Source organism: Oncorhynchus gorbuscha, linkage group LG18 (genome assembly GCF_021184085.1).
Source record: "Oncorhynchus gorbuscha isolate QuinsamMale2020 ecotype Even-year linkage group LG18, OgorEven_v1.0, whole genome shotgun sequence".
In the NCBI taxonomy this organism is placed as follows: Eukaryota; Metazoa; Chordata; class Actinopteri; order Salmoniformes; family Salmonidae; genus Oncorhynchus; species Oncorhynchus gorbuscha.
Genome location: NC_060190.1, coordinates 62,610,253 through 62,881,516, shown reverse-complemented (window position 1 = coordinate 62,881,516; position 271,264 = coordinate 62,610,253). Strand labels below are relative to the sequence as shown.

The 271,264-nt window shown below is 43.1% G+C and overlaps 3 protein-coding genes, 1 long non-coding RNA gene and 1 pseudogene across 14 annotated transcripts; 3 read left to right on the top strand and 2 right to left on the bottom strand.

The window, feature by feature from the left end:
- Window positions 1-26,328: 26,328 nt before the first annotated feature.
- On the bottom strand, window positions 26,329-35,157 carry LOC124003089 (serine/threonine-protein phosphatase 4 regulatory subunit 2-B-like). Of its 2 annotated transcripts, none has more exons than XM_046311139.1 (9): window positions 35,002-35,157; window positions 34,132-34,213; window positions 33,653-33,823; window positions 29,752-29,845; window positions 28,885-28,922; window positions 28,681-28,755; window positions 28,420-28,581; window positions 28,074-28,330; window positions 26,329-27,867 (listed from the first exon to the last, which is right to left on the bottom strand). In XM_046311139.1, exons 1-9 carry the CDS (start codon window positions 35,120-35,122, stop codon window positions 27,524-27,526), a joined length of 1,344 nt encoding a protein of 447 aa, XP_046167095.1. In that variant the 5' UTR covers window positions 35,123-35,157; the 3' UTR covers window positions 26,329-27,523. The 2 variants fall into 2 exon arrangements, with proteins under 2 accessions (XP_046167095.1, XP_046167096.1); XM_046311140.1 differs by having other exon boundaries at window positions 28,420-28,560; window positions 35,002-35,156.
- A 9,934-nt stretch (window positions 35,158-45,091) lies between these two features.
- On the bottom strand, window positions 45,092-68,351 carry LOC124003545 (glucoside xylosyltransferase 2-like). Of its 8 annotated transcripts, none has more exons than XM_046311884.1 (9): window positions 64,687-64,823; window positions 62,597-62,668; window positions 60,535-60,739; window positions 53,711-53,854; window positions 51,209-51,460; window positions 50,680-50,803; window positions 50,417-50,535; window positions 47,272-47,444; window positions 45,092-47,001 (listed from the first exon to the last, which is right to left on the bottom strand). In XM_046311884.1, the coding sequence occupies exons 3-9, from the start codon at window positions 60,721-60,723 to the stop codon at window positions 46,875-46,877; spliced, it is 1,128 nt and encodes a 375-aa protein (XP_046167840.1). In that variant the 5' UTR covers window positions 60,724-60,739; window positions 62,597-62,668; window positions 64,687-64,823; the 3' UTR covers window positions 45,092-46,874. The 8 variants fall into 8 exon arrangements, with proteins under 8 accessions (XP_046167840.1, XP_046167841.1, XP_046167843.1 ...); XM_046311885.1 differs by having other exon boundaries at window positions 62,629-62,668; XM_046311887.1 differs by lacking the exons at window positions 62,597-62,668; window positions 64,687-64,823 and adding an exon at window positions 68,070-68,351.
- A 5,625-nt stretch (window positions 68,352-73,976) lies between these two features.
- LOC124004189 lies at window positions 73,977-139,872 on the top strand (annotated as a pseudogene).
- A 33,052-nt stretch (window positions 139,873-172,924) lies between these two features.
- On the top strand, window positions 172,925-200,236 carry LOC124003622 (RING1 and YY1-binding protein-like). Of its 3 annotated transcripts, none has more exons than XM_046312034.1 (6): window positions 172,925-173,098; window positions 173,745-173,870; window positions 196,010-196,349; window positions 196,395-196,849; window positions 196,964-197,059; window positions 198,450-200,236. In XM_046312034.1, the coding sequence occupies exons 1-6, from the start codon at window positions 173,073-173,075 to the stop codon at window positions 198,697-198,699; spliced, it is 1,293 nt and encodes a 430-aa protein (XP_046167990.1). In that variant the 5' UTR covers window positions 172,925-173,072; the 3' UTR covers window positions 198,700-200,236. The 3 variants fall into 3 exon arrangements, with proteins under 3 accessions (XP_046167990.1, XP_046167991.1, XP_046167989.1); XM_046312035.1 differs by having other exon boundaries at window positions 196,010-196,363; window positions 196,454-196,849; XM_046312033.1 differs by having other exon boundaries at window positions 172,927-173,098; window positions 196,010-196,849.
- Window positions 200,237-217,203: 16,967 nt separating this feature from the next.
- Window positions 217,204-269,628, top strand: LOC124003239. Its single transcript, XR_006833197.1, has 5 exons — window positions 217,204-217,346; window positions 265,143-265,247; window positions 268,553-268,839; window positions 268,969-269,072; window positions 269,188-269,628. It is a non-coding gene; the product is annotated as an uncharacterized LOC124003239 (long non-coding RNA).
- The last annotated feature ends 1,636 nt before the right edge of the window (window positions 269,629-271,264 follow it).

Below are 271,264 nucleotides of genomic sequence, written 5' to 3'. Positions count from 1 at the left end.
TCTCCCCCACAGACTGACAACTCTACCCAGGGGCCACTGACTGACCCACCCTGACCCCTATCTCCCACACAGACTGACCACTCCACCCAGGCGCCACTGACTGACCCCCATCTCCCCCACTCTTCTCCCTCACAGACTGACCGCTCCAACCAGAGGCCAGTGACTGACTCACCCTGACCCCTATCTCCCCCACAGACTGACCGCTCCACCCAGAGGCCAGTGACTGACTCACCCTGACCCCTATCTCCCCCACAGACTGACCGCTCCACCCAGAGGCCAGTGACTGACTCACCCTGACCCCTATCTCCCCACACTTCTCCCCCACAGACTGACCGCTCCACCCAGAGGCCAGTGACTGACTCACCCTGACCCCTATCTCCCCCACAGACTGACCGCTCCACCCAGAGGCCAGTGACTGACTCACCCTGACCCCTATCTCCCCCACACTTCTCCACTACACTTCTCACACACAATCCTCACAGAAATAACCCAACTCCCAGAGAAGTTAACAGTCTTTTGAGTTACCACTGTCAATTAGAAAACAGAACAGAGGCGTATGAAATGTGTCAGTGCATGGATGATATACAACTTTACAATAATATATCTGTCTATCAGAGATTATTTGGTCTGTAAAATACCTTTGACCATCACAGACCATTGATAGATTAAGATACTGGAGAAAAATTCTATGTTGATACAGACACCAAAGTCATGCCTGTGGATACTGATCTGACTCAGTGTACTTGTCTATCCATGTCTCCATGAGCCTTATTGTCACACTGTCTTGGATGTTTGAGTGCATCTCAGTGCGCCACGGGTTGGTGTCTATGTCCCAGACTGCATCACTTAAGGGGGATGATTATGATGATAAGAGTAGCCCAGGGAGCAGGCTCAGGTACTTCCTCTATGTCTACTGGATTGTAATGGATTGCTCCTCCTTAAGCCTCAGAGAGCCCAAGCTCTATGATTTATGTCTGGGTACAAGGCTGTGTACACACTCCTTTAATGGGAGATAACAATTTGGCACGCAAGGCAAACAAAAAGCTCTTACAATCAATTCTGGGCCGCCCCCTCTTGATGCAGGGAGATTATTCCATCACACACTTGGCTTTGTTGCCACTGTGTTTTTATGGGTTTTTTCTTCAGAATGAATGAAAGTGTTCCGTTATTCATTCGTTGGTTGTCCTCCTCTGTTTGAGCTGGAGAACTGCTTGCTCTGTTCCGTTTAAATGGCAGCGAAGAGAAAGGCTGACATTCCAATGTAATAATCCATTAAGTGATAAGGCTGGTGCTCTATTGCCTGGCTGGCTGGTGGTGCTGCTGAGGCTGCTGTTTAAATTCTTCAGGGTGAGAGGAATGGTCTTACTGAACCAACGTCATTTAGACCAGAGTATACATACTGGACTTTCTGGTGGCCATTTTGGTCTAACTATTTATTTACTTACTGCAGGTGGATATAAGACTATGAAAATGCTATGGCCATTTTCTTAATTCCTTACTACTAACTAAAGGATGGGTGTGTTTTGTTATGTGGTTTTATATTGACTATGATATCCCTCTATTTATCTGAACAGTCTAAATTAGACAAATATTTGATTAATAAAAATGGAAATTGTAACACAATAAAAACAATAACGAGGCTATATGGGAGTACCAGTACCAAGTCAATGTGCAGGGGTACGAGGTAGTTGAGGTAATTGAGGTAATACAGTACAGTGTGTGTGTGTGTGTGTGTGTGTGTGTGTGTGTGTGTGTGTGTGTGTGTGTGTGTGTGTGTGTGTGTGTGTGTGTGTGTGTGTGTGTGTGTGTGTGTGTGTGTGTGTGTGTGTGTGTGTGTGTGTGTGTGTGTGTGTGTGTGTGTTGAATAATAATGTTCAAGAAGTGCACAGTCATAAACTCAGAAAAAAAAGAAACACCCTCTCACTGTCAACGGTGTTTATTTTCAGCAAACTTAATGTGTAAATATTTGTGTGAATATAACAAGATTCAACAACTGAGACATAAACTGAACAAGTTCCATAGGCATGTGACTAACATAAATGGAATAATGTGTCGCTGAACATGGGGGGGGGGTCAAAATCAAAGTAACAGTCAGTATCTGGTGTGGCCACCAGCTGCATTAAGTACTGCAGTGCATCTCCTCTTCATGGACTGCACCAGACTTGCCAGTTCTTGATGTGAGATGTAACCCCACTCTTCCACCAAGGCACCTGTAAGTTCCTGGACATTTCTGGGGGGGAATGTCCCTAGCCCTCACCCTCCGATCCAACAGGTCCCAGACATGCTCAATGGGATTGAGATCCGGGCTCTTCGCTGGCCATGGCAGAACACTGACATTCCTGTCTTGCAGGAAATCACGCACAGAACGAGCAGTATGGCTGGTGGCATTGTCATGCTGGACGGTCATGTCTGGATGAGCCTGCAGGAAGGGTACCACATGAGGGAGGAGGATGTCTTCCCTGTAACGTACAGCGTTGAGATTGCCTGCAATGACAACAAGCTCAGTCCGATGATGCTGTGACACACCGCCCCAGACCATGACGGACCCTCCACCTCCAAATCGATCCCGCTCCAGAGTACAGGCCTCAGTGTAACACTCATTTCTTTGACAATAAACGCGAATCCGACATCCCCCCCTGGTGAAGAGCACTTTTTGCCAGTCCTGTCTGGTCCAGCTACGGTGGGTTTGTGCCCATAGGTGACCTGTGCCTGTCCTGCAGGTGTGATGTTCGGATGTACCAATCTTACGCAGGTGTTGTTACGCGTGGTCTGCCACTGCGAGGACGATCAGCTGTCCGTCCTGTCTCCCTGTAACGCTTTCCAGGCGTCTCACAGTACGGACATTGCAATTTATTGCCCTGGCCACATCTGCAGTCCTCATGCCCCCTCGCAGCATGCCTAAGGCACATTCACACAGATTAGCAGGGACCCTGGGCATCTTTCTTTTGGTGTTTTCCAGAGTCAGTAGAAAGGCCTCTTTGGTGTCCTAAGTTTTCATAACTGTGACCTTAATTGCCTACCGTCTGTAAACTGTTAGTGTCTTAACGACCATTCCACAGGTGCATGTTCATTCATTGTTTATGGTTCATTGAACAAGCATGGGAAACAGTGTTTAAGGCAGGGCTTTCTCCTATAGAGCTCCATTTTTATGGAACGGTCTGCCTACCCATGTCAGAGACGCAAACTCGGTCTCAACCTTTAAGTCTTTACTGAAGACTCATCTCTTCAGTGGGTCATATGATTGAGTGTAGTCTGGCCCAGGAGTGGGAAGGTGAACGGAAAGGCTCTGGAGCAACGAACCGCCCTTGCTGTCTCTGCCTGGCCGGTTCCCCTCTTTTCACTGGGATTCTTTGCCTCTAACCCTGTTACGGGGCTGAGTCACTGGCTTGCTGGGGCTCTCTCGTGCCGTCCCTGGGGGTGCTTCACCTGGGTGGGTTGATTCACTGTTGTGGTCGGCCTGTCCGGGTTCCCCCCCTTGGGTTGTACCGTGTCGGAGATCTTTGTGGGCTATACTCGGCCTTGTCTCAGGATGGTAAGTTGGTGGTTGAAGATTTCCCTCTAGTGGTGTGGGGGCTGTGCTTTGGCAAAGTGGGTGGGGTTATATCCTTCCTGTTTGGCCCTGTCCGGGGTGTCCTCGGATGGGGCCACAGTGTCTCCTGACCCCTCCTGTCTCAGCCTCCAGTATTTATGCTGCAGTAGTTTATGTGTCGGGGGCTGGGGTCAGTTTGTTTATCTGGAGTACTTCTCCTGTCCTATTCAGGTGTCCTGTGTGAATCTAAGTGTGCGTTCTCTAATTCTCTCCTTCTCTCTTTCTTTCTCTCTCTCGGAGGACCTGAGCCCTAGGACCATGCCCCAGGACTACCTGACATGAGGACTCCTTGCTGTCCCCAGTCCACCTGGCCATGCTCCTGCTCCAGTTTCAACTGTTCTGCCTTACTATTATTCAACCATGCTGGTCATTTATGAACATTTGAACATCTTGGCCACGTTCTGTTATAATCTCCACCCGGCACAGCCAGAAGAGGACTGGCCACCCCACATATGCTCTCTCTAATTCTCTCTTTCTTTCTTTCTCTCTCTCTGAGGACCTGAGCCCTAGGACCGTGCCCCAGGACTACCTGACATGATGGCTCCTTGCTGTCCCCAGTCCACCTGACTGTGCTGCTGCTCCAGTTTCAACTGTTCTGCCTTATTATTATTTGACCATGCTGGTCATTTATGAACATTTGAACATCTTGGTCATGTTCTGTTATAATCTCTACCCGGCACAGCCAGAAGAGGACTGGCCACCCCACATAGCCCGGTTCCTCTCTAGGTTTCTTCCTAGGTTTTGGCCTTTCTAGGGAGTTTTTCCTAGCCACCGTGCTTTTACACCTGCATTGTTTGCTGTTTGGGGTTTTAGGCTGGGTTTCTGTACAGCACTTTGAGATATCAGCTGATGTACGAAGGGCTATATAAATAAATTTGATTTGATTTGATTTGATTTAAACCCTTTACAATGAAGAGCTGTGAGGTTATTTGGATTTTTACAAATTATCTTTGAAAACAGGGTCCTGAAAAAGGGACGTTTCTTTTTTTTGCTGAGTTTAGGTGCTGTTTATTTCACTTTATCTGAGTTGAGTTCCTTTGCTGAAACAATGTGACCTAAATTAATTTTATATTTTGCAGTTGGTGCTGGCCTTCGGGGGAGGCACAGGGATTGGTAGTAAGCAAAAAGAAACAAGAATTTAGCAGGTGGAGAAAAGCGTATTAGCTGATCCCGAGTGTTGGATTAAAAACAACAAGCTGCTTGATACATGCTGCAAGGAATGCTGTCTGACCCACTTTTCTGTTATTTACATCACAACACAAAGGTGCTGTAACTAACTGCAAAGCTGATCAGGGATACGCATAAATATTCACACCCTATCACTGGCAAGCCTACCTTGTCCATCTAGAAACATTTTCTGTAGTGACAAATATTTAGCAGTAAAATTATATTGAAATTATATTACTGTGCATTCATTATTGATGTACTTTCAGGTGTAGTATTTTGACCTCAAATCAAATTTTATTTTAAATCTAAATCTATTTGTCACATTCACCAAATACAACAAGTGTAGACCTTACTGTGAAATGCTTACTTACAAGCCCTTAACCAACATTGCAGTTCAATAAATAGAGTTTATAAAATATTTACAAAAAAAATGAAAGTTATTAAAAAATGTACTCAAAAAGAAACACAATACAATTACATATAAGCGAGGGTACCGGTACCGTGTCAATGTGCAGGGGAACAGGTTAGCCGAGGCCATTTGTAAAGTCACTATGCATACAGTAGATAATTGACCATGACCTTGACTTAATCACGTGTTACTAAACAGTGAAAACAATTCCTGGAATTAGTGGGATTGCCTGTATGTCAGCGGTGTTGACAAGTAAGGATTTACAATGTCTCAAAGGACCCTTCATTTACCCTGGCTTTATGATATCAGAAATATTCCTGAGTAATATCTGAGAAGCCTTGTGCACACTGGAGAGTCCACATCAGAAGGGAGATAAAGAGTTACATATGCTGCATGTTTTTAATAAAAACACTTTTTGTATCCTATTTCCATGTGAATCAGACATTCATTCCTTTTTACATAGACAATGTCTGCCAAAAATAAAAGCCCCCAAGCTAAAGAACCTTCCAATTATAGGGAGCTCTATACTAGGGATTGTTATTATGTAGTAAGACACCAATTATGTTTCATTTCCATTTCTATGAATGTTTTAAAGGAACCAAATCAATAAATACTGTCTCGAGTACATTGTTCTTCGTCCAACCTTGTTCAATCATGCAAAATGGCCAGAATCAGAGCCTGTCCATTTGGAGTGCTGGGAACGATTTCCAACTGCCATTTCCAAAGGTGAGTTAGTCTTTATTATTTCACACAGATGTGGCTGATAACAAGATGTATACTGTTGATTGGCCACCTTCCTTCAATCACTAGACAAAACATTATTCACTGAAATTGCACACAGTATTTACAAATGTATTACTTTGTCATTTGGTGATTTTGCTATTACACTTAATGTAATTATTATTATTTTTTATCTGGCAAAAACATAGGCCTTCTATCACTATAAATAGTATCCTCGACAATGAGGATAGAAGACATACAATACCTAAATGCATCACATACATGAAATGAATAATAAAACTTTAACCCTGATAAGCGTTATCACAAACAAAAGGTGGAGTGACAGGAGACACGACCAAGATTAATGACCAAAATTAATATGAGGAAGGGCCTTGTACTTTTACAAGATTAGATAGGATGGAAATGTGTGCAAGCCTCCACTGTCATGTTTTGTCTTATATCATCTTGTCATTTTGCTTTTCCTTCTGTTCGTTTCCCCCTGCTGGTCTTATTAGGTTCGTTCCCTTTTTCTATCCCTCTCTCTCCCCCTCCCTCTCTCTCCTCTCTCTATCGTTCCGTTCCTGCTCCCAGCTGTTCCTATTCCCCTAATCATCATTTAGTCTTCCCACACCTGTTCCCGATCCTTTCCCCTGATTAGAGTCCCTATTTATTCCTTTGTGTTCCGTTCCTGTCCCGTCGGTTCCTTGTATTGTATTCACCATGCTGTGATTGCGTTTCGCCCTGTCCTGTCGTGTTTTTGCTGTGATTGTGTATCGCCCTGTCCTGTCGTGTTTTTTGCCTTCATCAGATGCTGCGTGTGAGCAGGTGTCTCTGTCCATCAGACCTGCAGTCTGTGGCCGCTTCTCCAGTATTTCCCTCTACAAGTCTAGAGGATTTCTGTTATTCCCTGTTTGGACTTAAATAAACTCTGTTTCTGTTAAGTCGCTTTTGGGTCCTCTTTCACCTGCATGACAGAAGGAACCGACCAAGGAATGGACCCAGCGACTTCAGACGCTCGTTACACTGCCGTCAAGATCCAAGGAGCTATGCTCGGCAGACACGAGCAGGAATTGTCTGCTGCTCGCCATGCCGTGGAGAACCTGGCCGCTCAGGTTTCCGACCTCTCTGGACAGTTCCAGAGTCTATGCCACCTGTTACTTCCTGGCCTGCCGAGTCTCCAGAACCTAGGGTTAATAACCCACCTTGCTACTCCGGGCAGCCCACTGAGTGCCGCTCCTTTCTCACGCAGTGTGAGATTGTGTTCTCTCTCCAACCCAACACATACTCTAGAGAGAGAGCTGGTTGTAGCATTTCACTCCTTACTGGCCGGGCTCGACACAGCTATCTGGGAGGCAAGGGCTGATTGCTCTAACAAGTTCCAGAACTTTAAAGTGATTCTAAATGCCAAGGTGAACGGTCCATGATTATTCTATTGAGTTTCGTTTTTGCCTCTACGTGTCTCCGCATAGAACGGGGTAGATCTTCCACCGGGCTGTAATGGCTTTGAGACTGAGCCCATGCAGCTGGGAGGGATTCGCATCTCGACTAAGGAGAGGGAACACCAACCGCCTGTGCCTCTAAGTTGCTGGACATTTTGTTAATTCATGTCCAGTAAGAGGCCAGAGCCCATCAGTAAGCGGAGGGCTACTGGTGAGCGCTACTACTCAGGTCTCTTCATCTAGATCTTGTACTACTATGTCCCATCTACGCTGGACCGGTTCGGGTGCTACATGCAGTGCCTTGATTGAGGGACTCTATTTCTTTTTTTGATTTTCCGTTCACCGTTTACACCTGTCACGCAGTGGAACGTTTAAGGAGGATAATGCATGATCCGAGGTAGACATAGAGAAGCATATTTTTAGGGAGCCAGGTGCTTTACTAAGTTGGACCTTCGTATCCATCTCGTGCGCATCAGAGAGGGGGACGAGTGGAAAACGGCGTTTAACACTCCGTTAGGGCATTTTGAGTACCGGGTTCTGCCGTTGGTCTCGCCAATGCGCCAGCTGTTTTTCAGGCATTAGTTAATGATGTTCTGAGAGACATGCTGAACATTTTTGTTTTTGTCTATCTTGACGATATCCAGCGCCTTTTACTGTAATCCAGATGGATTCCGTGATTGGCCCGTTCCAAGGTCATTGCAGCGCTTTTTAGGTTTCGCTAATTTCTATCGGCGTTTCATTCGTAATTTCGGTCAAAGCTCTTACTTCTGTCAAGACGCGTGTTTTAAGTGGTCAGGAGCTTTTGATCTTCTAAAAGAACGTTTTACGTCCGCTCCTATCCTCGTCACTAGACAATTCATTGTCGAGGTTGACATTCTATCCCAGCGCTTCCAGTCTGACGATAAGGTTCATCCTTGCGCTTATATTTTTCTCATCGCCTGTCGCCATCTGAGCGCAACTATGATGTGGGTAACCGTGAACTGCTCGCCATCCGCTTAGCCCTAGGCGAATGGCGATTCCTTTTGTCGTTGGACAGACCATAAGAACCTTGAGTACATCCGTTCTGCCAAACGACTTAATGCCCGTCTGTGGCTTCTACTGATCTCGAGGGGATTCTTCCTTATGGGCGTGTTGTCGGGTTGACAGTCTGGGGAATTGAAAGACAGGTTAAGCAAGCACTCACGCACACTGCGCTCGCCGCTTTAGTAACCTCCTTTTCGTTCCTGTTTCCACTCGTCTGGCTGTTCTTCAGTGGGCTCACTCTGCCAAGTTAGCTGGTCATCCCGGTGTTCGAGGCACTCTTGCGTCTATTCGCCAGCGCTTTTGGTGGCCGACTCAGGAGCGTGACAGCGCCGTTTGTTGGTGTTCAGACTGCGCGCAGAAGAAGTCTGGTAATTTTTTTTCTGCTTCTGCTCCTGGTCTTGCTGGGTCTCAGTCTGTTCCTGCCATCGCATCTCTCCTGTTCTTGTCCCTGCCCTTGCTGTGTCTCAGTCTGTCCCTAGTTCTCATTTTTTTTAGAGTAGTACCCTAGTTTCCCTTTTTATCGTTTTCGTTACGGTCCTGAGGAGAGGAGTTGGGTTCTTTCTCGGGATTTCTCAGTGAGCAATGACAATGCCTTGAATAAGTGCAGAACTGCTCGCCATCCGCTTTCTGCTTGGTTGAGGCTGCTCCTTTGTCTTGCAGACCATAAGAACCTTGAGTACATCAAACGTCGGTGACAATGTTCTTGTCTTTTAGCTGTGGCTTCTACTGATCTGTTCTTCCTAAGTTTTTCAAGTTAGGCTGGTCATCCGGTGTTCGAGGCACTCTTGCGTCTATTCGCCAGCGCTTTGGTGGCCGACTCAGAGCGTGACACGCGCCGTTTCGTGGCTGCGTTTGAGAAGAAGCCTGGTAATTTCTGCTCCTGGTCTTGCTGGGTCTCAGTCTGTTCCCTGCCATCGTGTTCCTGTTCTTGTCCCTGCCCTGCTGTGTCTCAGTCTGTCCCTAGTTCTCATTTTTTTTTTAGGTACCCTAGTTTCCCTCTTTTGTCATTTTGCTTTTCCTTCTGTTGCTTTCCCCTGCTGGTCTTATTAGGTTCGTTCCCTTTTTCTATCCCTCTCTCTCCCCTCCCTCTCTCTCCTCTCTCTATCGTTCCGTTCCTGCTCCCAGCTGTTCCTATTCCCCAATCATCATTTAGTCTTCCCACACCTGTTCCCGATCCTTTCCCCTGATTAGAGTCCCTGATTGTATTCACCATGCTGTGATTGCGTTTCCATTGTGTATCCATCAGATGCTTTAGCAGGTGAGTGGTTGGCTGTTGAAAGGTTCTATAATTCAATCTCAAACATCCACCATATTTTAATGAGTGGTTGGCTGTTGAAAGGTTCTATAATTCAATCTCAAACGGCACAGCCCCCACTGTCCATCAGATAATATCAATGACTTATTGTATGTTGGCATTTCAATAAATGTAAAAAGCATTGTTTATGGGTAAGTCAGGTGTGCCAATATCAGAATGTACATTTTCAGTCATCCAATGGTGTAGCCCAGACATCTTTCATCTATGATGACGTGTCTCATGTAATGGAGCAAAGCATAAACGAGATAATTACATGATGAAGAGAAGCATATTATTTAGGTCAAAGGATACCCCCACCCATCCAGGTATTGTGGTGGAAAACAAAGTTACGGTCATATTTCAAACAGTATCACCACCTCCACAGAGTTGTGACAATAACTTTTGTCACTTCCCAATGACAATGCCTTGAATAAGTATAGTTTTTCAACAACTTCACAATGCCTGTTGAGAATATCTCATTTCATTTATTTCAACCATGTCTGGTTGCTTAGCCAAGAAGACATACAGTCCTCCAATGAGCATGACAGCAAAGACAGGATTCAAATGTTAATCCAAGAGTCCACCCATGGGGTGATCTGCTTCCGCAGCATGAATCCTGTCTTTGCTGTCATGCTCAATGGACTGTATGTCACTGGCTTTGTGCTTAATCATTTTGTGCTCCTTGCCATGGTCACACTATAAAGGAGAGATTTATCCAGATAGACATGTGGTAATGCAGCGTATCAATAACTTCAAATTCCTCAGACACCAAACCCCGATGAAAATAGGGACACATTTGCTCCCATTAAAATCTCCCTGCCATGGGCTACGCAGTGAAATGTGAGGGATTTCCTCTGATCTACTTGAAGGAGCAAAGAATTAAAATCTCAGTGCGTGACAAGACTTCACCCAAACAGTGTTAATAAAATAGTAAAAGGGTTAAGAAATATCAGAAGTAGCAATGTCAGAGTCTGGAATATAAATATGTATATGATGGTGTGTATAGACAGATGGTGTGGACAGTTTATATGAATAGAGAAGTAGCTACATAGGATGAGCCTTGACTAGAACACAGTATATACTGTACATATGAAGTGGGTAAAACAGTATGTCAACATTATTAAAGTGACCAGTGTTCAATGACTTTTTCCATGGCAGCAGTCTCTAAGGTGCAGGGTAGAGTATCGGGTGGTAGCCGGCTAGTAACAGTGACTAAGTTCAGGGCAGGGTAATGGGTGGAGGCAGGCTAGTGGTAACTATTTAACAGCTTTGATGCACCTGTACTGTCTCCGCCTTATAAATGGTAGCGGGGTGAACAGGCCACTGCTCGATTGGCTGAGGTCCTTGATGATGTTCTTGGTAGTGGGGTGAAACCATGTTTGATACCATTCCACTTCTTCCGTCCAGCCGTTTCCACGACTCCCTCCTTCCCAATTAAGATGCCACCAACCCCCTCTCGTGTGATGTGCTCAGCGTGCAGTCAGGAGAAGCGTTGTTATTTCCTGCCGTTGATTTAGGATACTACCAGCAACCCTAAATGTGACTCAAGATTGATTGTAGCAGTAAGGCCACTGCTCATTGTGCACATTCTTCTTGGAGGCACGTTTTCACAAGCAACAGTCCAATCAATGCATTTAATTTGTCAGTCTGTGTTTACAAGATATTTGTACATCAAACTACTACCTATGTGATGAAGGCCTAGAGTACGAGTGAAGACAAAATGGCTCAGTGGACTGATCAACCATGTTTATCTAATTCAACTCCTAATGATCACGGCACCTGTGTGTCGTTGTGGCACTTTGATAAAGGAAATGGTGTGGTGTATCGTCTGAATACAGTCTGTTCATTTGTTGCTTTGTGCTTCATACGATGCCCTCTATAACAGTGTGGAGTGCCTAGTACAGGCAGAGTGCTAGAACTATAGGGGGTGTATGCTCCTGGTGAAGTGATGTTCTCCTTTTGAGCTCTTTCATCCCTGCCTCTCCAATGTGGCCTAACTAGCACTTACAGTTACGCAACAGCTAGCCAGGCTAATTCAACAACAGGACACACACACTCTTACCACCAACGTCACGGATAGATTTGGCTCAGATTTAGCTCCCAGTCACACTTTTACAGCTCAATGCCAAGATCAGCACGCCTCTTACAAAATGCCCATAAAAGCCCTGTAAGAAACAAGACGCTTCAGTTCCATTCGCTGGAGTGCCTGGATGAGAAGCACGGAGAGGCCAATGTGCAGACAATTAATGCTCTTCATTACACTGTTGTACTCCTATACAGCAACCTGGTGACAACCCTGGCAATGCTATCAATCAAAATCAGCATAAAATAGAGCCACTGGTCTAAGTAAGTACCCACTCCTTGTTTTGTAACAGAGTGCTATGCCAGTGCAAGATCCAAACAGTTACCCTATGGTTGTACTCATACCTGCATCATATTTTCCACTAACTTACAGTTGGCTCCAGTGATGCAACTAGTGATGAAATTCCATCATGGTTGTAGCATGAACTGAACAGACGTCATCAACATAAACCCTGTCTCCTTACTCTAAAGGAAGACATTCTATTATCTCAGTACTGTTCTCTTCTTAGTCAGATCGTACATACAAAATATGACATTTTGACACCTAATTTATGTTGTAAAACGTGTTGCAACAAACACGATGACTAGGCAAACTCACAGATTATATAAAACAAAACAAGGAAAGACATGCTTGATTTCATTTGTGCTCATTTGCAAACAGCTGCAACACATTTTATGTAAGGTTAAAACTGACTCTTCCCACTCAGTAGTTGTATTATTTCTGGACACATTTGTTTTCAAATCAATTCTGGCGAGAGATACATTGCCTCCCTTTGCGTCATTCACCATACTTCCAGGTTTTACCATCATCAATAGCCTCATCATGGGCCAGGGGTTGGGGCCTGAAGTACTATAATTTCATGATTCTGTAATATCACCTCCTAGTACCAGGCACCGGGTGCTTTTACCATCTAACATAAACTTGGTAGAAAAAAGAGAATCACTCAAATGTAACATTCCATAATATGATGTGGGAGTGCCCTGCAGTTAAATGCTTCTGGGACAAAGTTACATTTATTTTTGAAGTGCATGAATGTAATTATTCAATGCATTGTATCTGCTATGTTATTTAACAATGATAGCTCATTGATTGAGAGATTCAATCAGAGATGATTACTACTGGCAGACAGCACTGCTGCAAAAAAATATGTTTGGTCTAAGATGGCAATCATTCCGCTCTCTCCCAATTCGCCAGTGAATACAGTTACTATTAGAAAGTATAACATTAGAATTTTCGACAGCGAGAAGTATGTCAAGGAACAATTGAGGCCTGGACAAATACACTTGACTCTGTGAAGAATAATCTCAGCTAAATCTCAACACATACAAATAAACAATTCATAAAGCCCAACACATACATACAAACTAAATATATGATTCAGGCCGACAGGGAAGGGATGGTATGGGATGGTATGGAAGGGATGGTTTCTCTGGAAGCTGGGAAGAGAGGGGGAGGGTGGATCTATGTCATTTTTGAGTATTACTGCCTGTCTGTGATCTGAACACCTCACAAAAAAAAGAACAAAAAAAGTTCAGCACAAAAAGAAAAGAAATGCCACAAAGTGGTGTGGGAGTTGATTTGGTGGGAGGAAAAGAGAATAGAAAGGAGATGAACTGGAACATGACTGGACATGCACGCACGCCAACACAGTCTGTGGAGACAAAACCCTGGGGCTTTGTGCTCCGTGCATTGGCTTATCTTTAACTGCACAAATAACAGGGGCAGGGCCTGTTTTATTGCTTTTGTTTTTCATGAGGATTTGTTTTGGTTACGCAAGCCTGATTATTTCATAAACAATTAACCAATTTTATTACACTGCAGTGTCTAAGCTTGTTAGCATTCAGTTGAAACCAGTGTAAGCATTCAGGTGTGAATAATAAGTACCACGACTATAGAGAAGGCCAATAAACTGGGGTTTATGAGCAGTGCTCGGACATGCTCCCTCACCTGACTGTCCATATGGGAGAGCAGATGAAACGTGTCATATAGACTTAATGATATGAAGGCTTTCCATTTAGTCAAGAGTCCTTTATAGCTGTGTATTTTTTCATGTATTTACATGTGTAAAATACATTTGTGTAGTTTTACATACAATTCCTTATTTTACTGCTTCCTCTCTTTAATAGAGATGTGCAGACAGAGGAAAACTCAATGGAATTGTTCAACATCTCTCTCTGATGCCAGTCTAGCAGTTCAAATAACAATTAGCTGAGAATGGTGCCCGCTTGGACTTACACCCCTGCAGTAAGCAGCACAAGACAAACCTCAACACCCCAGGGCCTAAAGCTAGGACAACTTCCAGTCCCTTTTCCTCAGAATATTCGAAGACATTACACAGTATTCCTCAGGAGTCTCCTCTCCACTAGGTGGCTCTAATGGAGTCATAAAGTGTAGCATGTCTGGTGCTTCTTCCAATGTTGTCCCTGGGCTTTCAGGTTCAGTATTCCATCCGCTGGGTCGCAGGGCAACAAGAGAAGGACAAGCTCTTTTCTGATTCCTGTATTGTCTGGTCTACAAACAGAGTGGACAGCACCCGGCACCCAACCACTAGTAATGCTTGCCATTTGTCAGAGCAGTGCAGAATGTTTGAACTTGCTGTATGCCAGACTATAGAACTTGATATTGAACGAAAGAGTGTGCAAAGCTGTCATCAAGGCTACTTTGAAGAATCTCAAATATAAAATATATTTTGATTTGTTTAACACTTTTTTGGTTACCACATGATTCCATGTGTGTTATTTCATAGTTTTGATTCCTTGACTACTATTCTACAGTGTAGAAAATAATTTAAATTAAAAATTAAAAAAATGGAATGAATAGGTGCGTCCAAACTTTTCACCGGTACTGTATATATATGGTACTGTGTATATATATGGTACTGTGTATATATGGTACTGTGTATATATATGGTACTGTGTATATATATGGTACTGTGTATATATATGGTACTGTGTATATATATGGTACTGTGTATATATATGGTACTGTGTATATATATGGTACTGTGTATATATATGGTACTGTGTATATATATGGTACTGTGTATATATATGGTACTGTGTATATATATGGTACTGTGTATATATATGGTACTGTGTATATATGGTACTGTGTATATATATGGTACTGTGTATATATATGGTACTGTGTATATATATGGTACTGTGTATATATATGGTACTGTGTATATATATGGTACTGTGTATAATATATATGGTACTGTGTATATATATGGTACTATATATATGGTACTGTGTATATATGGTACTGTGTATATATATGTATATATGGTACTGTGTATATATATGGTACTGTGTATATATATATGGTATATATATGGTACTGTATATATATATGGTACTGTATATATATATGGTACTGTGTGTATATATATGGTACTGTATATATATGGTACTGTGTATATATATGGTACTGTGTATATATATGGTACTGTGTATATATATGGTACTATGTATATATATATTGTTGTTGCAGGATGTAAAATATCATATGAAATGAATACAAAACCTCTGTAGCATCATTTTAAAAAATACATTGTTTTTTGTTTGTTTCTTTTTTATTGTGCAATTTTCCCAACCAAATACACACAATGGTGTACAGAATTGACATAGGTTACTATCAAATAGGTGACCTATGGATCAGATCAAAACACAGACATCTACAACATATTTAACATCATCCTAGTAATAGGCTCTAGCCTTTGCCTATATGAAAAGTAAATGATGCACATTCAGTGCATGAGTTCATGTGGAGGAATTCACTGCATTGGATGCAGTAGACCCAGGAGGTGGAGTGGTCCCTATGATGTGGGGGAGTGTGATAACATGGTGGGGAGAAATGTGTCACAGCTCCTATCAGCAGCTGCAGGCAGTACTGGGTCTGCGCCTTCATTTCAGGCCAGGACTATCAAGTTAAATCTGCCTGGGAAACTAAACAGTACCCTCTATTGGATAGCACAGAGATTGTGCACCGGGATGCCTGACCTCGACAGAGGAACATGCCTACTGATAGTTCAGATGCTGCTACACTTAAAAGTCCAGACACTGTGCCCTTCTGAACTCTCAATCCTTTCAATCGATTGTTGGGGGTACTGGAGGACCAGGGTCGGTGTATTGTTGGGGGTACTGGAGGACCAGGGTCGGTGTATTGTTGGGGGTACTGGAGGACCAGGGCCGGTGTATTGTTGGGGGTACTGGAGGACCAGGGTCGGTGTATTGTTGGGGGTACTGGAGGACCAGGGCCGTTGTAATGTTGGGGGTACTGGAGGACTAGGGTCGGTGTATTGTTGGGGGTACTGGAGGACCAGGGTCGGTGTATTGTTGGGGGTACTGGAGGACCAGGGCCGGTGTATTGTTGGGGGTACTGGAGGACCAGGGTCGTTGTATTGTTGGGAGTACTGGAGGACCAGGGCCGGTGTATTGTTGGGGGTACTGGAGGACCAGGGTCGTTGTATTGTTGGGGGTACTGGAGGACCAGGGTCGTTGTATTGTTGGAGGTACTGGAGGACCAGGGTCGGTGTATTGTTGGGGGTACTGGAGGACCAGGGTCGGTGTATTGTTGGGGGTACTGGAGGACCAGGGTCGGTGTATTGTTGGAGGTACTGGAGGACCAGGGCCGGTGTATTGTTGGGGGTACTGGAGGACCAGGGTCAGGAAAAACTGATATAGGGAACTGTCTTCTATGAATAATACAAGGTCAAAAAGTGACTTGTGAATATAAAGCCATATTAGAACGACGCATACATTTCCTCATGATTTCTACCACCGACCAAGCTGCAGTTGAAGTCGGAAGTTTACATACACCTTAGCCAAATACATTTAAACTCAGTTTTTCACAATTTCTGACATTTAATCCTAGTAAAAATGACCTGTCTTAGGTCAGTTAGGATCACCACCTTATTGTAAGAATGTGAAATGTCAGAATAATAGTAGAGAGAATGATTTATTTCAGCTTTTACACTCAATCAATATTTGGTAGCATTGCCTGTAAATTGTTTAACTTGGGTTTCGGGTAGCCTTGTACAAGTTTGTACAAGCTTCCCACAATAAGTTGGGTGAATTTTGGCCCATTCCTCCTGACAGAGCTGGTGTAACTGAGTCAGGTTTGTAGACCTTCTTGCTCGCGCAAGCTTTTTCAGTTCTGCCCACAAATTTTCTATAGGATTGAGGTCATAGCTTTGTGATGACCACTCCAATACCTTGACTTTGTTGTCCTTAGCCATTTTGCCACGACTTTGGAAGTATGCTTGGGGTCATTGTCCATTTGGAAGACCCATTTGCAACCAAGCTTTAACTTCCTGACTGATGTCTTGAGATGTTGCTTCAATATATCCACATATTTTCCTCCCTCATGATGCTATCTATTTTGTGAAGTGCACCAGTCCCTCCTGCAGCAAAGCACCCCCACAATTTTCCACCATAATTTGCAAATAAATGAATTAAAAAATCTCAATTTTTTTTTCCTAATTTTGTCTGTCATAGTTGAAGTGTACCTATGATGAAAATCACAGGCCTCTCTCATCTTTTTAAGTGGGAGAACTTGCACAATTGGTGGCTGACTAAATACTTTTTTGCCCCACTGTAAGTGTATGTAAACTTCCGACTTCAACTGTACATTTGGAATTCATGCTACTCTGCAAGCAAACAATCAATCTACTAGTTCTAAAACAAAAGCTAGCATTACAGTAGAGAATCATGAACACTGGCAAACAATCACTGAGTTTTAATAAGCATCACCTGTTGTAATAAATTATAAGTAATATGGAAATTAGGCATGGCTCCTGATCCAAGGAACTCATAATTAAACTGTAAAGAGAAGTCAAAAGCAGTTAGCTTGATTGATTATGCTAGGGGTGGGCAAACTATTTGGCGCGAGGGCCACATTGGGATTCGAAATTCAACAGAGGGTTGCACAGACGACATGTTTTGTCAAAATCTATTTGCGGACCAGAAAAGGGTCAGTTGTTTAAAAATATATAGGTCCATTATCATTTCAAGTGTGGCCTGGAGTGTTGTTTTTTCAACCCAAAATAATCATCCCCTTAAAACGTTTGTAGTAGTTTGCCCAACCTTGTGTTCTGCACTGGAGCAAGCCAGCAGGTTCTACTGAATTTAGATTCAGGGTTTGGTGTCTTGGGATAGAAGGTTCAGGACATATGAAAGTAGGCTACTATAGACATACAGATCTGCTTTGTGAAACAGCTGTGTAAGATGGGCAACTCAGCTTCTTTCTCAGAAGGGCAATATTTTCCATTCTGGACTGTAGGAGAACACTTGGGGACTTATCCAATAAATCACAAATAGTGTGACGTAGATACTGAAGGGTTGCAGTAGACTGAAACAGTAAGACTTTGTTTATGGAAATGGAGGTTTTGGAGCAGATTATCTGATGTCCTTGAGAGGGCCACATTTTTATCTTTGATTCTCAGTGAATAGGAAAACAAAGATCACTTACATTAGTCAAATTCATAAAAATGATTTCAAACCGCTCAACCTGTGTTTGTATAAACCAATACTTTTTTCAAAAGCCTCTACCATAAAAGCTTGCTTCAGATCCAAACAGACACAGAACTCAATTGGGTTGTACTGGAGCCCAGTGCCAAGGAGTAAAAGTTGGCACCGTCACCTGGGCAGCGATTAATTAATTAAAGCTATATTGATCCACTTAAATTTACATTTCATCCAAGTTTAAGTTAGACTACAAAAGTGCCAAGAACAATTAACTCCCATTAAGCATAATTAGAAATGCATAAAAAAGCTAAGCCAACTATGTGCAAGTCATTCATTTCACACTGTTTCCTTAAATTACTACATTTCTTAAATTTGGCAAGCCTAAAGAAAGGGTTGCTGTTGGTCTTTGTACCATGTGTTACCTTTGTGATGTTATGAGAGGCAGATAATGACCCTACTCTACATACAGACCTGACCATGGGCTGTCTGGAGATTTACCTTATTTAGCCTTCTTTGATCCCCAAGTAATGAAGCCAGGTCCCCTGGGATCAAACAATAGAGTTTATATCAAAGATAGTCTTTCAAACACAGTTGAGAAATAATGAGGCTCCTTCAGCAGCATACACCAGTGTGTAAACTTCTATGAGACAGAAAACACAGCAATCTGTGTACATTTTAAATTAACCCAGCTCTTTGTAGTGTTGGTCCCATGTTTCATGTGATGAAATATAAGATCCCAGAAATGTTCCATACACACAAAAAGCTTATTTCTCTCAAATGTTGTACACAAATTTGATTGCATTCCTGTTAGTGAGCGTTTCTCTTTTACCAAGATAATACATCCACCTGACAGGTGTGGCATATCAAGAAGCTGATTAAACAGCGTGATCATTAAACAGGTGCACCTTGTGCTGGGGACAATAAAAGGTCACTCTAAAAATGTGCTGTTTTGTCACAACACAATCCCACAGATGTCTCAGGTTTTGAGGGAGCGTGCATTTGGCATGTGGACTGCAGGAATATCCACCAGAGCTGTTGTCAGAGAATTTGTTACTTTCTCTACCATAAGCCACCTCCAAAGTAAGTTTTAAGAATTTGGCAGTACGTCCAACCAGCCTTACAGCTGCAGACCACGTGTAACCACGCCAGCCCAGGATCTCCACATGCAGCTTATTCACCTGCAGGATTGTCTGAGACCAGCCACCTGGACAGCTGGCTTCATCCACAGATGAAACTGAGGATAATTTCTGTCTGTAATAAAGCACTTTTGTGGGGCAAAACTAATTCTGATTGTATGGGCCTTGCTTCCCAGTGGGTAGGCAGTCTCCCAAGTGGGTGGGCCTATGCCCTCCCAGGACATCCTGGGAAACTGCCCAGTCATGTGAAATCCATAGATTAGGGCCTAATTCATTTATTTCTGATTTCCTTATATGAACTCTAACTCAGTAAAATCATTGAAATTGTTGCATATTGCATTTATATTTTTTGTTCAGTATAGTATTCCAAATGATGGTTTGAAGGCCTTCTGCAAGTAGCAACATTGGGGGCAAAGTAATGAACAGGTCTCTCCCACCCTGTTCTTGGAGCACTATAGTCCTGTAAGTATTCACCCCAACCCTAATTGTAATTAACCTGACTAATCTTATCAACCAGTTAATTATTAGAATCAGATGTGCTAGATTAGGGTTGGAATGAAAATCTACAGAATGGGAAGTCTCCAAGAACAGGGTCCTGAGCATGAACTAACTTTTAGTATGAAACAAACTTTTAAAAGAAGCCCAAAATGAAATACAGTGTTGTCACTCTATAATAACCTCTGCCATTTCTGGAGAGGGATGAAATTATATCTCATTTGATTGAGAGCTCCTCTTTATTCCTCGGTTGGCCTGGCATTTATTTCCCTGGAGATGCCTTTTTAAAGACTACAGTTTAATGCTGTCTCCCATCCCACAGAACAGCACTGCTGCTAGGATTCATACAATCCACTATTTATTTCCTTAGAGAGCCTGGGTAAATTTCAGCAGCCAAGAGACAGACATGTCGCACACTGTAAGACAACCCACAAAAGCACCTTTGCAGGCTCCTGTGTAAAAACAAGACATGCAAGATTATTAAAATATTAAAAAGTTGGGCGCCAGGGTGGTAACAAAGGCTCTTCCAGCCCCAGACTATGATCCCCTAGTTAACTTTTATTCTCAAGAGAAAGACATATGTTCAGAATGGATGTCTTTAGTCAAGGCACACAAACTTAAGGTGCCAGTGAGCCTTCACAAATACACTGACTGAACAAAACATGACAGACCTTTCCATGACAGACTGACCAGGTGAATCCAGGTGAAAGCTATGATCCTGATTGATGTCACCTGTTAAATCCACTTCAATCAGTGTAGATGAAGGGGAGGAGACAGGTTAAAGAGTGATTTTTAAGCCTTGAGACAATTGAGACATGGCTTGTGTATGTGTGCCATTCAGAGGGTGAATGGGCAAGACAAAACATTTAAGTGCCTTTGTACAGGGTACGGTAGTATAGTGTATTCAGAAAGAATTCAGACCCCTTGACTTTTTCCAAATATTGTTGTCACAGCCTTACTCTGAAAAAAAAGGTTTTAGAAAAAAATCAGGTTTTAGACATTATTGTGAATTTAATACAAATAAAAACAGAAAAACCTTAATTATTCAGACCCTTTGCTGAGACTAGAAATTGTGCTCAGGTGCATCCTGTTTCCATTGATCATCCTTGAGATGATTATACAACTTTATTGGAGTCCACCTGTGGTAAATTCAATTGATTGGACATGATTTGGAAAGGCACACACCTGTCTATGTAAAGGTCCAACAGTTGACAGTGCATGTCGGAGCAAAAACCCAGCCATGAGGTCAAATAAATTGTTTGTAGAAATCCGAGACAGGATTGTGTTGAGGCACAGATCTGGGGAAGGGTACCAAAACATTTCTGCAGGATTGAAGGTCCCCAAGAACACAGTGGCCTCCATCATTTTTAAATGGAAGAAGTTTGGAACCACAAAGACTCTTCCTAGAGCTGTCCGCCTGACCTAACTGAGCAATCGGGGGAGAAGAGCCTTGGTCAGGGAGGAGACCAAGAACCCGATGGTCACTCTGACAGAGCTCCAGAGATCCTTTGTAGAGATGAGAACCTTTCAGAAGGACAACCATCTCAGCAGCACTCCACCAATCAGGCCTTTATGGTAGTGGCCAGACGGAAGCCACTCCTTGGAGTTTGCCAAAAAGCATCTAAAGTAGAGGTCGACCGATTATGATTTTTCAACACTGATACCGATTATTGGAGGACCAAAAAAAGCCGATACCGATTAATCAGACGATTTTAAAAAAAACAAGTATTTGTAATAATGACAATTACAACAATACTGAATGGACACTTATTTTAACTTAATATAATACATCAATAAAATCAATTTAGCCTCAAATAAATAATGAAACATGTTCATTTTGGTTTAAATAATGCAAAAACAAAGTGTTGGAGAAGAAAGTAAAAGTGCAATATGTGACATGTAAGAAAGCTAACTTTTAAGTTCCTTGCTCAGAACATATGAAAGCTGGTGGTTCCTTTTAACATGAGTCTTCAATATTCCCAGGTAAGAAGTTTTAGGTTGTAGTTATTATAGGAATTACAGAACTCTATACCCTTATATCTCTCTATACCATTTGTATTTCATTAACCTTTGACTATTGGATGTTCTTATAGGCACTTTAGTATTACCAGTGTAACAGTATAGCTTCCGTCCCTCTCCTCGCTCCTCCCTGGGCTCGAACCAAGAACACAACGACAACAGCCACCCTTGAAACAGCGTTACCCATGCAGAGCAAGGGGAACAACTACTCAAAGTCTCAGAGCGAGTGACGTTTGAAACGCTATTAGCGAGCACCCCGCTAACTAGCTAGCCATTTCACATCGGTTACACCAGCCTAATCTCTGAAGTTGATAGGCTTGAAGTCATAAACAGCGCACTGCTTGATGCACAACGAAGAGCAGCTGGCAAAATGCACGAAAGTGCTGTTTGAATGAATGCTTACGAGCCTGCTGCTGCCTACCCCCGCTCAGTCAGACTGCTCTATCAAATCATAGACTTAGTTATAACATAATAACACACAGATATACGAGCCTTAGGTCATTGATATGGTCGAATCCGGAAACTATCATCTCGAAAACAAGATGTTTATTCTTTCAGTGAAATACCGTATACGGAACCGTTCCGTATTTTATTTAATGGGTGGCATCCATTAGTCTAAATATTCCTGTTACATTGCACAACCTTCAATGTTATGTCATAATTACACAAACTGTTGCATATACACTGAGTCTGCGTGCAATGAACGCAAGAGAAATGACACAATTTCAGCTGGTTAATATTGCCTGCTAACCTGGAGTTCTTTTAGCTAAATATGCAGGTTTAAAAATACACTGCTCAAAAAAATAAAGGGAACACTTAAACAACACAATGTAACTCCAAGTCAATCACACTTCTGTGAAATCAAACTGTTGTCATGCCTTGGTCATAGTATTTTGTGTTTTCCTTAATTATTTGTTCAGGCCAGGGTGTGACATGGGTTTATTGTGTTGTCTTATTGGGTTTTTTGTAGGCATTGGGATTGTGGTTGATTAGGGGTGTGTCTAGTATAGGCTTGGCTGCCTGAGGCGGTTCTCAATCAGAGTCAGGTGATTCTTGTTGTCTCTGATTGGGAACCATATTTAGGTAGCCTGGGTTTCACTGTGTATTTCGTGGGTGATTGTTCCTGTCTCCGTGTTAGTGTTCACCAGACAGGCTGTATAGCTTTTCACGTTCCGTTTGTTGTTTTGTATATTTCTAAGTTATTTCATGTATCGCGGTCATTCATTAAAGAACATGAGTAACAACCACTCTGCATTTCGGTCCGACTCTCTTTCGACAAACGAACACCGTTACAACTGTCCACTTAGGAAGCAACACTGATTGACAATACATTTCACATGCTGTTGGTTGAAATCATAGGCAATTAGCAAGACACCCCCAATAGTGGTTCTGCAGGTGGTGACCACAGACCACTTCTCAGTTCCTAATGCTTCCTGGCTGATGTTTTGGTCACTTTTGAATGCTGGCAGTGCTTTCACTCTAGGGGTAGCATGAGACGGAGTCTACAACCCATACAAGTGGCTCAGGTAGTGCAGCTCATTCAGGATGGCACATCAATGCGAGCTGTGGCAAGAAGATTTGCTGTGTCTGTCAGCGTAGTGTCCAGAGCATGGAGGCGCTACCAGGAGACAGGCCAGTACATCAGGAGACGTGGAGGAGGTAGGAGGGCAACAACCCAGCAGCAGGACCACTACCTCCGCATTTGTGCAAGGAGGAGCACTGTCAGAACCCTGCAAAATGACCTCCAGCAGGCCACAAATGTGCATGTGTCTGCTCAAACGGTCAGAAACAGACTCCATGAGGGTGGTATGAGGGCCCGACGTCCACAGGTGGGGGTTGTGCTTACAGCCCAACACCGTGCAGGACGTTTGGCATTTGCCAGAGAACACCAAGATTGGCAAATTCGCCACTGGTGCCCTGTGCTCTTCACAGATGAAAGCAGGTTCACACTGAGCACATGTGACAGAGTCTGGAGATGCCGTGGAGAACGTTCTGCTGCCTGCAACATCCTCCAGCATGACCGGTTTGGCGGTGGGTCAGTCATGATGTGGGGTGGCATTTCTTTGGGGGGCCGCACAGCCCTCCATGTGCTTGCCAGAGGTAGCCTGACTGCCATTAGGTACCGAGATGAGATCCTCAGACCCCTTGTGAGACCATATGCTGGTGTGGTTGGCCCTGGGTTCCTCCTAATGCAAGACAATGCTAGACCTCATGTGGCTGGAGTGTGTCAGCAGTTCCTGCAAGAGGAAGGCATTGATGCTATGGACTGGCCCGCCCGTTTCCCAGACCTGTATCCAATTGAGCACATCTGGGACATCATGTCTCGCTCCATCCACCAACAACACGTTGCACCACAGACTGTCCAGGAGTTGGCGGATGCTGTAGTCCAGGTCTGGGAGGAGATCCCTCAGGAGACCATCCGCCACCTCATCAGGAGCATGCCCAGGCTTTGCAGGGAGGTCATACAGGCACGTGGAGGCCACACACACTACTGGGCCTCATTTTGACTTGTTTTAAGGACATTACATCAAAGTTGGATCAGCCTGTAGTGTGGTTTTCCACTTTAATCCAGACCTCCATGGGTTGATAAATTTGATTTCCATTGATAATTTCTGTGTGATTTTGTAGTCAGCACATTCAACTATGTAAAGAAAAAAGTATTTAATAAGAATATTTCATTCATTCAGATCTAGGATGTGTTATTTTAGTGTTCCCTTTATTTTTTGAGCAGTGTATGTACTTCTGCGTATTGATTTTAAGAAAGGACATTGAAATGAACATTGATGTTCATGGTTAGGTACACATTGGAGCAACGATATGCACCGCATCAATTATATGCAACGCAGGACACGCTAGATAAACTAGTAATATCATCAACCATGTGTAGTTAACTAGTGATTATGATTCATTGATTGTTTTTTATAAGAGAAGTTTAATGCTAGCTAGCAACTTACCTTGGCTTACTGCATTCGCGTAACAGGCAGTCTCCTCATGGAGTGCAACGGTGGGTTAACTGTAAAGTTTCAAGATTGAATCCCCCGAGCTGACAAGGTGAAATTCTGTCGTTCTGCCCATGGAAGAGGCAGTTTACCCACCGTTCCTAGGCTGTCATTGAAAATAAGAATGTGTTCTTAACTGACTTGCCTAGTTAAAGATGTAAAAAAAAAATAATCGGTGTCCAAAAAACACAGATTTCCAATTGTTATGAAAACTTGAAATTGGCCCTAATTAATCAGCCATTCCGATTAATCGGTCAACCTCTAATCTAAAGGACTCTGAACATGAGAAACAAGATTCTCTGGTCTGATAAAACCAACGATTGAAGTATTTTGGGGTGAAGGTTCTTCTTCCAACAGGACAACGACCCTAAACACACAGCCAAGACAATGCAGGAGTGGCCTCGGGACGAGTCTCGAAACATCCTTGAGTGGCCCAGCCAGAGCCCGGACTTGAATCCGATCTAATATCTCTGGAGACCTGAAAATAGCTGTGCAGCAACACTCCCCATATAATCTGACAAAGCTTGATAGGATCTGCTGAGAAGAATGGGAGAAATACCCCAAATACAGGTGGCCAAGCTTGTAGCGTCATACCCAAGACTTGAGGCTGTAATCGCTACCAAAGGTGCTTCAACAAAGTACTGAGTAAAGGGTCTGGAATACTTACGTAAATGTGATATTTTTAATAAACTTACAAAAATGTCTGAACCTGTTTCTGTTTTGTCATTATGGGTTATTGTGTGTAGATGAGGGGGAAAACAATGTAATCTGTTTTAGAATAATGCTGTAATGTAACATGTGGAAAAGATAAAGGGGTCTGAATACTTTCCGAATGCAATGTACGTGCCATGCGCACCAGTCTGTGTGTCAAGAACTGCAACCCTGCTGGGATTTTCATGCTCAACAGTTTCCTGTGTGTATCAAGAATGGTCCACCACAAAGGACATCCAGCCAACTTGACAACTGTGGGAAGCATTGGGGCCAACATGGGCCAGCATCCCTGTGGAACACTTGACACCTTGTAGAGTCCATGCCCCGACGAATTGAGGCTGTTCAGAGAGCAAAAGGGAGTGCAACTCTGTATTAGGAAGGTGTTAAAATAGTTATACACTGTGTATAACCTAGCAATTCTCATACATCTTGTGTTTGGTCTTAAACTGACTGCAGTTTGAGGATTTCAAGAATACATAAGTAACCGATCAGGTTGTCTGCATTGGCCCTTTGAGCCAAAGCCTAGACATTAGTCTTCAGCTCTTAAGATCTCAGGCAAGGGACACATTGTACAACCTGTTCAAATACAAAATGTGACCGAGGAATAGTCTTGAACTGAGGATTTAATGGCCATAAGTTCACATTGTTTTCAACACATGTATTTTTAAAAATTCTGCAGAGGTGTTGAGGTTGTGACATAGGTCATCTGATACCAGTCGGGTTAACATGTAGCTTTTAAAGCAGCTCAGTGGACTAAACGAGATGCCTCACGGGTAAGAAAGCATGACCACACAAAAATGTGAACATTTATTGCTTTATCTGAATACTGCATTGAAAGCAAAATCATTCAGAGTATACACAGAAATTATACAATTATATGGTTTCACAAAGCAAGTGAACACATACTGTATTACAATCTACAAAAGTCTACTTTACAGAAATTTAAAATTCTAAATATCAAAAGTACAGCTATAGAAAGAAACCAGTAACTGCTCTGGATAGCTGTCAGTCAAACAACTTGGTGACATCACAATCCAAATTGGAAGTCATCTTGTACTTACAGCTGGTTTTGGAAACTAAACTGGCTGCCACAAAATAACATTACAAAATAAGTAGTTGAGTTGAAATGTTTATATAAATTATGGTGCCCCCAAAATGATATAATCTTATATCTGAAGGTAAAAGTAGCATGTTACATTACTCTTCGAGTTGGGTCGGTAGTGCATCATAGCAAAGACAACAGACGCATTTTAAAAAGGAGAATATGGTCTCACATGGAAAATCTAATACAATACTCCATCTCACGAGGAAAATAGATTTTTTAAATAACATAGAAAGATACTTTTTCCTCAACAGCCAAGATGGCAGCACATGAGTAAAAACAGTGGTATGGGCTGGATGCTGAGGCCCTAGCTTCAGTCAAACAGAAATGCTAGCTAGCTCATCTCTGGAGTAAGTAGCTAACGGCATAAATAATGAAGAGGTTAGTTAGCAGGGTTAGCTCTGTCCTGACTCTGGTGGTTTGGCGGGGGTGATAATCCACAGAGAAAAACAACTGGCTACAGGAACAAAACTGGGCCTGCTTTACCTGTCAAATGCTCAAATTGATGAGAAAACAATACCCAGGTGAACACACCGTCCAATCAGCACAGCTTGAACAAACATCATATGCAACCCAAAAGACTGACCAAGGCTGAAACAAAGACCTCTGGAGACCACAAGCCTTAAAAGGAAACTCTTAAATAGAGTGTAGGGGAAGAAAATAATCCAGTTAAAAAATCTTCAATTGAAAATAAAAATGTGGATGTCCACATCAATGACATGTGGTCATTTTGAGGAGTAGCCAAAATGTAGACAAGGCGTAAAGTATCTAGGGGACCAGGATTGAGTAGCCCCTTCACCGGTGACACTCAAGCTAGACTTGAGGACAGATGTTCTTAATGGTCAATAGATCGATCCTGAGGAGCTGTTAGTCCTGCTCCATGGGCTCTTCACTGGTCCCAGTGTCCTGGCTGCCACTCTCCATGGCACCCTCTGCAACTGGCTCAGGAGTACTGCTGGAGGGAGCAGGGGCTGCCTCTTCCCTGGATTCATTCTCCGCACTGTTACAGCTGCTGGCGCTACTGCTGCTAACTGGGTCACAGCCCTCATCGCTGTCCCGGGCCTCAGGGTTCTTCAGGACGCCAGCAGTGGCCTGCTGTTCTGACTGGTCCATGTCATTACCTTCCTCTTGGGAGTCACAAGGTACCTCCCCCTCTGCCTGCTTATCCGCCCCAGGCCCTGCTGATGGCTCCGATTGTGTGCTCGATGGCTCTGTGGGACAGGCAAGGAAACAAAAACAGAGTAAGCAATGTTAACTGGGTTCTCATAGATCTGGCACACAGATAAGCTGAACTTGCAATGAACACCTCAGAATTCAGGCAACTCCTGGTTCTGCTCATACACTTACTAATATCCACAAAGGATTTCACCAGCGATGTATACCGGCATGATGGAAAAAGGTGAAAATTCAGTCCTACCTTGGTCTTCACAAGTCCCAGCAGTACTGGCAGCCTCACTGTCCTCCTCCTCCTCCTTCTCCTGGACCATGGACTCTGTCTCTTCCGACAAGCTGTCAGCATGGCAGGAGCTGAAGGTGTCCACCTTCTGCTCCTCCTCTTTATCTTTGTTGAACTTGAGCCTCTTCACCTCGTGCTGCTCCGCCTCCATAACCTCCTGATCGTCATAGTGCTTGTTCTTCACAGAGCTCCCTAGCGTATCCGATGCTGACACCTCACTGAGAAAGAAGATTCAACACGCATTAAATTCATAAAAGAACGGTAGGAAGTGAGTATCAAATAGTCTTTTGGGTAGCAACTGAAGTACCTGGAATGTGTGTCATGTCCCTGCTCTGTGGTAGGATCTTTGTTTTCTGTACTGTCCGGTAGACCGTTTGTCGCTAGTGAGCTGGCTAGAGAGAGTTTTGGTCTGTTCAGCGGCCTGGGGGTCCCTGGGCCATTAACTTTCCTGCAAGAAAATAATAAGAGACTAAGAAAAGTGAGGTTTACTTTCTGCATTTACCTTTAGGCAATTATCACTGATGTGAAACTAGGATGGGAGAATGAGAGCCTGTCCTATGCGCTTTACCTCTCTGTAAAAGCAGATGAGTTTCCAGGCAACATAACACCATTAATTCTATTCACACCACTGCATCCGTTTTTCCTTCATGACAGAGAGAAACATCACAATGACAATTCCGAACATCATATAAACTTAATAAAACACACCTCCGTGTGTCTAAAAATGTTTCATTGCTATAATGTATAACAATAAGGAAAAGACAACCCTTACTCTGAGGTAGGATGCACACAGCTGACCACCATCACATTCTGGGAGAAGAAAAACCCTATTACAAACACTGCAATATATAAATACTATTTTATTCAGATATATATACACACACAGCCAGTCAAAAGTTTGGACACACCTACTCATTCAAGGGTTTTTCTTTATTTTTTACTATATTGTAGAATAATAGTGAATGCATCAAAACTATGAAATAACACATGGAATCATGTAGTAACCAAAAGTGTTAAAAAAAAATTAAAAATATTTTATATTTGATATCCTTGATGGTTTTTGCGACTGCACTTGAACTTTCAAAGTTCTTGACATTTTCTGCATTGTCTGACCTTCATGTCTTAAAGTAATGATGGACTGTCATAATATGGACTTTGTCTTTTAACAAATAGGGCTATCTTCTGTATACCACCCTTACCTTGTCACAACACAACTGAGAAGGAGAAGAAGGAAAGAAATTCCACAAATTAACTTTAATTGAAATGCATCTCAGGTGACTACCTCATGAAGTTGGTTGAGAGAATGCCAAGAGTGTGCAAAGCTGTCAAGGCAAAGGGTGGCTACTTTGAAGAATCTAAAATATATTTGAATTTGTTTAACACTTTTTGGTTACTACATGATTATTGTGTTATTTCATAGTTTATGATGTCACTATTATATTACAATGTAGGAAATAGTCAAGATAAATAAAAACCCTTGAATGTGTAACTTTTCACTAGTACTGTTAATGATAGATGTGTATATCTCCCTCTCATATATATATATATATATCATATATATATACACACACACACACGTGCATTTATATATATATTACACACACTATAAAAATCCTATCTAATGTGGCACTGAACTCACCTTCTCAACACCTCTGAGGAATTTCTCTGTTCCTGTGTAATTCCTCTTGGGTTCTGTAAGCAGCTCACACAAACGCTGGATCGTAAATGGAATTCTGAGGGAATGATGGTAAGGAGTTGATTAAAATAAACCCAATTTTGCTGCGAAGAGAGAATAATTAGATAATTTATTATGGTATTGCCCCATGTAGATTGTTTCTGGTCACAGGTTCAAGAGTGGCTGAAAAAACACAACATTGATTTCAAATGAACACTACAAACAGCAGGGTTGGGTGATTTGGAAAGCCATAGTCAATCAACAATATAATAATACTAATAGGAAAGGTTTTCATCTTTAGCTCTGTGGATACTATGCAATTAGAAATATATATATATATATATATATATATGAATGCTGTGTATAAAAGTACAATGTATGTAAAATAAAAAAAGCTGTAAAAACTAGTGAAAAACAGACTAGCTAAAGAAAACAGAGGCCTAGTTAAAGTAAAAAAGTGATAATATTAGATAGTTCCTTCAGAAAGTATTCATACCACTTGACTTATTCCACATTTTGTTGTATTATTGCCTGAATTCAAAATGGATTTCTCACCCATCTACACAGAATACCCCATAACGACAGTGAAAACATGTTTTTAGAAATGTTTGCTAAATGATTGAAAATGAAAGATAAATATCTAATTTACACAATTATTCACACCACTGAGTCAATACATGCAAGTCTAAGAGTTTTACACACCTGTATTGTACAATATTTTCACATTCATTTAAATATGTGTGTCAAGCTCTGGCAAGTCTTGCCTTAGATTTAAGCCAAAACTAACTACACCACTCGGGAACAGTCAATGTTATCTTGGTAAGTCGCTCTGGATAAGAGCGTCTGCTAAATGACTTAAATGTAAATGTAAATGTAAGCAACTCCAGTGTATATTTGGCCTTGTGTTTTAAGTTATAATCCTGATGAAAGGTGAATTGGTCTCCCTGTGTTTGTTAAAAAACAGACTGAACCAGGTTTCTCTAGGATTTTGGCTGTGCTTAACTCTATTCAGTTTATTTTTATCCTAAAAAACTCCTAGTCCTTGTCGATGACAAGCATACCCATAACATGATGCAGCCACCACCATGCTTGAAAATATGAAGAGTGGTACTCAGTGATGTGTTGTATTTTCCCCAAACATACTGCTATGTATTCAGGACTTAAAGTGAATTTCTTTGGCACATTTATTTCAGTTTAACTTTAATGCCTTGTTGCAAAAAGGATGCACGTTTTGGAATATTTGTATTCTGTAATGGCTCCTTTTCACATTCATTTAGGTTAGTATTGTGTAGCTACTACAACGTTGTTGATTCATCCTCGGTTCTCTTTTGTTACAGGCATTAAACTCTTAACTGTTTAAATGTCACAATTGGCCTCGTTGTGAAATCCCTGAGCGATTTCCTTCCTCTACAGCAACTGAGTTAGGAAGGATTTGTATACACCATTCACTGCTCGACTGAGGGGCCTTAGAGATAATTGTATGTGTGGGGTACAGAGATGAGGTAGTCATCAAAAAAATCATGTTAACCACTATTATTGCACACAGAGTGAGTCCATGCAACTTGTTAAACACATATTTACTCCTGAACTTAAAGGGGTTGAATACTTAGACTCAAGACATTTCAGCTGTTCATTTTCAATAAAATGTTTAGAAAAACAATTCCACTTAGACATTATGGGGTAGTGTGTGTAGGCCAATGACAATGTCCAAATTTAATCAATTTTCAGGCTGTAGCAACAAAATGTGGAAAAAGTCCAGAAAATATAGCCAAACTTTAATGAGACTTTTAATTACATAAATATAGGCTAAGTGGCCAGTCATGTTTGACAAATAAATTGAAGAATAATTAACATTAACGTCTAAAGGCTTGATTCTGTCGACATACTTGAAGCACAGTTCGTTCAGATCAAATGGTCACAAGACCAGAGTGAAGGACAGTGCCTGTGGCGCACCGCTCATCACCCACCTTAAATCTGAGGTGGTGAGCATTTAGAAACTTTTTAAACAAACTTAACTGCTTATAACCTGGATATTTTAGGTAATTTTATGAAGCCAAAAAAGCTACCATAGAAATGTTGAGGCAATTATTTTACAAATACTTAATATGCGACTGAAACCAGGAATTCTCTTATGTTCTACTGCTTTTCAAATAAACTTAATTTTATTGTCCAGCAGCCAAAGGCATAATCCTAGTCATATTAGTAACCCATGCTAGTTGATGCATCTTTAGATTTCCCCTCTTATTTTCTAATTAGGGATGCACAGATTACATTTTTGTCCAATATCCAATATTTTCCTTGCCAAAAAAACCCCATACCGATATTTAACATCTTTGCGGACTAGTACAGTTAAATAGTTGAAACACACAAAGTTATTTTGTTGGCATGTGTCCCCATTACCAGTAAAACTGCACTGTTGGTAAAGGGCTTGTAAGTAAGCATTTCATGATCAAGTTGTATTCGGCGTATGTGACAAATAAAGTTTGATTTGATTTGAAATAATCACAAACCTTTTTTCACTCACTTGCTGTTTCATTGTTAATTTATTCAGTCTCAACCAGGATTTCATCATACATGTCAAGCAGTGAAGTTTCAGCTCTGTGGCCTCTTCTGCGATGCACACTGTCACTGTGTCTGTTTCCATCTTGTCCAGCTGTGGCTAACATTTCACATAAACCCTTTTTCTTGTCTGAATCAAAGTAGCGGTCCTTGTACCTAGCATCGAGCATGGTGGCAACACAGTAAAGAGGCTCAGAGAGAATGCCACCGATTCGCTTGTTCACAGCCTTGAGTTCTTTTGCAAGTTTTAATAATAATAATAATAATAAATGCCATTTAGCAGACGCTTTTATCCAAAGCGACTTACAGTCATGTGTGCATACATTCTACGTATGGGTGGTCCCGGGGATCGAACCCACTACCCTGGCATTACAAGCGCCATGCTCTACCAACTGAGCTACAGAAGGACCCACTGTGTGTCGGCAGTTTTGTTGAGCAGGTGTTCTATGCCATGACAGAGAGTAAAATGTCTGCAGCAGTTGATGAGCTTATTTCTCGAGTCAGTTGTGGAGCTAGAAGTGTGTCCATTCCAATATGGTTTCTGATATATTGCGCATCCCTATTTCTAATGGATACTTTCGTCTCGGCCCACTTGCACGTGCAGTGAGCTTTTGAGAAGTGTTTTCCTCTAATTGCATTTGTGCATAGCCTACAGCCATGTGTGCATTGTTGAGCTTATGATATGAATAAATAAACATTACAGTTTTAAGCTAAACAGTCTGATCTGTTGCATCAGCCTGATTTCCTTTTTACATGTTTAATGTGCAGTGTTTGAATGCATTTAGGATCTGTCGGCCAAGAACCATCTCAGAGACCGTTTTTAACTTCTTTAGAGCCCAAAAAATATTTGGTAGGAATTGTAATGTTGCAACACTTTATAGGGTACCAGGCTACCATCCTCCAGCAGAGAACTAAAGGATCATTTTGAGACAGTCTTGATTGAATATTCAAAGAAGCCAATTGTGTGTAGTCACATTTTTTGTCTGATTCTCTTATGGTAAAAATAGTAATGCATTTTATTTTGTAAATTGGTTCCTTGCATCCATCATACAATTATGTAAAAATTGTGTTACTAACATGTTTTTTTTGAGAAGTAAAAAAAAAAATTGAACAGTCCTACTAGGCTGAGGGACAAGTGGCTAAAAAAGTGAATGTCAAGCCCTGCTACAGTACATGTGACATCTAGAAATGCCTATCCAGTAGATGGCGCCATTGTATAACCACCACAAAATCAGCAATAGTGAACTCCAGATGGCATCACATGACTGTAGGAAAACAGTTGCCGAAAGGTTTTGCTTGTACCTACCCATTGTATCCATTCACGATCTTCAGTATCCTCTCCTTCATGTCCTCAAATGGAATGGACTCCACATTGGGATTGGCTACCCCCCTTTGATCGGGTGCTGAGGCTATGAAGTCATCCATCACCTTCTCCAGTTTGAAGAGGAAATAGCTTTTAAACTGGGACCACTGGACCCTGGAGAAAGAGTACACATTTCTTAAAATGAATAATCCACATTCCTATGATTTAACTTGTTAAATAAAGCTAAATGTGAGAATATGATGCATACACATTTTTTTGCATTTCAAGATTATAATAATTTAGCTAGCAACATGTCAAATGTGTAATTTAGTTATAGACCACATGCAGAAAAGACTTGGCATGGCCTTGGCATATTTCATCATTTAGACCAGTGGTGTTCTAGTTTTCCCACTGAACATGCCTCATCCTCTCATATGCATGAAATCTGTAGCTCCAGGCTTGTCAATAGGAACATGACTTACATGGTTTCTCCAGTCTTGGCAACATGACACAGAAACTGATCTAGCAGGGGAGCCACTTCTTGCGTCCCTTTCTTGTCAAAGTCTGCAGAGAACAGTGATATCAAATCAGTGAGCACAACAGATAAGGAAACTGAGTGATTCGCTTGCTTATTACTATCTAATGAATGGGGATTTGTGGCTACAACACTGTCAGTGTGTTTTAGCCATTCAACTAGCTAGCTAGCCAGCTTCAGACAAGCACCTGCCAAATGGGGATAATCAAGTTAATGACACCAACTGCGAATTTAATTGAGTGTTCGCATAAAAGGCTGTCCTTTACAGCTAGTTGTGGCAATTGAACAGCTACAAGTGAACACAAAATTAGCTCACTAGCCACCTAACTAACACTAGCTAGGGTACCATTTACATAACAATTAGCTAGCTAGTTAGGCTTAACTTAATGCCAATGTCTTATCTAGATAGCTAAATTAACTAGCCAGCTAACTACCGGTAGTTAATCTGTTCATTAGCTTAGCTAGCTGGGTGTCAAGCTAGCTAACGTTAGCTATGTGGCGATGGAGTTGTCAACACCATCATGGTTAACTAGCTAGCTACATTGTTGAATCCAGAAATATACATAGGAAACAATTACATAACATAGCTCGCGTGATTGCTTTTCTGGAGGTTTGAGAATTGAACGCTACTAGCTAAGCAACGTTGCTTCTTCTTCCGAATTTTAGCATTAGCTAGCTAACTTGCTAACATTAGCTTATAGCTAGCTAGCTACATTCAACACCTGGCGATATAACTAGCTAACCACTGTGGAATCAAGTAAACAAAACGTCTGCCTTTCAATCGAAGTATTACGCTATTCATAAGAACCAAAATAACCTTTGAACGCCTCTTGGAGTGAGTTTATTTCCATCATGTTCTCTGTCAATCTCTTGAAACCAAGAGGCAGACTGATGGTGGCTACGTTCTCAACACAAAAAAAGTAGGGAAGAAGAAGCATTTTAATATGGCGCTCGTGAGGTCACTGCCTGTTGGCAGACAGGCGGATCAGATTCAGAAAGTACAGGGAGTACGCTGCTGTTCAACAAGTTGCACAATGGAACACTGGAGGGGAAAAGAACACTTGAGACTCAACGAGAGTAACAGACTACTGTACCATCCTCATCTGAAAAGTAGCCTGTCTTAATAGTTTTGAAAGCATGATCTATCTGTACATTGAACATTCATTATGGCTGGCCATCCAGATTGATACTGAACAAAAATATAAACGCAACATGAAACACTTTCAAAGATTTTACTGAGTTACAGATCATATAAGGCAGGTATTCCCCAAACTGTGGGGTACATTTTTCTTCACATTTTGAAACAGTACATGTATATTTTCCAACTGCCGATACATTTGGGTGAGGTTTTTCTCTCGAGTAGACTCGTTTCACTGCCGATTATTTTTTGTTTTCAACCATCTTTTGATTCAGCGAAACACCACAATGTCAAATACTGGTAGCCTAATCAAATAATTAACATCCATTCACATTAACCGTTACTCTCTCTCTCTCTTCACTCTTGCGCAGACATTTAGAAATTAAACATGACAATTAGAAAAATAAGCCAAGGGAGTTTGAGCGAGAATACAGAAGATTTTCGAGTAGTAAGACATGTATAAAAAGCAGCAGATGCCATTAATAAGAAGGGGCTAAAAGCTCTAAAATGGTGAGCTACCGAGTGGCTTGGACAGGCAAGCCCCATACTATCGTGGAGGACTAATTTCTTCCTAATGCGGCAGTAAAGACTGGGGCAACGCTGGGGGAAAAGGCCCAAAAAACTATACAGACAATGCCTTCATCAAACAACACTGTTCCACGATGCATCAGTGACATGGCAGGATATGTTTTCTAACAAGTACTGCTTCGCATACAAAAAGTCGGTGAATTATATGTGTTACAGCTGGATGAGTCAGACATGGCGAGCCTGGCACAGCTCCTGGTATATGTCCGTTACGTTTATGAGGGGGCAATTAAGGAAGACATCCTCTTCTGCAAATCACTGGAAACCAGGCCAACATGAGGATATTTTTTAAGTACGGGACAGCTTTGACATCAAATGGACTTTGGTTGTCAAGATTTGTTGGTATCTGTATTGATGGCGCAAAAGCCATGACAGACAGACAGAGTGGAGTGGTAACGCGCGTGCAAGCAGTTGGATACACTGCAGCATCCACAGAGAGGCTCTTGCTGCCAAGGGAATGCCTGACAGCTTGAAAGACGTTTTTGACACGACAGTGAAAATGGTTAACTTTGTTAAAGCAAGGCCCCTGAACTCTCGTGTATTTTCTGCATTATGCAATGATATGGCCATGTAACGCTTTTACAACATACAGAAGTGCACTGGTTATCAAGGGGTAAAGTATTGACAAATTATTTTGTCAATTGAGAGACAATCTTAAAGTTATCTTTACTGACCATCATTTTCCCTTGTCTGACCACTTGCATGATGACAAGTTTCACACACGACTGGCCTATCTGAGTGATATTTGTTCCTCACCTGAATGATCTGAATCTAGGATTACAGGGACTCTCCAATATGCCAGACAAAATTGAGGCTATGATTTTGGGGCTATGATCATTGTATGATTTATGTGCAAATGAACTCAAGCTTACAGACAATGTAAAATGTGATATAGTGAAGCACCTGAGTGAGCTGGGTGGGCAATTACTTTCCTGAAATGGACAACACAAACAACTGAATTCGTTATCCCTTTCATGCCCTGCCTCCAGTCCACTTACCGATATCTGAACGAGAGAGCCTCATCAAAATAGCAACAAGCGTTTCTCTGAAAATGGAATTTAATCAGAAGCCACTGCCAGATTTCTGGATAGGGCTGTGCTCAGAGTTTCTTGCCTTGGCAAATTGCGCTGTTAAGACACTGATGCCCTTTGCAACCACGTACCTCGGCCCTCACTAGCATGAAAACTAAATACAGGCACAGACTGTGTGGACCAAAAATGTAAGACTGAGACTCTCCAGTACAACCCAACATTGCAGAGTTACGTGGGGTGGCAGGGTAGCCTCGTGGTTAGAGCGTTGGACTAATAACCAGAAGGTTGCAAGATTGAATCCCTGAACTGACAAGGTAAACCCACTGTTCCTATGCTGTCATTGAAAATAAGAGTTTGTTCTTAACTGAATTGCCTAGTTACATAAATGTTTAAAAAAAAATGTCTATCCTTTCAAGCAGACCGTTCTCATTAACCTGTGGTGAGTTATTTACCATTTTTGATGAACAAATAAGGTTGTATATGTAAGACGGCTAAATGAAGAGCAAAATTATTTATTATTATTTTTGCCCTGGTCCTATAAGAGCTCTTTGTCACTTCCCACAAGCTGGGTTGTGAGAAAAACTAATTCATTTTTATGTTTAATAAATGTATCGTATAGTGTGTGTGGCAGGTTTACAACGGCAAAAGACAACATTTGAGAGTGCACTGACGCTGGTGCTAGAGGGGGTATGCAGCTGGAGGTTGAATGTTTGAAGGGGTATGGGGCTATTATAAGGGCACAATATAAGGGCAAGACCCAGATGCAGACACAGGAGGCAGATGGTTAGAGTCTTTGTTGTTTAATTATAATCCAAAAGGAGTAGGCAAGAGAATGGTCGTGGACAGGCAAAAGGTCAAAACCAGTTCTGAGTCCAAGAGGTAAAGAGTGTCAGGCAGGCTCAATGTCAGGGCAGGCAGAAGGGTCAGGCAGGCGGGTACGGAATCCAGAAAAACAGTAAAGGGTCAAAACCGGGGAGACTGGAAAAATAGAATAGAAACCAGGAGCACGGGAGAGCACACTGGTTGACTTGAAAACATACAAGACGAACTGGCACAGAGAGACAGGAAACACAGGGATAAATACACTGGGGAAAATAAGCGACACCTAGAGACAATCACAAGAACAGGTGAAACAGATCAGGGCATGACAACTATAAAAAGTTTGGGAACTGCTGATATAAGGAAATAAGTCAATTGAAAAAATGTATTAAGCCCTAATCTATGGATTTCACGTGACTAGAAATATAGATATGCATCTGTTAGTCACAGATACCTCAATAAAAAAAGGTAGGGGTGTGGATCAGAAAAACAGTCAGTATTTGGTGTGACCACCGTTTGCCTCATGCAGCTTGACATTTCCTTTGCATAGAGTTGATCTGGCTGTTGATTGTGGCCTGTGGAATGTTGTTCCAATCCTCTTCAATGGCTGTGCGAAGTTGCTGGATATTGACGGGAACTGGAAAATGCTGTTAAACACGTCGATCCAGAACATCCCAAACATGCTCGATGCTCAATGGGTGGCATGTCTGGTGAGGATGCAGGCCATGGAAGAACTGGGACATTTTCCGCTTCTAGGAATTGTGTACAGATAGATCCTTGTGACATGGGGCCGTGCATTATCATGTTGAAACATGAGGTGATGGCAGTGGATGAGACAATGGACCTCAATATCTCATCACGGTATCTCTGGGCATTCCAATTACCATCGATAAAATGCAATTGTGTTCATTGTTCGTAGCCATAACCCCACCGCCACCATGGATAACTCTGTTAACATCAGCAAATGGCTCACCCACACGATCCCATACATGTGGTCTGTGGTTGAGAGGCCAGTTGGGAGTACTACCAAATTATCTAAAACAATGTTGGAGACGGCTTATGGCAGATAAATGAATGTTCAATTCTCTGGCAACAGCTCTGTTGGACATTCCTGCAGTCAACATGCCAATTGTACGCTTCCTCAACTTGCAGTGGTGTAAATTAAGTATACTTTAAATTACTACTTAAGTCGTTTTTTGGCTGTACTTTACTATTTATATTTTTGCCAACTTTTACTTCACTACATTCCTCAAGAAAATAATACACTTTTTATTCCATACATTTTCCCTGACACGCAAAAGTACTCATTACATTTTGACAGGAAAATGGTCCAATTCACACACTTATCAAGAGATCATCCCTACTGCCTCTGATCTGGCGGACTGACTAAACACAAATGCATTGTTTGTAAATTATGTCTGAGTGTACATACATAGATTGTATGTCAATAAAAATGTAAATAAAATTGTGCCGTCTGATTTGCTTAATATAAGGAATTTGAAATGGTTTATACTTTTACTTTTGATACATAAGTATATTTAAAACCAAATACTATTATTGAAGAGGTATTTTACTGGGTGACTTTCACTTGAGTCGTTTTCTGTCTTCACTGACATTTTCAACCTCCCCCTGTCCGAGTCTGTGATACAAACATGTTTTAAGCAGACCACCATAGTCCCTGTGCCCAAGAACACTAAGGTAACCTGCCTAAATGACTACCGACCCGTAGCACTCACGTCTGTAGCAATGAAGTGCTTTGAAAGGTTTGTCATGGCTCACATCAACACCATTATCCCCGAAACCCCAGACCGACTCTAATTTGCATACCTCCCCAACAGATCCACAGATGATGCAATCTCTATTGCACTCCACACTGCCCTTTCCCACCTGGACAAAAGGAACACTGATGTGAGAATGCTATTCATTGACGACAGCTCAGTGTTCAACATGGTGCCTTCAAAGCTCATCAATAAGTTAAGAACCATGGGACTAAAAACCTCCCTCTGCAACTGGATCCTGGAATTCCTGACAGGCCACCCCCAGTTGGTAAGGGTAGGTAACAACACATCCACCACACTGATCCTCAACACAGGGGCCCCCTCAGTGGTGTGTGCACAGTCCCCTCCTGTACTCCCTGTTCACTCATGACTGCACGGCCAGGCACGACTCCAACACCGTTAAGTTTGCCGATGACACAATAGGGGTAGGCCTGATCACCGACAACGATGAGACAGCCTATAGGGAGGTCAGACACCTGTCCATGTGGTGCTAGGACAACAATCTCTCCCTCAATGTGATCAAGACAAAGGAGATGATTGTGGACTACAGGAAAAAGAGGAACGAGCACGCACCCATTATTATCAACGTGGCTGTATAGGAGCAGGTTGAGAGCTTCAAGTTCCTTGGTGTCCACATCACCAACAAACTGACATGGTCCAAACACACCAAGACAGTCGTGAAGAGGGTCACGACAAAACCTATTCCCCCTCAGGAGACTGAAAAGATTTGGCATGGGTCCTCAGATCCTCAAAAAGTTCTACAGCTGCACCATCGAGAGCATCTGGTTCCATCACTGCCTGGTATGGCAACTGCTCGGACTCCGAACGCAAGGCACTATAAAGGGTAGTGCGTATGGCCCAGTACATAACTGGGGCCAAGGTTCCTGCCATCCAGGACCTCTACACCAGGCAGTATCAGAGGAAGGCACTAAAAAATGTCAAAGACTCCAGCCACCCCAGTCATAGAATGTTCTCTCTGCTAACCGCACGGCAAGCAGTACCGGAGTGCCAAGTATGTTTCCAAGAGGCTTCTAAACAGCTTCTACCCCCAAGCCATAAGACTCCTGAACATCTAATAAAATGGTTACCCAGACTATTTGCATTGGTCCACCCCCCCTGTTTTACACCGCTGCTACTCTCTGTTGTTATCATCTATGCATAGTCACTTTAATAACTCTACCTACATGTACATATTACCTCAACTAACAGGTGCCCCCGCACATTGTCTCTGTACCTGTATAGTCTCGCTATTGTTATTTTACTGCTGCTCTTAAATGACTTGTTACTTTTATTTCTTACTCATTAAAAAAAAAAAAGATTTGTTGGTTAGGGGCTCGTAACTAATCATTTCACTGTAAGGTCACTGTTGTTTTTGGCGCATGTGTAACGGCGTTCGTCTGTTGAAGAAAGAGAGTCGGACCGAAATGCAGCATGTTGGTTACTCATGACTTTAATGAAAGAAAACGCGGTACATGAAATAACTGATACTAAATACAAAAACAACAGAACGGAACGCGAAACTAATTACAGCCTATCTGGTGACTACAACACAGAGACAGGAACAATCACCCACGAAATACAAAGCAAAACTAAGGCTGCCTAAATACGGTTCACAATCCAAGACGAGAGTCACCTGACTCTGATTAGGAATCGCCTCAGGCAGCCAAGCCTATACCACACCCCTAATCAGCCGCGATCCCAAATAATACAAACCCCAATACGAAACACAACATATAAACCCATGTCACACCCTGGCCTACCCAAACATATAACAAAAACACAAAATACAATGACCAAGGCGTGACAGAACCACCCCCCTAAGGTGCGGACTCCCGGACGCACCTCAAAAGCATAGGGAGGGTCCGGGTGGGCGTCTGTCCATGGTGGCGGTTCCGGCTCGGGACGTGGACCCCACTCCATTAATGTCCTTGTTCCTCCCCTTCGCGTCCTGGGATAATCCACCCTCTCCGCCGACCATGGCCTAATAGTCCTCACCCAGATCCCCACATAACTGAGGAGCAGCTCGGGACTGAGGGGCAGCTCGGGACAGAGGGGCAGCTCGGGACAGAGGGGCAGCTCGGAACAGAGGGGCAGCTCGGGACAGAGGGGCAGCTCGGGACAGAGGGGCAGCTCGGGACAGAGGGGCAGCTCGGGACTGAGGGGCAGCCCGGGACTGAGGGGCAGCCCGGGACTGAGGGGCAGCCCGGGACTGAGGGGCAGCCCGGGGACTGAGGGGCAGCCCGGGACTGAGGGGAAGCCCGGACTGAGGGGAAGCCCAGTACTGAGAGGAAGCCCAGTACTGAGATGAAGCTCAGGCAGGTAGTAGGCTCCGGTAAATCCTGGCTGGCTGGCGGAACTGGAAGATTCAGGTTGACTAGCAGATCTGGAAGAGACTGGTTGTCTGGCAGATCTGGAAGAGACTGGTTGTCTGGCAGATCTGGAAGAGACTGGTTGTCTGGCAGATCTGGAAGAGACTGGTTGTCTGGCAGATCTGGAAGAGACTGGTTGTCTGGCAGATCTGGAAGAGACTGGTTGTCTTGCAGATCTGGAAGAGACTGGTTGTCTGGCAGATCTGGAAGAGACTGGTTGTCTGGCAGATCTGGAAGAGACTGGTTGTCTGGCAGATCTGGAAGAGACTGGTTGTCTGGCAGATCTAGCTGCTCTATGCAGACTGACAGCTCTGGCTGCTTCATGCAGACTGACAGCTCTGGCTGCTTCATGCAGACTGACAGCTCTGGCTGCTTCATGCAGACTGACAGCTCTGGCTGCTTCATGCAGACTGACAGCTCTGGCTGCTTCATGCAGTCTGACAGCTCTGGCTGCTTAATGCAGACTGGAGGCTCCGGCAGCGCTGTAGAGAAGGAAGGCTCTGATAGCGCTGAACAGGCGGGAGACTCCGACAGCGCAGGAGGGAAGGAAGGCTCTGATAGCGCTGAACAGACAGGAGACTCCAGTAGCGCAGGAGAGGAGACAGGCTCTGGCTGCGCTAAACAGGCGGGAGACTCCGACAGCGCAGGAGAGGAGAAAAGCGCTGGCTGCGCTGAACAGGCGAGGCACACTGAAGGCCTGGTGCGTGGTGCTGGAACTGGTGGTACTGGATCGAGGACACGCACAGGAAGCCTGGTGCGGGGAGCTGCTACCGGAGGATTGGTGTGTGGAGGTGGCTCTGGATAGACCGGACCGTGCAGGCGCACTGGAGCTCTTGAGCACCGAGCCTGCCCAAGCTTACCTGGCCCGATGCCCACTCTAGCCCGGCCAATAGGAAGGGCTGGTATGTGCCGCACCTGGCTCTGCACCGGCACTGGAAACACCATGCGCTCCATAGTATAACACGGTGCCTGCCCGGTCTCTCTAGCCCAACGGTGAGCACAGGGAGTTTGCGCAGGTCTCCTACCTGGCATAACCATACTCCCTTCTAGCCCCCCCCCCCCAATAAATTTTTTGGGCTGCTTTTCAGGCTTCCAACCGCGTCGCCGTGCTGCCTCCTCATACCAGCGCCTCTCCGCTTTAGCCGCTTCTATTTCTTCCTTGGGACGGAAATATTCTCCAGGCTGAGCCCAGGGTCCTTTCCCGTCTAATTCCTCCAATTCTCCAAGTGGTGCAGCCTCTCCCACTGCAACTGCTCTTCACGATTAACAGGAAGAGTTGGCTCAGGTCTGAACCCTGACTCATAATTGGGGGTTACTTTCGGTTTTCGCTCTGCGTCGCCGTGTTTTCCTTTTTGACTCCATTCGCCTGTAGCCCTCTTCGCACTGCTGAAGCGAATCCCAGGCGGGCTCCTGCACTCCCTCTGGGTCGGCCGCCCACCTGTCGATTTCTTCCCACGTCGTATACTCCATGCCTCTACCGTCCATAACGTCCTCCTTTCGCTCCTGCCAGTTTACACACTGCTCGGTCCGTGAGTGGTGGGTGATTCTGTAACGGCGTTCGTCTGTTGAAGAAAGAGAGTTGGACCGAAATGCAGCGTGTTGGTTACTCATGACTTTAATGAAAGAAAACGCGGTACATGAAATAACTGATACTAAATACAAAAACAACAGAACGGAACGTGAAACTAATTACAGCCTATCTGGTGACTACAACACAGAGACAGGAACAATCACCCACGAAATACAAAGCGAAACTAAGGCTGCCTAAATACGGTTCCCAATCCAAGACAACGAGAATCACCTGACTCTAATTAGGAATCGCCTCAGGCAGCCAAGCCTATACCACACCCCTAATCAGCCGCGATCCCAAATAATACAAACCCCAATACGAAAACAACATATAAACCCATGTCACACCCTGGCCTACCCAAACATATAACAAAAACACAAAATACAACGACCAAGGCGTGACAGCATGTGACTAATAAAATTAGATTTCTTGGGTATGACGCTACAAGCTTGGCACACGTGTATTTGGGTAGTTTCACCCATTATTTTCTGCAGATCCTCTCAAGCTCTGTCAGGTTGGAAGGGGAGCGTCACTCCACAGCTATTTTCAGGTCTCTTCAGAGATGTTCGATCGGGTTCAAGTCCGGGCTCTGGCCCGAAGCCACTCCTACATTGTCTTGGCTGTGTGCTTAGCGTCGTTGTGCTGTTGGAAAGTGAACCGTCGCCCCAGTCTGAGGTCCTGAGCAGGTTTTCAAAAAGGATCTCTCTGTACTTTGCTCCGTTCATCTTCCCCTCAAGCCTGACTAGTCTCCCAGTCCCTGCCGCTGAAAAACATCCCCCCAGCATGATGCTGCCACCACCATGCTTCACCGTAGAGATGGTGCCAGGTTTCCTCGAGACGTGACGCTTGGCATTCAGGCTAAAGAGTTCAATCTTGGTTTCATCAGACCAGAGAATATTGTTTCTCATGGTTTGAGAGTCCTTTATGTGCCTTTTCGCAAACTTCAAGAGGGCCGTCATGTGCCTTTTACTGAGGAGTGGCTTCCATCTGGCCACTCTACCATAAAGGCCTGATTGGTGGAGTGCTGTAGATATGGTGTTCCTTCTGGAAAGTTCTCCCATTGCCACAGAGGAACTCTGTCAGAATAACCATCGGGTTCTTGGTCACCTCCCTGACCAAGGCCCTTCTCCCCAGATTGCTCATTTTGGCCGAGCAGCCAGTTCTAGGCAGAGTCTTGGTGGTTCCAAACTTCTTCTTTAAGAATGATGGAGGCCACCATCTTCTTGGGGACCTTGTATGCTGTAGACATTTTTTTGCACCCTTCCCCAGATCTGTGCCTTGACACAATCCTGTCTCGGAGTTCTACAGACAATTCCTTCAACCTCAATTCCTTCAACCTGTGGTACCTTTACATAGACAGTTGTGTGCCTTTCCAAATCATGTCCAATCAATTCAAGTTGAATAAACAGCATGGACCTGAGCTCAATTTCTTGTCACATAGCAAATGGCCTGAATACTTATGTAAATAAGATATTTCTGTTTTGCATTTTTAATAAATTTGCAAAAATTGTCATTATGGGATATTGAGTGTAGATTGAAGAGGAAAAACATTTAATACATTTAAAATAAGTCTGTAAAGTAAAGGAAATTGGTTAAAGTAAAGGGGTCTGAATGTTGTTATCTGAATGCACTGTATTTTTATCAATACATTACAATTATACAATAGGCCTCCTAAGACAAACAGAACTGATGGCACATTAACTTTATTCAGAAACAAAGAGTAAAGAAAAAAAAAGAGAAACATAAGCATGTATAAATAAAACCATCTGGAGTTTCCAGTTTAAATTATTACCGGTAAACACACCTGACAATTGATAGGCTACACAAACATCAAACTGATGGAGTAGACTACACAAACATCACATTATAAATGCTTTCATTTACAGTCTCAGAGTTCACATACTGGATCACTGATAGTATGACATTAATACACTAAGACACTTCCTCATCAAGTTGGCTGTCCTTTTCGTACACAGAAAACTTAAGAGCGTTTGTAAATATACATATGGTACATTTTGTCTTGAAAATACTGTACCACTATTATAAGCGCTTGCACTTTGGAAGTTTTGTTCAGAGACAACCACAATGCTTTTTCAGATAGGGATTTGCAATGCTTTGACAATTGAATAGGGGAGAAATGGTATGCACGCCCTGTCCTAGTCGTACACACTGAACTATTACAGAAATACAAAAGTGCATTTATCTACACATCTTCTGTACACAATATTAATGGTAATTGCTTAGTGTATGATATGTTCATACTATGTTTAATACTGCGGTTGGCATTTGGGAACTGGACAAGTTGAATTATATTCCCTCTTGTACAGATAGTCATTTTAGTCAGTTAGCAGACGCTGTTATCCAGAGAGACAGGAAACATTTGGGTTAAGTGCTTTGCTCAAGGGCACATCAAAATACTTTTTCACCTAGGCAGCTCAGATATTCGAACCAGCGACCTTTCGGTTACCGGCCCACTGCTCTTAACCACTAGACCTTCTGTCGCTGCTATGCAAGGGATTTTGTTGATGTAACATTCACTTTATTTTTGGACAATTGCAACATGCAACATAAACAGAAAGCTCTGCTTAAGCAAAGACCCATATTAGCTTTGCATGACATAAAATGATCAATTAGGCAGCAACCTACAGGCAGAGTGGGACCATTTCAAACCATTTCCAGAAGCCTGTGGTATAGCGGCCCTTACGGAAGACATTTTCGTTGCCCATTTACCAGAAAAACACTCAAAATCATGTTGACAAAAACAACCTCTGCCATGTTTAAATCCTCACGTAATACTCCACCGGGACTTATCGTAAATCATAAGGAAACATTGGACTTTTTTTAAAGGTAAAAAAAAACCACGAAATCTCTCATCACATTTTCACATGTAAATCAGGTTCTGTAAAACATTTAGTGGGTGGATGATAAGGAAAGCATAAGGCAGCATCATTGACAAGCACTGTACAGTGTGCCTGACCTTCTACACCAGGGGTGTCAAACTCATTCCATGGAGGGCAAATTGTCTGCTGGTTTCTGTTTTTTCCATTCAATTAAGACCTAGAGGGAGTTCCTAACTAAATCAGTGACCTTAATTCATCAATCAAGTACAAGGGAGGAGCGAAAACCAGCAAACGGTCAGCCCGCCGTGGAATGAGTTTGACACGTGTTCTACACGATCATGATCCATACCACCATCATGTCCACTAGACCATGATCTGTTGTATTACAAACACTGTGTAATGCATACGGATTCCTTCAGGTCTGGGGACTTCTGACATTGCACATCTTCCACAGAAAGATTCCCATAGTGATGTCAGAGACAACTTCCTCTGTTCAGTTTCCTGTAATTATTTTGGTGGAGGCCTCACATGACGGACCACTTTCTTCTCGTACACGGTCCTCATGGACTTTTCCACCTGTTTGAGGAACACCTGGGGAATCCGACCACACAGGGTGTTGACTGTGTCCAGAAACTTGGTCTGGAGGGGATAGAACAGCGACTGGAACAAGTTGTCCTCAAAGGGGTACTACAAAACAGAACCATTGCATGCCTCAGAGTTCGACACCAGTAGTGGTAGCTTATCAAACCACACAGAAATCAACAGTACCATTACTGTAGAAGGGGATGCATATGAATCATATCATCTGGCTAATAAAAGGCATATCTATGGACAGCAGAGGGGGCTGATGTTGCTGTGTGACAAGGATTTCCTTATGTAAACATGTCCACACCGTTTGCTGTCCAAGGAGAAAAGGACAAAGGAAACAATAATCCACTAAAATGAATAGATTCTTACCTCGTGTATTGCATCATAAACGACTTTAAAGGCTGGTTGCTTGTCGTCGTGATACACTCCTCGGTTCCCATGGAGAATGGACACGCCTTCCTCCTCAGCTCCTTTACAGTTGCTCCCATACATGCAGTGATCAGGCCTGTAGTTCCACTGGCATGGGAAGGTGTACAGACACTCTGCAAACACACCGTTATACATCTGTTACATCAGATTTCTGCACAATGTCCCCAAGATTGCCAGTGTATACCCTCTCTGATACCAGTATTGTTATTGCCAAAGAGCATTTGGAAAAAAAATAAACCTAATGACTTCAACGTGCAATGCTAATCGCTCAGGACCCTTCTAAGTTTTGCTTTACTGATTTAACAATTATCAAATTACTTGCTTTACAACTACAAGGATTGTAGTCCTTTAAACTGCATCAAATCCTGGCTTGTGAAGGGAGAATAACACCAACAGAGTATCCCCTTAAACCAGAAACATGGGTACACATAAAAGAGAAAGATCAGTCATGTTTCCATGGCGAGGCAGATATTACACAGTGACTGGCTACTCCCACCACATTGCCCTGTTTTTCCATTTGGGGATGCTGCTATGGGAATGGTTATTTCCTGGACAGGTTCTAATCATGTTGTCAGACAAACAATGCTCCTGCCAAGTCTACTTAAGGCTTGGAACGCTTAATACCCATCTCGCAGACTGCACCGGTGTCAATCTGCTGCTGCAGCCACAGGCTGGTTTAGTTCCACAGCGTTGACTTAATTCAGGATAGTTATTTCTTGTGGATGTATTAGAGAAAACCAATACCTACACCTGCTTGAAGGAATTATATTGAATTCCGTACGAGCTGACATTCACGCTAACACCCTTTGGAATTACATTTTGGGGAAACATTCTAATTTGATACAGGCCTAAGTACAGCTATTGCTCTAGCTGCCATCATGAATGGTGGTGACATTAAATACAACTTTATTTTCCTATTTGTAGTCAACAAATTAATTCCAAATCAATGACAGCACTCTGATACATTGAGGAAGAGCGAGGGAGGCAGAGTGTACCAGGGCCCAGTTTTCCAAAAGCGTATTAAGGCTAAGTTCATCGTTAGAACCTTCAAGGAGGTTTCCCAAAACCACCATTATTGACGTTATTGACGTTGCACTAGAAAGCACTTGTAATTGAACGCCTGCCTCAGACTCATTAGATGCTTTTTTTGCCCTCCCGCATCACTTTCTACACAAACGATTTAAGCTAAACATACAATCACATGGTTTATCATTTCCCTGTGACCACTGATAACTTCAGAACAAAATTGACTACAAATACAAAGTTACCGATATATTTGCAATAGATACAAACAAGCAACATATATTTGAATGTATATGATAAATGCATTAAAATATAAATACATTAGGGAAAGAGGCATACCTAGTCAGGTGCACAACTGAACGCATTCAACCGAAATGCTTCTTTCGCATTTAACCCTGAATCAGAGAGGTGTGGGGGCTACCTAAATCGACGTCATCGGCGCCCGGGGAACAGTTGTTGTTGGGGATTAACTGCATTGCTCAAGTGTAGAAAGGCAGATTTTTAGGCATTACTGTACATACAGTTGAAGTCGGAAGTTTACATACACTTAGGTTGTTTTTCAACCACTCCACAAATATCTTGTGAACAAACTATAGTTTTGGCAAGTCGGTTAGGACATCTATTTTGTGCATGACACAAGTCATTTTTCCAACAATTGTTTACAGACAGTTTATTTCACTTATTTTTCACTGTATCACAATTCAGAAGTTTACATACACTAAATTGACTGTGCCTTTAAACAGCTTGGAAAATTAGACAATTCTGTCATGGCTTTAGAAGCTTCTGATAGGATAAGTGACATCATTTGTGTCAATTGGAGGTGTACCTGTGGATGAATTTCAAGGCCTACCTTCAAACTCAGTTCCTCTTTGTTTGACATCATGGGAAAATCAAAAGAAAATCAGCCAGGACCTCAGAAAAAAAATTGTAGACCTCCACAAGTCTGGTTCATCCTTGGGAGCAATTTTCAGACACCTGAAGGTACCACGTTCATCTGTACAAACAATAGTATGCAAGTATAAACACCATGGGACCACGCAGCCGTCATACCGCTCAGGGGATGCGTTCTGTCTCCTAGAGATGAACGTACTTTGGTGCGAAAAGTGCAAATCAATCCCAGAACAACAGAAAATGACCCTGTGAAGATGCTGGAGGAAACCGGTACAAAGGTATCTATATCCACAGTAAAACAAGTCCTATATCGACATAACCTGAAAGGCCACTCAGCAGGGAAGAAGCCACTGCTCCAAAATCGCCATTAAAAAAGACAGACTATGGTTTACAACTGCACATGAGGACAAAGATCGTAATTTTTGGATAAAATGTCCTCTGGTCTGATGAAACAAAAATAGAACTGTTTGGCCATAATGACCATCGTTATGCTTGGACTTGCAAGCTGAAAAACACCATCCCAACCGTGAAGCACGGGGGTGGCAGCATCATCTTGTGGGGGTGCTTTGCTGCAGGAGGGACTGGTACACTTCACAAAATAGACAGCATCATGAGGAGGGAAAATTATGTGGATATATTGAAGCAACATCTCAAGACATCAGTCAGTAAGTTAAAGCTTGGTCACAAATGGGTCTCCCAAGCATACTTCCAAAGTTATGGCAAAATGGCTTAAGGACAACAAAGTCAAGGTATTGGAGTGGCCATGACAAAGCCCTGACCTCAGCCCTTAATGTGATGAAAGAAATTAAAGCTGAAATAAATCACTCCCTTTTACTAGGATTAAATGTCAGGAATTGTGAAACTGAGTTTAAATGTATTTGGCTATGGTGTATGTAAACTTCCGACATCAACTGTACATTTCATGTTCAATAAATTGAGTTCTATTTTCCTACTTGTAGGCTACTGACTGTAATTTGTCTCATATTTTATAATGTGTGTAAAATGATTTGGCAAATCAGTGATTTAATGCATTTTTATTGTTAAGCATTAGAATAAGCAACCTCAATATTTGCAGCCATAGGTGGTAAAATCTCTCTCTATAAGCTGATCCGTCGTCAGTATTGTGAAATAATTGGAACGTTAAGGTAAGATTTGAATTGAGAAAGCTGACCCGAGAGCAGCGCTGCCTTTCTTTCGATCCTATCAGTATCGACAAATGCTCCAACGATGCACTTAGCGATTGTTCTCTCTGCATGGTGTTCTGGGAAAGGCGTGTTACATCTTCGGCCACTGTAGGAAAGATGCATTGTTAAAAACACTCGTAAGCCTAAGTTCCATCGCTATCGGGGAACCGGGCCAAGATTTGTAGTGGAAGAGAGAGGGAGGAAGAGTGTGCCTGAGTTGTAGTGGAAGAGAGAGGGAGGAAGAGTGTACCTGAGTTGTAGTGGAAGATGATGTTTAAGAGATCTTGGTCACCCCAGGTGATGTGATTCTTGTACTTCTGGTAGAGCGGGTGGAGGAGGTCCTCCCATGACAGGCCACTGGTTATCATGCTGTTCTGGAATAGGAACAAGGACTGGTTTACTCCACCGCCTAGGGAGTAGCTACACATCAAACACAACAGAAATGCCCAATTAAAAAAAAAAGCCAAGAATTGTCCATGTTACAATTTCTACTGCTCTTTCTTGGTTGCAGAGATGCCAACTTGAGCTTGAATGTGCTGAAGCACTGCTTTAATGTGAGTGTGGCGATTGCAGAGCCTCAGTCTACTCTACTCTGAGCACTCAGATTGTTGACGCTGACTGTCAATAAGTGACACATCTGTTGCTGGTTGGGTTCAGATAGATACGATTGATTGATAAAACCAATCTCCTTGCAGCTTTCAGGTAGAAAACAGGGAAGGCATGACCAAAATACCAAACGGAGATGACCAAAAGGCTAATTGATTGATGATGTTCCTTACTTTGAACAGAGTGCTTCGTATCCTCGTGAGGTTCATCAGCATGACTCCGGAGTTGACCCCGGTGACCCCGTAGAAGGGATGGCGTGCAAAGCGGCTATACCAGCCTATCTTAGGGATCTCATGCTCTGGGGCCATAGCAGCCAGCTGGGTGCTGTTGAAGGCCTTGAGGAAACTCCAGATATCATCCATGGGCCTGAGGAACAGCACATCTGTATCCACGTAGAGTAAAGAGTCTACATCCTTCAGGATCACCTGTTAGGATAATAATCAGGATAATAATCAGGTTACTATCGGAATAATTCATTTCCTCTTATTCCAGTGATGGTACATAATGCACACACACTACTGTTCAAAAGTTTGGGGTCACTTAGAAATGTCTTTGTTTTCCATACATTAAATTAGTTGCAAAATGAATAGGAAATATAGTCAAGATGTTGACAAGGTTCTAAATAATGATTTTTAATTTAAATAAGTGTCCTTCAAACTTTGCTTTTCTTAAAGAATCCTCAATTTTCAGCAATTACAGCCTTGCAGACCTTTCTAGCATTTCTAACAATTTGTTGAGGTAATCTGAAAAGATGTCACCCCATGCTTCCTAAAGCACCTCCCACATGTTAGATTGGCTAGATGGGCACTTCTTACGTACCATACGGTCAAGCTGCTCCCACAACAGCTCAATAGGGGTGAGATCCGGTGGCTGTGCTGGCCACCCCATTATAGACAGAATACCAGCAGACTGCTTCTACCCTAAATAGTTATTGTATAGATTGGAGCTGTGCTTTGGGTCATTGCCCGTTCGGAAGAGGAAATTGGCCGCTAATTAAGCGCCACCCACAGGGTATGACTGGCATTGCAAAATGGAGTGATAGCCTTCCTTCTTCAAGATCCCTTTAACCCTGTACAAATCTCCCACTTTACCACCACCAAAGCACCCCAGACCATCACATTGCCTCCATCATGCTTGACAGATTGTATCAAGCGCTCCTCCAGCATCTTTTCTGCATCTGACAAATGTTCTTCTTTGTGATCTGAACACATCAAACTTAGATGTTTCTTTCTAACACCTTTTTCCCCCAATCTTCCTCTGTCCAGCGTCTGTGTTATTTTGCCCATCTTAATCTTTTCTTTTTATTGGCCAGTCTGAGATATGGCTTTTTCTTTGCAACTCTGCCTAGAAGGCCAACATCCCGGAGTCACCTCCTCACTGTTGACATTGAGACTGGTGTTTTGTGGGAGCTATTTAATGAAACTGCTAGTTGAAAACTTGGGAGGTGTCTGCTTCTAAAACTAGACACTTTAATTTACTTGTCCGCTTGCTCAGTTGTGCCCCGGGGCCTCCCACTCCTCTTTCTATTCTGGTTAGGGCCAGTTTGCGCTGTTCTGTGAAGGGAGTAGTACACAGCGTTGTACGAGATCTTCAGTTTCTTGGAAATTTCTTGCGTGGAATAGCCTTTATTTCTCAGAACAGAAATATACTGATGAGTTTCAGAAGAAAATTATTTGTTTCTGGCCATTTTGAGCCTGTAATCGAACCCGCAAATGCTGATGCTCCAGATACTCAACTAGTCTAAAGGACAGTTTTATTTCTTCTTTAAACAGCACAACAGTTTTCAGTAATGCTAACATAACTGCAAAAGGGTTTTCAATTAGCCTTTTAAAATTATAAACTTGGATTAGCTAACACAACAACGTAACACAACGTGCCATTAGAACACAGGTGATGGTTGCTGATGCCTCTGTACGCACATGTAGATACTCCATTATTATTATTATTTAGACCACTGCACCACAATGGCTTGACAGAAGATTACAATCACAAAGCAATCTGTTCCTGATGAGAATCAAATAGCACTCGGCCCCTGCAAAGTATAGGGTTTGTGTTGCATCATCTGCCAATCAATAAAGTTGCAGACATGGATTGTTTACCACTTTTTACAACGGTGCAATATGTACAAAAACAAAGCAATGTGTGCACACGATTTGATGATTTAAAGATTGTCCATTAAAAAGTCAATGAATGGCAATGCTTTAATTAAGTTATTTAATTAAATCTCTGGGGATTGCTTGTTTGTTAAGTAACGGTCAATGGGTATGAATAAAGCCATATATTATCATACTGAGGTAACTGATTATATACCAACAAGTAAAAGTATTCATAGTATTATTACCTGGGTATATCATTCTTCTGCCTGCGTAAATCAATCTAAACGTATCTAATAGAAAATGCATTGGGGTCAGGATGCAGCCCAGAGTGGCATGGTACTAAGAAAACTGATGACATGGGCAATTACCTTAACACATTTTCTAATGAATATAGCTTTATCCGTTTAAAGAATCAGTTCATATGTTTGATAGATAGGATTCAAATCAAAGTTTATTGGTCGCGCACACAGATTTGCAGATGTCGCAGGTGTAGCGAAATGCCTATGTTTCTAGCTCCAACAGTGTAGTAATTATGATTAGGTACACAGAGAGAGAAGAGACGATGTGCTGCAGCCTTACAGGGAGAAACAGCCTCTGGGCAGCGCAGGGCTTGAACAGCTTTTTCCATTCCTCTGCATTCCCCACAGAGAACGTGATTGGGTAGATACTGTACTGGAACTTGTTTGTGATAGCATGGGGCCACTGGCTCAGCTGAAAGAGAAACTACACAAAGTTACTAAACATCATAATTTGCTGTGAGAGGTAACAGTCATTTTTAGATGCAATCCCCGGAAGTCTCATTTAATTTCCAAAGAAACAAAAGCACAACTTGAGCGCATTTTCAAAAGGTTGAGTCAAGAGGTGTAGAGGAGAGGGATCACTGAGAGAGCAGATGGAAATATTCATTATTATGACACATGATACACTCCTGAGAGTTCAAGTCTACATAAACACCTAAGGAAGTTCTTGTAAACCAATTAAGTAATGTCTTTACAGTAAGTGCAGCGTTGTCGTACATTGACCATAACGCTGCCAGTTATTGCTAGAACTACGCCCAACTCCCAGTTAAACTAACCTAAACAAAAGGAGGTAGAAAATATTAATCCCATTCTGTCGAGTTACCCCTCAAAGTCAACACTGCCGTCACACATAGAAGCCTACGATTTTCCGCTCTGTTAGACGCTCAAGCCCTCCATAATCAACAACATTATTAAACAATTTGGCCATGAGACAAAGATCAGTGTGAGGAGCAGGCAGGATTTCTGCTGACGAGGTGCACAGATCAGAGGTCAAAAAACATTTTAGCTTGCTTCTAATTCCTGTTTCATCAGCACAGGCCGGATGTGAAACATTACATCTCCTGCTCCCAAGCTACTAACCTTTGGGTTTAACCAACTCAACTTCCTGGCTAGCATGAAGCCAATTACAAAGGGGAGGTTCTCAGATGGTAAACATACCATAACTCATAAGCACATAAAGGGTATGTAGCCCCATGCATGCACAGTGTTTTCGTTTATGTAGGCCAGGGCTCTCCAATCCTGTTTATGGAGAGCTACCCTCCTGTAGGTTCACTCCAAACCCCTGTTTTACCTAACCTGATTCAGATTATCAAGCAGTTAATTATTAGAATCAGGTGTGCTAGATTAGGGTTGGAGCCAAAACCTACAGCACGGTAGGTCTCCAGGAACAGGGCTGGAGAGCCCTGAATGTAGGCTATATACCTTTTATTTATTTTTTATTTCACCTTTATTTAACCAGGTAGGCTAGTTGAGAACAAGTTCTCATTTGCAACTGCGACCTGGCCAAGATAAAGCATAGCAGTGTGAACAGACACACAGAGTTACACATGGAGTAAACAATTAACAAGTCAATAACACAGTAGGAAAAAAAGAGAGTCTATATACATTGTGTGCAAAAGGCATGAGGTAGGCGAATAATTACAATTTTGCAGATTAACACTGGAGTGATAAATGATCAGATGGTCATGTACAGGTAGAGATATTGGTGTGCAAAAAAGCAGAAAAGTAAATAAATATAAACAGTATGGGGATGAGGTAGGTAAAATTGGGTGGGCTATTTACCGATAGACTATGTACAGCTGCAGCGATCGGTTAGTTGCTCAGATAGCAGATGTTTGAAGTTGGTGAGGGAGATTAAAGTCTCCAACTTCAGCGATTTTTGCAATTCGTTCCAGTCACAGGCAGCAGAGAACTGGAACGAAAGGCGGCCAAATGAGGTGTTGGCTTTAGGGATGATCAGTGAGATACACCTGCTGGAGCGCGTGCTACGGGTGGGTGTTGCCATCGTGACCAGTGAACTGAGATAAGGCGGAGCTTTACCTAGCATGGACTTGTAGAGGACCTGGAGCCAGTGGGTCTGGCAACGAATATGTAGCGAGGGCCAGACGACTAGAGCATACAGGTCGCAGTGGTGGGTGGTATAAACTGCATCTAGTTTGCTGAGTAGAGTGTTGGAAGCTATTTTGTAGATGACATCGCCGAAGAAGTCGAGCATCGGTTGGATATTCCCCGTCAGTTTGACTAGGGTAAGTTTGGCGGCGTGAGTGAAGGAGGCTTTTTTGAATAGAAAGCAGACTCTAGATTTGATTTTAGATTGGAGATGTTTGATATGAGTCTGGAAGGAGAGTTTGCAGTCTAGCCAGACACCTAGGTACTTATAGATGTCCAGATATTCTAGGTCGGAACCATCCAGGGTGGTGATGCTAGTCGGGCGTGCGGGTGCAGGCAGCGAACGGTTGAAAAGCATGCATTTGGTTTTACTAGCGTTTAAGAGCAGTTGGAGGCCACGGAAGGAGTGCTGTATGGCAATGAAGCTCGTTTGGAGGTTAGATAGCACAGTGTCCAAGGACGGGCCGGAAGTATACAGAATGGTGTCGTCTGCGTAGAGGTGGATCAGGGAATCGCCCGCAGCAAGAGCAACATCATTGATATATACAGAGAAAAGAGTCGGCCCGAGAATTGAACCCTGTGGCACCCCCATAGAGACTGCCAGAGGACCGGACAGCATGCCGTCCGATTTGACACACTGGACTCTGTCTGCAAAGTAGTTGGTGAACCAGGCAAGGCAGTCATCAGAAAAACCGAGGCAACTGAGTCTGCAGATAAAAATATGGTGATTGACAGAGTCGAAAGCCTTGGCAAGGTCGATGAAGACGGCTGCACAGTACTGTCTTTTATCCATGGCGGTTATGATACCGTTTAGTACCTTGAGCGTGGCTGAGGTGCACCTGTGACCGGGTCGGAAACCAGATTGCACAGCGGAGAAGGTACGGTGGGATTCGAGATGGTCAGTGACTTGTTTGTTGACTTGGCTTTCGAAGACCTTAGATAGGCAGGGCAGGATGGATATAGGTCTGTAACAGTTTGGGTCCAGGGTGTCTCCACCTTTGAAGTGGGGGATGACTGCGGCAGCTTTCCAATCCTTGGGGATCTCAGACGATATGAAAGAGAGGTTGAACAGGCTGGTATTAGGGGTTGCGACAATGGCGGCGGATAGCTTTAGAAATAGAGGGTCCAGATTGTCAAGCCCAGCTGATTTGTAGGGGTCCAGGTTTTGCAGCTCTTTCATAACATCTGCTATCTGGATTTGGGTAAAGGAGAACCTGGAGAGGCTTGGGCGAGTAGCTGTGGGGGGGGGGCTGTTGGCCGAGGTTGGAGTAGCCAGGAGGAAGGCATGGCCAGCCGTTGAGAAATGCTTGTTGAAGTTTTCGATAATCATGGATTTATCGGTGGTGACCGTGTTACCTTGCCTCAGTGCAGTGGGCAGCTGGGAGGAGGTGCTCGTTCTCCATGGACTTCAGTGTCCCAGAACGTTTTGGAGTTAGAGCTACAGGATGCAAATTTCTGCCTGAAGAAGCTGGCCTTTGCTTTCCTGACTGACTGCGTGTATTGGTTCCTGGCTTCCCTGAACAGTTGCATATCGCGGGGACTATTCGATGCTATTGCAGTCCGCCACAGGATGTTTTTGTGCTGGTTGAGGGCAGTCAGGTCTGGAGTGAACCAAGGGCTATATCTGTTCTTAGTTCTGCATTTTTTGAACGGAGCATGCTTATCTAAAATGGTGAAAAAGTTACTTTTAAAGAATGACCAGGCATCCTCAACTGACGGGATGAGGTCAATGTCCTTCCAGGATACCCGGGCCAGGTCGATTAGAAAGGCCTGCTCACAGAAGTGTTTTAGGGAGCGTTTGACAGTGATGAGGGGTGGTCGTTTGACTGCGGGTCCATAGCGGATACAGGCAATGAGGCAGTGATCGCTGAGATCCTGGTTGAAGACAGCAGAGGTGTATTTAGAGGGCAGGTTAGTCAGGATGACGTCTATGAGGGTGCCCTTGTTTACAGATTTAGGGTTGTACCTGGTGGGTTCCTTGATGATTTGTGTGAGATTGAGGGCATCTAGCTTAGATTGTAGGACTGCCGGGGTGTTAAGCATATCCCAGTTTAGGTCACCTAACAGAACAAACTCTGAAGCTAGATGGGGGGGGGCAATCAATTCACAAATGGTGTCCAGGGCACAGCTGGGAGCTGAGGGGGGTCGGTAGCAGGCGGCAACAGTGAGAGACTTATTTCTGGAGAGAGTCATTTTTTAAATTAGTAGTTCGAACTGTTTGGGTATGGACCTGGAAAGTATGACATTACTTTGCAGGCTATCTCTGCAGTAGACTGCAACTCCTCCCCCTTTGGCAGTTCTATCTTGACGGAAAATTTTATAGTTGGGTATGGAAATCTCAGAATTTTTGGTGGCCTTCCTGAGCCAGGATTCAGACACGGCAAGGACATCAGGGTTAGGAGAGTGTGCTAAAGCAGTGAGTAAAACAAACTTAAGGAGGAGGCTTCTGATGTTGACATGCATGAAACCAAGGCTTTTTCGATCACAGAAGTCAACAAATGAGGGTGCCTGGGGACATGCACGGCCTGGGTTTACCTCCACATCACCCGCGGTACAGAGGAGGAGTAGTATAAGGGTGCGGCTAAAGGCTATCAAAACTGGTCGCCTAGAGCGTTGGGGACAAAGAATAAAAGGAGCAGATTTCTGGGCATGGTTGAATATATTCAGGGCATAATACGCAGACAGGGGTATGGTGGGGTGCGGGTACAGCGGAGGTAAGCCCAGGCACTGAGTGATGATAAGAGAGGTTGTATCTCTGGACATGCTGGTTGTAATGGGTGAGGTCACCGCGTGTGTGGGAGGTGGGACAAAGGAGGTATCAGGGGTATGAAGAGTGGAACTAGGGGCTCATTGTAAGCTAAAACAATGATAACTAACATGACCAACAGTATACAAGGCATACTGACATTTGAGAGAGACATATAGCGAGGCATACAGTAATCACAGGTGTTGATTGGGAGAGCTAGCTAAACCAGTAGGTGAGACAACAGCTAATCAGCTAGCACAACAACAGCAAGTAAAATGACGTTGACTAGTCAGGGAGGGTCGGATTAACTACACACAGAGCCTGAGTGCGGCCGACAGATAAAACATAAACAAACAGAATGGAGTACCGTGATGAATGGACAGTCCAGCAGGCATCAGCTATGTAGCAAAGTGATCACGGTGTCCAGGGGGCAGCGGTGGATGGGACAGGGAAGCTAGACTGGCGAATATTATTCAGGCTAAAAAAACTGGCTGGCAGTGCAGAAGGTAAAAGCCGCTAGCAGTGGCTTACAATGACTAAATAGCTTGTAGCTAGTTAGCTGGTTAGCTTCTGGAGGTTCTTGAATGTGTTCTAAAAATTTTAAATAATAGCAATTCCTTATCACATTGGGTGAGGCAGGTTCCCGGAAGGTATAATCGAATTAAAAATCGAAAAGAGATTGAAAGTAAATATGGGTGTCACGCCTTGGTCATTGTATTTTGTGTTTTTGTTATATGTTTGGGTAGGCAAGGGTGTGACATGGGTTTATATGTTGTGTTTCGTATTGGGGTTTGTATTATTTGGGATCGCGGCTGATTAGGGGTGTTGTTAGGCTTGGCTGCCTGAGGCGATTCTCAATTAGAGTCAGGTGCTTATCGTTGTCTCTGATTGGGAACCGTATTTAGGCAGCCTGAGTTTCGCTTTGTATTTCGTGGGTGATTGTTCCTGTCTTTGTGTAGTATTCACCAGATTGGTTGTAATAAGTTTCACATTCCGTTTGTTGTTTTCGTCTTTATAAGTTATTTCATGTACCGCGATTCATTTCATTAAAGTCATGAGTAACCAACACGCTGCATTTCGGTCCGACTCTCTTTCTTCAACAGACGAACGCCGTTACAATGGGTCCAGTGAGTGGATGGGCTGGCTGGGGACGCGGCGATTCAGACAGTTAGCAGGCCTGTGCTAACAAGCTAACAGTTAGTAGGCCGGGGCTAAACAAGCTAGCAGTTAGCAGGCCGAATTAGCAAGCAAGCAGATAGCAAGGGCTAGAAAGTTAGCCTTTGGGGGACGTCGCGATGGGGGTCGAGTCTGTTTATGCCTCTTCATGCGGTGACATCGATAGACCGGTCATATTGTAGCCCAGGAGTATGCTTCGGTGGTAGCACAGGAGTTCTGGCCGGGCTAGCTTCCAGCTAAGTGGGTGGAAATGCTAGCCAGGAGTAGTCATCCGGGGTTGCGGTTAGCTAGTTGTGAAGATCCAGATGAAAAAGTTCCGTTTGCGGTGGGAATCCAGGGATAAAAATAATAGGTCTGTTATGCTCTGGTTAGAGTCGCGTTGCTCGAACTGGCGAGAGCTTTCCGAGCTAAAGGTTAGCTGATGACCGCTAGCAATGGTTTGCTGACTGTTAGCTGGCTAGCTTCAGTTGAGGGGTTCCGGATCCGAAGTAAATATAAATACTTTAGAAAAAAAGCAGATCCACGCGCTACATTGGGTGAGGCGGGTTGCAGGAGAGTATTTAGATGGTGAGGTTTAGAAAAATGTTTTAAAAGATATGCGAAGAAAAATGTTTTAAAAAACAACGAATATATACAAGGGACACGACACGACGTCTGACTGCTACGCCATCTTGGAAACCTTCAGGTTTACAGCTACACAGTAGCATAAGACATTGACTTTTGTAAAGCTTGAGTCGTGAATAAACTAACGGTGACTGAAAACTTGCATGGTTAATGCGGTGAGGCAAACGTCTGGGGGATATATGATCCGACCTTGAGATAAAAGGCCTGTAAAGGCGTTAGAGGGCAAGTGAGAGGGAGATCAAAAAAGGTTAGATCTGTTTTTGTTTTTTTAAACATGCCAATACTCTGATCTGGCAGTGAATGTCATCTATTACTGAGCATGGAAGAACATTAAAGTCTTTGAAAATATTCAAATAGTCCTATATTTCATTGAGAATTACAGTGGTCCTTTTCTAGAAACATACCGTACCTAAAGCCTAGATCATGTACTTTGTTAAGGGGATACTTACCCCCTTTTCAAACTGTGAGGTCAAGGGGTCCTCTGCAAAGATGTGGAATTTGATACTCTTGATGCTGAAGAGGAGGGCTGACTTGACCATGGTGAGCGTCTCATCCAGTCGGTTCCCACAGGCCACCACGGCCAGGTGCATGACCTCCTCAGCATGGGTGCGCTTCGATGCGGGCCGACCCACTCCCATGTCACTCCTCTGTCTGCTACAGGGATACAAACAGGGGCAATAAGTATGAGACTCTCCGCTTACAGAAGGCTCCTCAGGCTTGCTCATCAACTGTCAACAGAATGGCAGAGCCGTGCCGCTGCATAGCAACGCTGATACTTCTTCATGGACATGTCAACGGCCATGAGAACAGATTTGAACATGACAGGATGTGGTTTAAACACATATTCCAGACAGTACATAATCACACTGTTTCTACTGACAGACAGCTAACCAACATGTTCATATTCAAGGCCTCCTACAAGACATCCCTGTCATATGCTCAGGGTGAGCAGCACTCCCTCACCATACCCTTCTCCCTCTCCTGTAGTGTAGGTCTGTATATACCCACTGGGCTTTGTTCTCTCATATTCAAGGCGAAGTTGTTTCTATAGCAGACATAAAAATGCTCTCTGCACAGCAACAGAGACTGCCATTGAATTCAAATGGATTCAGCAGAGCAGAATAAATCACACTCTGAAAAAGAAAAATGTGTATAGCTCAACGTAGAACTAGACCTAAATCCTCGAGTTGTATTTTATGTACACACCATATGGAATGGTTTTTATGATGCAGGTAAACGTGAACATTAGCAAACGCAAAGGAAGAATGGTCCCAAAATCCTTCTTCAGAACGAAGTAGCCCTCATTTGTGTGAGGATTTTGGAAAGGAAACATACTATTCTGCCAGAGGAAAGTGCAACATCTACCCAAGAGCTTCATGTAGGCAAAGAATGTGTCTTTTAGTCTAACAATCTGAAGGGGGAAACTGAAATTTGACAGGTGGGTTGCAGGACAGTCTCCAAGCGTGACACTTGGTTTTCTTCATGGCTGAGGGACAATCATGCAACACCGATTACGATGGATGGCAGAGCTCAGAGAAACCTGTCCTCTAGGCTTTGATGGCAGAGGCTCTTTCAAGAACAATGTGTTTATGAACATGTACTGTGTACATTATTACTAGGGGGAAAATTATACACACAAAAATACTGAGGGATAGGCATATTGTCTTTTAACCTGCAACCAAACCATAAAAGCTCAGAAAATGTGTTGTTCTATGATACATACTGCATTGTGTTATAGATGGCCTGGACCAGTGTAATTAATGTTGTGAACACAGTTAGTTAGACCAAACAAAGCCCCATTATTTATTGTAAGAAGAACATGCTGCTCATGTGAGGTAATCTTACATAGTGTTAGAACTATTTTCCACCCATCTGGAAACATTTTAACAAACTCAGACTAGCTCTAAAGGGATACAAGGACTGCACTAATTATTGACAACAGAGAGTACTGTGCCTATGTGGCATTGGGCTCGCAACAATCTCTTTCAAATCATGAAGAAATACAAAACAGCTCAGAAGAGCACAGTGACAATATAGCTTACCTTAATCAACAAATCTGTCAAACATTACTTCAACTATTTAGAAATTCCATCAGATACGAGCCACTACTGCAATGTGCTGAAGGCTTGGATACAACTTGTGTGAAGGGAATGCTATCAGAAGTTTTAGAAAAATCTGGAAAATGTGTCCTCCCTATGCATAATGGATTTCAAACAGAGTAGGCTGGTGGGAGAAGCTATTGGAGGATGGGCTTATGTCTGTAATGGAACGGTATCAAACATGTGGAAACCACGTTTGACTCCGTTCCATTCCAGCCATTACAATGAGCCTGTCCTCCTATAGCTCAGCCCACCAGCCTCCTCTGATTTCAACAAAGTAACATTATCTTTGAGTGAATCATCACCCCTAGCTACATGCATTATGTTTAACAGATTTCCCAGTTACTCAACGCCAACCTCTGTCAGGAGGTACTTAAGTGAGTGAGCTACCAAAAATAGGAGCTTTTTCCACCTGATGAGGCCCACGTAAGAAGTCTCTCAAACCTTGTCAGGATGCTCGGGTAAGCAGGGAGATTTCAAAGCCCTGCAGAAAGAGAGAGAGCAGTCTCCAGTCATCCAAGATGACATTTTTATAGCTTTACATAATGCCAGTGCAACGGAATACCTTGTTGGCCTCGGGGGACACTGTTTTACAGGATTCCAGATGATGGGGCAAGGAATTTGTTTAAAAGGGCTTATTAAATCAGATGTAACCATTGGGAGTAAAGGTTTTTTTTATGGGGACAGTATCATGCATGACCTTTCCTTACACAATGTGTGAGACAGACTGAAAAATACATGCTACATTGAGCCTGGATGTGAAACATCTATCAGCAGTGGAATATATTGACCAAAAATAAGTGTTATTACAGTGTAATTGTCTACAACAAGATATTATGACTGTAGAATTTAGTGTGAGCTGGGACAGCTGATGGTGTCTGTTCGGGAAGCAGCTCTTCTCCCTACTTTTATCCACAGGAAGCAGAGTGATACATCAAGAGGAAATGGTTTGATAAGAAAAGATGGGCATGTTTGTCTATTTAAAGGTGTGTAAGAGGAAGTCAGTTGCGTTTGCAGTGATGAAGATGGGAAAATTACACGAACAAAATAGGAAAGAGTAACCAAGACAACATAATAGCTTATATTTTATGGTATTTCTATGCCTCCCTTTCAGCCCTCCCCCTCACCAGAACAAATGGTAAAGTGCCTGAAGCTATGGGAGATGTGCAGTGTTTTTTTTATTTATCAGAGCACTTACTGCTTTGTTTGCTAAACCTGCTTTGGTTATTTTCCTCCATCCCAATTGGCCTCCACCCCATTTCTCTTATCAGTAGAGTGCACATGCGTGTGGGTGTGGTCTCTGCCAGGACACTATGGTCCAGACTGAATGCTTTATAAATGCTTCCAACCAGATCACTGATCAAACAGGACATTGTAGGTGAAAGCAAAATTTACAACAGAAAGCATTGCCTTCAGAACATTGCCTTTAGAATATCAAATCTGGGCTATTATCATATCAGTGACAGCCATGACAGAGGGAATGGAAGGATGTTATGTTTTAGGAAAGAATTTGAGCAGGGCCCAAAATAGTATAATAGGAGACATAACAAAAAACAAGTCCACACCTGGACAGAAATAGTCAATGATGACAAACCATTGTCTAGCTATTGTCTGCAAGGCACAGGAAAGAGGGGATGATGGCCATCAGTTGAGGTCATCTATATTGGTGTACTTGGGCTTGTCTACTTTGAAGGGACATGGCATCACACATCATATTATACACATTGACAAGTTCAGCCTCTTGACTTGAAGGTGGAGAGTTCTAAATGATATGTAAAATGTATGCTCCTCAATCCCCAATAGTGTAATGACTGAGTCTCCTTGGACTAATGTATATTCCATCATCTTAAACTCTCTCAAGGTGACCTTTAAACCTGTTAACCACAGGACTTTAAAAAAAATGGATAAGCCCCAGAAACCATGGGGTAGAGAAGTCAGATTCGAGGTCAAACTCGTTGTTTACAAAGCTACACAATTAGAATATTTTTTACAACCCCTAGACACTTCTTTGAGCCGATGTTGGAACCAAATATGCACACAACTTACTGAATAGGTGATACCTTTACAATAAATGTCATACATCCATCGGTCATTTAGAACAATACATGTGATAATAAAAATAGGATTTGAATGACAAAAGCAAGTTTGGTCCTCTCATGACTGACCAAGCCATTGTTTGGTGCCAACGTCCTTGAACATAATTGAGCCTATGTATATTTTTGATGGGGGGGGGGGCACGTCTTCCTGAATGAATAAAGAGAGAAAGACGGGATACGTGAGGACTCATTCCATTACTTCCACAGGGAATAAAACCCATCTATCTATGTAAGCAGATAGTCATGCAATCCGTTAAAAGGTGAAAAAAAATCCCCATCTAACCTGAGACATCTTGCGTCTTTAAATGTGTTCCAAAACGTTGATGAAAAAAATAGGCGTGGATAAGAAAAAAACCATGAATCACATCAACATTAGCAGGCGAGTAATGGTGCGATAATTCCTTACCTCTTTGCGATCGCATTGCCTCCTCTACTGGATACTTTCGATACTTCTCGGTACGTGAGTGGTTGTTTGTGTGGAATGTGAAGTTCATCGAGAGTTTTTTTTGTTAACTTTGATGCAATATTGTTTCGAAGCCCCGAGAACTTCGGAAAATAGTTATCCTCAACTTCTTTCAAAGGCGGATCGTCTGCAGCATTTCCCCCAAAAAAGTACAAAAGTAAAAAAACTCCTAAACAGACAGCGATCACAACAATTTTACAATGAATTCTCATTGTGGAAAACTGTTCTGATGATTTGGAGGAGCACAATATTCCTCTTTCATGTCTGTGAATACGCAATAACAGCTAGAGTTGACATTCTGTTACTACTCCGTTGCATTGCGCCGGAGATGACCCAGAGCAAAGAGGAGGAGCTTTCCACGTCCATGACCATCACTCAGTGGGAGTTTCTATATTCTCTTACCGTAATCTTTAGAAGAGAAGTGCGAGATTTTGTTTGACATCACAACGTGAACTCATCCATCACAATGCATCAGTAGCTATGTTTACATTAAAGCTGTAAAATGCAGAAATCGCTCCGCCATTTCCTGGTTGCTAAAAGTGTAATAGTTTGTCTAATCTAAGTTTATTTGTCAAAACAAGCAATGTTTAGTGTAGAGAATCTTTGTACCATCTAAACCGTGAAGTATGTTTGAAATACCAAACATATTGTATTTTCAGCTGTTTGAAGCTGGTGTACAAAACCGAAAGTAAAAGATACACAAACGAAACTTACGAACGGGAAGCATAGAAATAGAGCACATAAAACAGATCTACAACTTCTTAGACTTGCTGTCAATGAGAATGACAGATCTATGTGAATTTGGTCAGGTTGCCCAAAAAGTGACATATTGCAGCTTTTACTTGTCCAGTGATTTTTTTGTCAACATTTAAAAAAAAGTTTGCATAGAAAATAGATTGCCTGCTAGGGTGCTGGACGTAATCATGTCACACCTAAAGAAACATTTTAAATCTAAAAAACCTAGTGTAGAATAAAAATGTAGTGGTTGAAGTGTTTCTCAATATACACAAGTTTTGTAGTGTTCAGTAGGAAAACAGTAGTGTTTCCAGTTGTAATCAGGTAGAGATTTTTACCACTTGATGTTGGCAGTAAATATGGTACTTGGTACTCCAGTGTATATTTGGCCTTGTGTTTAAGGTAATTGTCCGGCTGAAAGGTGAATTTGTCTCTCAGTGTCTGGTGGAAAGCAGACTAAAACAGGTTTTCCTCTAAGCTTTGGCCTATGCTTAGCACTATTCCATTTATTTGTATCCTAAAAATCTCCCTGTTCCTTGCCGATGACAAGCATACCCATAACATGATGCAGCCACCACCATGCTTGAAAATATGAAGAGTGGTACTCCGTGATGTGTTGGATTTCCCCCAAACACAGTGCTTTGTATTCAGGACGTTAAGTTAATTTCCTTGCCACATTTTTTGCAGTTTTACTTTTGTGCCTTATTGCAAACAGAATGCATGTTTTGGAATATTTGTATTCTGTGCAGGCTTCCTTTTCGCTGTCATTTAGGTTAGTAATTGTGGAATAACTACAATATTGTTGATCCATCCTCAGTTTTCTCCTATCACAAGCAATAAACTCTGTACCTGTTTGTAAAAAAATGTTTTACTACAAACACAAATGTATACATACAAACAACATCTTACAGATTCACACAAACAATGACTACATCTCATCTGCCCAGACCCGCAAGCTCACACCTCCATCCCTATTGCCTTTATTATTGTTTGCCACTTGGCCATAAATTGTACCAATTTGTTTTAATTTGGTCGCCCATGCTCTTTCAATATTTAAATAATAAATTATTAGATTTTTCCATTGCGTTCATGATGGTGGATTGATTTCCAAGTTTTTACTATTTGTTTTTTCAAGATGAGTGATGAGTGAATCGTCCAGCCCACTACACCCCAACATGCCATGTCTTGAAATATACAAACAGACAGATCAAATGTAAGTTTATATCATAGTACTTCTGACAGACAACTTTCTAGCTCCGCCCAAAATATTTTAGACTTCATAGCATTCCCAGAAAGCATAGATTATTGAGTCATAAGTTTTACACCTAATGCATGACTGCTGTAAACTCTACTTGTTTTAAAGTCACCATTGGCCTCATGGTGAAATCCCTGAGTCGTTTCCTTCCTCTCTGGCATTTGAGTTAGGCATCCTTCCTATCTTTGTAATGTCTGGGTGTATTGATACACCATCCAAAGTGTAATTAATAACGTCACCATGCTTAAAGAGATATTCAATGTCTGCTTTTTTATAAACCCATCTACCAATAGGTGCCATTTTTGCAAGGCATTGGAAAACATCCCTGGTCTTTGTGGTTAAGTTTCTGTTCTAAATTCACTGCTGGACTGAAGGACCTTCCAGATAGTTATATGTGTGAGGTACAGAGATGACATAGCCATAAAAAAACAGTGTTAAACACTATTATAGCACACAGAGTGAGTCCATTCAATTTGTGACTGATAAGCAAATATTTACTGCTGAACTTATTTAGGCTTGCCATAACAAGGGGGTTGAATACTTATTGGCTCAAGATAAATCATTTGATTTTATTAATGTGTAAACATTTCTCTAAACATAATTCCACTGGAATTGTGTAAAGGCTCTCATGTAAAAAATATTCCCAGCGTTGAGTAGTTCCCAATCGTTCTGATTGTGTTCTGATTATGACGTGTATTTTAAAATCTCACAGCGTGAAAATGTTCCCAGTTTAATAAATGCACGTGCGTCTCTATATGTAGAGGGCTGAGCTCGAGCTGATGTTTCTCTCACACCCTCTCGTAGTAGCGCCAATGTTTTTGCAATCGCAAAAAATCTCTCCTCACATCAACCCTCAGCATTTTGACGCGCGAGTCGGGTGTTTATATGCTGAAACAGCCACACAATCTCAGCCATCCACATAAAGAAATGCGCGTCAATTATTGAAGCGGGAACGTTTTCAAGCTCGGAGAAAATATACATGACGTCACAATCAGAACACAATCAGAACGATTGGGAACTATTTCACGCTGGGAAGATGTTTTACATGACACAGACCAGTGACACAAAATCTCAATTTAATCTATTTTAAATTCAGATTAACACAAAATGTGGGAAAAGTCAAGGGTGTGAATACTTTCTAAAGGTTCTGTAAGCATTAAGTGTGGAGTGGAGCTTCATAGTTAAGTGTTGACATCACATGCCCCACTTACCTAAACGTCAGGCTGTTACCATGGTTACCACATGGCTGGCTATTCATTTTGAAAGAAGTCTGACTACAAAAGACGCAAGAGTCTCTACAAGCCGGAATGTTGAATAACATGATATTTACACTTACTTTACCGGTTGTCCGTGCTGTAGATCCTTTTGGCGATAGGAGGTGGAGATAGGGTACCCACAGGAAAGTGTTTTTCCATGTTTTTGTAGTGTAACTTTTTTCGCACCGGTAGGTTCTGTCTATTATCTCCGTACACATTGCACGTGATGCAAAATATTTAAACAATAACCAAATGTAATCGAACGTAGTCGATCAAAGCGCGTTTCCTCTCAATCAGTTTAATTTTGTTTCAACATTTGTCATCTGCCCGTGTGGGACAATGTTCGGTCTGTGATTCGGTTAGGCTCAGCCATATTGTGCAAGTGTTTGTCTAATGGGAATTGTCAAGACTGAAAATAGAAAACCGGAAATACAAACAATATACAGAACAGCATACTTTAGGTCGGGTTGATAATGCTACATGTTATTGACGAGAGTAAGTATTTCACTCTCGGATTATGAAAGAGACTAGTAACCCGTATACCTTAAATTATTCGGCAAATATAATTTATTCGTAAAACACTTTCCATCATCATTTGTCACAATAAAGAAATTTAGGCGAAATCCACGCATGTCGACCCTAACAGTTTGAACTAGTAACTAGCCGGAAAGTTAAAAAATGTCTGTCGTAAAAATTAATGAAAACAAAAATTCGCTTTTTGGTCTTAATATTAGGTTAGCAGTGGGGTTAGGGTTAGCTTTAAAATCACATTTTAAGAAGAGAAATGGAAGAAATAGGCGGGGGTAATGACTTTGTTGCTGTGGTAACTCGTGACGACCTGGTTTAACAGATCTACCACCTCTTGGACTTGCTTTCAATGAGAACGACAGATCTATCTCAAATGTCCATGTGAATTTGGTTGGGTCGTTGAGGATGAATAACACTTCAAATGTTCACACGTCACTGTGTTTCATGGAACAGTGCAGCTCCAAGGGAATACTGAGCCTCCATGGGCGTGATTGGTCTACAAAATACCTTTGCAAAGTAGTTTGGACCGTATGGCACACTATTAATATCAAATCAAATCAAATTTTATTTGTCACATACACATGGTTAGCAGATGTTAATGCGAGTGTAGCGAAATGCTTGTGCTTCTAGTTCCGACAATGCAGTGATAACCAACAAGTAATCTAACTAACAATTCCAAAACTACTGTCTTATACACAGTGTAAGGGGATAAGGAACATGTACATAAGGATATATGAATGAGTGATGGTACAGAGCAGCATACAGTAGATGGTATCGAGTACAGTATATACATATGAGATGAGTGTGTAGACAAAGTAAACAAAGTGGCATAGTTAAAGTGGCTAGTGATACATGTGTTACATAAGGATGCAGTCGATGATGTAGAGTACAGTATATACATATGCATATGAGATTAATAATGTAGGGTAAGTAACATTATATAAGGTAGCATTGTTTAAAGTGGCTAGTGATATATTTACATCATTTCCCATCAATTCCCATTATTAAAATGGCTGGAGTTGGGTCAGTGTCAATGACAGTGTGTTGGCAGCAGCCACTCAGTGTTAGTGGTGGCTGTTTAACAGTCTGATGGCCTTGAGATAGAAGCTGTTTTTCAGTCTCTCGGTCCCAGCTTTGATGCACCTGTACTGACCTCGCCTTCTGGATGATAGCGGGGTGAACAGGCAGTGGTTCGGGTGGTTGATGTCCTTGATGATCTTTATGGCCTTCCTGTAACAACGGGTGGTGTAGGTGTCCTGGAGGGCAGGTAGTTTGCCCCCGGTGATGCGTTCAAACCCAGATTTAGCTGCACCCTCTCAATTGCTACGCTGGTGGCAACTGTTGGATAATCCCTGCAGTCTCCCAGGCATCACAAAAACCACTAACAAACAATATATTCTATGACTACATAAAAATATATTCAAACTCCAAATGTTCCCTTTCATTGAGGAAACTGCAAATATTCATATTTTTCCAACAATAAAAAAAGCATCAAAACTGCATTCCCGTGGAGCTGTTCAGCTCAGTGGTTCGTACACAAGTTTGTCATGATTATTTCTAATTTAGCAGAAATACAAACCGAATGTCGGGTTGATAATGCTTCCCTGTTAATATGTTGTATCAGATTACCTTCTACATCGGGGCAAAATTGTCGATCAACAGGTAAAGTACTTTGAAATGAAGTGTGTTAGACATTCTGACTTGTAATGGTGTTGTGACAGAATTCTCCCCCCACCCTTCGCGGGAACGCCCAGGCACTCAATACTTCATTGCTGCGACTTGATTGCTAGTTGAGATTTCAGATCACAATAGGCTGCGTCTAAATTGATTTTTTGATGTGGGTTTGATCGCGGGGGAGGCAGTAGTAATGTCTGCAGTTTTCTGTTTGGCTATTTGTCTAAATAAGTCTATTTGCCGAAATTCGTCACCTCTCCATTGTCTTACTCGACTAGTAGTTGTTCTGAAATGTTTATTGCTTGCCTACATTTTACTCCCTCTAATTTAACACATTAGTTATTAATTTTGATGGCCTATCCTCATGTGTGCCACAGAAAGTATATTGGGACTGCAAGGCCTGACACGTCAGAATCATTTTCAGCTAATGTTAACCAGTAATGTGCCACAGAAAGCACAATTGGAGTATAAAACAACATTTTTAGAAACATTTTAATGTTTAATTAAATAACCTTCCATATCCATATACATTTTTTTAATATCTACAATTATATTAAATTAGAAATTGAACATGCCACTGTTTTGAGGAGAGTGACTGCTATTTCCTCTCTCATGATGTTAACATCTTTGTCTGTATTTGAAAAGACAATCGATTCCTCCTTCAGAACACATTTAGCAAACTGGGGGAAAAAAATTGATGTGCATTTCAGTTTTCCCAAACAAAATTGTTACACTTAAGATTCTAATTCACAAGTATAATATAATTTGACAGTTCTGTTTTTCCTTTTAGTCCGTATACTTTCAGTAGTTTAATTGTACAGTACTTATACTCATACTTACTTTCAAGGCAAAGACCCCACAAGAACATATTTTTGGCATGGATGACGAAGGGTACCACACACCCATCTGGAGATATTTACACCCCTTCTCTCTCAGGAATGATCTGAACATATATGTTAATAAAAGTACAGCATTTTGAAACACTTTGATTACAATATAGAGATTAATAACAGAGGGGGATCTGAGAATGCAGGGATTCCAGCAGGGTGTGAATTGAAGTAGTCAAATCTGGAGCTGAGAAGGGCTTGAATGTAAATGACGTGATCATCTCGGATTATCTAATATCTGAGAATGGGCAGGCATTCCCTCGGATGAAGAGCATCTCCGTCTTGCTGATTATGTGCTGTCATCCAGGTGGAAATGTCACCTGCATATCTGATGTAGGAAAAGAGATACGTTGAATGTCCTGTGAATATGTATATGTACTATACGTGTGTGTATATATATATATATATATAATTTTTTATTTTAATTTCTATTATTATCATTATTGTCTTTTAAGGTTGATGGGGAGGGTGGAAGTGCTGAGGGTGTCCTATTGTGTCAAGTCTGCTCCTGCTCCTCCCCTCCCATGTACGAGGTCGCCAGAGTACTAACCACCGGTTCTGGCACTCATCATTACGCACACGTGTGAACTATGATTCACACCTGCACTCCATTATCGTCATAATTTTCTCCCCTTTATATGTCACTCTCCCATGTTCACTCACCAGTTGGTATTGTTATTGTGTATCGGTGTACTTTCTTATGTAAGTGGTGTTTTGTTGGTTTATTAAAATGTTTCACATGCTTCCAACTCACCGCCCCATCATTACATATTGAGGGCGACAGGACCTTTTGGGGGAGAGGATTCTTTGAGGCACATTCAGTCATAGTTTTGTTTATAATATTATACATTCTATTTTTCTTCTATTATAACTTTACTATGATTATGGATATGCACACATGTAGACTAATGGAGGGGGGGGGGGGATTTTTTGGCATGGAAGAAAATGGCCTTGCTAAAATCCTCTAACCAACCCCCCCCCCTAATTTTCTTAATTTTGTGGCTTGTCAAATACTTTCTGTGGCACACACTACTGACCAACATGAGCTACCAAAATTATTCAGAAGTGTGCCAGGCCTTGCAGTCTCAATAATTTTGTGGCTAGAGTCAAATACTTTCTATATAACAAACTTCACGTAGGCAACCGAAATTAATAATGAATGTATGTGTGTTATAATAAACATAGAGGGAGTAAAATGTAGGCAAGCAATACACATTTCAGAACAACTACTAGTCGAATAAGACATGAGAGAGATGACGGATTTTGGCAGAGATTTATTTATAGACTTGAAACACATAGCCAAACCGAAAACTTCAGATGTTGCTAGTGCCTCCCCCGCTATCAAACCGACATAAAAATAAAATGGAACGTAGCGGAACATGATCAGAAATCTCAATTTGCAAGCAAGTCGCAGCAATGAAGAATTGAGTGCGTGCGCGTTCAAGCAAGTCGCATCAACGAAGATTTGAGTGCGTGCGCGTTCACAATAAGGGCGGGCGGATTCTGGCAGAGCTGAGCTTTTCCGCACAATACCGGAATGCTGAGACGAGTGTAGTATTTCACTCTCGGATTCTGATATAGGCTGAATTTCTTATGAGGCTCATTTAAAAAATAACACGAAATTACCGCAAGTGACTGAATTGTTAATACATGTAACCCCCTACATAGCTATTGTTTGAGTAACGTTAACAGGTTTTTATTTTATCTGGACAGAAATTCAGTTGGCTAATTTAGCTAGCATCAGTTTTAATAAACATAACGTTATGCTAGGCATCTAGCTTACTCAGTCGCAAATATACTTGTAATCTTACCTCTACATAATTTAAATCAGTCTTTGGCCATTCATTTGAAATGTATTTGAAATATTTAGCAGGGTGCTACTGTAACAGTTCTTTGTAACGTTAGGTAATTTAACCTACGGTAATTGTAGGCAACTGAGGGGCTCATTGGCACGTGGAACGTAAACATCACATCACACTCTGCTACAAAACCGACCACACGGTGGAGTTGTTTGCCATTTTTCAAACGTGGTCTTGTGGATTCATAGGCCTGGAGCACAGGTTTTGTTCCAGCCCAGTAGTGACTGTTAAAGAGGACCCGGCAGCCTATTTAGGAGGCTCAGGTGAATTAATATGTCAGGTGCAAAAATAGGTATGATAGTGCAGGTGATGACTGGAGCCAAAGATTATTTACAAAATATACAGATGGTGATACTTGACAAAGTTGATTATAAAATAATAAACTTAGCTACTTAGCCAAAATAACTAGAGTAAAAAAAGGCATAACAAAAAACAGGTGAATTGGGCTGCCTGTGTAAAAACAGCCAGTGTCAATAGAATAAAAAAGAGCTAGTAACTTGTATGTTACTTTGACAAGCAGCTGTCAGATTCCAAGACCTAGACTGAGTAGCACCAGCATCCAAACAGACCTGCCTTAACCTGGCATAAACTATTCACACCTTTTAAACAGGTCAATTATTCATTAGCAATAGCAAAAATTCACATTTCACATAATAATTAATACTTAACACACTACACAATAGGCTATAACACAAACATGAACATTTCCAATAAACAATGACAACACCCACAAAGAGGGAGAACCAGATACAGAGAGGTGCGCAAACTGTGGCTAAAGCCGTGAACATTTTAAAATAAATGATAAGGATAACCAGACCCTGGCGTGTGTTGCTGGTACAAAAGTATTGAAGCTCTGTGAGTCCCCAATTCCAGGATATAATAAGAAATAAGTGGCCACAGGACAAGAGTAGTATGATGTCAAGCAGTGCTAAACATTGTGAAATGTGTATAATATCTTGTGTGCTAATTTAATTCCCCTGCTGTTTCTACAGCTCTCAGACTTCTGTAGATCCATATACCTGCAGGTGTTCTGCTCATTATGATGACTCCAGCGTTTGAGTTAAACCAGGACCCAGCTTTCCTTATCCTAAACCTCCATGTGCCCTACAGTAGAACATCAGAGTTCGATCTCTACATCTATGGAGATGATTTCAAATTCTACACCGAGCCTTACCTTCTCAGGTGAGTGACTGACCATCAGTTAAAGTTATGTGCTGCCAGTATTGAAGTCACTTACTTCAAGGATTTTTAAAAAAAGTATTAGGTCCACTGTATATAGTAAGTAAATGCACCATGATATGCTGTGAGTGTGTCAAAATGCTGATAGGCTACGTTCATGTTTAGTTCTAATATCAGATTTCTAACATTTTAATCTCTTATCAAGACTGACCTTACCTGGAAACAATAGTGGGGGGGGTTGTTTCTAAAATATATTTGTTTTTGTTCATGGAATTCTGGAAATTTTCGCAAAAGCCATAAAATAAAAAATAAAAATCACAAGCCATGAATTTTTTTTTTTTGAATTACGGGAACTTAGCTTTAAAACTGCTAAACGTTATCTTAGGGGATTCTTGAAAGTCGGGACAGTCCTTGTCCGCTAGAGAAATTTGATTTTTAAAGTAGTATTTATTATTTATTTTTTGCATTATTTGAGCTTAAAATGTACATTTAGGGGAATTTTATGAGGGAACGTTTGTTTTTGGAATTTTCTTAATATTTTCTGTTGTTCATTTCCATGTCGGCTCTATACCTGGAAATGCCCTTGTCCGGAGCAAAGGATCCCAATTTCAAACTCGCCAAAAAAATCATATTAACTGAAAAAGTACATTGTAGTTTCTTGCAATAGCCCTCTATGAATTTAAATAATATTTCTCTCAACTTTGATTCCTAAAAGATGTGTCCTGAGTTTTGGTTTAATCCGTCAGATTAGCAGTTTAATAGCTAATCTCATGCATTTCTACAAATTTTACCATGCGGCTGAGAGAAAATGTTGCTGTTTTAGAGCTCAGGGATTCTTGAAAGATGGAACAATTCTTAATTTTTTACTATTTAATACATTGTAGAATAATAGTGAAAACATCAAAACTATGAAATAGCACTTATGTAATCTTGATGTAACCAACAAAGTGTTAAACAAATCCAAATATATTTTACATTTGAGATTCTTCAAAGTAGCCAACCTTTGCCTTGATGACAGCTTTGCACACTCTTGGCATTCTCTCAACCAGCTTCATGGACTGCATTTCAATTAACAGGTGTGCCTTGTTAATTTCTGGCATAGTTTGAGCCAATTATTTGTGTTGTGACAAGGTGGGGTTGGTACACAGAAGATAGCCCTATTTGGTTAAAGACTATTTGGTAAAAGACCAAGTCCATATTATGGCAAAGACAGCTCAAATAAGCAAAGACAAACGACAGTCCATCATTACTTTAAGACACGAAAGTCAGTGAATCCGGAAAATTTAAAGAACTTTGAAAGTTTCTTCAAATGCAGTCGCAAAAACCATTGAGCGCTATGATGAAACTGGCTCTCATGAGAACCCCCACAGGAAAGGGAAGGAAAATCCAGAGTTACCTCTGCTGCAGAGGATAAGTTCATTAGAGTTACCAGTGTTCCCAAATAAATGCTTCACATTTATCAAATTTAATACCTTTATTTAACTAGGCAAGTCAGTTAAGAGCAGATTCTTATTTTCAATGACACCCTAGGGACAGTGGGTTAACTGCCTTGTTCAGGGGCGGAATGACATATTTTTACCTTGTCCGCTCGGGGATTCGATCTTGCAACCTTTCGGTTACAAGTCCAACGCTCTAACTAGGCTACCTGCCGCCCCAAGTAACAGACACATCTCAACATCAACTGTTCAGAGGAGACTACGTAAATCAGGCCTTCATGGTTGAATTGCTGTAAAGAAACCACTACTAAAGGACACCAATAAGAAGAAGAGACTTGCTTGGGCAAAGAAACATGAGCAATGGACATTAGACCTGTGGAAATCTGTCCTTTGGTCGGATGAGTCCAAATTTGAGATTTTTGATTTTTGGTTCCAACAGCCATTGTCTTTGTGACACGCAGAGTAGGTGAACGGATGATCTCTGCATGTGTGGTTCCCACTGTGAAGCATGAAGAAGGAGATGTGATGGTGTGGGGATGCTTTGCTGGAGACAATGCCTTTGATTTATTTAGAATTCAAGGCACACTTGAATTCAAAATAAACAGCATTCTGCAATGATACGCCATCCCATCTGTTTTGCGCTTAGTGGGACTGTCATTTGTTTTTCAACAGGACAATGACCCAACACACCTCCAGGCTATGTAAGGGCTATTTTACCAAGAAGGAGAGTGATGGAGTGTTGCATCAGATGACTTAGCCTCCATAATCCCCCAACCAACTGAGATGGTTTCGGATGAGTTGGACCGCAGAGTGAAGGAAAAGCAGCCAACAAGTGCTCAGCATATGTGCGAACTCCTTCCAGACTGTTGGAAAAGCATTCCAGGTCACTACCTCATGAAGCTGGTTGAGAGAATGTGAATTGTGCAAAGCTGTCACCAAGGCAAAGGGTGGCTACTTTGAAGAATATAAAATATATTTTGATTTGTTTAACACTTTTGGTTACTACATGATTTCACATGTGTTATTACATAGTTTTGATGTCTTCAGTATTATTCTACAATGTAGAAAATAGTTCAAATAAAAAATCAAACTTGAATGGCTGAGTTTCTGTACAGCACTTTGGAATATCAGCTGATGTACGAAGGGCTATATAAATACATTTGATTTGATTTTGATTTGATTTGAATGAGTAGGTGTGTCCAAACTTGACGGGTACTTTATGTACATACACAGTGCCTTCAGAAACTATTCAGACCCCTTGACTTTTTCTAAAATGAATAAACTGTTTTTTCCCCCTCAATCTACATACCCTTTAATATCAAAGCAAAAAAAATGTTTTGGTGCAAATGTACAAAATAAAAAAATGGACATAACACATTTACGTAGACCCTTTACTCAGTACTTTGTTGAAGCACCTTTGGCAGCGATTACTGCCTCAAATCTACTTGGGTATGACGCTACAAGCTTGGCACACCTGTATTCGGGGAGTTCGTCCAATTCTTCTCTGCAGATCCTCTCAAGCTTTATCAGAATGGACGGGGGGAGTCGCTGCACAGCTATTTTCAGGTCTCTCCAGAGACTTCGATTGGGTTCAAGTCCGGGCTCTGGCTGGACCATTCAAGGACATTCAGAGACTTGTTCCTTAGACACTCCTGCGCTGCCTTGGCTGTGTGCTTAGGTTCGTTGTCCTGTTGGAAGGTGAACCTTCGCCCCAGTCTAAGGTCCTGAGTGCTCTGGAGCAGGTTTTCATCAAGGATCTCTCTGTACTTTGCGCCATTCATCTTTGCCTCGATCCTGACTAGTCTCCTAGTCCCTGCCAATGAAAAACATCCCCACAGCATGATGCTGCCACCACCATGCTTCACCGTAGGGATGGTGCCCGGTTTCCTCCAGATGTGATGCTTGACATTCAGTTCAAAGAGTTCAATATTGGTTTCTGAGAGTCCTTTAGGTACCTTTTGGCAAACTCCAAGTGGGCTGTCATGTGCCTTTTACTGAGGAGTGGCTCCCGTCTGGCCATTCTACCATAAAGGCTTGATTTGTGGAGTGCTGCAGAGATGGTTGTCCCTCTGGAATTTTCTCCTATCACCAAAGTGGAACTCTCGAGCTCTGTCAGAGTGACCATTGGGTTCTTGGTCACCTCCCTGACCAAGGCCCTTCTCATCTGATTGCTCAGTTTGGCCGGGCTGCCAGCTCAAGGAAGAGTTTTGGTGGTTCCAAGTGTCTTCCATTTAAGAATGATGGAGGCCACTGTGTTCTTGGGGACCTTCAATGCTGCAGAAATGTTTTAGTACCCTTCCCCAGATCTGTGCCGTGACACAATCCTGTGTCAGAGCTCTACAGACAATTCCATCAAACTTCTTTGCTTGGTTTTTGCTCTGACATGCACTGTCAACTGTGGGACCTTATATAGACAGGTGTGTGCTTTTCCAAATAATGTCAAATCAATTTAATTTACCACAAGGTGGACTCCAATCAGGTTGTAGAAACATCTCACGGATAATCAATGGAAACAGGATGCACCTGAGCTCAAGTCTCATAGCAAAGGGTCTGAATACTTATGTATATAAGGAGATCTGTTTAGGGGAAAAACTAACAATCATCCAAAAGCAATGGGACCATATCTCGGTCAGTGCATTTGACCTAGTAATCAGATCTGCTTTACTGGTGATTAGGAGGATGTTCTCTTTTCTCACTAGACTCCACAGTGTGCGGTTAGTACTACAGCTAGTCAGAGATACTCTAGCAGGACCCGGAGTCATGGGGCTGATAGCAGTCAGTGGGATTGATCTCTGGTGCTCTTTAAGTATTACTAAAGTCAGTCAGTCACGCAGGCTTAATCGCTGGCTGTACTATTAGATGTGAAGGGCAATTTGAGCTGTCAGTGATATAATAATGAATGCCTACTTAGTGAGACTTGGCCTTTTTTTATTTTTTTATGTATTTATTTTATATAACCAGCTCATGAGGCTACTTTGATTCAAAGTATTTGTTACTAGTGTAAGTGGCAAAGCAATTTTATCAGTTAGGAATGGAACACTTCTGTCTCTCTTTAATTAGTTTCATTTCCAATGATCTCTTTAATTATGTTGGGTTGGTGGAGCATTAGCCTTTTGTACACTTACACCTCATTGGCCCTCGATCAGCGATGCGCTGTTTGACAAACTGTCTAAATAAGCCACTAACTGCTGCTAATAAACCTTCTGTAATGGGTATCCCCGTTTTCACTCGCAATTAGAAATCATTAAGATGCTTCTTTAGGGGCACACAGCCATGGCAATTAGCCAACTAGCATAAAGCATTTTTAAGATAAATACTCTGTGTTGAAAGTTTTATGAGTTCTTTAAAATGTTAAAACTGATCTTCTTGGCTAGACGTGAAGGAATGGTCACATATTTTATAGATTGTGTAGTCTCTCTTTTTTTAATTGCTCTTTTTAGAGAACTAACCCCCTACTTTAGACTCAATAGGTGTCTGTTCTGCAGAGATTCAATCATGCATTTATCATTAACATTTATTGTACATGTAAGGAGCCATATCTAATTGATTAACAAAAATTATCTGACGCTTCAGGACAGTTTAGAGGAAGACAATTCTATCCCATTTGCTTCCACATTGTCTACATCTATACACCTTGAACAGCTAAACAATCTATTGGTGCCACTTGTTTCAACTGCTCCCTGATGTTCTCTCTGTGATATGTCTCAGGTCTTCTTACCCTGTGCGTCCCCAAGGAGACTGCAGGGGAGCACTTTGAAGGGCTCCAGATGCTGACCAGTCTCCTGGGTCCCAACGGCTCCCGCTCACCCAAGCTTCTGTTGGAAGACCTGGGTATCTTGAAGAGTATCCTGCCTCCAGTTTTTCATAAGGTATCTATCTGAATTTCTTCTATCGGATAGGATTAAATGCATAGAAATAGATTGAATAGAATGGACTAATCATTGACTTGAATGGGGACCCCTGTTTTATTCATTCTAATTCTATGTATTTAATCTTATGCAATAGGCAAAATCCAGATAGATAACTTTCTAAAAACTGTGCCCTGGTTGATGATACTGTTAGATTAGATTAATTTAGCAGTATGTGGTTGGAAGCCTTATTGTTGTTTGAATGAAGCCCAATGAAACTGCTTGAGTAAGGACTGAGAACAGAAAACCCCACTGGATTTAGTCATTAGTGATTTTAGTAATACCATTTGGCTGAATGGTTTGGTTTCTCCCGAAGACATTGATGCTTTACATTACAGATGTGTGAAGTGGGAGTCTGAAAGGTGAGGAAGAGGATGTTGAAGATGGGTTTGACTGGCAGGTTGAGCAGCAGGTGGACATGGAGACCTTGAAGGAGCAACTGAATAAACTGCAGAAGTATGGCTTTGGGAATCAGAGGTCCGGAGTGTTCACTGGACTGCAGGTAAGGTCATTGGCTTGTATGAATAATGTATATGTAACAAAATAGCTGTAAAAATAGCTGTAAAAAACAACAATGTGAAACAAAGTTACTTTTGTCCTCTGAAGAGGTGGATGGGCCAATAACTATTATATATTTTTTTAAATAATACTTTTTTAAATTATTGAAGACAATGACTAGAAATTAGTAGTGGAATGGTTTCTTTTGGAATCACTGCTAGCAGGTTTAGAATGTGATTGTTATAGTTCACATAAGAAAGGCCAGGAGTTCTTCCTGATCATATAAGCAGGAAAACATTACATCAAGTACAGCATATGAAAATCTGATGGAGGATTGTCCAATCAGGAGGAGTTGAGGGATGTCCAAAACCCAGATAGGGCCACAGCATCAGAGAGGAGACGGGAAAGGCTAGACGCCGAGACGTCCATATTCTGCCATGACCATTACCAACCTGTAAGTTATCCAAAGAATAGTACCCCATAATTTAGTAATTCTATGACATTTAAATACTGCACGGATTATATACGTTTTATTACATTATAATCTGTCATGACACCGACCTGTTTGTCTCTGTAGTGCTGACCTGTTTGAAGACGAAATGATCCAGGGTCAGCTGAAGTTCTGCCCATGGTGGTCTGGTCTAAGCCCAGACTCCATCCTGCAGAGAAAGGCAGGTGAGCTCATCCTTTCTCTCTCCTCAAAAAGCACTACATGTAAAGGGATAGTCCATCCCCAAATCAGATGCTAACACTTTACATGAATTTGATCTTATATCTGTGGTATGCTGTAATTAATGTAGTAACCTATAGTTGCAGCTCAGCTCAGACAAAGTAAGATTCCCACCAGCAGGTGGTGTAAAAATACAGACAACAAAGAAGGAACTTGACTTGATAAAGTATGTTAATGTATACGTAATTAGTACTAAACGTTGTATATTCAGTTTTCCTAATTGTTTTTCCGGGTACTGTCAGTTGTGAGGTTGTGGTTTCGCAGTAGATGATAACATTTCACTGGATTGATGATGAGGTTGACATTAAGACTACAGAGTTGGTTCTTTAAATGTAATTTGGAGATGTTTCCCTGTTGTATTGGTTCATTTGGTTGCCTTTGTTTATAGAATGTATTCTGTCTAGAATAGATCCTCGTTTCAGTACTCAACTGTTAGACCTTTCCTTAAAATGTATATTTCAACACAATTGCCCTTTTCTTCCCAGCCACCCCCCTATCCAGACTCGTATCTATTGCCAGGGAACGAGAGTTGTGACATAGGTCGAGTGGGAATCTGGCAAATAGTATATAGTATATATATATATATAATATAATTGCCATTTCCTCACTCCCCCACAAATCCTCTTTCTCTTTATTCTTTCTCTGTCAGTCCATGACATATGAAATCGATGAGTCATTTAAAAGGTGTGATCCAGGGCTGGCTGGCTGGCTAGGCCCCCAGGTTTGTTTGTTTTCTCTTCTTTCTCAGATGAGAGCGATAAGGGTGTGTGGAGCCTCACTGCTCCACTGTGAGACAATTCAGTTGTGCCATCCAGCTCTACTAACAGCCTACTAATTCCTCTGCTCCCACCGCCTCAACAAACACATGGCCAGTAGCCCCAGCTTATGTTAGTGCAGGATGTCGTACGGTACACTCGGGAAAGGGTTTCGATAAAAACAGATAGCATTATGACAGTAGGGTGCGTTGGGTTGAGAATGCCAGGATCCGTGTCTGCCTAGCTCTGGAGAGATCACATAATGACCAACAGCCATCAGTCAATGCTACGCAGCACTGATACACAGCCCATTAGCGGCAGGCAAGCAGGAGGAATCCAGCCCTCTAAAGAACATTACATTTCCCTGCAGCTCTGTGGACTCCCTCTTCTCATTCTGCATTCTGAGATAGAGCACTCAGCCTTCCCCTGCCTGTCGAGTAGAGTGTTGGTCAGCAAATGTTGCTGTTTGCAGTAAAATCTTGATAGCATGCTTATGATTTTAAATGTTTCTCCAACCTATCCTGATTCTGCCTCCTCAACCCTCCTCTCCTCCCTCTCTGCATCCTTTGACTCTCTATGTCCCCTATCCTCCAGGCCGGCTCGGTCCTCCCCTCCCGCTCCGTGGCTCGATGACTCACTGCGAGCTCACAGAACAGGGCTCCGGGCAGCCGAGCGGAAATGGAGGAAAACTCGCCTCCCTGCGGACCTGGCATCCTTTCACTCCCTCCTCTCTACATGTTCCTCCTCTGTCTCTGCTGCTAAAGCCACTTTCTACCACTCTAAATTCCAAGCATCTGCCTCTAACCCTAGGAAGCTCTTTGCCACCTTCTCCTCCCTCCTGAATCCCCCCCCTCCCTCTCTGCAGATGACTTCGTCAACCATTTTGAAAAGAAGGTCGACGACATCCGATCCTCGTTTGCTAAGTCAAACGACACCGCTGGTTCTGCTCACACTGCCCTACCCTGTGCTCTGACCTCTTTCTCCCCTCTCTCTCCAGATTAAATCTCGCGTCTTGTGACGGCCGGCCACCCAACAACCTGCCCGCTTGACCCTATCCCCTCCTCTCTTCTCCAGACCATTTCCGGAGACCTTCTCCCTTACCTCACCTCGCTCATCAACTCATCCCTGACCGCTGGCTACGTCCCTTCCGTCTTCAAGAGAGTGAGAGTTGCACCCCTTCTGAAAAAACCTACACTCGATCCCTCCGATGTCAACAATTACAGACCAGTATCCCTTCTTTCTTTTCTCTCCAAAACTCTTGAACGTGCCGTCCTTGGCCAGCTCTCCCGCTATCTCTCTCTGAATGACCTTCTTGATCCAAATCAGTCAGGTTTCAAGACTAGTCATTCAACTGAGACTGCTCTCCTCTGTATCACGGAGGCGCTCCGCACTGCTAAAGCTAACTCTCCTCTGCTCTCATCCTTCTAGATCTATCGGCTGCCTTCGATACTGTGAACCATCAGATCCTCCTCTCCACCCTCTCCGAGTTGGGCATCTCCGGCGCGGCCCACGCTTGGATTGCGTCCTACCTGACAGGTCGCTCCTACCAGGTGGCGTGGCGAGAATCTGTCTCCTCACCACGCGCTCTCACCACTGGTGTCCCCCAGGGCTCTGTTCTAGGCCCTCTCCTATTCTTGCTATACACCAAGTCACTTGGCTCTGTCATAACCTCACATGGTCTCTCCTATCATTGCTATGCAGACGACACACAATTAATCTTCTCCTTTCCCCCTTCTGATGACCGAATCGCATCTCTGCATGTCTGGCAGACATATCAGTGTGGATGACGGATCACCACCTCAAGCTGAACCTCGGCAAGACGGAGCTGCTCTTCCTCCCGGGGAAGGACTGCCCGTTCCATGATCTCGCCATCACGGTTGACAACTCCATTGTGTCCTCCTCCCAGAGCGCAAAGAACCTTGGCGTGATCCTGGACAACACCCTGTCATTCTCAACCAACATCAAGGCGGTGGCCCGTTCCTGTAGGTTCATGCTCTACAACATCCGCAGAGTACGACCCTGCCTCACACAGGAAGCAGTGCAGGTCCTAATCCAGGCACTTGTCATCTCCCGTCTGGATTACTGCAACTCGCTGTTGGCTGGGCTCCCTGCCTGTGCCATTAAACCCCTTCAACTCATCCAGAACGCCGCAGCCCGTCTGGTGTTCAACCTTCCCAAGTTCTCTCATGTCACCCCGCTCCTCCGTTCTCTCCACTAGCTTCCAGTTGAAGCTCGCATCCGCTACAAGACCATGGTGCTTGCCTACGGAGCTGTGAGGGGAACAGCACCTCAGTACCTCCAGGCTCTGATCAGGCCCTACACCCAAACAAGGGCACTGCGTTCATCCACCTCTGGCCTGCTCGCCTCCCTACCACTGAGGAAGTACAGCTCCCGCTCAGCCCAGTCAAAACTGTTCGCTGCTCTAGCCCCCCAATGGTGGAACAAACTCCCTCACGACGCCAGGACAGCGGAGTCAATCACCACCTTCCGGAGACACCTGAAACCCCACCTCTTTAAGGAATACCTAGGATAGGATAAGTAATCCCCCCCCCCCTTTAAGATTTAGATGCACTATTGTAAAGTGACTGTTCCACTCGATGTCATAAGGTGAATGCACCAATTTGTAAGTCGCTCTGGATAAGAGCGTCTGCTAAATGACTTAAATGTAAATGTGATTACATGTCATGTGGGAAGGCTATATTCTTATGCTTTCACATGTTGACCTTCTTCAGCTTTTTCTCCCTCCCTCACCTCCCCTAAGACAAAGATATACAGGTAACTGCCAAAATACAGGAAGCACCAACATAGTATCTTAATAGGGCGTTGGGCCACAACGAGCCAGAACAGCTTCGATGCACCTTGGCATAGATTCTACAAGTCTGGAACTCTATTGGAATGTGACACCAAAATAATTTTTTGCACATGACACTAAGCATGATGGGATGTTAATTGCTTAATTAACTCAGGAACCACACCTGTGTGGAAGCACCTGTTTTCATTATACTTTGAAGGCCTCATTTGAGTAATGAGACTGTTACCTGTATATGTCAGCTGACAGATGGGTGTAGACACTAGTGCTAATGAAGTTGAAACCCCCACCCTGGGCCTGTGTGCCCCCTCTCTCTCCCCTGTGTCGAGGCCAGAGCACTGACAGGCCACAGCTGTCCACTGTGTCCAAATGACCAAATGATTAATCGGAATGGCCAATTAATTAGGGCCGATATCAAGTTTTCATTTTTTATACCTTTATTTAACTAGGCAAGTCAGTTAAGAACACATTCTTATTTTCAATGAAGGCCTAGGAACGTTGGGTTAACTGCCTTGTTCAGGGGCAGAACAACAGATTTTTACCTTGTTAGCTCGGGGATTTGTTTTTGCAACCTTCCGATTACTAGTCCAACACTCTAACCACCTTACATTGCACTTCACGAGGAGCCTGCATGGCAGGCTGACTACCTGTTATGCGAGCGCAGCAAGAAGCCAAGTTAAATTGCTAGGTAGCATTAAACGTATCTTATAAAAAACAATCAATCTTAACAATCAATCAATCTTAACATAATCACTAGTTAACTACCAAAGGCTCGTATTTCTGTGAGTTATTATGTTATAATTAAGTCTATGATTTGATATTTGATAGAGCAGTCTGACTGAGCGATGGTAGGTTGCAGGCTCGTAAGCATTTATTCAAACAGCACTTTTGTGCATTGGCCAGCAGCTCTTCGCAATGCTTCAAGCATTGAGCTGTTTATGACTTCAAGCCTATCAACTCCCGAGATTAGGCTGGTGTAACCGATGTGAAATGGCTAGCTAGTTAGCGGGGTGCGCGCTAATAGTGTTTCAATCGGTGACGTCACTCGTTGTGAGACTTGGAGTAGTTGTTCCCCTTCCTCTGCAAGGGCCGCTGCTTTTGTGGACCGATGGGTAACGATGCTTCGAGGGTGGCTGTTGTCGATGTGTTCCTGGTTCGAGCCCAGGTAGGGGCGAGGAGAGGGACGGAAGCTATACTGTTACACTGGCAATACTAAAGTGCCTATAAGAACATCCAATAGTCAAAGGTATATGAAATACAAATGGTATAGAGAGAAATAGTCCTATAGTAACTACAACCTAAAACTTCTTACGTGGGAATATTGAAGACTCATGTTAAAAGGAACCACCAGCTTTCAAATGTTCTCATGTTCTGAGCAAGGAACTTAAACGTTAGCTTTTTTACATGGCATATATTGCACTTTTACTTATTTTTCCAACACTTTGTTTTTGCATTATTTAAACCAAATTGAACATGTTTCATTATTTATTTGAGGCTAAATTGATTTTATTGATGTATTATATTAAGATTTAAAAAAGTGCTCGTTCAGTATTGTTGTAATTGTCATTATTACAAATACATTTTTAAAAATTGTCTGATTAAATCGGTATCAGCTTTTTTTGGGGTTCTCCAATAATCGGTATTGGCGTTGAAAAATCATAATCGGTCAACCTCTAGTAGAGTTGTATATGAGGTCATTTCCAGCCTCCTGCAAAATTAGCAGAGGCATATTTACTCCATGTCGCTGACACCATCAGGACTTTGGGCTAGGACCATGCTATGGGGCAAACTGCTCAGAAGACTGGAGGAACTATGTCACAAATTCATCTCCTTTCATCTTACCCCACCCTCCCTCCCCCCTCACACTTGATTGGCTAGGATCAAAGTTGAGATTAGTGAGTGCCGTGGAGATTGGATACAATTGGATGGAAGATCTAATGGGACATATGATGTCTCTTGGATGGATGGAGCGCTGCGGCTGCATTATGTAGGCCTAGTTAGCTTGTGATTTGACATTTTAATGGTAGGCAGTAATCCCACATTAATCCTGTTTTAAATACGTAACTCTTTAGTTCAGTTACATGTGGGGAAAAAACAGGAGTTATAGCCACTGATGCCCTCTTAAGTCTTAGGCTAGATATCACTGAATGACGATGTGCATGTATACACATTTTATTGCATCTTGATAATAATATAATAATATATTATATGCCATTTAGCAGACGCTTTTATCCAAAGCGACTTACAGTCATGTGTGCATACATTCTACGTATGGGTGGTCCCGGGGATCGAACCCACTACCCTGGCGTTACAAGCGCCATGCTCTACCAACTGAGCTACAGAATGCTGGACTGTATTAATGCTGTTCTAATAAATAGACAAAGGAACCTGTTTGCCAGCAACCCTATCCTTTTCCCTGATCATTTAAATGGACCAGGTCAGTGTTTGTTTTCTACACTGAGGCAGACAGCTGGATGTGGGCCAGTGGGGCACTGAGTTTCTCCCCAGGGTCCTGGCTGATCTCCCGGGAAGTAGGGGAGGTGTGGTGGGGGGAGGTGTGTGTGCTCTGCTTGGCCAGGCTGGGATGCTGCAGCTGCACTGGCGAGGGACTCCGGTACCGTCTGCAGGGATCTAAGCCCTGACGTAATGCAGCAGGAATCCAGTTCCCAGCGGAGCCAAGAGCCCAGTGCAGCCAAGAGTATAATTTGAAACTGCTGCTGCGGTGTGTGGGTCTCTGCGTGCCTGTGCGCTAGCCCACACACCCAGCGCCCCTCTCACATCAGGGGCTCAGCATAGGGGCTGTCCCCCCTCCCCACATGCACCCTACTCAACAGGCAAATGGAAGGATTGCTTTCAGCTGTTCCATAAGCTGCAGAGAAAGTGCTGACTTGAATCTGTTCTTGCAGATTTTCAGCTTGGTTTTCAGCACTGAAAGTTGCAGATAAAACTTTACCAATATAATTTGGGTCGAAGGGTATCTTGATCAGTTACTGAGGAAGAAACTCATTAGGGACTTGATTCTTTCCAAATGAATTGACAACATAGTAGTGTTCTCCTCCCACACTACAGGACATGGGCTTCCAAATGAATGCATTTGTAAAACAGGTCATGATGATTAGGCCTGTGTAAAACCCAGTGAGTGTACGTGAGGACTGCTGTTTTGCAGCAGTGTCCTCCACTGATGATGAGAAAGAGCAACTGAGGAAGTTCACCAACTATTTCTACTTCCTGGACAAGAAGGCCTGTGTCCAGGTGTGGCTCAGCCTGTTGGACATCATCCTAGCATACTGCTACGAAGTGCGCACTACAGAGGTAGAGCACAATGTGAGTCAACGACCGACAAGAGATCGTCACATTGCAGTTGGACTTGAGTGGCAAATCTCTACATCCTCCACCATGTCAAAGTTTTAACATGGGCTTACACCATTATTCTGTAGGGATCTTGAGAGCTCAATGTTGTCTTAATGTCATTAACCCCTACTACAGTCCTTTGCGGCACAGATGGAGGTAGATGTAAAGGTCTACTATGAGAGATTGTCTAGTTAGGAAAACAGAAAGGAAATTCTGCACACTGCTGCTCAAGCTCCAAGGTGATATTTATTTATAATAACTGTTGTGTATTTGGCATCATTAAAGTGAAGACTGTTATTTTATAAAATCAATTCTCTGTAATTATTATTAAGTGATTAAACTAATCATGTAAATGTAATTAACTAGGAAGTCAGGGCACCATGGAAAATCTTCAGATTACAAAGTTATAATTTTCCTAATATAACTTTTCAGATATTTTAATATCTGATCAATTAGTCTTCAAAGTAATGAATTATTATTTACCTCACGTTAGTCTCATTCCAAACGTCTGGTTGGTTATCTGCACAAACCCAGCCTTCACTATGAATCATCCATGCATCAATTGTCTTAATAATTTATTTAATAACTAAATAATCACAGAAATGCATAAACAAACAAACAAAGTAGATATGGTTACAAGGAAATAATAGGGGATGTGCCCTAGTGGGCTAAACCGATATGACACTTGGTAGACAAAGGGACTGAGAAGGGCGCGAAAGACAAAAGACACTACACGGTTGATAATTATAATAATTTAAATGCTAATCCTTTGCACATGAACACTCACTCATTCAGGAATAATTGCAATCAATATATATATTTACGCTCAGTGTGTCGTCATGATCTCTTTTGGAATCGTCTGTCTTTCTGTTGGACTGAACTTCTCTCTCTCTCCCATGAAGTCTTTCGTTGTTAGAATGGATACTTCAGAGTCCTATTCAGAGATGTTCTTATAGAATAGTTGTTTCGGCGGTTGTCGGTCTTGGCATTCAGTCCACATAAATTCTAGCTGCAGACTAGTAATTAGTACCGAAGATTTGCTCTTATTCTGTCTGTATCGATAGTCTCAGAGTTGAACCATTTCCACCAATGTAGCCAATGTTCCACGTGGTTTGGTTAGGAATTCAACAACCCGAGGAATGCATGGTCTCTACTCAAACCTTGGCCCTCTCAGTAATCGAGGTATGCTTGGACTGCAGTGGGCTTCTCCAGGTGGGGTTTATTTTCAGAACAGCAAAAAAGGGCTGCCCCATGGAGAGTGCCAATGACTTAGTTAAATTTGAAAGGGAATTGGATTCTCTTTTCATTAAACAGTTTAAAATCACATTACATAATTTCACAAATAGTTTAATCTTTACATATTCATTTTATACAATTATTAGATGCAAATCTCATAACGGAGACTCTTGTATAAACAGAGTTATGGTAATGTGGCTGTATTGTCTATCATGAGGTCACAAACATTAGACAAAATGGACCGGTAATAGCTGGATTCTCCACCGACCGTTTACACATTCTCCAACACATGGATATTGTTCAGTTCTCAAGTTCTGTGAGGTAGAAAAAGTTCCTTAGTTCTACTGTGAACCCTCTCTCTATACTGCATGAGGGAAGGAGTCTCCTCCAGGAATTTACGACCTGAGATAACAGAACCTGGGTGTAAGAGGGAGAGCGGGGGAAGGCACTCGCTATACCCAAAGAGGGCCACGTCATGACATAATGTTTCGTCCCTTAGGTCTTCATCAGGCATCCATATCACAGGTGGGGGTAGAAGGTCCTATATAAAGCGGCAGGAAGAAACAGGAGGTAAAAAAATGTATAACATAGGTTCACAATATTAACATTCAACGTATCAAAATATATGATGGCGGCTACTTTGAAGAATCTAAAATATATTTAGATTTGTTTAGTGCTTTTTTGGTTACAACATGATTCCATATTTGTTATTTCATAGTTTTGATGTCTTCACTATTATTATACGATGTAGAAAATAGTAAAAAAATTTAAGAAGGAAAAACCCTTGAATGAGTAGGTGTGTCCAAACTTTTGACTGGTACTGTACATAATTCGGTTAGACCTAGAGCTGTAATTCTTAGTACTGCTATGAACACATACTTTAGACAGCTACCTGTGAAGTCATCTATGAATGTTCTATTAACATCTGGGGTGTTATGGCTACTCCATAGAGATTCTGGAACAAAGTATACTTTTCCAGAGATCGTGTTCATCTAACATAAAGTATCTATAATGGACACTGGAGACTGATTGTTTAAGAGTGTGTGAGAGTGTGTTCTTGGTATCATAGCGTCCTCGCATGTTGTAGACCCATGTTGTGTGTTTGACACATTGATTCTCTGAAGTCTGTGTCGATATTGACCTCTGATCTCTCAAGGTGTTGAATCACCGTGGACCATTGGAAAACTCAGTGGCACTCTGCTGGCTTGAGGTAAGTATTAGGGGGGCAGTCTGTAATTATCATTGATTATACCACAGCATTGTTTAATACTTGTTTCTGATTGGCTATAAGGGCATTCTATAATGGACATTAAAACCAGATAATGTGACAGTTGGAAAAGATATCGGTACACCTTGCAATAATATGCGCCTACACATGCAGACCCCGTACCTGCTACAAAGTTACAGAAAGCTAAACCAACAACTGCACAAACTGAAATTGGATACATTGTAAACGCAGGTCCAACAAGGAAAAACTTAGTTAACTAGCATTGATTTGTTTTTGCAGAGACATAATTGAACGAACGACTGGGTTGTGTCTCTAGCAACCGAAAGATAAGAAAGTATGCATTTGCTTATAAAAATGAAAATATCAACAAACAAAAAAGTATTTCTACCTGTAAATTTGTGATTTCATATGGTTTTCTTTGGCAACTGTGGTATAAGTGGGATAAACGCCTCTGTTCTGTACTTTACCTTGGAAGAATGAACTCAGAGACTTGTCCCAAAGCCACACCTGCATTGTCTTGGCTATGTATTTAGGGTCGTTGTCCTGTTTGAATGTGAATCTTTGCTCCAGTCTGAGGTCCTGAGCGCTCTGGAGCAGGTTTTCATCAAGGATCTCTCTGTACTTTGCTCCGTTCATCTTTGCCTCGATCCTGACTAGTCTCCCAGTCCCTGCCACTGAAAAACATCCCCACAGCATGATTCTGCCACCACCATGCTTCAGCTTAGGGATGGTGCCAGGTTGCCTCCCGATGTGATGCTTGGCATTCAGGCCAAAGAGTTCAATCTTGATTTCATCAGACCAGAGAATCTTGTTTCTCATGGTCTGAGAGACTTTAGGTGCCTTTTGGCAAACTCCAAGTAGGCTGTCATGTGCCTTTTACTAAGGAGTGTCTTCCATCTGGCCACTCTACCATAAAGACCTAATTGGTGGAGTGCTGCAGAGATGGTTGTCCTTCTGGAAGGTTCTCCCATCTCCACAGATGAGCTCTGTGTCATGTATTGTCATATTATGTCTTGTTCCTGTTCTTTCTCTTCACTCCGTCTCCCTCTGCTGGTCGTATTAGGTTACCTTCCCCCAGCTGTTCCTCATATTCTCTAACTACCTCGTTCACCCTTTTCCCACCTGTTCCCTTTTTCCCTCTGATTAGGTCTCTATTTCTCTCTCTGTTCCTGCTTCTGTCTTTGTCAGATTCTCGTTTGAGTTTCTCATGCCAGAACCAAACTTTCGTCTTGTTTGCTTCACCCTTGTCCTGTCGGAATCTGCCTGTTCATCTGATGCTACGTGTGATCAGGTACCTCTGTCCTCTACGACCCACGCCTACCCAGAGAGACCAGGAGTCTGTCGCCGCTAACCCAGCTATTCTCCTCTGCTGCTAAGAAGGGGACTCTTCTGAAAATATCAGGACAGTATGATTCATTTGTCGCCCTCTCTGCGGGTTGTCTATTTTGTCAGAGTGACCATCGGGTTCTTGCTCACCTCCTAGAGCTGGCCGGCCGCCAGTCTTGGTGGTTCCAAACTTCTTCCATTTAAGAATGATGTAGGCCATTGTGTTCTTGGGGACCTTAAATGCTGAAGAAATGTGTTGATACCCTTCCCCAGATCTGTGCCTCGACACAATCCTGCCTTGGTGCTCTACGGACAAATCCTTCGACCTCATGGCTTCTTTTTTGCTCTGACATGCACTGTTAACTGTTGGACCTTATATAGACAGGTGTGTGTGCCTTTTCCAAATCATGTCCAATCAATTGAATTTACAATAGGTGCACCCCAATCAAGTTGTAGAAACATGTCAAGGATGATCAATGGAAACAGGATGCACCTGAGCTCAATTTCAAGTCTCATAGAAAAGGGTCTGAGACAACTTCTGGTGAAATTGGAGGGTGTGAAATTCAAATAAATAATCATAAAAATTATGGATATTAAACATCTAGGTACATACAAGTGTCTTAAGAAGCTTAAATTATTGTTAATCTAACTTCATTGTCCGATTTACAATAGGCTTTACAGCGAAAGCATGCCATGCGATTGTTTGATGGCGCCCCACATCAAAATATTTTTCAACCAGCACAGGCTTCATAAAATCACAAATAGCGATTAAATATTCACTTACTTTTTGAAAATCTTCATCTGATTTGCAAAACATGCATGGTCGTTTTGTTAGATAAAATCCTTCTTTATATCCCAAAAAGACTTGTTTAATTGGCGCCATCGATTTGAGTAATCCACTCGTTCAACGTGCAGAGAAAGGAATCCAAAAAAGTTACCGTTAAACTTTCTTTAAAAAAGTCAAAATATATTTCTAACTAATCCTCAGGTACCCTAAAATGTAATTAAACTATAATATTTAATACGGAAAGAAGTATGTTCAATAGGAAAGTAAAATTAGCAGGTGTGTGTCCTCTTCGTCGCGCAGGCACAGACTGATTTCCAACTCTGACTCCCAGTACTAAAACTTCTTCCTCGTTTGGGAAGAAACAAGCCTGAAACCTTGAACAAAGACTGTTGACATCAGGTGGAAGCCGTAGGAATTGCAATCTGGGAACTGGAATTGCAAATGCCCCATAGCTTTCCATTGTAAGAGCATGGGCACGGTTGGTTTTCTTTGGATTTCCTCCTACCATATCAATTTGTTATAGTCTCATACATTGTTTTAACATTTCTACAAACTTCAACGTGTTTTCTATCCAATGGTACCAATTATATGCATATCCTGGCTTCTGGGCCTGAGTAACAGTCAGTTTATTTTGGGCACGTCAGTCAGACAGGAAGTGGAGAAAAATAGACCCTAGCCTGAAGAATTATGTAAATAAGGTATATCAATGTTTTTTTTGTTGATACATTTGCTAAAATGTCTAAAAACCTGTTTTCAGGTTGTCATTATGGGGCATTGTGTGTGGATTGCTGAGTTTACATTTTTTTTAAATCCATTTTAGAATAAGGCTATAACGTAACGAAATGTGAAATAAGTCAAGGGGTCTGAGTACTTTCCGAAGGCACTGTATATATCCACTGATTGTCATCTCCTACTGGTACACTGGTAGCATTGTTTTAGGAGAAGAAGAGGCGGCCAGGTTAAAGCTATGACGACAGATTGGTTCCTCTTAGACCTGTGTGCATGTGTGGCTCGCGTGCATCAGAGTGTAGGTACAGTGGGAGTATTAGGGTGTACCCCGGGGCTGTGAACAAGCCCAGGTGTTTTTTCCCAACTGGAAAACAGACGAGTGGGGTGCGAGGTGGCTGTCTGCTCCCTGATCGATGGCGTTTGTGTGAAGGCACCAGAGGACGAAGAAGGACGAGAGTGTGCGGCTCATCTTAAACCTTTCCCTGTGAACCTGACAGTGAGGGCTGGTAATCGGACGCCTGAGAGATAGCAGTTTGGCCATAATGGTGATAATGGAGGAAGTGGTAATCTAATGACATCCTGCAGCTGCCTGAAAGCCATCGTCAGTAGAGCTGTCTGCCTGGGAGAGACTGACGGGACCCCATCTCTCATCCACTCTGTCTCTCAGCCGCTCTGTCACTCACTCACTCTCATCTCCATTCTCTCTCTCTATTCCTCTACTTTACCAAGTCTCTTTTCCCGTCTCTCTATTTAAGTATCCCCTCCCTTAGTATCGCTCTCTCTCTCTTCCCATTTCTCTATGTATTTAAGTATCCCCTCCCTTAGTATCGCTCTCTCTCTCTTCCCGTTTCTCTATGTATTTAAGTATCCCCTCCCTTAGTATCGCTCTCTCTCTCTTCCCGTTTCTCTATGTATTTAACTATCCCCTCCCTTAGTATCGCTCTCTCTCTCTTCCCGTTTCTCTATGTATTTAACTATCCCCTCCCTTAGTATCGCTCTCTCTCTCTTCCCATTTATCTATGTATTTAACTATCCCCTCCCTTAGTATCGCTCTCTCTCTCTCTTCCCGTTTCTCTGTATTTAAGTATCCCCTCCCTTAGTATCGCTCTCTCTCTTTCCGTTTCTCTATGTATTTAACTATACCCTCCCTTAGTATCGCTCTCTCTTCCCGTTTCTCTATGTATTTAAGTATCCCCTCCCTTAGTATCACTCTCCCTCCCCGTTTCTCTATGTATTTAACTATCCCCTCCCTTAGTATCGCTCTCTCTCTTCCCGTTTCTCTATGTATTTAACTATCCCCTCCCTTAGTATCGCTCTCTCTCTCTTCCCGTTTCTCTATGTATTTAAGTACCCCCTCCCTTAGTATCGCTGTCTCTCTCTTCCCATTTCTCTATGTATTTAACTATCCCCTCCCTTTCTATATCTCTCAATCTTTGACTGTTTCCCTTTTTTGTCTTTCCCTTTTATTCTCGTCCTCCCTTCCCCTGTCTAACTCTCACCCTTCTCTCTTTCCCCCCTCCCTCCATCTGCTAGCTGTTAACCAGCCTCTTAACCAGACAGACAGGGTTGGTGGAGCTGTTAACCCTTTACACTCGTAGCTCTGGCTCTGTGCTTCACAGCGCTGTATGGGTTTTGACTGACAGCCGTTCTGAAATTGAGTATCGCACGACAAGAAGTTGCCACAGCCCCTCCTGTAAGGTTTTTATGGTTATGAAAGTCCTGGAAAAGTAATGGAATTTAAAAATTTGTGTTTTCCAGGCCTGAAAAAGTTTTGGGAAATGATATAGTCTGAAAAGTAATGGAAAGTAATGTAATAATTTATGTAAATGTAATTTCTTTAGGCACAGTTTTTAAATATTTGATCAATCAAATACAAATCTACATTTCAGCCAGGATTGGAATGACACTTTAGCACGTCTGTTTTTGCGCGCATCACCTGCATGTCTGCGAGACAGCTGTTGCTCAAGGAGAGACAGTCAGACATTGCAGCAGCAGGTATGCTTAGCCTATAAAATATGATCGAGAACAGACTAATTAGGTAGCCAGTTCAAAACATAAACTGAGTATAGCAAACATTAGGAACACCTTCCCTAATATTGAGTTGAACTCCCTTTTGCCCTCAGAACAGCCTGAATTCGTTGAGGAATGGTCTCTACAAGGTGTCAAGTCTTCAAGAGGGTACTGGTTCATGTTGACACCAATGCATCCCACAATTGTGTTGGCTGGATGTCCTTTGGGTAGTGGACCATTCTTGATACACATGGGAAACTGTTGAGCATGAAAAACCCAACAGCGTTGCTGTTCTTGACACAAACCAGTGCGCCTGGCACCTACTACCATACCTTGTTCAAAGACACTTAAAACTTTTGTCTTGCCCATTCACACTCTGAATGACACAAAATCACAATGTCTCCATTGTCTCAAGGCTTAAAAATATTTGTAATTATTTAACCTGTTTCCCCCCCTTTTATTACACTGATCTGAAGTGAATTTAACAAGTTACATCAATAAGGAATCAGACTGACCAGGTGAATCCAGGTGAAAGCTATCACCTGAAAAGAGCAGGTGTTCTTAATGTTTTGTATACTCAGTGTATCTTGTACCCTCTAGTAACTGTTTTAGGCCTAACCCCATTTAGTCGACTGGTTGATTGTTTGGTTGGTTGTTAGGCTGTTGGTCGGCCAAGAGTTTTTGATCCAGCAGTGGCAAATATATAATTTAAAAAAAAGTTATGGCACATGAGACACGTCTGATTCATGCCTGTCTGAGTAGACTAATCCATTACGGAGACCGTGAAGATGGCACAACAGTATCACCAGTAGTAAGGACATTTATCTTTAATTACCATAATTTATCATCTACAATGTCTGTTTGGTTACAGTGATTTCTGTTAATGCATTCAATATATTATTATTATTACAGTCTTACTGTTCTCGTTGTACGAGTGAACACGTTTTGCAGAGCGCACAATCTAGCCTGTACTTGTGAGAAGTTTTGGTTAATTTCATTCCGTTTAGGAGTTGTCAATTTATTCATTATCGTTTGTTTAGAGCGCTCCTGTCAATCTTGCGCGAATGTAGGCTTATAAATGTGGCCTTCTGTGGATCTGGTACTTTTTTGATTGTCTTAACTCTCCATCACTGTGTAACCTCTGAAAGTAGTTTTGCGTTTGCCTCAAACAGCAAGTAAACTAAATCTGTTTTTACATCCATTGAGAATGACAATAGTCCACTAAGCAGGGAACAGGGGAAAAAAGGTCATGCTCTGATCCGGTGGAAACGTCATAAAAAAGGCCTATCTGATTACTTCTTATCCCTTGCACAAATAGCTTACAGCTGTGTCTGTCTGTCAGGAGCTCACTGGTACAGGAAACTCTGAGGGCCCAGAATATTTTAGACAATGTTGCAAGTTTGCTAGCACAAGCTTCATCCAGACTAAGTTAATAATTGATACAATGTTTCAAGTTCTTTGCAGACAGGCCATGCGTAGCCTATGTGATTTATATGATATTTATTTGAATCAATACATTTTCTAATGGCGGGTTGCAAGGTTTTTATTTGTTGCCTATTTGTAGGCTATTTTCACATTTTGCCAATGGCAATAAAGTTACTGTAACGGCGTTAGTCTGTTGAATGAAGAGAGTCGTACCGAAATGCAGCATGTAGGTTACTCATGACTTTAATGAAATAAATCGCGGTACATGAAATAACTGAATACTAAATACAAAAACAACAGAACGGAACGTGAAACTAATTACAGCCTATCTGGTGACTACAACACAGAGACAGGAACAATCACCCACGAATTACAAAGTGAACTCAGGCTACCTAAATACGGTTCCCAATCCGAGACAACGAGAATCACCTGACTCCAATTGAGAACCGCCTCAGGCAGCCAAGCCTAACTAGACACCCCCCTAATCATACACAATCCCAATGCTAATAAAACCCCAATACGAACCCAACACATAAACCCATGTCACACCCTGGCCTGACCAAAATATATAACAAAAACACAAAACATATTGACCAAGGCGTGACAGTTACTTTTAGATTTGTAACATTTTCATTTAGAATTTTGATTAACCACATGAAATTGATTTTGTAGATATGATGACTTTATTATACATGAAATTAATCTGTTCCACGAAAATGTGCATATGAAAATAACAACTGGCACGCAGATCAGTTAAATTTGTACCATAACTTGACACTCCAAATGGAAAAGATTGCAGACCATTGGTGTAGCCTATTTCCGTCAACTTCATGCCTCTTTTCTATGCTCAACAAAATTACTATATGTTTCTTTGAATTACCTTGTGAAAGCTTAACACTGTAAAATCATATTTTATTACTTAGCTAGTCATGCTGGCAATGGAACAAGCTTTAAAATCATGCCCACTTGACCCAGATTGCGATTTATGATGGTGTGATGGTGGGGATGCAGGGTTGTGTTCCAAACTAAGCAACTAAAAGTGTGCTTGTTCTACTTCCTCAACGGCACAGCTAGGAGAGCTCAAAAAAGTACTTTATAGTTGAAGATTTCTTTGAGTCATCAAAGTACATTGGAATTGTTTAGGAACTGTGCACACTTTGAAGAGGTGTGTGGCCACTTGTAGACACCAGTTAGACCTCTCACTTAAACGTTGTCATTTTTGTTATCTTATGTTGCACCTACTCCACATTCTTCAGGAATAGTCTTATCATGTTACTGAATGTATCCAGAGTATTTTCAGATTATGTTATCAACAAATACGGCAAATCATAATAAATGTAAAGTGCACATAAAATCAAGTGTTATCTTTTGGATTCAATCTGTGGCAGGTGAACTGTTGTGTCCTCACAATTTCCCCATTATCTCCAAACTGTTCTCTTTCAATTGCTACCATGGTTATGCATTTCATATTTCTTCTGTAACAAACATTTCAGTTGTCCATATAGGCCAATTCCTACGAGCGTAAAGGGTTAACCAACCTCCTAACCATTCAGACAGGCTTGGCGTAGCTGTTAACAAGCCTCGTAACCATTCATACATGGTTGGTGGTTGGTGTGCAGCTGAGTCTTATTTACAGGCAGGCTGCTAAACAGCCCCAAGGGAGAGGGGATGAGCCCTGATGACATGCAAGGAGACAGTCTCTCTCTCTGAGCGCAGTCTTAACAAGCCAGAGAGGATGAATAAAAAAGGAAAGCAGAGGGTTCTCTCTCAGCTCTTTTGTCCACCGATTCAGAAAAAGCATTGAGCTGAAAAAGTGATTAAGGACCACCAACAATTAAAGGCTGCGGCTGCAGAAGGTGTTTAAGAGTTCCTTGCCTATTTCCCCCTCTTTAAAAGGGAAGTCGTTAGTTTACCAAAGACTGCAATTAGGAGTGGGCAAGCCTGCTTAGTGCTGGAGGGAAGGAGGAAAGCAAAAGGCTGCTGAGCCAAACTTTTTAAGATTAAGTCCCTTTTTGAATGTTTAGTGTCTGGCCATGATGAAAATGCATGCAATTTTGTTTGTTTTATTTCAGAAGTACAGCTCATTGCAGAAGGTCCTGGTGGCCTTCGGGAGGAGGGTGTCACCCGCTTTACAGGCACTTTGCCCTGGTCTCTGCAGCCATGCAGGATGCAGCTCGGATCTTCCAGTCAGGTGAGTCTAGACTAGATGATGCCCTCTGTGACCACTCACCCCTGCCCTGAGGCTGCCAGGCACCTCCACACCTTAGTGGCCTGTTTGTCCACGCTGCTTAGAGCAGTATTGGCGGCCTCAGTGTTGTGCCCAAATAATAAAGCCCTCAATATGGCCTCGTCTACCCCCAATTAATGTGACAGCATAGTTATGCTTAATTTTAAAGGATTGCTTTAGTACCACTCTCTTTACTCTGACCAATGTTTTGATGGGAAATTGTGATTTAATGCATTTCTGTCGGAAGGCAAAGCCTGCCTGGTAGCTGTGGGCTGCAGCTTGTCTGTTCAATGCTTTGGAGACTGACAGAAAGACTGCTTTACAGCCAACATGCACCCAAATGCATACATCACCATAGCACCACAAGCAGAGAAGAGCAGCCCGCATACAAGCAGAATATTTCCTGCTCAAAACAATGCACTGAATAAAGTATCTAGAGAAAGGCCTCTCATTCGTGCTACAGTATAGCATATGTGTAAAAGAAATATCTCCAACAGAGTTGTCTGTCTGATTCAACTTCTAGAAGCAGGAAGTGTGTTTCTGTTCCATACGGACTCAAACTGTTGACTTTGATATCGTCCAGCACAAAGTAATCTTTAAATCAAAGCCCCGCAGGTAGGTAGATGAAGGCTCTGCGGTGTACACATTTAGGATGTCTGTGGGGTGAGATTATCCAGTTTGTGATGTTTCGAACGTTCGTCAATGTCTGCAAATTAAAGGTTATTTTAAGCTCCAGATTAGCATTTTTCCGCGCCTCATTAGGTAAGGAGATGAGCTGATCAGATGACTGGAAGAATCCCACTTAGTCACTGTGAAGGAAGCTTCCTTGTACTAGACTTCACTATCTACCTTAATTCTCTAGAAACAAACACACAACTTCACTGTTATGCAGGTGAATGAGGACCCAAAAGCGACTTAGCGAAAACAGAGTCTTTAATCCAGTAAAGTAAAATACAATCAAAAAACACAACTTCCACTCGTAATGATGAGAACCGACTGGAGACTCGATCTTGAACAGCAGGTTGCCTCGGGAAGGCACTTGAACCTAGCAGACTCAGACACCTGCTCACCACGCAGCATCTGAGGGAAACACGACACGACTGGGCGATACACAAACACAGCACGGTGAACAATAGATACAAGGATCCGACAGGACAGGAACGGAAAACAAGGGAAGAAATAGGGACTCTAATCAGGGGACAAAATAAGGAACAGGTGTGGGAAGACTAAATGATTGATTAGGGAATAGGAACAGCTGGGAGCAGGAACGGAACGATAGGGAGAGGAGAGAGAGGGAGGGGGAGAGAGAGGATAGAAAAAGGGAACGAACCTAATAAGACCAGCAGGGGGAAACGAACAGAAGGGAAAGCATAATGACAAGACAATATATGACAAAACATGACAGTACCCCCCACTCACCGAGCGCCTCCTGGCGCTCTCGAGGAGGAACACTGGCGGCAACGGAGGAAATCATAGATCACACGGTCCAGCACGTCCCGAGAAAGAACCCAACTCCTCTCCTCAGGACCGTAACGAAAAACGATAAAAAGGGAAACTAGGGTACTACTCTAAAAAAAAAAAAAATGAGACACGGGTAGAGAACTGAAAACTTTAGAGCAAACAGGACCAAACAGGCCAGGAGAGTAACAACTAGGGACAGACTGAGACACAGCAAGGGCAGGAACAAGAACAGGAGAGATGCGATGGCAGGGAACAGACTGAGACACAGCAAGACCAGGAGCAGAAGCAGAAAAATACGCACAAGGGTGGACCCCATCGTCAGTATCGGAGCGCTGGGACAGAATGGCTCCCACGCCCACCCCCGACGCGTCAACCTCAACAATAAACTGCTTAGTGACGTCAGGTGCAACAAGGATAGGAGCGGATGCAAAACGCTTCTTGAAGAGAACAGGACAACAATCATACGACCGGTGAGGAGGAAGGGAGTTGGTTCTGGACCGACTGGAGACCGTGCGCAGACCATGATACTCCTCCGGCACTCCTGTCAAATCACCAGGTTCCTCCTGAGAAGAGGGGACAGAACAAACAGGAGAAATAGCAGACATTAAACACTTCACATGACAAGAAACGCTCCAGGAAAGGACAGAACCACTAGACCAATCAAAAGAAGGATTATGACACACTAGCCAGGGATGACCCAAAACAACAGGTGTAAAAGGTGAACAAAAAATAAAAAAAGAAATGGTCTCACTATGGTTACCAGATACAATGAGGGTTAAAGGTAGTGTTTCATATAATATACTGGGGAGAGGACTACCATCCAAGGCAAACATGACCGTGGGCTCCCCTAACTGTCTGAGAGGAATGTCATGTTCCCGCGCCCAGGCTTCGTCCATAAAACAGCCCTCTGCCCCAGAGTCTATTAATGCACTGCAGGAAGCTGCCGATCCGGTCCAGCGTAGATGGACCGGTAAGGTAGTACATGTACTTGACGGAGAGGACCGTCTAGTAGCGCTTATCAGTCGCCCTCCGCTTACTGATGAGCTCTGGCCTTTAACTGGACATGAAATGACAAAATGACCAGCGGAACCGCAATAGAGACAGAGGCGGTTGGTGATTCTCCGTTCCCTCTCCTTAGTCGAGATGCGAATACCCCCAGCTGCATGGGCTCAACACCTGAGTCAGTGGGGAAAGACGGTAGTGTCGGAGAGAGGGGAGACACAGTTAACGCGAGCTCTCTTCTATGAGCTCGGTGACGAAGATCTACCCGTCGTTCAATGCGAATAGCGAGTTCAATCAAAGAATCCACGCTGGATGGAACCTCCCGAGAGAGAATCTCATCCTTAACCTTAGCGTGGAGTCCCTCCAGAAAACGAGCGAGCAACGCCTGCTCGTTCCAGTTACTGGAGGCAGCAAGAGTGCGAAACTCTATTGAGTAATCCGTTATGGATCGATTACCTTGACATAGGGAAGACAGGGACCAGGAAGCTTCTTTCCCAAAAACTGAGCGATCAAAACCCTTATCATCTCCTCTTTAAAGTTCAGATAATTGTTAGTACACTCAGCGCTTGCCTCCCAGATAGCTGTGCCCCACTGCCGAGCCCGACCAGTAAGGAGTGATATGACGTAGGCAATCCGAGCTCTCTCTTGAGTATGTGTTGGGTTGGAGAGAGAACACGATATCACACTGGGTGAGAAAGGAGCGGCACTCAGTGGGCTGCCCAGAATAACAAGGTGGGTTATTAACCCTAGGTTCCGGAGGCTCGGAAGAACCGGAAGTAGCTGGTGACACGAGACGAAGACTCTGATACTGTCTTGAGAGGTCGGAGACCTGAGCGGCCAGGGTCTCAACGGCATGCCGAGCAGCAGACAATTCCTGCTCGTGTCTGCCGAGCATCGCTCCCTGGAACTCGAGAGTAGAGTAGAGAGAATCCATAGTCGCTGGGTCCATTCTTGGTCGGATCCTTCTGTTATGCAGGTGAATGAGGACCCAAAAGCGACTTAGCGAAAACAGAGTCTTTAATCCAGTAAAGTAAAATACAATCAAAAAACACAACTTCCACTCGTAATGACGAGAACCGACTGGAGACTCGATCTTGAACAGCAGGTTGCCTCGGGAAGGCACTTGAACCTAGCAGACTCAGACACCTGCTCACCACGCAGCATCTGAGGGAAACACGACACGACTGGGCGATACACAAACACAGCACGGTGAACAATAGATACAAGGATCCGACAGGACAGGAACGGAAAACAAGGGAAGAAATAGGGACTCTAATCAGGGGACAAAATAAGGAACAGGTGTGGGAAGACTAAATGATTGATTAGGGGAATAGGAACAGCTGGGAGCAGGAACGGAACGATAGGGAGAGGAGAGAGAGGGAGGGGGAGAGAGAGGGATAGAAAAAAGGGAACGAACCTAATAAGACCAGCAGGGGGAAACGAACAGAAGGGAAAGCATAATGACAAGACAATATATGACAAAACATGACATTCACCTGTTATAATGGGCCGTTTCACTCTCTCCTGACGCTGGACATTAGTTAATAAATAGTCACATACCCAGTTGTTTCTGTGCTGGAAAATGCAACCAAGCCTAACTGATGATATTAGTCTAAGCAGGCCAACAACAGCAAATACGTCTCTTCATTTGAATGAGTTTCCCTCTGCAAGTTCAACAACATTTTTTTCAGGCTTGTAATTGTCTTTATTTCCGTGCAGCAGCATCAGATCGAGTGAGAGAGTGAGTGTGGGTAATAGGGCTCTCGTTAATGAACTGTAAAGCTACAGTAATGCAGCCTGGCTGGTGTACGTCTGAGAGGGCACCACACGTTTCCTCCCAGCATTACTGCGCACAGCTAATTCATTTGTCAGGATAAGGCAAATGAAAATGTGTGCTCTAATTTGAGGCACTTAATTTAAATTGCCGTGAAAGCAAACTTTGGTAGATATTAGGAAAACAAACTCATTAATGTCTTGGGGGAGCGGCAGGTTAAGACCTTGAAAGAAATGTTATCCTGGGGGTAAATATTTGAACTGCCCTCTGCCAGGGCAGACTGGGATAAAAATTCAACCCTGGCATTTCAGCCACACTGCGCGCGGTGTCTGTCACTGTGTCTGTCTGTCACTGTGTCTGTCTGTCACTGTGTCTGTCTGTCACTGTGTCTGTCTGTCACTGTGTCTGTCTGTCTCACTGTGTCTGTCTGTCTCACTGTGTCTGTCTGTCTACTTTTCCTTGTTCTCATCTGTTGGTACTCTGTGTCAGTCACTCTGTCACTCTGTCACTCTGTCTGTTAATTGCTATGATATATAGAGCCAACATATTGAGGAACTGGCAATACATCAAATCCACTACACTCACCTCTGAGCTGTCTCTGCTAAGCCTAGCATCCATTCCCACAGATCACTTTACCTCTGCTTGGCCCAGCAACATCCTAGTTGTGAATGAAGAAAGATGACAAGATAAATGCCTAAATGATGATCATTGGCTCATAATACCTTATGAAAGCCTAACTACTTATATTGCAAATATAAGTGCCTGGCTATCATACATGTCCCCCCTATCCTAACGGTTAATTATTATTACAAATATATGTGTGTGTGTGTCTCTCACTCAGTCTCTGTTGTTTCCCTACGTCCACTATACTTGATGGCTGCAGCAGCAGCTGTCTGTGCTGCAGTGCCTATCATCACTGGGACCAGAAGACCAGGGGACCACACTGCATGTGCTGGGCCTAGCAACCCCCTACCTGCCAGTTGATTGATATTTTGGCTCAGTATTATATATTACAAACCGTTTGCTCACCATTTATTAATCATTACTCCCACATTTGCAAATGTTAGTAAGCTAGTTATTCACACTCATATTTCCTTAAACATCCTGTGTTTGCTTCTGTGAGAAATTACACTGGTCACTTAAAGCATTTATAAAGTATTTATCAAATATAAATAGCACTCACTTTAGATTAGGGACTGCAAAAAGACCTTACGGATGATTAAATGGTTTATTAATGTGAGAGTAATGATTACTAAATGGTGAACATACAATTTATAAATGCCTTATGGTTTATTATGGATTCTTAAAGTGTTACCCATTCTAGTTGTAAAAGAATAAACACATATATTTGACAAAGAACAAAATCACTGAATAAATGACTTGTAGATGACCATTGAGGTAATATAATACCTTAGAACAGCCTAACTACATATTTCAAATTAGTGCATGTCAAGTGTTACCTCCTGCCCACTTAGTGTTTACATATTAGGCTACATAATTCAATAGAAGAAAACAGAGAGAGAGAGAAGGAGAAAGAGAGACGGACAGTTCCTTAATGGTTTGACTGTATAATTGGCTACATTAAGGAACAGTCAGTCTCTCTCCTTCACTCTCTCTGTTTTCTTCTAATGAATTTAGTATAGAACCTTCTGTGTTTGTCAAAGAATGAAGCCGGGACTAGTTTATGTGAATGGATTTCCAGCTTTGACTAGTTTGACAGTTCTGCGCATGTATGCATATCTTTCTGCCAAGAAGTGACGGACCTTTCAGTGAATGAAATAAGCGGGAGATAGGCGGGACTTTCCAGCCTTCAGTTTAATGGCTTTGTAATGTTATCCCACACCAAGGTCACTTGTTACTACAGCTCATAAACCCTGAAGAGACTGAGATTCAGAAGCGATTAAACATTGATCAAACAATGAAAATACACAGACAGTCCCCGAAATGACTATTATTGTAATACATGTGTTAAGTAAAAAATATTTGTGTTTAGTAAAAAGCACTGTATAAATGTCTGGTAGATGGCTATTTCCTTACCTACTGTATGTGTTATAAAAGCCAATCTCACTACTTGTTAGGCTATATTGCAAGTAGCCTAGTGTGTAAATGTTCCCCCGAATCCCCCTTCCCTAATTAGCCTATATTTCATACACCATACAACCAAAATATTAGGCCTGTCTGTGTCAGTGTGCGTTAGTGAGTGTGTCCGTCTGTTTTCTTCCTACCTTGACTGCACCACAGCAGCTGATCTGTCATGTCTCACAGACAAAGTACATGGACCAGCAGAGCCAGAACTTTTTGCAAATAAGTAGGTTCATTTCACACATCAAGCCTTTTTTGGTCTCTGTTTCTGTTTTGACTGATTGACTGGCAGAGAGTCAGAGCGGTTCTCACACTCTTTGATGATGCGCATTTAAATTGTAATGTGAATTTGCGCCACCTCAGCTCAGCCAATCACAAAACCGGGCCGACACATTTTGGGAGTGGGGCTGGCCGTTGCCCACTAGCCAGCCAAATGCTCAATATACACTGGGTGTACAAAACATTAAGGACCCCCACACCCCCCTTTTGCCGCCAGAACAGCCTCAATTCGTCAGGGTATGGATTCTACAAGGTGTAGAAAGCATTCCACAGGGATGCTGGCCCATGTTGACTCCAATGCTTCCCATAGTTGTGTCAAGTTGGCTAGATGTCCTTTGGGTGGTGGACTATTCTTAATACACACGGTAAACTGTTGAGCATGAAAAACCCAGTAGCGTTGCAGTTCTTGACACAACCGGTGAGCCTGGCACCTACTACCATACCCCGTTCAAAGGCACTTAAATCTGTTGTCTTGCCCATTCACCCTCTGAATGGCACACATACACAATCCAGGTCTCAATTGTCTCAAGGCTTAAAAATCATCCTCCCCTACACTCCCATTCATCTACACTGATTGAAGTGGATTTAACATGTGACATCAATAAGGGACCATAAGTTTCACCTGGATTTACCTGGTCAATCTAGGTCATGGAAAGCACAGATGTTCTTAATGTTTTGTACGCTCAGTGTAGATGATTACGACAACAGAGAAAAGGTACAAAGGTCATAGAAAAAAACATGGCCATGGGCTGCCGGCTGTGTCCATTATTTTTTGTGTTTATATATTGTTTTGGTCAATTTCGACCACCCAACCCAAATAACAAATAAAAGATGGTCCTTCTGGCAGCACGGACGCTTATTCTCAAGGAACTCATCCTGCTGCCTGCTAAGTGGCTGCAACCAATGGGCCGCCAGGCAGGGAGAGCTGGGTAGAGAGGGTTTAGCACGACTGCTGTCGTGTAGCTGACAGAAGGACCCACTGGAGTTGACTGTCGCACTAGCCTATACTGAGCTGGAAATGTTCCGTATTTGCTGTTCCTCAGTGTAGCTAAACTCACATTTATCTGTCATGTTTTTAATTGAGCCTTTTCCCTTGGCTTTTTAACATTTAGCTGAAATTTAGCAGTCACTCTACTTCAAAATGGCACTAGAAAATGTTGGAGTCTCCACTGAAGGATGAGCTCATATAGTAGGCTATGTATGCTGTTGTAGAAGTGCACACGACCCTACTAGTAGTTGAAACCATAACAAAGTCTACAGTTATCTTATACAGTATGTGCAGCTGTGTGTTGCCTATGTTCTCTTGTCACTTTGCCATGATGGATGTTAGGGGGCAGTGCCCCTGTGGCAGCTGTGTTGCTGTGCCCATGCACCTCCCTCCCGGGCCTGCCTACCTGTCTGTCTGACCTGCTCCAGGGCTCAACCACTTGGCTCGCCACCAACATGATCAACTGGCTGAACTTGTCATCAGAGTGTAAAACAGACGAGTGCAGGATTCATTGTGTCGCACGGCTCTATCCCTCTCAGGCTGTCTCCCTCCCAGGCTAGCTCTTCAGGCTGGAGAGAAAAGTTAAACCGTGAGTTTTGGAGCAGGGAGAGTAGAGCTGTGTCTCTGTACTCTGCGTCCTGGCCCTGGAGTTGGAAGTTGAGCTCTCTCTCTCTGCTCCCTCTATAAGACAGCTCATAATCGAAATGAAAACTAAAATGTTTGTGTAACGTTTTCCTCAGAGTGAGTGTTCTGTTTGTTTTGAAAAGAACAGAATGTCTCTGGTTACTGTGAGCCAATCCTGGAGGAGGATGCTGGACAGGAGGATTGTATCTAGCATTCCAGAGGGACATCAGAGACTGTAACGTTCTTTGCTTCACGGAAACATGGCTCACTGGAGAGACGCTATCGGAGTCGGTGCAGCCAGCTGGTTTCTCCACGCATCACACGGACAGAAACAAACATCTTTCTGGTAAGAAGAGGGGCGGGGACGTATGCCTTATGGCTAACGAGACGTTGTGTGGTCACAAAAGCATACAGGAACTCAAGTCCTTCTGTTCACCTGATTTAGAATTCCTCACAATCAAATGTCGACCGCATTATCTACCAAGGGAATTCTCTTCGATTATAATCACAGCAGTATATATTCCCCCCAAGCAGACACATCAATGGCTCTGAACGAACTTTATTTGACTCTTTGCAAACTGGAATCCATACATCCTGAGGCTGCATTCATTGTAGCTGGGGATTTTAACAAGGCTAATCTGAAAACAAGACTCCCTAAATTGTATCAGCATATCGATTGCGCAACCAGGGCTGGCAAAACCTTGGATCACTGCTATTCTAACCTCCGCGACGCATATAAGGCCCTGCTCCGCCCTCCTTTCGGAAAAGCTGACCACGACTCCATTTTGTTGATCCCTGCCTACAGACAGACACTGAAACAAGAAGCTCCCACGCTGAGGTCTGTTCAACGCTGGTCCGACCAATCTGATTCCACACTCCAAGACTGCTTCCATCACGTGGACTGGGATATGTTTCGTATTGCGTCAGACAACAACATTGACGAATACGCTGATTCGGTGTGCGAGTTCATTAGAACGTGCGTTGAAGATGTCGTTCCCATAGCAACGATAAAAACATTCCCTAACCAGAAACCGTGGATTGATGGCAGCATTCGCGTGAAACTGAAAGCACGAACCACTGCTTTTAATCAGGGCAAGGTGTCTGGTAACATGACCGAATATAAACAATGCAGCTATTCCCTCTGCAAGGCTATTAAACAAGCTAAGCGTCATTACAGAGACAAAGTAGAATCTCAATTCAACGGCTCAGACACAAGAGGCATGTGGCAGGGTCTACAGTCAATCACGGACTACAAGAAGAAACCCAGCCCAGTCACGGACCAGGATGTCTTGCTCCCAGGCAGACTAATTAACTTTTTTGCCCGCTTTGAGGACAATACAGTGCCACTGACACGGCCTGCAACGAAAACATGCGGTCTCTCCTTCACTGCAGCCGAGGTGAGTAAGACATTTAAACGTGTTAACCCTCGCAAGGCTGCAAGCCCAGACGGCATCCCCAGCCGCGCCCTCAGAGCATGCGCAGACCAGCTGGCCGGTGTGTTTACGGACATATTCAATCAATCCCTATACCAGTCTGCTGTTCCCACATGCTTCAAGAGGGCCACCATTGTTCCTGTTCCCAAGAAAGCTAAGGTAACTGAGCTAAACGACTACCGCCCCGTAGCACTCACTTCCGTCATCATGAAGTGCTTTGAGAGACTAGTAATAATATAATAATAATATATGCCATTTAGCAGACGCTTTTATCCAAAGCGACTTACAGTCATGTGTGCATACATTCTACGTATGGGTGGTCCCGGGGATCGAACCCACTACCCTGGCGTTACAAGCGCCATGCTCTACCAACTGAGCTACTAGTCAAGGACCATATCACCTCCACCCTACCTGACACCCTAGACCCACTCCAATTTGCTAACCGCCCAAATAGGTCCACAGATGACGCAATCTCAACCACACTGCACACTGCCCTAACCCACCTGGACAAGAGGAATACCTATGTGAGAATGCTGTTCATTGACTACAGCTCGGCATTCAACACCATAGTACCCTCCAAGCTCGTCATCAAGCTCGAGACCCTGGGTCTCGATCCCGCCCTGTGCAACTGGGTACTGGACTTCCTGACGGGCCGCCCCCAGGTGGTGAGGGTAGGCAACAACATCTCCTCCCTGCTGATCCTCAACACGGGGGCCCCACAAGGGTGCGTTCTGAGCCCTCTCCTGTACTCCCTGTTCACCCACGACTGCGTGGCCACGCACGCCTCCAACTCAATCATCAAGTTTGCGGATGACACAACAGTGGTAGGCTTGATTACCAACAACGACGAGACGGCCTACAGGGAGGAGGTGGGAGTGTGGTGTCAGGAAAATAACCTCACACTCAACGTCAACAAAACTAAGGAGATGATTGTGGACTTCAGGAAACAGCAGAGGGAACACCCCCCTATCCACATCGATGGAACAGTAGTGGAGAGGGTAGCAAGTTTTAAGTTCCTCGGCATACACATCACAGACAAACTGAATTGGTCCACTCACACCGACAGCGTCGTGAAGAAGGCGCAGCAGCGCCTCTTCAACCTCAGGAGGCTGAAGAAATTCGGCTTGTCACCAAAAGCACTCACAAACTTCTACAGATGCACAATCGATGAGCATCCTGGCGGGCTGTATCACCGCCTGGTACGGCAACTGCTCCGCCCCCAACCGTAAGGCTCTCCAGAGGGTAGTGAGGTCTGCACAACGCATCACCGGGGGCAAACTACCTGCCCTCCAGGACACCTACAGCACCCGATGTTACAGGAAGGCCATAAAGATCATCAAGGACATCAACCACCCGAGCCACTGCCTGTTCACCCACGCTATCATCCAGAAGGCGAGGTCAGTACAGGTGCATCAAAGCTGGGACCGAGAGACTGAAAAACAGCTTCTATCTCAAGGCCATCAGACTGTTAAACAGCCACCACTAACATTGAGTGGCTGCTGCCAACACACTATCATTGACACTGACCCAACTCCAGCCACTTTAATAATGGGAATTTATGGGAAATGATGTAAATATATCACTAGCCACTTTAAACAATGCTACCTTATATAATGTTACTTACCCTACATTATTCATCTCATATGCATACGTATATACTGTACTCTATATCATCGACTGCATCCTTATGTAATACATGTATCACTAGCCACTTTAACTATGCCACTTTGTTTACTTTGTCTACATACTCATCTCATATGTATATACTGTACTCGATACCATCTACTGTATGCTGCCCTGTACCATCACTCATTCATATATCCTTATGTACATATTCTTTATCCCCTTACACTGTGTATAAGACAGTAGTTTTGGAATTGTTAGTTAGATTACTTGTTGGTTATCACTGCATTGTCGGAACTAGAAGCACAAGCATTTCGCTACACTCGCATTAACATCTGCTAACCATTTGATTTGATTTGATCTTCTGCATCTTTATGTAATACATGTATCACTAGCCACTTTAACTATGCCACTTTGTTTACATACTCATCTCATATGTATATACTGCACTCAATACCATCTACTGTATCTTGCCTATGCCGCTCTGTACCATCACTCATTCATATCTTTATGTACATATTCTTTATCCCCTTACACTTGTGTGTATAAGACAGTAGTTTTGGAATTGTTAGTTAGATTACTTGTTGGTTATTACTGCATTGTCGGAACTAGAAGCACAAGCATTTCGCTACACTCCCATTAACATCTGCTAACCATGTGTATGTGACAAATACAATTTGATTTGATTTAGACTTGGAACGAGAGGGCTCTGCAACCAGCCAATTGCGTCCCACCAAGGGGCTATTTATATGCCTGGGTTGAGAAAGGGGTTTTGTGGCAGTGAATGTAAAGGATCTAACTTGGCTCCCTCCAGGTGTGTATCTTTTTGTAATGGTACACTTTGAGGGAAATCAGGACAAATAAATGAGTTCCTAAACTGTTATGAAATTAACTGTTTTGATTATCTAGGCCCACTTGAGTTGTCTTTCTGGACTAGATATAGTGGACCTGAAAGTTGATTAATTGCTCACTCTGTCATAAGTTGTCTGCAATAGTATGAACTTACAATACTCCCATGATCTCCCGTAGCCTATAATTTGAAGAAAGGATGTGTGGGACAATGACAATGAGACGTTAAGCCTTTAGGAACCACAGTCTCTGCCAGCAACTCCCCTATTGTGTAATAATATACAGTATCAGTCAAAAGTTTGGACACACCTACTCATTCAAGGGTTTTCCTTATTTTTACTATTTTCCATTTTGTAGCATAATAGTGAAGACATCAACAGAATAAAATAACACATATGGAATCATGTAGTAACCAAAAAAGGGTTAAATAAATACGAATAAATTTGTCATTCTTCAAAGTAGCTAACCTTTGCCTTGATGACAGCTTTGCACATTCTTGGCATTCTCTCAACCAGCTTCACCTGGACTGCTTTTCCAACAGTCTTGAAGGTGTTCCCACATATGCTGAGCACTTGTTGGCTTCTTTTCCTTGGTCCAACTCATCACAAACTATCTCAATTGGGTTGAGGTCGGGAAGCCAGGTCATCTGATGCAGCACTCCCATCACTCTCCTTCTTGGGCAAATAGCCCTTACACAGCCTGGAGGTGTGTTGGGCCATTGTCCTGTTGAAAAACAAATTATAGTTCCATTAAGTGCAAACCAGATGGGATGGTGTATCACTGCAGAATGCTGTGGTAGCCATGCTGGTTAAGTCTGCCTTGAATTCTAAATAAATTACCGACAGTGTCACCAGCAAAGCACCATCACACCTTCTCCTCCATGCTTCACTGTGGAAACCACACATGCAGAGATTATCCGAGATTAACCCTACTAATGCTTGTGTACTAAAATATCCTTCTTTAAGCCTAGGCATTGGGCTTGAGATAGTTTATTTAACTAACTCATATAAGCTAAGTAACAAATATAATTAAGATGTCTTATCTACAGAATATGCTTATATGATTGAACCGTTGAAACTCTTTGTTATTAGAATGTCTCCTTTCGGACTCTGGTGTTGGCAGCTGCACTTCCTCCCTCAAATGGGCCTCAGTAACCTTGGGTCCAGAGAGGGGAGAAGTCAGGCTTATCTATCACATGTCCCTGTTGCTATGCAGAATATCAGCAAGGAGTATGGAAAAGGAGGTCAGAAAGAAACATAGTTTCCGTATGTGAACTGTGTGTCTTTATTGCAAACCATGTGAAGGGATGCCGTAAGTAATGGGGAACCAATCACTTGTCTCCTCAGTGTCTGTGTGTCAGTCACCTCCTAGGGGGAGCCGGTTTCCACCATGAACTAGGGGAGAGAACAAAGTAACAACAAATGTCCTAAGTTCTTAGTACCGAACAAAACAAGTTATTTGTATTTGGGGCCCAAGGTCTGGCACAGGATGTGTGGGGTTAGTGTTCGGAACCATTGTACGTCATATCTGAAGTTGCACTTATCTTGACATAGTATGTAACCCAGAGGTTAATTCCACCGAGTGGGCTCTCACTCCACCACCTGCAGGGTGGGGCGACGAGCCTTCTTGTTGTAACAAGTCTTTTAATAAAAGTAATACCTTGATTGATTATTCATTTTGCCTTTCCTCATTATTGATTAAGGGTAGAATTTCCATCACACTCATCAGACCAAAGGACAGATTTCCACAGCAATTCAACCAAGAAGGCCTGATTCACACAGTCTCCTCTGAACAGTTGATGTTAAGATGCGTCTGTTACTTGAACTCTGAAGCATTTATTTGAGGTGCAGTTAACTAACTTATCCTCTGCAGCAGAGACAACTCTGGGTCTTCCTTTCCTGTCGCCGTCATCATGAGAGACAGTTTCATCATAGCACTTGATGGTTCTTGTGACTGCACTTAAAGAAACTTTCAAGGTTCTTGAAATTTTCAGGATTGACTTACCTTCATGTAATGATGGACTGTTGTTTCTCTTTGCTTATTTGAGCTGTTCTTGCCATAATATGGATTTGGTCTTTAGCCCTATTTGGTTATCTTCTGTATACCACCCATACCTTGTCACAACACAACTGATTGGCTCAAACGCATCAAGAAAAATAAATTCCATAAATGCACTTTTAAAAAGGCACACCTGTTAATTGAAATGAATTTCATGTGACTACCTCATGACTACCTCACACAGGTTGAGAGAATGCCAAGAGTGTGCAAAGCTGTCATCAAGGCAAAGGGTGGCTACTGAAGAATCTCAAATGTAAAATATATTTTACATTTGTTTAATCATTTTTTGCTTACTACATGATTCCATATGTGTTCTTTCATAGTTTTGATGTCTTCACTATTATCCTTCAATGTAGAAAATAGTAAAAACAAACAAAAGCCTTTGAATGAGTAGGTGTGTCCAAACACACACACACACATATATATATATACAGTGCCTTGCGAAAGTATTCGGCCCCCTTGAACTTTGCGACCTTTTGCCACATTTCAGGCTTAAAACATAAAGATATAAAACTATTTTTTTGTGAAGAATCAACAACAAGTGGGACACAATCATGAAGTGGAACAACATTTATTGGATTTTTCAAACTTTTTTAACAAATCAAAAACTGAAGAATTGGGTGTGCAAAATTATTCAGCCCCTTTACTTTCAGTGCAGCAAACTCTATCCAGAAGTTCAGTGAGGATCTCTGAATGATCCAATGTTGACCTAAATGACTAATGATGATAAATACAATCCACCTGTGTGTAATCAAGTCTCCGTATAAATGCACCTGCACTGTGATAGTCTCAGAGGTCCGTTAAAAGCGCAGAGAGCATCATGAAGAACAAGGAACACACCAGGCAGGTCCGAGATACTGTTGTGAAGAAGTTTAAAGCCGGATTTGGATACAAAAAGATTTCCCAAGCTTTAACTTCTTGCGTTGAGCCATCCCGGATCCGGTATCGTGACTACAGCCTCAAGCTCATTACCATAACGCAATGTTAACTATTCATGAAAATCACAAATGAAATGAAATGAATCTATTTGCTCTCAAGCTTAGCCTTTTGTTAACAACACTGTCATCTCAGATTTTCAAAAATATGCTTCTCTACCATAGCAAACTAGCATTTAGCATTTAGCGTTAGCATTTAGCATTAGTAGGCCACATTTTCACAAAAACCAGCAAAAACATTCAATAAATAATTTACCTTTGAAGAACTTCGGATGTTTTCAATGAGGAGACTCTCAGTTAGATAGCAAATGTCCAGTTTTTCCTGAAAGATTTTTTTGTGCAGGAGAAATCGGACCGTTTGGTGCATCACATTTGGCTACCAAAAAAAAAAGTTTTCCAAACGCCAAACTTTTTTTCCAAATTAACTCCATAATATCGACTGAAACATGGTAAACGTTGTTTAGAATCAATCCTCAAGGTGTTTTTCACATATCTCTTCAATGATGTATTGTTCCTGGAAGTATCCTTCTCCTTCTGTATCGAAAGGTAAAATGAATGCCACTGGGATTTACGCACCAATTTAGACAAAGGCCACCGGACGGCCCCCTGGCAAATGTAGTCTCTTATGGCCAATCTTCCAATGATATGCCTACAAATACGCCACAATCCTGCAGACATCTTGGATGAACGGCAGAGCGCATAAGTTCGTTCCCAGCATATTCACAGCCATATAAGGAGACGTTAGTAAACACAGCGTCAAAATCCTGTTCATTTCCTGTTAGAAGTTGCATCTTGGTTTCGCCTGTCGCATTAGTTCTGGGGCACGCACAGATAATATCTTTGCAGTTTTGGAGACGTGAGAGTTTTGTCTTTCCAAGGCTGTCAATTCCATGCATAGTCGAGCATCTTTTCGTCACAAAATATCGCGCTTAAAACGGGCACGTCTTTTTATCCAATAATGACATAGCGCACCCATAGACGCAAGAAGTTAAACATCTCAAGGAGCACAGTGCAAGCGATAATATTGAAATGGAAGGAGTATCAGACCACTGCAAATCTACCTAGACCTGGCCGTCCCTTTAAACTTTCAGCTCATACAAGGAGAAGACTGATCAGAGATGCAGCCAAGAGGCCCATGATCACTCTGGATGAACTGCAGAGATCTACAGCTGAGGTGGGAGACTCTGTCCATAGGACAACAATCAGTCGTATTTTGCACAAATCTGGCCTTTATGGAAGAGTGGCAAGAAGAAAGCCATTTCTTAAAGATATCCATAAAAAGTGTTGTTTAAAGTTTGCCACAAGCCACCTGGGAGACACACCAAACATGTGGAAGAAGGTGCTCTGGTCAGATGAAACCAAAATTGAACTTTTTGGCAACAATGCAAAACGTTATGTTTGGCGTAAAAGCAACACAGCTCATCACCCTGAACACAACATCCCCACTGTCAAACATGGTGGTGGCAGCATCATGGTTTGGACCTGCTTTTCTTCAGCAGGGACAAGGAAGATGGTTAAAATTGATGGGAAGATGGATGGAGCCAAATACAGGACCATTATGGAAGAAAACCTGATGGAGTCTGCAAAATACCTGAGACTGGGATGGAGATTTGTCTTCCAACAAGACAATGATCCAAAACATAAAGCAAAATCTACAATGGAATGGTTCAAAAATAAACATATCCAGGTGTTAGAATGGCCAAGTCAAAGTCCAGACCTGAATCCAATCGAGAATCTGTGGAAAGAACTGAAAACTGCTGTTCACAAATGCTCTCCATCCAACCTCACTGAGCTCGAGCTGTTTTGCAAGGAGGAATGGGAAAAAATGTCAGTCTCTCGATGTTATTTCACCTTTATTTAACCAGGTAGGCTAGTTGAGAACAGGTTCTCATTTGCAACTGCGACCTGGCCAAGATAAAGCATAGCAGTGTGAACAGACAACACAGAGTTACACATGGAATAAACAATTAACAAGTCAATAACACAGAGAAAAAAAGGGGAGTCTATATACAATGTGTGCAAAAGGCATGAGGAGGTAGGCGAATAATTACAATATTGCAGATTAACACTGGAGTGATAAATGATCATGTACAGGTAGAGATATTGGTGTGCAAAAGAGCAGAAAAGTAAATAAATAAAAACTGTGGGGATGAGGTAGGTGAAAATGGGTGTGCTATTTACCAATAGATTATGTACAGCTGCAGCGATCGGTTAGCTGCTCAGCTAGCTGATTTTTGAAGTTGGTGATGGAGATAAAAGTCTCCAACTTCAGCGATTTTTGCAATTCGTTCATGTCACAGGCAGCGGAGTACTGGAACGAAAGGCGGCCGAATGAGGTGTTGGCTTTAGGGATGATCAATGAGATACACCTGCTGGAGCGCGTGCTACGGATGGGTGTTGCCAACGTGACCAGTGAGCTGAGATAAGGCGGAGCTTTGCCTAGCATGGCCTTGTAGATGACCTGAAGCCAGTGGGTCTGGCGACGAATATGTAGCGAGGGCCAGCTGACTAGAGCATACAAGTCGCAGTGGTGGGTAGTATAAGGTGCTTTAGTGACAAAATGGATGGCACTGTGATAAACTGCATCCAGTTTGCTGAGTAGAGTGTTGGAAGCAATTTTGTAGATGACGTCGCCGAAGTCGAGGATCGGTAGGATAGTCAGTTTTACTAGGGTAAGCTTGGCAGCGTGAGTGAAGGAGGCTTTGTTGCGGAATAGAAAGCCGATTCTTGATTTGATTTTCGACATACCCCAAGCGACTTACAGCTGTAATCGCAGCAAAAGGTGGCGCTACAAAGTATTAACTTAAGGGGGCTGAATAATTTTGCACGCCCAATTTTTCAGTTTTTGATTTGTTAAAAAAGTTTGAAATATCCAATAAATGTCGTTCCACTTCATGATTGTGTCCCACTTGTTGTTGATTCTTCACAAAAAAAATACAGTTTTATATCTTTGTTTGAAGCCTGAAATGTGGCAAAAGGTCGCAAAGTTCAAGGGGGCCGAATACTTTCGCAAGGCACTGTGTATATATATATCAAAATATATATATATATATGTATGTATGTATGTATGTATGTATGTATGTATGTATGTATGTATGTATGTATGTATGTATGTATGTATGTATGTATGTATGTATGTATGTATGTATGTATGTATGTATGTATGTATGTATGTATGTATGTATGTATGTATGTATGTATGTATGTATGTATGTATGTATGTATGTATGTTACCATTCCTCACACGGCCATCGATTAACACTGTTTTTCTACTCTTGCGTCCTGAAGTGCCTGTTGGATATTCACAAAATCTTCCAGTAGAATGAGCCGGCCTACCTACTGAATGACCTCTACATCACAGACTACTGTGTTTTGATTCAGAGGGTCAAGTAAGTCCACCCCCCCTCCCTCAGCAAGAAAATTACCTCCCAGGGTCAATGCGGATTAGACAAGTCATTTGTCATAACCCGGCCACTTGACGGACAGAGCTATTGTGATATGCAATCTACTTGTATCCCTGTTCCTGTGTCAAAGGTGCTGTTGGCGAGTGTGTGGTCTGTACAGTCTCCTTCCATGCTGCAGTGGAGTCTCAGTAGATCAAACTGAGGCTTCTCTCTCTCTCTCTCTCTCTCTCTCTCTCTCTCTCTCTCTCTCTCTCTCTCTCTCTCTCTCTCTCTCTCTCACTCTCTCTCTCGGAGCAGCAGCAGCAGAGCAGTACTGTCAAGCCACTGGAAAACTCAATCAGTCTCACCTCAGTCAGAGTCAAGGAGATGAAACGACAGAAAGGCATCTGAGTTTGAGTGCTTTCCCGTCTGCCTCCCTCTCCCGCGCTGTGTATCGGCGCTAAATGTCAGCTTGACCTAACAACACGCTGCCTTCCACTGGTTGCAACCCCACATCGATCATTAAATGGATTAGTCCTGGTGCTTGCCGCATTGACCTGTGATTGAATTGTTACATTTCCCTTTTCCTGTGAATTTTTTCAGGTAATTAACAAAGCAAAGCTTTTTTGTCTTTCTGTCCTGAGAACTGGCTCATTTCAGCTGTGGTGTCAGCAGAGACCGACACAGTGAGAGTAGACAGCCAGAGAGCAGCTGAGTCCAGACAGAGGTACCAACCCTCCTGTTTTAGCGGTTGCCTCAGGGCACCTGGCTCGAAAACCTCCAGAGCCCAGGCGTTCCATTCCGTTGTCTTGCTGCCAAACTATTCCCAAGTAGACATTTCATAACTGTTGTACATTATTGTGCCTCAGACTGCATTTCATTCCTTTCTGAATGTGGAATAAAATAGCGCAGTCCACTTGCCATGCAAAGCAGCAGCGAGAGGAGAGCTGTCTGTTCTTTCGGCAGGCCTCGAGCAGCAACCAGCTGTGGTTTGTATGCCATAGACAGCGCTCTGTTATCACATATGGTTAGTTGTGACAGCCCTTTGTCCCAGTGACAGGTTTGATGACAGATTGCATTAGCATTGTTCTACTCCTCACGGTTAGATATTCCCCCGTGAAGGATTTGTCATTCCTGCTAAGTGAGTTGTCTTTCTCTGTGATTCCGGTGGTAAGATGAGACGAGCTGTAATCCCCTGTATCTTGTCAGTCCTCCCCACAGTCGACTCCCAGACACGATCAGCCGTTCATGATGGACATAGTGATTAATGAATGCGTTGCTCAGTGGGTTGACTTATACTGTCTGTCTCTCTAGGCTGTCCCACATGCGTTCATGCTCTTAAAGTCCCTCCGACAGCAGACATCGGCTTCAAATTTACAGTATCATAAAAACTTGTGATTTAGACCAGTGAAACCCTCTCGTTCCACAAACTCACACACAGACAAACAAGTGGGCAGTCCACTCTCAGATCAGTAGTATCGGGGTGGAAAAAATCATTCTAACGCCATTTAGTATTTGTCCTGATAAAATGTGTTTAAAGTGGATAATTAATGTTGCTTACAACATATTCTATATTACAGAGGGACATTCTATCATTCACATATCTTTGAATTGTCAGATACACTGAACATTTCCTCCAATGATCTGCCACTAACAAATTAAAGCACCTCTTTACCATTTGTTTCATTGGTTTGTTTTGATGATCCTCTGATGCCCAACCCCGGCAATGTTGTTAGACTGAATTCATTTTATTTATCTGTCTCTTCTCTCATCAAAAGGCTTGGAAGGATGCCAATGTAGATTGACTGAGGCCAGTCTACCAAAGCCCATAGGATCAGTGGTGTGATACTGTACCTCAGTTAAATCAGCAGGGCTCTAACTTCCCCTTGCTCTTTCAGCATTCTCACATCCCTCCCCCCTCTTTACCCGCTGTCTGCCGCACAATCAATTAATTGGGTCAATTAAATCCTAGAGCAAAAACCATGACAACCTGTGGGTGTCTAGCTCAAGGGCTCGCTAGTCTAGGAGTAGGAAGTGAGGATCTTTCTCTGTCTTTGTCTTTCTCTCTGTCTTTGTCTTTCTCTCGCTGCTGTCCATTCAGCCTCTACACACATTGTGTGTATGACAATGCCCAGAGGAGCACTCTCTTCTCCACAGCCCCAGGAAGCCCTCGGGGGACCACCAGCTGCTGCTAGAACCAGACTGACCACCCCAGGCCACTGGGTTAAGGGGGGTTCAGTGCGCCAGTCAAGCCACGGCCAGACGCCTGGGGAATGTAATTGTATGTTGTCAGCAGTGGTTTCCCTATGATTTTCTTTCAGCGAGTCTCTACAGAAATATCTATACAGTACCAGTCAAAAGTTTAGACACGCCTACTTATTCAAGGGTTTTTCTTTATTTTTACTATTAATCTTCATTGTAGGATAATAGTGAAGACATCAAAACTATGAAATAACACATATGGAATCATGTAGTAACCAAAAAAGTGTGAAACAAATCCAAATATATTTGAGATTCTTCAAAGTAGCCACCCTTTTCCTTGATGACAGCTTTGCACACTCTTGGCATTCTCTCAAACAACTTCATGAGGAATGCTTTTCCAACATACTTGAAAGAGTTCCCACATATGTTGAGCACTAGTTGGCTGCTTTTCATTCACTCTGCGGTCCAACTTGTTCCAAACCATCTCGATTGGATTGAGATCGGGTGATTGTTGAGGCCAGGTCATCTGATGCATCACTCTATCACTCTCCTTCTTGGTCAAATAGACCTTACACAGCCTTACACTGTTGGGTCATTGTCCAGTTGAAAAACAAATGATTGTCCAGACCAGATGGGATGGCGTTTTGCTGCCGGAATGCTGTGGTAGCCATGCTGGTTAAGTGTGTATTGAATTCTAAGGAAATCAACGACAGTGTCACCAGCAAAGCATCCCCACACCTTCACACTTCCTCCTCCATGATTCACGGTGGGAACCACACATGCGGAGAGCATCCGTTCACCTACTATTCGTCTCACAAAGAAACGGCGGTTGGAACCAAAAATCTCAAATTTGAACTCATCAGACCAAAGGACCGATTTCCACCGGTCTAATGTCCATTACTCGTGTTTCTTGGCCCAAGCAAGTCTCTTCTTCTTATTGGTGTCCTTTATTAGTTGTTTCATTGCAGCAATTCGACCATGAAGGCCTGATTCACGTAGTCTCCTCTGAACAAGATGACGCCGAAGAACATGGCTGACATTTTACAGTCTCCCAACCAATGGGGCTATTTAGTTTTTTGGCGTTTTGTGTAACTTATTTTTTAACACTTATTTGGTAAATAATGTTGCCGCTATTGTCTATGACCAAAAATGACTTCTGGACTTCAGAACAGCGATTACTCACCGCGGACTGACAGAAGCTTTTTCCTTAAATGAGTCAGACGAAAAGGATATATCATGCTTTCACTGGAACAGGCCCTGATCTCTGTAAATTGCTTGACGACGCAAGAAAAGGGGCCGCAGATCGGGCTGCCTTCTGAGAATCCATAGGCGAGCGAGTAAACTCCCACTGTCATCCATTGTTCTTGCTAATGTGCAATCATTGGAAATTTTTATTGATGACCTACGATTAAGATTATCCTACCAACGGGACATTAAAAACTGTAATAACTTATGTTTCACTGAGACGTGGCTGAACAACTATATGGATAATATAGAGCTGGCAGGATTTTCCATGCACTGGCAGGACAGAGAAGCTACGTCTGGTAAGACGTGTGTCTATTTGTGAATAACAGCTGGTGCACGATGTCTAATATTAAAGAAGTCTCAAGGTATTACTCGGCTGAGGTAGAGTACCTTATGATAAGCTGTAGACCATATTATTCATAGCCATCTATTTACCACCACAGAATGAAGCTGGCACCAAGAACGCTCTCAACCAACTCTATAAGGCCATAAGCAAAGAAGAAAATGCTCACCCAGAAGCAATGCTCCTAGTGGCCAGAGATTTTAATGCAGGCAAAGTTAAATCAGTTTTACCAAATTTTTACCAGCATGTCACATGTGCAACCAGAGACAAAAAAATCCAAGACCACCTTTACTCCATACACAGAGATGCATACAAAGCTCTCCTCCGCCCTCCATTTGGCAAATCTGACCATAATTATATCCTCCTGATTCCTGCTTACAAGCAAAAACTAAAGCAGGAAGTACCAGTGACTTGTTCAATACGGAAGTGGTCAGATGACGCGGATACTACACTACAGGATTGTTTTGCTAGCACAGACTGGAATATGTTCCGGGATTCATCCAATGGCATTGAGGAGTACACCACCTCAGTCTTCGGCTTCATCAATAAGTGCATCGACGACGTCGTCCCCACAGTGACCTTACGTACATATCCCAACCAGAAGTCATAGATTACAGGCAACATCCGTATTGAGCTAAACATCCGTATAGAGCTGCCTCTTACAAGGAGTGGGAGACTAATCTAGACGCTCATAAGAAATCCCGCTATGCCCTCAGACGAACCATCAAACAAGCAAAGCGTCTGTCATGTTTTGTCATTTATTATCTTGTCTTGTCCCTGTGCTTCCCATTCTATTCGTTTCCCTCTGCTGGTCTTATTAGGTTCTTTCCCTCTTTCTATCCCTCTCTCTCCCCCTCCCTCTCTCACTCTCTCGCTCTCTCTTCTCTCTATCGTTCCGTTCCTGCTCCCAGCTGTTCCTATTCCCCTAATCAATCATTTAGTCTTCCCACACCTGTTCCCGATCCTTTCCCCTGATTAGAGTCCCTATTTCTTCCTTTGTGTTCCGTTCCTGTCCTGTCGGTTCCTTGTCTAGAATTCACCGTGCTGTGTTTGTGTATCGCCCTGTCGTGTCGTGTTTTCCTCAGATGCTGCGTGGTGAGCAGGTGTCTGAGTCTGTCTGGTTCAAGTGCCTTCCCGAGGCAACCTGCTGTTCACCTGCTGTTCAAGATCGAGTCTCCAGTTTGTCCTCGTCTTTTCGAGTGAAAGTTGTGTTTTTTTGTTTGTATTTACTTTACTGGATTAAAGACTCTGTTTTCGCCAAGTCGCTTTTGGGTCCTCTTTCACCTGCATGACAGAAGGAACCGACCAAGGAATGGACCCAGCGACTTCAGACGCTCGTTACACTGCCGTCGAGATCCAAGGAGCCATGCTCGGCAGACACGAGCAGGAATTGTCTGCTGCTCGCCATGCCGTGGAGAACCTGGCCGCTCAGGTTTCCGACCTCTCTGGACAGTTCCAGAGTCTACGTCTCGTGCCACCTGTTACTTCCTGGCCTGCCGAGCCTCCAGAACCTAGGGTTAATAACCCACCTTGCTACTCCGGGCAGCCCACTGAGTGCCGCTCCTTTCTCACGCAGTGTGAGATTGTGTTCTCTCTCCAACCCAACACATACTCTAGAGAGAGCTCGGGTTGCTTACGTCATTTCACTCCTTACTGGCCGGGCTCGAGAATGGGGCACAGCTATCTGGGAGGCAAGGGCTGATTGCTCTAACAAGTTCCAGAACTTTAAAGAGGAGATGATTCGGGTTTTTGACCGTTCAGTTTTTGGTAGGGAGGCTTCTAGGGCCCTGGCTTCCTTATGCCAAGGTGAACGGTCCATAACGGATTATTCTATTGAGTTTCGCACTCTTGCTGCCTCTAGTGAGTGGAACGAGCCGGCGCTGCTCGCTCGTTTTCTGGAGGGACTCACGCAGTGGTTAAGGATGAGATTCTCTCCCGGGAGGTTCCTTCAGATGTGGACTCTTTGATTGCTCTCGCCATCCGCATAGAACGACGGGTAGATCTTCGTCACCGGGCTCGTGGAAGAGAGCTCGCATCAACGGTGTTTCCCTGCTCCGCATCGCAACCATCTCCCTCCTCTGGCTCAGAGTCTGAGCCCATGCAGCTGGGAGGGATTCGCATCTCGACTAAGGAGAGGGAACGGAGGATCACCAACCGCCTGTGCCTCTATTGCGGAGTTGCTGGACATTTTGTTAATTCATGTCCAGTAAAAGCCAGAGCTCATCTGTAAGCGGAGGGCTACAGGTGAGCGCAACTACTCAAGTCTCTCCATCAAAATCCTGTACTACTTTGTCGGTCCATCTACGCTGGACCGGTTCGGGTGCTACATGTAGTGCCTTGATAGACTCTGGGGCTGAGGGTTGTTTCATGGACGAAGCATGGGTTCGGAAACATGACATTCCTTTCAGAGAGTTAGAGAAGCCTACGCCCATGTTCGCCTTAGATGGTAGTCATCTTCCCAGTATCAGATTTGAGACACTACCTTTAACCCTCACAGTATCTGGTAACCACAGTGAGACTATTTCTTTTTTGATTTTTCGTTCACCGTTTACACCTGTTGTTTTGGGTCATCCCTGGCTAGTATGTCATAATCCTTCTATTAATTGGTCTAGTAATTCTATCCTATCCTGGAACGTTTCTTGTCATGTGAAGTGTTTAATGTCTGCCATCCCTCCCGTTTCTTCTGTCCCTACTTCTCAGGAGGAACCTGGCGATTTGACAGGAGTGCCGGAGGAATATCATGATCTGCGCACGGTCTTCAGTCGGTCCCGAGCCAACTCCCTTCCTCCTCACCGGTCGTATGATTGTAGTATTGATCTCCTTCCGGGGACCACTCCTCCTCGGGGTAGACTATACTCTCTGTCGGCTCCCGAACGTAAGGCTCTCGAGGATTATTTGTCTGTGTCTCTTGACGCCGGTACCATAGTGCCTTCTTCCTCTCCGGCCGGGGCGGGGTTCTTTTTGTTAAGAAGAAGGACGGTACTCTGCGCCCCTGCGTGGATTATCGAGGCTGAATGACATAACGGTTAAGAATCGTTATCCGCTTCCCCTTATGTCATCAGCCTTCGAGATTCTGCAGGGAGCCAGGTGCTTTACTAAGTTGGACCTTCGTAACGCTTACCATCTCGTGCGCATCAGAGAGGGGGACGAGTGGAAAACGGCGTTTAACACTCCGTTAGGGCATTTTGAGTACCGGGTTCTGCCGTTTGGTCTCGCCAATGCGCCAGCTGTTTTTCAGGCATTAGTTAATGATGTTCTGAGAGACATGCTGAACATCTTTGTTTTTGTCTATCTTGACGATATCCTGATTTTTTTCTCCGTCACTCGAGATTCATGTTCAGCACGTTCGACGTGTTCTACAGCGCCTTTTAGAGAATTGTCTCTACGTAAAGTCTGAGAAGTGCTCTTTTCATGTCTCCTCCGTTACTTTTCTCGGTTCCGTTATTTCCGCTGAAGGCATTCAGATGGATTCCGCTAAGGTCCAAGCTGTCAGTGATTGGCCCGTTCCAAGGTCACGTGTCGAGTTGCAGCGCTTTTTAGGTTTCGCTAATTTCTATCGGCGTTTCATTCGTAATTTCGGTCAAGTTGCTGCCCCTCTCACAGCTCTTACTTCTGTCAAGACGTGTTTTAAGTGGTCCGGTTCCGCCCAGGGAGCTTTTGATCTTCTAAAAGAACGTTTTACGTCCGCTCCTATCCTCGTTACTCCTGACGTCACTAGACAATTCATTGTCGAGGTTGACGCTTCAGAGGTAGGCGTGGGAGCCATTCTATCCCAGCGCTTCCAGTCTGACACTAAGGTTCATCCTTGCGCTTATTTTCTCATCGCCTGTCGCCATCTGAGCGCAACTATGATGTGGGTAACCGTGAACTGCTCGCCATCCGCTTAGCCCTAGGCGAATGGCGACAGTGGTTGGAGGGGGCGACCGTTCCTTTTGTCGTTTGGACAGACCATAAGAACCTTGAGTACATCCGTTCTGCCAAACGACTTAATGCCCGTCAAGCTCGTTGGGCGTTGTTTTTCGCTCGTTTCGAGTTTGTGATTTCTTACCGTCCGGGTAGCAAGAACACCAAGCCTGATGCCTTATCCCGTCTGTTTAGTTCTTCTGTGGCTTCTACTGATCCCGAGGGGATTCTTCCTTATGGGCGTGTTGTCGGGTTAACAGTCTGGGGAATTGAAAGACAGGTTAAGCAAGCACTCACGCACACTGCGTCGCGCGCGCTTGTCCTAGTAACCTCCTTTTCGTTCCTGTTTCCACTCGTCTGGCTGTTCTTCAGTGGGCTCACTCTGCCAAGTTAGCTGGTCATCCCGGTGTTCGAGGCACTCTTGCGTCTATTCGCCAGCGCTTTTGGTGGCCGACTCAGGAGCGTGACACGCGCCGTTTCGTGGCTGCTTGTTCGGACTGCGCGCAGACTAAGTCGGGTAACTCTCCTCCTGCCGGTCGTCTCAGACCGCTCCCCATTCCTTCTCGACCATGGTCTCACATCGCCCTAGACTTCATTACCGGTCTGCCTTTGTCTGCGGGAAGACTGTGATTCTTACGGTTGTCGATAGGTTCTCTAAGGCGGCACATTTCATTCCCTCGCTAAACTTCCTTCCGCTAAGGAGACGGCACAAATCATTATCGAGAATGTATTCAGAATTCATGGCCTCCCGTTAGACGCCGTTTCAGACAGAGGCCCGCAATTCACGTCACAGTTTTGGAGGGAGTTCTGTCGTTTGATTGGTGCGTCCGTCAGTCTCTCTTCCGGGTTTCATCCCCAGTCTAACGGTCAAGCAGAGAGGGCCAATCAGACGATTGGTCGCATACTACGCAGCCTTTCTTTCAGAAACCCTGCGTCTTGGGCAGAACAGCTCCCCTGGGCAGAATACGCTCACAATTCGCTTCCTTCGTCTGCTACCGGGTTATCTCCGTTTCAGAGTAGTCTGGGTTACCAGCCTCCTCTGTTCTCATCCCAGCTTGCCGAGTCCAGCGTTCCCTCCGCTCAAGCGTTTGTCCAACGTTGTGAGCGCACCTGGAGGAGGGTGAGGTCTGCACTTTGCCGTTACAGGGCACAGACTGTGAGAGCCGCCAATAAACGCAGGATTAAGAGTCCAAGGTATTGTTGCGGCCAGAGAGTGTGGCTTTCCACTCGCAACCTTCCTCTTACGACAGCTTCTCGTAAGTTGACTCCGCGGTTCATTGGTCCGTTCCGTGTCTCCCAGGTCGTCAATCCTGTCGCTGTGCGACTGCTTCTTCCGCGACATTTTCGTCGCGTCCATCCTGTCTTCCATGTCTCCTGTGTCAAGCCCTTTCTTCGCACCCCCGTTCGTCTTCCCTCCCCCCTCCCGTCCTTGTCGAGAGCGCACCTATTTACAAGGTACATAAGATCATGGACATGCGTTCTCGGGGACGGGGTCACCAATACTTAGTGGATTGGGAGGGTTACGGTCCTGAGGAGAGGAGTTGGGTTCCGTCTCGGGACGTGCTGGACCGTTCACTCATTGATGATTTCCTCCGTTGCCGCCAGGATTCCTCCTCGAGTGCGCCAGGAGGCGCTCGGTGAGTGGGGGGTACTGTCATGTTTTGTCATTTATTATCTTGTCTTGTCCCTGTGCTTCCCATTCTATTCGTTTCCCTCTGCTGGTCTTATTAGGTTCTTTCCCTCTTTCTATCCCTCTCTCTCCCCTCCCTCTCTCACTCTCTCGCTCTCTCTTCTCTCTATCGTTCCGTTCCTGCTCCCAGCTGTTCCTATTCCCCTAATCAATCATTTAGTCTTCCCACACCTGTTCCCGATCCTTTCCCCTGATTAGAGTCCCTATTTCTTCCTTTGTGTTCCGTTCCTGTCCTGTCGGTTCCTTGTCTAGAATTCACCGTGCTGTGTTTGTGTATCGCCCTGTCGTGTCGTGTTTTCCTCAGATGCTGCGTGGTGAGCAGGTGTCTGAGTCTGTCTGGTTCAAGTGCCTTCCCGAGGCAACCTGCTGTTCACCTGCTGTTCAAGATCGAGTCTCCAGTTTGTCCTCGTCTTTTCGAGTGAAAGTTGTGTTTTTTTGTTTGTATTTACTTTACTGGATTAAAGACTCTGTTTTCGCCAAGTCGCTTTTGGGTCCTCTTTCACCTGCATGACAGCGTCAATACAGGACTAAGATTGAATCCTGCTACACCGGTTCTGATACTCGTCTGATGTGGCAGGCCTTGAAAACTAGTACGGACTACAAAGGTAAACCCAGACTCAAGCCTACCAGACGAGCTAAATGCCTTTTATGCTCGCATCGAGGCAAGCAACACTGAAGAATGCACGAGAGCACCTGCTGTTCTGGATAACTGTGTGATCACGCTCTCAGTAGCCTATGTGAACAAAACCTTTAAACAGGTCAACATTCACAAAGCTGTTGGGCCAGATGGATTACCAGGACTTGTATTCAAAGCATGTGCAGACCAACTGTCAAGTGTCTTCACTGACATGTTCAACCCCTCCCCAACCGAGTCTGTAATACCTACATGTTTCAAGCAGAGCACCATAGTCCCTGTGCCCAAGGAAGCAAAGGTAACCTGCCTAAATGATTACTGCCCCGTAGCACTCACGTCGGTAGCCATGAAGTGCTTTGAACGGCTGGTCATGGGTCACATCAACAGCATCCTCCCTGACACCCTAGATCCACTCCAATTCACATACCGCCCCAACAGATCCACAGATGACGCAATCTCAATCGCGCTCCACACTGCCCTTTCCCATGTGGACAAAAGGAACACTTCTGAGAATGCTGTTCATTGACAACAGCTCAGTGTTTAACACCATAGTACCCACAAAGCTCATCACTAAGCTAAAGACTCTGGGACTAAACACCTCCCTCTGCAACTGGATTCTGGACTTCCTGACGGGCCGCCCCCAGGTGGTAAGAGTAGGCAACAACACGTCTTCCACGCTGATCCTTAACACTGGGGCCCATCAAGGGTGTGTACTTAGTCCCCTACTGTTCTCTCTGTTCACCCACGACTGCATGGCCAAACACGACTCCAACACCGTCATTAAGTTTGCTAACGACACAACAGTTGTAGGCCTGATCACCGACAACGATGAGACAGCCTATAGGGAGGAGGTCAGAGAACTGGCAGTGTGGTGAGCAAGACAAAGGATGTGAGCACTGTGAGCAAGACAAAGTAGCTGATCGTGGACTACCTGAAAAGGCGGGCAGAACAGGCCCCCATTAACATAGACGGGGCTGTAGTGGAGCGGGTTGAGAGTTTCAAGATCCTTGGTGTCCACATCACCAACGAACTATCATGGTTCAAACATACCAAGATAGCCGTGAAGAGAGCATGACAAACCCCTTTCCCCATCAGGAGACTGAAAAGTTTTGGCATGGGTCCCCAGATCCTCAAAAGGTTCTACAACTGCACCATCAACGCCTGGTACGGCAACATTTTGGCATCTGACCACTACAGAGGGTAGTGCGAACGGCCCAGTACATCACTGGGGCCAAGCTTCCTGCCATCCAGGACCTATATAATAGGCGGTGTCAGAGGAAAGCACATAAAATTGTCAGAATCCAGTCACCCAAGTCATAGACTGTTCTCTCTGCTACCACACAGGAGTGGTACCAGAGCGCCAAGTCTAGGACCAAAAGGCTCCTCAACAGCTTCTACCCCCAAGCAATTAATTAGACTGCTAAACAATTAATAAAATCGCCACTGGACTATTTACATTGGCCCCCCCTCCCTTTTGTAGACTGCTGCTACTCGTCTATTATCTATACATAGTCACTTCACCCCTACCTGTACTGTCATGCAGGTGAAAGAGGACCCAAAAGCGACTTAACAGAAACAGAGTTTATTCAAGTCCAAACAGGGAATAACAGAAATCCTCTAGTCTGTAGAGGGGGAATAACAGGAGAAGCGGCCACAGACTGCAGGTCGCTTCGGGTAGGCGCAGGCCGTAGTTGACAGAGACACCTGCTCACACGCAGCATCTGATGAAGGCAAAAAACACGACAGGACAGGGCGATACACAATCACAGCAAAAACACGACAGGACAGGGCGATACGCAATCACAGCATGGTGAATACTAAACAAGGAACCGACGGGACAGGAACGGAACACAAAGGAATAAATAGGGACTCTAATCAGGGGAAAGGATCGGGAACAGGTGTGGGAAGACTAAATGATGATTAGGGGAATAGGAACAGCTGGGAGCAGGAACGGAACGATAGAGAGAAGAGAGAGCGAGAGAGTGAGAGAGGGAGGGGGAGAGAGAGGGATAGAAAGAGGGAAAGAACCAAATAAGACCAGCAGAGGGAAACGAATAGAATGGGGAGCACAGGGACAAGACATGATAATAAATGACAAACATGACAGTACCCCCCACTCACCGAGCGCCTCCTGGCGCACTCGAGGAGGAATCCTGGCGGCAACGGAGGAAATCATCGATGAGTGAACGGTCCAGCACGTCCCGAGACGGAACCCAACTCCTCTCCTCAGGACCGTAACCCTCCCAATCCACTAAGTATTGGTGACCCCGTCCCCGAGAACGCATGTCCATGATCTTATGTACCTTGTAAATAGGTGCGCTCTCGACAAGGACGGGAGGGGGAGGGAAGACGAACGGGGTGCGAAGAAAGGGCTTAACACAGGAGACATGGAAGACAGGATGGACGCGACGAAGATGTCGCGGAAGAAGCAGTCGCACAGCGACAGGATTGACGACCTGGGAGACACGGAACGGACCAATGAACCGCGGAGTCAACTTACGAGAAGCTGTCGTAAGAGGAAGGTTGCGAGTGGAAAGCCACACTCTCTGGCCGCAACAATACCTTGGACTCTTAATCCTGCGTTTATTGGCGGCTCACCGTCTGTGCCCTGTAACGGCAAAGTGCAGACCTCACCCTCCTCCAGGTGCGCTCACAACGTTGGACAAACGCTTGAGCGGAGGGAACGCTGGACTCGGCAAGCTGGGATGAGAACAGAGGAGGCTGGTAACCCAGACTACTCTGAAACGGAGATAACCCGGTAGCAGACGAAGGAAGCGAATTGTGAGCGTATTCTGCCCAGGGGAGCTGTTCTGCCCAAGACGCAGGGTTTCTGAAAGAAAGGCTGCGTAGTATGCGACCAATCGTCTGATTGGCCCTCTCTGCTTGACCGTTAGACTGGGGATGAAACCCGGAAGAGAGACTGACGGACGCACCAATCAAACGACAGAACTCCCTCCAAAACTGTGACGTGAATTGCGGGCCTCTGTCTGAAACGGCGTCTAACGGGAGGCCATGAATTATGAATACATTCTCAATAATGATTTGTGCCGTCTCCTTAGCGGAAGGAAGTTTAGCGAGGGGAATGAAATGTGCCGCCTTAGAGAACCTATCGACAACCGTCAGAATCACAGTCTTCCCCGCAGACAAAGGCAGACCGGTAATGAAGTCTAAGGCAATGTGAGACCATGGTCGAGAAGGAATGGGGAGCGGTCTGAGACGACCGGCAGGAGGAGAGTTACCCGACTTAGTCTGCGCGCAGTCCGAACAAGCAGCCACGAAACGGCGCGTGTCACGCTCCTGAGTCGGCCACCAAAAGCGCTGGCGAATAGACGCAAGAGTGCCTCGAACACCGGGATGACCAGCTAACTTGGCAGAGTGAGCCCACTGAAGAACAGCCAGACGAGTGGAAACAGGAACGAAAAGGAGGTTACTAGGACAAGCGCGCGGCGACGCAGTGTGCGTGAGTGCTTGCTTAACCTGTCTTTCAATTCCCCAGACTGTTAACCCGACAACACGCCCATAAGGAAGAATCCCCTCGGGATCAGTAGAAGCCACAGAAGAACTAAACAGACGGGATAAGGCATCAGGCTTGGTGTTCTTGCTACCCGGACGGTAAGAAATCACAAACTCGAAACGAGCGAAAAACAACGCCCAACGAGCTTGACGGGCATTAAGTCGTTTGGCAGAACGGATGTACTCAAGGTTCTTATGGTCTGTCCAAACGACAAAAGGAACGGTCGCCCCCTCCAACCACTGTCGCCATTCGCCTAGGGCTAAGCGGATGGCGAGCAGTTCACGGTTACCCACATCATAGTTGCGCTCAGATGGCGACAGGCGATGAGAAAAATAAGCGCAAGGATGAACCTTATCGTCAGACTGGAAGCGCTGGGATAGAATGGCTCCCACGCCTACCTCTGAAGCGTCAACCTCGACAATGAATTGTCTAGTGACGTCAGGAGTAACGAGGATAGGAGCGGACGTAAAACGTTCTTTTAGAAGATCAAAAGCTCCCTGGGCGGAACCGGACCACTTAAAACACGTCTTGACAGAAGTAAGAGCTGTGAGAGGGGCAGCAACTTGACCGAAATTACGAATGAAACGCCGATAGAAATTAGCGAAACCTAAAAGCGCTGCAACTCGACACGTGACCTTGGAACGGGCCAATCACTGACAGCTTGGACCTTAGCGGAATCCATCTGAATGCCTTCAGCGGAAATAACGGAACCGAGAAAAGTAACGGAGGAGACATGAAAAGAGCACTTCTCAGCCTTTACGTAGAGACAATTCTCTAAAAGGCGCTGTAGAACACGTCGAACGTGCTGAACATGAATCTCGAGTGACGGAGAAAAAATCAGGATATCGTCAAGATAGACAAAAACAAAAATGTTCAGCATGTCTCTCAGAACATCATTAACTAATGCCTGAAAAACAGCTGGCGCATTGGCGAGACCGAACGGCAGAACCCGGTACTCAAAATGCCCTAACGGAGTGTTAAACGCCGTTTTCCACTCGTCCCCCTCTCTGATGCGCACGAGATGGTAAGCGTTACGAAGGTCCAACTTAGTAAAGCACCTGGCTCCCTGCAGAATCTCGAAGGCTGATGACATAAGGGGAAGCGGATAACGATTCTTAACCGTTATGTCATTCAGCCCTCGATAATCCACGCAGGGGCGCAGAGTACCGTCCTTCTTCTTAACAAAAAGAACCCCGCCCCGGCCGGAGAAGAAGAAGGCACTATGGTACCGGCGTCAAGAGACACAGACAAATAATCCTCGAGAGCCTTACGTTCGGGAGCCGACAGAGAGTATAGTCTACCTCGAGGAGGAGTGGTCCCCGGAAGGAGATCAATACTACAATCATACGACCGGTGAGGAGGAAGGGAGTTGGCTCGGGACCGACTGAAGACCGTGCGCAGATCATGATATTCCTCCGGCACTCCTGTCAAATCGCCAGGTTCCTCCTGAGAAGTAGGGACAGAAGAAACGGGAGGGATGGCAGACATTAAACACTTCACATGACAAGAAACGTTCCAGGATAGGATAGAATTACTAGACCAATTAATAGAAGGATTATGACATACTAGCCAGGGATGACCCAAAACAACAGGTGTAAACGGTGAACGGAAAATCAAAAAAGAAATAGTCTCACTGTGGTTACCAGATACTGTGAGGGTTAAAGGTAGGGTCTCAAATCTGATACTGGGAAGATGACTACCATCTAAGGCGAACATGGGCGTAGGCTTCTCTAACTCTCTGAAAGGAATGTCATGTTTCCGAACCCATGCTTCGTCCATGAAACAACCCTCAGCCCCAGAGTCTATCAAGGCACTACATGTAGCACCGAACCGGTCCAGCGTAGATGGACCGACAAAGTAGTACAGGATTTTGATGGAGAGACTTGAGTAGTTGCGCTCACCTGTAGCCCTCCGCTTACAGATGAGCTCTGGCTTTTACTGGACATGAATTAACAAAATGTCCAGCAACTCCGCAATAGAGGCACAGGCGGTTGGTGATCCTCCGTTCCCTCTCCTTAGTCGAGATGCGAATCCCTCCCAGCTGCATGGGCTCAGTCTCAAAGCCAGAGGAGGGAGATGGTTGCGATGCGGAGCAGGGAAACACCGTTGATGCGAGCTCTCTTCCACGAGCCCGGTGACGAAGATCTACCCGTCGTTCTATGCGGATGGCGAGAGCAATCAAAGAGTCCACATCTGAAGGAACCTCCCGGGAGAGAATCTCATCCTTAACCACTGCGTGGAGTCCCTCCAGAAAACGAGCGAGCAGCGCCGGCTCGTTCCACTCACTAGAGGCAGCAAGAGTGCGAAACTCAATAGAATAATCCGTTATGGACCGTTCACCTTGGCATAAGGAAGCCAGGGCCCTAGAAGCCTCCCCACCAAAAACTGAACGGTCAAAAACCCGAATCATCTCCTCTTTAAAGTTCTGGAACTTGTTAGAGCAATCAGCCCTTGCCTCCCAGATAGCTGTGCCCCATTCTCGAGCCCGGCCAGTAAGGAGTGAAATGACGTAAGCAACCCGAGCTCTCTCTCTAGAGTATGTGTTGGGTTGGAGAGAGAACACAATCTCACACTGCGTGAGAAAGGAGCGGCATTCAGTGGGCTGCCCGGAGTAGCAAGGTGGGTTATTAACCCTAGGTTCTGGAGGCTCGGCAGGCCAGGAAGTAACAGGTGGCACGAGACGTAGACTCTGGAACTGTCCAGAGAGGTCGGAAACCTGAGCGGCCAGGTTCTCCACGGCATGGCGAGCAGCAGACAATTCCTGCTCGTGTCTGCCGAGCATGGCTCCTTGGATCTCGACGGCAGTGTAACGAGCGTCTGAAGTCGCTGGGTCCATTCCTTGGTCGGTTCCTTCTGTCATGCAGGTGAAAGAGGACCCAAAAGCGACTTAACAGAAACAGAGTTTATTCAAGTCCAAACAGGGAATAACAGAAATCCTCTAGTCTGTAGAGGGGAATAACAGGAGAAGCGGCCACAGACTGCAGGTCGCTTCGGGTAGGCGCAGGCCGTAGTTGACAGAGACACCTGCTCACACGCAGCATCTGATGAAGGCAAAAAACACGACAGGACAGGGCGATACACAATCACAGCAAAAACACGACAGGACAGGGCGATACGCAATCACAGCATGGTGAATACTAAACAAGGAACCGACGGGACAGGAACGGAACACAAAGGAATAAATAGGGACTCTAATCAGGGGAAAGGATCGGGAACAGGTGTGGGAAGACTAAATGATGATTAGGGGAATAGGAACAGCTGGGAGCAGGAACGGAACGATAGAGAGAAGAGAGAGCGAGAGAGTGAGAGAGGGAGGGGGAGAGAGAGGGATAGAAAGAGGGAAAGAACCAAATAAGACCAGCAGAGGGAAACGAATAGAATGGGGAGCACAGGGACAAGACATGATAATAAATGACAAACATGACATGTACCCCCCGCACACTGACTCTGTACCGGTACCCCCTGTATGTGGCCTCGTTATTCTTATTCTTATTGTGTTAGGTATAATTTTTTACTTTAGTCTATTTGGAAAATATTTACTTAACTCTTCTTGAACTGCACTGTTGGTTGAGGGCTTGTAAGTAGGCATTTCATGGTAAAAACAAGTTGTTGTATTCGGTGCATGTGACAAAGTTTGATTTGATGTTGAGATGTATCTGTTACTTGAACTATGTGAAGCATTTATTTGGGCTGCAATTTGGTAACTCTAAAGGCTGGTAACTCTAATGAACTTATCCTTTTCAGCAGAGGTAACTCTGGGTCTTCCTTTCCTGTGGAGGTCATGAGAGCATTTGATGGTTTTTGAGACTGCACTTGAAGAAACGTTCAAGTTCTTGAAATTTTCCGTGTTAACCAACTTTCATGCCTTAAAGTAATAATGGACTGTCATTTCTCTTTGCTTATTTGAGCTGTTCTCGCCATAATATGGACTTGGTCTATTAACAAATAGGTATATCTTCTGTTTACCACCCCTACCTTGTCACAACACAACTGATTGGCTCAAATGCATTAAGAAGGAAAGAAATTCCACAAATTAAGGCAAGGCACACCTCTTCATTCAAATGCATGCCAGGTGGCTACCTCGTGAAGCTGGTTGAGAGAATGCCAAGAGTGCAAAGCTGTCATCAATGCAAAGGGTGGCTACTTTTTGAAAAATCTCAAATATAAAATATATTTGGATTAGTTTAACACTTTTTTGGTTACTACATGATTACATATGTATTAATTCATAGTTTTGATTATTATTCTATTATTATTCTACAATGTAGAAAATAGTTTTAAAAAATAAAGAAAAACCCTTGAATGAGTAGGCGTGTCCAAACTTTTGATTGGTACTTTATAATATGTTTTAAAATGTGCAGCAGTGGCAATAATTTACACTGTGGTGCCCAGTGGGAGGTTAGTTTGGAAATGTTAAATTGCTCTTGAGTAATTCCTAGAAATGTGTCTCTTGTTAAATTCGGAAGCTAGCTAATTGGAGGGCTTCGGCTGCATTGACAATTATTTTCATGAAATGTTGGAAATGGAATACAGGTGAGCTTTATTTTTTCCTTACAGATTTTTGGTTGTACTACTTTCCAGAATGCAGCTAGTGTGACACAGTCACTCTCTGGAAGGCTATGTTCTGTAACTACATTACAGACATGTCTCTGTCAGGAGCTTGTCCTGTCCTGGGCCTTCTCTGTTAGGTAGTAGATAGATTTTGTATCTAGTCTGTCTGATTTCAGCCCTCCCCACCACAGAGACAGCAGATCCTCTCTGTGTCCCGCTGGGCTAAACAAAGCCAAGACTGTCTCACAGCTAACAGGGATAAGTACTTCAGATTTCCTCTCTGCATGACGTCCAGCTTTTGTGTACTTAGACAGGAAGCCCGACACACAGAGGGAGAGAGAAACACTGACGGTGCTGTTGCATCAATGGTATACTAATAATGTATGAGGGAAGTTCCTCTCCTTGAGTCCTCATTTTGAATAGGAGTTAGGTAAACAACAAACTCTACAACGAGCTTCTACCAACTCTCTTCATGTTGCACATCAACTAATTGACTCTCTATACAGTAAGGAAGCACTCTGACATACTTCCTAAGATTACAATCCCTACTATGAATGTGATGACTGTCCTGTGAGAGGGTTGTTGTGAGATCCACTGACTGTCAACTGTCCCGTGAGAGGGGTGTTGTGAGATCAGTGGGGAGGTAAAGGTGGGCAGCATAGCAGGGTACCAACACATGGCTGGAGAGAAGTGACTGACTGTGTAACCCACCTGATAGGACTCCAAACACCTCGTTATACAGCATAATGCCTCTGACACAGGACTACAGTGTTAATCACACTCTCCTTCACACACTCCATCAAACTCAGGAAGTCAGGAAATCCAAGACTAAGGAGAATGAGTAGGGACATGTGTTGAATGTTTTATGACGTCATTGAACATGAGGCTGATGAAAGAAATGCATGTCTGTAATTGCCTCAGTCTAGCTGTCCTTCTCCCTACCACCCTGTTCCCGTCCTCATCCAAGAAGTTTTGTGTCTGACAGATGGAAGAATGTTTTTCTTTACAGAAGTTTTCCAACCTTAAAAAGCCGTCCCTCCTCAGTTAATAAGGGCAACCCACAACAGTGGTTTATTAATGACTGAACTATGTACAACATTATTCCCTTTCTCCGAAAGCAGCCTTTGTATTCACCGCAAGCCGGGCTTTTCCCACCGCAGCACAGAGTGAGGGAGAAAGAGAGGGAGGCGAGAAAACAAGCACAGAGCCTCCAATGTTAACTCAATAATGACTTCCCACAGGGGGAAAAGATCACAGGAGGAGGGGGGTAGAAGAGGGGGGTGCTGCTTTGAAGTGGCAGTGCTATAGGAGGCTCTCCAGCCAGAACCAGTCAGCCAGCCTGCTCTACTCCAGGAAGGGCTTTTGTAGACCCATCGTCTACAGTCTCCATGTGGGGTCTGACTCTCTCCACACACTGGTGGGGGTGTTATTATGGGTCATATGCATGCCTAACCATCCGTTACTCACTGTCAGAGTAATTGTTCTCCTTCAATTCCTTGTTTTTTTTTGTAGGACTTGAGTCATGGGTCAGTCATGTACTTTGTACTTACTTTCTCCATACTCTCATTTCCTGAATGGACATTTTATGTTTAATTTAATATAGCACCACCACTAGCTATAAGATCTGTTAACACAGTCTCTTTTCCGAGGTCCTACATGAGTACACATCCCTCCATGTTTGCAGTGTAAATGGTTTCCTCCCCGGAGTGGGAGATCATTAAGCTTTTGCGGTTATAAGGAGCTGTCTTGGCTCTCAGCGGTGGGTTAATTGGGCTGAGGAGGGCAGCAGGGGCCTCAGTGTGGCTGAGGTGTAAGGAGCTCAATGGCTGTGGAGAACTGCAGGCTCGTCTTTTATCTCGCCCTGAATGGAGCTGGAGGCTGACCCGCGGGAGGCTGGCCCGCTGGACATCGACCTGCAGAAGGCCGACCCGCACAAGGTCAGCTATTAATCACTACGGCTGCACTGTAGAAAAATAGCTGCCACTTGAGTTTTGGCAACATCCTGCGCTGGTTTAGCTTCATGAATAATGTATAAGGCCCGGGACTCCCAATTCCCCAGTGGCTTTACATTATGGGTGTTGGAGGAGACCTTTTATTAGGGATAAAACTACTCCTCTTTTATAGAAATCCAATGTAATGTGGCAGCTCTCCTTGGGATAGAATATGCATGATATCAACATGCTTTAATGTGCTAGTTGATGAGTCCATTCTCTACATTTGCATCGATCTATTCAAAGGAGTCTGAATTTGACTTTTTTGACCCAACATTTATTGACACAGTAAATGCTGGTTGTGTGCCTGGTGTCTATTTGACTATTCTCAAGGTTACTTGACACGTTTACTCTATCCAACCCTTGAATTTATTCTTGCCGTGTTCTATAGCTTGTTGGTCTCCTTTTTCTTCTGCAGTCGGAAGGTTGACTTTAGTACAGAATGTGAATATAGATGGCAAAAAAACATTTAGAATATAAATGATTTATTGTATTATTATTAGAAGTACCTCTTAATATACATGTAACTGCCAAAATAATTCTAACACAGGGATACAAAGTATATTGAAAGCAGGTGCTTCCACACAGGTGTGGTTCCTGATTTAATTAAGCAATTAACATCCCATAATGCTCAGGGCAGGGCATTATTTTGGCTACCATGGCTATGCCCCCATAGGATGACAATTCCCCCATCCACAGGGCATAAGTGGTTTGATGAGCATGAAAATGATGTAAACCATATGCAATGGCCGTCTGTCACCAGATCACAACCCAATTGAACACTTATGGGAGATTCTGGAGTGGCGCCTGAGAGTGTTTTCCACCACCATCAACAAAACACCAAATGATGTCCTTTCTTGTGGAAGAATTGTGCTGCATCCCTTCATTAGAGTTCCAGACAATTGAAATATCTATGCCATGGTGCATTGAAGCTGTTGGCTTGTGGTGGACCAACACCCTATTAAGACACTTTGTTGGTGTTTCCTTTATTTTGGCAGTTCCCTGTATATAATATAGATGCTAATGGGAGTCTCTCCTCATGACAAGCAGAATTCTTTACAGAATACCACCATCGTCACTAAAAACAATCCCTGCTGACCATTGAGATATTAAAAATGTCTCGTTGATGTACCAGAATGGGAATAACTGAAACACAAGAACAAGATGCCTTCATCACTTTTTCTGGTGTCCGGAAAAATAAACATTCTGCTCCTATCTTGATGAAAAATCCACTGTCGGAATACAGAATGGGATTCTTCAGAATGCCTTACTCTTATCCCTCCAGAAGCCAGAGTGCAGTAGCTCCATGCAGTACCAGCAGCAGCAGCTCTTTGTATTGTGTCAGTCTGTCTGTGTGGGGGTGGGGAGAAGGAGATGGCAGTGCTGGATGGAGTCCTGTAAACTCTGTAATCCTCCTCGCTCTCTTATCACCTCCCGCAGGGAGCGCTTCAGGCAGAGACTCAGGGGGCAGAACCTGCATATCAGACACACTCATCTTCCTACATGATTATTAAACATTACTTCAATATTTCATTGAGCTCAGGCCTCTGTGAATTGCTGTCTACTTAGCATTCAGATGAGGCTGGGATTTGGGTAATGGATATTAGATTTGTAGATTGAGATCTCGTTGCTGTATTTTTTGTAGGAAATGCAGTCAGACATACAGCATTAGTCATAATACCCACAACTCAGTGTTGGAAAAGCAGCTCTTCAAATGGTTTCAGTTGGGGATTTGAGATTTCTAAATATTTTAATAAAACAAACTGATTCATCTTTGATGTACTTGCCTGACTGTCTCATCCCGTCCTCTCTCTCTTTGTCAGGTCCAGGAAGGTGACCCCTCTGGCTGATCCCCTACAGAAAGTGTCCCTAAGGAAAATTGACCTGGAGCTGGAGTTGGAGGTTCTGGAAACTGTGGTGTTGGAAGAGGAGAAAGGCTCCAGTAGAACTCCCCAGTCACACAGCATAGAGGATTCTGACAGAACCCAAGAGCGTGACTGTGCTGACAGAGGGGGGAAGAGGAGGAGAGTGTGCCGAGGCCAGCCTCCTCCAGCTTGCCTACCCCCTACTCTCCCAGGAGTCCTGTGCTGCTCTCGTGTCAGCCGAGAGAAGACCAGTGCCCTCCCTTCTGCTGCGGTCAGCCCCAGCCAGCTGATCCAGGAGCTGGGAGAGAGGGCAAATGAGGGGCTGTGGATCTTTGCACAGCCTGTGGGCAGCAGGCATTCCAGGAGCAGAACACAGAGAGAGGCGGAGAGAGACTGTTCACAGTCAATACTGCTACTTCAACACCAGTTACTGGTGATGATCTTGATGAGGATGATATCGATGATGATCATTAGATGGGCGTCGTGGAGAATATGCCGTAATTACCTCTATGTACTGTACATGAATGACAGCTTGTTTGCATTCAATCAATGATGATGACTTCTCTAAAGCTGGGACCGAGAGTCTGAAGAACAGCTTCTATCTCAAGGCCATCAAACTGCTAAACAGCTATCATTAACACAGAGAGGCTGCTGCCTACATGGAGACCCAATCACTGGTAACTTTAACAAATGGATCACTTTAAACAATGACACTTTAATAATGTTTACATATCTTACATTACTTATATCATATGTATATACTGTATATTATACCATCTATTGCACCTTGCCTATGCCACTCGGCCATCGTTCCCCCATATATTTATATGTACATATTCTCATTTTCCCCTTTTTAGATCTGTGTGTATTAGGCAGTTTTTGGGGAATTGTTTTGATTACTTGTTAGATATTACTGCACTGTCGGAACCAGAAGCACAAACATTTCACTACACTCGCATGAACATCTGCTAACCATGTGTATGTGACCACTAACATCTGCTAACCATGTGTATGTGACTAATAACATCTGCTAACCATGTGTATGTGACAAATAACATTAGATTTGATGATTTGATTTGATTCTTAATTTTGTATTTTCTATCTTCATGCAGACATTTCATCAAACATGGAAATGTTGCATGTTTTGTATTGGATACATGGCATTTTAGTTAAGTGTCATCGCTTACTTGAGGAGTTTCAAAAAGCTTCTGTACTTTGTGCCTCTGTGCAGGTGTTTCTTTGATGAAGGCTATTCATACCAAGCTAAGCATTTTGATAATACAACGTATGTGTTTAATGATGCAGATCACTCAAGTGTCCTCAAGGTGACGCGGTCATTGCGTTGCACTTTGTTTGCAGGCTGTTAGATTAGCACATGCAATTCACACACAGCCATTTCCTCTCAAGTAAAGAGATAGTGGTGGTTGTTGGGAGATAACAAAACTGGACAAACCCCAACAGGAAATATCAGCTGCTGCTTTAAAATGTATCTTGAGACATTTGAGTTTTCATGTATGCAGTGTCTATCCGCCCAAAAGAGTTAGTACCCTGACAACACTAAGAAACCTTTGGGTTCAACTCAGATATGTTCACACATTGTTACTGTCTGAAGTCAAATGTCCAAAGTTAGATCTTATTTGCTTTTCAAGGCACTTATTGAGTACTTGTCATTGTTCATTCATGTGTACAGTTTAGCTGCTGGGGTGACTTGTAGGGAAGAGATTTTATATTTTTGCTCGTAGAGGCAGCAGTACAGTAAGCCCCTGCAGAAACTCCGTATTGATTGGAGAAGAGGAGATTGGTGGCTAAACGAGGGACTCACCGCAGCGTGCAGGAGGAGTGATTGATTAATCTGGCATGAATGGAGGAGTGCAGGCAACACAGCTCAATACCATCAGCTGCCTGCGTCTCGGGGGCGTGGAGCGAAAACAAACAAGGAAGCACATGTCAGGCAGATGGATGAGGGTCTGTGTGGAGCGGAGCACGGTAGCTGTTCGTTTGAGAGAAAAGAGCTCACAGGCACACAGATGGAGAAGCAGAGGGCCGGAGAGCAGAGAGCAGGCAGAGACAAACCACCACTCCATACATACCAATGCACAGTGTGACTGGGATGAGACTACAGCCCATTTTTAAAGACACCTCCATTCTGGGGACTGTGGGGCCCTGCAGGCTGCTTCTCCTCTGTGGTTTCACATTGATTAAGTGACACATTGATTAAGTGACAATAGCTGTTTTTCATCTTAAAGTGGCTTGCGTGTCCCCCATAACCGCAACCTTCTCAGAGCTCGATGAAGTATTAGTCTGAAATTCATACTGTTCACCAAGGAGTTTTTCAAAGGACTACCACGGCAGTATAAGTCATGTGCCTTATAAATTATACAAGGCGTTAATTAATTGAATGTGTATGCTGTGTTTTGACAGAGATTTAATTACTAGGCCTACTTCTCGGTAACCAAAAGATCTCTGGTTCAAATCCCTGAGCTGGCAAGATCTGCTGTCCTGCCCTTGAGCAAGGCAGTTAACACCCAACAACAGCTACTCCCCAGGTGCCGATGACCTGGACATCGATTAAGGCAGCCAGCCGTGGGGTTAAATGCAGAAGATACATTTTTGTTGAATGCATTCAGTTGTGCGACTGACTAGGTATCCCCTTTCCCCTTCTGTGGCAGTGTGCTTGCCCTTTGACCCCAGTGAGGTCAACACACTGCAGTAATTACTCTCTTCTCTGGGCTAATGACAGAGATTTCCCCCTGTAGCTGCCTACCACTTATCCATCACTGCTGGAGATAGATAGGATTAGACCCGAATGTAGTTGGCGAGTAAGTAAGTAGCCTTACACAAGCCTTGGGCGAACCAGAACGGCACATCGGAGCAGGAGTCTATCTCCTGTTTCTGTAGTGTGAGGCAGCTTAATGTACAAGTAGCCTACATCCCCAGGACAGGACGCTAGTCTAACGCAGGGCCTTACCCCCAATCTATCTACTTAATGCTAAGTGCCACGCAGAGACATATCGGGTCCAATTTTTTGTCTTTGGTACGACACGGCCGAGGACTCGATCTCCAACCTGAGGGCGGACACTCTAACCACAAGGCCACTGAGTTGGCTTTGTGTGAGTATGTGGTCAACAGGGCTTGAACAGAGGATCTACAGTATCATGGATGTCTTGGGTCAAATGTTTCTGAAGACACGTTTTGCCAATGGTGGATACTTACAGATGAAGCAGCTTACTGTCACTGCTAAAGCTTATTTGCTGAGACCTTGTTGCTCCTCAGTACTAAGCACACTGCAACGGTGGAAATTCCTACATGAAATCGACCTTATAAGTATTATCCTGACAGAAAGCACTTTTTTTCAATGGGAGGGCAGGGGGGGCAAGGACAGTATAGTCACAGTCCTTCTCTCCCACACACAGAGAGCAGCGGCTCTTGGTTCATACTAATATAAAACTCAATCTTGTCTCCCCTTCCTGAGAGGCAAAGTGATTCTGGTGCTTGAAAAGATGAATAGCCCTCAAGAAGAAATTAATCAGGTGGTCTCCAGGACTTGACTCCTCCAATGGGTGTGCAAATATAATTTATTTTGTGCTCACTTGGTGCTCTGTGGCGTGGGCAGGCAGGCATGCGGCTCCGTTCTCCCTTTGTGACCCTGGCCTACTGTATTATGTTTCCCCAGGCTGCATGGCGCTGAAACTAAGTGCAGCTCCAGCTTCAGAGCACAGGAAAGGAGTCAGGTGTCCAGTCAACTACCTTGTTCTGTCATGCTTTGTATTCCCACAAGACATGACTGACATGAGCATATGTGACCTCAGGAAAGTGAGGTGTCTGTCCCTCTCAGCCATTCTGTAGCCTTTCACAAGGTTTTCACTGTGACACCAATATGCTATTCTTCAGTGTTGATATACAGTATAGGCCATGATATAGCACTGAACTGTTGGCTTTCTACAAGTAAAGTTTATTGACCTTCTTTTGATTAATATGGAATGTTGGAAACAGGATACCCCTATCCATTGTGTGTGTATGTGTGTGTTTTGACAGGGCCTGCATACACTCGTCTTCCGCAGCGTTGCCTCACTGATTCACCCTAATTTGTGTGAGCAATGTCTGTTAGCACTCTTCCATTGAGAGTGGGGAGTGATTTATCAGGTCGCTTAATGCAGCAAATTACCTCTGCTTTTCGTCGGGTGTGCACTTGCACAGCATCTCACTCCTCTCTCATCATTATACCCCTTCAACACTGTCAGTCTCCTTTAACACCATGCTTTGCCTGGCTGTTCCAGAGAAACAGACATGAGATGGAGGTGCAAGCTAAGTTATTTTCCTCCAGGATAGGTCATAGGGTCATTAACATTCTACCTGGAGTGTTTTAAATGTTGCCCCACTGAATATAATATCCCTCTTGTTTATATTTTTGATATTCCCAGTCCATATCTTAGCCAGTCTATAAATGTTGATGACAGTCTGTGTGTATTATCCGAAAAACTACCATCCTTTATTTGTTTTTATAGTTTTAAACAGCTGTCATATTTTAGCATGAGATACTACTGGGGGGAGCCAGTAAGTGTTGAGGGAGTTGGAAACAACAAACCAAAGCTGTTCCAATGTTCTCTCTCTTCCTCCCTCTGTCTTCTCCTCTCCTCTGATTTTTCATTGAACAGAGTGCTTCAGAGTCCTGAAATGAACTAGCGCCTATAAATGAACTATATTTTAAAAAATGAGCTCTTGATGTATCACTTAATTTAAAGCTGAGCGCCGGATTTACCATCATCATAAAGGTGCTTACATGTTTCAACACATACTTCTCCATCAAGGCAAAAACTCTGCACGCTAGCACTGAGCAAGAGCCCGGTCATGTCACATGTCAGCTTCAGAGGCAGCCAGCATAGCAGGGGCTGTGTTTGTTCTGTGGCTGGTGTGACCTCTGACCACTCTCTGAAGTGCCCGTGTCTGTTCTCCCCTACACTCTGCGCTCAGCACAGACCTGCCTGCACTCTAATGATGCCTCATGGACGTTAGCATGTAGCTAACAGACCAGGAACAAAGGCTCTCCACACACACACGTATCCCTACGCGCTCTGCAAACGAGATCCCTTGACACTCTAAACACAGGCTTTTGGCGTTGATAGCGGATTCTACACACATGCACACTCTGTAAATCCACTCTACAGTAGAGTCCATGTCTGTGCCACTGCGGAAATCAAATTAGCATAATAGCAAATGCCCATACAAATCAGTCTATTCAAGCTAGAGATGTGTTTTTTTTGCATGGGCTACGTCTCAATCCATCGTATCCGTCCATGTCTGTCTTTTGTATCTGCAGTGGAAGGTGGCAGAGCTACTGAGGTGTTTGTCAGGCCATGAGACATCCCGAAAATCAGTCTTCTCACAAAAACGTCTGTAGCATCCGAACGTCTGTAGCTTCGGAACGAACTAATATGACCCCTCTTTAGAAAGATGAGACTCTCGAACACAACGTTTTGTATATATGGAAGTAGTTTAGTACCTAAAAAAAGTGGTTAGATATGTATAAAAAAATATATGGTGCCTTCAGAAAGTGTTACAGCCTGAATTAAAAATGGATTAACACCCACATACATACAATACCCCATAATGACAAAGTGAAAACATGTTTTTAGACATTTTTGCTAATTTATTGAAAATGAAATTCAGAAATATCTCATTTGCATAATTATTCACACCCCTGAGTCAATACATGTCGGAATCACCTTTGGCAGCGATTACAGCTGTGAGTTTTTCTGTGTAAATCTCTAAGAGCTTATCTCACTCTGATAATAATCCACATTCAATATAACATGAGTGCTGTGTCTCTAGAACCTCACTCTCTAAACTCAGGCTTTCTCTCTCTCTCCCAGTCTCTCTCCCTTTTATTAGCCTCTCTGTATGTCTCTCTCAATTTCAATTTAAGGGGCTTTATTGGCATGGGAAACATATGTTTACATTGCCAAAGCAAGTGTAATAGATCATAAACAAAAGTGAAATAAACAAAAAGAAGTAACAGTAAACATTACACTCACAAAAGTTCCAAAATAATTAAAAAAATTAAAATGTCATTATGTCTATATACAGTGTTGTAATGATGTGCAAATAGTTCAAGTACAAAAGGAAAGATAAATAAATATAGGTTGATTTACAAAGGTGTTTGTTCTTCACTGGTTGCTCTTTTCTTGGGGCAACAGATCATACATGTTGCTGCTGTGATTGCACACTGTGGTATTTCACACAATAGATATGGGACTTTATCAAAATTGTATTTTTTTTTTCAAATTCTTTGTGGATCTGTATAATCTGAGGGAAATATGTGTCTCTAATATTTGGCAGGAGGATAGAAAGTACAGCTCAGTTTCCACTTAATTCTGTGGGTAGTGTGCACATAGCCTATCTTCTCTTGAGAGCCAGGTCTGCCTTTGGCATCCTTTCTCAATAGCAAGGCTATGCTCACTGAGTCTGTACATAGTCAAAGATTTCCTTAATTTTGGGTCAGTCACAGTGGTCAGGTATTCTGCCAATGTGTACTCTCTGTTTAGGCCAAATAGCATTGTAGTTTCCTCTTTTTTTGTAAATTCAAGTAGTTATCTTTTTGTTTTCTCATGATTTGGTTTGATTTGATATATATGTTGAAGAGGGTGGAGTTTAAGCTGCATACCTGTCTCACCCCTGGCCCTGTGGAAAGAAATGTGTGTGGTTTTTGCCAATTTTAACCGCACACTTGTTTGTGTACATGGATTTTATAATGTCATGTAAGGACCGACGCTGGAGATGAGAAGCAGGTACGGGGAGTCAACATTTAGTTAGGAACAGACATGTAACAAGACAGGAATAGCGTCAGAACATGGGAATACAGAGACAGACGACAATCGGTGCAGCAGCGGGGAACAGAGCTGGAGAACTGACAAATATAGGGGAGGTAATAAACAGGTGATTGAGTCCAGGTGAGTCCAATAAATTGCTGATGCACATGACGAGGGAAGGCAGGTGTGCGTAATGCTGGGGAGCCCTGCTCGAGCGCCTGCGGGGAAGATGTCATGTTTTTCCCCCAACCACTTTCTATCAATTTGTATAGCAGACCCTCATGCCAAATTGAGTCAAAAGCTTTTTTTAAATCAACAAAGTATAAGAAGACTTTGCCTTCATTTTGGTTTGTTTGTTTGTCAATTTGGGTGTGTAGGGTGAATACGTGGTCTGTTGTACAATAATTTGGTAAAAAGCCAATTTGACATTTGCTCAGTACATTGTTTTAGCTGAGAAAATGTCTGCTGTTAATGATAATGCATAGGATTTCCCCAAAATTGCTGTAGTTACTAGGGTCAAATTTGTCTCCACTTTTGTGGATTGGGGTGATCAGTCCTTGGATCCAAATATTGGGGAAGATGCCAGAGCTGAGGATGATGTTAAAGAGTTTAAGTATAGCCAATTGAAATTTGTGGTCTGTATATTTAATCATTTAATTTAGAAAACCATCAACCCCACAGGCCTTTTTGGGTTGGAGGGTTTGTGTTTTGCCCTGTAGTTCATTCAATGTAATTGGAGAATCCAGTGGGTTCTGGTAGTCTTTAATTGTTATTTCTAAGATTTGTATTTGATCATGTATATGTTTTTGCTGTGCTTTGTTATAGAGACAAAAATATTGGAGAAGTGGTTTATCCATACATTTCTGTTTTGGATAGACAACTCTTTGTTGTTTGTTTAGTTTGAGTTTAACAATTTTCCCAGAAATAGTTAGGTTATATGGATTCTTTAATTACATTGAGTTCCTTCTTTTTCCATAGTGTATTTCTGTACTGTTTTAGTGTCTCCCCATAGTGAAGGCGCAGGTACAGGTTTTCTGGGTCTCTATGTTTTTGGTTGGATAGAAAGAAATTTAGAAACCTAAGGTGTTTGCATTCTTCATCAAACCATTTGTCATTGTTGTTCATTTTCTTAGGTTGTCAACTTGACATTTTTTGAGATGAGAGGTTAAATGAACTGTTTAGGTTTTCTACTGCCAGGTTTACACTTTCACCATCACAGTAAAACCTTTTGTCCAGGGAATGAGGACTCTTTTCCGGTCACAACTTGCAGGCTTGTTTTCGAGTTGCTGTGCGTTTTGTTGCCAACCTATTTTGCAAAAAGGATGAAACCGCGTCTGTGCCACCAGTAAGTACAGATAGTAGTATAAATCCCCTGGCACAGTCCCCGCAGCCGGACAACTTTCTCACGGTTTCTCACGGTTTCTGGAAGGAAATGCTGTAGGAAAGCTCAACCGGTGTCGCTCATTCAGCCGACAGAAACATTCAACCAGTTTTCCCCATTAAGCAGCGGGTCGGAGTCAGAGGCCGAGTCTTCTCTGGTCTCTACTCCTCCCGTTACGGGGTCTGAGACGCCGAAGCTTCCCACCATTAGCTCTGACAAATTGAAAACTCTAGTCATTGGCAAATCCATTACCCGCAGTATTAGACTTAAAACGAATCATCCAGCGATCATACACTGTTTACCAGGGGGCAAGGCTAATCTGAAGATGGTGCTGGCTAAGGCTAAAACTGGCGAGTGTAGAGAGTATAGAGATATTGTTATTCACGTCGGCACCAACGATGTTAGGATGAAACAGTCAGAGATCACCAAGCGCAACATAGCTTCTGCGTGCATATCAGCTAGAAAGATGTGTCGGCATCGAGTAATTGTCTCTGGCCCCCTCCCAGTTAGGGGGAGTGATGAGCTCTACAGCAGAGTCTCACAACTCAATCGCTGGTTGAAAACTGTTTTCTGCCCCTTCCAAAAGATAGAATTTGTAGATAATTGGCCCTCTTTCTGGGACTCACCCACAAACAGGACCAAGCCTGGCCTGCTGAGGAGTGACGGACTCCATCCTAGCTGGAGGGGTGCTCTCATCTTATCTACCAACATAGACAGGGCTCTAACTCCTCTAGCTCCACAATGAAATAGGGTGCAGGCCAGGCAGCAGGCTGTTAGCCAGCCTGCCAGCATAGTGGAGTCTGCCACTAGCACAGTCAGTGTAGTCAGCTCAGCTATCACCATTGAGACCGTGTCTGTGCCTCGACCTAGGTTGGGCAAAACTAAACATGGCGGTATTCGCCTTAGCAATCTCACTAGGATAAAGACCACCTCCATTTCAGTCATTACTGAAAGAGATCATGATACCTCACATCTCAAAATAGGGCTACTTAATGTTAGATCCCTTACTTCAAAGGCAATTATAGTCAATGAACTAATCACTGATCATAATCTTGATGTGATTGGCCTGACTGAAACATGGCTTAAGCCTGATGAATTTACTGTTTTAAATGAGGCCTCACCTCCTGGCTACACTAGTGACCATATCCCCCGTGCATCCCGCAAAGGCGGAGGTGTTGCTAACATTTACGATAGCAAATTTCAATTTACCAACAAAAAAAAATATGTTTTCGTCTTTTGAGCTTCTAGTCATGAAATCTATGCAGCCTACTCAATCACTTTTTATAGCTATTGTTTACAGGCCTCCTGGGCCATATACAGCGTTTCTCACTGAGTTCCCTGAATTCCTATCGGACCTTGTAGTCATAGCAGATAATATTCTAATCTTTGGTGACTTTAATATTCACATGGAAAAGTCCACAGACCCACTCCAAAAGGCTTTCGGAGCCATCATCGACTCAGTGGGTTTTGTCCAACATGTCTCTGGACCCACTCACTGTCACAGTCATACGCTGGACCTAGTTTTGTCCTATGGAATAAATGTTGTGGATCTTAATGTTGTTCCTCATAATCCTGGACTATCGGACCACCATTTTATTACGTTTGCAATTGCAACAAATAATCTGCTCAGACCCCAACCAAGGACCATCCAAAGTCGTGCTATAAATTCACAGACAACACAAAGATTCCTTGATGCCCTTCCAGACTCCCTCTGCCTACCCAAGGACGCCAGAGGACAAAAATCAGTTAACCACCTAACTGAGGATCTCAATTTAATCTTGCGCAATACCCTAGATGCAGTTGCACCCCTAAAAACTAAAAACATTTCTCATAAGAAACTAACTCCCTGGTACACAGAAAATACCCGAGCTCTGAAGCAAGCTTCCAGAAAATTGGAACGGAAATGGCGCCACACCAAACTGGAAGTCTTCCGACTAGCTTGGAAAGACGGTACCGTGAAGTACCGAAGAGCCCTTACTGCTGCTCGATCATCCTAATTTTCTAACTTAATTGAGGAAAATAAGAACAATCCGAAATTCCTTTTTGATACTGTTGCAAAGCTAACTAAAAAGCAGCATTCCCCAAGAGAGGATGACTTTCACTTTAGCAGTGATAAATTCATGAACTTCTTTGAGGAAAAGATTATGATTATTAGAAAGCAAATTACGGACTCCTCTTTAAACCTGCGTATTCCTCCAAACCTCAGTTGTCCTGAGTCTGCACAACTCTGCCAGGACCTAGGATCGTGGTCCTTCTGTAGCTCAGTTGGTAGAGCATGGCGCTTGTAACGCCAGGGTAGTGGGTTCGATCCCCGGGACCACCCATACGTAGAATGTATGCACACATGACTGTAAGTCGCTTTGGATAAAAGCGTCTGCTAAATGGCATATATTATTATTATTATATTAAGAGAGACGCTCAAGTGTTTTAGTACTATATCTCTTGACACAATGATGAAAATAATCATGGCCTCTAAACCTTCAAGCTGCATACTGGACTCTATTCCAACTAAACTACTGAAAGAGCTGCTTCCTGTGCTTGGCCCTCCTATATTGAACATAATAAATGGCTCTCTATCCACTGGATGTGTACCAAACTCACTAAAAGTGGCAGTAATAAAGCCTCTCTTGAAAAAGCCAAACCTTGACCCAGAAAATATAAAAAACTATCGGCCTATATCGAATCTTCCATTCCTCTCAAAAATTTTAGAGAAGGCTGTTGCGCAGCAACTCACTGCTTTCCTGAAGACAAACAATGTATATGAAATGCTTCAGTCTGGTTTTAGACCCCATCATAGCACTGAGACGGCACTTGTGAAGGTGGTAAATGACATTTTAATGGCATCGGACCGAGGCTCTGCATCTGTCCTCGTGCTCCTAGACCTTAGTGCTGCTTTTGATACCATCGATCACCACATTCTTTTGGAGAGATTGGAAACCCAAATTGGTCTACCCGGACATGTTCTGGCCTGGTTTAGATCTTATCTGTCGGAAAGATATCAGTTTGTCTCTGTGAATGGTTTGTCCTCTGACAAATCAACTGTAAATTTCGGTGTTCCTCAAGGTTCCGTTTTAGGACCACTATTGTTTTCACTATACATTTTACCTCTTGGGGATGTTATTCGAAAACATAATGTTAACTTTCACTGCTATGCGGATGACACACAGCTGTACATTTCAATGAAACATGGTGAAGCCCCAAAATTGCCCTCGCTAGATGCATGTGTTTCAGACATAAGGAAGTGGATGGCTGCAAACTTTCTACTATTAAACTCGGACAAAACAGAGATGCTTGTTCTAGGTCCCAAGAAACAAAGAGATCTTCTGTTGAATCTGACAATTAATCTTAATGGTTGTACAGTCGTCTCAAATAAAACTGTGAAGGACCTCGGCGTTACTCTGGACTCTGATCTCTCTTTTGAAGAACATATCAAGACCATTTCGAGGACATCTTTTTTCCATCTACGTAATATTGCAAAAATCAGAAACTTTCTGTCCAAAAATGATGCAGAAAAATTTATCCATGCTTTTGTCACTTCTAGGTTAGACTACTGCAATGCTCTACTTTCCGACTACCCGGATAAAGCACTAAATAAACTTCAGTTAGTGCTAAATACAGCTGCTAGAATCCTGACTAGAACCAAAATATTTGATCATATTACTCCAGTGCTAGCCTCTCTACACTGGCTTCCTGTCAAAGCAAGGGCTGATTTCAAGGTTTTACTGCTAACCTACAAAGCATTACATGGGCTTGCTCCTACCTATCTCTCTGATTTGGTCCTGCCGTACATACCTACACGTACGCTATGGTCACAAGACGCAGGCCTCCTAATTGTCCCTAGAATTTCTAAGCAAACAGCTGGAGGCAGGGCTTTCTCCTATAGAGCTCCATTTTTATGGAACGGTCTGCCTACCCATGTCAGAGAAGCAAACTCGGTCTCAACCTTTAAGTCTTTACTGAAGACTCATCTCTTCAGTGGGTCATATGATTGAGTGTAGTCTGGCCCAGGAGTGGGAAGGTGAACGGAAAGGCTCTGGAGCAACGAACCGCCCTTGCAGTCTCTGCCTGGCCGGTTCACCCCTTTCCACTGGGATTCTCTGCCTCTAACCCTATTACAGGGGCTGAGTCATTGGCTTACTGGGGCTCTCTCATGCCGTCCCTGCAGGGGGTGCGTCACCTGAGTGGGTTGATTCACTGTTGTGGTCATTTTGTCTGGGTTGCCCCCCCCCCCCCCCACTTGGGCTGTGCCGTGGCGGAGATCTTTGTGGGCTATACTCAGCCTTGTCTCAGGATGGTAAGTTGGTGGTTGAAGATATCCCTCTAGTGGTGTGGGGGCTGTGCTTTGGCAAAGTGGGTGGGGTTATATCCTTCCTGTTTGGCCCTGTCCGGGGGTGTCCTCGGATGGGGCCACAGTGTCTCCTGTCCCCTCCTGTCTCAGCCTCCAGTATTTATGCTGCAGTAGTTTGTGTCGGGGGGCTAGGGTCAGTTTGTTATATCTGGAGTACTTCTCCTGTCCTATTCGGTGTCCTGTGTGAATCTAAGTGTGCGTTCTCTATTTCTCTCCTTCTTTCTTTCTCTCTCTCGGAGGACCTGAGCCCTAGGACCATGCCCCAGGACTACCTGACATGATGACTCCTTGCTGTCCCCAGTCCACCTGGCCATGCTGCTGCTCCAGTTTCAACTGTTCTGCCTTACTATTATTCGACCATGCTGGTCATTTATGAACATTTGAACATCTTGGCCATGTTCTGTTATAATCTCCACCCGGCACAGCCAGAAGAGGACTGGCCACCCCACATAGCCTGGTTCCTCTCTATGTTTCTTCCTGGGTTTTGGCCTTTCTAGGGAGTTTTTCCTAGCCTCCGTGCTTCTACACCTGCATTGCTTGCTGTTTGGGGTTTTAGGCTGGGTTTCTGTACAGCACTTTGAGATATCAGCTGATGTACGAAGGGCTATATGAATAAATTTGATTTGAATTTAATTGTTTAGAAGGGACTGCATTTTTTGTTGCCTAATTGTTTTTTGGTAGATTTCCACACTATTTTCCTTCCATCTATAGCATTTCTTAATATTATTCAGTTATTTAGACTTTGCTGCCTAAAGATTGATCATAACTCTGTTCAAGTAGAGTGTGATTTTGCAGTGATCTGACAGAGCGTTCACAGTCAGTCCACTGACACCTCTAAGTGACTCTGGGTTGAGGTCATCGTTAAAGTATTGGCATTCTATTGGGGGGATAGACAGATGTAAAATGTTCCTGTTTTGACTAATTTAATAGAGTGGGTTAGGTCTGGTCTATACCAAATTAGCATACCCCCTGTTTCACACCTGGTCGTTTGGTGGATGGGACTACCAGCTCTCTGTAACCTAGAGGGTAACCAGTGGGTCTGTCTCCTTTATACCACGTTTCTTGTAAGATTACAATGTCTGTATTTCCAATTTATTTTATAAAGTCTGGGTTTCTGCTCTTTAGGCCAAAGGCAGATGACCTTAGATCTTGTAAATTGCAGGATGAGATAGTAAACTCTTTGTGTTCCATAGTGTCTAGTGTTTTTTTTGTGGTATATGACCATCACAGTAGGTGTGAGCATAGCATGTTGAGCATCTGATACATACCTCTTAGGCTAAGGGATGGGGCTTGGGTGGTTTTAATAGTGGGGGTTGGGCCTGTTGTTCTGCTCACACCCTGGGCATATATCCTGCTGTCATGTTGAGGTCCTTGCCGCATGGTGCGGGCAGATGGGACATAGGTCTGATATGGGAGGGCCTATATAAGGTGCGGCCAGGGTTTGCTTGGGGTGTGGCTGGTGATGCTGTGTTCTGGGTGTAGGTCCTCTTGGCATGGGTTCTCTCGATGCAGGCCTGGGAGTGGGTCTCGCTGGTCTGGGAAGGGTGTCCATAGCTCCTGTGTGAGGCGCTGAGGCTACGGTTGAGGGTGACGTCCTTCAGGGTCCTGGGATTGGGATTGCCGCCTTATAGAGGTGGACCTGGTCCTAAAGGCTGTTCAAGTCCAGGGTGGAGTGGTGGGCCAGGTTTACAGGTTTTGAAGCACAGTTGTTGTGCTGGTCTGTTTTGTGGGTATGTTCTGTCTGGATTGTGTGGACTAGCTCTCTGAGCTCCACAATGTCTCTCTCCAGCTCTGTGAATTTATCACTCTCAATTATGGAGGAGCAATGCAGTTGTGGTGCCTGTGTGTGTTCAGTGCTGGGGGTGACTATCCTCGTCTGCAGGACAGTTTGAAGAGGTGTGATCTGACTGAGTCAGGATGGGGGAGTCGTCACAGAGAGAGATCTTTTCCTGCTGTGCTTGCTCTTTGATCCTGTAATAGTTCTGCTGAAACTGCATGAGTATGTCCTGCACCATTACTGTCCCAGACTTGTTTCAATTTCCTCAATGTCTAGTATTCTGAGTTTCTACCCTGTGAAACTCTCCTGCCATTGTTGGGCTCAAGAGTTTTCACACATCTGACTTCACACTTCAGTGCTAATTGAAGGTGCCTCCAGGTCGGTTCTGTAATAGCAGCTGGGTAGCTTAGTATGCGTATTTACTTAGCTTTATATAACAAAATTACCTAGATATTGTCTTTTACTTTTTGGCTTCAGAAGTAGCATCAGACTGAATATTACTCACTCAGTTTTGTGTTGGATGGTATTTCCAGGTTCCGCTGTGTTTCTTCTGGAAGTTCGTTAGAAGTTTTCTCTTGATAGTTCTTAGTAGTATTAGTCCATTCAAGTAATTTAGTCCAAAATCAAAGTTTTAGTTATGGAATTTTGATTTTGATTGAAGGTTTTCATGTTGAGGTTAGTATCCTGTATAAGTCCTTGCGAGAACAAATTATCTAGTTTATCTACATTTATCCAACTCTAATTCAATATTTTTTTGCAGAAGAACTCAGGAGCCCATGAGCTCACTCTCTCAATTCAATTCAATTCAATTCAAGGGCTTTATTGGCATGGGAAACATGTGTTAACATTGCCAAAGCAAGTGAGGTAGATAATATATAAAGTGAATATTTAAAGTGAAATAAACAATACAAATTAACAGTAACATTACATATACAGATGTTTCAAAACAATAAAGACATTACAAATGACATATTATATATATACAGTGTTTTAACAATGTACAAATGGTAAAGGACACAAGATAAAATAAATAAGCATAAATATGGGTTGTATTTACAATGGTGTGTGTTCTTCACTGGTTGCCCTTTTCTCGTGGAAACAGGTCACAAATCTTGCTGCTGTGATGGCACACTGTGGAATTTCACCCAGTAGATATGGGAGTTTATCAAAATTGGATTTGTTTTCAAATTCTTTGTGGATCTGTGTAATCTGAGGGAAATATGTCTCTCTAATATGGTCATACATTGGGCAGGAGGTTAGGAAGTGCAGCTCAGTTTCCACCTCATTTTGTGGGCAGTGAGCGCACAGCCTGTCTTCTCTTGAGAGCCATGTCTGCCTATGGCGGCTTTTCTCAATAGCAAGGCTATTCTCACTGAGTCTGTAAATAGTCAAAGCTTTCCTTAATTTTGGGTCAGTCACAGTGGTCAAGTATTCTGCATTCTAGTTTGCTCTGTTTTTTTGTTAATTCTTTCCAATGTGTCAAGTAATTATCTTTTTGTTTTCTCATGATTTGGTTAGGTCTAATTGTGCTGCTGTCCTGGGGCTCTGTAGGGTGTGTTTGTGTTTGTGAACAGAGCCCCAGGACCAGCTTGCTTAGGGGACTCTTCTCCAGGTTCATCTCTCTGTAGGTGATGGCTTTGTTGTGGAAGGTTTGGGAATCGCTTCCTTTTCAGTGGTTATAGAATTTAACGGCTCTTTTCTGGATTTTGATAATTAGTGGGTATCGGCCTAATTCTGCTCTGAAAGCATTATTTGGTGTTCTACGTTGTACACGGAGGATATTTATGCAGAATTATGCGTGCAGAGTCTCAATTTGGTGTTTGTCCCATTTTGTGAAGTCTTGGTTGGTGAGCGAACCCCAGACCTCACAACCATAAAGGGCAATGGGCTCTATGACTGATTCAAGTATTTTTAGCCAAATCCTAATTGGTATGTTGAAATTTATATTCCTTTTGATGGCATAGAATGCCCTTCTTGCCTTGTCTCTCAGATCGTTCACAGCTTTGTGGAAGTTACCTGTGGCGCTGATGTTTAGGTCAAGGTATGTATAGTTTTTTTGTGTGCTCTAGGGCAACAGTGTCTAGATGGAATTTGTATTTGTGGTCCTGGTGGCTGGACCTTTTTTGGAACACCATTATTTTAGTCTTACTGAGATTTACTGTTAGGGCCCAGGTCTGACAGAATCTGTGCATAAGATCTAGGTGCTGCTGTAAGCCCTCCTTGGTTGGTGACAGAAGCACCAGATCATCAGCAGACATTTGACTTCGGATTCTAGTAGGGTGAGGCCGGGTGCTGCAGACTTTTCTAGTGCCCACGCCAATTCGTTGATATATATGTTGAAGAGGGTGGGGCTTAAGCCGCATCCCTGTCTCACCCGATGACCCTGTGTGAAGAAATGTGTTTGTTTTTTTGCCAATTTTAACCGCACACTTGTTGTTTGTGAACATGGATTTTATAATGTCGTATGTTTTACCCCCAACACCACTTTCCATCAGTTTGTATAGCAGACCCTCATGTCAAATTGAGTCAAAGGCTTTTTGAAATCAACAAAGCATGAGAAGACTTTGCCTTTGTTTGTTTGTCAATTAGGGTGTGCAGGGTGAATACATGGTCTGTTGTACGGTAATTTGGTAAAAAGTCAATTTGACATTTGCTCAGTACATTGTTTTCATTGAGGAAATGTATGAGTCTGCTGTTAATGATAATGCAGAGGATTTTCCCAAGGTTACTGTTGATGCATATTCCACGGTAGTTATTGGGGTCAAATTTGTCTCCACTTTTGTGGATTGGGCTGATCAGTCCTTGGTTCCAAATATTGGGGAAGATGCCAGAGCTAAGGATGATGTTAAAGAGTTTTAGTATAGCCAATTGGAATTTGTTGTCTGTATATTTGATCATTTCATTGAGGATACCATCAACACCACAGGCCTTTTTGGGTTGGAGGGTTTTTATTTTGTCCTGTAACTCATCCAATGTAATTGGAGAATCCAGTGGGTTCTGGTAGTCTTTAATAGTTGATTCTAAGATCTGTATTTGATCATGTATATGTTTTTGCTCTTTATTCTTTGTTATAGAGCCAAAAAGATTGGAGAAGTGGTTTACCCATACATCTCCATTTTGGATAGATAATTCTTCGTGTTGTTGTTTGTTTAGTGTTTTCCAATTTTCCCAGAAGTGGTTAGAGTCTATGGATTCTTCAATTACATTGAGCTGATTTCTGACATGCTTTTCCCTCTTTTTCCGTAGTGTATTTCTGTATTGTTTTAGTGATTCACCATAGTGAAGGCGTAGACTCAGGTCTCTATGTTTTTGGTTGGACAGGTTTCTCAATTTCTTTCTTAGATTTTTGCATTCTTCATCAAACCATTTGTCATTATTGTTAATTTTCTTCGGTTTTCTATTTGAGATTTTTAGATTTGATAGGGAAGCTGAGAGGTCAAATATACTGTTAAGATTTTCTACTGCCAAGTTTACACCTTCACTATTACAGTGGAACGTTTTACCCAGGAAATTGTCTCAAAGGGATTGAATTTGTTGTTGCCTAATTGTTTTTTGGTAGGTTTCCAAACTGCATTCCTTCCATCTATAGCATTTCTTAATGTTACTCAGTTCCTTTGGCTTTGATGCCTCATGATTGAGTATTGCTCTGTTCAAGTAGACTGTGATTTTGCTGTGGTCTGGTAGGGGTGTCAGTGGGCTGACTGTGAACGCTCTGAGAGACTCTGTGTTGAGGTCAGTGATAAAGTAGTCTACAGTACTACTGCCAAGAGATGAGCTATAGGTGTACCTACCATAGGAGTCCCCTCGAAGCCTACCATTGACTATGTACATACCCAGCGTGCGACAGAGCTGCAGGAGTTGTGACCCGTTTTTGTTGGTTGTGTTGTCATAGTTGTGCCTAGGGGGGCATATGTGGGAGGGAATGCTGTCACCTCCAGGCAGGTCTCTCTCTCTTTCTATCGTGCTCGCTATTTCTCAATGTCTCTCACTTTCTCTCACCCCTCCCTATCTCTCGCTCTTTTATTCCCTGTCTCCTGGCCTCTCTCACTCTAATTCTCGACATCTCACACCGTCTCTACCTCTGTCTCTCACTCCCTCTCTGTCTCTGCACCATGCCATGAGTCTGGCTGTCACATGCCTGCAGAGTTCCGCTGCCTCTGTTTCACCCCTGTACGCATCACAAGAGTCGCCATCACTGCAGTCCCCTGGGACACCATGTATGAAAGCAGATCTCCTTACGTGTCGCTACGCCAAGCCTGCCTGTCACCGAGGAGGCCACCCTCTGCGATTCATTGCTGCTCACAGCACTAAGAGGTGTAGATTACATCTGCATGGCATGCAGAGAGCCTCCCAGCTAACACACAGCAGCCGTGGAGAGGGGGAGAGTGGGAAAGGTTTAGACAGACAGACAGACAGACAGACAGACAGACAGACAGACAGACAGACAGACAGACAGACAGACAGACAGACAGACAGACAGACAGACAGACAGACAGACAGACAGACAGACAGACAGACAGACAGACAGACAGACAGACAGACAGACAGACAGACAGACAGACAGACAGACAGACAGACAGACAGACAGACAGACAGACAGACAGACAGACAGACAGACAGGAAATAGGTTTAGACGGGGGGAGGAAATACGGGAGGAAATGTGGGAGGGAGCAGCAGATTCCCATCAGCGTGGCATGTCATTACAGCATGTCACATGACTGTCTGGGGCCTGCTGATGCTCATCAAAGGATTAGACCTGAGGCAAAATAAAACACTCAAATAAGCATGTTAGAAGAAAGACAGGAACGACAAAAAGATTGGTACGTCAGCTCTTGAAGTATTCTGGGTGGTAAAGCACAGACCTGTTCATCTGAGTACAGTACTGTATGTCTACTGTGGTGTGATTGGCAGTTCATGAAATGTTCCTGACATCACAGCAATGGAATACCCATGTAGTATGCTAATGGTGTTTGAGCCTACATTGTGTCACGCCCTGGAAAGTGTGTCAGATGAGATAAAGAGTACTAATGGGTAATAAAACTGCTCTGTTTGCTGTAAGAGCTCCACTGGGGGAACAGGCTCTTACATAATCAAACAATAACGCAATTGCCAGCTGGAACTGACCTTTAGATGGGCCACTCAATAGTGCTTGTTGATAATTAAATGGGCCTGTGGGTGATTCTCTTTTTTGTTTATGGGGGTAGTCTGAGGATTGCATTCCTCACTTGGACTATTGAATGTTTTAAGCTGTTTTTATCAGGGTGAAATATGGGTCAAAACCTGTTCTGTTTTCACCAGTCAGCATTGTCCAGCTGAGGACAGCTGATTGTGGTGTGATTGTGTTGTTAGAGGAGTATGCAGTGCTTGAGATCCAATGGCAGAGGTAGAGGTGGTGACTAAGCAGTAAGTACTAGGTAGAGCTGAGGGAGAGGCAGGGCTGTGATGGTGGCAGGCATCACATCCCACAGCTCTGCGATCTATGCAGAGGAATCCTCTCTGTATCCTTGCAGCTTAACACTGTGCTACCACAGACACAAGTCCTACAAGTCCTTGCTGCATGGGACCAGACCAGTCCAACCTCTGAGCTGGAAATGGGAGGAATTTGCACGGTGGCTGAAGGGGTATGTTCCACTCTAATATATCCCATCCCTGAGTGTGTAACCTTAATATGCACTAATCAATTAGGTGCCCACCCACACACCATTCATCTCCTGTGGTGGTAGACTGTGGGCTCCCAGTTTAAAGTCAGGGGAAACTCCAGCCTCCTCACATCTGTACAGTGTTAGCAGCACTCCCAGATTTATTAGAACCACAAACGAACACGGACACACCTTCCCTTCCCCCCCAGGCCAGCTGCATGGGGTAACGCAGGGACACTTTCTACTGTACGTAGTACAGACATTATGGAGCTTGTGGGAATGTGCAGCATACAAAGCAGGTATAAAGAATTTTGAATGGTACATAAATATCACATGCTGTTGTTAGATTGTTACACAGACAACAATGTATCTGAGTTGTGTGTCTGCTTAACAGATGATCTTAGTTAAGAGCATTAACATTATGTAGGTTTACTTTTGTCAAGGGTTCAAGATTTTGAAATACAACTGACAGCTACAATTCCAGCTCTTGGCAGGCTGCAGTGAGTCAATCCATGAGAGGATGATTGTATTTGTCTGTGATAGATACTCTGTCAGAGGGTTTGGTGCCAGAAGTTGCTGTAGACCTGGCACTCTGACTGTCCCATTCTTGGAGGTGCTCAGCTTGGCAGCGTTAGGGTCAGCCTGAACAAGAATGTGAAACACTGAGCACATTGTGACAGCCTCTAATCATAAACAGAACTGATTTTAAATCACCATATTGAGAGAAGACGAGGCATGTTGTCATCTGCCAAGCGGTGGGAACATCTATTAAACATGAATCAAGTCAATGACGAGCTCTGTCAATGTAGCTGATTGATGCTCATAGATTTCATTGGATGAATCTGGTTAGGCACTTGGCAGCAGCCATTGTATCAGTTTGAGATTTTACAACTGCACTTACAGCACATGGATCAATGCATTACACATGACCTGCCCTAGGCACATGTTTTACTGTGAAAACACCCACTCCATTGGACATGCCACAACCCTCCCTGACTCCTCTGACCACTGGTCTGTGTAAAAAGCCCTTTTCTGTCTCCTGTCCAAATGGTGATGGTACGCTGTTCAAAATGAGATTTTCTGTTCACATTGTAACGCTATTGTGTGCATATATGCAATGAAAATGGGTGGAGAATGATTTGGGCCCTTGCTTTATTTTCCTTAGAAGAAAGGTTGACATTGCATAAGTAGGTCCAGTATCCATATACTGTTGAATATCTACTACCCTTCTCCATAGTTTGGGGTATTTGACAATGACCTTTTTCAGTGTGTATTCATTGTCCAATTCTAGACTCCAAACTCAGGAGTCAGTGGTAATAACAACAACTGGTGAATTGTATCATGTATCAGGCACACACACACAGTGGCAAGCATAATTTCCCCTCACACAGGAAAGGGGAAATTATCACCTCAGGCAAGTAAATGCAGGTGTATTAAGAAGTCAATGAGAAATTCATGTGTAGATAATTTCACAGTGAGCACATGTGACCTTTGCCAATGATGCCACTCAAAGCTGTAGGTGGTGTTTCACTGACTGCTAAATTAAGTCCTAGGAGACCACAATGCACGCTACAGTGGCTCACACCTTTCATTGTGTAAAACAGAGTAACACGCAGGAACATGGATTCAATCTTTAGGAGATCAAAATTAGAATATTGTCCAAGACGGGCTACATCTGAATTAAAACTATTTCTAGCAGGTTGCTTGTGTAACAGTATGACTTTACGTCCCCTCGCCCGCGAACCAGGGACCTTCTGCACACATCAACAACAGTCACCCACGAAGCATCGTTACCCATCGCTCCACAAAAGCCGCAGCCCTTGCAGAGCAAGGGGAACTACTACTTCAAGGTCTCAGAGCAAGTGACGTAACCGATTGAAACGCTATTTAGCGCACACCGCTAACTAAGCTAGCCGTTTCACATTCGTTACACTCGCCCCCCTTTTGACCTTCCTCCTTTTTCCGCAGCAACCAGTAATCCGGGTCAACAGCATCAATGTAACAGTATAATTTTAAACCGTCCCCACGTCCATACCCGGGCGCGAACCAGGGACCTTCTGCACACATCGACAACAGTCACCCTCGAAGCATCGTTACACATCGCTCCACAAAAGCCGCGGCCCTTGCAGAGCAAGGGGAACTACTACTTCAAGGTCTCAGAGCAAGTGACGTAACCGATTGAAACGCTATTTAGCGCACACTGCTAACTAAGCTAGCCGTTTCACATCCGTTACACTTGTGAGGTGCTCAATTATTAAGATTTCCAACATTTTTATTCATACAGAAGTACCGAATCGACCTGATTATTCTTGACCCTGTTTGTGAACAGTCATCTGTGCAAAGAGTTTTCTAGGGTTAAGAGGAGACACAATGCTTTTTCAATTATTGCAAGCCACTTACGGGAGATCACAAAATCCTCTGTGCTGCTTTTGTGATGAATCACTCTTGAGATTATTATCAATTAGAGCTCACAACCCGTTAAAGCTACATGCAAAGTCAACCACAACATCAAATATTTTTCTGCTGAATAAAGATCTCCTCACACTCTATCCATAGAGCCTATTAAAGGAGAGGTAGAGGTCCATCCTCTGAACCTCATCCTCTCATCTCCCCATTCCTTCTCCTGTACCTACCTCCTATTACTGCCAAGCGCTCAACCTCTAACTCTCTCTGCCCGTAACCACTTTCCATCTCTATCTTCCTTTCCTAGCACCTTTCCTTCCTTACCCTTTCTCTTTCCCTCGCCTCTCCTCTTACTCTCAAGCCTCTCTGCATCGTGTCCAGTATCATAAGAATCTAATGTGAAGGCTGGCCACTCTCCCCCTGCTTAAATCTCTCCATAATAGAGCCCAAGGGTATCTGAAATTGAGTGTGAAGACTGCATCAAGGTCGTTTACTCCATCCACCCTGCTAGATAGTGATGGATGTCTTGTCTGATTTCTTGATTTGGCTGTCCTACTTGGGGTAGGCACACCCCTTAGCAGTTGGTGAGAAGGGGAGAGTGTTTAGTTTCAGAGGACAGCTAGATAGCCATTCCTGGGGGAGTGGGGGTGAAAGATACAACACATGAGTGCCCATGGAGGGAATCGTTCCTGGGTTACTGTATCAGTGCTTTAAGTAAACACTTAAATATGTATTGATTGCTGGTTGGATGTTGCTCTGTCTGTCAATGCACTAATCTGCCAAATTGATTGCATCTCTGCAGCATTGTGTGTGACCAAACAGCTGGATCCAGTCTAAACACTATAAACACTATCCATACTTGGCTGAAACCTCGCCCTAGGGCCGGTGATTTATAGTCCAGTAGATTGTGTGTACTTCTGGGAATTACTATATAAGAACATTGCAGAAAACCCTTCCAATCTCTCTCCCAATGCTTAGCCAGCGACGACCTGATGCACATACTGTACAACGGAGATGCATTGGTCATATTTTCATGTTTTGACATTTGACTATTCTACCTAAAATATGTGTCCCTCTTGGCTCATTTCTCACCTATTTTTGAAAATGCAAATTGCATGATTTTGTGAATTTGAGATAATGGAGTAGATGTAATATATAATCTCTTTGATATAAGAGAATTTGGGAAACGCAAACCACCCACAAATGAAATCACCATCTTATTATTTATCATCAGGGAGGTAATTGACAAGTGATGCATGATTGTCTTATTCTTTATTCACCATTTTTGGGTTAACAAACCGTGAGATTGGGCCGTGCCTCTGCGTTGCACATTCTCAGCTTGCAGGCCTTTTGTACTGCTGCCTTTTGTGGAGTCTTCCCTAAATTCACTGAAACTCTCTACTGCTGAGTGAGCTGAAGAACACACACACACACTCTGTCTCTCTCTCTCTCTCTCTCTCTCTCTCTCTCTCTCTCTCTCTCTCTCTCTCTCTCTCTCTCTCTCTCTCTCTCTCTCTCTCTCTCTCTCTCTCTCTGATGCACAAAGACTGAAGCGCTGCCAGCATTTCATGGGATAATCTACCTTCCTGAAGGTTTGGCAAAGCCTCCCCCTGCTCCTTATCGGTGTAGTGTGAGCAGCATGTGGTTTCCTGCCAACATATTGGGCTGTGAGCTGCCTCTCCAAACAGGAACATGCATGGAGACATTCCTCTGCTGGAGGAGGAAACTGACCTCAGCCACCGCCCCCTAACCCCCTCCCTGGACACTTGAACACATCGCACACAACTCTCAACACAACCCTCAACTCCTCAGGGTCCTGACCACACTACAATCTCCCCAAACCCACACTGTCCGGGCATGGAGATTAAATGGAGAAGGAATTTGTCTGTGTGTGTGTGTGTGGGGGGGGTGTCTCCATTTTGTGTGACAGCCATAAATAAGACCTGTCCTCTCACTGCCTGCAAAGATGCCCACAGATTTCCAGTGATCAAGAACAACATACACTATCGTTCAAATGTTTGGGGTCACTTTAGAAGTCCTTTAGAATAACATCAAATTGATCAGAAATACAGTGTAGACATTGTTAATGTTGTAAATGACTATTGTAACTGGTATATCTACATAGGCATACAGAGGCCCATTATCAGCAACCATCCCTCCTGTATTCCAATGGCATGTTGTGTTAGCTAATCCAAGTTTATAATTTTAAATGGCTAATTGATCATAAGAAAACCCTTTTGCAATTATGTTAGCGCAGCTGAAAACTGTTGTTCTGATTAAAGAAGCGATAAAACTGGCCTTTTTTAGACTAATTGAGTATCTGGAGCATCAGCATTTGTGGGTTTGATTACAGGCTCAAAATGTCCAGAAACAAAGAACTTTCTTCTGAAACTCGTCAGTCTATTCTTGTTCTGTACACTTGTTCTGTACACAACACGGTGTACTACTGCCTTCACAGAGCAACACAAACTGTCTCTAACCAGAATAGAAAGAGGAGTGGGAGGCCCCGGTGCAAAACTGAGCAGGACAAGTACATTAGATTGTCTAATTTGAGAAACAGACACCTCACAAGTCCTCAACTGGCAGCTTCATTAAATAGCACCCGTTATTAAACTCACAAATGATAATGCTCCAGATACACAACTAGTATTAAGAAAGCCGTTTTTTTGCTTCTCTTTTAATTAAAAAAATTACACATATATATTTACCTTTTATTTAACTAGACAAGTCAGTTAAGAACAAATTCTTATTTTCAATGACGGCCTAGGAACAGTGGGTTAACTGCCTTGTTCAGGGGCAGAATGGCAGATTTTTACCTTGTCAGCTCGGGGATTTGATCTTGCAACCTTCCGGTTACTACAGCTGTAGAGTGAAATGCTTACTTACAGGCTCTAACCAATAGTGCAAAAAGGTATTAGGTGAACAACAGGTAGGTAAAGAAATAAAACAACAGTAAAAAGACAGGCTATATACAGTAGCGAGGTTATAAAATTAGCGAGGCAACATACAGACACCGGTTAGTCAGGCTGATTGAGGTAGTATGTACATGTAGATATGATTAAAGTGACTATGCATATATGATGAACAGAGAGTAGCAGTAGCGTAAAAGAGGGGTTGGTGGGTCGGACACAATGCAGATAGCCCGGTTAGCCAATGTGCGGGATCACTTGTTGGTCGGCCCAACTGAGGTAGTATGTACACTGTTTGGAGCGAGTGGTCGCATCGGCACTTCGCTCCCGCAGGTAGTATAACTTTTTCATTACATTTCATTACATTTCATTATAGCACAACGGTTTGATTTGTCTAATCTTAGCAATTTCTTCTCAGCTAGCTACATAGCCGTCTTTGTATCAAAGATAATTGCGTAATTATCGTATTTCGCCGTCCTAACGTAGTCTTCACTAGCCAGCTAGCTAACGTCCACTGATTAGCTGCACTGGAAAAACTATTACACTCAACTGAACGACTTGATTAGTGTAGTGTTAGCTAGCTACATAGCTGTCTTTGCTGTCTTCGTATCTTCGTTCCAAGATAATTGTGTTGTTTAGGTTTAGAGTGTGTAGTCTTAGAGTGATTATCTTAATTTACCGAGGTTAGCTAGCCAACTATTTGTCGTCCTTAACGTAGGTGACTCTGCTAGCTAGCCAACAGCTAGCCAACGTCTACTGAATAGAACTCAACAACCCGGTCGCATTCACAGGTAGTATCACATTTTCATTTCATTTCATTACAGTACAACGGTTTGATTTGTTTCATCGTAGCTAGCTACATAGCTAGCTACATAGCCGTCTTTGTATCAAAGATAATTGTGTAGTCTAGAGCGATTTTCTAGGTTAGCTAGCCAGCTATTGTCGTTCTTTTAACGCAACGTAACGTAAACAACACTACTAGCTAGCCAGCTAGCCCCCGAATAGCAGCACTGCAGAAACTATTACACTCAACGGAACGACTTGATTAGTGTAGTGTCAACAACGCACCCACTGCCAGCTAGCCTACTTCAGCAGTACTGTATCATTTTAATCATTTTAGTCAATAAGATTCTTGCTACGTAGCTTAACTTTCTGAACATTCGAGACGTGTAGTCCACTTGTCATTCCAATCTCCTTTGCATTAGCGTAGCCTCTTCTGTAGCCTGTCAACTATGTGTCTGTTTATCCCTGTTCTCTCCTCTCTGCACAGACCATACAAACGCTCCACACCGCGTGGCCGCGGCCACCCTAATCTGGTGGTCCCAGCGCGCACGACCCACGTGGAGTTCCAGGTCTCCGGTAGCCTCTGGAACTGCCGATCTGCGGTCAACAAGGTAGAGTTCATCTCAGCCTATGCCTCCCTCCAGTCCCTCGACTTCTTGGCACTAACGGAAATATGGATCATCACAGATAACACTGCTACTCCTACTGCTCTCTCTTCGTCCGCCCACGTGTTCTCGCACACCCCGAGAACTTCTGGTCAGCGGGGTGGTGGCACCGGGATCCTCATCTCTCCCAAGTGGTCATTCTCTCTTTCTCCCCTTACCCATCTGTCTATCGCCTCCTTTGAATTCCATGCTGTCACAGTTACCAGCCCTTTCAAGCTTAACATCCTTATCATTTATCGCCCTCCAGGTTCCCTCGGAGAGTTCATCAATGAGCTTGATGCCTTGATAAGCTCCTTTCCTGAGGACGGCTCACCTCTCACAGTTCTGGGCGACTTTAACCTCCCCACGTCTACCTTTGACTCATTCCTCTCTGCCTCCTTCTTTCCACTCCTCTCCTCTTTTGACCTCACCCTCTCACCTTCCCCCTACTCACAAGGCAGGCAATACGCTCGACCTCATCTTTACTAGATGCTGTTCTTCCACTAACCTCATTGCAACTCCCCTCCAAGTCTCCGACCACTACCTTGTATCCTTTTCCCTCTCGCTCTCATCCAACACCTCCCACACTGCCCCTACTCGGATGGTATCGCGCCGTCCCAACCTTCGCTCTCTCTCCCCCGCTACTCTCTCCTCTTCCATCCTATCATCTCTTCCCTCCGCTCAAACCTTCTCCAACATATCTCCTGATTCTGCCTCCTCAACCCTCCTCTCCTCCCTCTCTGCATCCTTTGACTCTCTATGTCCCCTATCCTCCAGGCCGGCTCGGTCCTCCCCTCCCGCTCCGTGGCTCGATGACTCATTGCGAGCTCACAAAACAGGGCTCCGGGCAGCCGAGCGGAAATGGAGGAAAACTCGCCTCCCTGCGGACCTGGCATCCTTTCACTCCCTCCTCTCTACATTTTCCTCCTCTGTCTCTGCTGCTAACACCACTTTCTACCACGCTAAATTCCAAGCATCTGGCTCTAACCCTAGGAAGCTCTTTGCCACCTTCTCCTCCCTCCTGAATCCTCCTCCTCCCCCCCCTCCTCCCTCTCTGCAGATGACTTCGTCAACCATTTTGAAAAGAAGGTCAACGACATCCGATCCTCGTTTGCTAAGTCAAACGACACCGCTGGTTCTGCTCACACTGCCCTACCCTGTGCTCTGACCTCTTTCTCCCCTCTCTCTCCAGATGAAATCTCGCGTCTTGTGACGGCCGGCCGCCCAACAACCTACCCGCTTGACCCTATCCCCTCCCCTCTTCTCCAGACCATTTCCGGAGACCTTCTCCCTTACCTCACCTCGCTCATCAACTCATCCCTGACCGCTGGCTACGTCCCTTCCGTCTTCAAGAGAGCGAGAGTTGCACCCCTTCTGAAAAAACCTACACTCGATCCCTCCGATGTCAACAATTACAGACCAGTATCCCTTCTTTCTTTTCTCTCCAAAACTCTTGAACGTGCCGTCCTTGGCCAGCTCTCCCGCTATCTCTCTCTGAATGACCTTCTTGATCCAAATCAGTCAGGTTTCAAGACTAGTCATTCAACTGAGACTGCTCTCCTCTGTATCACGGAGGCGCTCCGCACTGCTAAAGCTAACTCTCTCTCCTCTGCTCTCATCCTTCTAGATCTATCGGCTGCCTTCGATACTGTGAACCATCAGATCCTCCTCTCCACCCTCTCCGAGTTGGGCATCTCCGGTGCGGCTCACGCTTGGATTGCGTCCTACCTGACAGGTCGCTCCTACCAGGTGGCGTGGCGAGAATCTGTCTCCTCACCACGCGCTCTCACCACTGGTGTCCCCCAGGGCTCTGTTCTAGGCCCTCTCCTATTCTCGCTATACACCAAGTCACTTGGCTCTGTCATAACCTCACATGGTCTCTCCTATCATTGCTATGCAGACAACACACAACTAATCTTCTCCTTTCCCCCTTCTGATGACCAGGTGGCGAATCGCATCTCTGCATGTCTGGCAGACATATCAGTGTGGATGACGGATCACCACCTCAAGCTGAACCTCGGCAAGACGGAGCTGCTCTTCCTCCCGGGGAAGGACTGCCCGTTCCATGATCTCGCCATCACGGTTGACAACTCCATTGTGTCCTCCTCCCAGAGCGCAAAGAGCCTTGGCGTGATCCTGGACAACACCCTGTCGTTCTCAACCAACATCAAGGCGGTGGCCCGTTCCTGTAGGTTCATGCTCTACAACATCCGCAGAGTACGACCCTGCCTCACACAGGAAGCGGCGCAGGTCCTAATCCAGGCACTTGTCATCTCCCGTCTGGATTACTGCAACTCGCTGTTGGCTGGGCTCCCTGCCTGTGCCATTAAACCCCTTCAACTCATCCAGAACGCCGCAGCCCATCTGGTGTTCAACCTTCCCAAGTTCTCTCACGTCACCCCGCTCCTCCGTTCTCTCCACTGGCTTCCAGTTGAAGCTCGCATCCGCTACAAGACCATGGTGCTTGCCTACGGAGCTGTGAGGGGAACGGCACCTCAGTACCTCCAGGCTCTGATCAGGCCCTACACCCAAACAAGGGCACTGCGTTCATCCACCTCTGGCCTGCTCGCCTCCCTACCACTGAGGAAGTACAGCTCCCGCTCAGCCCAGTCAAAACTGTTCGCTGCTCTGGCCCCCCCAATGGTGGAACAAACTCCCTCACGACGCCAGGACAGCGGAGTCAATCACCACCTTCCGGAGACACCTGAAACCCCACCTCTTTAAGGAATACCTAGGATAGGATAAGTATTCCCACTCACCCCCCCCCCCCTTAAGATTTAGATGCACTATTGTAAAGTGACTGTTCCACTGGATGTCATAAGGTGAATGCACCAATTTGTAAGTCGCTCTGGATAAGAGCGTCTGCTAAATGATTTAAATGTAAATGTAATGTAAATGTACATGAATGTATGTAGTATGTACATGAATGTAACCAACAATCTAACTAATAGGTTACCTGCTGCCCCTTTAATTAACGCAACAGTTTTCAGCTGTGCTAACATGATTGCAAAATGATTTTCTAATGCTCAATTAGCCTTTTAAAATGATAAACTTGGATTAGCTAACACAACATGCCATTGGAACACAGGAATGATGGTTGCTGATAATGGGCCTCTGTACGCCTATGTAGATATTCCATTAAAAATCAGCGGTTTCCAGCTACAATAGTCATTTGGTGGTGAAGCCCACGTGGTGAAGCCTGATTTCATAGAAGGTTGGGTTATTTTCAATAGGCCAATCATTTTCTTAATTACCATGTAAGAAACAAAATAAAAAGAGGCCAATAATTTGATCAATTACCATGTAAGAAACAAAATAAAAAGAGGTGCTATAATCTCAGTGAGTATAATTTAATATATACGTGAGTGATCATGGCAGAACACCTGCTTTTTATGTAATTGAGCCCTCTGTAATCCCTACATATCCGTATAGTAAATGAAGTTTAAAAAAACAGTTTGATGTCTTCTGTGACCATATGAATGACCCCTGTGATGTAACTGCAATGATGAGACAGATGTTCTTCTTCTTTGTTTTTATACTGTCATACTGTGTTCGATCTTGCCTAGCCATCTTGTTTCAAAAGAGGACCACAATGGAAATAAGTCCCAGACTTTATTGTGTGTTATCGTCCATGATTTCACTCATGTGCATGTTTGGCATTTTAAAGTTGTGTGCTTGTTTTTTTAAATGGTCAAATGAAAAAAACTAAACTAAATAGTCTCTTATCACACTACAGTACACTCAGAGTTAAACACATGTTACTGATCAAACCAGAACTCCTGTGTTTAATTGCTAAATTGTAATTACTTCGTCACTACGGCCAATTTATTGCCTTACCTCCCTAATTTGCACACACTGTATATAGATTTTTTCCTATTGTGTTATTGACTGTACATTTGTTTATTCCATGTGTAACTCTACCAACTCTACCAACAATAACCTACTCAACAAATTGGATGCAGTCTATCACAGTGCCATCCGTTTTGTCACCAAAGCCCCATATACTACCGACAATTGTGACCTGTACGCTCTCGTTGGCTGGCCCTCGCTTCATACTCGTCGCCAAACCCACTGGCTCCAGGTCATCTACAAGACCCTGCTAGGTAAAGTCCCCCCTTATCTCAGCTCGCTGGTCACCATAGCATCACCCACCTGTAGCACGCGCTCCAGCAGGTATATCTCTCTGGTCACCCCCAAAACCAATTATTTCTTTGGCCGCCTCTCCTTCCAGTTCTCTGCTGCCAATGACTGGAATGAACTACAAAAATCTCTGAAACTGGAAACACTTATCTCCCTCACTAGCTTTAAGCACCAGCTGTCAGAGCAGCTCACATATTACTGCACCTGTACATAACCCATCTATAATTTAGCCCAAACAACTACCTCTTTCCCTACTGTATTTATTTTATTTTATTTATTTAGCTCCTTTGCACCCCATTATTTTTATTTCTACTTTGCACATTCTTCCACTGCAAATCTACCATTCCAGTGTTTTACTTGCAATATTGTATTTACTTTGCCACCATAGCCTTTTTTTGCCTTTACCTCCCTTATCTCACCTCATTTGCTCACATCGTATATAGACTTGTTTCTACTGTATTATTGACTGTATGTTTGTTTTACTCCATGTGTAACTCTGTGTCGTTGTATGTGTCGAACTGCTTTGCTTTATCTTGGCCAGGTCGCAATTGTAAATGAGAACTTGTTCTCAACTTGCCTACCTGGTTAAATAAAGGTGAAATAAAAAATAAAAACTCTGTGTTGTTGTTTCTGTCGCACCGCTTTGCTTTATCTTGGCCAGGTCACAGTTGTAAATGAGAACTTGTTCTCAACTGGCCTACCAGGTTAAATAAAGGTGGAATACAAAAATACATTTGAAAAAACTTCACCACCATGTCTATTAGCCACCATGTGAGATTCAGTCAAAGGAAATGTATGTCAGAACTATGGTGCATTTTTGGATGTTGACAGTTTAGTAACATGACAAATAACAGATTATTTTTCTGAACAATAACAAGATTTGGTGAAGGGAATTGGAACACTGATGTGGGTAGAGCTGTTTCTGTCACACTCTTGTATTGCCTAATGCACGGTACTATTTATCGTCTCTGTTTGGTATGATTCCTCATACTCCCCTCTCCCCAATTCTCTTTTCACTGTTTCTTTATAATGTCTCCCTTATTGGGGTGGCAGGTAGCCTAGCGGTTAGCACATTGGTTCGGCAACCGATAGGTTGCTAGTTCACAAGGTGAAAAATCTGTCGATGTGCCTGCCCTTGAGGCAGGCACTTAACCCTAATTGCTTCATGGTCCCCGTTGATAATGGAAGGCCGTGACTCCACTCTCAGGGGGAGTTGGGATATGCAAAAAACACATTTGAAATAGTACAAATATAAGCACCCACATTATTATTGTTACCGTATGGTCAAAAAGCCACATTTTCACTTGAATGAATGACAGAATCAACCAGGCAACACTTAATGTTGTTTTGATTTAATTCAGGTTATCAGTACCATGATGACCCTCTATTACAGCGGCATGCTATGAGCTAAGCAGACACAATCACTGGGTAGACGGCAAAGCCCGTGTGACAGTGTGACAGGAGTGAAGCAGCAGCAGTACATATACTCTTCTCTCCTCTTGGTGAACAGAAGAAGGGAGGGGTTCACAATAGGTCCTGGAGCCGTAGCAAGAGACTAATGAGGCTACATGATTCACGCTTCATCTCCCCCACAGAGAGCCTTGTCCTGAGCAGGAGGGAGGGAGGCCTCCAAAGAGTGCAACGTTTGCCCCCACACATTCCGTGATGAAGTAGCCCACTAAAGCCAGGAGCACAGGCAGATTATATAGGGGGTCCTCCAAGATGTCTGGAATTTTTATGGAAATTAAGAGCAAGAAGGACATTTGTATCTGAATACAAATGTTAATTCAAGGTCAATGTTTAGTATCTGCAGTGCTTGACTTGGACTGAAATAGTTTCCAGTACTCATTTCGGGTGCCGGTACTGTTTATATTTAGGTGCAGGAGCTCCACAATACTTTTGAGCTAATATTGTATAAGAGAAACAGAAGCTCAAGCAGTAGAAAATGTGAGGTGTCGGTACTCAGCTCCGGTGAGCTCCTGCCCAAGTCAAGCACTGAGTATCTGAGATTCCTTAGCATTCCTTCCATCTCTGAAACATTAGGCAATCACTAGTATCTTGAGTCCTTTCAAATGTTGTCAAGTGGACACACTACAACCACAGAGAATGAAACAACTGAAACATTTCCATCTAAATGCAATGACAGTAGGCTAATTATTGGAACAGGTGTTTGTCCCATGCAGCCCTTACTACACAGTGTGTTACATCTGATATTTTATTTAACTAGTCAGTTAAGAACAAATTCTTATTTACAATGATGGCCTACCAAAAGGCAAAAGGCCTGTGGGCAAAACACACATCATGACAAGAGAGACAACACAACACTACATAAAGGGAGATCAAAGACAACAACATAGCATGGTAGCAACACAACATGACAAAAACATTGTAGCGACACAACATGGCAGCAGCACAACATGGTAGCAGCACAAAACATGGTACAGACATTGTTGGGCACAGACAACAGCACAAGGCCTAAGAGGGTTTTTATAAATAAGCAACAACCAGTGTGTCTTGCAACGTTTATACAGATGACCAGTTTACAGAAGAGTATAGAGTGCAGTGATGTGATGTGTCCTATAAGGAGAATTGGTGGCAAATCTGATGGCCGAATGGTAAAGAATACCTAGCAGCTCGAGAGCTTTCACTTAACAATTACTTTTGCATTTGGTTAGTACACAGACAGCAGATAGATTGAAAGGGGATGGTGATGAATAACTTTCTATGCAGCAGTGTCCCAATATAAACTTCACCTCATCTTCAGTACGAATCTGCATAAAATACAACTATATTCAGTACGAATCTGCATAAAATACAACTATATTCAGTACGAATCTGCATAAAATACAACTATATTCAGTACGAGTCTGCATAAAATACAATGACATACGACCCAGCTCATGCTGTAGCACAGGAATGTAATGACACTCATGAATCCTGAGAATGCACTATTCTACATTTCGACTATGTAAACCACATAATATATGGGATATTATGGGAATATTCTAGCAAACTACCCATTTTTCTTATTTCCAACCAGACTTTTAAACCGAGGCATGCGGTGATTGGGCGTCATGGAGTCACGCGGTGTTCAATCGCTCTGCCCTACCTCGAGCAGTCGCTGAACGCGATCTTGTCTGCCAGTTTTAGCAGCGGTTCTATCTGGATCCTCCGTACACAACCTACGACAATTACTGATAATTACTGAAGACCTTTTCTTCTTTTGGAAGACCGTTCTCACCATGGGCGACAAGAAGAGCCCTACCAGGTATTTAACCGTGTACCCCAGTCCGTTTTGTGTCGATTTAGACTTGTTTTGCGAGAATTCCGTGCCGTTTGGGGTTGATATTCGGATGCTTTCTCAAGGAGTGTTTCTCCTTTTTTCAGTTTGTATGCCAGAGCTAGAATAGTGCACGGGCACTATGGCGGCTTCTCGCTCCCTACTCTACCAGACACTCTCAGACAAAGGGAAAATTTCTGTGGATACGCCTGGCATTCTAGGAAATGATATTCAGTGTCAACAGAACTCGTTCGAAGCTCAATGTCGAATGGACATTATTTGCCATTCGTTTTGCTAGCTAACATGCTTAGCCCCGAGCTAAAATATGTAGCTAGTCTGCTTGCTAGCCAGACTAGCGATGCAACCAAATATTGTATCTAGCTAGCTAACTGGCTAACCACATCATCTAGGTCGCTTGATTTTAGCCAGTGATGGATTTATTCAAGAAGCTCGCGCTGGTTAACTATTATTAGGAATTTGAATGGATAATCTGACAACCAACCAATATTTTTATGTATTAGTTTAAGTTTGTTCATTTAAAGGTGGGGGTACTGCATGTCATCACCACTAACAGTCTTAACTAATCATATAAATGATATGTAATCAACTCACTTGACATGTCTCTTTTTCTAAGGCCGAAAAGACAAGCTAAACCAAGTGCTGACGACGGATTTTGGGACTGTAGCGTCTGCACCTTCAAGAACAGTGCAGAGGCTTTTAAATGCAGCATCTGCGATGTGAGGAAGGGCACATCGACAAGGTACGTCTAAGGTTATTTTCTTTACTCCTGCTGTAAAGCATAGCAATTTATTGAAATCGAATTTAATCGGTTACCAATTTTTGTATTAATGTTTGGACTTTTTGATTGATGTTGTTGTAGACATGTCCCAGGGTGGCCATGCAATTCATTATTGTATGGATACTAGTAACTGAATGTAGTCGGCTAGGTGTACTGCCGGTTGCCTCGGTAGCACAGAGAGGGGTGGGAGGAAGATGAGGGACCTTACTTTATAATGGCTGTAGAGCTGCTACAATGAAAGCTCTGAATTTGACTTCAATCAACGGGTCGAAACAAGAATTCTGCTGCTTTAAATATCTGTTAGAATGTATCACATCCGTAGGATTAAATACCATACCATGGAAACTGTTAAATTGTTGGTACTCTCTGATTGATCTATGAAATTAATGCATTTTTCTTGTCAACCAATTAGTGTTACTAACTACTACATTGCCTACTTGAGACCTATCATAGATCTACCATATCACTGCAGTACATGTCTTGATTAGTATTTTGCTGGCTGGATATTGGTGTTATGAGTTATTTATTTATTTCACCTAGTAGGCTAGTTGAGAACAAGTTCTCATTTACAACAGCGACCTGGCTATAATAAAGCAAAGCAGTGCGACAGAAACAACGATACAGAGTTACACATGGAATAAACTAGCGTACAGTCAGTATCACAATAGAAAAAAGTAAGTCTATATTCAGTGTGTGCAAATGGCATGAGGTAAGGCAATACATAATATATGATTGACAACATGTTAATTACTTATTTGAAATCCTTTCCTTTAGTTGTCATACTTCTGATCAGTCATATGCATACCACAGCTGTACAAATCGATGGTTTGTTGTCGACCCCCCCCCCCCCCCCCCCCCCGGACAGAACCAATGTTTGCGTAAAATACAGCCTATTTTCTATGGCTGTCAGAAGGCCCTCTGTTATGGGAAACTGAGATGATACAACCAAGATATGCATTCTGTATTTGACATGATTTCATGTTTACCACTCACACTTGTGTTCTGGGGAATGATACTGCCGATAAGTTGTCTGTGTCAGAGTGTGAGTTCAGTCACTTCTAATCAGCTGCCTGGTGAGATCTAGAGATGGATGAGTCATTTGTGAGCCTGCAGAAGAGTCCCCCCACCTTTTCAGCTGTGTTAGAATGAGTGCTCTGCTGACAGCTTAAGTCTGCCACTGGTAATACGCTGACTGGTTTTACCACTAATCGAAAGTTGTGGGTACTGTATTTACATTTTTTAAATGTTTTGTCTCCTTTGATTTATTTATTCTAACTAAATTGTTGCCTGCAGCTGATACTGGTAATATGTCACAATGTGGGTTAGCATGCTTTGTTGTTAATGGCAGGAAATGATGAGAAGCATGTCAAAACCCCTTACTATTGAGCTTTTGGCAGCAGCCCAATTGCCTCTTATTTGTTAAATGGAATCGCATGACATCACTGAAGTGGTTTGTCACATCCCCATTTGTTCTCAATTGTTCACCTTTGATGCAATTGTTTGCTATTTGTAACTCTGTCTCTTATTTATAATGAGCACTAATTGGGCATATTTTCTCTGTTTGATGTAATCCAGTGGAGCATGGGGAGAGCAGCTTGCTCTCAGCCAAGTGATCCACACTTTAGGAGTGTGTGTGGTGGTGGTTTGTCTTTACTCCTTTTATCTAGCTAGTTAGTTTGCCTGAAGGGGCCTTTGTGTGACGATGACGTAATAATCTGCTCACTAATTACAGTATATCTTTGCTGGTGTCGAGAGTTCAAAGAAAGCAGGCAGACTTATTTGCTTGGATGCGCACACTCATTCAGATTGTTGTTATTTTGTTTGTTTTAAAGCTAGAATCCTCGTCTTTAACTTATATTCCTCAATAATCAATGGCTATTTATAACTTAAAAATGCCTCAAGCTTAGTTCAACTGTCATATTCCTTAAGAACCCAAAAAACAGTGCCTTCAGAAAGTATTCATACCCCTTGACTTATGCTACATTTTGTTACAGCCTGAGTTCAAAATGGATTACAATTCTTTCTTTTTTACCCATCTACACACAATACACCATAATGAAAAAGTGAAAACATGTTTTTATAAATACATAAATATTTAATTTACATAACTATTCACACCCCTGAGTCAATACTTTGTAGTCACACATTTGGCACCTGCGAGTCTTTCTGGCTAAGAAATTTCCACACCTGGGTTGTGCAACATTTGCCCATTATTCTTTTCAAAACTTTTTGTTCTGTCATTGATTTTTGATCATTGCTAGACAACCATTTTCAGGTCTTTCCATACATGTTCAAGTATATTTAAGTCAAACTGTAACTTGGCTACTCAGCAACATTCCCTGTCTTCTTGGATAGCAACTCCAGTGTAGATTTGTTCTTGTTTTAGGTTATTGTCCTGCTGAAAGGTGACTTCATCTCCCATTGTCTGGTGGAAAGCAGACTGAAGCAGGTTTTCCTCTAGGATTTTGTCTGTGCTTAGCTCCATTCCATTTATTTATTTTATCCTGAAAGACTCCCCAGTTCTATACGATTACAACCATACCCATAACATTGTGCAGCCACCAATATGCTTGAAAATATGTAGTGGTACATATGTTTTATTGAATTTGTCCCAAACATAACACATTGTATTCAGGAGAAAAATGTATTATTTTGCAGTATTACTTTACTGCCTTGTTTGCATGTTTTAGAATACTTTATTCTTTACTACTATGCACTCTGTCAATTAGGTTAATATTGTCGAGTAACTACAATGTTGTTGATCCATCCTCAGTGTTCTATCACAGTCATTGAACTCTGTAACTGTTTTAAAGTCACCATTAGCCTCATGGCAAAATTCCTGAGTGGTTTCCTTCCTCTCCGGCAACTGAAGTAGGAAGTAGCCTTTATCTTTGTAGTGACTGTGTGTATTGATACACCATCCAACGTGTAATTAATAACTTCACCATGCTCAAAGGGATATTGAATGTCTGCTTTTTTCTTTACACATCTACGAATAGTTGCCATTTGTTTGAGAGGCATTGGAAAACCTCCCTGGTCTTTGTAGTTGAATCTTTGTTTGAAATTCACTGCTCAACAGAAGGATCTTCGAATTATCTATATGTGTGGGGTACAGGGATGAGGTAGCCGTTCAAAAATGATGATAAATACTATTGCACACAGTCAGTCCATGTAACTTATGTGACCTGTTTAGCAAATTTGTACTACTGAACTTATTTAGGCTTGCCATAACGAAGGGGTTGAATACTTATTGACTTAACCTGTCTAGGACTGGGGTTCCGCTAGCGCCCAATGAAATTGTAGGGCGCCAAATACAAATCAACAAATCTCGTAAATCAATTTTCTTAAACATACAAGTTTTAGGCACCATTTTAAAGATACAATTCTCGTTAATCCAGCCACAGTGTCTGATTTCAAAAAATGCTTTACAGCGAAAACTCCGCAAACGATTTATGTTAGGTCACCACCAACTCACAGAAAAACCCAGCCATTTTTCCAGCCAAAGAGAGGAGTCACAAAAAGCACAAATAGAGATGAAAATTAATCACTAACCTTTGATCTTCATCAAATGACACTCATAGGACTTCATGTTACACAATATATGTATGTTTTGTTCGGGAAAGTTCATATTTATATCCACAAATCTCATTTTACTTTGGCGTATTATGTTCAGTAGTTCCCAAAACATGCAGTGATTGTACAGAGAGCCACATGAATTCACAGAAATACTCATTATAAATGTTGCTGAAAATTCAAGTGTTATGCATGGAACTTTGGATACACTTAATGCAACCGCTGTGTCAGATTTCAAAAAAACTTTACGGAAAAAAGAATAATCTGAGAACGGCGCTCGGAGCCCAAACCAGCCATAGAAATATCCGCCATGTTGGGTAGTCAACATTATTCATAAATATCATTATAAATATTAACTTACCTATGATGATCTTCATCAGAATGCACTCCCAGGAATCGCAGTTCCACAATAAATGCTTGTTTTGTTTGATAATATCCTTAATTTATGTCCAATAGCTTAGTTTGTTTGGGCGTTTGGTAAACAAATCCAAAAGCGTGATCTGGTCCAGTCGGACGAAACTTTCAAAAAGTTATTACAGGTCGAAGAAACTTGTGGAATTAAGTATAAAATAACCCATATCCCACTGTGTATTCGATAGGGGTGAGTTCAAAAACCACAAACCTCAGATTTCCCACTTACTCATTTTTCTCAGGTTTTTGCCTGCCATATGAGTTCTGTTATACTCAGACATCATTCAAACAGTTTTAGAAACTTCAGAGGGTTTTCTATCCAATACTACTAATAATATGCATATATTAGCATCTGGGAGTAGGAGGCAGTTCACTCTGGGCATGCTATTCATCCAAAAGTGAAAATGCTACCCTCTATCCCAAAGAAGTTAACAACGTAAATGTAAACAAATACTGTATATCCTCAACATGGTTAACTATACATTTGAAACCAGGGATGGTCAGTCCTTGAATTGATAACTCTATGAATTTGAGTGGTTTCTCCTGCCCCATCCCTTAGCCCTTTTATTGAAACGGGCGGGGGAGGACTTATTGTTTAAATTTAGGGTTCTAGCTTTAAAGGTGTATTGATTTTTGTATGTTATATAGACTTGGCACACTCAGCAGAGAGGTTGAAGTGAAGCTGTCTCTAGGTAGTTGAGACTCTAAAGGATATTTACGAATGCATTTTAAAGGAGATGCAAATGTTTTTCAACCATCCATTTCTTACAGAGTTGGATACTGGGAGAATAAGCCATCTTTTTCAGCCGCAATAGAAGATGGGATATGTGGGACGGTAGCGTCCCACTTGGCCAAAAGCCAGAGAAAATGCAGAGCGCCAAATTCAAATATATTCCTATAAAAATCAAACTGTCATGAAATCACACATGTAAGATACCAAGTTAAAGCTACACCTCTTGTGAATCCAGCCAACATGTCAGATTTCAAAAAGGCTTTTTGGGCGAAAGCAAACAATGCTATTATCTGAGCATAGCACCATAGTAAACAAAAGAGAACATTTCAACCCTGCAGGCGTGACGCAAAACGCATAAATAAAAATATAAATCATGCCTTTGACGAGCTTCTTCTGTTGGCACTCCAATATGTCCCATAAATATCACAAATGGTCCTTTTATTCGATTAATTCCGGCCATATATATCCAAAATGTCAATTTATTTGGCGCGTTTAATCCAGAAAAACACCGGTTCCAACTTGCACAACATGATGACAAAATATCTCAAAACAAACTCAAGCATGCTTTCTGGTCTTGCGCCTCTATCAAACAGAACACATGACGTGACACTCGTACAAGATGGACATACTTCTTAATTACACAGGAATAACCTCAACCAATTTCTAAAGACTGAACATCCAGTGGAAGCGGTAGGAACTGCAAGCAAGTCCCTTTAGAAATCTGGAATCCCAATGAAAAATCATTGAAAAGAGGGTGACCTTAAATTTTTTTTATAATAATCTGAATGGTTTGTCCTCTGGGTTTTGCCTGCTTCATAAGTTCTGTTATACTCACAGACATGATTCAAACAGTTTTAGAAACTAATAATATGCATATCTTCTGGGGATGAGTTGCAGGCAGTTGAAATTGGGCTTCCACTAGATGTGAACCGTCTTTAGGAATTTGTTTGAGGATTCTGCTGTTAAGTGGGGGCTCATAAGGGCTGTTTGAGCCAGGTGTCTGGCAGAGTACCACAGGCTCTGAGGCGCGGTCACATTTACATTTAAGTCATTTAGCAGACGCTCTTATCCAGAGCGACTTACAAATTGGTGCATTCACCTTATGGTCACGAGAGTTAACTCTCGTTCCATTGCTTTTCTACAGACATAGGAATTCTTCGGTTGGAACATTGACTTTTTATGTTAACATCCTTAAAGATTGATTCCATACATCGTTTTACATGTTTCTGCGGACAGTAACGTAACTTTTTGACATTTCGTCTGCAACTAGGGAATGCACTTCATGACTTTGGATTTGTTTACCAAACGTGCTAACAAAAGTAGCTCTTTGGACATAAATTATGGACATATTTCAAACTAAATCAAACATTTAATGTGGAACTGGGATTCCTGGGAGTGAATTCTGATGATCATCAAAGGTAAGTGAATATTTATGCTATTTCTGACTTCTGTTGACAACACAATATGGCGGATATCTTTTTGACTGCTTTGTTGTCTGAAAGCTGTACTAAGATTATTGCGTGGTTGGCTTGTTCCATAAAGTTTTTTTGAAATCTGACACAGCGGTTGCGTTAAGGAGGAGTGTATCTATATTTCCCTGTCTAACAATTGTATTTTCATCGACATTTATAATGAGTATTTCTGTAAAATGATGTGGCTCTCTGCATTATCACCGGATGTTTCTGGAACTAGTGAATGTAGTAATGCGCCAATGTGTACTGAGATTTTTTGTAAACATAAATATGTGCTTTATCGAACAAAACATTCATGTATTGTGTAACATGAAGTCCTATGAGTGTCATCTGACGAAGATCATCAAAGTTTAGTGATTCATTTTTATCTTTGTGCTTTTTGTGACTCCCTTTTGCTGGAAAAATGGCTGAATTTTTCTGTGACTTGGTGGTGACCTAACATAATCGTTTGGTGCTTTTGCTGTAAAGCCTATTTGAAATCGGACACCTTGGTGGGATGTCTATAGTTTTTTTTATGCCTTTTCCCGCAGCATTGTCCCAGCTATATCCGAGGAAGCCTGTCCTAGCCACTCGGCAGCGCACCAATAAGACGCTTCTAGCCCCTTCTTATTAAAATGGTATCTGTTGCTTATGTGTATCAAATACTTGTTCTCCCTTGTGTGTGTGTGTGTGTGTGTGCACGTACATACATACATACATACGTGGGGAGAACAAGTATTTGATAAAGTTCTGATTTTTGCAGGTTTTCCTACTTACAAAGCACGTAGAGGTCTAATTTTTATCATAGGTACGTACACTTGAACTGTGAGAGATGGAGTCTAAAACAAAAATCCATAAAATCACTATGATTTTTAAGTAATTAATTTGCATTTTATTGCATGGCATAAGTATTTGATACTTCAGAAAAGCAGAATGTAATATTTGGTACAAACCTTTGTTTGCTATTACAGAGATCATACATTTCCTGTAGTTCTTGACCAGGTTTGCACACAATGCAGCAGAGATTTTGGCCCACTCTTCCATACAGACCTTCTCCAGATCCTTCAGGTTTCGGGGCTGTCGCTGGGCAATACAGACTTAGCTCTCTCCAAATATTTTCTATTGGGTTCAGGTCTGAAGACAGGCTAGGCCACTCCAGGACCTTGAGATGCTTCTTACGGAGCCACTCCTTAGTTGCCCTGGCTGTGTGTTTCGGGTTGTCATGCTGCAAGACCCAGCCACGACCCATCTTCAATGCTCTTACTGAGGGAAGGAGGTTGTTGGCCAAGATCTCGCGATACATGGCCCCATCCATCCTCCCCTCAATACGGTACAGTCGTCCTGTCCCCTTTGCAGAAAAGCATCCCCAAAGAATGTTTCCACCTCCATGCTTCACGGTTGGGGTGGTGTTCTTGGGGTTGTACTCATCCTTCTTCTTCCTCCAAACACGGTGAATGGAGTTTAGACCAAAAAGCTATATTTTTGTCTCATCAGACCACATGACCTTCTCCCATTCCTCCTCTGGATCATCCAGATGGTCATTGGCAAACTTCAAACGGGCCTGGACATGCACTGGCTTGAGCAGGGGGACCTTGTATACGCTACAGGATTTGAATCCATGACGGCATAGTGTGTTACTAATGGTTTACTTTGAGACTGTGGTCCCAGCTCTCTTCAGGTCATTGACCAGGTCCTGCTGTGTAGTTCTAGGCTGATCCCTCGCCTTCCTCATGATCATTGATGCCCCACGAGGTGATCTTGCATGGAGCCCCAGACCGAGGGTGATTGACCGTCATCTTGAACTTCTTCCATTTTCTAATAATTGTGCCAACAGTTGTTGCCTTCTCACCAAGCTGCTTGCCTATTGTCCTGTAGCCCATTCCAGCCTTGTGCAGGTATACATCTTGAGCCCTATTGGCCTTACACAGCTCACTGGTCTTGGCCATTGTGGAGAGGTGTCTGTCTGTCTTAATTCTAGCAAAATAAATTCCCCTGTCTTATTTTTCAAACTGGCATGTTGTTTCTAAATGTCTGCGCAAGAGTGAAGATTTCATCGAGTTTCGAGAGAGTACTTTGCACATATAACACACTGGCTGAGGAAAGGCACTACTCCCAATATAAGTGAACCCCAAATAAATGTAGTTATCATATTTGCGCCTCTTCGATGGTCCAACTTCCCTGTCTGTTGTTCAGTGCTTTCCCGGGTAAGGGGGCAGTAGCTCTTCAGCTGCATCATATTCATAACTCTCACTGTCCCTGCTAGCTGGGCTAACAAATGTAGAATTACTGATGCCAGCATTGGATGTGCTCGTGGAAGCAGAACAACTTGTCGTCGACAGGTGCAGGCGTAGTACCGCTGGTAGTAGCAGTACTACCAGTAGAGCTGGTATGTGTCTATGGACGCGAGACTTACTTTTTTAAACCATTTTCGAGCAAACGGAATGAGCAGCAGCTACGTTTGTACCGTTGGCGGAATTCCCGCGAGAGTGTAACGGTTAATGAGATTGGATGTTAATTATTTGCCTAGGGTACTTGTATTTGACATTGCGTTATTTCGCTGAACACTAGATGGTTTAATTTAATTTTTGGCAGTGAAACTAAGCTACTCAGGCGAGAAGAAAGGGAAACTCACCCAAATGTATAGCCCCTTTGGAAGACATGGACTGTTTGAAAATTTGAAGGATTTAAAAAAAATATAAAATAAAAAAAACATTATCTTTATTTGACTTTTAAATGTGAAATCACATTTTTATTTGCCGTACCCCCGATGCATTGCGTGTACCCCCAGTTTGGGAATACCTGTGCTACATAATTGATAAGTTGTTTACCCCAACTACACTACTTTTGATACGCATCAGCAGGGATTAACGTCATTGGGATAGGGGGCAGCATTTTCACTTTTGGATGAAAAGCGTGCCCAAAGTAAACTGCCTCCTACTCAGTCCCAGATACTAATATATGCATATTATTAGTAGTTTTGGATAGAGAACACTCTGAAGTTTCTAAAACTTTTGAAACAATTACTGTTTTGCATACAAGCCAGTGAATTCTATGCATGACAGCTGGATGAGTCAACAGACGTGGCGGGCTTGGGTACAGCTCCTGGATAATGTCCGTTTACGTTTATGGGGGTAAAATTAAGGAAGACCTCTTTTGGAAACCGGGACAACATGAGAGGATATTTACTGGACAGCTTTGTGACATCAAATGGATTTTGGTTGTCAAGATGTGTTGTTCTCTGTTAGAGGTCGACCGATTATGATTTTTCAACGCCGATACCGATTTATTGGAGGACCAAAAAAGCCGATACCAATTAATCAGACAATTTAACTTTTATTTTTACATTTGTTTTTGTAATAATCACAATTACAACAATACTGAATTAACACTTATTTTAACTTTAATATAAAACACCAATAAAATCAATTTAGCCTTAAATAAATAATGAAACATGTTCAATTTGGTTTAAATATTGCAAAAACAAAGTGTTGGAGAAGTCATGTGCCATGTAAAAAAGCTAACGTCTAAGTTCCTTGCTCAAAACATGAGAACATATGAAAGTTGGCGGTTCCTTTTAACACGAGACTTCAATATGCCAAGGTAAAAGGTTTTAGGTTGTAGTTAATATAGTATTTATAGGACTATTTCCTCTATACCATCTGTATTTCATATACCTTTGACTATTGGATGTTCTTATATGCACTTTAGTATTGCCAGTGTAACAGTATAGCTTCCGTCCCTCTCCTCGCCCCGACCTGGCCTCGAACCAGGAACATAATATAATAATAATAATAATATATATGCCATTTAGCAGACGCTTTTATCCAAAGCGACTTAGTCATGTGTGCATACATTCTACGTATGGGTGGTCCCGGGGATCGAACCCACTACCCTGGCGCTACAAGCGCCATGCTCTACCAACTGAGCTACAGAAGGACCACTGTAGGACACATCGACAACCGCCACACTCGAAGCATCGTTATCCATCGCTCCACAAAAGCCGCGGCCCTTGCAGCGGAAGGGGAATAACTAGTCCAAATCTAAAAGCGAGTGACATTTGAAACGTATTAGCGCACACCCAGCTAACAATTTCACATTGGTTACACCAGCCATTAGGCTGATAGGCTTGAAGTCATAAACAGCGTTGTGCTTGCAAAGAGCTGCTGGCAAAACGCACGAAAGTGCTGTTTGAATGGATGATTACGGGCCTGCTGCTGTTCAGTCAGACTGCTCTATCAAATCAGACTTAATTATAACATAAACACACAGAAATACAAGCCTTTGGTCATTAATATGGTCGAATCCAGAAACTATCCTTTCGAAAACAAAACGTTAATTAGTTCAGTGAAATACGGAACCGTTCGGTATTTTATCTAACGGGTGGCATCCCTAAGTCTAAATATTCTTGTTACATTGCACAACCTTCAATGTATGTAATAATACGTAAAATTCTGGCAAATTAGTTCGCAATGAGCCAGGCTGCCCAAACTGTTGCATATACCCTGACTCTGCGTGCAATGAACACAAGAGAAATTACAATTTCACCTGGTTAATATTGCCTGCTAAACTGGATTAGTAGTTCTAACTAGTGATTATAATTGATTGTTTTTTTTATAAGAAGTTTAATGCTAGCTAGCATTTTATCTTTGCTTCTACGGCATTCATGTCACAGGCAGGCTACTCGTGGAGTGCAATGGTTAGAGTGTTGGACTAGTTAACTGTGCGGTTGCAAGATTGGAACCCCTGAGCTGACAAGGTGAAAATCTGTTGTTCTGCCCCTGAACAAGGCATTTAACCCACCGTTCCTAGGCTGTCATGCCTAGTTAAATAAAGGTGTAAAAAAAGTTTTTTATATTTTTTTATATATATAATCGGAAATCGGTGCCCAAAAATACTGATCGGCCCTAATTAATTGGCCATTCCGATTAATCGGTCGACCTCTAGTATCTGTACGGATGGCGCAAAAGCCATGACCGGGAGACATAGTGGAGTGGTAACACGCATGCAAGCAGTTGCTCCCCACGCCACTTGGGTACACTGCAGCATCCACCAAGAGGCTCTTGCTGCCTAGGGGAATGCCTGAAGGATTGAAATATGATTTGGACACTACAGTGAAAATAGTTAACTTGGTTAAAGCAAGGCCGCTAAACTCTCATGTATTTTCTCTATTATGCAATGAAATGAGCAGCGACCATGTAAAGCTTTTACAACATACAGAAAGAAGTGCGGTGTTATCAAGGGGCAAAGTATTACCACGTTTTTTAAAATTGAGAGATGAGCTTAAAGTTTTCTTAACTGACCATAATTGTCACTTGTCTGACCACTTGAATAATGACGAGTTTCTCACACGACTGGGGGATGTTTTTTTCTCGCCTGAATGATCTGAATCTAGGATTACAGGGACTCTCCGCAACTATATTCAATGTGCGGGGCAAAATTGAGACTATGATTTAAGAAGTTGGAGCTCTCCTCTGTTTGCATTAACAAGGACAACACACAGGTATTTCAATCATTGTATGATTTTTGTGTGTGCAATGGAACTCAAGCTTTCGGACAATGTAAAATGTAATATAGCGAATCACCTGAATGAGTTGGGTGCGAAATTACCCATGTACTTTCCCGTAACGGGTGACACAAGCAACTGGATTAGTTATCCCTTTCATGCCCTGCCTCCAGTCCTTTTACCGAAATCTGAACAGGAAAGTCTCGTCAAAATTGCAATAAGTGTTTCTGTGAAAATTGAATTTAATCAGAAGCCACTACCAGATTTCTGGATAGGGCTGCACTCAGTTTCTTGCCTTGGCAAATCGCGCTGTTAAGACACTGATGCCCTTTGCAACCATGTACCTATGTGAGAGTGGATTCTTGGCCCTCACTAGCATAAACTAAATACATGCACAGACTGTGTGTGGAATATGATTTAAGGCTGAGACTCTCCAATACATCCCAACATTGCAGAGTTATGTGCATCCTTTCAAGCACACCCTTATTTAAACTCACACTCATTCTTATATTTTAATAAATGTATTGTATAGTGTAAGGCTTACAATGATGGCAAGAAAACATTTGAGAGTGCGCTGTCCCTGGTGCTAGAGGGGGTATGCAGCAGGAGGTTGAATGTTTGAAGGGGTACGGGACTATAAAAAGTTTGGGGACCACTGATGTAGTACAGTAAAATTATGCACAAAGTTGCCTACACAATTCTAAAGCAAGTGAAATGTGTTCACATGCGCGGGGCACATACAGCTTAGTTTCAGAGGAATATCATCTGCATGCTGCAAGAGTGTGCAGCTCTCAAATAGTTTTAGCATGGGGCAGCTCACAGAATGGCATTAGTAGCCGGCAGGAAAGACTTCATCTCATATCTACCAGTAAATGCTAAGGCAACAATGGGTGTGCAAACAAGATATTGAACATTTTTAGTCTGAAGTGTTGGTTAGTAGGTTATTTGTGATGTGCAATTGTCATCATGCGCTGTTTGCTTCAGGGGCATAGACATAGATGGGCCTGGGTGGCCGTCATTGTAAATAAGAATTTGTACTTAACTGCTTAGTTGCATAGTTAAATTAAAGTTTTAAAAAACACTAGGGAGCCAGGACCTGACGTGCCCAACCAATCAGATTGATGTGGTTTAAGCATTGTTGTGGACTTAGGCTATCAATTTGCCTTTTTTTCAAAAAAATAAATTGCTTTTAGAGTTAACTCATAAGCCCTAGGAAAACATGATTTTTCACACAGGGTGCCTTTGCTGGGTGGGCAGTTTGCTGGGTGGGCAGTTTGGGAACTTTTAGGCATAGAGCCTGATGGGAAGACCGCAATCACATACAGCATGATGTTAAAGGATAACAATCCATAAACTCTGACATCATAATAAGCCAGTAGGTCCCAATCATAAGAATACAAAAACTCAAATCAATCAAATATATTTCTAAAGCCCATTTTTACATCAGCAGATGTTAGTGCTTATACAGAAACTCATTCTAAAACGGCAAACAATGCAGAAGCACAACCATTAAGCACTTCCCAATCGAAATGTACGATTACTTCCCATTGGACAAAGCATTTAATGTTTAGCAAATTTGCCTAAAGTTTTCAAAGTGGAGCTGACAACGCTTTGAACTATTTTGCCGATATGAAACAGTCAAATATATAATTCCCAGTTTATGCTACAAAACCAACTTTGTAAGAGGTTTTAAAAATAGGTTCTATTTGACTCAATGTTCCATGACTTTCACTAAGGCATTGTTGGCAGAATAGATGGATGCACTTCAATGGATGATTAATCTAATTCACCAATACCTTTCTTTGTAGTCCAAAAAACATTGCTATCAGATTGAAAATCACAGCTGGCCTGGTACATTGTTTGCTGCTTCTATTCGGGATGCACTGTTTCAGTTTCGATGACACTCTTCTGGACAAAAACGGACCAATGTAACTAACGCTGGGAGTATTAATTTAATCATAAATAGATACGCTAGCCTGTTAGCAGTGTTATGTGGCAAGTTAAACACAGCGCCTAACATTAGCTAGCTTGGCCTATTGTTCTCCGCTGTACTTGGGTTAGTAATAATTTGTGGATTATCTATTTTCCCTCAGCATGCATTTTATTTCCACTGAATGTCAACAAAAATCTGTTTGAAAATATGAACACAGAAATACTTGACATTTTGAACTCATTATGGTGATGATTTGACAATTACAATCATGGTCTTGAATTGGAGTTGCATTTTTCTGGTCTCGGCCATGACTCGGTCTCGATTTACTTCGGCCTTGGTCTTGAAAAAATATAAGCCCTGACTAAATTATAATTTATTATCCTCTGGCTGTCATTCAGATGTAGCCAGCACCTGAAACCAATCACTCTGCTGCTAGAATGTGACGCCTTGCGGATTGATCAGTTTTCCTTATGACTGTGCTGTGTTTATGCTGCAGGTTGAGCTGTTCCAGAGAGAATCAATCAGGGCCTTTTTAACTTGATTAATGGTTGGTATCAGGGACCCGTGCTGTCTGTGGTTTTGGTGATAGGACGTTCCCTGTGGCTTGTTGCTTGCCACTTTATTCCAGAAATGTTTAGGAGGCAGGAATTGTTGCTTAAGTGCTGTTGTGCATAAAGCTGGTGATTCTTGTGTTCCAAACCAAATGATTGGTATTGTGTTAACTCCGCTGTTAGATACGTAACCTGTTGATGTGTCATATCGACGTTGTGATGTTCGTGAGTCTGAAGTTTCTAAAACTGTTTGTATGATGTCTGTGAGTATAACAAAACTCATATGGCAGGCATAAACCCGAGAAAAATCCACAGGTAGTGGGAAATCTGAGGTTTGTAGTTTTTCAACTCTTTGCTATTCCAAAATACAGTGTAAATGGGGCCATCTTGCACTTCCTAAGGCTTCCACTAGATCTCAACAGTCTTTCGAACGTTGTTTCAGGCTTCTACTGTGAAGTGGGGGCGAATGAGAGCTGATTGAGCCTGGTGTCTGACAGTGCCACAGGCTCTGAGGGTTCCATTGCTTTTCTACAGACAATGGAATTCTCCGGTTTGAACATTATTGAACATTTATGATAAAAACATCCTAAAGATTGATTCTATACTTAGTTATATAACTTTTTGAACTTTTCGTCCGATGTTCGGCTGGACCTGAAGGCTCGTTTGGATTTGTTTACCAAACGCACTAACAAAATAAGCTATTTGGACATAAACGAACAAATCACACATTTATCGTCGAACTGGGATTCCTGGGAGTGCATTCTGATGATCATCAAAGGAAAGTGAATATTTATAATGCTATTTCTGACTGTTGACTACACAATATGGCAGATATATTTTTTGGCTGTTTTGTTGTCTGAACGCTGTATTCAAATTATTGCATGGTTTGCTTTTTCCGTAAAGTGTAAAAAAAAAAAAATCTGACACAGCGGTTGCATTAAGGGGAAGTATATCTCTAATTCCATGTAGAACATTTGTATTTTCATCAACATCTTTTTGGCTGGAAAAATGGCTGTGTTTTTCTGAGTTGGTGGTGACCTAACATAATCGTTTGGTGCTTTCACTGTAAAGCATTTTTTAAATCACTGTGGCTGGATTAACGAGAATTGTATCTTTTTAAAATGGTGTTAAATGCTTGTATGCTTGAGGAATTTTAATGATGAGATTTTGGTTGTTTTGAATTTGGCACCCTGCACTTTCACTGGCTGTTGGCGAGGTGGGACGCTACCGTCCCACATATCCCAGAGAGGTTCAAATGATGCAATGAGGTCATTATAATCTCTGGATGTTACTACTGTCACATTAACACATTGTCAGGGATAATGGAATTACATGAGTGGGACATGCTAGCACGGACTCCATTTGTATCTCCTATCCCCGCCACACCACCGGCCCCACTCGCTCAGAGGTACTGCTTTAGCTTATCCAGCATTATCAGCATCTGCACTAAACATTAAGCATGAGTGGGTAGTGTCTTGTCTTAATGTGTTAATTGGCAGATTTAAAAGTACTTAATTACTTCATGGGATTTGAGAGAATGTGATGCACTATGGGATGCACTGGCTATACAGTGCATTTGGAAAGTATTCAGACCCCTTGACTCTTCCACAATTTGTTACATTACAATCTTATTCTAAAATAAAAATATACCTTATTTACGTATGTATTCAGACCCTTTGCTATGAGACTTGAAATTGAGCTCAGGCGCATCCTGTTTCCTTTGATCATCTGTGATGTAACTGCAGCTTCATTGGAGTCCACCTGTGGTAAATTCAATTGATTGAATATGATTTGGAAAGGCACACACTTGTCTAGATAATTTTCAACAGTTGACAGTGCATGTCAGAGCAAAAACCAAGCCATGAGGTCGAAACATTTCTGCAGCATTGAAGGTACACAAGAACACAGTAGCCTCCATCATTCTTAAACCAAAGAAGTTTGGAACCACCAAGACTCTTCTGCCAAGCCATACTCCTCAATGGAGGGAGGGGGGTCTTGGTTGGGGATGTGACCAAGAACCCGATGGTCACTCTGACAGAGCTCCAGAGTTCCTCTGTGGAGATGGGAGAACCTTCCATCTCTGCAGCATTCCACCAATCAGACCTGTATGGTAGTGGCCAGACAGAAGCCACTCCTCAGTAAAAGGCACATCACAGCCCACTTGGAGTTGCTAAAAGACAATGACCCTAAGCACACAGCTGAGACATTGCAGGAGTGGCATCTGGGCACGTCTCAGAAGTTTCCTTGAGTGGCCCTGCCAGGGCCCGGACTTTAACCCAGTCAAACATTTCTGGAGAGACCTGAAAAATAGCTGTACAGCAACACTCCATCCAACCTGACAGAGCTTGAGAGGATCTGCAGAGAAGAATGGGAGAAACTCCCCCAATACAGGTGTGTCAAGCTTTGTAGCGTGATACCCAAGAAGACTCAAGGCTGTAAGCACTGGCAAAGTTGCTTCAACAAAGTCCTCAGTAAATGGTCTGAATACTTGTCTAAATGTCATTTATTTTTATCAACATTTGTAAAAATGTCTAAACCCGTTTTTGGTTTGTCATTATGGGCTATTGTGTGTGGATAAGAAAAAAACAATTAATTTAATCAATTGTAGAATAAGGATGCAACGTAACAATATGTGGAAAAAGTCAAGTTGTCTGAATACTTTCCGAATGCACTGTATACATTATTAGGAAAGTGTGTGTTTCCAGGCTGTGGGAAGGAGGGGGGTGAGTTCTGCTGGGTGTGATGGATTGGGGGGGGGGGGGGGGGGGGGGACATGTGTTCACTCAGCCAAGTGTCTCTTGGGGGATGACAGAATGGAGCACATCATTACCCAGGAAGGGAAGCGCTGGGCAGGCCCTCACACATGCTGCTTACCACCACAACTATCTCTCTGGATCACAACTCTGTGGGTGTCAGTCACTTAACACGAGACAGGGGAGAGAAACAGCTCAGGAGTAGTCATCTAGGAAATATATTGGATTGTGTTTATTCAGTCAAGATTGACATTGAATAGGTCACATGTCAATCTCTGTGCAGAATAATTAATTAGGAGACTAGAGCAGTGTTATTTCCATGAAAGCGAATTTGTAGTGTTTGTCTAGCATTAAGCACTGTTGGGTTTCTGTAATTGCATGCTTTGTTTTGGTCCTGTTGTTTAGTCTACTACATGAAACACTAAGATACAACATGCTTCCTGAGCAGTGTTGCTTGATAACTTGTTGAACTAATTTGAATCAGGCCAACCAAGGACGGCAGCAGCAGGGTTACTGGGTCCAGCAGACTCTGGCAGACAGCGACAAACACACAGAGGACCTGAATGAGGAATAACAATGGATGGAAGAGTGAAACTCAGTGAGTGAAATTGCTCCGAAAAGGTATAGCAGGGAAGAAATGGATGCATATGGAAAAATGGGATTGAAGAGGAAGTGGGTGATACCATAGAGGTAAAGAGGAGAGAAAAGGATACCACAGAGGGCGAGAGAGAGTGATAAACAGGAATGCGCTATGGAGCCGCTGATGAGGGGAGCGCATACATGCTTAGTGCTTTCACAACTAGCTGTCAATCACCCTGATGAGGCAGTTTGTAGCCTGAAGGTCAGACATGGGAGGGAATGTCTATCAGTGGGAGGTTAGACACATGAATGCATTCTTCATTGAAAAATTGCATAATTTTTTCCCTTAAATAAATGATATTTATGGATTCCCACCCCCCCCTCTTGTCAACTGTCCCGAATAGTGTTGTCTCCCCACATCACCGTGGGAACTAAAATGTTATGCTCAGATGCCTCGTGTTGTGCTCTTCTCTGAGGGAACATAATGGAGGGCTGTGTTAGTGGAGGAGGGGTTTCTGCTGGGGCCCACTTTGTACACTGAGTACCTGGGGCATGGGTGACACGCGGAGGCAGGCATCCCCCTTGGGGGGGGTTCATGTTTAATAATGTCCTTGACTCTAGCAGGCAGGCAGTGCTGCAGCCGGGAGCTTCTCTCCACTCCAGGTGCTTTCTTAATACTCGTACACAGTATAGTACTGTACTGTATTCATCACCGGCTGGAGCCAACAGGCACAGTTCGCAGACTGGTTTATGGGAGCTGGGTCCCACAGCTTGTTTAACATATTACAGAACAGCCAGCTTTGCCTCTCCACTCTGCTCCACCAGTCCATCTCTGTGCTGAGAGGTTACTTATTCATAGTGATCAAGGCACCGACTGCAGCAGCTTGTGAATGTTGGTGCGGAACAAGATGTTGGTGCTCTGTTGCCATGGTGTAGAGAAGTGTTCTGATCAAACAGAAGCCCAATGGATCACACCATGTTGAATCTGAAGCCTGCGCACAATGTGGCTGTGACAGTAGACAATCCGGTCATGATTAGGTCTACACCAAGGAAGGAAATGTGACTTTTTATACCAAGAGAAGTCAACTTGCAGATGTAACGCTCTTGACTAAGAAAAAGGCTATTACATAGCCTGACATTAAAAGAAAATGAGCAGTTTTCTATTCTGATGTCTTACTGTCTGACTGCAGTTGGTAGAGGAAACATTTTTGTCTGTCTCCTCTCTCTTTGAGCTGCCACTGCTGCATGCTCCTGGTCTGTTTCTGGCTGAGAGTTATTGCCTGTCCTCCACACAGCACTCGAAATAAAGAGCTGTGTTAATGAGGGCTTTCCTGTGGTCATCTGTTTCTGTCAATCTGTCACAAACTGTTCAACCGTATATTATTTGTCTCTATCTTCCACTCTCTATGTGCTCTTTCGGTAGGAGGCTAATATTGACATGCAGGACTAGTTCCTGTGAGGTCCAGAACTCTTATGATTGGGACAATATAGTGGGTGTGGCTGGCAGTGTAACCATAGTTCTCAGTCTGCCTGGATTTAGTGTTTTGTGCTGATGACAGTCATTTCATTGGCTCGTACTGAGTTAGACTCCACACCACTGTATCAAGAAGAATTGAAGTGTCAGTCAGAGGGGTGACTATGTCAATCATTATCTATGGAGGTGTGAAAAGGAGGAAGGTTTTTGATCTAGGCTTATCTGGTGTTTCTCAGTGAGAGCTGGCTTGGTACAGACTCCTTGGTTATGATGTCCTGCATATTTAAATGTATTAGTCACACTCCAGTCTCCTTTTCACCTCCATCTATCACCTGTTTTACTTAACATAGGCACATCTTAAAAGGTGCTCAACGTGTTCTCATAATGACACAAGTGGGGGGGTTTATCTCTTGTGTGCTCTATTGTTCCTGCAAGCAAGGGGGGAAGCTGATGACATCAGAGGGAACCATCAGACCAAATCCTTGAATGGACTACACTATTAAGTTTCAACTTGTTTAAAAACATATATTTTTGTCTGTATATTTATTTATATATGGGATATTGTTTTTCAACAGGAAGAGTAAATATAGCTGGAGTGTGTATTTAAATCTGTTGGTGAGTGTGGCCGGCCCTTGATCTGGATCCAGCAAGCAGTGTTAATGGGACACAGTGGTGTTCAGAGCAGCGGTGACGTAGCTGGTAAATAAATAATATACTGTACAGTAACAGCACCACGGGGCAGGCCAACTGGGAGCTGTGCTCCTATCATGGCTGAGTTACAGCTGGCACTAAATCATAGCTTAACTATTGGGGCTGTTTCTACTGCTTCTCTCTGAGCTGAGCTCTGCTGCTGCCTCTGACACACATCTCTGGGACTGGGGTGATGTGCCAAGGAGGCGTGAGATTATCAATCAATCACACTCACTTTCTACCTCCAGCTCTTTGCTAAAAGCTTACCCTGCCACAGGAAATTATTTCTGAGCCCGTCGGACACGGGAACCTGAGAACATGTTTACGAGTGTTTGGGCTGCATGCATCCTGCCAAATCCTGTGATTGATCAGTGACACTTCATGGGGTTACTACTGCAGTTAGAGAGACAAATAGTTTTGTGTGTTTGAGTGCGTGTTGCAAAGTGACCTGTGCTAGTCAGACAGTAAAATCGAGGCTCCTCGGGGGGGGGGGGGTTGAGAATTAATTCAAATTGAAATGAAGTTGCTCTAACCTCATGTCACTAGGTTGCTATGAGTGTCTTATCATCCAGATGCTGCTGAACGTGAGCATGTCGATCCCTCTCCTCTTTTCTGATGTGTGACATGCATTGACTCTGCAGGTGGAGTGAGTAGGCTAGCTACATGTTGTAGTTCCAGAGCTGTTGCAGCTGTGGTGGGTGGTGCCACTGGGCCCTGCTCATCAGCATTCATCACCGTCTGCATGTTTTGGACCGTGTCACGTGCGCTACGTCATGACGCCATAAGCGATTGATTGCCTTTTTATCGCCTGGAGGGATAGAGGGTGGGTTCTCCGTCTGTTGCAGAACGGGGATAGACAGTTTGTGGAGATATGGTGGGAGCACGGGGAATTAGAGAGATGTGAGATGATATCTGGGACGTGCGATCTCTGAGTTAAACCACTCCAGCAGCCTTGTGAAAACCACTCTCCTCTCGGCAGACCTCTTCAGCCATGCATCATTAACAATGTACCCAACCAAATTAGACAAAAGGAACCGTCTCAAACCTGAGGGCCATGTTGTCTAAAATATGTCTTGGCCAGCGCCAGCTGTAACAGCCACACTCGGCTATCATGTTTCTGCTCAAGTTTTACCTTTTTAAATGTAACCTTCATTTAACTAGGCAAGTCTGTTAAGAACACATTTTTATTTACAATGACGGCCTAGGAACAGTGGGTTAAGTGCAGAAGGACTGATTTTTACCTTGCCGGCTTGGGGAGTCGATCTAGCTATCTTTCCGGTTACTGGCCCAACGCTTTAACCACTAGGCTACCTCCCGCCCCTGAACCTGATCCACTTAAAGATAAGACTGAGAGAGAGAGCCTCAGTCAGTACCTCATCTGTATTGCAGTCAACAGGTAGGCTACATTTTCTATGAGCCAGACAGAGCTTGTTTATCAATTCAGAGAAGCATCAGAAATGATGGAAGTCTCCATCTGTCCTCAGACTTGCAGAGTTATTTTAATCATGACACCCTGAACAGCCAGACAATAAGGAGGACTTCCTGCCAATGCAGTAGATAAGATGGGGAGGCTATACCATCTTTGCCATGGGTGGATGTGCCTCCCGAGTAACTGGAAACCATGCACCATTCTGGGATGGGTGGGTCGGTGCATACGTGTCTGGTTTACGCTGGTATTTCTCACGGAGCTGTGATTCTCTGGCCTGTCGAGAGTCAGGTCTTTGGAGCCTGTCTGTCGCTCTCTGGTCTTCTGTCTCTTCCCCCTGAGACCCTGCTCTGATTTTAAGTAGGGACTTAAAATATGCTGTTCTTACAGTTGACTCGTGTTTTAGGAGAATAAACAGTTTTTCATGAAACACCCATTGTAACCTCTCCGGTGGAAGAGTGATGAGCTTCCACTGAGCCTTTCATCCTAGAGCTTTGTATTCATCCACGGAGATACTAATTGTCTCCCTCTCTGATTTAGGATGCATTTGCCTGCTGAATGTGAATGGTAGGGCTCAAAAATAATAGGCTAGGTGTGTGTGAGAGACCACAGAGAGCAACAATGACTTCATTCTGCTTGCTCTGGTTGGCGCGCCAGCTTGAGTGAGTGGCTGCACGTCCCTGTGGATCCCAGTCTGACAAATGGGGCCAACGCTGCAGTAATCAGATTAGAGGACGTAAATGACGGGCTGCAAATGTCCCACCTTGTGATCCCCCACATTCATTTTATTACAGCACTGAGCTAATGAGATTACCCTTCAACCAGACTAGCCGACCAAGAGCTGTCACTTACACCCAGCCAGCCAGCCTGTGGCTCAATCCAGCCAACTCCTTATAAGATGATGCAGTGTGTGTTGCTATGTGGTCAGGCAGGGGCTGTCGTCAAGTCAGCCCTGGCCCTGAGTGAGCCCAGCCTAGAGACGCTGCTGCCCGCTAATCCCTGTTTGTTCCCTTTTTTCTACAGGAAACCCAGGATCAACTCCCAGCTGGTGGCCCAGCAGGTGGCTCAGCAGTACGCCACGCCTCCCCCACCCAAGAAGGAGAGGAAGGAGAGGCCTGAGAGGGAGCACGACCCAGACGGGGAGCTGGTGGATGTGGAGGGGGAGCACCATGAGGGAGTGCGTCCGGAGAGAGTGAGGCCAGATGAAGGAGAATCTCCCCTGGATAACGGCAGGAAGGAGACACCAGACAATGACAAAGCAGAGAAAATGAAAGAGGTAAAAGCGGAGGAGGAGGAGAAAGAGGAGGAGGAGGAGGAGGAGGAGAAAGAGGAGGTGAAAGAGGATGAGAAAGAGGAGAAAGAGATCAGCCCAACCAGGCCCATCACCAAGAGACCCAGCCTCAAGGAGATCAGCCCAACCAGGCCCATCATCAAGAGACCCAGCCTCAAGGAGATCAGCCCAACCAGGCCCATCACCAAGAGACCCAGCCTCAAGGAGATCAGCCCAACCAGGCCCATCACCAAGAGACCCAGCCTCAAGGAGATCAGCCCAACCAGGCCCATCACCAAGAAACACAGTCTCAAGGAGATCAGCCCAACCAGGCCCATCACCAAGAAACACAGTCTCAAGGAGATCAGCCCAACCAGGCCCATCACCAAGAAACACAGCCTCAAGGAGATCAACCCAACCACGCCCATCACCAAGAAACCCAGCCTCAAAGAGATCAGCCCAACTAGGCCCATCACCAAGAAACCCAATAACAAAGAGATCAGCCTAGTCAGGCCCATCATCAAGAAACCCAACATCAAAGAGATCAGCCTAGCCAGGCCCATCACCAAGAAATCCAGCATCAAAAAGATCAGGTCAGTGTGTAGTTAAAGAAATAACATGTCTGTACAGAGGTAAGTGTTTGTTTAAGAATCATCTCTCTATAGACATGAACTTTGCTAATATAACTCCTGTGTTTGCCTGTGCAGACCCAAGACAGACATTCACCAGAGTCCACCTAGTGATAAACACAGTGTACAATCTGGGAAGTCAACAACCAAGACCACCAACTCTCACATCTCCAGGTAGGTCATTCTTCTCTCTGCTACTAGTACTGACAGTATCTTGCCGTTGGACATTGTGAAAACCTGTCATGGCATTTAAATTGCCACTCGTTCAAGCTATTCATAACCTCTTGCTTCTACCTGGCACGCAGGCGTCCCATCTAGAGCTCTGGAAATGCAAATGCGCTACGCTAAATGCTAATAGTATTAGTTAAAACTCAAACGTTCATTAAAATACACATGCAGGGTATTGAATTAAAGCTACACTCGTTGTGAATCCAGGCAACAAGTCAGATTTTTAAAATGCTTTCCGGCGAAAGCATGAGAAGCTATTATCTGATAGCATGTAACACCACAAAAGACCCGCAGGGGACGTAAACAAAATAATTAGCATATTTGGCGCTACACAAACCGCACAATAAAATATAAAACATTCATTACCTTTGACCATCTTCTTTGTTGGCACTCCTAGATGTCCCATAATCACTATTTGGGTCTTTTTTCGATTAAATCGGTCCATATATAGCCTAGATATCGTTCTATGTAGACTGTGTGATAAATGAAAAAAAATAGCGTTTCATAACGAAACGTCATTTTCTAAAATTCAAAAAGTCGACGATAAACTTTCACAAAACACTTCGAAATACTTTTGTAATGCAACTTTAGGTATTAGTAAACGTTAATAAGCGATCAAATTAATCACGAGGCGAAGTGTTTTCTATAGGGATCCATCTTGAAATACTGTCCGTCTATTTCTCAACCAAAATATCCGGTGGGAGACCGGAAGAAATGGGCTGTCTCTTGTTCGTTTGACCAAGAAACAAATCCTAGGCAAATGACAAGACTGTTGACATCGTGTGGAAGCTGTAGGTACTGTAACCTCAGCCATATTTAATATCTTTCGCCCATAACAATGGGTTGAAGCGGGCGGATGGATATATTTTTCCACTTTCAGTGATCAGATTTTCCTGCACTTTTCAATGAAACGCACGTTATGTTAAAGCCACAGCTGTGATTTAACCAGTTTTATAAACGTCAGTGTTTTCTATCCACACATACTAATCATATGCATATACTATATTCCTGGCATGAGTAGCAGGGCGCTGAAATGTTGCGAGATTTTTAACAGAATGTTCGAAAAAGTAGGGGGTAAGCTTAACAGGTTAAAGGCCACTGTTGGAAAAAATAAAGTTATTCATCAATTATATTTGTATGTTCTACATCCACTCTCACTTTCTCCCTCTTACTTCTGGTTGATCTTGTTATTGCTCATGTTGTTGTTGGAATGAGCAGTTGGGTCTAATCACCAACACTGGGCTGGCCACATCTATGATTGTATCTTACATTTACATTTACATTTAAGTCATTTAGCAGATGTAGTTCTAACCCTGTGTTTTCCCCTGCCGACTAGGCCCAAACTGAAGAATATTGACCGGAGCACCGCCCAGCAGCTAGCGATAACGGTGGGGAATGTGACGGTCATCATAACAGACTTTAAGGAGAAGACCCGTTCCTCCTCCACATCCTCATCCACCGTGACATCCAGCGCAGGCTCTGAGCAGCAGCATCAGAGCTCCGGCTCCGAGAGCATGGACAAGAGCTCGACTCGCACCTCCACTCCCAAAGGAGAGCTCTCTGTGGGGCAAGATGAGTCCTTCTGAGCCCTCCAGTCCAGATGCTCTGAGAGGACTCTGTGGATGGGATCCCTTAGGGGGAGATATTTCACCTTCCTACTGCTGCCCTACCCCCTGCACCCATCTCCATTCCATCACCATCCCTGGATGCTGAGAGAGCTCGCTGATTGGAGCGGCCCCAGCGTCTGCCTGATGGTTAACGTCTAACCATGGGTACACGTTGTGCATGGCCCATGCGGGAGAGTGGGGCTGACAGGAATAATGTACTGTTTTATATTTGTATGTGGATATGTGGCTGATTCAACATTTTTGTTTTTGTATAAAGAAATTATCTGCACAATAACCACCATTTTAACAACTCTGAAATATTATTACCCTTATTTATTACTTGTTTCACCTGTATAATTTTAGACTTTTCTTGTTGAGGCTTTGCTTTATAGTGCTACCTATCGCTCCCCTTGACACTATTTTTGATGGTTGTACTGGTAGGATAGGACAAGGCTTGATACACCCACACAATGGTGCTAGATAGAGACAGACTGTGAAACAGTTTCCAACGTGGGACGGTCGTTCACACAATACAACAGTGCTAATAACCCAGAAATGTTCGCTTTCTCTCGTCCACTCTTTCTCACACTATCACTCTCCTACAGTGAGTGTGGACCTCTGTGTAGTCTGGTCTTTCAGGTTGATATGTAGAGGTCAATGTGTAGCATAAAAGGGTAACCTGTTTGATTTGAAAATCCTACGACGTAAACTCAACACACCCAAACCTTTTCTTCTAGCTTTCTTTGTCTATGATTTAGTTTGATATAGAATTGATGGCCTGTCTTTAACTGTATGGTGTAGGCGATAGTGAAAAACACTAAAGTTGTTGGATGTTTTTTGCATTCCGTCGCTTCAATATTGTTTAGCCATTTGAGGGATGGAGTGGGACCCTCTGCTTTGAGACAGGTTTATTTCTGTAGTGACTGAAGGTAAGTTTAGATCCACCTGTTAAGACCAGAGTTTGAACTGTAATATAGTGATTCCCTCTACCGTTTATAATATCCAGCTGACGCTAAGGGACTTCAGCTTGTAATAAGTCCTAGCTAACGTTTAGCCTACTAATCTTCTTTTCAAATTCTGTTTACAAAGTTGTAATTTTCCAGTCCGTTTTGTGCAAATGCCTGGACAGATTGAGAATTGATTTGAGTGACTTATTCTGATAAGATATATTTAAGACTCCCAATATGTAGGCAAGTGAAGGCAGAAACATTGCAAGTAGATGATATAATAGAATATTGCATTTTGTTTTGAATTTTCAAAGCAGTTACAGCTTACCTAAATAACCAATTAAATGGTTCTAATTCTCCTTTAGACAAATATAGACAAACACAATTTCCTCTTAACTGTAATAAATTGTATAAAGAATAAATGTGTATATGATATCTTAGTTTTATTTATTGAAGGACCAAAGGAATTTCATAATGACATGATACATAGACAAATGAATAACAATTTGAGATGCAATTATAAAATGTGTGAAATGAAATACATTTTAAATAAAGACTAATATAATCCATTTTAATGGTGTAATTATTTTCCACTTTTTTTAACAACTCAACTTTTACATAAAACTGAGGATCAGCAAAAGTTGCCATGTTTTCTGAGCTGTATTGAACACCTAACCATTATTTCAATCACAAGTGTCTACTCAAAGAACACAAGTTAGTTGCTCTGCTCAGTGAACACTAGACTAGAGGCAATGAGAACCAGTCATTAAGCAATGAGCTGTATTGAACTCTGCAGTGTTTCCAGAAGTTCTTGGAGCCATGGAAAACCCTGTTATCTGAGCCTGTGCTCTGCTCCACTGTCCTCCGTATAGTATCTGCCCCTGCAGAGAACCAATTGGCCTGAGCAGGCCAGTTTAATCTCTCCCTACAGACCTCTAAAGCAGGTCAGGCAAGTTGGGCATGCCCTTCTATTTTACTATGACCATGAGTCTATAGGGCAAGTGTTGAGGTAAAGGCCTTACTGTCTATTTTCAGTTGTAGAGAATATAATCATATTTGTGTAGTGTGAATAAGCAATGTCTGTTGTCCAATAAGCATACGTTGTAACTTCAGACTCTTCCATGAGTTTAATTTTGCTGTTCAGCTGTATGATTATATGTAATGTATTTAAACTACATTTTTTGCAAAGATATGGAGTCTCTAGACTGAATGAGGGAGGATATGCAATGTGAACAGGATTATTGAGGTGTCTAGCTGAGATATAAAGAAAATTATGTTATCAATCATTTTTAATGAGAATATTAATTCTTTGCTTTGTAATGCAATCTAGAAGAAATTGGCCTAAAAAGCTATCTTTCACATGCCTTACTTGTATCCATATTCACTTGACTGACTTCTGTGACATATCATTGATTAATTGTATGTTAAATTATTGAAAAATGGGCATTTTGTAAACTTTGCTTGTATGTATAATTTAAAATTGTGCAAGAGCCATCGTGAGAATAATGGCATTGAAGCTGAACAGTTTTCTTTCTTTCTTTTACGCGCAAGCAGTTATGTTCTTGTGTGCGACCAGTAACCTTAATTTACTGTGTAAAGATGGTTACATTTTTTAGCTTTGTTTGTCAGAGACCCAAATATAGAATGCTTGTTTACTGACTATATAACATTAATCTTGTGAATTTCCAATTTAAATGTATTATACAAGCTCTTTTCATTTTCCTCTATAATGTCTTGTACAATGCTTTTAAAGTTAATGCTCAGTAAAAGTATGTAGGGTCAGTATATTTATACATTTTTTGCTTTCTGTTTCCTTTCTTACTACTAGCTGATGTGTCATTGGTCACCCTGTGAGAAGGTGCCATTACTCCCATAATGTGGAAATGTATAGAGTGAATTTCACAGGATCACCGCTTCTTGTCTACTAGCTTATACAATGTTGAATAATACATGTTACCTGGCATGTGCACGACATTATGCTTATTGGCTACCTTATAATTTCCTCTGCTTTAAATAGAAATGTCTATTTATGCATTTTAAGTGTAGTTTTTCACAAATAAAATTGTTAAAGTTGTCTATTCCTTGGGTGTTTTTGTAAAATGTTTCTTCCTCAGATTGAGCAAGGTGATCTGAGCTGTAGCATGTTTTATCAGTCATATCTGGCTGCATTCACAGATCAGCCGTCAAGACCGTCTCCTGCACTGTCACTGATTGAGATGTCTAAGTGTATGAGGAGGGAGGGAGGTGACAGTGAGGCTTTTTGGGGACAGTGGGGGACAGTGCAGTGACACGAGACACGGGGATCCTTACACGTAGACGGTCCCAGGAAAGTGCTAGGGACCACCTTCCTCCCTAGAGGCAGTTTCGCAGAGCAGCAGGTCAGTGAAGCTCTTTTAGACAGTGGGATGAGGCTGAGCTCCGAGCAGAAGCAGCAGCAACCTGGATGACAATATGTTACGAATTTGCAAAACGTGTTAGGAATTCTAACGTTGGCTCCCTGGTTAACCATAGCTAGAGTAGTGGTTAGGGTTATGTTTTGGAGTTAGGTTAAAGGGTTAAGGTTAGGGGAAGGGTTAGCTAACATGCTAAGTAGTTGCAAAATAGCTAAAAAGAAGTAGTTGAAAAGTTACTCATTAGCTGAAATGCTAAAGTTGTCCTTGAAGAGATTCAAACTTGCAACCTTTTGGTTGCTAGACATTCATGTTATACGCCCAACCATCCACTGACCAACCAACCTACTTTAGTTTTTGCCTTACGTAACCATACCAACCATAACATATCATACTAATTTGAGTGTCCCGGATTTACGTTTACTATGTTATGTCTACTCTTGAGACCAGGCTTCTCAGCTCTTTAAGTATAAAGAGCAACTAAGTAGAATTGTACACAAAAATCATAAAACCTTGCTGCCCTTTCTCCTATTCCACCTGTTGTTGGGGCTCTAGTCTCAGATTGTGCAGTAGTTCTTGTGGTTCAGTACAGTCCTTGTAAAGTCTTTGGGCTATCCAGTGACAGGGTTTGGGCTTCCCTGCTGCTTACTCCACTCTGCCTGTCTTCCAGACTCTCCCATAAAGAGAGAGACTCTCTTCAGAATGGCTTCTGCTACACTCAGGTCCCAACAGATGGCTCTCTTCCCCTGGAGAACCTCTCCTCCAGCCAAGACTTCACCGGCCTGCACTGCACTGTGAATTGATCCATATGGTGAGGAAGGGGAGAACATCTGCAGATAAGAGAGCAGCTTTTATGCGCAGAGAAAATCATGAGACCAAATGCTGAACAATTTGTTTAACAGAAAGAAAATGTGCCTGATGTTTCTCCAATTCCAAATATTTTGATGGTACATTAATGGCTAATTTATCATGTAGAGATTAGGCAGAAAATATATTGTATTTTAATGATTCTCAAGAAATAAAGTGTAGTCTGTTTAGCGTGTTAGCTAAATGGGGGATCCAGAGCATTGGTAGAACACCAGTTTGATTAAGTGGGTATGAGACAGTATTGTCCATGATCTGCAAAATGTGATAGCACTAATCTGCTTCCAAGCATAATCAGTGGTAGACTAGTCTTAAAGCAAGGCCATGGGCAGATTAGCTGTCTGGCAATTCTGGCAAATGCTAGAATGGCCGGACCATCTTTTAGTAGGGTGGGCTGGTCAAAATGTACCTAAAAAATGAGATGTAAAAAACGATAATTGACACAGCTGGCGTCCCATGAGCCTGTTTGTTCTAAGTACTTTTGTGCTATTGCTCTATTGTCATAATAATCTATATTAAGTACATGGCTGACCAGTAGGCAACGGCCGGCCTTCCGCCAAGATCGCCTGGCCCAGTATTCTGATTGGCTGAGATAAAGTGGTGCAAATTCACATTCAAAGTCAAACGCATATCATCAAAGAGAGTGAAACCTGCTCTGACTGTCAGTCGCTTAGTCAAAATAAATACAAATTGTGTTGCCAAAAAAGTTGGAGATACCAAAAAAACATCTCTTGAGGCAGACGCTGCTAAATGTGTGAAATTAACCAACTTCTTTGCTAAAAGTTCTGATTCTGCTGGTCCGAGTACTGTGTCTGTGTCTGTGAGAAATGATAGATCATCTGCTGTGATGCAGTCAAAGTAGGAAGAAAACAGACAAAGACACACTCACGCACACTGACACAGATCATGTAGCGTACTACTGCCACGTAGGCCTAATATTTTGGCTATATATGCTAATTAGGGAAGTGACATTCGGGGGAACATTGCAATATAGCTTAAAAAGTCTTTAGATTGGCTTTTATAACACATAGGTAAGACAATAGTATCTACTAGGCATCTTTCCAGTGTTTTTTACCAAACACAACTCATCATGTATTACAATCAGTGATGAAAAGTACTTAAGTAAAAATACTTTAAAGAACTACTTAAGTATATGTACTTTACTTTACTATTTATATTTTTGACAACTTTTCATTTTATTCCACTGCATTCCTAAAGAAAATAATGTACTCGTTACACCATACATTTTCCCTGACACCCAAAAGTACCTGTTACATTTCAAATGCTTAGTAGGACAAGAAAATCATTCCATAATGTAAGGAATGTGAAATTATTTATACTTTTACTTTTACAACTGAAGTGTATTTTAGCAATTACATTTACTTTAGATACTTAAGTATATATAAAATCAAATACTTTTAGACTTTTACTCAAGTAGTATTTTACTGGGTGACTTTCATTTTTCTTGGAGTCATTTTTTATTAAGGTATCTTTAGTTTTTTTAATCAAGTAAGATGTTTGGGTACTTTCCCAGCACTGATTACAATAAAGGTCAATTTGGGGACTGTGTATTTTCATTGTTTTATCAATATTTATTAGCTTTTGTATCTCAGTCTCTTCAGTCCAGCAAGTGAGTTTATGAGCTGTAGTAACTCAAGTGTCGGATTACATTACATAGCCACTAAACTGAAGGCTGGAAAGTCCCGCCTATCTCCCGCTTATTTCATTCGCTGAAAGGCCCGTCACTGCTTTTTTGACCAACATAGAATGTTGTATATTGAATTCAATAGAATAAAACAGAGAGAGAGGGAAAGAAAGAAATGACCCATTCCCATAATGTAGCTGTGGTGAATGAATAAATACATATATTAGACAAAGAAGAAAATCACTATAGATGCCTTATAGATGACCATTGGCTTACTGTATATAATACCTTATAACAGCCTAAATACATATTTCAAATAGTGCATTTCAAGTGTTCCCTCCTGCCCACTTTAGATCCCTCAACTTAACCAAGACTAAGGAGATGATTGTGGACTACAGGAAAAGGAAAAGGAGGACCGAGCACGCCCTCACTCTCATCGACGGGGCTGTAGTGGAGCAGGTTGAGAGCTTCAAGTTCCTTGGTGTCCACATCAACAACAAACTAGAATGGTCCACACACACCAAGACAGTCATGAAGAGGGCACGACAAAGCCAATTCCCCCTCAGGAAACTAAAAAGATTTGATATGGGTCCTGAGATTCTCAAAAGGTTCTACAGCTGCAACATCGAAAGCATCCTGACTGGTTGCATCACTGCCTGGTATGACAATTGCTCGGCCTCCGACCGCAAGGCACTACAGAGGGTAGTGTGTACGGCCCAGTACATCACTGGGGCTAAGCTGCCTGCCATCCAGGACCTCTACACCAGGCGGTGTCAGAGGAAGGCCCTAAAAATTGTCAAAGACCCCAGCCACCCCAGTCATAGACTGTTCTCTCTACTACCACATGGCAAGCTGTACCAGAGTGCCAAGTCTAGGACAAAAGGGCTTCTCAATTGTTTATGAATTGTATATGAATTGTGTCCTTCCACCCACCACCCACTCCCCACTACCCACTACCCACTACCCACTACCCACTACCCACTCCCCACTACCCACTCCCCACTACCCACTACCCACTTCCCACTACCCACTCCCCACTACCCACTCCTCACTACCCACTCCCCACTACCCACTCCCCACTCCCACTCCCCACTCCCCACTCCCCACTACCCACTACCCACTACCCACTACCCACTCCCCACTCCCCACTACCCACTACCCACTACCCACTACCCACTCCCCACTACCCACTACCCACTACCCACTCCCCACTACCCACTCCCCACTCCCCACTACCCACTACCCACTACCCACTCCCCACTACCCACTCCCCACTACCCACTACCCACTCCCCACTACCCACTACCCACTACCCACTACCCACTACCCACTACCCACTACCCACTCCCCCCACTCCCCACTACCCACTACCCACTCCCCACTACCCACTACCCACTACCCACTACCCACTACCCACTACCCACTCCCCACTACCCACTACCCACTCCCCACTCCCCACTCCCCACTCCCCACTACCCACTCCCCACTACCCACTCCCCCACTCCCCACTACCCACTACCCACTCCCCACTCCCCACTACCCACTCCCCACTCCCCACTACCCACTCCCCACTACCCACTACCCACTCCCCACTCCCCACTACCCACTCCCCACTACCCACTCCCCACTACCCACTACCCACTCCCCACTACCCACTCCCCACTACCCACTACCCACTCCCCACTCCCCACTACCCACTACCCACTCCCCACTACCCACTCCCCACTCCCCACTCCCCCCACTACCCACTCCCCACTACCCACTCCCCACTACCCACTACCCACTACCCACTACCCACTACCCACTACCCACTACCCACTACCCACTCCCCACTCCCCACTCCCCACTACCCACTACCCACTCCCCACTACCCACTCCCCACTACCCACTCCCCACTCCCCACTACCCACTCCCCACTACCCACTACCCACTCCCCACTACCCACTCCCCACTACCCACTACCCACTCCCCACTACCCACTCCCCACTACCCACTACCCACTCCCCACTCCCCACTCCCCACTACCCACTACCCACTCCCCACTCCCCACTACCCACTCCCACTCCCCACTCCCCACTACCCACTCCCCACTACCCACTACCCACTCCCCACTCCCCACTACCCACTCCCCACTACCCACTACCCACTACCCACTCCCCACTACCCACTACCCACTCCCCACTCCCCACTACCCACTACCCACTCCCCACTACCCACTACCCACCAACCCCTCTTTTACGCTACCGCTACTCTCTGTTCATCATATATGCATAGTCACTTTAACCATATCTACATGTAGATACTACCTCAATCAGCCCGACTAAACAGTGTCTGTATGTAGCCTCACTACTGTATACCGTCTCGCTACTGTTTTTTTCACTGTCTTTTTACTGTTGTTTTTATTTCTTTACTTGCTTATTGTTCACCTAATACCTTTTTGCACTATTGGTTGGAGCCTGTAAGTAAGCATTTCACTGTAAGGTAACCTGTGTATTCGGCGCATGTGGCAAATAAACTTTGATTTGATAAGTGTTTAAATATTAGGCTTCATATAATTAAATAGAAGAAAACAGGGGAACACTTTATTTTAAAGGTAATATACCATTTATAAGGCATTGTCAGTAGCATTACTGCCTGTGTGTGTAAGTAGCGGTGATGTCGGCTGGCATGGCTGAATTGCCTGGGCTGAATTTCTGACCCAGTCTGCCCCTGAGCAAGGCCATCCTCTTTGTCACTCTCTATGCAGACCTTACTTCAAGTTTGCATTTGTCTCAAGGCAATTAGTTCAGCGAAAATGTGAAACTATTTTTCTCATGTTTGTTTCCCAGGTTGCCCCATGATTCTAGCATTCTCATCCAGTAGATGTTGACATTTTGCAGAATGCACGTGTTATCTATGTGTATGTATGGCAGGTTGGAAGTATGGTTACCAGTGTGTATTAAGCAGGTAATGTAGCAGGAGAGGGGACCACCTGGGGGTTACAGCCACCTGCGTCTCCTCAGACAGCCAGGCCCTGTACTGAGCTGCAGCTCTCAACCCACTCAACACACTCCCTCCCTCCTCACAAGTCAGACCCCTCTGAGAGCCTCTCCGTGTACCAGCCAGGAGCTGAAATCAAAGCACTCTTCTTGTTAAGCACCCCCGCTGAGATAAACAGTTTCTTTGTGACTCGGAATCTCTTGAGTGCAATCTCTGCTGCATTTCTTTCATTTCCTGGTGGATTATTTTTACCGCAGAGTGTTAACACCTTCATAACTGCAGTGGCTTGGAGTGCATTAGAGGTTGGTGACTCTGCCCATCTCTACAAGCCCTCCCCCCCACTGGGCACTGATCAACGTCTAGTTTAGATTTACATTTGGTTGAGTTGTCAACTAACTTGAATTCAATGTGAAATCACTTGGATTTAGGTAAAAAGTTGGGTGAAAAAAAGTCGCAATTCCCTGACATTGACAACTTCTTTTCAAATCCAATCAGTTTTCCACATTGATTCAACGTCATCACATTGAATCGTTTAGTTGAAATGACGTGGAAACAATGTTGATTCAACCAGTTGATTCAACCAGTGGGACATGCCCTTCGAACTCTACCAGCTGACAGAAAAGATGATTATAGTCCATTTGATACATGATGTAGTTTGGTGCACAGACAAATCACTTAAGAAAATTGAACTGAGCGCATGCTTACAAAGGACATTTTCCTCCACTGCTTCCTTGAACATCATTAGGTTTTCTCACTCCAACAGAAGACTCCAGCAAACATGTTACATTCTGCTGGCCCTAATGTAGTTGCTGAGATATTCAGCTGAAAAGCTTTGCATTTCTTATTATGAATACACGTCATACACACCACACACACATCTCATTCATCTACTGCAATCAGCAAGGATAGCCATTTAGTTTGATGGGCTAGAGTCAATATGACACTGATCTCTAGTCTGAGGACAGGAATTCCCCTCTAATGACCAAGACTAATCATGACTGGCAGAGATGGTGGTTTGTTTCGTGGTCTTATTTCCAGACAGAAAGTCTCTGCAGCTTACATTAGGCGTATGAATGTTGATGATGATGAACGATGCTAATAACTGTTGCCAATTATCTTTTCAACACTTTTCCCTTATTTTGCCAGCAGCAACAGCTGAGCTGGTGAGAAAAATGGATTGCAACCCGTTCCTCATGAGTTGACAAAAACACAAGTAGCACATTAAGAGCAGACATGATTTGTGATAGATGCGTAACTACTAACTATATTGCAGTTATTGCTATTGTCTTATAGTGCCCATCTACATGGATTGGTCAAAAGTCAAAACGATTTTAACGCTGTCTCCCATCTGTCTGCTGAGATCAAAACAGCCATTAAAATCCCAATGATAAAGGATTTATTGAGCAAAGCTGGGACTGTAAATCTCTGTTCAAGAACATGTCTGTATTTTGTTCATATTTGTGCCAGGAACTGAACTGATATTGAGTATAGAGTTTATTTCAGACAATCCATACATTCTAGGATACTTGACTCTGCCTTGAATCCTCTTTTGCCCTCGTTTGTACACTGACCATATTGTATCGTCTTTGCCTGCCATTATTGTCCTATTATACCTACCTTATCATGATGACATGAGATAATGAGGATCATTTCATAACATTCACATTATCTCTGTGTGTGCGTGTTCGTCCGTGCTCATGTGTGCATGTGTGCGTCTGTGTGTGTTTCTTATACATAATGACTGCGTTTAAGAATAGTGTTAACACCAGCGTCCGTGCGGTAAATTATTGATGAACTCTGGTGCCTTGAGAGGCTTGTAAAGCAGATGTACCTGGAAGTCAGAAACCCAGCTTCTGATAGTAGTCACGTCTCCATCTGCCTGCACCTCAGGGCTTGGCTTCGCCTGCTGTCTGGGACCATTTACACAGCCCGACAACCTGATATCTGGCTCTGTCGCTGTCTAAGCAGTCTTACACAACGCTAGCCTAAAGGTTTAACGATACACTGTCTCTTTTTACAGAATCCTTTTTGATTGATGTCATGTGGAAATGAACTCGTTACGAACCAATTCTGGATTAATGAGTACCCAGTGCAATTCTCTGAAAACTGATAAACTGCTGTTGTCTTACCGTGATCAGAGGGTGAAAAAGATTGTGTTGTCTTCATTCAGATTGTCTGACCTTTATTGTCTATTGTCGTCTTAATTTCCCAGTGTTAAAGTGGTTGGACATGTTCTATCCTCTTTCGTTTAATGTAGTGCATTGCTCTTATCATTGGGGCTAATTACTACTGAACAAATGGCTGCTCACCGCCTGTTTGATGCAGTGTATAATCATTGTTGACCTACTCACTGAACCTCACTTATACATGTATGTGACCTGCATAATACTCCACATCGCCGACTTAGTAATTAATAGGACTTAATTGCAGTGGATGCACCATCCATTTAGTCTTAAGCCTTAATCACTGTAGTCACACGGCTTGGTTCATTCTGGAGAGAAATCGTCTGTGCAGGCCTTGGATTTGTGTTGTGTTCTCCAACCTGCCTTACTGCTGGATGGACTAGGTCATGCTTTCATGTGTGATCAGGGTGTTTTTCAGTATTACTGCTAAATCGCTCTTACTGGATGTATGATAGTGTACATTTAGGGAGGTTGCGATGAATTGTCTGTTTTAAAGCCTTGTCTTAGAATCAGGAATTCGTCTTCACAGTATTCATCACCAGGAAAATGTTTAAACTCTGCCTGAGTTGACTCAGAACTTTCTCTGTTACACTGTTGGAGGATTGTGATGGGTACCTGTGACAGCCCTGTACTGTATGCCGGGCCTCTCTCGCCAACAAGCAGCCATTATTCACACTGCAAATCATGTAAGAAGCTGAAAGCCTGGCACCACTCCAAATGTGTGTTTCCATTTGGGAGCCATCCAAACAAAACTCTGAGTGCTCGGCCAACCAATCCTAATGAGCGATCTAGGAGGGGGAGGAGGAGGAGGAGGTGGGAGAGAATGAGGAGAAGTGGGAGAGAGAGGGGGAGGGTAGGATGAGGAGAAGGAGGGGGACGAGGAGTGGGAGGAGGGGGGATGAGGAGGAGGGTAGAGGGAGGAGGAGGAGGGATGAGGAGAGGGGGGCAAAGGCTTAAGAGAATTCCCTCTGGAATCAACACATCACAGCAGAGGAAAGGCGAAAGGCTAGGGTAGCGAAGGGGACCTTTTTGTGTTATTTACATATTCTTCAGATCTACAAGAATGTAGAAGACTTTGAAGGCTGGTTTTAAAAGTTTTCAAAATAATCAATTAGGTTTTCCAATCAATGATATTTTGCCCGTATTTAGTTACACAAGAGGTTGCATGGCTAGTGCACACATGCAACCTAATCTGTATTTCTGTTCTATTTGGTTGTCAAATGATCCTCTCATCCACACTGAGGACAAGACAACATATATTTTCCACCTCTCAATAGCTCTCGACTATACAGCCTCAGTGTTTTCCTCTGCACGTTGACAAATGTTTGGTGACGAGTCACTGATGTGATTAATTTCTACTGTAGACCCCTTATTCATTCACCAAGACTGAATTATTATGAATTATCTCTCAAGAGAGGAGAGTTTCTATTTCATCAGCATGCCAACTGATACAATGAGGCAGAGAGAAAGAAAAAGAGAGAGATAGGCAGAGAGAAAGAGAGGAGGCAGAGAGAGAAGCAGAGATGGAGGAGAGAGAGAGAGAGAGAGAGAGAGCAACACTGTATATATACGTAATTTGACATTTGTAATGTCTTTATTGTTTTTAAACTTCTGTACGTGTAATGTTTACTGTTCATTTTTATTGTTTATTTCAGTTTTGTATATTATCTACCTCGCTTGCTTTGGCAATGTTAACACGTTTCCCATGCCAATAAAGAGAGAGAGAGAGAGAGAGAGAGAGAGAGAGAGAGAGAGAGAGAGAGAGAGAGAGAGAGAGAGAGAGAGAGAGAGAGAGAGAGAGAGAGAGAGAGAGAGAGAGAGAGAGAGAGAGAGAGAGAGAGAGAGAGAGAGAGAGAGAGAGAGAGAGAGAGAGAGAGAGTGAGAGAGAGAGAGAGAGAGGGGCAGAGAGAGGGCTCTGTGATGGTGATGAGTCGTCTACTCCACGTCTCCGCAGTATGGCAACGCTGCTACTGAAGTGCTGTTTTATCAACTCACTGATAATGGACTCCTCTGTTTCCATAGGGATTTATGAGTGTTTCTTTGTCTTCCTGCCTGGGAGATTGTTTATAAAAGCTTTCAATATGACACCCTGAGTAGTATGATTATGTATCCACTTTTTACATTTGATAATGTGTTTGATTTTTATAGAGATGAGGATGGATGATGATAATCATGATGACAGTGATAATGCTGCATCAGCTGCAGCTGTTGACATAATGGTGATGATGTGAAAAGCTCAGTAATGCACAGATAAGGATGAGCTTCCTTTTACCTGTCACGCCTTGGTCATTGTATTTTGTGTTTGTGGTATATGTTTGGGTAGGCCAGGGTGTGACAGGAGTTTATATGTTGTGTTTCGTATTGGGGTTTGTATTAATTGGGATTGTGTATGATTAGGGGTGTGTCTAGTTAGGCTTGGCTGCCTGAGGCGATTCTCAATTGGAGTCAGGTGATTCTCGTTGTCTCGGATTGGGAACCGTATTTAGGTAGCCTGAGTTCGCGTTGTATTTTTGGGTGTTTGTTCCTGTCTCTGTGTAGTGTTCACCAGATAGGCTGTAATAGGTTTCACGTTCCGTTTGTTGTTTTTGTATTTATTCAGTTATTTAATGTACCGAGATGTACTTTCATTAAAGTCATGAGTAACCTACACGCTGCATTTCGGTCTGACTCTCTTCTTACAACAGACGAACGTCGTTACATTACCTTTATTTTGACTCTGATTGCCATTTGGTACATACGTGTTTGCTTATGTAGCACTTTACAATACGGTTCCATTTGTAAAGGGTTAATAAATTAGTTATAATTACGTTATTAATGGTATTTTTATTATTTGAAAATGCATTATAAACCATTAATAAACGGTTATATCGCAAAGGTCAAAATAGTGAAATTATTGGTCAGTGAGCCAATATTTACCTCCAGTTATTAACCATTTATAAATGCACTTACAAAAACACTTATAAGACGAACTCTTGTGTATCATAACGTAACCTTGTTTGCAATAGTTGCACAGTTGCACAATAGTTATTTTCTCACTTTTGGGTGTGATGCATTGTTGCTCTGTCCCAGGAACAGAAGAGGTTGGTTTTCATGATGTGTCTTTGAAACCCGGATGCTCTGGCCAAATTTACATCCAGAACATTATTCAATCATCATTTCTCCTTACCAGATTATATCAACACACACTTACCACTTCTCTGTGATAGTCTACGTATGGTGAACGCTCTGTTGTGAAATGGTAACCATAATCACGTTGGTGAGGAGGAGGTATCCTCTCACAACACAGCTTTGATGCACCTGTACTGACCTCGCCTTCTGGATGATAGCGGTGTGAACAGGCAGTGGCTCGGGTGGTTGTTGTCCTTGATGATCTTTTTGGCCTTCCTGTGACATCGGGTGCTGTAGATGTCATGGAGGGCAGGTATTTTGCCCCTGGTGATGTTTTGTGCAGATTGCACCACTATCTGGAGAGCCTTGCAGTTGAGGGCGGTGCAGTTGCCGTACCAGGATGTGATACAGCCCAACAGGATGCTAACGATTGTGCATCTGTAAAAGTTTGTCAGGGTTTTGGGTGACAAGCCAAATTTCTTCAGCCTCAGGAGGTTGAAGAGGCGCTGTTGCACCTTCTTCACCACACTGTCTGTGTGAGTGGACCATTTCAGTTCGTCTGTGATGTGTACACCGAGGAACTTAAAACGTTCCACCTTCTCCACTGCTGTCCCTTCTATGTGGATAGGGGGGGTGCTCCCTCTGCTGTCTCCTGAAGTCCACGATAATCTCCTTTGTTTTGATGACTTTGAGTGAGAGGTTGTTTTCCTGACACCACACTCCGAGTGCCCTCATCTCTTCCCTGTAGGCTGTCTTGTTGTTGCTGGTAATAAAGCCCACTACTGTTGTGTCATCTGCAAACTTGATGATTGAGTTGGAGGACTGCATGGCCACGAAGTCGTGGGTGAACAGGGAGTACAGGAGGGGCTGAGCACGCACCCTTGTCGGAACTGTGAACCGTTCTTGCATGCTTATAATTCCCAAGGCCATTCTGAAGCAGTCAGCTTGTCAGTCAGTCAGTCCCACATGCTTCATTCCAGTGGGAACTGGGAAATGTAATTTGATGCATAGATGTTATGTACAGTTTGGATGAGCTGCAGTCTTATTGCAGACTCCGCTGAGGATGGCAACACTCCCATAGAATGGATTTGATGTCAGTCAGGAGCCAAGGAAGGACAGGTTGAGATGTTTTGATCCTGTCTGATGTGTGATGGGTACCAACCTGCAGCTCCGCTCTGCAAGCGGGCATGCCTCTGACTCTGTCCCTGCATACTGATTCACTCCACCAGAGAGCAGCCAGAGAGCAGTGCAGGCACCCATAGTCAGTGTGCTGGTGAATCATTCATACAGTAACCTAGCAGGGCTTGTGTGACATAGTCTCTGCATGTAAGAGATGTCATATATAGGCTCCTGAGTGGCATAGAGGTCTAAGGCATTGCATCTCAGTGCTAGAGGCGTCACTACGGACACCCTGGTTCTATTCCAGGCTGTATCATATCCGGCCGTGATTGGGAGTCCCATAGGGCGGCGCACAATTGGCCCAGCGTCGTACGAGTTTGGCCGGTGTAGGCCGTCATTGTAAATACGAATTTGTTCTTAACTGACTTGCCTAGTTAACTAAAGGTTAAATAAACCTTTACTTGATGAAACAAGATAGAACAAATGAACTGAAAAGAATACACTGGGCTAAACTTGGACTTTTGGATAGACATAATACAGTCTAAAAAACTCTAAATCAGCATTCTCATATCATATACAACATATAAGTGTAGACATTTGATATTAAGTCATTGATTCCTTTGATGGCAGCCTGTATGTGCACACTGTTATACACTGTATGTTTTGAGTAAACATCCCTCCGACCTCGGCCAGATTGTGTTTTCTCAGTCTGATTGAAATGCAGGAACCCACAGCCGGGCTAAAAATGATCAGCCACCCTCCCCATCCCCCTACCAGTCCCAGCCAACCAAAACAGAATAAACTGAAGGGGTGTCTGTTTGCTTAAAGATAGAAATTGCTTCTGCTCCTCCTCGCACATATTTCATCAGCGTAGAGCTACCCTTGGTTCTTGGAAATTAATAGGCAGGATTTCTATGAATGCACAAGCAGGCTGCTGCGCTGCCGTGGAAACAGGGATAGGTGCAGAGACTGCAGACACATCAACATGCTCTGTCTGTCTGTCGATATGCAGATAGACAGAAGCCTCTGAAATGAGTGGTGCTCTTTCTCAGTGCATTGGCTTGGTGCTCTCATGTGATCTTCTTATGGAATGTTCTAACAAATTGTAATAATAGTGTTGAATTATAACAAAGATACAAAGATAGATGACATGAACTGTTGGTCATTTGGAAGGTTGTAAGACATGTTGAAAATATTTCCCTGTTCCCATCAGGATGTTTCTAAAAGTATATACATGCTCTGTGATTATATAGGCCTACTTAGTTCATATTTGATAAAGCAATGTATTCAAGGGTTTTGATGAAGACCATAGTCACATCACACAGTTGTAAACATGTATATATTATTATAATGATTATTGTTTGTATTATTGCTTCATTCACCCCTGCACTGTTGGAGCTCAGACCTTAAGAGTTTTACTGTACACTGCAACTACATCTGCAACCCTGTGCATGTGACTAAATAAACATTGAATCGAAATCTAAAATCTATTTTTCTACATTTGACACATTTTCATTCAGAGAAGTATTAAAGAAGAGGGCAGACATACGCTGAATGTAAATACGTTGGACACATTGAATTCCCTGGCCCAGGGGGTAAATAGCTGGAAATATGAGCTAGAGTTTCCCTCCCCTCTGTCATGTAACCCCTGTGAACCTGGACAAGCAGAGGTCAGAGGGCCGGTTGATAGATTTCGCTCTTTCAAAATATCGACTGAGGTTGCATTCCTGATTATGCACTGTACAGTACAATACAACTACCACACTGATGGTGATATTGATGAGTGCTTACCCTCTAAACATACAGTGTAGATGGCCCATTTATGATAATATTGAAGTGTTAATTAATTTCTCCCTCCTCAGTTTGTGTTAGTATATTGAATGAACTCAAGTAATTAATCTGTACATCATAAAACAAAAGCCAGTTTGAAACATGAACTCCCGTCAATGGACTATAGATTACATTTTGGCTTTACTTTTTGTGGTCTAACTGTGCCATCTCGTGGTTAAACCTGAGTACTTGGCTCGCTCACTGCCTTCCCTTGGTTATCCCTGAGTACTTGGCTCGCTCACTGCCCTCCCTTGGTTATCCCTGAGTACTTGGCTCGCTCACTGCCCTCCCTTGGTTATCCCTGAGTACTTGGCTCGCTCACTGCCCTCCCTTGGTTATCCCTGAGTACTTGGCTCGCTCACTGCCCTCCCTTGGTTATCCCTGAGTACTTGGCTCACTCACTGCCCTCCCTTGGTTATCCCTGAGTACTTGGCTCGCTCACTGCCCTCCCTTGGTTATCCCTGAACTATAACTGGTTTATCATAAAGCACAGGCCATAACTGGATGGTCCCTACGTCCTTTGTGTTTAATGCTGCTGTGACAGTGGCCATGGTCCCGGTCAATTAGACCATTGATTTAGTTGTCAGAGGGAGGGACGCTGTGACGTGATGTGATTGGTGCTGACACCCAGTGGTTGTGCCACATGTGGTGCTCACAGCTCAATCCAGCTCATTTGGCCCCTTATCTCCCTTCACTTAATCAGATATGACAAGCTCTGTGGGCCCCCTCTTCACAAAACAATCAAACTCCACTCCTCAGCCCATCACTTTAAAGCCCATCGGCCTGTTGATCGCTGCCAAATAAGGGATGATGTGTGTTTCTTTGCTCATTTGAGCACTTGACTTTAATTGTAATCACTTAATCCTCACGACAGTGCTGGAGATAGAGCAGATGTCTAATTGGTATGTTAATTATTATTATTCACTACTTATGAGTCAGTCAGCACGCTGGCACTAAGCTGGCAGTAAACTGGGATTGCTGTCAGACGTCACTTATTTGTTCTGCTTCGTTTTAGGGACTCCCCAAAATCACTTATCAACCATCACATTATATGAGATCCATGGCACATAACCACATACGGAATACGACATAGTTGTTTCATTTTTAGAAACTTCAGAAAAACATGAACTTCAGAAAAACCTTGTAAAGTTTCAGCTACTGATTTAATCAAATCAAAAACATCATGTTCCTTCTGTTATTGAACCCTGGCGTCTACAATACTTTGGGGATAACGTTTTGTCCTGTGAGTGTGTACTGTACATGTTAATACAGGTATAAATCTTCAACCAGTAGTGCATCCCTTGAGTGTATCTGTAGGAGGCTGGACTCCTGCCGTACTGTCTTTCTCCTGCTTTACCAGCAGAGGAACTACGCCCCACTTTGCCTCCACTTACCATTCCCACATTCAGTACATTTTCAGAGACACATTCAGCTCCTAAATACAATTTTCAAAATACTGGACTATACCTATGCTTTTGATGTATCACGAGACCATCGGTTTTAGAATTACAGGCACGTTTTCTTTTAAATATCATTTTTATCTGTTTCGTCAGGAATTCAGGTAGGACGTTGTTTTTAGACTTTAAAACGGATAAAATAAGTATATATTATATAGAAAATACCCACGTTGCAAACACAACATACAGGCAGTTTCTCTCTGTGTGCAGTCTTGTCATTCTTTCATTTTAATGAATACATGACTCTGTCAAATCCCAAAGCTCTGAAGTTTGCTTTGTCTTACTCACCAAAATTCTTAGTGAGACATAAATCAAACAGTAGCGCTACGTAAAGCCGATGCAACATACTGCAGACACATTTTGGGGACACATCTCCTCACTCCTTTTAACAGAGTGGTATTTATAGGAGATCCATCTGAATCATTTATCTGAAAGTACCCAGTTCCTGCGTCATAAAGGAAGAAAGCCTGATAACTGTATAGACGGAGTTATTGGAGCAGAAGCTTTTGTCAAAGAGGAACACAGTGCAGAACTCTTCACTCAGAAGTTAAGAGCTATTTGGAGCTTGTGTTTGACTTCCTTCACCCTCTATTACACTACTAACATAGGGATCACAGCACTGCTGTGCTGGAACAAATTTCCACTCAAAAACAAACCTCTTAACTTGGCTGTTTTGTCCAGTGTTATGTTTTCTTTCAATTTACACATTAGGAAATTGGAAGTCATGGATGTCTCAGAAAAACTAAGGGTTTTGATCACACTATTTGGATAGTCCGGATTTTCCATCTGTAGATGCTTACTATCAACAAACTATCTCTTGATAAGCAACTGTTTACTAAGGTTACAGTTAGGGTCAGGGTTAAGGTTATTTTTAGAACTATGGTTAGGGTTAGTAGATAGTTAGTTTAAATGTTACTGATAGTCTGTAGATCATTTACAGATGGACTATCCAAATAAAGTGTTACCAGGGTTTTAGACTGTGAGTTAGACTCAAACATGCAAGTCAGTCAATGTCAGAAATGCAAAGGTTTTTCCCCATGATAGCAGAGGGACATTTCCTGGGCTATGGAGACCTTTGTTACTCATAGGCCAATGGAGTTGACTCTAACATACTTATTCTGCATCGACAAGCCAAGCTCACATTGCATATATTATTAAAATACTGTTTATTATCAGGCTATTCAAGTGTCAAATCGGAATCTGCCTTTATGTGAGTTCTCTCTCTCTCTCTCTCTCTCTCTCTCTCTCTCTCTCTCTCTCTCTCTCTCTCTCTCTCTCTCTCTCTCTCTCTCTCTCTCTCTCTCTCTCTCTCTCTCTCTCTCTCTCATACTGAAAGCAGTTGAAGCAGTGTGAAATGTTTCTTGACAATGGCGCACATAATGACGATGATGTAGGTTGGATGTAAATACAGTATGTAGCCCATATGTATTTATATGCATTGCCCCATAACTTCTGGTGGACTATGACCTATACGTTTTACCTTTGTCTTTTGGCATTTCAAATTGCTTATAGAAACACGAGTTCCCTTACTTTTGCTCTTTTTATTATTTAAAAATAACTAAAACAATATTTAATCTTCATTGAACTATTTTAACTTGATTTAACTTGACTTTTGCCCTGATGGTTACGTATCTCCACGGCCATTGTTAATTATACATATCTCCATGGCCATCGATAATGAACATGAGCGTCAAGATAATTTAATTAGTTAGTAAAGCACATTGTGATGAGTACGGAGCAATTGAAAAGTCGTAAAATGCCACATGAATATTCATCTGCCTCCTCTGCTCAGCTCTGCCTGAGATGGACAACAACAGCTGGGCCCTTACATCTTCATCACCACCCCACCACATCATTAGAATTATGCAAACATTTAATTGGCCATCTGTTGACTGGAGTCAGATTTGTATGTTTTTTTCTTTCTGTCAGCTCTGTGCCTGTCCCTGGTTTCTGTGTGACTGGCCTGTCTCTGGAACTGGGAGGGCTGCGGAGGGCTGTGTAAATAACTCCCTGAGCATACGCCACTGAAGGAGATGATAGAAACACGTCAGATGTTAACCCTGTACTTCCCATAGAGCCTGCTGTCCCATAGAGCCTGCTGTCCTGTACTTCCCATAGAGCCTGCTGTCCCATAGAGCCTGCTGCCCTGTACTTCCCATAGAGCCTGCTGTCCCATAGAGCCTGCTGCCCTGTACTTCCCATAGAGCCTGCTGTCCCATAGAGCCTGCTGCCCTGTACTTCCCATAGAGCCTGCTGTCCCATAGAGCCTGCTGCACTGTACTTCCCATAGAGCCTGCTGCCCTGTACTTCCCATAGAGCCTGCTGTCCCATAGAGCCTGCTGCCCTGTACTTCCCATAGAGCCTGCTACCCTGTACTTCCCATGGAGCCTACTGCCCTGTACTTCCCATAGAGCCTGCTGTCCCATAGAGCCTGCTGTCCCATAGAGCCTGCTGTCCCATAGAGCCTGCTGCCCTGTACTTCCCATAGAGCCTGCTGCCCTGTACTTCCCATAGAGCCTGCTGCCCTGTACTTCCCATAGAGCCTGCTGCCCTGTACTTCCCATAGAGCCTGCTGTCCCATAGAGCCTGCTGCCCTGTACTTCCCATAGAGCCTGCTGTCCCATAGAGCCTGCTGCCCTGTACTTCCCATAGAGCCTGCTGTCCCATAGAGCCTGCTGCCCTGTACTTCCCATAGAGCCTGCTGTCCCATAGAGCCTGCTGCCCTGTACTTCCCATAGAGCCTGCTGTCCCATAGAGCCTGCTGCCCTGTACTTCCCATAGAGCCTGCTGCCCTGTACTTCCCATAGAGCCTGCTGTCCCATAGAGCCTGCTGCCCTGTACTTCCCATAGAGCCTGCTGCCCTGTACTTCCCATAGAGCCTGCTGTCCCATAGAGCCTGCTGCCCTGTACTTCCCATAGAGCCTGCTACCCTGTACTTCCCATAGAGCCTGCTGCCCTGTACTTCCCATAGAGCCTGCTGTCCCATAGAGCCTGCTGCCCTGTACTTCCCATAGAGCCTGCTACCCTGTACTTGCCATAGAGCCTGCTGCCCTGTACTTCCCATAGAGCCTGCTGCCCTGTACTTCCCATAGAGCCTGCTGCCCTGTACTTCCCATAGAGCCTGCTGCCCTGTACTTCCCATAGAGCCTGCTGCCCTGTACTTCCCATAGAGCCTGAGGCCCGCTGCAAATTAGGACATATCGTATGGATGTGGTGTGAATCTTCATCATATCATATGTACATATAGAGCTGTGAGACAAGCTGGGAACATGATTAAAAAATATATTTAGCAAAGGGTATCTCAAGTGAATAAACCACTGGAAAACATGCTATTACTTTACAGTTATTGTACCAAACCATAGATCTTAAAGGCTTGGACTAAAGAGCGTACAAAACAACAACATATTGTTCCATGGTGTGTATAGCCTATTTGCTTGACAACCTTGCTGAGTTCAAGGGGTTTATATGAGGTGAGATTTCATAGAGAAAGTGATTCTAGTTGAGAGTCACTTTGTGATAAATCTTTAAAGTGATTCTCCCTACCTCCTTGCATCTATCTTTGAGAAGCAGCTCCATGAGTGAGAGGAGAGGAGGGATAGGGGCATGGTAGGCAGGACACATCTCCTCCAGTGAACCATGGTGATTGGCAGGAATGGTTCAAACATCAGCTGATTTCTCTGCCATACATCATCATACAGGGGGAACAAATGCTCATCCAAAAAAATTGGTAGTAAAACCATCATTGACAGAGTGAGAAAGGAAAACCTGCTGTGGATTTTAGTGAGGATATTGGTGATTACACCGTTTTCAGGGCAAGGGCAGTTTGTCACCTCAGAATCAAAACGTGACTCTTGACCTCTAGAAGGTTATATCAAACCATTTTCCCTACCTAATGTACTTTCTTTTGTATTCTTTTAGAAGGAAAACCTGCATTGTTTGGTATCCACAGAGATGGAGCTGGACTCATGCGTGGGCTTGCAATGTGAAAGTCCCTCATTAGCACTCTCTGAGGAGACATCCGCTGATCAATTAGCCCTGGTGCGACCGTCCTAATGCTTCAGGCAGGCAGGCAGGCAGGCAGCAAGGGATGCTGGGGGCCCTATATGACTCATCACTACACCTCATTGGCCACACGACAACCCAGTCAGTTTTAACATCTCTATGTACACACGCATGGGGAAAAGCAATGAGAGACTGAGGCCTACTCACATGACACTTCTCGGTGTGAGAAAGTCTTTGAGAAACACTGTTACATTTTTTCACTCCTGTGATTTTAAGGATTTAATTTCTGTCCAAAAATGTTTTCTGAGATGTCTATTCATCAAGGTATTTGTATTTATATTTATTAGGGATTCCCATTAGCTGCTGCCAAGGCAACAGCTACTCGTCATGGGGTCCAAACATATTAAAGAACTTACATGACATATAAAACAAAAGATAAAACAGTACATCATGTAACATTATTACACCACCACATGTCTACAATACAAAATGTTTGATACCTCCATACAACAATATCACAATGAACGTGCATGTGTCTGTACCTTTGTGTATGCCTTTAAACCTTGTTCAAATCTAATTTTATTTGTCACACACATGGATAGCAGATGTTAATGTGAGTGTAGATAAATGCTTGTGCTTCTAGTTCCGACAGTGCAGTAATATCTAACAAGTAATCTAACAATCCCCAACAACTACCTAATACATACAAATCTAAAGGGGTGAATAAGAATAAGTATATGGATGAGTGATGACCGAGCGGCATAGGCAAGGTGCAATAGATGGTATAAAATACAGTATATACATGTGATATGAGTAATGTATGATATGTAAACATTATAAATAAAATACAGTATATACATGTGATGAGTTATACAAGATATGTAAACATTATTAAAGTGGCATTATTTAGAGTGCATTGTATAAAATGACTAGTGATCCATTTATTAAAGTGGCCAGTGATTGGGTGTCAATGTAGGCAGCAGACTCACTGAGTTAGTGATTGCTGTTTAGCAGTCTGATTGCCTTGAGATAGAAGCTGTTTTTCAGTCTCTCGGTCCCAGCTTTGATGCACCTGTACTGACCTCGCCTTCTGGCTGGTGTGAACATGGCAGTGGCTCAGGTGGTTGTTGTTGTTAATGATCATTTTGATCTTCCTGTGACATCGGGTGCTGTAGGTGTCTGTGAAAGTTTGTCAGGGTTTTGGGTGACAAGCCAAATTTCTTCAGCCTCCGGAGGTTGAAGAGGCGCTGTTGCGCCTTCTTCACCATACTGTCTGTGTTGGTGGACCATATCAGTTCCTCTGTGAGGTGTACACTGAGGAACTTAAAACTTTCCACCTTCTCCACTACTGTCCCTTCGATATGGATAGGAGGGGTGCTCTGCTGTTTCCTGAAGTCCACGATCATCTTCTTTGTTTACGTTGAGTGGGAGGTTGTTTTCCTGACACCACACTCTGAGTGCCCTCACCTCCTCCGTGTAGGCTGTCTCGTTGTTGCTGGTAATAAAGCCCTCTACTGTTGTGTGATCTGCAGACTTTTTGATTGAGTTGGAGGCGTGCATGGCCATGCAGTCGTGAGTGGACAGGGCGTACAGGCGAGGGCTGAGCACGCACCCTTGTGGGGTCCCAGTGTTGAGTGTCAGCGAGTGGAGATGTTGTTTCCTACATTCACCACCTGGGGGCGTCCCGTTAGAAAGTCCAGGGCGCAATTGCACAGGGCGGGGTTGAGACCCAGGGCCTCCAGGTTGATGTGGTGTTGAATGCTGAGCTGTAGTCAATGAACAGATTTCTTACATAGGTATTCCTTTTGTCCTGATAGGATAGGGCAGTTTGCAGTGTGATGGCGATTGCGTTGTCTGTGGATCTGTTGGGGCGGTATGCAAACTGAAGTGGGTCTAGGGTGGCCGGTAAGTGGAGGTGATATGATCCTTGACTAGTCTCTCAAAGCACTTCATGATGACAGAAGTGAGTGCTACGGGGCGATAGTCATTTAGTTCAGTTATCTTTGCCCTCTTGGGTACGGGAACAATGGTTGCCACCTTGAAGCATGTTGGGACTACAGACTGGGATAGGGAGCGATTGAATATGTTAATAAACACACCAGCCAGCTGGTTTGCGCATGCTCTGAGGACATGGCTAGGGATGTCGTCTGGGCCAGCAGCCTTGTGAGGGTTAACACATTTAAATGTTTTTCTCACGTCAGCCATGGAGAAGGAAAGGGGGGGGGCATAGCCCTTGTTAGCGGGCCACGATGGTGGCACTGTATTATCCTCAAAGCAGGCAAAGAAGGTGTTTACTTTGTCTGGAAGTGTGATGTCTGTGTCCATGACGAGGCTGGTATTCTTTTTGTAGTCCGTGATTTCCTCTAGACCCTGCTACATATGTCTCATGTCTGAGCGGTTGAATTGCGACTCCACCTTGTCCCTGTACTGGCAATTTGCTTGTTTGATTGCCTTGCGGAGGGAATAATTACACTGTTTATATTCAGTCACATTCCCAGACTTCTTTCCGTGGTGAAATGCAGTAAATCGCGCTTTCAGTTTTGCGCAAATCTGCCATCCATCCCTGGTTTATGGTTAAGGTAGGTTTTAATAGTCACAGTGGGTACAACATCTCCAATCCACTTCTTTATTCACGCACTCACTGAGTTAGTGTGACGACCCTCCCAATCTGTCTGCCGTATTCTCTCTGTTATTTCCTTATTAGGATGCTGGTGGGCGGAGTTGGGAGGGTCGTCAGCTACATGGGAAACACCTGGGCCCGGTGTCTCCCAGGATAAATACACCACTTCCCCATTCATGGAGGAGACTCTCTCCATGCAGACACCCTTTGTAGATTGTGTTGTGGTTCTTGGTGACCGTTTGTTTGTTTGTTTGTTTGTTTGTTTGTTTGTTTGTTTGTTTGTTTGTTTGTTTGTTTGTTTGTTTGTTTGTTTGTTTGTTTGTTTGTTTGTTTGTTTGTTTGTTTGTTTGTTTGTTTGTTTGTTTGTTTGTTTGTTTGTTTGTTTGTTTGTTTGTTTGTTTGTTTGTTTGTTTGTTTGTTTGTTTGTTTGTTTGTTTGTTTGTTTGTTTGTTTGTTTGTTTGTTTGTTTGTTTGTTTGTTTGTTTGTTTGTTTGTTTGTTTGTTTGTTTGTTTGTTTGTTTGTTTGTTTGTTTGTTTGTTTGTTTGTTTGTTTGTTTGTTTGTTTGTTTGTTTGTTTGTTTGTTTGTTTGTTTGTTTGTTTGTTTGTTTGTTTGTTTGTTTGTTTGTTTGTTTGTTTGTTTGTTTGTTTGTTTGTTTGTTTGTTTGTTTGTTTGTTTGTTTGTTTGTTTGTTTGCTTTGGCACCTTTCATCACCCTGCATTATCACATTCATGCATGCAAAACACTCACTTACACTACTGATTACTGATTACACACACCATTGTATATTATACTTAGTTGCTTTAGTTAATAAATACATATTTTGCTACTCCTTATCTCCACGTTGTCTCCCTTTGTTACGGGCTTTGAGCCGGTTCGTGACAAGTGGGGGCTCATCCGGGATATTTGAACTATTGGTTTGGGAGACCGTGGAGGTACGTGTTTGGTTTGCATATTGTGTTTGATAGGCCCAGTATTGGTTGCCTTTTGTTGTTTGGTTTGTGTGCTGTGTTGGAGAGACTATAATGGTTAGTTTCCAGGCCCTGCCTAGCCTGAACTCTTGTTCTACTTTCTGTTGGGACATCAGTCTGAGGTGAGTAATCTGCTGTGTACCTTGGTGGGAGATTTGGGTAGGGTAGTGGAACTTGCTACCCGGAGCTATAGCCTTTTTCCCCTGATAGGTTTAGCGACGTGTTTCATTTTTTGGAATATGTTGGGCATGGTTAATGTTTGTTATTTTTGTGTGGTGTCTGTGGACTGAGCAGTTGTCTCGGGGGCACATCCGTGGCTTGGTGGAATTTGCCAGCATGCTGGGAAGTTCTATTTCCTTGCCAGCGGGCTACAGTGCGTAAATTCCCACCGCAAATCTGCATGAAGACTAGGGTTGAGTTATTGTAGGTTTTGGGGAAGCTCCGTATCTCATCTCTCTTCTGTGGTACTCAGGGTGATTGTCAATTCTCGGGTTGTGGTCTGGTGTGCTCAGCAGAAGGGAAGAGCGAGAATTTTTTTTTTGTGTGATTATGGCGTCTTATGTAGATAAGTTTATTCGCTCTCCATCAGAGGAATTGTTAGATTTAGGTCCTAAGGAACAGCTGTTGAAGGTCGCGGAACACTACAAGGTTGAGATTAGTTATAAACGTCTAAAGAATTCTATTAGGTTGATATTGAAGGCCAATCTGATGGAGAGTGGTATTCTTGAAGTTACCTCTGCTGAGGATTTGTCAGTCTCCCCATAACGTTACAATGGACATTCCATCGGTTAGTTCTAGTAGCCTTCTTTTTGAACAGCAGAAAGAACTGCTTTTGTTACAGCTGGAGCATGATCGTGAGAAGAGAGAGCATGATCGGCAGCATGATCGTGAGAAGCTAGAGCATGATCGTGTAAAATATGAAAAGGAATTGGCATTTAAACAAGATATGGAGCGTGCTAAAATCAAGTTGCAACAAGAACGTATAGAGTTGGTTAGGGAAGGAAAGATCTCAGGGGAGAGTTTGTTTTGGGATGGTGACCCAGATTTACCTAGGGGTAGTTCCGCTTTTGGTCGTGCCCCAGAGACATTTGATATTGTTGGGAACTTACGGTTATTGCCTCGGTTTAATGAAAGGGACCCCGAGACATTCTTTTCGTTGTTTGAGCGGGTTGCTGACGCTAGGAGTTGGCCTGATTCTGACCGCACTTTAATGTTGCAGTGTGTGCTGACTGGTAAAGCGCAGGAAGCATATTCTGCTCTTAGTGTACACGACAGCGCCAGTTATGATAAAGTTAAAACAGCTGTGTTACAGATTTATGAATTGGTCCCTGAGGCTTACCGCCAACGATTTAGAACTTTAAAAAGGGATGATAACCAGACTCATGTTGAGTTTGCGCGACAGTTATCTTTACAGTTTAATCGCTGGTGTTCCGCCTCTGCAGTTGTGACTTTCCAAGGGCTGTGTGATCTGATTATGTTAGAGCAATTTAAGGACACAATTCCTGATCGTATTGCCACGTATATTAATGAACAGAAAGTAAAGAATGTTGCTGAAGCTGCAGTTTTGACAGACGAGTATGTGTTGACTCACAAAAGTGTCTTTGCAGAACCCCGTATTCGGAAAGAGTGGGGGCGTATTCGGAAAGAGTGGAGATACTTTGGTTCTCGGGCAGAGCTGACTTTGGGCAGGAGTGTCACTACTGTCAAGGTTCAGGGCATTGGAAAAACGAATGTCCACTTCTCAGGTCAAAGGGTGCTTACGCTAAATCTAAGCCTACTGCATTAGCTGCACCTGTTCCACATCAGTTCATTCATGACTCATTTCCTCAGGCCCAGGAGAATGTGAAAGTCCATATTGATCCAGACTATTTACCTTTCATTACAGAAGGTTTTGTGTCTATGTTAGGAAGTAAAGACCTAGTGCCAGTGAAGATCCTGAGAGACACAGGTGCCTCTGAATCATTTGCGTTGGAGTCTGTGTTACCCTTTTCTGCTGAGACTGATTCGGGGAATAGTGTTCTAGTCAGTTCCATTGCATAAACTGATGTTGGATTGTGGGCTGGTGAAGGGTGAAGTTGTTGTGGGTGTGCATCCTTCGTTGCCTATTGAGGGTATCGATGTTATCCTTGGGAATAACTTGGCTGGTGAGCGTGTATGGCCTGTCGTGTTTCCATCTCTAATGGTTTCCACTAAGCCGTCATTTGTTGGGATTCCTGATGAGAGTGTACAGAGTTTCCCAGAGGTGTTCTCTGCGTGTGCAGTGACACGTTCTATGAGCCGTGGCGAACTGGTCACTGCGCCGACTAATGATAATAATACAAAGTATGTCACTGTTTTCCCTGTTATCCCGTTATCTGTAACCCGCTCAGATCTAATCAATGCGCAACGGGATGACCCCACGTTGGAAGAGTTGCGTGATCAAATTGTGCCTATAGAACAGTTGGGAGATGTCGCCCATGGCTATTCTCTCCAAGAGGATGTCCTGATGAGAAAGTGGGTGTCTCATGATAGTGTTTTTCTGGGGGAGGCAATTAGTCAGGTTGTTGTACCAGTTAAGCTTCGTGAGTTGGTGTTGGAAACTTCTCACAGCGACGTTGCTGGACATATGGGGGTGAGGAAAACCTACAATCGCATATTAAGACATTTCTTTTGGCCTAGATTAAAGAGGGATGTTTCTGATTTTATCAAAACTTGTCACACCTGTCAATTAACTGGTAAGCCTAATCAAGCTATTAAACCATTACCATTGTTTCCTATTCCTGTACTCAGCCAACCTTTTGAGTATCTGATTATTGACTGTGTGGGTCCTCTGCCTCGTTCTAAAAAGGGTAGCAGTTACCTGTTCACTGTGATGTGTCAGACCACTAGGTTTCCTGCTGCCTATCCTCTCCGATCTATCACGACTAAATCGGTGTTAAAAGCTTTGACTCAGTTTCTCTCATTGTTTGGAATCCCTAAGGTCATTCAGAGTGATCAAGGATCTAATTTTACCTCTAATCTGTTTGGTCAGGTTCTTCAACAGCTCCATATTAAACACAATTTGTCTAGCGCCTATCACGCGCAAAGTCAAGGAGCACTGGAACGTTTCCATCAAACACTTAAGTCTTTGTTGAGAGCTTATTGTACTGAGATGGATAAGGATTGGGAGGAGGGGTTGCCTTGGTTACTGTTAGCTGCTAATGAAGTTTCACAGGAGAGCACAGGTTTCAGTCCAAATGACCTTGTGTTTGGACATAGGGTGCGTGGACTTTTATCTGTTCTCCAGGATGACTGGAAGTCTCCCGAGCGTCCTCAGTCCCTGTTATCGTATGTGTGTGATTTCCGGCGACGGCTGTATGCCGCTGGTGAAATGGCTAAAGAGAAGTTATCATCTTCACAGGAGAGGATGAAGGGCATATTTGATCGCCGAACTGAGCCTCGTCACTTTAGTCCAGGTGACCAGGTTCTTGCTCTGCTGCCAATTGTTGGTTCTCCTTTTCAAGCCAAGTTTCAAGGTGGTGCGCCAGTACACTGAGCAAAATTATCTAGTTGCCACTCCAGAACGGAGGAAAGCACACCAGCTGTGCCATGTAAATCTGTTAAAACCCTATTATGCACGTTCCTCTGAGACTGAACAGTGGGATTCTACAGAGGACGGTAAAACCTGTTCTTTTGGCTGATACTGTTGTTTCCTTGGGTTCTTGTCGTGCTAGATCTGTGCATGAGGAGGAAAATGTTCCTGGTCCTGACGATTGTATATTGCAGGGTAGATTGAAAAATTCAGAAACACTGGATATTTTAGACAGTCTTCTCACTCACCTACCTGTTGATGGGCGGAAAGAGATGGTTGGTCTGATTCAGAGATTTCCAGGTTTGTTTTCTGATACACCTACACGTACAAACTTAATAGAACAAGATATTGACATTGGAGGTGCTGACCCCATTCGTCAGCGCTTCTATAGAGTTTCTTCAGAGAAACTACGTTGTCTGGATGCTGAGGTCAAGTACATGCTAGAGAGTAAGATAGCAGAGTCTTCTTTCTCCAGTTGGGCTTCTCCCTGTATCTTGGTCAGTAAACCGGATGGAACAAACCGTTTTTGTACGGACTACCGTAAGGTAAACAGTGTCACAAAGCCAGATTCATTTCCTCTTCCTCGGATGGAGGACTGTGTTGATCAAGTCGGTGCAGCTAAGTTTGTGAGCAAATTTGACCTGTTAAAAGGCTATTGGCAGGTGCCACTGACGAGTAGGGCACGTGAAATCTCTGCCTTTATTACACCCTTTGGTCTGTACTCGTATTCAGTTATGAGTTTCGGTCTGCACAATGCACCTGCCACTTTTCAGCGACTTATGAACAGGGTTGTTGCCGGTCTGACCGGGTGCGCTGTTTATTTGGACGATGTAGTGATCTATGCAGATACTTGGGAAGAACATCTGTCCCGTATTCAAGCCTTGTTCGAACGTCTGGCTGCGGGTCGCCTCACAATCAATCTGGCAAAATGTGAGTTTGCTCAGGCGACCGTTACATACCTTGGAAAAATGGTTGGGCAGGGTGAAGTGCGTCCTGTTCGGGCTAAAGTGGTGGCTATTGATGCTTTTCCACCACCAACTACTAAAAAGGAACTGATGCGTTTCTTGGGCATGATTGGTTATTACCGTAGTTTTTGTAATAACTTCTCTACTGTGGTCGCTCCCTTGACAGATATGCTGAAAGCTAAGGCTGTTTATGTTTGGTCTACTCATTGTCAACACGCTTTTGAAGATGCAAAGAGGTTGCTTACCTCAACTCCAGTGCTGGCTGCTCCTCGCATGGATTTGTCATTTACCTTGCAGGTGGATGCTAGTCATGTGGGGGCAGGTGCAGTTTTGCTGCAAGCAGATGTGTCTGGGATTGAGAGGCCTGTTAGTTTCTTTTCCAAAAAGTTTAACGATTATCAGTTGAACTATTCGGTTATTGAAAAGGAAGCGCTAGCACTAATTTGGGCGCTACAACACTTCGAAGTGTATGTCGGGTCGGGGGTAGTACCTATTGTGGTCTACACCGACCATAACCCCCTCACTTTTTTGAGGTCCATGATGTGTCCAAACCAGAGGATAATACGATGGTGTTTATTTTTACAATCATTCCATCTTGATGTGAGGCACATCCGGGGGACTGAAAACGTGATTGCTGATGCGCTCTCTAGTGCGCCCTGTTCCTAATGTTTACGTGACTGACCATTGTTTCGTATTGTCATGTTCTCTCTGTCCTGTCTGCTCCCACCTGGTCTTGTTTTCTTCTTTCCTCTTAAATGTTGCTTCCTGTGCGAAGGTCGCTGAGGTCTGGGGAGGTTGGCTGGGGCAAATTGTAAGTGTGAACACGTAAACCCTCATCAATTTGTGGCGCAGAAGCTGTGTCAATTTGGAACTTAGAGGCTGGTATTTTGTTCCGGGGTCCTTGTTGGTCCCCGGTTTTATGGGGGGGGGGATGTGACGACCCTCCCACTCTGTCTGCCGTATTCTCTCTGTTATTTCCTTATTAGGATGCTGGTGGGCGGAGTTGGGAGGGTCGTCAACTACATGGGAAACACCTGGGCCCGGTGTCTCCCAGGATAAATACACCACTTCCCCATTCATGGAGGAGACTCTCTCCATGCAGACACCCTTTGTAGATTGTGTTGTGGTTCTTGGTGGCCGTTTGTTTGTTTGTTTGCTTGCTTTGGCACCTTTCATCACCCTGCATTATCACATTCATGCATGCAAAACACTCACTTACACTACTGATTACTAATTACACACACCATTGTATATTATACTTAGTTGCTTTAGTTAATAAATACATATTTTGCTACTCCTTATCTCCGCGTTGTCTCCCTTTGTTACGGGCTTTGAGCCGGTTCGTGACAGTTAGTGTATAGGTCAATGTTGTTCTCTGAGGCTGACCGGAACATATTCCAGTCTGCGTGACCAAAACAATCTTGAAACGTGGCTACTGATTGATCGGAGCAAGGTTGAATGGTTCTTGTCGATGGTACATCCTGTTTGAGTTTCTGCTAATAAGACGGTAGGAGCAAGATGGTCGTATTTTCCAAAGGGTGGGCGGGGGAGGGCTTTGTTTGCATAGCGGAAGTTAGAGTAGCAGTGGTCGAGCGTATTGCCCCTGCGCGTAGCGCAATCAACACGCTGGAAGAATTTAGGTAGCCTTGTTCTCAAATTTGCATTGTTAAAATCCCCAGCTACAATAAATGCAGCATCAGGATATATGGTTTCCAGTTGGAATATAGTCCAGTGAAGTTCCTTAATGGCCATCTTGGTGTCTACTTGAGGGGGAAATGTACACAGCTGTGACTATAACTGACAAGAATTCTCTTGGTAGGTAAAATGGCTGGCATTTGATTGTAAGGAATTCTAGGTCTGGTGAGCAGAAGGACTTGAGTTTCTGTATGTTGTTATGATTACACCATGAGTCGTTGATCATGAAGCATACACCCACACCCTTCCTCTTTCCAGAGAGGTGTTTAATCTCTGTTGGCGCGATGCATGGAGAAGCCCGGTGGCTGACTCCGACAACGTGTCCCGAGAGAGCTTCCGTGAATGTTACCAGCTCTGATGTCTCTCTAGAAGGCAACCCTTGCTCAAATTTCGTATACCTTGTTGTCAAGAGACTGGACATTGGCTAGTAGTATACCCGGGAGCGGTGGGCGATGTGCACGTCTACGGAGCCTGATCAGGTGGCTGCTTCATCTGCCACTTCTACAGCGCTGTTGTTTTGGGTCGACTACTGGAATTAGATCCATTGTCCTGGGTGGTGGTCCAAACAGAGGATCTGCTTAAGGAAAGTCGTATTCCTGGTCGCAATGTTGGTAAGTTGACGTTGCTCTTATATCCAATAGTTCTTCCCGGCTGTATGTAATAAGACTTAAGATTTCCTGGGGTAACAATGTAAGAAATAATACTAGTGTTGTTAAGAAGGCAGAGCAGTGCATTATATTATGGACATACTTCTCCCCATCTTAGCTACTGTTGTATCAATATGTTTTGACCATTACAGTTTACAATCCAGGGTTACTCCAAGCGGGTTTAGTCACCTCAACTTGCTAAATTTCCACATTATTCATTATGAGATGTAGTTGAATCTTTGGGTTTAGTAAATTATTTGTCCCAAATACAATGCTTTTGGTTTTGGAAATATTTAGGATTACCTTATTCCTTGCTACCCATTTAGAAACTAACTGCAGCTCTTTGTTAAATGTTGCAGTCATTTCAGTTGCTATAGTAGCTGACATGTATAGTGTTGAGTCATCTGCATACATAGACACACTGGCTTTATTCAAGTGGCATGTCGTTAGCCTCTCTTGGGTAGGGGGCAGTATTTTCACCTCCGGATGAAAAGCGTGTCCAAATTAAACTGCCTGCTACTCAGGCCCATAAGCTAGGATATGCATAGAAAACACTCTAAAGTTTCCAAAACCGTTAAAATAATGTCTGTGAGTATAACAGAACTGATATGGTAGGTGAAAAACCCTGAGGAAAATCCAACCAGGAAGTACTATTATTTTGTTTTTCCATTGAAAGCCTATCCACCATAGAAAGACTTAGGACCCAGTTCACGATTTCTACGGCTTCCTCTACATGTGGCCAGTCTTTAGGCATTGTTTCAGGCTTTTACACTGAAAAATGAGGGAGATACACCACGTTCAATGAGTGGATAGTGGAAATTTCCAGGCATGAGCCAAGCGCGTGATCGGGAGCACGACTTTCTTGTTTCTCCTTTTCTATTGACGAAGCTTTTGTCTGGTTTAAATATCATTGATTATTTATGACAAAATAACCTGAGGATTGATTTTAAACATCGTTTGACATGTTTCAACTAACTTTTATTGTACTTTTGAAACTTTTTTGACTAAACGCACCAACAAAACTGAGGTTTTTGGACATAAAGCGGGAAATTATCGAACAAAACAAACATTTACTGCCTAACATGGAGACCTGGGAGTGCCACCAGATGAAGATCATCAAAGGTAAGTGATTAATTTTAACGCTATTTCTGACTTTTGTGACACCTCTCCTTGGTTGGAAAATGTCTGTATGGTTTTTGTGGCTAAGCGCTGACCTAACATAATCACGTGGTGTGTTTTCGGTGTAAAGCCTTTTTGAAATCTGCCACAGCGGTTGCATTAAGAATAAGTTTATCTTTAAATGTATGTTAAACACTTGTATCTTTCATCAATGTTTATGATGAGTATTTCTGTAATTTGATGTGGCTCTCTGTATTTTCACCGGATGTTTGTTTGAGATAATGATTACTGTACATAACGCGCCAATTTCAACTGAGGTTTTTGGACATAAAGATGAACTTTATTGAACAAAACACACATTTATTGTGTAACATGACGTCCCGTGAGTGCCATCTGATGAAGATCATCAAAGGTTAGTGACTAATTTAATTGCTATTTCTGACTTTTGTGAGCCCTTTCCTTGGCTGGAAAATGGCTGTATGGTTTTCTGTGACTGGGCGCTGACCTAACATAATCGCATGTTGTGCTTTCTCCGTAAAGCCTTTTTGAAATCGGACACTGTGGTTGAATTTACAAGAAGTTTATCTTTAACTTCTTCGATTTAGGGGGCACTCTGACGTTTCCAAAACTGCAAAGATATTATCTGTGAGTGTCCCAGAGCTACAGGCGAAACCAAGATGAAATTTCATACAGGAAATGGTCCGGATTTTGAATGCCCTGTGTTCCAATGTCTCCTTATATGGCTGTGAATGCGCCAGGAATGAGCCTGCACTTTCTGTCATTTCCCCAAGGTGTCTGCAGCATTGTGACGTATTTGTAGGCATATCATTGGAAGATTGACCATAAGAGACTACATTTACCAGGTGTCCGCCCGGTGTCCTCCGTCGAAATTATTGCGTAATCTCCAGGTCCATGCGCGTTCCATTTTCTTCAGAGGAGAAACCAAACTGCCACGAATGATTTATCATCGAATAGATATGTGAAAACACCTTGAGGATTGATTCTAAAGTTGGAGTTAATTTGGAAAAAAGTTCACGTTGTAATGACTTAATTTTCTGGGTTTTTCTTACCCAAACGTGATGAACAAAACAGAGTGATTTGTCCTACACAAATAATATTTTTGGAAAAACTGAACATTTGCTATCTAACTGAGAGTCTCCTCATTGAAAACATCTGAAGTTCTTCAAAGGTAAATGATTTTATTTGAATGCTTTTCTTGTTTTTGTGAAAATGTTGCATGCTGAATGCTAGGCTTAATGCTATGCTAGGCTATCAATACTCTTACACAAATGCTTGTTTAGCTATGGTTCAAAAGCATATTTTGAGAATCTGAGATGACAGTGTTGTTAACAAAAGGCTAAGATTGAGAGCAAATATATTTATTTCATTTAATTTGCGATTTTCATGAATAGTTAACGTTGCGTTATGGTAATGAGCTTGAGGCTATAAATAGGATCCCGGATACGGGATTGCTCGTCACAACAGGTTAACCTTGCCTTGCTTAGTCTTGCCTTGACCATACAGCATCCTAAAGAGTGTTTCAGCTGCCTGTTGTTCTCTGTCCTGAAACAGACGTCCCCATGCTACTCATATAAAGTCAGAGAGATATTGGCAAAGCATCTGAGAGACATGGACTTCTGTACAAGGGAAGCTCTGGTGCCCTGCAGTCAAAATTCTCCAAGCATCTGCTCTGCACTATCTTCAGAGAGGAATAGGGATCAGCCAAGGCAAATGGACTGGAATCAGACCCAAGCCTGGAGCACTGAGCACTGCTGAGCTGTGAGTGGAACCAGAGGTTTTACCTAAGAAGGAGATATACTGTGGGTAGTCAGTATGTCACATAATCAACCACATCATAAAGCCACTAATATCCAGGGCCCAGTTTCCCAAAAGCATCTTAAATAAGAAGTTAAGGCTAAGTTCATTGTTAGAACCTTCGTAGGAGCATCGTTAAAACTCAGAGCTGTTTCCCCAAACCATCGCTATTAATGTTGCACTTGAAAACGCTCATAATCTAATGCCTGCCTCAGACCACTCCCACAGTCCCACGTAAAAACTGGTTGAATCAACGTCGTTACCACGCCAAGTTAAATAAAGGTTAAATACATTAAAGAGAACACGTCATTTCAACCAAAAAAACGAATGTAATGACGATGAATCAACGTGGAAAACTGATGGGATGAGCAAAAAGTCATCAACGTCAGGGGATTTAGTCTTTTTTTCACCAAACTTATAACCTAAATCCAAAGACACGTTGAAATGACATTAGTTGAAAAAATATACTTTTTTCCTGCATAATCTAGAGCAGAGCTCAACTCGCACACATCTCAAAGTGGCCTCGTTGAAAATGAATGGAGGTGGAATTTCTCCTGTTGAATTCGTTGTTGGTGAAAACCCTACTTTAGTTACCATTCTCTCTGTTTTGAAAACACATATTACATCTTTGGCCATTGTATGAAAGATGCATCTTTAACTTCTTGCGTCGAGCCATCCCGGATCCCGGATCGTGACTACAGCCTCAATCCATTAGCATAACGCAACGTTAACTATTCATGAAAATCGCAAATGAAATGAAATAAATATGCTAGCTCTCAAGCTTAGCCTTTTGTTAACAACACTGTCATCTCAGATTTTCAAAAATATGCTTCTCAACCATAGCAAAACAAGCATTTGTGTAACAGCATTGATAGTTAGCATAGCATTTAGCATTAGCATTCAGCAGGCAACATTTTCACAAAAACCAGAAAACCATTAAAATAAAATAATTTACCTTTGAAGAACTTCAGATGTTTTCAATGACGAGACTCTCAGTTAGATAGCAAATGTTCAGTTTTTCCTGAAAAACAATTAATCTAGGAGAAATCGCTCCATTTTGTACATCACGTTTAGCTATGAAAAAAACCTGTATCCAGGATTGTGTAAATCTATCCGCAAGCTCATTAGCATAACACAACGTTAACTATTCATGAAAATCGCAAATGAAATTAAATCAATATGCTAGCTCTCAAGCTTAGCCTTTTGTTAACAACACTGTCATCTCAGATTTTCAAAAATATGCTTCTCAACCATAGCAAAACAAGCATTTGTGTAACAGTATTGATAGCTAGCGTTACATTTAGCGTTAGCATTTAGTGTTAGCATTTAGCGTTAGCATTTAGCGTTAGCATTCAGCAGGCAACGTTTTCACAAAAACCAAAAAACCATTCAAATAAAATAATTTACCTTTGAAGAACTTTGGATGTTTTCAATGAGGAGACTCTCAGTTAGATAGCAAATGTTCCGTTTTTCCTGAAAGATTATTTGTGCAGGAGAAATCTGTCCGTTTTCTGCGTCATGTTTGGCTACCAAAAAAAAAGAGAATTCATTCATCCAAACGCCAAACTTTCTTCCACATTAACTTCATAATATCGACTGAAACATGGTAAACGTTGTTTAGAATCAATCCTCAAGGTGTTTTTCTCATATCTCTTCATGATATATCATTCCTGGAAGTCTCCTCTCTGTCTCAATCACATGGATGAATGCGAGCAGCTTGGAGATTATGCAACAATTTCAACAAAGGACGCCGGGCGGACACGTGATAAATGTAGTCTCTTATGGCCAATCTTCCAATGATATGCCTACAAATACGTCACAATGCTGTAGACAACTTGGAGAAACGATAGAAAGGGCAGGCTCATTCGTGGCGCTTTCACAGCCATATAAGGAGACATTGGAACACAGGGCATTCAAGACAATGAAAAACAGAGCGTCAAAAATCCTGCTCATTTCTTGTTTGAAGTTTCATCTTGGTTTCGCCTTTAGCATCAGTTCTGGGGCACTCACAGATAATATCTTTGCAGTTTTGGAAACGTCAGAGTGTTTTCTTTCCAAAGCTGTCAATTATATGCATAGTCAAGCATCTTTTTGTGACAAAATATTGCGCTAAATACGGGCACGTTTTTTTTATCCAAAAAATGAAATAGCGCCTCCATCGATATCGGGAAACCGGGTCTAGATTGGGTATGTATTCTTTCAACTGCCAATTCCTCAATATGTTCCTCAATATGTCAATATATCAATATGTACCAATATGTACCCATTTCTTCTAAATAGGTGTTAAGAATACAGCCTGGTCTCATAGACTAGATGTAACATAGTAAATGTAAATCTGCAACACAGAAATTAGCATGATAGGTTATGTTTGATATGGTTACATAAGACAGAATGTTACTTAAGGTATGAACAAAAGTAGGGTGGTTGGTCGGGTTGGATATGGGCGTATAATGCGAACGTCTAGCAACCCAAAGGTTGCGTGTTTGAATCTCATCATTGACTTGAACATTTTTGCTAATTAGCAACTCTGCAACTACTTAGCTAACCCTTCCCCTAACCTTAACCCCAGTTTAGCTAACATTAGCCACCTAACTAACATTAGCAACAACAAATTGGAATTCATGACATATCATACTTTTTGCAAATTCATAACATATTGTACAAATTGTAATTCATAACATATCATATGAAATGGATGATGGAAATCCACAAATGAATATATACCATACAAAACGTAACATATCATACTAATTGGAGTGTACCGGATTTACATTTACTCTGTAATGTCTACATAGTATATGCAAATCCGAGTCCAGGTTAAAGAATAAGGGCCGCAATGAGGTCTTAGGTGAGACTGCAGATGGATATCACAGCTCAGCATTTTTAAAGGGTAGGGGGGTGGTCATACTCTCTCTTCTCTCTACGTTTAGAGACTCTGTAGGATCAACTATGCAGGATAATCCAACCCCTCTCAATACCGGTAGGCTGAATGGATGAAGTTTTCAAGAGTGATAAAAACCACTGGTATGCTTAGTTGGTTGCTGAGATGGACAAAAACAGATGGGTTGCCTGGGCCAATCCAAACAGTTCAGTAATCGACCTGCCAACAGCAGGGGCAGGGCAGTGAAGGAGATTCAGGTCTCACATTTCCAAGTTTTGAATGTGTAATAAAGTAAGGTGCCGTAAAACTTCAATAAACACCGGGTCTAAAAAAATTGTTTAGGAAGTTACCATGAATTGTTTACAAGGTTAATGTTTGATTAAATAATTCAGTAATGACTCGAAAAGGTTATGGCAATCATCCATTTTTACCGCCAGTAAGAAACTGCTAGCCATTGGCTGCTATCAGCTGAGAACTGCTAGCTAACTGGCAAGCACAAAAACAACTTTGGTATTACTGACTGCCAGAAATCGTCCAAAAGTAAGAACTGCCGAAAATGCACTGTCAAAGAGATAATAATTATTCTGTCAAGGATTTATTTAAATAGGGGCATACTAAGACCAAATAAATGTGACACAGCATGTAAATGATAACACATTAGTGGAGGAAATTAAGACATTTTAAAAATGCTGGAAGTGAATGCTGGAATAAAACAATTAACTATGCAAACGAGCAAAATCTGTGTGCATTAAGGACATAGATTCCTGGTTCAAACAGAAGCCTGTCTCTAATAAACACCTGTTGTGTTGAGTGATTTAAGCAAATAAACACCCGGGCTATGAATTTAAGTTTTACGGTAGTTAAAATAAGCCTTATATTGTGAATGCAAAAGGTTCATATTAAAATCATATTACAGTATAAGTACATCATATGATATTACAGGGTCCCAGTCCCTTATTAGCATTAAAAGTATGCGGACACATGCTCATCGAACATCTCATTCCAAAATCAGTTCTGCTCTTGATGCCATCATTAGTCATTCCTTTGATTCACTGACTCAGAAAGAGAAAGATGATGCTTGCAGCCTCATGGCTTCATGATGCAATAGGAAATTGGATCACAAATTGTGTTAAACCTGCCGCTCTAGGCAGTTCAGTCTACATCTCTGATGGAGCTAGTGTTGAATCATTGGTAGATCTTTTCATCAATTATAATTCAAATAATACATTTATAGCATTGGTTTGTGTCACATCCTGATCTGTTTCACCTGCCTTTGTGCTTATTTCAAATCAAATCAAATCAAATCAAATTTTATTTGTCACATACACATGGTTAGCAGATGTTAATGCAAGTGTAGCGAAATGCTTGTGCTTCTAGTTCCGACAATGCAGTGATAACCAACAAGTAATCTAACTAACAATTCCACCCCCTACACCCCCTACATGTGTCGCCCATCTTCCCCATTATCCCCGGTGCATTTATACCTGTGTTCTCTGTTTGTCTGTTGCCAGCTCGTCTTGTCAAGTCTTACCAGCGTGCTTTCCCATCTTTCTTTTTCTCAAATTCTGTTTCCTAGTTTTCCCGGTTCTGACTATTCTGCCCTGACCCGAGCCTGCCTGCCATCCTGTCCCTGTCTGACTCTGACCTAGTTACGAACCCCTGACCCTGACCCTCTATGCCGTCCTGTATCTGCCTGACTCTGACCTGATCACGAACCCCTGCCTGTCCTCGACCTGCCCTTTGCCTGTCCTTGTGTTTACAATAAATCTGAGAACTGTATCCGCCTCCTGTATCTGAATCTGTGTGTGTGTATGCATGGGTTAAATTGGGAATTTGGAGATGGTGGAGCCCTATTTAGATGAGTTAGGGTTTCGGGTTTTTAGTTGTGTAGGATTAGGGTTGAACAGGAATGTAGACATGAAACTTGGGTTAGGCATGGGGTTAGGGCTATATTCTTAGAAAATAAGGTATTACAAAAGGGTGGCTGTCCCCATAGGAGAACCCTTTCTGATTCCAGGTAGAACTCTTTTCAGTTTCAGGTCTGTGGGAAGGGTTCTACCTGGAACAAAAAGGGTTCTTCAAAAGGTTCTCCTATGAGAACAGCCAAAGAACCTTTTTACGTTCTAGATAACTTTTTTTCTAAGAGTAGCATTAGGGTTAGGTCTAGTATTATGACTAGGGTTAGGTCTAGTATTATGGCTAGGGTTAGGGTTGAACTGGGGTGTGGACATGAAGCTAGGGTTAGCGTTAGGAGTACTACTGTAGGTACAATGTCTTACCATTCTAGGGTTAGTGTTAGGGTTAGTACCGTAGGTACAATGTCTTACCATTCTAAGGTTAGTGTTAGTACTGTAGGTACAATGTCCTACCATTCTAGGGTTAGTGTTAGTACTGTAGGTACAATGTCTTACCATTCTAGGGTTAGTGTTAGGGTTAGTACCGTAGGTACAATGTCTTACCATTCTAGGGGTTGTTCTAGGGGTTCTAAGGTGCTGGAGCTGGACTCCGCCTCCGTGTGTGTCTGTGTTTGAGCCATGCATTTTTTACATTCATCCCTGTTGGAGCTGTACTAGGATCTTTCTCTTTTTTTGTGATAGCAGACATTTTTCCAGTATCTCACAGCTCTCAGCTGTGAGCCCTATTTCTAGAGGAGCACTTTGGCAATTTAGCTGAACAATGTGCTGGAGTGGCATCCACACTTTCATGTGTTCTGGTGGGGAGCTGCAAGAAGTTGACTTCAGGCCTCACATCTGCATTGCATGTGTGCGTGCATGTGTATCAGCACTGGTGTGTGCATAATTGTATAATTACTGTATATCTGTTCTGACCCCAAACTCTTAGCAATGCAAGTGTCTCACATGTACAGTACATTTCCTCCCATTTACCACAAAGTGGAAAGCTTTGTTTCGTCCCATAGATCAGAATTATCACATAGACTAGTTGTGATGAGGCAGCCTTCGCCTGGTCTTTCAAATGTATTTAATGAAGTTAATATTATCTAAATGCTTAAAAGTATAAACATGTGTGGTTTGGATAAAGTGCACTAGTCCATTGCCATGCATCGCTCTCCACCATAGCTATCTACCTGACCTTAATTGTTTACGACCAAGTTGACTGCACAGGTTGAAGCCAGGTGTGGTGAATTAGGTCATTAGCGCGCAGCTCACACATGCTTTTAGTATCTGAGTAGTAGTTCTAATCATGTTCTATTTAATGCAGCGCTGTCTTTTAAACTAAAGTGTACTTGACTAAATATGGTAATTCAAACAAATGAATGCAATTAACCTCTCTGCGCACAGAACCCGTTAGCGGGATGAAATTCGACAACATACGGTGATCGCTACATAAATAGTCATATTAAACAATCATGAAAATACAAGTGTCTCACATGTTTCAAAAGCCTTGAATCTTACTAATCCAACTGCGTTGTCAGATTTAAAAAAGGATTTACTGCGAAATAATAGGATGTGATTATCTGAGGATAGAGCCCCATAAGAAACAATTATTTCAACCAGGACAGGTGTAACAAAATCCCAAACTGCAATAAAATAAATTGTTTACCTTTGACGATCTTCCTCTGTTTGCAATCCCAATGCTCAATGTTACACAATGAATGGTCTTTTGTTTGATAAAATGAATTTGTATAGCCTAACACGAAGCATTTTGTGAACCACTTGTGTCGTGAATTCCGTCTCATTCCATTTTTGACGACACATTCGAGGTAAATACACACACAAAACGTGTCTTTTCCAGTCATGTTTGGTTTCATTGCCATCAACTGGTTTGTTTGTAACACAACCAAACATGATGGGTCATTTAACGGGACGTATTGACTGAAAGAAACCGATTTGAAGACAACAAGTAATGACATCATTGTGCACCAATGATTTGCCCGCTGTTTCGTTGATTGACTGTATTTTAACCCAATGACCACTGATCGTCTTGAAATCTAGCTGGGTAGATAGCCAATGAGCTGTTGGCAATATGTAACGTTTATGTGTTGGAAGACCAACCCATGTAGTAAACTCCGGCGTAAAGAGGGTCATTCGCCATTGAAGTTTCATACCAGAAGGAGCAATGCATGTTGCGCACAGCATTGTTTTGGTAAAGCGCATATTCAGCTGTTTATATATCAATCAGTATGGCGACTAAGTCGGGGAAAGTTAAATCTAAGTCTAGATATACAGATGTACACACAATTTTAGAAGAAATTGATCGAGGGCGATTCATTTAGCGATTCCCAAATGGAGGAATATTTTTTGAACGGAGAGGACATCGTTTTGGACTGGTAAGTTCTTCTCATGCTAATGCCCTAATGCCGTTGTTTGAAATTAATAATATAAAATACAATTTGTGAAATGAAATAGCCTATTTGAGGCTGTTGAGGGGAGGGCAGGCCCACAACAATGGCCAAAGTGAAATGGAGACAGTAGATACAGCTGGTCTGTTGTAATATAAAAAAGACAATAGATTTTGCTGAAATGTCATAATATAAATGAGACAGTAGATCTAGCAGGTCTATAATAATATATTAAACCTTATGTTCCCTGTACTCTATATATATCTGTTTATTATACCTGTTGATACAGGGCTCATATGTGAAACTATTCTAACTGAACATTTTCTTTCACAGTGCCACTGACTCCGAATGAGAGCCCCCAGTGCCAAGGTGTCCATCCCACACGGAAGCTGGTTTATCCAGCTCCTGCCACAAGTGTTGTTCATCTGCCCAAATGTATTTATGCAGGCATGGATGTGCTATGGCACCTGGCATCAGCAGCACAATATTGTGTAGAGGACTGAGGGTCTTCCAAATATTGAAAGTGTTATTTTGTAAATGTATATATATTTTTTCCTGTTTTTTCTCCATTTTCTGGGGCGGTGTGTTAGAATACCATGTTGGTATTTTGTATATAGTTATTCCATTTCAAATGTATAACTTCACCAATTTGGCCACTTGGGTAGACACCAGGGGGACTTCATGATAAATGTCATGTAGCACACTCATTTTTGGAAGTTATCATTCTGAAACTTTGCACAAGTACTGTTGCCCTCTTATGTTTTTCACTGAAATTGTCCCCATCATCCTATCTGAATGTTTGTTTTAACTTGTTCATTTTAAAGATGATACAACAATAAAAATAAAATACATGTTTTTTTTCATTGTATTATCTAAACCAGATCTATTGTGTTATATTCTCCTACATTCAATTCTGATTTACACAAACTTTAGAGTATTTTCTTTCAAATGGTACCAATAATATGCATATCCTTGGTTCTGTGTCTGAGCTGAGTTAGATTTGGTTATGTCTTCAGGCGGAAATTGAAAAAAGTAGGGGGTAGCTCTAAGAGGTTGAAATCATGTTTTCCATAGTATTGTCTGGTCTAATTAAATGTACATTATCATTGGTTCATCGTTATGTGTGGGGTTTAGGAGCAAAGGTATAAATGCTGTCCTTTTCACTCAGCTGAGGGTTGAGCACTATGTTATGACTGTCTCTATAGCAGTTTGTTTGTTGTAACCTGTATGTACAGGCAGTTGAGGTTAGCTGTCCTTTTTTACTCTTCTTAGTCCTCGTAAGGTGGAAAGTTGGGCTCTGTTTAAAGCTGTAAAAGGAGTAATCTCTAGTTATACTGTTTAACATTTAGTCCTAGTCTTAGCTGCAGTAGGAACTCTATTGAGGGGCTGAGCTTTAGACTCGCTGTCATTTTTGTGAGTTTTTGTATCCTTAATGTTACTGCTTTGGGCAAGACAGTTTTCAATGCAAGCCATGTTTCCAAAAATCCTTCATCTAAAATAAATCAAGTACTATTTTTCTACAACCATGGGTCCTCCTCCATACCAATCATCTACATTGGTTACTCTGGGTCTGATATTCTACACTGGTTTAGAGAAAGTCATGCTGATCTTTATACAGTATTGTAGAAATGGACCACCCAATCTAGTATCCTGTCTCTCCTCCATGATCAGCCCCTCCATTATTGAGCACCATTAACAAATGAACGTCATAGCCAGGTTAATTAAAGCACAGCTCTATCCCCACCCATAATTCAATAGATTCAACTGTAATTAACTGGTTAATTAGGAAGCAGAGCACAAATCATGTTCATTCACATTGTGTTGAAGATGAACACATTGATTGATGCGCTATGATATTCTAAGAATTGAGAGCCACTTTAAATAAAATGTGTTGATTATTTAACAGAGATAAATGTATTGATCCTCTGCTTCTGCATGCATAAGAAGTCATTTACATACACTGTCTGCCTTATTTGTTGTTTGAAGCAATTAGGGCTTTATTTGACATGGTTCCCTGATGGAGGAATCCAAACTTGCCACTAACGAATTTGAATTCATTCTCTCTCTCTCTCTCTCTCTCTCTCTCTCTCTCTCTCTCTCTCTCTCTCTCTCTCTCTCTCTCTCTCTCTCTCTCTCTCTCTCTCTCTCTCTCTCTCTCTCTCTCTCTCTCTCTCTCTCTCTCTCTCTCTCTCTCTCTCTCTCTCTCTCTCTCTCTCTCAGTGGCTTTATTGGCATGGACGACATATGTCCTTCCTTTTAGGTGGTTGTAGAATTTAACGGCTCTTTTCTGGATTTGATAATTAGCGGGTATCAGTCTAATTCTGCTCTTCATGCATAATTTGGTGTTTTACGTTGTACGCAGAGGATTTTTTTTCAGAATTCTGCACACAGAGCCTCATTTTGGGGTTTGTCCCATTTTGTGAATTCTTGGTTGATGAATGGACCCCTAATCTCACAACCATAAAGGGCAATTTGTTCTATAACTGATTCAAGTATTTTTTGCCAGATCGTAATTGGTATATCAAATTCTATGTTCCTTCTCTCTCTCGTCATTTTTGGGATGACTTTGTACTTTAGGGCTGACAATGTACTTTAGGGCTATTCACTGACCATGCAAAACATCAGTCATATAGCATCACTCTGTGTTGTTGCTGCCGGGGCTGATTGTGAAGGAATCCTCAAACACTTAGACTCACTGAGATATAAAATAAATGACTGCTCCAAGAGCACTTAGGAGGACAGACTAACTTCCTGTTGAAGGTGAAAACACCCAAAGGGCCTCTCTCAGAGTGGGCAGTCCGAAGACAGCTGCAAGGGACAGTACACGAAGCAGGGATATATTTAGCACGAGTCGAGTCAGAGGGGACTATGTGAAAGAAAGAAGCTCTGATAAATGGGACAAATCCCATTATGGTGACATTGACTAAAAGGCAGGAAGTAGGGTTATCAACTTGAGAGAAGGAAACCCATTGGAGCTAATAACCTGGCCCTCAGGCAGGTGATATACAGAGGTCTGGGAGTAGTGGAGATGCCAGGGCCAGTCTTTAATCACGGAGCTGGGATGGGCTGGGGCTGAGGAGCCTCCCGGCAGGACCAGGGAGACATCCTGCCCTCTGCATAGATTCATCACTACCACTGCCTCCCCACAGCTCACTGCCCTTGCCCAACACAGATACATCACTAACAGTCCACACACTGAGGTGGGAAGGCACACACACGCACCCACAGGAGCACACTAGCATGTATGCACACACTCAGAGACAGAGAAAATATTGTATGTAACTCAGAATATATACCTGATTGACGTAGCATTTTCCAACTAAAAGTCTCACACTGTAAATATGATCGCTATTACACAATGAATGCAGTCTGAAATACATTACTGACACTCTTTCTTGTAGGCTTAGTTTCAGCTAGCGGAGTGTTTTTTCTCTCACTGAAGTCAGAAAAGCTCCACAATCAGTAATCGCTGATGCAAAGATACTGCTGAAGGACAGCAGGTCAATTCACAATATTCCTCATCTATCTTAAAATGTTTCTACTTAGAAAGAATTCAACCTCAGTTCTGTCCTAGAGTGATAGGGAGAAGTCCCCGAGTTTAAAATGCCTCTCGGTGTCACATCATGTTAGTAGCAGTAGTCTGTGAGGGAGGCATCCTGCAGCTCCAGACTAGACCCATGGATGACTGCCAGGAGGGATATGAGCACTGCATTGACTTATCCCATTTCAATCCCAAAAGCATGACTATGAAATGCAATTTTACCTCAGAGCCCAGAAAGAAAAATATAAATAACTGTCAGTTTACATTCACAAAGCATTGCCTGCCTATATCCATATTCTTAACTGTCAGTTTACATTCACAGAGGATTGCCTGCCTATTTCCATATTCCTAACTGTCAGTTTACTTTCACAAAGGATTGCCTGCCTATATCCATATTCTTAACTGTCAGTTTACATTCACAGAGCATTGCCTGCTATATCCATATTCCTAACTGTCAGTGTGAGACAGCTGCTATCCAGACTCTCAGAAGCAGTGCAGTGCATTTAATGGAGGCATAGACTTGCAGCTATGTGTCCTTGTGATTTCTTATGAATATACCTCACTGTAGTCTTGTTTAGCTAGCTCACATTCCACACTGTTGTGTAGATCACTCAATCACAAATGAATGGTAAAGATTGTCACCATCTAATCAGAATGGAAGTGGATGATATCACATTTCTGACGTAAACAATTGAGTAGTCTTGCAGTTATTAACTTAAATATGGATTTAAATGCCATGTGGCAGTATGAGTAGTGTAATGAGATTGACTAGTATAGAAGAGAAGTAAAAAAGGCAAAGCAAAAACTCTTCCACGGTCATTTAACTGCGCACTGCATAATACATGTGGTACCCTTGAATAGAGGAAATGATCTCTTCTAAAAGTGTTAATGGTACAGTACAATGGAAACGATTTGTCTGAATGGCTGCAGTGAAAGACTGCATGTCCTAGATAGCAAACTTAGTGAAAGGGTAAGAGTATGGAGGATTATTTTCCACCAACTTCAACAAAGTATTAAATAAAGTCATCAGAGGATCATATTTGTAGGTTCTTTCTTTTGTCACTCTGATTGCCAAGCATAATTTAAAATGTGTCAATCAAATGCCCTTTTTCAGCATTTGTATTTCAGGACACTCAAATCATTGTTGTTTTTAGTGATGATAGCATGCTCCATCTGATGTTGTGTTTTTCAGTGTATTTGTATTCGTATGGAGGCTGCTGAGGGGAGTGTCACAGGCAAAAATGAGGGGACACGAACAACAGGTATTGGCCAATTAAAAAATGTTCTTTATTATAAACCAAAAACTATTAACTTTAAACAAAGAAAAAGGAATGAGGTGTGAAAGTATCTTAATGTTGGTTGTATGTAAAGTGCAGGGATGCGTGAATCTGTGTGTGTGAATATGACTGAGTGACAACTACATAAAACTACAAAGGAATAAACAAAACAGGCTCATACCTGGAGGAGCAGAGAGAGAGACAAGAGTGGTTAGTGAAGCAGTTTAAATACCCCGAGCCCAGGTGGCTCCAATCACTAACAACCCTCCTCTGCCTGCAGGAGGAACCGCCCCTGCAATGCAGAGGAGGGGCCGTGACAGGAGGACGACTCATAATAATGGCTGGAACGGAGCGAATGCAATGGCATGGCATCTAACCATATGTTTGATGTATTTGATACCATTTCCCTAATTCCACTCCAGTCACTACCACGAGCCCATCCTCCCCAATTAAGGTGCCACCAACCTCCTGTGTTGTGTTTTGGCTGACACTCCTATGCAGAACTAAATCTGTCTTTTCCAAATAATATAATGCAAATACCCATCTATGTAATTCTACTGCTGTCTCACTTTGGTAAAAATTGTCCAGTAGTAATCAATAATCAATACAGCTGAGGGTCTTTGCTAATTAGTACCTCAATATGCCACCGGTCCAGAATGCATCCCTTTAGGAAATCCTTGAATCATTATTCCTCTATGCTAAGGCTGTTGTAGCTAAATCCATAGACCCATAGATTAGTGCTATGTTCACAATGAGATCATTCTGGCATTCTATGTCATCTACATCCAAGCTGTTTGCAGTGTGTCTTAAATTACTTGTATCATGATGGAGGTCTTTTGCGTTCTTCCCAAATGACAATGTGCCGAATTGTGTGGGTAACTCACTGCAATTAAGCGAGCACGCATAGCCACAGTCCCTACTCAATAAACACAGTGCTAACATTAGATCATGTTTATGCATGGTAATCGCTGCTCTGATATCTCCAAGGATGCTGCTATGTTTGTTCATTTATAGTTGGCTGTTAGATATAGCACAGCACAGCCTTTTTGCATTCTTGTTCATAGCATTCCACATGTGAGATTGAGGGCAGACCCCATCAAAAGATTGCTCAATGAGATTATGTGATGCCTTCCAATCTCGGCCTAAGGATGCGGAGCAACTGCAGCAGTTGTTTGAATATTTCTCTCAGACATAGATCACTCATACTCCATCATAGGTCCATGATCCTCAGGGGGAGGGGGGAAGGGCTGCCAGCTCTCTCCTCATTAATGAGGTGAGCACCTTGTTATCCAGGCCGTATGCTGTGCATTATACCCTGGGGCTATTGTCTCGGGTAAGCAGGCTGCTGTTGCAGGGGGTACGTTCTAGTGAAATGCCTATAGATCTACTATTGGATCCAGAGGCAGAGAGTGGGAGGGTATCTAGCCAGACAGGCGCGCAGGCAGGCAAAGTAAGAAATTGATTATTTTCCTACTCACGGACCACGGCGGTCTTTTAACACTGTGCTGGACCAAGGGGAGGGATTGACCCTACCCTGCACCCCAATCTCTTTCTTTCTTTCTTTTTTTCTTTCTTTTTTTCTTTTTTCTTTTTTTTTTTTTTTTCTTTCTTTCTTTCTTTCTTTCTTTCTGTCTTTCTTTCTTTCTTTCCCTCACTCTTTCTCTCTTTCTCCATTGCTTGTCGCCATGGACATGGTTGGCATCCGCAAAGACACACTTAACTCTGCCGGTCTTGTCGTGGTTCCCCATTACTTTTAATGATAGATGAACAATATTTACATTGCTTTCTGCATCAAAGAGGATGTGGGATTTGGTTTGGATTCAAAATGTTGAAAGCAGGTTATGTGATAAATTGAAGTGTCCTTCTGAGCCTCCTGATGTTAGACAGCTCTGTCATATTGAGAGAGACGTTGACCTTTCCTTATTTCTGTATGGGCTGAAATGGAAACTGCAGGGATTATATTTCCTCTTGGATAAAAAGGGGCATTTCTGGTGTAAGCAATAGGGTGATTGTACTTTGAAGTAAATCTCAACTCTGTTAAAAGTACACTCAAGAAAAACTATTTTATAGATAATAATGATTCAGGAGTATCATTGAAACTGGTTAACATGCCCCCACCAACATTAGACAACTTTACAGAAAGCCCATAAATCGCTGAAATAAATCAATAAAATCAATGAGGAGAATAGTCAGATTAACCAAGCCTGGCAACAGCAACAAGGTGTGATGTGTAATGCAACATATATTTTGAGGGAGAACGTTTCTTTGGGACCATCAGGCGACATCCTGACAACTGATACACAGAAATGTTCCTGCAATGATCTCATGAAACGTGTCTAAAACATTAGTATATTATATTCTGAGAACATGGCAACAATGTTCTGTGTATGTTTAGGATGATGTTGATGGAATACTCTCCTAACCCACAGAAAACTGGACACATTAATGTTCTTGCAATGTTCCCATGAAAGTGTCAAGAATATTAAAAACTTGTGTTCTGATAACATGGCAACCATGTTCTGTGTACTGTATGTTTGGTGGGACTTTATTGAACATTCTCCTAACCCATAGAAAACTGGACACATGAATGTTATCGCAATGTTACCATGACACGTGTCTAGAACATTAAAGGCCCAGTGCAGTCAAAAACGTGATTTCCCCGTGTTTTATATATATTTCTACACTATCAGGTTGGAAAAATTATGTGAAATTGTGAAAATTATGATAATGCCCTTTTTAGTGTAAAAGCTGTTTGAAAAGACGGACTGAAATTTAAGCCTGTTTTGGTGGAATTGAATTTTGGCCTGCCTGGTGACATCATCAGACAGTAAATGAGTTAACTAACCAATTGAAAAAGATAGTTCCAAACCTCTGGCAGTAACAGCTGATTTTCAGTTTTTCCCTCCCACTCAGACCACTTCCAGACAGTCCTAGCAAAATTCTTGCTTAAGAAATTGCTCTTTGCTAAGAAGCTATTTTGATTATTTTTGACCAATTTAATTAAAAACTACCACATTAAGGTACTTAATTGCTTTCCAGAAATGATTTTATATTGAGATTAAAAACTGCTGCATTGTACCTTTAATATCTTATGTTCTGAGAACATGGCAACCATGTTTAGTGAGACGTTGATGGAATATTCTCCTTACCCACTAAAACTGGACACATTAATGTTATTGTGAAGTTCCCATGAAATGTGTCTAGAACATTAATATCTCAAGTTCTGAGAACATAGTAACTGTAAAGGGGTGAGTAACTGGTTGTTGGGAAGTCAGGCGCAGGAGAGCAGAGATGGGTGATAACAGGATAACTTTAATTTACACCCTGGCCCAAAGGCATAGGTGAGGCAGCACAAAGTACAACCACGGTAACATGAACCGGATTACGGCAAAAACTGAGAAAAATCCACCCAGGGGAAAAAAAATGTAGGTCACACTCTTTTCAATGGGTTTTCTATGGGGATCTAGATTTCTGTGGCACTTGCTTGCAGTTCCGATCACTTCCACTGGATGTCAAATGGGGAAAACAAAATGGGTAAATAGCCCACCTTGCCTGACGAGGATGCAGTCTCCTCGCTGCCCGGATGTACTCCAGGTTACGGTGGTCAGTCCAGATGAGAAAAGGGTGCCAATGTTGCCATGCCTTCAACGCCTTGAGCACAGCCAACAGCTCCTCGTCCCCCACATCATAGTTTCGCTGGGGTGAGCTTCTTTGAGAAGAAGGCACAGTGGCAGAGCTTCGGTGGCCTACCCGAGCACTGAGAGAGCATGGCTCCTATCCTAGCCTCGGACGCATCCACCTCCACTGTGAACGCCAAAGAGGGATCTGGATGCGCCAGCACGGGAGCCAAGGTAAACAGAGCCCTTAGGTGACCAAAAGCCCTGTCCGCCTCAGCCGACCACTGCAAACCCACTGGACCCCCCTTCAGCAGTGAGGTAATGGGAGCCGCTACCTTACCAAAATCCCGGAAAAACCTCCAGTAGTAATTGTCAAACTCTAAAAAACGCTGCACCTCCATTACCATGGTGGGGGTCGGCCAATTACGCACGGCTGAAATGCGGTCACTCTCCATCTCCAACCCTGAGGTGGAAATGCGGTACCCTAGGAAGGAGACAAACTGCTGGAAGAACAGGCATTTCTCAGTCTTGACATACAGGTCATGCTCCAACAGTCGACCAAGCACCTTGCGCATCAAGGACACATGCTTGGCGCATGCGGCAGAGTATATCAGAATGTCATATACACCACTACACCCTGCCCGTGCAGGTCCCTGAAAATCTCATCTACAAAGGCTTGGACGACTGATGGAGCATTCATCAACCCGTACAGCATGACGAGGTACTCATAATGCCCTGAGGTGGTACTGAACGCTGTCTTCCACTCGTCTCCCTCCCGGATATGCACCCGGTTGTAAGCGCTCCTGAGATCTGCGCGCCCTGTGCATTGACTCAATCACTGTGGCTATGAGGTAGCGGGTAACTTCACAGTGATCTGGTTAAGGGCTCAATAGTCAATATACGGGCACAGACCTCCCTCCTTCTTCACAAAAAAGAAACTCGAGGAGGCGGGTGAAGTGGAGGACCGAATGTACCCCTGACACAGGGATTAGGAGACATATGTTTCCATAGCCACCATCTCCGCCTGTGACAGGGGATACACATGACTCCTGGGAAGTGCGGCGTCTACCTGAAGGTTTATCGCACAATCCCCCCGACGATGGGGTGGTAATTGAGTCGCCTTCTTCTTGGAGAGAGCCAAATCGGGAATATTCGGGGGGAATGCGCACGGTGGAAACATGGTCTGGACTTTCCACCATAGTAGCACCAATGGAAACCCCCAAACACCTCCCTGAGCACTCTCGCCATCACCCCGTGAAAGCCCTCCATTGCCATGAAAACGGTGGGTTCATGACAGGCTAACCAGGGAAGGCCTCGCACCATGGGAAATGCAGGATAGTCAATGAGGAAGAGATTGATTCTCTCCCTGTGACCCCCCTGCGTCACCATGACCAAAGGAGTGATGGCCTCCCTGATAAATCCGGACCCTAATAGTCGACTGTCCAACGCGTAAACTGGAAGGGGCCTAACCACTGGAACAATGGGGATCCCTAAACTATGGGCGAATGCACTGTCGATACAATTCACAGCCGTGCCTGAATCAACGAGCGCTTTACGCTGGGAATGCGGGGAAAACTCAGGAATGTTGGCTTGCAAAAAGAGGTGGGCAACAGAGGGCTCTGGGTGAGAATGATGCAAGCTCACCTGGGATGACGCCAGAGCGCTCTGCCTGCTGCCTCGACCCCCAGAGGAACTAACCCGACACCGACCGGCAGTGTGACCTCTGCGGCCACAGATGGTGCACGTGAAGGCCCCCCGTCCGGCCTCCCTGAGTGCAACACCCCCCAGCTCCATAGGCACCGGAGGGTTGGTGCTGGGAGATGGAACCGACAGCGTGTCTGAACGACCGCGTCTGAACGTCCGCGGGTGACCAACAGGTTATCCAGCCGGATGAACAGGTCTCAGGTGGAAGAGACGTTCACCCGCCGCTCTACCCTCGGGCGGGTAGTCGAAGACTGCCCGGAAGCAGCGCGTGAACTCCTTGAAGTGGTCCAGCGCCGCATCTCCTTCTACCCACACGGCGTTAGCCCACTCCAGGGCTTTCCCCGAGAGGTACGAAACGATGGCGGACACCTTCTCACGTCCCGAAGGAGCCAGGTGGACAGTCCCCAGGTACATGTCCAGGTGCAGCAGGAACCCCTGGCAGCGTGCCGCCATTCCATCAAACTCCCTGGGAAGGGTGAGACGAATCCCACTGGGACCGGGTGGTGGAGACCCCTGTTGTGCTGGTGGGGGCACTGGAGGGACTCCCTGTATCTCCCAGCGGTCCATAGTCTGGATGACGCGGTCCATGACAGCGCCGAGATGGTGAAGCATAGCAGCGTGCTCCCGGACGCACCCGCTCCTGCTGACTCCATTGATCAGTGTGGAATTCTGTAATGGGGTAAGTAACTGGTTGCCGGGAAGTAAGGCGCAGGAGAGCAGAGATGGATGATAACAGGAGAACATGAATATACACCCTGGCCCAAAGGCACAGGCGAGGCAGCACAAAGCACTACCACGGTAACATGAACTGGATTAAACAAAACAAACAAACCTATGTTTGAAACAAACCTTGCGCAAGCCAGCCTATAGCGTAACACCCTACACAAAGAACAAATCCACACACATACATTGGGGAAACAGAGGGTAATATCCATTTAGTCTAATGAGGGAATGTGAACCAGGTGTGCGGGAAAACAAGTGGAAAATGAAAGGTGGAGCAGCGATGGTTAAAAGACCGGTGACCTCGACCGCTGAACGCCACCCGAACAAGGAGAGGGACCGACTTCGCCGGAATCGTGACAGTAATCACGTTCTGGGTAAGTTATATTGGACATTAAGGGAATGGTCTCTTGGAAACCTTCCCGGCATATCACAGGAACAATCCTATGAAAACGTTAATGAGATTCTTAAGGGAAGGTTCTCTAAAGTTCTGGGAACATTTGTTGTTAGCTGGGATCTCAGCTAACTGCCACACTGTATGTGCTGTGGAAAATAGAACACTGGGGTTAATAGGAAATCACCATACATGGCTCGATCATTGTCTGTCCGTGAGGTCTGGAAGACGCGGGGGGGTTCTCTTAACTGTTTTCATCAGCAGAGATGAGGCGTTTATGAGGCTCAGGATGAGGTCAGCACTGATATGCTGTGACAGCTCACTTACTCAGGTCCTCACATGACCCCTATGTGACAGGGGTGTCAGGCCCTGAGGCCATCCGAGCCTCCCGTGTCACCCAGTGTTAGCATCACACCACAGCACTCTGCTGCACTGCATACATTACAGTACATAGAATAGCAGGGATGTGTTGTACTGCATGTCCGCACTGCTGTGTTTATTTATACTGGCAAAGGTCTATCTTCACAGACTGAGCCCTCCGCCAGAGGCAAAGAAACCTTTGGCATGTAGACAAAAGAATGTTGTGCTCATTCACATGTCCTATCTCAACAACCTTGTGAAAAGTAATACTTTTTTTAGAGAATGACACATTTATTTTATTTATTTTTAATTCACCTTTATTTAACCAGGTAGGCTAGTTGAGAACAAGTTCTCATTTACAACTGCGACCTGGCCAAGAATAAAGCAAAGCAGTTCAACACATACAACAACACAGAGTTACACATGGAATAAACAAACATACAGTCAATAATACAGTAGAAAAAAGTCTATATACAGTGTGTGCAAATGAGGCAATAAATAGGCCGTGGTGGCAAAGTAATTACAATATACCAATTAAACACTGTAGTGAATGATGTGCAGAATATGAATGTGCAAGTAGAGATACTGGGGTGCAAAGGAGCGAGATAAATAAATACAATATGGGGATGAGGTAGTTGGATGGGCTATTTACAGGTGGGCTATATACAGGTGCAGTGATCTGTGAGCTGATCTGACAGCTGGTGCTTAAAAGCTAGTGAGGGAGATATGAGTCTCCAGCTTTAGTGATTGTTTGTAGTTCATTCCGGTCATTGGCAGCCGAGAACTGGAAGGAAAGGCGGCCAAAGTAGGAATTGGCTTTGGTGGTGACCAGTGAGATATACAGTGGGGCAAAAAAGTATTTAGTCAGCCACCAATTGTGCGAGTTCTCCCACTTAAAAAGATGAGAGAGGCCTGTAATTTGCATCATAGGTACACTTCAACTATGACAGACAAAATGAGGAAAAAAATTCCAGAAAATCACATTGTAGGATTTTTTATGAATTTATTTGCAAATTATGGTTATTTGTAAATGACATCACGGATCGGTAGGATGGTCAGTTTTAAGAGGGTATGTTTGGCAGCATGAGTTGACACCTAGGTATTTGTAGTTTTCCACATATTCTAAGTCAGAATCGTCCAGAGTGCGGCAGGTGCAGGCAGCGATCGGTTGAAAAGCATGCATTTAGTTTTACACATGGCTTAGGTTACAGGAACTTGGGAAATACATTTTGTGTGTAAATAGCACAAATGCATCCCATGGCTTAAAACTATCGAACTGTCTACGTAAACCGATTGGCACTGACCTGTCCAGTCTCAGTCACTGATTTAAGGAGTGTAATTTGTGATGGTAGCCATGTTCACATTACAAAAACTTGAGCATAAAAGTAATGACCTTATACCAGTATGTGTCTGTGTCGAGTATAGGCATGAGAAACACGAGTTGGATGATCTGATCCCATAGTCTAGGTTAAACTCAAAGTCAAAGTTGAATTGATTCATACCTTTGGATTATTTGATGCTATGTAGTTGTAATAATCATTGTTTTGTGTTACAGAATCTTCAAATGCACTCTCTGAGTCGTAACTCATAACACTGATAATGAGTACAGTAGTAACTAGTACCTAATGGGGCTCTCTCCTCAATGCATTTGTGCTGTATGTTTGAAGAATGTTAAAAAGTAAAGACTTTTCACAATCAGCATGCCCCCTTTCATTTCTCACCCACTTAGGAAGAAAGTGGAGGAGATGTATTCTTCTAGAGAACAGAAGAAGCTCAGGGCAAATAGTATTTGGAGGTTGGATTCAGTTGGGAATGGATGTGACAAGTTGTCTTTGTGGTGAATCAAGGACAGGACTCTGAATTAATGAGCTATAAATCGTGTGTGATCTTGCAAGGCGAACGGCTATTTGCATGGTAGTGAATGTTCTGGCAATTGTGATATGATTCAAGGTTACATGTTTTCTGAAGGAGTGGATCTCTCTCTTACACAAAATACTCTGTGGGACTCTAAAAACACAAAATATTATAAAGCTCTATGACACCAAGGGTAAAGCACTATAAAGAACCCAATGAATGTTGTGTAGGTGCGATGGAGTATATGTGGACTGGGTGAGGAGATCTCAAAGACAATGAAGAATATTAAAGAGAGTGACGTTAGAGAATTGTCTATATAACCGTCAAAAGATCACCAAAAATAGAAGTGAATTGAACTGGACAAATAACCAAGGTTAAAGTTGAAGTCTTTACTCTATATTCCTCGAGCTCAACTCTGACCCTCGAAAACAGTTCTACTGCATTTATTGTTCCCCTCTAATCAGGGACTGATTTAGACCTGGGGCACCAGGTGTGTGCATTGTCAGGTAGAACAGAAAACCAGTTGTATAATATCTATTGTATTTTTTAAATAAAGTTGAATGCAGTGAAACATACAAGGGCAAATTCTGCAGTAATTCAAAACCAATTGAAAATATTTTTCAACCTTCAAATTGGTACATTGTGTCCAAGCTGTAGCTATGACAAGGTGGCTATTCATATTTTGGGTGTTTGAGGGGACAATATCAGGATTCATGAATTTTGAATAGAAGAAAAAGCACAGTACATTGACCAGAAACTTTTCATATAAAATGCCTACATATTCTACATATTGAAGATCAGAATGGTTGGGACAGTTTGAGAGAAATTGGATTTACACCCCGTTTTAGGGAAATAGGATTTAGAAATAGGATTTATACCACATAATAATGAATACATGGTGATTCTTTTGTTATGCCCTTCTCTTTCTTGTGCAGAGTTCTCCTTCCACACATCATTGCCTGGGGGAAAATATCAAAACATCACACCCCCACAGGGATTATAACACTATAGGATTAGGCATGGCCTGCAATTAAAAGGCAACTCATTTTTCTGGGGCCCCATGGGATTTCACCCTGGCTCTGCCCCCCCGGATTCCTCTCTCCCTTACACTTCCCTAATCCCTTCAGGGGATCATCCCAGCAGGTTGGATCCTGGCTACACCGGGATTTACTCCCATCTCACACCAGAGGGGCCATGTCATGGAGATGAAAAGCATTAGATTAAGAGTGGCAGAGATGGGCTGTCATCCTGCAGTGCCTCGTGAATGATGGAGGATGAACACGGGTGATGCCAGAGGATTTGAACAGCAGCAACATTATGTTACCATGGGTTTTGGTAATGTCCAGAGCCCAAAAATCCCGATGTTCAAAATAACCTGTAATCTCATGACGTGTGTCCCTAATACATGTTTATGGATGCAGAGAAAATTTGATTGGGGATTCATTGAAGGGACAGACTCAGTGTTACGAATCCCTTTGTCCCAGCAGTCTAGAGGGGGGGGGGGGGGTAATGAGACCCGTAACATAACTCTTGCAAAGTATAGTAGTGAAAAAGTAACAGTGAGAACGAAAAACCACAGACAACTAAATTACTGTGGAACACTCATGGACCCAAGGAAACAATAAGTATTCAGAAACACCCCTAAGCTAGTCTACCTGCTTCAACAAAAACTAGTTAACTAACAAACCAAACATACAGTGGGTGGTCCGCCCAGTTCTAACTAGTGTATTTAGACAAAGTTTACAAAAGGCTAGTGTATGCCCATGGGCAACTTGTCTTGGTACCCCCTTTCCCACCCTCAAAAAAATAGCCAAACACCATAACAAAACAATACTCACAGGATAACGGACAAAAATAAAAGAGAGATCTCTGCATACAAATAGAGATGGAGAACGAAGACACAGAGAGATCGAGCTCCAGAGAAAACAACTGAATGGCTTTTTAAACTAAGGAAAAGGGGATGTGATTGAGTAATGGAAACAGGAGGAGGTGTGTCTTCTGATTGACGACTGATTGGGGAATGATGATTGCCACCTGTGAGGAGGGGAGAAGGAGAGAAAAGAAATACACACAGGATACACGCACACAGAATACCTGTATCCGTAACACTCAGTATCGATGTATGTGGACGAGCCAGGACCCCCACCCCCACCACCAGAAATGACAGAAATCAAGATGTCTTAACTCATGTAAGGTACATCCCACTGGGCACACACTGGTTGAGTCAATGTTGTTTCCAAGTCATTTCAATGAAACCAACATGGAATACTGTATATGTTGAAGTGATGTCTGTGCCCAGCGGGATTGTTCATCCTGAATCCTGAACAGACAGCAGCCAAGGAGAAGCCTTTGTCATTCATGTAAACCATTACTTCGCTCTGGGTCTACATTATATCAGAGACATTAGTGTCCTACTCCCAGAGCCAAGCGTTGTCCTGCCAGACAGTAATTACTGCTGACACACAGAGGAGCTTTAAACTTCCTGACTGTCAGCGTGCCAAGCGCCCCGTACCCATCCTCATGCTTCCTGATGCACCCCCCCCCCCCCCCCAGTTCCAAGCCAACAAACAAGAACAGCAAGAAAGAAGCAAGCCCCCTCCAAAAATAACCCCATTGTCTGTAAACTACCTTGAATGTGGTGGTCACCCTGCTTTAATGCTTTCTAAAGAACCTTTGTGCCAGAACCTCAGTGTTTGTCAGAATGAACCAAACACACTGCACTCCTCCGAGTGTAACAATGTGTGGCACTAGTCAGCCTGGCTTCCCACGTGGCTGCCTGCCTCTAAAATCTCAGCTAGCACAAGCAAGCAGGTACATAATAAAATGGGGCATTCTGTAATCTGCTGTGGTAAATAAATCATAAAGCAACGATGGGTTCTGCAAGGAATAGAGGAACGATTGGGCTCAGAGGGTACTTGATAAATAACTTGTGTGGTTGTGTGGCTGTGGGATGGTTATGAAGTATGGCTCTTAGACCAGAGAGAGTAGTTTTATAAAGGTGATGTGACATCAAATGATCAATCCTCATTGACAACTCTTTTGACATTTTCAAGGGAACGTCCTTGTGACTAGGGGTGGAAACTTTCCCTAAATTCCCTTTATATATTTTTTATATTTTTTATCCAGGTTGGAAGATCCCAGCTTGGAAGATTCGCTCTCTCTGGGTTTCTTCCTAGGTTTTGGCCTTCCTAGGGAGTTTTTCCTAGCCACTGTGCTTCTACACCTGCATTGCTTGCTGTTTGGGGTTTTAGGCTGGGTTTCTGTACAGCACTTTGTACGAAGGGCTATATAAATACATTTGATTTGATTTGATTCCCAGGATTTCTGGAAACCCTGGGAAATGTTTAAAAGTACTGGAATTTTGCAAGCCTGCTTGGGACTATACAATGTTATAGCTGTATAATATGCAACACCTATAATCATGACTGATTCAGTCTCTTGGGCAACTGTCACAACTTCCGCCGGAGTCGGTCCCTCATCTTGTTCGAGCGGCATTCGGCGGTCGACGTCGCCGATCCACTTTTCCTTTTCCATTTGTTTTGTCTTTGTCTTTGTTTTCTACACACCTGGTTTAAATTCCCCCATTACATGTTCATTATTCAACCCTCTGGTTTCCCCCATGTTTGTGTGCGTGTTTGTTTAATTAGCTCAGGCTGTGTTACTGATGGCTGGTATTTTACATTTACATTTAAGTCATTTAGCAGACGCTCTTATCCAGAGAGACTTACAAATTGGATTTTGTTGCCGGGCTTTGTTAATATGCCCGTTTATTTTGTGGTACCGTTATTTTTCACGCCCTATATTATTGTGTTTATACTGGTTTTATCTTGTATTAAATACCTTGTCCACGCATCTCAGCTCTTCTGCGCCTGACTCCTTTCACTAGTTACAGCCTTGACAGAAACACGCATAGCATGTCGGCAGCGCCATGGATCGTGTTCTACAAACCATGGAGCGCTGGGAGAGAAGAGGAGTCCCTCCAGTGTCTTCACCAGCACCACCAGTCTCACCATCACTCACCCCTCCTTCACCCGGGCCCAGTGGGATTCGGCTCACCCTCCCGGGGGAGTATGATGGAACTGCGGCGGGTTATCAGGGGTTCTTGCTCCAGCTAGAGCTCTACCTTCCAACCATCCCCCCGGCTCCTTCGGGCCGTGAGAGCGTGGCCGCCCTCGTCTCCTGCCTCTCAGGGAAAGCCCTGGAGTGGGTCAACTCCGTATGGAGGGAAGAAGAAGCGGTGTTGGACCACTTCAAGGATTTCACACGCCGCTTCCAGGCAGTCTTTGACCACCCGCCTGAGGGGCGGGTGAACGTCTCATCTACCTGAGGCAGGGGACGAGGAGCTCACAGGAGTTTGCGTTGGAATTCCGGACCCTGCCGCCACATCCGTCAGGAGTTGGCCTTCAGGGACACCACTCTCACATTCGACCGGCTGGTGGACCTGTTCATCTGGCTGGATAACCTGCTGGCTACCTGCGGACATCCAGAACGGGCTCTGCCGGTTCTATCCCTCAGCACCACCGCTCCGACGCCCATGGAGCTGGCAGGTGCTGCACTTAGGGCGACCGGAGGAGGGGCCGTTCCATGCACCATCTGTGGCCGCAGAGGGCACACTTCCGGTCGGTGCTGGGGAGGTTCCTCTGGGAGTCGAGGCAGCAGGGAGGGCACTCTCGTGTCCCCCCAGGTGAGTTGGCACCAGGCTCACCCAGAGCCCCCTGTTGCTCACATGTTTTTGTTTATTAATTTTCCTAAGTTTTCCCAGCATTCCCAGCATAAGGCGCTCGTAGATTCAGGCGCAGCTGGGAATTGAAATTGACAGATCATTTGCCCATAGTTTAGGGATCCCCATTGTTCCTGGGGATATGCCCTTCCTTGTGCACACCCTAGAAAGTCAACCATTAGGGTCAGGGCTAATTAGGGAGGCCACCGTTTCCACTGGGCATGGTTACGCAGGAGGGGGTCACAAGGAGGGAACCAGTCTCTTCCTTATTGATTCTCCTGCGTTTCCCGTGGTGCTGGGCTTACCCTGGTTGGCCTGTCATGACCCCACTATCTCGTAGCAACAGAGGGCTCTCACGGGGTGGTCACGAAAGTGCTCGGGGAGGTGTTTATGGGTTTCTGTCGGTGCGACTATGGTGGAAAGTCCAGACCAGGTCTCCACCGTGCACATAACCTCTGAATATGCCGATTTGGCTCTTGCCTTCTGTAAAAAGAAGGCAACTCAATTACCACCCCATCGATGGGGGGATTGTGTGATAAATCTCCTGGTAGACGCAGCACTTCCCAGGAGTCACGTGTATCCCCTGTCGCAAGAGGCACGGCAGCTATGGAAACACATGTCTCCGAATCTCTGAGGCTTTTTTGTGAAGGATGGAGGTCTGCGCCCGTGTATTGACTATTGAGGCATCAACCGAATCACTGTGAGGTACAGTTACCCGCTCATAGCCAGTGCGATCGAGTCAATGCATGGGGTGCTCTTCTTCACAAAATTGGATCGCAGGAGCGCTTACAACCTGGTGCATATCCGGGAGGGGGATGAGTGGAAGACGGCATTTAGTACCACCTCAGGGCACTATGAGTACCTTGTCATGCCGTACGGGTTAATGAATGCTCCATCAGTCTTCCAGGCCTTTTTAGACAAGATTTTCCGGGACCTGCGCGGGCAGGGTGCAGTGGTGTATATCGACAACATTCTGATATGCTCCCCTACACATGCCGAGCATGTGTCCCTGGTGCGCAAGGTGCTTGGTCGACTGTTGGAGAATGACCTGTATGTCAAGGCTGAGAAATGCCTGTTCTTCCAACAGTCCGTCTCCTTCCTAGGGTACCGCATTTCCACTTCAGGGGTGGAGATGCAGAGTCACCGCATTTCAGCCTTGCGTAATTGGCCGACCCCCACCACGGTAAAGGAAGTGCAGCGGTTTTTAGGGTTTGCCAACTACTACAAGAGGTTTATCTGGGGTTTTTGGTCAGGTAGTATCTCCCATTACCTCACTGCTGAAGGGTGGACTGGTGCGTTTTCAGTGGTCGGCTGAGGGGGACAGGGCTTTTGGTAACCTGAGGGCTCTGTTTACCTCGGCTCCGGTGCTGGCTCATCCTGATCCCTCTTTGGTGTTCATAGTGGAGGTGGACGGGCTGGGTCGGCGGTCGACGTCACCGGCCTTCTAGCCATCGTCGATCCACTTTTCATTTTCCATTTGTTTTGTCTTTGTTTTCTACGCACATGGTTTCAATTCCCCCATTACATGTTCATTATTTAACCTTCTGGTTTCTCCCATGTTTGTGTGCATGTTTGTTTTATTTGCTCAGGCTGTTACTGACGGCTGGTATTTTGTTGCCGGGTTTTGTTAATATGCCCGTTTATTTTGTGGTACCGGTATTTTTCACGCACCATAGTTTTGTGTTTATACTGGTGTTATATTGTATTAAATACCTTGTCCATGCATCTCAGCTCTCCTGTGCCTAACTCCTTTCACCAGTTACCCACAGCCTTGACAGCAACACTGAAAAGTATACAAAATCTTGGTGTTGCATTAAAGTTGTATGTTATGCGTGATTTGTAAGTAATGGAAACCTGTCTTATTTCACAGTACACACCATACAGTGCCATTTTGTTGTTTGTCCTAGCCACTTTACTTCGTTCCTTGTGTTCTTCTTCTTCCAGTCTCTGTTTGACTTGCTTTGAGATTTGGAGCTCCAGCTTGGCAAGCAGACTGGTTCCAATAACACAGGCATAGGATAAAACAAAGTGCTTTAAATTTCAAATTACCTACTTGCAGTAATTAAGGGGAAATATTTCAGGAAAAAATGGAGTGCACCCTGGAACTACAGTGTGGACATGTAGAAATCAACTGATTTTCACATAAATTATGATTCTCTTAAAAATTGTAAATTGTTTCTGTATCTTGCTTAAAAGTTCTCTACTTTGAGAGTTTGAAGAGGATTGAGACAGCCTGAGATTTAGGAAAATAAAATCTGGCATATTATTTCTATCCAGGTGTCGTGTCTTTGGCTATGCCGGATTAAGTGATGTGACATGCTATTCTATAAAATTCTTTCTCTGTAATTAATTTTACCTGATTGAGCTAATCATGTAAATGTAATTAACTAGAAAGTCGGGGCACCACAAAATAATATTTATAGAGCTGTTATCTTCCGAATAAACTCTTAAAGATCTAGTAATATTTTACATCAATAGCAGTTAATATTAATCGTCACCTTATTTCAGTCGCATCTGAAAGTTGTAAATTCTTGGCTATCTTCACGAATCCTGGCTAACAAGTTGAATCAGCAATACAAAATTGGGATTAATTATTTATTTACTAAATACCTAACTAATCACACAGAATTACATGTACACAGAATGAATGATACCTTGATTACAAATTATGTCATAAAGGAAAATGTCCCTAGTGGACGGAACAGATATGACAGCTGGTTACACAAAGTAAAGGGGTCTGGGTTTGAGTGAAAGAGCGGGAAGATTGAAGAACAAAGGGAGAAGCTATGTCTCTATCGGGCCGGGCCGTAGGCAGCTACTCTCTTGTAAATACAGAATCTTATTAATTCTAAATTACCGCCCATTTGCAAAAGGAAAATGCAATAAATATTTACTCTGAGATGCGCTTCGGTAGGTTGGTTGTAGATGCTGGTCGTGTTGCCCAACAGATCTTCCTGTCCTCTGAAGAATGTCTCTGGTGGTAAATTGGATACGTTGTAGTAATGTCGTTGTGTGGAAGACGGGGTACTCTGTCTGCTCTTTCTTAGCCCACATTTGCAGCTGCTGTTGCTAACTCAATGGCTAGGAGGTATCACTTCTGTAGTGAATAAGAGTTCAACGTTCATACCATTCTCAACCAAAGCTCACGCTGAGGTTGGCTTCCTTCTGTAGTTATTATCTGAACCCTTCTGACATCGGACCGACATCCTAATGTACCCGGAACAGGAAATGATATTGTCGTCAAGGCTTTATATAGGAAGGGAGAGGAGGGCGTGTTTCATAGTTTATAACCAATGTCTCTTCACGTGGGCGGGCCACTGAGTCGGGCCCAATTCACTCATGAAAACAATTCTCACATTTTAGAAGCTAAAATCACATTTCACCCCTCACAAATAATTTCATATTCAAACATTTAAATTGCACAACAATTCCATGTGAATCTGATAACTATAATGTGTAGACATTCCACTGTACCGTTTATGTCATCCTATCATTGATGAGAATGTCTCAGATGACAACCGAACTGACATTATATTCATTAAGTACCAACGCATATATATGTTCAACTGGTCGGATTACCAAAATATGGTTCATTTCCCCCCACCTTCTAATGCTCCCAGAATCTCTATGTTAACCAAGGGATGTTCAATACTCACATCAATAGGGTAGAGAGAGGAAAAAAGGGGGAGAGGTATTTATGACTGTCATAAATCTACCCCCAGGCCAGCGTCATGACACAGGTGATGCAGTTCTTCTTCTGCTATGTGCAATGATGAAAGAGTAGTGACAAGTCAGGGAAGAGCAGCACTCTGGAAGGATTTATGCCAAGTCATTTCAGCTCCTGGCATTCAGTCAGTGTTTGCATTAAAAACAGTCTACCCTGCAGCTTAAGCATACTGCTGTCTCTGTGTTTGTCTCTCTCTCTCTCTCGCCCCTCCCTCACTCTCACCAGCTATTACAGGACCAGTGGATCAAATCTCAAAGGTACATGTCAGCCATTCATGTGTTCACCTTGGTTGGTATTCCCCATAGAATGACTGAAGAACATGAGTTGGAGAATGCAGATGCTCTTGAGTGAAAACCGTCATTCATATTCTTCTGTATTCAGAGTCACACTGCTTCAAGAGAAGCCTGTCATAAATTTGAGTGCTATCCCACTCTAGACCTTTGGTCCTCATTCCCGAGGATGGGACCTTACTCTTGGCTTCCTGTGTGACTTAGTTAGCTGTGTCACTGTGGCTCTGTCAAGTCCTTACCAACTGATGATGGACAGTTCATCCACTGCAGCTGACTGGACTCATCAGCTGGTATTACTTGATGTCTATTCTGGAACATATGCAAGCTAAACAATTAAATGTATTTGATTGAAGCAGGAGAGCATATTTTTGCATCATCATTCTTTTAAATCTAACAATTGAATTGACATTGCTTCTTTTGACGTGTCCCTGGGTAAAACTATTTAACAAAATCACAAGTGCCACCACCTTTCATGTTGGAGAGGAGACCTTGAGTTGTAGTCATGACAACCATTCCAATAGCAGATTGAGTATTGGCAGTTTACCCACACAGACAGTATGGCCTTGATGCATAAAAAAGCATTAAACCCTGTACTCTCCTGTACTCATTCAGTTGGCATGAACATTTTCATTGGATTGGCATTATATTAGTGACGATATACATTTGTTTAAACTTATTGCACCAGCGCAACAGAGTGTGTGGCTTTTCTTTTCCCACCATATCATTATAATACCTGGCTGCGTATGACTTGAGTGGAAATTGATATTTCGGAAAAAATAAGACATAATGCTTCATCGCCTGCTTAAAGATGACAAAACAACAACAGGTTTGAGACCACTCAAAGGATGAGTATGGTAACGGTGGAGAAGAATGGGAAGAATTGGCGTCACCATAGAGAATACCAGAGGGATATTGTTGTGTTGAGCCTTACCTTGGGGCTTCTCATTTTTTCTCCTGAGGCAATGCTTGTGCTGAGTGACTCATTGAGACTGTGAATGGCAGGCTAGGTTTATAAACCTCTCTCTGCCCTCAACACAAGATTTTGGAGGCCACCTCTCTTTCCAAGTCAATCTAACGCACACATACACACTCAGGTACACACAGCAGACACAGCATCTCTTTCACCCTGTAGAACACAGGAGCTGGAGAACTATTCTTCTTCACCATGCGGTCCAGCTGCTACCTACTATTCGGTCTACTGCTCGTGTCCCATGGCTCCTCAGCAGTCATCACAAGGGTAAGTTGAAGCCAACAGGTCCTGGGAGCCAACTACACTCTTAGAATAAAAAGGTACTATCTGGACCTTAAAGGGTTCTTTGGCTGTCTCAATAGGAGAACACTTTGAACCTTTTGGTTGCAGGTAGAACCCTTTGGTTTCAGATAGGATCCTTTTGGGAAAACCCTCTGTATAAAGGGACAGCCGAAGAGCCCTTTTGGAACCCTTTTTTCTAAGAGTGTAGTTATGAGTGAATGATAATATAGAAAATGTAATATTTTGTTATGGGAAGCTTGATTTGGATGAATATGAAATAATTATCATAATTGATCTAAATCTAAATGGGGGGGGGGTGCACAAAATGTAATAGATTCTCAGTAGATGATCTCAGTGAAATGAGAAGCCTCTCATGAAGACATAATACAGTTACAGTCTGCCTTTATAACATCATGTTGGATTTACATACATCATTATCAACTCTAGGCTGGCTATACACAGAGAAGAACATTTGCATTATGTTGCAGCAAGTCTGCTTATTTTTCTATATCAATGTGAGGCGAGCCAACTGTGAGATTGCCTTAGGAATTCATATTGAAGAGCACAATCCTTTCATTATTGCTGTAAAACAAATGTTATCATGTTTTTTAAGTTAATATTTTACATTAATTAACTGTGTAACCATAATAGTTCCTTCTGGTTAAACCAGTGTCAAATAATGTGTCAAATAAGGTTTTATTTCTCCAACATAGCTCTACCTATGTATAATGGAATCATTTTGTCAATTCATGTTAGTTGGAAAAGTTGAATGTGATGGCTTTAACAAGGAACAAGGTTTTAATATAATATTGGTACAACTTTATATAACTGAAAATAAGCTTTTACAGTGCGATGCAGGTACGTACGCACACATTGTTGCATAGTACCTACGGTACTTCAGGTACCATGCAACGTGTTTGCTATTTGTGTAGTTGCATTGTTTAATATATATACAGTACCAGTCAAAGGTTTGGACACACCTACTCATGCCAGGGTTTTTCTTTATTTGTACTATCTTCTACATAGTAGAATAATAGTGAAGACATCAAAACAATGAAATAACACATATGGAATCATATTTGACATTTTTGATTCTTCAAAGTAGCCACCCTTTGCCTTGATGACAACTTTGCACATTCTACAATGTAGAAAATAGTCAAAAGAAAAGAAAAACCCTTGAATGAGTAGGTGTGTCCAAACTTTTGACTGGTACTGTATATATCAAATCAAATGTATTTATATAGCCCTTCGTACATCAGCTGATATCTCAAAGTGCTGTACAGAAACCCAGCCTAAAACCCCAAACAGCAAGCAATGCAGGTGTAGATTAACGAAGGGGCTCTGTCTTTTAGCTCTACCATCATGCATGTCTCGGAGAAAACGGATTTTAAAAAAGACGTGTGCGTGCGCGGGAATGTATGTGTGTGTGTTTCAAAACAAAAAGGGGGTCGGGGTGTGTGTCTCTGCATGGGGCGTTTGAAAAGGTGTGTGAGGCTGTTTAGGATTGTGTGTGCGTTTCTTCAATAGGGCTTGGCACTTTCGATTGATTGATTAACACACTTGCCTTTCAAATACGCATTTATCTCACCCCCAAGGACGTGAAAGGCTAAAAAGTCAAACAACCCAGGCAGAATATATCTTGTCGAGACAATCTCCTACGGTTTAAAACATACCGTGTATGTTATTTCTAATCAGCGCATATACAAACGGCCCCCCACCCAGGTCTATACATTTATATCGGACTCCCCCCAACCTGCTACTAATGAGGGTGTAGCAAATCAAAAGGAAATACCGGCAGACAGAATATGTCGAGACAACCACCTGTGGTTTTGGCTTCTCTAAACATTCAGGGTTGCTATATGGCCATTTTTTGCATACGGATGCCGCCCGGAAAAAACGACACCTCCGCTCTGTAAAATCATTCCAGAATATCTCTCCTTTGAGCCACGACCGCGGAGCGAGTGACAGCAGATACTATCCACTCTGTACAAACGCCAAAAGCTCAACTCCAGACAAGGCCAGCAGCCTAGAACAGCTAAAAGACCATCTGTGAATCCATCCTAATGGAGGTTTCTGAAGGCGAGTTAGTGAAAATAATATATTTGATTTGAAGGCGTTAGGTATTGTATGGATATTATTGATATTATTGTAATATTAAACAGGGACAACGATTTTTTTTAGGTAATATGTGTCACGTTCTGACCTTTATTTCCTTAGTTTTGTCATTATTTAGTATGGTCAGGGCGTGAGTTGGGGTGGGCAGTCTATGTTTGTTTTTCTATGATTTGGGTATTTCTATGTTTCGGCCTAGTATGGTTCTCAATCAGAGGCAGGTGTCATTAGTTGTCTCTGATTGAGAATCATCATCATAGCCTGGGTTTCACTGTGTGTTTGTGCATGATTGTTCCTGTCTCTGTGTTTGCACCAGATAGGACTGTTTGGGGTTTTCACGTTTCTTGTTTTGTATTCAGGTGTTCATGTGTACATTTACGTATTAAAAGAACCATGGACACTTACCACGCCGCATATTGGTCCTGTAACGCCGTTCGTCTGTTGAAAGAGGAGCGGACCAAAATGCGGCGTGGTGAAATTAACTTAACTTAAATTACAAAACAGCAAACGAAATGCGAAAACCTATACAGCCTATCTTGTGACAACAAACACAGAGACAGGAACAATCACCCACAAAACACATAGTGAAACCTAGGCTACCTAAATATGGTTCCCAATCAGAGACAACGAGAATCACCTGACTCCGATTGAGAATTGCCTCAGGCAGCCAAGCCTATGCTAGACACCCCTACTCAGCCGCAATCCCAATGCCTACTAAAACCCCAATACGAAAACACAACAAAAATAAACACATGTCACACCCTGGCCTGACCAAATAAATAACGAAAACACAAAATACTAAGACCAAGGCGTGACAGGTCCTCTGATCCTTTTCGACTCTCCTCTTCGGAAGAAGAGGAGGAAATCCGTTACAATATGTCAAATGCACGTATTCTTATAATTTAAAATGTCTCTATATATATATATATATATATAGGATAAATATATATTCATATTATATAATGTTTGTAGGGTATCCGTCCTTTACGCAGTTACTTCAGGGAATAAATTATTTGGAACAGCCTTCGTTAGAAGGGGATTACGTGGAGCAAAACACATGCAGCCAGTCCCCATCACACTATTGTCAACATAAGTCCAATAATAAATTCCATAAGAATATTTATACATTAAAAACAAAAGTGTGCACTCTATATTAAAACCTATTTTTCTGTTTACAGCTGACAGACCGCCAAGAAGGATCACGGCTGCATTATGTACTCTGAACGACTATGGTGGAGAAGATGACATAGATGCTATTCTCCCATTCTGTACAAACGTTTTTTCAAACACACCGAAAACTGGCACATCAACTCCCCGGGAACCTCCACCCGCTTCCTCCATAATCCAGACCCAAACAAGCAATGCACAATTTATGCGCAAGTGCAATGCACAGAATCACCCCAGACCGAAAAGTGTTACTAGGCAGGAAACTTACTGCTTCAAGAAACTGCGCTACATGGACACGGTATGAAGCCATTATATATATATATATATATATATATATATATATATATTATTAGTTATACATATTTTATTATTTATACATTTTTATGATTTGAATATGTTAAAACAATGTCAAATAATGTTTTTTCAGACTCCAACAAGACATGCCCGGCAGAATCTGGAATGCTTGGTGAAAAAATCTTGAGCACCTGGTTTCCATGATTCGTCAGAACAGTCCTCGTCAAAAAAGCTGAGGTAATTTAATTATGTTTTGTTAATGTATAGTATCATACCTGAAATGTATTTGACATTTTTTATGTAATATATTTTATGTCTAATAACCTACTTTGTATGTATTATTTGCATTCAGACTCCTACCTGGCGTATAATGGCACAGAAGACCCTACACACCTAGACCACGCGGATGCGCCGGACATTCACAATAAAACACCAAAACCGGAGGATTTCACCGTTTTAAATGACATTTCCGAGGTAGACGACCTGCTATTATGTGAAGCGGCCAAGCTTCTTGATTCAGCCAATTCTTTGGTGGAAACACCTGAACCTAAAATAGAACAAGCTAGGTTTTTCACAGCCTTTTCCAGGGCTCTAAAATACCGAAAGGTTTTGCTCCACAAACGAATAGTGGCTTTACTCGATCGACAATACAGTCTATCCTTCTGGCATAGAACAATGCCACATTTGTTAAAACCTCTGACTCCCCATCCCGCATGAGGGAGCATAATCATCGCCTGACACTAATTAGCATAACGGAACATTCGGAATATAACAGAATATTCCTATTCATGAAAATCACAAATGAAATATATTGAGACACAGCTTAGCCTTTTGTTAATCACCCTGTCATCTCAGATTTTCAAAATATGCTTTACAGCCAAAGCTAGACAAGCATTTATGTAAGTTTATCGATAGCCTAGCATAGCATTTTGTCCAGCTAGCAGCAGGTAACTTGGTCACGGAAATCAGAAAAGCAATCAAATTAAATCGTTTACCTTTGATGAGCTTCAGATGTTTTCACTCACGATAGCAAATGTTCCTTTTTTCCAAAAATATTATTTTTGTAGGCGAAATAGCTCCGTTTGTTCTTCACGTTTGACTGAGAAATTGCCCGGAAATTGCAGTCACCAAAACGGCGAAAAATATTCAAAATTATCTCCATAATATCGACAGAAACATGGAAAACGTTGTTTATAATCAATCCTCAAGGTGTTTTTCAAATATCTATTTGATAATATATCCATCGGGACAATTCGTTTTTCAGTAGGACCGATGCGAGAATCTCTCTGGGAGCATCAGGTGACCACTTGCGCAATGTAGCTGCTTACGGGTATTCTTCAACATTAATGCGTAAAACTGCGTCACAATGCTGTAGACACCTTCGGGAATATGGAGAAAGAGTAATCTGGTTGATAGCCCATTCACTGCTCAATAGGGACACATAGGAACGCAGTGCTTTCAAAACATGAGGCACTTCCGGATTGGATTTTTCTCAGGCTTTCGCCTGCAACATCAGTTCTGTTATACTCACAGACAATATTTTTACAGTTTTGGAAACTTTAGAGTGTTTTCTATCCTAAGCTGTCAATTATATGCATATTCTAGCATCTTGTCCTGACAAAATATCCTGTTTACTATGGGAATGTTTTTTTTCCCAAAAATGAAAATACTGCCCCCTAGTCACAACAGCAATCTGATTAAAAAACGCAAATACAGGCACTAAAAACATATATGTAACATTTATTCTTCCAGAATACCACAATAACACACATAATTAATTATCCAAATGGCTGAGCCAACAGACAAAATTGAGACAGTTGACACTCTGTTATCCCAGATACCGCCCGAACTCCAAGCTAATAATTAACCAGATGAATGAGGCTGGGGTAACAGACATAATACCGATAGATGAAACCCTATTATCCCAGATTCACACCGAACTCATAGAAATAATTAATCATATGAATGAGTCCGGGACGACCGATGAAAACCTGTTATCCCAGATCCCGGACGCCCTCATATCGTTATTTAACCAGATGAATGAGAGCATAAGATCTTCTACACCGGACCTCCCACAAACCCCGCCATTAACTACCATGTCCGAAGAGTCTGAAACGCAATACTATGTTTTTGAGGAATTTAAAAATGGTCTAATAAATCAGGAGGGAGATGGTATCGATAGAAGTAAATTCAGCAATACAGAGATTCGACAGTTTTTCAATTTCACATGGCTGAATCAGAATCTTGACTATGCGGTGTTTTATGTAATGATATTGGATACTCTGAATGAACTGTTAGACAGGGCAAGAGATTATGGCGAACCTCGTGATGTCTTAAAGTTGGAAATTTGTGGAGATAGCCTGCAAAACACTGTATCTCTTATTTTATCTGGCGAACCAGATCTTGAACAATTTAAAGCCCTGTTGGAA

Excerpts from the sequence above, each read along its gene's own strand:
- LOC124003089 (XM_046311139.1), bottom strand. The coding sequence starts at position 35,122 with ATGCTTCTTCTTCCCTACTTTTTTTGTGTTGAGAACGTAGCCACCATC. Across the intron at positions 34,214-35,001 it reads ACTCCAAGAGGCGTTCAAAG|ACTTTGACAAGAAAGGGACG; the intron begins GTTATTTTGGTT and ends TGTTCTCTGCAG. Across the intron at positions 33,824-34,131 it reads GCCAAGACTGGAGAAACCAT|GGTCCAGTGGTCCCAGTTTA; the intron begins GTAAGTCATGTT and ends CTCTTTCTCCAG.
- LOC124003545 (XM_046311879.1), bottom strand. The coding sequence starts at position 64,955 with ATGAGAATTCATTGTAAAATTGTTGTGATCGCTGTCTGTTTAGGAGTT. Across the intron at positions 53,855-60,534 it reads CCTCACAGTTTGAAAAGGGG|TTTCTCTTTCAGCTGAGCCA; the intron begins GTAAGTATCCCC and ends AACTTTGTGTAG. Across the intron at positions 47,445-50,416 it reads AAAGGCAGCGCTGCTCTCGG|AGTGTCTGTACACCTTCCCA; the intron begins GTCAGCTTTCTC and ends GTGTGTTTGCAG.
- LOC124003622 (XM_046312033.1), top strand. The coding sequence starts at position 173,073 with ATGGGCGACAAGAAGAGCCCTACCAG. Across the intron at positions 196,850-196,963 it reads TCCAGCATCAAAAAGATCAG|ACCCAAGACAGACATTCACC; the intron begins GTCAGTGTGTAG and ends TTGCCTGTGCAG. Across the intron at positions 197,060-198,449 it reads ACCAACTCTCACATCTCCAG|GCCCAAACTGAAGAATATTG; the intron begins GTAGGTCATTCT and ends CCTGCCGACTAG.